At 46.2% G+C, this 288358-nt stretch overlaps 5 protein-coding genes across 8 annotated transcripts; 3 read left to right on the top strand and 2 right to left on the bottom strand.

Annotated features, from left to right (window-relative positions):
- The first annotated feature begins 7267 nt into the window (after nt 1-7267).
- On the top strand, nt 7268-24794 carry pla2g3 (phospholipase A2 group III). The gene is made up of 7 exons (XM_028824304.2): nt 7268-8068; nt 8819-8951; nt 9645-9779; nt 11608-12161; nt 19384-19513; nt 20613-20729; nt 21520-24794. Exons 1-7 carry the CDS (start codon nt 7615-7617, stop codon nt 21731-21733), a joined length of 1737 nt encoding a protein of 578 aa, XP_028680137.1. The 5' UTR covers nt 7268-7614; the 3' UTR covers nt 21734-24794.
- A 523-nt stretch (nt 24795-25317) lies between these two features.
- inpp5jb (inositol polyphosphate-5-phosphatase Jb) lies at nt 25318-80957 on the bottom strand. The gene is given in 14 exon segments (XM_028824288.2): nt 25318-26705; nt 26793-26897; nt 33654-33737; nt 38411-38548; nt 39882-40092; nt 42589-42698; nt 49506-49617; nt 51565-51698; nt 51700-51738; nt 54090-54206; nt 55106-55214; nt 57307-57414; nt 62282-62915; nt 80222-80957. Coding segments are annotated over 13 exon segments (2340 nt in total). The 5' UTR covers nt 62908-62915; nt 80222-80957; the 3' UTR covers nt 25318-26258.
- Nucleotides 80958-91286: 10329 nt separating this feature from the next.
- selenom (selenoprotein M) lies at nt 91287-106162 on the top strand. Its single transcript, XM_028824446.2, has 5 exons — nt 91287-91495; nt 95732-95767; nt 95916-95950; nt 101303-101381; nt 104594-106162. Exons 1-5 carry the CDS (start codon nt 91385-91387, stop codon nt 104885-104887), a joined length of 555 nt encoding a protein of 184 aa, XP_028680279.1. The 5' UTR covers nt 91287-91384; the 3' UTR covers nt 104888-106162.
- Nucleotides 106163-110019: 3857 nt separating this feature from the next.
- On the bottom strand, nt 110020-254496 carry smtnb (smoothelin b). Of its 4 annotated transcripts, XM_051921135.1 has the most exons (20): nt 221156-222048; nt 196286-196446; nt 193368-193461; nt 185900-185978; nt 182732-182823; nt 174952-175051; nt 169017-169522; nt 166228-166294; nt 161680-162324; nt 160739-160818; nt 137411-137581; nt 136502-136577; nt 136130-136300; nt 131831-131893; nt 131575-131641; nt 131284-131454; nt 128960-129086; nt 128350-128501; nt 120826-121011; nt 110984-111131 (listed from the first exon to the last, which is right to left on the bottom strand). In XM_051921135.1, the coding sequence occupies exons 1-19, from the start codon at nt 221207-221209 to the stop codon at nt 120867-120869; spliced, it is 3021 nt and encodes a 1006-aa protein (XP_051777095.1). In that variant the 5' UTR covers nt 221210-222048; the 3' UTR covers nt 110984-111131; nt 120826-120866. The 4 variants fall into 4 exon arrangements, with proteins under 4 accessions (XP_051777094.1, XP_028681225.2, XP_051777096.1 ...); XM_051921134.1 differs by lacking the exons at nt 120826-121011; nt 221156-222048 and adding an exon at nt 254398-254496 and having other exon boundaries at nt 110020-111131; XM_028825392.2 differs by lacking the exon at nt 120826-121011 and having other exon boundaries at nt 110020-111131; nt 221156-222050.
- A 121-nt stretch (nt 254497-254617) lies between these two features.
- Nucleotides 254618-287844, top strand: zgc:158398 (uncharacterized protein LOC568894 homolog). Its single transcript, XM_028824637.2, has 7 exons — nt 254618-254839; nt 262073-262261; nt 266694-266976; nt 273383-273521; nt 277581-277728; nt 280809-280946; nt 284842-287844. Exons 1-7 carry the CDS (start codon nt 254633-254635, stop codon nt 284860-284862), a joined length of 1125 nt encoding a protein of 374 aa, XP_028680470.2. The 5' UTR covers nt 254618-254632; the 3' UTR covers nt 284863-287844.
- The last annotated feature ends 514 nt before the right edge of the window (nt 287845-288358 follow it).

The following is a 288358-nucleotide window of genomic DNA, read 5'->3' as shown; positions in this document are numbered from 1 at the left end:
ATGTCACCTCTCTGAAGGGGGAAGAGCCTGAGCTAGTGCGTGAGGTCGAGAGGTTCCGGCTAGATATAGTCGGGCTCACCTCGACGCACAGCTTGGACTCTGGAACCAATCTCCTTGAGAGGGGCTGGACTCTCTACCACTATGGAGTGGCCCCTGGTGAGAGGTGCCGAGCGGGTGTGGGCATACTTATTGCCCCCCCCGACTTGGAGCCTATACATTGGGGTTTACCCCGGTGGACGAGAGGGTAGCCTCCCTCCGCCTTCGGGTGAGGGGACGGGTCCTAACTGTTGTTTGTGCGTATGCACCGAACAGGAGTTTGGAGTACCCACCCTTTTTGGAGTCCCTGGAGGGGGTGCTAGAGGGCATACCTTCTGGGGACTCCCTCGTACTGCTGGGAGACTTCAAAGCTCACGTAGGCAATGACGGTGAGACCTGGAAGGGCGTGATTAGGAGGAATGGCCTCCCGATCTGAACCCGAGTGGTGTTTTGTTATTGGACTTCTGTGCTCGTCACGGATTGTCCATAACAAACACCATGTTCAAGCATATGTGCACTTGGCACCAGGACACCCTAGGCCTCAGTTCGATGATCGACTTTGTGGTCGTGTCGTCGGACTTGCGGCCACATGTCTTGGACACTCTGGTGAAGAGAGGGGCGGAGCTGTCAAGTGATCACCACCTGGTGGTGAGTTGGCTTTGATGGTGGGGGAGGATGCCGGTCAGGCCTGGTAGGCCCAAACATGTTGTGAGGGTCTGCTGGGAACGTCTGGCAGAGCCCCCTGTCAGAAGTAGCTTCAACTCCCACCTCCAGCAGAACTTTGACCACGTCCCGAGGGAGGTGGGGGACATGGAGTCTAATTGGGCCATGTTCCGTGCCTCTATTGTTGAGGCGGCTGACCAGAGCTGTGGCCATAAGGTGGTCGGTGCCTGTCGTGGCGGCAATCCCTGAACCCGTCGGTGGACACCAGCGGTGAGGGATGCTTTCAAGGTGAAGAAGGAGTCCTACTGGTCCCTTTTGTCCTGTGGGACTCTGGAGGTTGCTGAGGCAAAAAGTCTGGCGTGGGAGGAGTTTGGGGAGGCCATGGAGAACGACTTTCGGACGGCTTCGAGGAGATTCTGGTCCACCGTCCGGCGTCTCAGGAGAGGGAAGCAGTGCAGTGTCAACACTGTATATGGTGGGGATGGTGTGCTGCTGACCTCGACTCGGGACGTTGTGGGTCGGTGGGGGGAGTACTTCGAAGACTTCCTCAATCCCACTAACATGCCTTCCAATGTGGAAGCAGAGCCTGGGGACTCGGAGGTGGGATCCCCCATCTCTGGGACTGAGGTCACCGAGGTGGTCAAAAAACTCCTTGGTGGCAGGGTCCCAGGGGTGGATGAGATACGCCCGGAGTTCCTCAAGGCTCTGGATGTTGTAGAGCTGTCTTGGTTGACATATCTCTGTAACATCGCATGGACATTGGGGACAGTACCACTGGATTGGCAGACCGGGGTGGTGGTCCCCATCTTTAAGAAGGGGGACCGGAGGGTGTGTTCCAACTACAGAGGGATCACACTCCTCACTCTCCCTGGAAAAGTCTATTCGGGGGTTCTGGAGAGGAGGGTTCATCGGATAGTCGAACCTCGGATTCAGGATGAACAGTGTGGTTTTCGTCCTGGTCACGGAACAGTGGACCAGCTCTACACCCTTAGCAGGGTCCTGGAGGGTGCATGGGAGTTTGCCCAACCAGTCTACATGTGTTTTGTGGACTTGGAAAAGGCGTTCGACCGTGTCCCTCGGGGAATCCTGTGGGGGGTACTCCAAGAGTATGGGGTACCGGACCCCCTGATAAGGGTTGTTCAGTCCCTGTACGATCGGTTTCAGAGCTTGGTCCGCATTGCCGGCAGTAAGTCGAACCCGTTTCCAGTGAGAGTTGGACTCCGCCAGGGCTGCCCTTTGTCACCGATTCTGTTCATAACTTTTATGGACAGAATTTCTAGGCGCAGCCAGGGTGTTGAGGGGGTCCGGTTTGGTGGACTCAGGATTGGGTCACTGCTTTTTGCAGATGATGTTGTCCTGTTTGCTTCATCACGCCGTGATCTTCAGTTCTCTCTGGATCGGTTCGCAGCTGAGTGTGAAGCGGCTGGGATGGGAATCAGCACCTCCAAATCCGACACCATGGTCGTCAGCCAGAAAAGGGTGGAGTGCCCTCTCAGGGTTGGGAGTGAGATCCTGCCCCAAGTGGAGGAGTTCAAGTATCTCGGGGTCTTGTCCACGAGTGAGGGAAGAATGGAGCGTGAGATTGACAGGCGGATCGGTGCGGTGTCCACATGATGCGGGCTCTGCATCGGTCTGTCGTGGTGAAAAAGGAGCTGAGCCGCAATGCAAAGCTCTCAATTTACCAGTCTATCTACGCTCCTACCCTCACCTATAGTCATGAGCTATAGGTAGTGACCGAAAGAACGAGATCGCGAATACAAGCGGCTGAAATGAGTTTCGTCCGCAGGGTGTCTGGGCTCTCCCTTAAAGATAGTGTGAGAAGCTCAGTCATCCGGGAGGGGCTCAGAGTAGAGCCGCTGCTTCTCCGCATTGAGAGGAGTCAGATGAGGTGGCTCGGGCATCTGATCAGGATTCCTCCTGGACGCCTCCCTGGTGAGGTGTTCCGGGCACGTCCAAACGGGAGGAGGCCCCGGGGAAGACGCTGGAGGGACTATGTCGCTCGGCTGGCCTGGGAACGCTTTGGGATTCTCCCGGAAGAGCTAAAAGAAGTGGCCGGGGAGAGGGACGTCTGGGCATCTCTGCTCAAGCTGCTGCCCCCGCGACCCGACCACGGGTAAGCGGAAGAGGATGGATGATTACATTACCTATCTCCGGGAATTCTCCATACATTTGTCCTAGTCATTCATTGCCAAAATAAAAGGCCATTTTAAGCCAAATGTAGTATTAGTGTAATTGGAATGCTATAATTTTGCACATCATTGACCCATTTGTGCTGCTCTGGAAACGGGCCAGCATGTGATTCACTATTAAAGTATTTCAAAACCTTCACTCATCCATTTTTACTTACTCGACTGGTACAAAAGAAGTTCCACCAACATGTTTCTGCATTGTAGAAGACTTTACTTTTGTCTTTGAGAGGTAAATGCACGTTTCCTTATACGTTGTAAGAGTCTGAGTCTGAACGTTGAAAAACTTGTACTGTCAGGGTCTGCTGGTTTGCAGGACAATTGTGAGACTGTGCCGGAAGAAACTTTTCTACCTAAGTCATTCGCCCTCCAGCCAATTTCCTCTGGTTTGACCCAGACGTCCAATTAGAGGAGGAATCTGTTTGCTCTGTCAACCTTCTCTTTCCATCGCAGAGTTATGGGGAGCTGGAGCCTGACCTGGATGGGGTGCCATACCATTTCAGGCTATGCTTATGTAAACCCCAGCACTTGCTCCTACTGGCCAATCTCAAATCACCAGTTAATGTGACACATAAAGAAGCCTGAATACTTGGACAAAACCCACTATGAGAATGGATTAACATGCAAACCCAAGATATTTCATTGTCAAAAGAGCACACATGATCTGAACAGAAAGGGGAACACCAGATACCCAGCATTCAGTACTCAAAGTCAGTCCGGTCCCATGGCAAAGCCTTGAACCTTAGAGGGGAAAAACTGATTGTGGTGGAACTTTTGGGGCTGAAAAGTCTGTAGTTGGTCATGATGGCAAACACATTGGGGAGAAAAGTGTGCAAAGATGCCAATGTGAAGTATGGGAAAGGTGCTATATAAATATATTATTATAAGTGTGGTCTACCTGCCCATGTCCTTAACTCTGCTGCATTGTGTATGCTTGATGGTAGTACAGCGCTATGCAGACTTGTGACATTGGTCATGTGGGCCTAAAAACCAGTAAAGCAATTATTTAGATTGCGTACAAATTCTATTAATGTAATTGCTAATCAGTCCATGAAATGCATTGTGAGTTCAGGAAAGAAGACTATGAGATTTAGAGAGCCCTGCAAACAAACAGGCACACAGTGGTTTGTGTAGGTAGGTGCCAGTTAGTGGTAGAAGTTGAAGTTCAATTGTCTATTTTCATGAGATAACAGTTTATTTACCAAGCCCTCCAGTGTGAGTGTGAAGCACACTGCAGGATCATTTTGATTGAGGGGCAGTCATGAACATGAGAACTTGGGAGGCATGCCTGGGGAAAGAGCAACATAAAGGTATTTGGTGCAAGTCTGGGCAATCTGCTTGAGTCGAGTACATCTCGCATGAACCATAGAGCACATCTAGGATCACAAGGGCTATTTTAAAATTAAGATACTGTAGAAACCTTCTGATTTCGCTGAATTAGTAACCGAGCATTTCCTGAAGGTGACTTGCTCACTGACTGGAATGGGGGTCCAGTTAAGATGCATTTCTGGGGAAGTTTGGAGAATGGATTTTCCATGCATCATTGATCTTCTGACCGTCCAGGTCAGGTTGAAGCAGCACCAGGGCCTCTCCCAGTGGCATCTACTTGCACATCCATACATTCTTTTTTTGCAGGGCCAGTTTAGAGCTGCCAGTCAGCCTATCACTCATTGGATAACATGGGAAGAAAACCAACACAGTTAGAGAAAAGACTGCTGTGGGCTGCACATGTTGCATGCTGAGCACTGTGTACTTTTATTACTTGTTTTTGTAGGGTGGGCAAAAGTAATTTTACAGTTGGGATTACTTGAAACAGTTTATTGTTGTATTCTTATGTTTTATTTTTTATTTATTTGTCTCATTTATCATATTATTATTATTATTATTGAAGTGTGCTTGAGTGTAGCAAGTAGACTACAAGAATGTGTAAATAGTGAAGGCATGTAATTTGAACACCTGCGAGGCTGTACCTAAGTGCACTGTGCCATTGTGACGATCTTTTGAGTTAATAAAGCTATTGTAATCATAACCTGCATGTCTTTTTTCCATGCAAACAACTGTAAACCTACTTTCGCCCACCCCTGTGCTTTTGCCTACTGTTCCCAGGAGCCATGCACATACGCATTTCATTGTCCTACAGTATGTACACATAAGAGGTAACTTGGAGGTGTAGATTTGAAGCCATGACTCGAGCTTTGAGGCAGCAGCACTAACTCCTACACCACCAAGCTGCCCTGAAATAATTTTGAATTCTTGTTTTTGTGTTGATCGCAGGACAAAGTGTTCTTTTGCATGTGCATCTGCTTTCTTCCAAATGGATCTGACGCCTTGTGACTTTATAAAGGACTTGCGTGGGATCAGAAAATGCACCTATTTATGTATATGTATTTATGTATAGGCTGGAGGGCTGTCAAGAGGCAGGGCCTGCTAAAGCCCATTGCGGCACTTTTTGTGTGATTTTGGGCTATACAAAAATAAATTGTATTGTATTGTATTTTGTGTGTGTGTGTGTGTGGGTGGAGTGGTGGCTCTGAGGCTAGGGATCTGCACTGGCAATCAGAAGGTTGCTGGTTCGAATCCCGTAAATGCTAATAGGGACTCTGCTCTGTTGGGCCCTTGAGCAAGGCCCTTAACCTGCAATTGCTGAGTGCTTTGAGTAGTGAAAAAAGCGCTATATAAATCCAAAGAATTATATATATAATATATACTAGACAAAGAGCCCGTTTTGACAACATAAGATGAAACGGGCACGAGTGGAATAGTAATAAGTATAAGCATCACAAACCTGATATAGGTGTATTGAATGAATGCGTAATTAGGGCTTGAGCTGTAGTCGAAATCGCCTTTCAGGCCTCTAGAGCTTTAATCGAAGTCGCCTTTCTCTTTGAATTTTTGCGGCCGTAAATCTGCCGCCTCCTGCGATGTTGGGGTTGGATGTCGGTCGAAGTCGCCTTTCTCTTTGAATTTTCAAGGCTGTAAATCCGCCGCCTGCCACGATGTTGGTCTCGTAAGGTTTTTCGGGCAGCTGTGCAGAAGGCGACTGCAGATTCGGCTTCGGACGGATGTGAGTGAGTGAGGAGACTGGCGAATTATGTATTAATATATATATATATATATAAAAATTTTTTTTTTTAAGCAACTTTGATTGTAATGAACAAGTGAACATAATCTACATGACAGCTCCTTTTAGGCTTTTTATAAAAGCAGGCACACATTAGTCTCATTAGCCCATGAAAGCAATAATGGCTGTCCCAATGCACTCCTGCGTATTTGTTTGCAGTTACTCTTGACATGCAAATGCGGTGTGCATTTAGTGACAAAGGTGTTTAAACAGCTCAAGTATTTCCACTCCTGTGTTTGTGTGTGCGTTTTTTTTTTTTTTTTTTTAAATATGCTTTAAGAGAAACCAAGCACTTGCCTATTTAGTCTGATTGATTCAAATTTGTGCATCGCAAAGCTGTCTTCGTTCATCCTCCCTATGCGGACTGTTTCAGTGGCTTGTTTAGTTTTCTGAACTTGCTCCATAGTGTGCATGAGAGATTTAAGAGAGAGGAGCAAAGCTGCTAAAAAAGAAAAGTGTTTTCTGTGCTAAAGCACAGTGTCCAGTTAAAGTGTACAAGCCTCATTTGTTTCACTTCATATTGCGGGCTTAGTATTTCAACACACTTCTCTTCATCTGTTCTGTAAGCACTGAGAATACGCCAGGGCCATGGTGATGGAACTGCAGATCTGTAAGTAGCATGTGGTAATTCTTAGAGCCACTTAAAATCCACATGACGCATGCATTGCCTCCTCCTCATCGAATGACATTTGGGTGTGCCATCTGAATAGTGGTGGCATGTTCTCTTTGTCTAGCTGAAGGCCACCTCAGACTGTTTAGTGATTTTAAATCCACCAGACGTGAGTGGGTGAGTCCCGTGGCAGACTTGGGTGTCATTGAGGGTTGGTTCTTGTCTAATGTCCTTCACTGCCAGTGCAAGTTTGTTAATTTACCCAAAACACCAGAATAGAATGATAAAAGTGCAGCAGAAACCGCCCTGCTGCTGTGTGCATATAGTTGGTACACACGTGTCCACTTCTGTACATTCTGGAAATGTCATGGGACACTTACTGAAATTTACATTCAGTAGGTCACCAGCGTGCGCCAGTTTGATGGTGCCATTGTGTCCATGCTGCATTTCTGTCAGGTGTCCCTCACGCAGGGAGTCTTGTCCGCTTTCCATTAAGACTATTTTAGTACATTACGGTTTCTTTCACAGACCCCAGGGGACCCCGACCTTCTGCTCTGCTCAAGCTTGTGCTCACCTTGCGGTGTTATTTTTGACACTATCTATTTACGGCCCTGCTTGTTATATAACGACATGTTAGGATTCATCAGGAGAGCCCCCTCGCTGACTCGGCACACCACCGGTCCCTGCGACACCGCCAGCTCGCCGGGTTATCTGAGGTCGCAGACTGACCCGTAACTTCGGGATCGCGCGTTCAGCGGAAAGGAGAGTGGAGGTCTGACGCGCGCACACGGAACGCCGGGGAGGTCTGCGCAGGTGTGGCCGGGCGGGTCGCCTGACTGAGCCAATCCGTGCGGCAGTTTTCACGCAGACTCGCGTCAGGGAACATCACCTCATGAGGTGCGACACACCCCCCGACATCTCAAAAACGGAGCCGGGAGCCGAGCGACGCGAAACGGCGCACCTCGTGGCAGAGTTTTGTGTTTGTTAACGTCGCGGCCATGCATTGGGTCCTGTGTCTGCTCCTGGCGGCCCTGTTCGCCTCTTCTCGCTGTGCCGGAGCGCCCGAAACGTTCTGCCATCGCGAGCGCGGCGACTCCTCCGGACGCCGGCATCTCACCTTCTTGACGCGCCGAACTGGGCAACTGGAGCTCGTGCAGAGTATCTGGGGGCCGGAGAAGAACGGCCAGGGGCTCCTGGAGTGCGCAAACAGCGGAGATCCGGAGCTGACCGAGTCTTACCTGTCCCTTTGTGAGGAAGCCGAGCCCGCTACCCCGCGGGGTTTGCGAGATGCCGCTTACCTGGCCGGCGAGGACAGTCCATGCGTGGATTCATCAAAAAGTGCTTTTCGGCGCAAGAGAGAGCTGCCAGCCGCGAGGCACAAGCGGAGCTGGATGATCCCCGGGACACTGTGGTGCGGGACCGGGAGCGTCGCTGCCAACTTCACTGATCTCGGTAAGAAAGTGTGAAGCGCCAGTGAAATGGTCCTCGTATTGCAGCGTTTGCCGATCCAGTTTCCCCTACCTTTATGGACCTTTTTGCCTGGTATTGTCTCTTAAAGCTTTTCTTTCTGTTTTACAAAGAGGCCACACACTGTTCAGTTGGCATACGTTTTATTCTGCCATATCGCCCCATTTTTGAATCCAGTTCTGTTCCTGGAGCTGTAGTAGCTGGAATATGTTTACAGTCAATAAGCATGCGCCTTCCATGGAGCATGTAGACCATTGTGTGGTGCACATATTGACAGAATTATCCTGGATGTCCTCGGGATTTTCCAGGAAAATCACAGAGGTAACCTCCGCCACAAGGACTGAACCGTTTTGCATGGTGTTGGGTGACAGCAGCACTATACATGTTCTCCACTGTGACACCTTTTTATCTTTAGGCTGATTAAATCCTGGCAAAGTGCAGAACTAGCCGGGTTCAACATGGTTTGCCAATGGAAGGACCCCTTATGAACATGAAGGGGGGGGGGGGTGGGATTGGCTGGTTTAAGGGGTGAACAGAGCCCCTGCCTTGTGCCATTTGCTTAATTGCCGGTTTATCCAATCAGCTTGCAAGATGAGTACATCAAGTGCCTCCTGTGCTAATCAGTGTTCTTCTTTTACAGGTACATTTCAATAGTGTTTGTGCTCCGTTAAGGTGTCATAGGAATTGTCTGGTGCCGAGACTGAAGTGCCGATTTCTTTTTCACTTTTTTTTCAGGTGTCTTTGATCAGACTGACAAATGCTGCAGAGAACACGACCACTGCAGACACACAATCTCAGCATTCAGCCTAAAGTATGGTGTCTTCAACCGTCACCTCTTCACAGTGTCACACTGTCAGTGTGACCGAAGGTGAGACTGCATTGAAGCCCTTTGGCTCAGTAAATCATACTTCAAGGAGGTGCCAGCTGGTACATGTAAACCATGTTCAGTGGAGTCCCATTCATGTTTTTGATGTGACACACAAACCCTTAAAGGTCCAAAAGTGGCATTTAAGAAGTCTTCACTTATTGTGTCACTGGATTATCTGGTTGCTGGTGCTTCTAACGCGACCCCATTGCCCAAGATGAACTCTCAAAAGAGAAGGTTTCTGTATTGTTTGGGTGTGCTTAGGTAACAGACTGAGGAGAAGCTAAATATGATGTCTTTCATCTGAGATGCAGTTTTCTTTTCAAGTTTATTCACACAGTATATATATTTGCAAAAACAAAAAAAACAGCTTTTCATAGCATTAAACTTGAGCTTTTTATGAGTTCAGTTAAGGCAAACTACCAAGTAACAGTGGTTTTAGCTTGTACAAAGTATTTAGATCCCAAGTTTCCCTATTTACTGTATTGACAAGGCACCAGTGGCACACAGACTAGGAGGACATGAAAGGATCTGCTCATCCAGTATTTCAGCAGCACAACAGGTGGTCCACATTTATAGCTAAGCAGCAAGGCCGCTAGACAGCAAACCCATCCTCACCCTCAGTTACGTGTTGTACCCTAGTGAAGTACACGACAGGCACACTGCCCAGACCTTAAAAGTGCTCTCTGTTTGCAGATTCCGGAATTGTCTCCTTGGCGTCAATGACACCGTCTCCAATTTGGTTGGCTATGGCTTTTTCAACGTTCTCAAAGTTCCTTGCTTTGTGTTTGAATCCAGGATGCAGTGCACCCGCTTATATTGGTGGGGAGGGTGAGTGTTTTTTTTTTTTTTTTCTCCCTTATCATTGCATGCTTAATAAATGAAAAATGAATGTGAAATGGCGTGTGCTCCTTGAACGGGTGCCAGGCCTCAAAACTGCATGTGTATGAAGAGGAGTTGTCCTTCAAGAGGTATGGAGGCTGCAGGGACCGGAACATTCAACTTGTCAACTCTGTGTGACCTTGAGCCAGTTTCACAAATATGTGAAGGATGTGTTGCAGTTGTCCTTGTGAAGCACACCTGCATGCTATATGAAACAAACACCGAATTCAATTAAAGTGTCAGGGTTTCACCTTGTAACCATCTTTTCAGAATATTCCTGTCATCAGCCAGTAAGTAAAAGCCATGCGCAGTAACGCACATCGTTTGTTTTTTTTTGGTTGTATGGTATGATGCTGCACACCTGGACGTGCGTCTCAGGCAGGTAATCAGGCAGCTTCAGCGACACAGCCTACACGTGTCATTTTTCTTCTCCATTGAGAACCTAAATCACAGCAAATCCAGGTGTCAAGCCTGCTTCATCTTGTTCAGAGAGGCTGCCAAGCAGGAACGTTCCCCAGTTGCCTCCAGTTGACCACGTGCTACACCCAAATCTAGGGCGGTGTCCTCAGAAAGCAACTCTGATTGGCTGGTGACGACTGGCATGACACTGTTCACATCCTGACAGCGTGGGAATCGTTTCCACACAAAGAACTTGAAGGAGGAAGTTTCTGAGTCATCAGATAGGTGCGTGAAATTGCGATAAGCTCCAAGATCATATCACAAATATTAAAAAGCACATTAATGAGACTCCAGGCTTTCATCAGCCATTATCAGAATTGCTTTATTGGTCTGCTGTATTAACCCTTTGCGTGTAAGTCTGCATGTTGTACTTTGGTGCCTTTCCACCTCTGGTGGCCAGCAGAAGGTGTTGATTCATTTCCGTGCCTTTATGGGGTTAAGGGAAACTAACTCTCAAAGTACACACTTGTTAGATACTTAGTTAAGCAATGGCAAGACTAATATTTTTAGGAGTTATGTTTTACCCATGAAGCTGCAGATGCACAAATGTGGGTATCGGGAGTTGGAATGTTCTAGAAATGTCTCACTTCGTTAATGAGCATTGCATGGTTTTGATTGATAGGTCTATTTTTCCACCTGCCGGCCGAAAATGTAGTAGAAACCAAGTGCTTGATCAGACAAGTCCGGCGTGACCTCCACTCCAGGACGGCGGCAGGCTTGCTTGCTTGTTATCCGTAGTGTTAAGTCGTGAACGAGCACGTGCATCACCTCAACAAGGGTGAACAGATGTTTAAAAAAAAAAAAAAAACAATATATATTATGATGCAAGACTGTATATTGAACAAATGGAAGATCTAGGAGGAGGAAAAATCTTCACCCAAGCTTCAGTTTGACTGAGGCTCTTGGAAAATGAAAGAGTAAAACATGAGTGTTTAGCATTATTGTGTATTCGTGGTTCATGCAGAAAGAGAAGACAATCCAGTCCTCATTCTTTTATTTGTTAACCATTAAACAGAATCTTTCAGGAGAAAGAAAGAGTCCTTCCTGGTTTATGTCCTACTGACGTTCATGCAGTAGTAACCACCTGATCCACTTTGATTTCAGTGTGCAACTTGTTTTACGGGAGGTCAATTCTTGTTTTGTCATATTTTTTTTTTTTGCCTGTAATTGATTTGCAAACAGAGCTCTGTTCAATTTGCTTTTAATGCTTCTTAGATATAGGTGACACTGCAGTTCAGTAGGTGGAGAGACAGATTTCAAAGTTATCAAGCTGTTCCCAAAAATTGAAAGCCTGCATTGTTTGCTTTCCCCTCCTCAGATGCAAGAAACAAAGCCAAGCTCCTTTTGCTCTTCTCCGTGGCCCTACAAGGTACAATTCCACATACCCTGAGGAAGAAGACAAAGACATGGGTTGGAGGTACAACAAATCACAACCCAATATGCCAAAAGAGACTCTTCTCACTGCCAAGCCACTTTCTAAACAAGGGGGAGCACAACCCCCTAAACAGAGCACAGCACAACCATTAAGTAAAGGAAACCAGAAAAGTCCAGCTCAAGGAACGAGACAAAGAACGGAGAAGCAAGGTGTGACGAGTCATCAAAAAGGGAGCAAAAAGAGAGGGCAAAGTAAACTCGACTCGAGCGGGCAGCAGGCTGTCAAGACAGCGAAGCCCCCTGTGACTAGTAAAAATGTGGCCACCACATCATCAACAGCCACGTTTTACGATGGAGGCCAGTGGCTGAAAATCCACAGGGAAGAAAACGACCTTCCTACTGTAGAACCGGCATTTCTCGGCGACGATAAGTCGGAAAAGAGCGATGGGGTCGCACACAACCGCCCTTCACTTGTCGAAAGAAAAACTGAACAACACCGTAAGTACCATTATGCTTGTATTTGTCCTCTTCTGATAGTTTAAAGACAACAATCGGGTCTGACGTAAGTCTTTAGTCAGATTTATATACTAACGCATGATGTAATGAGGCTGTGTGACAGACATCACTAGTTCCCTTGTAGGGAGCCCAAGCTAATTTTAATAAGTGACACTTAGAGCTTGCCTGTGGTGGTGAAGTGGCATTTCAGTTGCACATTATAAAACCTCTGCCAGCCATTTTTTTATATGACATAGTGCCACTAGTGGTATGTAGCATGCCATGGATCATTTACAGAGTGAAGTGGGTTATTTAGAACAGGGTTTCTTAACCTTTAAGCCCACAGGATGACCCAAAGGCAGTAAAGGACTAGCTAGAATGCGCTGAAGTGTGCGTGATTAGAATAGCCCCGGGTGAAACGTGAGCAATTTGCAAAATGGGTGCGCCCCCCAACCTTGGTGAAACAAGTGCAATTGTAAACCGTGACTGAATTGACCAGTCACATTAAACATCAGAGCAGTAAAAGTTCATCAACATAATCAAGATGATGAGCAGCTGGAGGACTGCCATGGGAGGTGTACCTCGTAAAAAGTGTTGAGAAGTCAAAACGTGGATATAGTCCAAAATTGCACAAGTGTGAATCAGAGTTACAGTGTAGGATCAACTGACACATTTTTGGCAGAGTTTCCAAAGCTCTTAGTATAAAATATGGTGTGTGTGTGCGTGCAACATGATGAATAGCCGGTACTGCCGAAACTCATCAGTCATAAATAGGGTCTTCTGTCTGGATGCGAGTGGCAACAATGATGAAGCCACCCAGGGAGGTTCAGGAGGCTGTTCTGGACAGTGGAAGTAGCAAAGGAGAAGAAGCATTTGGCTTGAGTTGCATAACCATTAATAATGTCGGCTGTATGAGTGCTCGATTGTATAAAGAGGTTTATGTGGTGAAAGCGCAACAGACGGGCAGAGTTTGTGGTAAGGATTCAGAGGGCACAACATAAGGGACAGGAGTCTAGAGCCGATGGCTGAGTGGGAGTGTGGCCACAGTGTGTGATCTGAGCCAAGCTTGTGGCAGCTGCATTCTGAGCCAGTTGTGATATTACACAGTAAGACGATTAAAATACAAAAAAACGTAATTATTAAAAAAAAAAAAAAAAAAATCCTGCAATAGGGTTGATCCACTTGGGTTTTCTCAGGCCAATACCAATCACTGATTCTGTGCTATTTGTTACAGTCAATTCCAACAGCAGGACAACTGGGCAGGAGCCACTTTACTGCCACATTTTTGTCATTTTTATATTTACAAGCTCTGCAAGATGTCATCTTGATAGCACAGAAGTGGTGCCAGACCTTTTAGGTTCAGGTTGTGTGGCAGTTTACATTAATGGCTGAACCTACTTTTTTCAATATCCAGGGCAGTCGCATGTCTGCATTAAAAGTCAGTGGGATGTGATCCCACCAGATCAACACCAGATGTCGCTGTTGTGCAAAAACTGGTAAGCTACTTGCAGCAGTGCAACTTAATAAATTAAAATGTTTAGTATATCGGGAGAAGGATCCTAAGGATAGAGCTGCCAGGTAAGAGGAAAAGAGGAAGGCCTAAGAGGAGGTTTATGGATGTGGTGAGAGAAGACATGCAGGTGATTGGTGTGACAGAACAAGATGACGAGAACAGAAAGATATGGAAGAAAATGATCTGCTGTGGCAACCCCTAACAGGAGCAGCCGAAAGATTTAATAGGCTCCTTTAACATGCAAGGTCACCTTCCAATGAAGGTGTGAAGAGGATGGACAGGATTAGAAATGAGGACATTAGAGGGCCAACTCGGGTTGGACTGTTGGGAGACAAAAATCAGAGCGGCAGATTGTGTTGGTTTGGACATGTGCAGAGGAGAGATGCTGAGTGTAATGAGCAAAGGATGCTAAGGATAGAGCTGCCAGGTAAGAGGAAAAGAGGAAGGCCTAAGAGGAGGTTTATGGATGTGGTGAGAGAGGACATGCAGGTGATGGGTATGACAGAACAAGATGACAAGGACGGAAAGATATGGAAGAAGATGATCCGCTGTGGCAACCCCTAACGGGAGCAGCCAAAAGAAGTAGAAGAAGAATTGTCAACTTGGTCTCATCATTTATTTATTTATTTTTTTTAACGTCTCCAACATGTACTCAGCATAATTTCCTGCTTCTGGTTTGTGAAGTGGTATCGACATCTGGCACTGCAAGATTGCTCTGGGATGTTTTTTTTAATTGCTGATTTGCACTTTCAGTTTTGGCTATACTATACATAGAGACGAGAAGTCCAGTACTATTTGGTCTGTTATAGGTACAGGAGAACGGAGAAAGCAGCTAAAAAGTCAAGAATGCTTCAAGCCCATGACCTTACTCTGATCCGAATGGTGCTAAATAGTGCTATTTGCTGTTCGCTTGGCGCCAATACAGGGAGAGGTGCTGTTAAATCTGAAAGAAGCGCTAAGGAAACTTGCGGGTATTCCTGTCACTTCATACATAAGAAACCAGCAGATAGGCCAGGGAGTGACACTCCTGTTTCAAACTACCTTGATGTATAGTGCAAGTTTCAGTTGTTTTGTCAGCCTTGCACTGTCCAGCAAACACCGCCTGGTTGGTGGTAAGCACTGCTAGCAGAGACCCCCAGAGTCCTTGTGTTGAAGTTGTGCAGTGTGTGTTCCTTTTTCACCTCACAGGCGTTCACTTCTAAACTGGAGATGTTTTGATGGATTTTTGTGGAAACGGAGAGCATGTGAGCTTGCACATCTCACTAGTCATTAGCGGAATAGGAAGAGCGTGAGTAATTTTAAGTGAATGATGGAGATGTTTCCCCACGTAAAGGACTGGCATGTAACTTCAGAAAGTAAACTTAATTAGCTATGTTATTGCTGTATTTATGAACTGACCGATGTACCTTTTTGTTTGTACCGTTCATGTCCCAAAACATGTTACTAGATCTGCATGTCATTTCTAACCAGCTTAATCCAGACCAAGGTCGCAGGTGGGGCTGGAGCCTAACCCAGCCAGTAGAGGGTGCAAGACAGGAACAAACCCTAGATAGAGCGCCAGCCCATTGCGTGGCAAACACTGGGAACAATTTAGAGTTGCCAGTTCACCTAATCTGCCTGTCTTTGGACAGTAGGAGGAAACTCACACAGACATGGGGAGAACAAGAAAACTCCACATATAGGATGTTGAACCCTGGTCTCCTTACTCGCGGCAGCAGCGCTACCACTGTGCCCAGATCAACATTGTTTGTATAATTGTCGACAGGATTGTTTGCCTGATGTATTACAGTCACTGGTGCTCGTGGTCTAAGCCTTTGGTAGTCTCTTCTTCGCTCCTTTCTTCTGTGGAGGTGGAGTGGTTGTGCAAGCGTGATTTGTTTTAGTGTAATACCTCTGTGGTGGGATTGCCTAATTTGGTTTCCTTGTGTGAATATGGGGTGGCACCACCAGACTTTTTCATGCCAAGATACACGTGGAGTGACAGCTTGGTGGCTGCTTGATGACAGAGATTGTAGACTGCTATCCATTTTCATGTGTTGGTGTGTAATACAAAGAGCAGGCCCAGTCACACGTGTGTCTGTCTGTCAGAGGTGACTGTGGATACTGGACTCCTGCTGCTGGTAGGCCATTACAGTGTCAAGGCCGAGGCTGTCTTTTATTTGAAGGTTAGTGTGCAGGTTCAAGGGTTCCTGAGGTGGTATAGTTCTTCTACTTGAGATTGTAAACCACTGAACGTCTAACATGGAAACATCAAAGGCCATTGTCTCTTCAAAGATCTGTCACATTGCCTTTATTTGATGGCAATTTCTGTCACCGCTTTATATCTGGCTGAATAAAACTCCTGCCATCCACCTGAGCACAGTGCAGGCAAAAGCGGACAAGATTAGTCATGACAAGAATCTGGAACATCTAGATTTATTTCTGTGGAGGTCTGTCAGGGAAACTATTTGCTTGCAGGGGTACTTAAAAGCTTAAGATCTGATTTCTGACTCTTGTGTTTGAATGGAGGCTGTTTTTAACGCTCTAATAATTGGAATTTGATGAATCCCACTACAATAAAAAAGACTAAATTAGACTAAATCCAATTCAAAGTGAATGGCAAACATTGAGCCACGTCAGGCATACTGTATACATTATAGCATAGGTGCACAGTCCGAGTGAAGCTTTTCATTCTGACGTCAGTTAGGCAGGTTTTTTCATAATATAAAGTCCCACTCTCACTATGGGCCCCCAATGAAGCTGCCCACCTCTACTGCCTGTCTTATCCTAAATGTAGGCTTCTGTGCAGAAACATTCCCATTACTAGTTTTCTAATGTAAAAAAAAGGATAAATGAACCATGGAGGAATCAAGTGACGATACTTGTTATAAGTGTTCAGTTTAAGTATAAGTTTTCAGGGATATCGGAGGAAGTTGGTGAGGGGTTTTCTGATGGGCTAGGAGTCTGCCAGCTATGATTGGTATACATCTTATTTTTTTAACCAAATCACAAATCTGTGGTGGGCTGGCGCCCTGCCCGGGATTTGTTCCTGCGTTCCGCCCTGTGTTGGCTGGGATTGGCTCCAGTAGATACCCGTTACCCTGTGTTAGGATATAGCGGGTTGGATGCTGACTGACTGACAAATTCCATTTTGCAAGTCTAAACTTCAGTGCTAGTAAATATGTTGCTAACGGCTTTTAACACAAGAAGTTCCCAACAATGCTGTGGATAAATGCTGGAGGAGTCACGTGCATGTGGTGGGAGGCAGTCAGCCTCACAGCGTCATTTCGGTACACCCTCATGTCTTCATGTGAAGGACATTTCTCCTTTTAGTTTTACGCCTTTTCAACATGTGGCACCTACATTTTTTGTTGAGGACATGCTGGACCGGCTGAGGTTTACTGTGAGAACTAATATATCAGCAGATGACATCTGTATTGTGAAGTATCTCAGAATTAGAATCTCCTTTCACACCAGAGGTGTCAAAACGCCATAGCTTTATTTGTCAACTGTCATGATTGGGTGTTAAATTTGTGACCGCTGACAAGGAAGGACCAAAGGGAGATTAATAGTAAGAGATGAGCTGCCATGTCTGACAGCATGTAAAGCACTTTACCAGCATGGAGGGAAGTTACCATGGCAAAGCTGGGCTGGCATCTTTTCATGAAGCTCCGAGAGCTGACCCTGGGTAGACGGTTACTATCTCACACAGATGAATGCTAAGTAACAAGAACATGTGACAGTGAGAGAACCTGGAGAAACATGGGGAACCAAAATAAAAAACAAAAAAAAATTGGTATGGAATGGTTTCATGTAAGTTCCTGTAAGTGATACTACAGGAAATTGATTAACTGAAGATTTTAGAATACAATATGTCCGACTGTGCAGCAACATGCAGTCAAGTCATTACCTTTTGTTGTTCACAGACACCATTTTGAAATGAACGTTTCTTGATGGTTTGGATAAAATAGAATTGGAATCTGACCTGGACTTGACAACAAATGTTTGACCCCATTATATATCTAAATAAAAGTTAAAAAGAGGGTTTTTTTTTTTTTGTAATATCTGATTTTTCATATTCCAAGTTGTTTTCAGGAAAGGATTAGAATCGGATAAGAAGGGGAGAGTGAATTGAAGTACAAACACGTACTGCGGGAGATTCTCCATCTTACAAATGTGAATATTGCAGGAGGAAACCAGTAGGAGTGACTGTCAAACACGACTTCAGTTGGGGGGTGGTAATCTGAAATGGCACTTCATCTGAGGGGTGGGAGTTGTAGGGGTGTCATTTCCTTCACCTCTTTTTATTAAAAGATATTGCTCCTCTTTGTGTTTTATTGCTTTTATAATATTACATGTGGATCACAAATAAATTCATGGATAAAAGAGGAGTTTGAAGAGGCTGCTGCATTCTTGACCTGTTTATGAGGTTCATTCACAATATTTCATACCACAAAACAAAATCCATGTGTGAGCCTCTGGTAGAAAATACGTAGCATGGGGTCATCGTTGTGGTGTTTTGTTTGAGCAGAAGTGAAAAGGCTTCATTTATGTCCCTCTCATTACACGATATTGTATTCTTAGGTGCGTGTCAAAAGTTCTTAATTTGTCCATATTTGTCAGATCATTTAAATTAGGAGAATGAAGCACAGCAGACGTCTCCAGACTTGGCAGATAATCCAAGGCTGACGAAACCTCAAGTTAGTCAGGATGCATAGTGCCTGGTCAGACACGGGTCACACTGAGGTGTCGGAGTCTTGAGTGCCACCTCAAAGTCGTCTTTGTGTACACTGCTGTGCTGTTAGCGCTGGCAGACAAGTGATGTGGCATGTTGTGGTGCTCATCCATGCTTGCTGCGCCTTGCACCATTTCTCCAGTTACTCTTTCAGCTCTGACTGAGTGACTTGATTACAGCTAAACGTTTCTTAATCATCTGCCCCTTGTCTTGTGTGTTTATTGCACTTTGGAAGGGTCCACTTGTTTCTGTAAAATGAGCTACTGTACATTGTTTGCCCATTTCTTCTTCTTCTTCACATCAGTCCCTTACAGACAACTGCAAACAACCTGAAGAATCAGTTTGGATTAAATTTTACTTATTTACCATAAAGTCCATGCACTTTGATGAGCAATCCTTGTGGACATGGTGGTGTGGATTTCTTCTGGAATATGCTGCTCTAAACGTCAACACTTTATCTGTGGTACAAATCAAAATAAAGCAGAAAAAGACACAAACTATTAAATAGCAGTTACTTTAGGAATTTCACACAAGAATGATGATTCATTAAATAAAAGAATCCCAGTGTGCGTGAATTGTGTGTGACTGCCGACTGCATGCACAGGTTGTCTTTAAAGTGTCTGCACTGCACTTGCACCTGGTTTGGTCTGAAATCTGCTGACCTCATCTCCATTTATTTTTGTTTTTTGGTTCTTGTAATTAAAAGTGATAAGTGGTTAAATATTTTAGTCAAAATGAAAGATAATTAAGCTGTAAAGAGTTTAATTTTAAATTGAAGAATCTATTTTTAAAGTTGATTTCAGCTTTCTAAGGCTCAGCACTCTAATGACACAATCATTTCCATCATTCAAGTTTTCTATCTTATTTACTGCTGCCCTCTGCTTCTGTCACAGTCTCGGTAAACCTCATCTGTTTCAGAGTGGCCCCCCCTAGAATCACTGCTCAAGTGTGACTCAAGGTTGGCATCACCACTTATATGTCCTTGTGCTTTAATGCAGATAAACTGAAGAACTGTGGCTGTTACAAGCACCTCGATCGATGCGAGTACAAAATTCCACCTTACAAGAAGAGATTTGAATTGCATAACACCGAGTCCAGGATGCTGTACCACTGCAACTGCACACAAAGGTAAAAGAGATCTGTGGGGCAAAGGGTTGGGTGGTAAGGAGAGGGCCAGTCAGCTAGGATGAAACAGCAACTTGGGGGCCTTCTGTTGGACCAGGACAAGAACACTTGATTGATTGTCTCAGGGTGGGCTAATTTTATTGGCCAGTTCTTTTAAATTGCTTGTGAGTCTCCAGTTTTAGTATTTCAGACTGAGGTTTAGCATTGGATTATGGACTGGGTTAAGGATATTATTACCAACATGGATCTTTTTATTAGGATTAGGGGGCTAGGAGGATTTATAACATTAAGGATTGGGTTAGGTAGTGGGTTTAGTTTAGGGTTTTTGGGCAGAGGCAAGTTGAGTTGCTTTATTATTATTTTGATAATCATACAAAGAGGAGGAGTTTTTGGTACATGATGTACTTTGCAAGACTTGTTAGTGCAGCACAAAGAGTGATTCTCACTCCATTTTGGGTAGCGTGCCAAGAAACCAAACTCTTTCATGCTACAAAGTAAAATGGAGGACCCTCTCTATTTCAACACATGGCTGTGCGCGTGTCTCTTATACTAACTTGGTTTTATGAACAGCTGCAGAATCATAAAGGAGAGCTAACGCAGTAATGCATACAGTTCCCAATATGTCAATGAGTGCTACAGTAAGCAAAAAGTGGTATTGTGTGTACATCAGGAAAATATATAAATCTTACAAAACTACTTGAGATTTGGCCTGGTCCAGAGGATGAGGGTTTTTGGGCGACAGAACAGATGTAGCTCCTTAGTAGGTGCCAAGTTATTGAAAACTGCAGTTCTACATTCGGAAAAAGGAACCCACCGAGTGTGCAGTTCCACCAGACTTGGCGAGAGTCAGCCTGTTGAGCCCAGTGAAGCCACATGTCATCTGTAAGGCTAGGGAGGAAGTCCAACCTGGCTGCGTATTGGGTGTCTGCATACATAACAGTCTGAGCATATCAGTCGACACATCAGTCGACACAACTGCTGCATAGTTGACTCTTCAGAATCGTGTTTTTGTAATATTTAGTGTAATGGAATCTGACTACTACGGGAGCATTAGTGCCTGCTCTTAAGTATTCAATGTAATACTTACCTGCTTTTGTTTTAGGTTGGCTCGGCATCTACGCAAGATGGGAGAGTCAAATGCAGTGGAGTCCCTGGCAGTCAGTTACATCTCCTTCTCCTGCTTCAATCTACAAACAAGAGAAGAGTGCGATTCAGGACGGTGAGCATAAGTTTCTTTTGCCATTATAAAGAATTGAGGAGTTGGGTCTGAAGTTGTGAAAGATGGCTGTGTGACCTAAAACCCCTGGGGAGTAGCGATGGCCTGAGTGGTGAAAGAAATAAATGAAGTATAAAAAAAAAGAAGTTTTGGGCGAGGAGTTTTTATTGTGAGTTATTCTAATGTGTAACTCATTGATAAGTGAGCCACTCGTGAACGGTCGCCATGGATGGTATTGTCTGGAGGCAGAGTGATTTTTCATTCACAACTTAATTCGCTTTCCTCAAAGACTGACCTAGAATGCCATGATAGCATTATATTAGGTTTGAAGATTTATTTTGTGCTGCTCACAGATATATTTCACTTGATTATGCTGTTAAATGCAGTTGTACAAATGAATAATGTGCAGCTGCAAAGGCTTACATCAGGCCAGCCGAGGTCTGTTTATAGACTTAGACGTTAAATGGTTATTTATATTCTGAATGTGTATGGTCTTCATTAAAAATAAAAATCCCAACATGCATTTTATCAAATAGTGATGTTAAGCATTCGTTTTTATTGTATTACACTACACATATTTTTACACCTATTTTTCAGGCTTTATGGCCTTTGCTCAAATTGCTTGAAATTTTCTCGCTGAATGTTGCATTTTTGTTAATCAAATTCTTTGCCTACCCAGTCATTTGAAGGCCCAATCTTGTATCCTTTTTTTAATTTAGGACCGACCCGCTAGCATCAGTTGCAGGCTCTCAAGACCCAAGGTGACTGACTGATTGCTCTTTTTCTCATGCAGATGTAGTGTGAAGTACACAGCAGTCCTCTCACGTGATCATCGCCTGCAAAGAGCCTTGAGGCTAAAGAAGAACGTGGAGAACCGAGCGCGTGTTGCGGCTGCTCCTAAAGTGAAGAGACAAGGCCTGTATGAAAACATTCAAATCAAAAAAGGGTTGGTGAAGCTGTACGACAAATGTTTGGAGATGGTCCATGCTGTCCAGCAGCAACAGTGACACCTGGGGTCCATTTTAGACTCGAGCTGAAGCTGACAGTTTTTCCAACCCTCATTCACATGCCTGAAAACTCATCTTTATATGGAACTGTGCTGGATGGATACGAAAACACAGCAGCCTGCCCTGTTACAAGCACACAGTCACAGGCTAACACTAAAGCAAGCTAAACACTTCACTAACACCCTTCCACATTTCAGTCTTGTAATTTTGTACTTAACCTCTTTGGAATTATCACGTGTAACAGAAACATGTCAACATAAACACAGCAGGGAAGCTGCCATATGATGCAGGTTTAGTGCACGTCCTTTAGGTGATATGCTTGGAAATGGTCACCATTACACGGCCCAACGTCACAATCGGGACAGTAGTAGAGTGTTTTACTATGCACTTTTATAATATGAGGGGGAGTCGAGCTAAAGTTAGAAAATGGAGCGTACCTTCACAAACCTGATCAGGTCATTTCTCAATGGAGTCTCCACCCTTCTCCTTGCACTTGAGACACCTACCTGGCAGTGCCAGCAGAATAAAAGGTTTGGTCCCGTCCTCGCCACCACTCATGCACCGCTTTCTTCACGTCATTATCTGTCTTGAATCGACGACCACCCAGATGGTTTTTTTTTTTTTTAGTGGTCCACCAAAAAAGGTGGAAATCACACGGTGCCAAATCTGGTGAATAAGGAGGATGTGGCGATACCTCAAACTTCATTTTCTCCATACAAGCCTTGGTATTCTTAGCAGTGTGTGTTTCATTGTCTTGCAGTCCACAAAAGGACTCCTTGAGACAACAGTCCCCACCGCTTCACAGTGGTCTCCAGCAAGTCACAGGAACTTGCACTAGTGACTGTAGTACCCATCGGCATGGAGTGTTTGATAATAACTCAGGTGCACGAGAGGTGGCGAGGATAAGAGAAAGCCTTATATTCTGCTGGCACTTCCAGGTAGGTGGCACAAGTGCATTGAGACTCCATTGAGAAATGGCATTATCAGGTTTGTGTAGGCTCGTTCCATTTTCTGATAAATCCCATTTTCTCATTTTATCTCGACTCCCCCTATTATTTGTTTTATGTGGCTTGTGCATGAGAATTGGCAATGCAGTGTAGCAAAAAATTGAGGTGCGGCCTGTGATGCCAACTCATCCACACCTTTACGTTTACCTGCAGAGCTGCTCTGACTTTGCATCACGTGCCAGCGTGCTTGTCCCTCATTTCGTCCGGCTCTGACCTGTACAGAGTTCAGGCTGTGTCTTTTGTGACAACGCGTCACTCAGTGTGTGTGGTCTACCTGACAATCAGATCGTATTACATGACGCATTTTCAGAGGTGCCATACTAAGACTTTTAAAGTTATATTTGAAGACATCACATTGCTTGGCAAAGTGGAAATGAAAGAAGTCTGTCCGACAAGTAAAGGCCACATGGCATTTCTGAATGGGGATACATTTCTAATACTCATTCAGTGCTGCATGCCACTTGTCATTTGTGTTTTTACGAGACGTATTTAAAGACTGCTTTTAATATTTCTAAGCATAGAAGGTCAAAGAACAACTTGTATGTTAAGTAATATTTAAGGATATGTTTGTAAATTATTATTAATTTATGTATTTTATATGCCTGGTTGGGCTATTTCATGATTACTGTTATAATATTAAGACAGCACTTGATCTAATTAACATACCAACAAGATGATCGCCTCCTATCCTCCACGCTCAAGTTTTTTTTTATGTTGCCCCCCCATGCTGTGCCCCCATGTACTCCTCAGTTTTACCTTCCTTACTGCAAACATTTTTTTTTTTGCCTTGCTGTCTGATCTTTGCCCGACACCCTCAGAATTATTTTGTGTTACTTACAGTGAAGAGAACTGATGGGCTGCCAACCAGAGCTCCTCTTCATTGCCCCTCATGTTGAAGTTCAGAATGTGCCGCAGCGTGATTCTGGGGGCAGGCACATGTTGTTAATATGTTTGTTATGTGTGTGGGTGCCTTGCATGTGACTCTGTGTGTGAGCTAAACCAGGACGGAGTTCAGCGTAGCGTGGTGAACACTTTCAACTGACTGAGCCATTCGTGTGTGTGTAAGAAGTACATAATGATGGGCACCACAAGAAATGACACCATCTGTTAACGTGACTCTGAATATTTACTGTTTATGTTAAATTTATTACACTGTAAATGGTATTTATAATTTATATGAAGAAAACGCAAGGGTAGGGATGGACTAATTTAATGTACTGTATATATTGTTTACATTGTGAATAGACGTGGACTTTGATGTCATATCCGGTGGGGCCGTCAGCCCAAGTACCGTTGGAGATGTCACCTCTCATTCAGCTTTGGTCATGATGCTGTTGTTGATCACTTAAGGAAAGCTGAATTTGTAACCACTGATTCACTTGCGACCCTTTACACCAGACGGACCCTTTTCCATAGTGAGGAGCAACGCAGGGTGCTTCACAAGTGCAGGAATGCATTACAATATGGAGCAGCGAAGGCCTGGAAGACTCTCTCAGAATCACTCAGTGGGACAGGGCTGGCAGTCCAGTATATGAGTCACTCTGCCACCCTGCCGGGCCCGCCTGTTAAACCTCAGGACAGAGACACATTCCTAGTACAGCTTTCAAAATGGCTGTAGAAACCCTGCCTTGCAAAGTCAAGACCATCCAGATGAGGAAGGGGGGACGGACAGGTGATTGTTAAGCCTGAGTGCCCGTCCCAGTGGGCTCAGGTGCTAATGTTGGCAGTAAACACCTTGTGAACCCCAAGCCTCTGATTCTAAACGAGACTCTTAAACCGTTCTCTGGATTAGCTGACTGAAGGCGATGCACAGGGGGTACGGTGCTTACAACTTGAATAACGGCGAGTGATTTCGTCTGACGGAAGAGTGTTCTTGACCAGATACCTCAGGAGCCAAGGGGGCATTTTGTCCTCACGATCTCAGTGGCCTTTTATAGAGAGATGTTCATTCTACACAGGACACCAGCAGATGTACAATGTCAATTATTTATATTCTGTAAATTGTGTATAGTTTTTAAAATATTTTGTACAGATGATTTCTTTAATAAAAGCAAAAAAAACTGTGAAGCTCTCACTTGTGTTCCTCAGTGAACGTTTCTCTCCATTAAAGCTGGACTCGGGACCAGGACAGTTACGGCTGAAGGCGACTGCAAGGTGAAGAAGCACTGGTAAATATCTGACATGTTTTTATTCCTGTCAAGCTGTAATAAATATATTATGTAGAAATGCAATTGTATCTGCCGTACTTGACAACAACAATAGTAATGCTTACCCTTTTAAGAAAAAAAACATTTGCTTTTTATGATGTGCTGCATTTGCTTGATATTCTGTGAGAAAAGGGTAACTGAGAAGCTAAACTCTTGTGCTGTGTTGTGGTTGGGTGGTCCGAAGTTGTATGTTTGGGGTCTTGTTGAGTTTATGGTTGGCGAGGAAAGACTGTTAGGCATTTTGTGAAATTTTTTGCTCACTGACCCAGTTTAGTCCAAATCCCATCTAGCTGCTCTGTTGACACCCGACATGTGAGGTGTTTGTGTTTATTTTCTTGAACAGTTTATATGAAATACTAATCAACGCAGGTTTACTTTTTAAATTCTGTAATTAACAGAAATCACAACCAAAATACAGCATTGTACACAAAGGGTCTATTGAGCTTCACCAGTCCTAACAGGTGACCATCGGTGGTGACGCCAGCACTGGCGAGGCTCTTGTTGCTTCACAGTCTGTTGATGCGGAGTGCAGGAGGAGATGACGTGATCTGTAAAGTGACACTCGGGTCACTAACGCTACGTTCACATTACAAGTCACATCGCTCAATTCCCTTTTTTTTTGCCCTTCTAGATGTTTCTAACGTGTCTGTCCACTGACGTACACATTGATATGTTTGTGCTCGAGTCATCTGTGTCACCAACAACAAAAACCAACACATTTGTGAGACGATTTGTGGTATTAAAACGGCCCCAGTGGATGTGCTGCTAGCTGGTGTAAGCATCACATTTTGCTCTGGAGGACAGCAAACGGTTTGTCAGGTGTTCATGAGCCAGTTCAGAAAAAAATTGGGCAGCTCTGGCTGGCACTACCTTACCAAGAGATGTGTGGGCAAGAGAAAGGAGGCAGCAGTGGTAGGACTGCGACTGTTGTCACACCCATAGGCCTCCTCCATTGTTGAGTTATGGCCCAGCCGGTGCTGGCTGATGATGATGGCCCTCAGTCCGACTTGTCATTCGTGTCACAGGTGACTCCAATCTGGGTTTTTGTGTCCACACAGCCCTGAAAACATCAGATTTGTGTCGTATTGGGCAAAAACAATGGTGCTTGAGTCACCTGAGCCTGGTAATGTGAGCGTAGCCTAAAGTACCAGTTGACGTCGATAACATAAGAAGACAGGAGAGAGTACTGGGGAATCAGACATGATGGGTCCAAAGTCAGTGACGGAGACACTGGAGAGGTTGGAGTTCACACAGGAATGGACTGAACTGTCCCGTCTCTCTACTGTACGAGTGTGGAATTCTGCCCCCATGTCACAATCCCACGTCCTTGGAGTTGTCTGACGGTGCCAGTGCACCATCGGGCGTTTTCCTCATCACCACTTTGTTCCTCTCATTGGGTTCAGGGGTGGTGACCTCAATGCCAGGTCTGCTGTGACCACTGCTGCGTGATGGAGGGGCCGCCATGCTGACCGGTGCCTCTGGCTCAGGTACAAGGCGTTCTCTTTTACTTCCGTGCCCCGCACGAGGAGAAGGGCTGCGGCCTTTGCTCTTGTCTCTGGATTTTGGTCGTAGATTAAGGCCTTGGAGTTTGGGTAGCACTGGACTGCGGCTCCTACTTCGTCGTCCTCGCTGCCTTGCTTTTCCCGGACTGGGGCTCCTAGATTTGGTTCTGAGCAAAACCAGGGTACTGTCGTCTTCAGAACTGTACTCGGAGCTGTCGGAGGGGCTGCTGCTGGGACTGGAGGTGGGAAGTGAGATCTGTGGAGGAAAGATAAAGGTCCTCTGTTAGTTTTAAGAAAAATGACGGTTACATTTGATCAGTGTGGACAGACGTGTATTTCTAACCTGGAAGGGTTCGGTTACTCCCACAATGGTACTCAGGTTGTTACTGTAGTATCCTAAAATGTACTCCCCTGAGCCTTTAGGCAAGGACTCCTCGGTGAATGACACCTGAAGGAAGAGAAAACAAAAAGTTGTAATAGTCGGTGACGTCTTGGTGCAAACGGGCCTAGTAGCTCGAGACCGCGGAGATTCTGGTTTGAGTTTTAGGCCGGTCAGTCCGCCAGCCTGCCTTTACCAGCTGTAGTAGTAGCAGGCCTTGTATGTTAGACTTCATTTAAGTAAGGACAGCCCAAACAACCCATCGAGTGTGTGTGTGTGTGCTGTAATGGATTCAGGCTGTGCGCATTTGACCAGAGTTGTGGAGAGAACATGGAAAAGGAAAAGATACGAGAGAAGAGATTGAGGGAGAACTCCAGAAAAGAAGAGGAAAGCCAGTGCCAGCAGGAGGTGGGCAGGCACGTCTCTGCTTCTGTTAGATGTGGACCGGACCACCAGGGTGACTGAACGGAGCTGTGATGTATGGAAGCAAAAGGCCGCATGTGTGCTAATTGGGGGAATTGGTGTGAAAAGCAGCCAGTGCTTCGTGCTTTGAACAGTCAGTGGTGCCAGTGCTGCCTGAGGAAGCTTCTGGAAATATTGACAGTTACGGGTGACTGGCACATGTAACTGGGGGACACAAAGTCCTGTAAGGCAATCTAATCACAGTCCCAGGTGGCTTTTTTAACTTTATGTATTGATAAAAGTTCATTTTTTTGCTGCCTTGTGTTCGTTCCTGGTGGATTTTCTTCTTAGTTCATCCTATAGGGCCTGTGCTCGGACCCCCCCAACCCCCCCCCCAGACAGCCTTCTACTTGTGTGACGGGGGGGAATTGCTGGTATATCCTGTCTGTGATGACACGTTATGCACCAGCCCCTCGGTCGTTGAGTTGCATTTTAATTAAAAGTGAAGTTAGTGTTCAGTCGCTAACATCTTATTAACCATTTAATACTGAAGGACGTTTGCTGTGCTCCCCTCAAGCCCATGTCACGTTTTTGTGTGAGGCATGTCAGACTCGCCGTTGGACTGTCACGTTTACCGAGCAGTTGTGCTTCCTCTGCCCTTTTTATGACAGCCAAGCAACGTGCTGCCGGACTTCGCTGCTGCTGTGTGTTTAGCAATAGTCGTTTTTTACCTTCTTGTATATGAAGTACAGGTAAAGGTTTATAATCGTCCAAAGATTTTAATGAATCGCAATGTTAGACCTCCCTGAGTCCGAAAATACTACTTTGGGAATTATGTCAGTGTGTGTGTGTGTGTGTATAAACACGATAACTTGAGTACACTTTCACTTTGGTCAGCCAAATTTGGCACACTAGTGTCGGGTACGGGCTCGCTTCCCGGGTCCTCCCTGTGTGGAGTTTGCATGTTCTCCCCGTGTCTGCGTGGGTTTCCTCCCACAGTCCAAAAACATGCAGGTGAGGTGCATTGGCCATCCTAAATTGTCCCGTGTGTGTACTTTAATGTACTGTATATACAGCGCGTTAGACCAACCTGTTCATCGGTGACGTTTGCTTATTTCTTTTCAGAATATTAACTCCTTACTTTTGCTTGACTTGCAAATTGCATTATTATGGTGATAATATTTTAGACTCTGCTAGAGTTAGATAATATTATAAGTTATGTATACAGTTTGTTGTGGTGGGCTGGCACCCAGCCTGGGGTTTGTTTCCTGCCTTGTGCCCTGTGTTGGCTGGGATTGGCTCCAGCAGACCCCCGTGACCCTGTAGTTAGATGTAGCGGGTTGGATAATGGATGGATGGATGGTGTCGGGTACAAAACATAGCTTTCTATCAAGTTTTACGCAATATACGCTAACCGGAAGTGGCACTTTTTTATTCAGGGAGCTGCAAAGTCCGATTTATTCGACTTTACTTGTATTATAATTGTTCAATATATTATTAATTTGATTTGTTGTTGATGGTTCTTTAATGTACATAATGTAAAACTCTAATCCTTGTCTTACAGTTTACTCCTCCAATATCCATCCCCATATCTGAGTATAGAAGGAAGTCCATGAGAGAGCACTCCCGATTTTTAGTTTTTCCGTTCCGTTTTAATACGTAAAACACGAGACATCAGACAGGCGAGCCTCACTTCGGTTTGCGAGGTTCAATACGTGTGCGTGTCGTGTATTCCATTCTATGCATTCTACTTGTGGGTGAGCCCCCCTTGCACACACCGCCGGCCTCTCCCACAGTGAGTGATTTGCAGACTGGTTGCTCTCGGCTGTTCGGCTACTGGTTTACTGCGAGTGGGCTGCCAGTTAGTTTAGATTACATAGATTACGCAGAGTTGTCAAGTGTGACGTTGGCTTTACTTTTTGTTTCCTTCCAGCTAAAGATGGCTGCGCACCTCACCCAGCATGCCATCGGCCCAGCTTAGTCTTTGTTTACTACTAGATAGACCCCCTTCCTGAGTGCCCCCTTTTATTATTAACACAATAATGGATTAATTGAGGGATACAGATTGTTGCTGTCTCTGTTATCTTCTTTCTTTCCGTGTTCAGTAATTTGCACTTTAGTGGAGGAGGTGGCACAGCATGCGGTGACGGCACTTGGTGAAGGGCGCTATATAAAATGAACTGAAGGGAGTGTTCTGAAGAGTGGTCTCGGCTGAAATGTGCAGCACCTGTCGCTCAGGCCCGGCCCCCCTCTAGTCGTTGGTCGAGTGTTAGCAGGTAGTTGTGGTGTCAGCGTGTCACTGATGTGTTTAGTAGTCACAGTGCCTCCTCTCGCTCTTATGTAGCAACTGCACTTGGGGGGGTTGGGGGCCTTGAGCTTTCAGAAGGAGCCTGGTGTGCCAAAGAAAATGTGACAAGAGAAAGGTAAGTGTCAAGGCTGGGTGACTGCCTCGGCACAAAGATCACACATTCTCAAGGTAGGTTTTTAAAAAAAAAAAAAAACTGGTGGGGGTGGGATTTGAACTGGGGACCTTTGAATTATGGAGCCTCCTCCTCATCCTGGAGAGCTATAGTGGAAGCTCTTAAATGTTTGGGGGTTGAGGAGCCTTTTATCTACTTAAAGGGCTGTTTCCACAGCATAAGGGTCACAGGGCCCCCCTGTTCATCACCCAGTGCAGCCTCACCAACTGCACTGGGATTTGAACCCAGGGCCTCTGTCACTTGGACCACCATGCTGTACCCTCTGAGCCACTGGGGAGCCCCTTAAGCTATTGTACCCAGGCAGAATTTCAGCTGCTCAGAGGGGCACCTTAGTCCAACACAAAACTCACACTCTCTGTTCATGGCAGGAGCTGGATTTGAACTCAGGACCTTCGAGACTGAGACCACCTGTCTCTACCCACAAGGCCACCAGGGATCTCTTTAAGTTATACTAGCAAGTCAGAATTTTACCTGCTGGGTGGTGGACCTTAGTCTAATACAAAACACACACTCCTTCTCTTATCAAGGAGCTGGGCTTGAACTCATGACATTGGGACTGTGATGCCCACTCCTCAGCCCTTGGAGCCACCTGAGAACTCCTCTTGGTAGGTAGGCTGAACAGACTTTTGTCTGCTGTGATGGCCTCCTCCACAGCATAAGGACAACCACTAGCCTGGAGTGGGATTTGAACTCAGAGGTGGAGGATCACAGACCACCAGTCTCATCCCTTGGAGCTACCAGGGAGCCCCTTAAGTTCTTGTAGCCATTCAGAATTTTAGCTGCTAAGGGGAGACTTCATTCCAACATAAAACTCATGGCAAGAGCTGGACTTGAACTCAGGACCTTAGTGACCCAAGCCACCATCCTCTATCCTCAGAGCCACCATAGAGGCCCTTAAGTTGTGCAAGCAAGTCAGAATTTTGACTGCTAACTGGGGGACATTAGTTTAACACAAAACTCCCACTTCCTCCCCAAGGAAGGAGCTGGACTTGAACTTATGATGTTGGGACTGTGGTGGCCATTCCTCAGCCCTTAGAGCCACCTGAGAGCCCCGTTTAGTTGTAAGGATGAACAGACTTTTGTCTGCTATGATGGCCTCCTCTGCCACATAAAGACAACCTCTACCCCAGCAGTGGGATTTGAACGCAGGACCTCCAAATTACAAGTCACCCTATTAGCCAGTGGAGCCACAGGAGACCTCATTAAAGGCTTCTGCTCAACCTGACATTTGACCAGTAAGGGTTCCCATTAAAGACCATTAAACTTTCATTCTCTCTGGCTGCAGCAGCACTTGAACACAAGTCACTGAGACCCCCCTCATGAGCCAGTAGAGCCCCTTGACCTACAGTGGCTAACCACGTTTTCATCTTCTAAGAGAGCCCCTGACATAACATAAAAATCAGAGGGGCTCTCATGTGATACTCTCATCCACACCAGCAGGGCTTGAACTTGGGACCTTGAGATGAGGGGGCAACCCCTTTAACTTGTGGAGCCACCAAAGATCTCATTCAGCAACCCTGACTGGTCATCAGACTTCTAACCAGCAAAGCCGCCTCTTAAATGGCATAAGACTTGGACCCTCACTCAGTAAACTGATATTCTCAGGTAAACAAGGGATTTGAACCTGGGACCTCAGCCTTAGAGGTCACCTTGCTCACTCCTTGGAGCCACCAGAGAATACTAGTAAAGGTCCTGGCCCATAATACACCATAATGAGGATCACCTCGGCCTCTGTGTGCTTCCATTTCAGACCCTCTCACTACCAGCAGGACCTGAGGACTTCAGCACTCCCTCCAGAGCCAGTGGAGCCACAGGAGAACTTTGTGAACCACAAGGGTGATTAAACGTGGTAACCACAGGGCCTGAAGATCCCACCACCTCTCTACTGTCCCCATAATGGGTCTTGAGCTCAGGCCCTTGGGCTTACATGACACTCTTCTTAGCCATTGCGGCCACAGGACGACTCTTTAGGCCGGAGTGGCCAGTCAGACTTCTGACTACTAAGGGGGGCTCTTCACGCTCCCCCGCACAGGACACCCCACTCATTCTCCTCAGCAGCCAGGGGACTTGAAATTACAGAGCACTCCCTTAAGCAGCAGAGCCCCACATGAACTCCTAAAACCATAATGGTCCATCAGACTTGCATTGAATAAGGGTTGCCCCCTCGTCCCCTACAGGACGCCCTGCGAGCCCCACAGAGAGACCAAACAGACTTGTCACTGCCAAAGGTGCCCATTATAAAGACTGAAGCTCACACTTGCTGTGTGTTTGCACACCAAAACCACCTCACCATTAGGGGGGCTTTAGTATTGTGGTACACCCTTCCAAGTGAGTGAAGCCATAGGAGACCTTCATCAGGGACAGGGATGATCAGACCATCGAGTGCTACGTGTGACTCAATAGGAACATGAAGGTCCCACCCTCCCTCTCTGTCCTCTTGTACTCCACTCTTCCCTTCTTCTCTGGGAGCTTTGAGTGGCCAAGTCGGACCTCTTCAGCAACAGCGGGCCCACTTTCTCTCTACACTCCACCCAGCAAATCTGGGGCACTGCAGCACCTGCAAATGTCACTCATCGCCTGAGGCAGTAGCAGGACCCCCCACGCTGGGCCTTGACCCAATAAAACAGCCTTCATGAGCCCCCCTGAAGCAAAGATGAACACCTTCAAGTCCACGAGCAATCAGACTCCGGTCAGCCCCCTGCCACGTGCCAATCCTGGTCACCTCACGCTGCACTTACTCTGCTGCTCTGCTGGAGGCAGGACTTGAACGTGGGGGTCCTTTAACGACATCACCCCCCCCCCCGTCACAGCTATAAGCACAACTTAGGGTGTCTCTGATATGGCAGCTCTCGTGCACTTTAAATCCCATGCCTCCCACCTCGATCTCAGAGCAGCAGCAGGTTTGAGGAGACCTCAATAAAGTTCATCACTTAACAGAGTCCAGATGGCACAGAGTCCTGCCGTCACTGCTGTCTGAAGTGTCCCCCTATTGTCTGGAGTTTGTCTTTCTACAGCAACGCGTGCAACACCAACGTGTCGCCATACTGACCATCAGTCGTCTCCATCTTGCAGAGCTCTGAGGAAGTCCCTGTGTCTGGGGATCCTGACTGCTGACAGTAAATAAAAGTTCTCTGGTGCGGACCACGCAGCCCCTGTTCACCTAAACAGATTTCTTTAATTCGATTCCCTTCTCTACCCGATTGACCATCATGTCAGGCTCTGCTCTCTTGCTCAGTACTTACAGTAGGGGCCTTTCGTGTCGTTGGAGAGCAGACTTCTCCCCTGAAGAGGCCGACAGAAGCAACTTTGGTAAACAGGGGGTACGTCTACAGTGGGTTGGCACAGCTCATTAAGGGTGGGGTGTAGCAGTTTAGGACCAAACACAAATGTATTTATGACGAGGCGGTTCAATGGAATGAGGTGACAGGACCGGGGGCCACTCAACTCAATTCCAGGTTCTACAGGTTCATGCTGATGGAAGAACCAAAATCTTAGCTGGCTGGTGGTCCATCTTACTTTAGGTCAACAACGTAAAGGGGTCGTGCAGTTTGAAGGGGGACCCTTGGTACAGCTGAACCAGGGTATCTGTGATTTAGTGACAAAGAGCTACGTCTCTTAATGGCAGCAGAAACGTCATGTGCTGAATGCTCCACCGCCATAAGGGGAGGCGAGTCCTGGAATGGCCACCAAAGTGTAAGCAGTTCATCTCATTGCAGGGGCCACTCCTCTGCCCAGGAGGTTATGGAAGAAGTTATCAGCGAACCCAGATGAACGTTGCGAGCAGCCCCTGGCCCCTTTATTAAATACCCACGTGATCATTCAACTTTCACCTTCAGAAGGTGGCCACTCACTGCATGGCGTCTGGCGTGCCTGGCAGCAACGGGTGACAAAACACAGCAAAAGGAACAAGAAAGAGGAATGTGGAAAAGCTGAAAGTCACCACCTGGTAGTGCTGGTTTGTGCCCACCGGATCTTCATGCTTCGCCCAGACATAACTCACGTAGTCCTTCTGATGCCGGAAACCCACCTATTAAGGGAAAAAAAAAACACAAAACACGGTAGATTTAAAAGCTCATTCTTCATCCTTGGTAAGATCGACAAGCCGCCATCTCACAGGGCTCATGGGGTTGGTGTCGTAATTACTGAAGACAAAGGCAGGCAGACGCCGCAGCGACATCCTCGCTATTTTTAAACTGTGCCCTGATGAGAAGTGAGTGACATCTCTGTAGCAAATTCTCCGGCTGATAAGAGTGAAGAGGCCACCGCAAGTTCAGTAACGGGCACTAAACTGGCACGCAAGGGCGAGGAGCAGAAACAACTGAAGAGCTGCGGCGCAAGAACAAACACTCGGACGTGCAGATGGGCCACAAGCACAGAGCAGACGTGGAAGACGTGGCCAATCAAAGTGGCCCTTTTTAAACCAATGCCACCCCCCTAGTATTTGGGGCCAATCTCATCAAGTCGCACCCAAGCCAGTGTCCTAAAACTCGGCCGGGGGTCCAACACGAGGTCTTGTTGGGTTGAACTTGCAGTGCTAATGACAATCAAGGCTGTCAGATTTGTCAGGGAAGGAAGATTTGAAGGTGAGGCAGCTCTGCTGACTGGTCATGGGGGGCAGAGGGGGGCAAGAAGGAGTGGCAGTGGACTCTGACAGGTAGATGTGAATGGTGCAAAATACAAATGAGACAGAGCAGTGGGTGGGAAAGGGGCTTTATAGTAGACAGAACTGTATTTGTCCCCTGGGGGACAGAAGCGCAATAAATAAATTATTTTTATATTATGACAAATAAATAAACACCCACACGATTAAAAAGGACGAACATTTCTGACTCGGCCCAAGATGAGAAGTGCAGTAAGGCGCTATAAAGGCGTACTGTGGTTGGTATGAAGGAGCACCAGTCGTGTTTCTTGACTCAATTCTGTGTCAGAGGGTCACAGAGAGGATGTGCGGCGTTGGCGGGGGGCGTCCCGTAACGGAGTGGGCCTCGCTTGCTAGGAGGTTAGCGGCCCAGCACAGGGTGGCAGAACACAAACAGAATGTCACTAAGCACAGTACAGGAGCGCAGGCCCCAAAGGAACACAAGAGTGGGCACTGCCCTTTTGTCCTGGAGCTCCTCTGGACCCCCTAAGCCCATTCCATGTTTTAAACACACGATTTTCAGAGCTGCCCGTTACACCAGCTGCACCTAATCTAGAGAAGCAGCTGAGGGGGGGGGTTACGATAAGGGGGGGCTCCAGCTCCGGTATCTACTGTGACTTGTCAGACGCCATACTGCAGCAGAGGACTTGACACAGCCCACCACTGTGAGCAGCTCCTTCTGCCCTCGAAGACACGAAAAGGTTTATCTGTTTAGCCACATTTTGACGCCCCAACAGCTCGGCCCTTTCTATTCCACTCTTTGAGTTTAGGAAGCTCTTCCTGATAAGCTGACAGCTGAAGTTTAGTTGGTGTTGTGGTTTTGTTCTTCCTATTTGTGCTCAAAATGCACAGCAGATGTCACCTTTGAGACAAACTTTCTACATTCCAACACTGAGACCTGCTTCTCCAGTGTAAAAAGGGACGTTTGTGAATATGGGGGACGCAGACGACACCAGCAAGCTGAATGGACCTCTTCACTGGTAGTCTAGCAAGTCGTTTAACGATAAAAGGACGACCGGCGCAAATCTGACAAACCAGAGCAGTAAGACCACCACACTGACCAGGAGTTAAATTATCAGCCAGTTTTAAAATTCTCCTTTTTGGCATTGTGACGGACGGCCGGGGTCCTTGTCTGGTCGGGACACCCTTCGGATGGAAGGACTGAGGTTTGGAGAGGACATGTTCACAGCAACACCTCCCCCGGAACACAAGAGGGGGGCAACCCCCCCCCCCCATCCCCCCGAAACCCCAGGATTGCATCAGGGCCTTGGGCTGGAAGCTTAGAAGCTCAACCCTGCTGGGGCCTGTGGCCACCACCAGGGGGCGCCTATATAGTCCCGGGGCACTGGACTGCAGCTCACTCTGTTTGAGGAGCCAGAGTCGGGTGGAAGGTGGGCAAAGCCTGCTGGGAGGAGTGGAGGTGAAAGAAAGAAAGAAAGAAAGAAAGAAAGAAAGAAAGAAAGAAGCAATATTGTGTGCCAAATCCTTTCCTTCTTTCTTTCTCCTTTTTTTCTCTCTCTTTCTCTTTTCTGCTGCCTCCTGCCAAATGCAGCCCTCTAATAGTGGCGTCTCCACTACTCGACGGTTTGGGGGTCTTGTTTTATCCTGTATGTTGTGATCACAGCTTGCAGTCGACCCCTCTATCGGAGTAATAGTGTGTGCCGTGTCTTCAGTTCTGTGCTCGGAGGCGTCGGGGAGCTGGTAAAATAAAAGGGTGCGTTTGTGGACTTGTGTCTCTGTGCCTGTCTGTGTCCGGGTCCAGGGAGCGCTACGGCCCCCCGTTGTTACCACAACGTATTATGTAAAAGGCTCACCCCCACCCCCCCTCACTCGTAAACCTGCTGCCTTAGGGTAAGGCTAGAAAGGTTAACTGCAAGCTGTGATCACAACATTCAGGATAAGACAAGACCCCCAAACCGTGAACTAACGGAGACGCCACTATTAGAGGGGCCGCATTCTGGGACTGATGACTTCAGTCAAAGCTTGAGTTTCATATTAAGAGGTTATCTTCTCTTTCTAAGAATCAAGGACGCTCTTTTTGCTTTCTCCGTGTCCTGCCATGGAATTTGCCGTCGCCCCCCCCCCGCTTTCACCAAGTTATGTTAAGAAATGACGGACAGCAGCCTGAGGCACAGTCAGTGGCTAAGAGGCTAAGAGGCTCGGACTCCCAGATAGACTGCAGAATTTCACTCGTCTTTTTTTTGTGACGACTGACTGGAATTTTCTATTCCTATGTTCCTTACCAGCTAACCTTCACTTAATACTTTTTGGTCTGCTCCTGTGTGTTCTGCAAATGAAACAAAGGGTGAAGGGTCACCACCAGCGGGCACCCTCATGAGTAGGGACCAGCCCATGTGCAGAATGTGATTGAGAGGGCACAAATCTCCGGGGGGGGACAAACCTCTGACCCCCTGCTCTTGGATTTTATATCCTATTGCAAGGGTGCTGATCTACAAGGGCTCCCCTCCACTGCCCATCTATTTCATGTCCGATTACAAGAGCACTAATTGCCAATGTGGAACAAGCTATTTGGTTTCATATGCGATTACTTCTTCTACTTCATTCAGCTGCTCCCGTTAGGTGTTGCCACAGCAGATCATCTTCTTCCATATCTTTCTGTCCTCGTCATCTTGTTCTGTCACCCTCATCACCTCCATGTCCTCTCTCACCACATCCATAAACCTTCCTCCTCTCCTCTTCCCTGGCTGCTCTATCCTTAGGACCCATCGCTCTTTATACCCCTCATCTCTCCTCTACACATGTTCAAACCAAAGCACTCTCGCCTCTCTGACTTTGTCTCCCAACCTGAGCTGACCCTCTAATGTCCTCATTTCTAATCCTGTCCATCCTGTCCGTCCATTTCTGAATACTCGCATGACTCGTCTGGCCATTTCATGGCGAATGTCATCCTTGAGGTCGGTGTGTAGACCTTTTCAACTTGAGATAAGAAAATCGCACGGAGCGAGATCGGGCGAACGTGAAAGCCATCCAACACCACCACACTGGGAGATCACCTTCCCCTAAAACTTCTCCCGCAAAACTTGCATGGACCCCCGCGCAGGCGGAATGAACTGTCACTCCATCCTGTGGCATCCACACCAGACATTTCTTCCAGTTCTCTAGCATTTCAATGTGACGTTCTAAAGTGACGGTGACCACTGCTCCCCACTCCTCAAAAAAGTGGCAAATTGTGCAACGGCGCCCCAAACTGTAAGGGGTCACTGATGAAGGCCACAAGGGTTGGTTTCAGCCCAATAGCCAACATTTTGCTTATTTACACCGCCATTCACATGGAAATGTGCTTGTGACGTCACATGACGATGGCATCTCGGTGAACGGTTTGCAGAATGTCGGCTCTCCCAGTCTCTCTCATTGAGTTCCTGCACTGCCATCATCTTGTGTGGATGGAAATGAAGATCCTCGTGCAAAATCAAAGACGAGGCAGAAGTGCGCTGAACGTCTAGGAGATGGCAAAATGGCTGCCCTCACAGCTTGGGTGTTTTCAGGCGTTCGTGTGTCGAGTCCGAGGACGGCCTGGAGATTTTCTGCTTAATGTTGTACCCATTTCTCTAAATTTCAAATTGTGTTCCGATTTGGGATGTCACCGTTAGCAGGAATGCTGAAGTGCGTGCAGAAGGCGCATTGCACAGTGATGGTGGATTCGTTGTTTTTCGAAGAAACGGTGAACACCGGACTGAAAACTACAAGGGATCGCCTATCAAAGGACCCCCACGCACCCCACCCACACACGGACCTTGAGAAATGTGCCACTTCATTTTGGCTCACTCTGTGTTATGAATACATTTTCAGTACTTAAAACTAAAAAGGCCCCCAACGATCTTCTCCTCTTAGACGCCAGCCTTCTTTGACATGTCACCTGGGGGCCTGGATGTCACCACACTTCACGTCACTTTGTGCTTACCAACATTGTGGACCACTGAGTGGCAATTTGCCGTTTTTGGAAACGACATTGCGGTAATTAAGGACATGCGTGTCAGATTCATACACTAAACACGAGCTCATATTTAACATCACGCAGTGCACACGAGGGTCATAAATACCTTGTAGAGACCAATCCAGTCCCAAGAACTGCGAGGAAAGGTCTGTGCCATTTTATACCTGACGATGGCATCAGACACCGCGTTCCATTCATCCTCTACTGCCAGTTGGACAAAAGGTACGTCTATCTTGTAGGGAAACTGAAAAGAGAGGCAAAAACGCGTTAAGAGCCAAAGCACAAGCCTTCAGAGCAACCCTATAAAGCAATCACGCCAGTACAGTGCAGCACAGAAAGGGCACCGCATGCAATGTGCCACCCGTTTAATGACACACAGAGCTGGCAGAGAGAGGACCAGTCGTTTAATTCACGATTGACGTCGTGAGCAGCGATTCTGAATGGGACGTCACCAGAATACAAACCTCAGCGGTCAAAACATAATCGTACTCGTGAATAAAAGCGTCAGCGAAATGATGATGATGAGGGAGGGAAGAACATGACACGTTAGAGTAAGAAAGGAGATTATTTGAAGAAGTAGTGACTTGGGACTATTAGAATCGTCCCGTGATCAGTTATTATAGTCACTTATTTAAAATCCAAAGTGTCACGTGAACAGAACACACTGGATAAGAAGGGAAACGCAGTGTGTGTGTGTGTGTGTGAGAAGTGTGGCCGTCAGGTCATGTGGTATACCGACGTCTATAAAAATGTGTTGCATAAACGTTATCGTCAGCGAAAAGAACCCACAAGTACCTGTACGTTTAACTCGGGTTTCAATGTCACTCTGGAAAATGTGTCCATGGGTAAAAACAGGGCCTGGCAAATCAATTCTGACGTTATTAAACGTTTGTCGCCGTGACCTGGTGATAGTCGTGCAGTACGCTAAACGAACGGGGAATTGCCTACGACGTAATATAAAGGGAATGTCTTGTTGGGAGTCGTCAGTGTTATGGAGTCCGTCGTAATGTTTCTCGTTGTCTGCTCTTCAGAAAGGTCGTGTGTGTAATTCGTTTTTCGTTCACCGTCGAGGTGCGAGACTTACTTCTTCAGCTGATGTCGCTCTGTGGTTTGTCCTCCGTTGTCTTTGTTGCTCTGAGGCCTGTGCTGGTTGGTCTGGCGTGATGTCGATGTTTCCGCTTCAGTGCGTTAATACGAGTCTGTAGGCCGGCGAGGCCGTTTTTGTTGGTTGGCGCCACACTCTGTGTGCCTTTTCATTTTATCGGTAGGCGGACGTTGAAGTGAAGGAAAGAGGAGGTGTAAAATGGTGGTGTCGTAATGCAGTAACAAAGTGTGCACCGGATACACAATCGATAATTGAAAAGAATTAAAGACCGAAGAGCAGAACTCTGCCAGGAACACGGACTCCTCGCTATCGTTGTGGAGGGATATAGCAGTTGTGACACCCGTTGTTCATATCGAGCACGAACGGACACAAGCGAAATAACAGAAGGATAAACAAATCAAACAAACTAACGACAGCCACACAGACACCCGCAGCACAGGCGTACGACCACAATGCTCCACACGGGCCTCACCTTGAGAGTGAAGATGGAGGAGACCGGTTTGTGGTCACTGACCGCGTACTCCATGTGACTCCGATAGCTGTGCTGGCTCACCACTAAGCCTCCGGCCTGCAGGACACCAGAATGGCGCTTTGAGGCCGTCTGTGGAGTCGAGGCTTTGGATTCGGGATTCTTCGTCTTCCAAAGGATGCGGTCCGTCCAGGCTGGCTTTCTCTTCTTGGCACTAAACAAAAATGAAAAACACAGCTTAATAATTAGCAACGCCACTGTTGGAACTGATCTTTGATGCCGCGGATGTTTCCTGCCTTTTATAAATACTTTGACAGATTACGATTGGTCAGTCCTGAGCATGGCTGCGGTTAGGGGCTGCCGTCGATCCCAAAGTGAGAATAATCACCGGGCAGGGTGCCAGTCCATCGCAGGGTGAACGGTCAGATGGACCAGTTGAGCATCGCCAGTCCACCTGACCTTTAGGACTGTGGGAGGACACGAACCCGGGCCGCCATACTGTGAGGCCGCAGCGCTACCCACTGTGCCAACATGTGGCGTCTGGATATGTTGCCCCCAGCATATTTTGCCCCCAGTAATTTTCACCACCACTAGATTTGGCCCCGATATTTATGAACATATCTATAATTACAATTCAAAATTTAATAAGCCTCACCCAACATTGAAAATAATAAAAGTTCCCTCAGGGAGTGTTCTTCTACGACTCACAGATCAACGTGTTCCACTGAAGATACAATGCGTGATCGCCTCCATAAAACGGGAGTATTGTACTTCAGATTTACTCCGTGTTATGTGATATCGTTTTGTACGACTGTACTGGATTTCGTGCGGTTTTTTTCTTGCCAGCACTACGGCCGTTTCAAGACGTGCGTTTATGGTTTTCGCCGACCTGATTATCGGTGGTGTGTGGCCGTGTTGAAGAACCACCAACACCTCGCAGACAGCGCAATATCAAAACTCACCGCATCGTGTGTTACTTTCTCACTGAAAGCGTTACTTTTGTATCGTGACTAAACCTGAAATCAACTTTATAAAATTTCACTATGGCGGAAAGAATTTCGTCAATTAGACGTAAAAGAAAATCGATAAAAGATGATAAGCAAATCAGAAAAACAAGGCGTACGCTGCTATTTCTGCTAGAATCAAACGAATAGCCCAAAATTTTGAAAATCGTAACGTAAATGATTATCTTAGAGGCATAGCATACAACTTTAAGTTCTAATCAATAATTTTACAAATGGAAATTATTTTTTTGTGAACATGAAAATTACAAAGATATCAATTTTGTATTTCACGTATGTTTTTTCGCATGTGACAATTTTTGTAAAATCGTTTGGATTTGTTAAATCTAAATAAAAATTTATATTTGTTTACAGAGTTTCATTTAAGTGATGCACTATTGCTAACTTTATCATTTTGCTACAAAAATGTTTACATTAGGAAAGTCCGTTTTGAACGCCAAGAATGATTATTCAATTTATTTTTTCTAGAAACTTCTAACACTCAAAACGTCTGGGTGTGGGTATTAGAAGTTACTGGGGTGGGGGAGAAATGTAGTGGGGGCAAAATATGCTAGGAGCAAAATGTGCTGGGGGCGAAACGTGAGGGGCGACACGTGAGGGGCGACACGTGAGGGGCGAAACGTGAGGGGTGAAACGTGAGGGGCGACACGTGAGGGGCGAAACGTGAGGGGCGACACGTGAGGGGCGAAACGTGAGGGCCGAAATGTGATGGGTGAAACGTGAGGGGCGACACGTGAGGGGCGACACGTGAGGGGCGAAACGTGAGGGGCGACACGTGAGGGGCGAAACGTGAGGGCCGAAATGTGAGGGGCGAAACGTGAGGGGCGAAACGTGAGGGGCGAAACGTGAGGGGCGACACGTGAGGGACGAAACGTGAGGGCCGAAACGTGAGGGGTGAAACGTGAGGGGCGAAACGTGAGGGGTGAAACGTGAGGGGCGAAACGTGAGGGGCGAAACGTGAGGGGCGAAACGTGAGGGGTGAAACGTGAGGGGCGAAATTTCTGTAAACCGCCAACATGCTGATTGGGCAACAAGCGGGCATTCGTTTAAATAGGGAATTTTGGGTGAACCGTTTCTCTAACGTACAAAAGAAAGAAAGCAGTGAGCGATTTGTCAAATGGAGATTAACTGTCAGTTGTAAAAACTCAGAGAAGCTCCACAGTGAAGATGGCAGTGAGAAACTCTTTAGTGAGCTCTGTCGAAACAACGGCACGGGAAATAATTGACTTAGGCGTACATTTAGGAAATGTGATTAGGATCATTTAACACCTGCAAAAGGGCATTTGCGGAAAAAAAAGAAAAGATATTTCCTACTCAGAGAACGGCAACGGGAATGAAATCACCTCTTTAAGTGAGAAGTTTACGTCCTTCCAGAGTTGTTGAACTTATTTTATTAGGTAATGCAAAGTGTAAGTAAGCCTGCCAAGCCTTCTTCCTCAGGAATGTGGCACAACTGTTCTTTTGCAGTCGGTACAAATATAAAGGCAGTGAATGAAATGGATGAGCGGACACGTAAACGAGACCTCAGCTCTATTAAAGAGGTCAAACCCGAGCGATTCTTAATGGAGTCTCAGCCTGTCGTCTCCACCCTCCGATGTGATGGGCTGTCCTCGAGGTCCACAGCACGGTCAGAACTGTTCAAAGAACGAACAACTTGGACAGAAAAACAAACGAGCAGGTGGCCTTACCTGGTGTCGTAAATGCTGGTGCCCACGTCAAACTTATATGTTGGGGGGAACCGCAGCACACCCTCGTGAAAGCCCTCCAGCACCGGTTCCATTGTTTTCGCCATGTTCAACTAAATGGAGTTCATAAACAGAAAACAAGATTACAATCTCTCTCGGTTTTGTTTTTAATATATATACAGTATCTATATACTATGTTGAAGACAGTAAGTATGGCGGTGTGTTCATTCAAATATTTTATCAGTAAGTAAGCAAGCAAAGTCATCCGAGTGTGAAGATATCAGATTGGCACAAAGCAGTCCTGTCCACAGAGAGCACCCACTTGGCATTAAAACACAATAAACCTTTACATTGTCCTGCCTGTCTGCCAATGCGTGCTTTATTATTATTATTATTATTATTATTATTATTAGCACACAGACAGTAGTCAACAGTTCATCTTCTCATCCATGGCACCCAAATCAGGTGTGCTCGCCCCTCGACTCCAATATCTGAGGAGTAAACCGCCAGACAAGGATTACATTTTTATATCACATACATTGAAGATCCATCCACAACAATTCCAATCAATATATTGAACAATTATTATAAAAGCCACACAGCTTGACTCACTCGTCACGAAATCTCCCGAACCATCAGGACTTGGGACTCTGGAATGTGGCTGACCCTCGGCCCCCAGCTGCTCCCTAAGAAACGGTGGTCCAAGTGTGCGATTTCTTACAGTTTTTTATTGCCGTTTGTAAGTCTGTCCGCTGTTCACGACAGAACGACTTCATCGGGTTGTTTTCTAGAATTTTCTTGAACATTCCGGTTGATTCCGACTGTGGGGTCCTCCTCACTCACGCGTCTGCCTCGGGGCGCTTACTTAGCGAACGACTTCACGGATTTCGATCTTCTTTTATTTATTTTTTTCTAGAATTTGCTTGAACATTCCGGTTGATTTTGCGACTTCTCTCGTTGCACTAAGAATCAGAGTTCGCTTGCAGGACTGATATTTTTGTGCTAATCCGAGAGACAGAGGCTGCAGGCCGAGGGGACGGGGAGAGTGACGTCAGGAGTGGGGAGCCGGGCCGGGCCGGACCCTCCTCACTGTCCTGTTTCACTAATACGCGGGGGACGGCTAGTGTTAAATAAAATGGACCCTGCAGCTGCATGAATGAATGAATGGTAAAGTACCACTTCCGGTTAGCGGAAATAGCCGAAAAGTCGATAGAAATCTACGTTTTGTACCCGATACTTGTATGCGACATGTCGTTGACCGAAGTGAAAGCGAACTCAGGTTGTCGTGTTTACACACACAGACAGACGCAACTCCAAAAATGGTATTTTTGGACCCGGGGAGGTCTGAAACGTCAAGATTCATCCAAATTATTTGGAGGATTCCAATGCTTTCCCTACACTTTGTAGACGAGAGGGGTAGCATAAGGGGGTCGCCCTTCCATTGCGTCTTCACATTCTAAATCTTCAATTCTGGACTATTTCGCTTGTCCAACATGACTCTCCGGCCTTGTTCTCCCTTCTTGTCAGACATTAAACATCGCAATGAAATAAATACACAGGGGGGACGACGGCGCCCATACGTTTGGGGGGGGCACCAGCTGATAGCGTGTGGCACCTTTAACTCGGAGCAGTGCGACCAGCAGGGAGCGCCACTGTGCCCAAACACAACTTGACCACAGACTGCTGCAGGTTCATTAAATTGTTATTTATGTATTTATTGATTTTTAACAGCAGTACCTTCGTCAGGCTTTAGAAGTCCAAACACTCAAATACGGCACAGACAGCTACTGCCACCTGCTGAACACCCCCTAAGTCGGCCTCCTCGATGCACTGGCACAGCTCCCTTTATTCCTGTGCCTGCGTTTTGCTTACTGGGTCAGACATGTCACCCTGTAGAAGACGCACGCCACCTGAGGGTCTCAACACGGCTGCCCCTTCAAACTCCAGCCAGAGCTCCATGAAATGCCCCTAAAAGCCCATCTCCTCTGGCGCCTCCATTATTCACCCATGACCCCCACTGCAGGCTTTGCTCGGCCGAGTAGCCCCTCAGCTCCACTCTGGGTAAGGGGGTCCTCCTCAAACCCCGCTGGGACGCTGGACCATCCTCTGCAGTACTTACAAGAGTAACGAAGCTCAAGTCAAGACCCTGCCAAGTATCAGGCACCCCCTCCTCATTCTGCAGATGGCGACCCCCATTTAAATTCACCTCAACAATCGTGAGGCTGACGGCACCGGGCCCGTGTGAATAAAACATCACTTGACTAACAATGTCAGGAAAAATGAGCGGAGAGCTCCGAGGGTCGTATGAAACTCACGCATTTGTATTGTTAGCGGTGGCCTGTCCTTCTGGACTGAGCTCAGTTCGGCTCGGCTCCTCAAGTGTGTTCCTCTCAACACTGGAGACTTCATCTCTTTACAAATGACCCCCAAGACGTCACAATTCTAACTGACCTGCAAGCCACACAAAGCCCAGCATTCAAATCCAACTCTCTCAACTCTCGCACTCGGCTAACTGCAGCTATTCTGGCGGATGGCCGGGACGCCTCTTCTTTGTATGGTACTGGGGAACAAGTATGGACAGAACAGTACCTCCCCTAGGACACTAGAGGGCAGACCCCCCGAGTGACAGTGGTGCCCTGGATTCCAGCAGGGCTCCATGGGAGATGGAGTTCTCTACAACCCTGTTGGGATCCGGGGAGTGCAGCCAGGGGGCGCTGCAGTGGTTCCTGAGCCTATATGGGCGGTCCTTCTGCCCCCACCCAGTCATCAAACACCTGAACTACTTCTGGGTGGGCAATAAAAGGAGCGAGAGTCAGGAGGAGGGCTTGGCAGAGAGGAGTGGAAGAGAAAAAGAAGAAAAAGAAGAAGAAAACGTATTGTGATTGACAGCCCTCATGGAGGATCGCAGGAATTGTGGGGTGGAGGGTCCTGTCATCGGATTGGCTGGCCCAGCGCTGACTCAGCTGTGGAATGGCCAATAGGGGGAGGCAGCTTGATGGCTGAGGTCTCCAGGACTCTAAACAAATCCAAATCATATTATGGGATATCATTTACTGTTAAATTTTGCTCCATACTTGTACATATTTAATTTTAACATTGTATTGAGCATTTGCTCTGTTCCGTATATTGCGTTTTACTGACCCCCTTCTTTTTGACACCCACTGCACACCCAACCTACCTAAGGGGTCTCTCCTTGAACTGCCTTTCCTGAGGTTTCTTCCAGTTTTTCCCTACAAGGGTTTTTAGTTTGGGAGTTTTTCTTTGTCTTGTTAGAGAGTCAAGACTTGGGGGGGCTGTTAAAGCCCATTGTGGCACTTCTTGTGTGATTTTGGGCTATACAAAAATAAATTGTATTGTATTGTATTGTATTGTATTGTATTGTGTCTGGTGCTTACTGGGACGGTGTTGTGCCTGTGGGAACGGGGCAGGCGTTCTGTTTTGTAAGTGTGACTCCCGTGTTGGGTGGCCGGTGCGCCCCCTGGTGGTCTCGTTACACTATTAACAACAGTAATGACGCCACACAGCTGAATACTGAAGTAAAATGACCTCAGGCCACTTGGAGGAACTATTTTCAAAAACACAGAAAACATTTACTTCTGCACCAATGTAAATATTTAGTGCAGGATTACAAATTCAAATCTTCTGACAGTGTGTGTGTGTGTGTGTAATGTTGAACTGAGGCCCTTTCATAAGCTGATATTTCCCCCCCCCCCCCCCCCCCCCCCCCCGACAGCTTATGATGGCCAGAAAGGACAGCTCAGGGCTTCGGTGACACTTCTGATCAGCCTTCATTTAAATCCCATTCTTTTGATTAATGTTAGAAGAGCGTAAATATTTAAAAGGTACTGCAGCGGGCTATCAATCAGGAGCTCAGTGTGAATCATGAGATATAAGAGATTAAACCATATAAAATATTCAGTACGTCTAATTAAATAAATAATTAGACAGAACACAGGTCTATGCAGAAGGACAAAAGTTCCAGAATTGATAACCAGTGTCCAAAAATCTCAAATGAGAGCGTTGGGCAAGGAACAGTGTAGCACGTGGCAGCCAGTGCCAGGCTATCTGTTATGCCACAACATTTTCTAACCTGCGTAATCCAGACCAGGGTCATGGGGGGGGGGTGGTGGTGCTGGAGCCTAACCGAACCAGCAGGGGGGCCACAAGGCAGGAACGGACCCTGGACAGGGCGCCCACACACTTGGGGCCATGTTAGCATTGCCAGTTCACCCAACATGCATGTCTCTGGGCACTGGGAGGAAACCACAACCACTGAGCTGCCCTGGCCACTTGTCAACTCATTCAATTACTTTACGACTCAAAGATCCAAAATAAAGAGTTATTTTTTTATTATTCCTTTCAACAATTACGGACTTGTTACTTAATGAAAGTCATTGTTTACTCCTTTTTATAAAAGATATATACTGTGGACCACCAGGGAGCGTACAGCCCCCCAAACCCCGGACACACCAGACACAGATGCCAAGCTCAGCACACACAAGACACGTTTATTACCATGGGGGACGCTTTTGTCTCGCACCCCCCTACAGTGTCACAGTGCCCAAGCACAATACAACATATCACCCTTTCTTTCTTTCTTTCTTTTCTACCTTCCTCCTCTCGTCCTTGCTCTGCCTCCACTCCTCCTCAGGGGCTTCATCCACTTCCTCTCGACTCTGGCCCCCCATTTCTTCAGCTCCTGGGGGTGCTGCAGGTGGCTTATCAGAATCACTCCCAGGTCTGGTGGAAGTCCACTGTAGTGCTCTGCAGCTCCCCCTGGTGGCCCACATGGAATCCAACAGGGCTGCACCAAACTCCAAATCCCAGCATGCCCAGGGAATCCCCAGGAGGGCTGCCCTCTAGTGTCCCAGTGGAGGTACTGCCTCAGTGATGCTCTCTCTCTCTCTCTCTCTCTCTCTCTCTCCCCGCCCATTCCATTGGCATCCCGGCCAGGTGATGGCCCTGTCCTCCCGTCACAAAATATAAATATATCCCTTTTTTTTTTTTTTGAATAGACAATTCTGCCCACCTTAACTCATCATCTGTTAAATATACTAAAACACTCTGGTGTGTCCAGCCCCTCTGAGCAATCTGATTGGTCAGTTTGGCTTTGGGGATGCGATCAACAGAGGAAGTGCAAGTGCGAGACACACAGTAGGCACACTGGCAGTGCCACCATCAGAGATGGCAAGTATCCAACTGGGCAGGATGTGAGGAGGGCGCCTCAGAAACAATGACAGAGTCTGAGATGGAGGCTTTAGAGGAACGAGCGCCAGGGAAGAGACATTAACTCACTCGGGCGAATACGGAGGAAAGGTGCCAAAGGTATACGCAGGGGACGCATGGGCACGCTGGGGCAGTTGCCAGGCTAATCGAAGTATGTTGTGACTTGCTGTCAATACATAAATACTAAACCACGCTAAACTCTAAATACCTGTGGACACTGGCACTTGCCTCTGATTTAGTGTCTGTGTACGGATGTCACACCCCAATGACGTCACGTAAAAGCGTAAACGTTAACGTCACTTCAACTCAAATCCCTGCAAAGAAATTTCGCAAATGCTTGTGTGGAACACGTGATTAATAATCCAGAATTCAAAGTCACTTCCTGGTTTACCAATGGAGTCTCATCGACACGTTGAGATGTTTGTGTTTTTCAGGACTCGTGTCACGTTGTGTGGATTCATCTTTGCTGTACGCCATGTTTTTTTTAATGTTTCAGCGCTGACTTTGTTTCGCCTCACCTCATACTTACCGCCTCACGGGACTTGCTTCCAAAGGTTGGGACTTTTGCACGTCACGCCCTGCTGACAAGCACTTTCAAACAAGGCCGCGGTCATCTAACCTCTCAGTTGTTGGAATGCTTTTGGCAGACACACTTCCTGTGCTCTCAGCTCTTAAAGATTTTAGACGTTCTAGAGGACACGTCAACGACTAAGCGAAGAAGAGCGAGCAGCGCGTCGAAAAGGGACCCCAAAGCATTGGAGAGAAAAGAATGCAAACCCACACCCGGGGCCGGAAATAAAAGACAAAGAGTAGAAGACAAAAGTAGAACGTCGTAAAGAATTCAAAAACGTTGGCGTGATACACGTGCAGAGCAGGTTAGAGATAATGGAAGTAGGAAAATTCGAAAGTCTCAAAAAAAAAGAGAGTAAAAATCGCATTAGCGCAAGCAAAGGGAAAATATTACTCGGTGAAAATAACGGAACAGCGAAAAGTGTTTGAGGATGTCTGAGGGAGAAGAGAGACATTAAAACGTCCGAAGCGCCGCACGAGATGCAGATCACACGGTACAGGAGCAGCAGCAGCTGATCGAGCAAAGAGGAGGTAAAAAAAAAACAACTGTTATTTGTTTCCATTGTATGACCGATTAAGAGAGGTCTCAGAGGAGCGACTGCGTCTCCTTGTGGCGCGCAACGGCACGTAACGCTCACGGGGCGAGGGGTGGACCTAGTGGACCTAGACAAACACGAGGAGCTTGATGGACTGAATGGTCTCCTCTCGTTTGTCACATTTCTTATATTCCTACCTACACGAACAATGTCAACTGAGTTCAACGTTATCCCCAGAAAGAGCCTGGGCATCAAACTGGCACAAACCTTTAAGAGGTCAGGCATGTGTCATACCATCAATGAATGACTTCACGGATGACCGCCTTATCGATTTCCACCTATCACCTTTCCGGGTGCTCAACATGGCTAGAAATTCTTTAACCCTAAAACCGATGCCCTGGAGTAACGAATACCTCGTACCCCACTGGATACCACCCTGAGTTTACGTCTCTGGACTGGTGTCCACTTCCACAGCACTCTTTTAGGCCCCGCTCTCTCTCTCATGACGGACATTTCATTCAGTTATCTACTGTTACTTTAGCAGGAACATTTCTGCATGTTACCGGAAACTTGGATTGGCTCTCCTACCTGGTCTTTCTCCCACAGCATGGAAAGTTTATTACTGTCAATAGCATACTTCACAAAATTCATGTCGTAATCTTCAATTCGAAAATTCAGGTCTCCGAACCAGAAGACAACACTGTAATAGAGAAAAAAAAAATGAATATATTGGCAACGAGGCATCGTTCTTAGGAGATACTCCTCTTGGTCCTGGGCCATTGTTCCTCTACTGTCTTATTTATTAATGTTTTCTTTCTTATTAATATCATCTTAACATCATTTAAAACAATTTCAATTGAGGAAAACAACACTTGGGATCCCACAGGCCTTTATGTAACCCCATTAGTGCGGCCGTTTATGCTTTTGGTTCAAACAACAATGCAGATTCACGTGGCTTGTTACATAAAAGACTGAATTAGTGCGCTGGCAGTTTTCTCACAGCCACGAAGGCTAATTGTGTTCATGAATTATTTTTGCCCATTTCAGCCTCAGCATTGCCCGTTTATGACACTATTAGAAAGGACACACTTCACAGATTTAAAACACAGAACATTTTCCCGTGATGGTCAACGATGATGATAAAAATTCAGTCACTGGCGTTCACATCCACCGGAGATCATTATGTTTGGAAAAGCATAAGAGTGAATAAATAAATCAGTCAGTCAGTCAAATGGCCGTGACACCGTCCAGCACAGAACACAAAATGGTATGAGCAAAATAACTCTCCTAAAAACGCTTCATTCAGGGCGATAGGGCAGCAGGATGGTTTCATGCCAAGAAAGAGCACCACATGATGAGATGTTTGTTCTGAGGATGTTGATGGAGAAGCAGAGAGGACAGGAAGAGTTGCATTGCGTCTTTGTGGACCTGAAGAAAGAATATGACAGGGTGCCTCAAGAGGAGCTGTGGTATTGGATGAGGAAGTCGGGAGTGGCAGAGAAGTGCGTAAGAGTTGTACAGAATATGAAGTGTGACCGTGGTGAGGTCTGCGGTAGGAGTGACGAAGGGGGGGATTACATCAGGGATCGGCTCTGAGCCCTTTCTTATTTGCAATGGTGATGGACACGTTGACAGACGAGATTAGACAGGAGTCCTCATGGACTGTGATGTTTGCTGATGACATTGTGATCTGCAGGTGGAGGAGACTCTGGAGAGGTGGAGATACGCTCTAGAGAGGAGAGGAATGAAGGTCAGTAGGAACAAAGCAGAATACATGTGTGTGAATGAGAGGGAGGTCAGTGGAATGGTGAGGATGAGGGAGTAGAGTTGGGGAAGGTGGAGGAGTTTAAATACTTGGAGGTAATGGAGATTGTGGAAGAGAGGTGAAGAAGAGAGTGCAGGCAGGGGTGGAGTGGGTGGAGAGAGTGTCAGGAGTGATTGGTGACAGACAGATATGAGCAAGAGTGAAAGGGAAGGTCTACAGGATGGTAGTGAGACCAGCTCTGTTATATGGGCTGGAGACGGTGGCACAGGAGACAGAGCTGGAGGTGGCAGAGTTAAAGATGCTAAGATTGCAATTGGGTGTGACGAGGATGGACAGGATTAGAAATGAGGACATCAGAGGGTCAGCTCAAGTTGGACGGTTGGGAGACAAAGTCAGAGAGGCGAGAGTGTTTTGGTTTGGACATGTGCAGAGGAGAGATGAGGGGTATAAAGAGTGAAGGGTGCTAAGGATAGAGCTGCCGGGTAAGAGGAGGAGAGGAAGGCTTATGGACATGCGGTGATGGGTGTAACAGAGCAAGATGACAAGGACAGGAAGATATGAAGAAGATGATCCGCTGTGGCAACCCTAATGGGAGCAGCTGAAAGAAGAAGATTGCAGTGTGTGGATATCAGGTTATGGTTAAACCTTCACTTCTACTGTAATGTGTTGTACCGTAAACCTAAAAATAGTGTCACCTTCTTTTTTATGATAACCCACAGCTGCCAGTACTTTACCACAAACGTAACATTATTTCTTTTTTTACACTGTATATTCTTAACTAAGTAGAATGCTCTGGACTTGTAAAAGGAAGTGCTGTATTTTAAAAAAGCAAACAAACGGAAATGAAGTGAAGTGAGTTGACCGCAGACACTTGTAACTCACTCGTGGTCCAGAATGCTTGTGGCACTTTGGCTGTCAAACTGCTGTTGCAATATACTCTCAAAATCTTCCATACGCTGCTCCGAATTTTCCATGTGGGCTGGCAGGTGGCAGTTCAGGAAACAAACCATGTGGCCCAAAAACCGACATCCGGGCACTGACACCACCTTTGTTACCCTGCAGTGGGACATAAGAAACAGGGTTTAGAACTTGAGAGCCGCTTGAGCAAAACAAACAAAACAAAGTGATAAGATCAAGATGAGCTGTGCAAAATCATTCAAGCGTGAACCCTGATAAGAAGTTATAAATAAAACGACTGACTGGCACATGAAAACGCCTGTGTGCCTGCGACTACCCAGAAATCTGCTGACGGCTCTTAAATGACCTTTACAAGCTGCAGAGCTGAATTAATGAAAAATTCCAAACAAGAGCATGAAGAGGGACGCACAAGCCGGCCCATTAGGAGGATCTGGACCTGGGCAGGACCACTCGAGCAACTGAAAGAGGGACATCAGAAGTGCAGGGTGACGTGATGAAGCGAAACGCAAACCAATAAAGGAAAAAGAAAACGTCAAATACAGAAATATTTTGAGTTACTCGTAGGATGCATGGGTGCACCGTTGAAAATAACAGTTTTTGGAAATGTCAGACACAAACGTACACAGGAACCGATCAGACGACTGCACGTTGTTTGGGGTGCTGCGGCTTGTCACTCAGTTTTCATCATGTCGCAGTATTCTTCTCTTTAAGGGAATGGCAAAATGATTGGGTTGGGAGGAAAACAACAAACTGTATACCATCCATCCATCCATCATCCAACCTGCTATTTCCTAACTACAGGGTCATCGGGGGTCTGCTGGAGCCAATCCCAAGCAATACAGGGCGCAAGGCAGGGAAACAAACCCAGGCAGGGCGCCAGCCCACCACAGGGCACACACACACACACACACCAGGGACAATTTAGGATCGCCAATGCACCTGACCTGCATGTCTTTGACTGTGGGAGGAAACCATGCAGACACGGGTAGAACATAAGTTTGCAGATGATACCAAGATAAGTGGATTAGCAGATAATTTGGAATCTGTTATATCATCACAGAAGGACTTGGATAGCAGACAGGCTTGGGCAGATGAAATTTAATGTCAGTAAATGTAAAGAATTACACATAGGAAGTAGAGAAAAGCCAAGCAAAATGACACCTTTTAATTGGCTAACTAGAAAGATTACAATATGCAAGCTTTCGAGGCAACTCAAGAAGGGGCCTGAGTTGCCTCGAAAGCTTGCATATTGTAATCTTTCTAGTTAGCCAATAAAAGGTGTCATTTTGCTTGGCTTTTCTCTACATTCATAATGGCTAACACGGTACAACACCCTAGTACTACACATAGGAAGTAAAAAAGTTCGGTTTGAATACACAAGTGGGTGGTCAGAAAATCGAGAGTCCACCTTATGAGAAGAATTTAGGAGTCAGTAGTGCACGGACACACAGTGTTTAGAAGCCATTAAGAAAGCAAACAATGTCAGGTTTATATAGCGCCTTTGATGCGTGGAGTACAAGTCACCTTTATAACACACTGGTGAGGCCTCATCTGGAGTCCTGTGTGTAGTTTGGGTCTCCAGGCTACAAAAAGGACATAGCAGCACCAGAGGGGGTCCAGAGAAGAGCAACTAGGCTGATTCAGGGTGACAGGGGATGAGATATGAGGAAAGCTTAAAAGATTTAGGAGTCATAGGTGGGACTCAACACGAATCAACTGGCAGACAGTGTTCAGAAGCCATTAAGAAGGCTAACAGAATGTCAGGTTATATAGCGCCTTGATGTGTGGAGTACAAGTCACAGGAGGTTCTGCTCAACTTTTATAACACACTGGTGAGACCTCATCTGGAGTCCTGGGTGCAGTTTTTGGTCTTCAGGCTACAAAACAGACATAGCAGCGCTAGAGAAGGGTCCAGAGAAGAACAACCAGGCTGATTCCAGGGCTACAGGGGTTGAATTATGAGGGAAAGATTAAAAGAGCTGAGGCCTTTACAGTTTAAGAACAAGAAGATGAAGATGGCGACATGATTGAGGTGTTAAAATGATGAAGGGAATTGGTCCAGTGGATCGAGACGGTTTGTTTTAAAATGAGTTCATCAAGAACACGGGGACACAGTTGGAAACTTGTGAAGGGGAAATTTCGCACAAACATTAGGAAGTTTTCTTTACAGAAAGAACGATAGAAACTTGGAATAAGCGACCAAGTAGTGTGGTAGACTTCAAAACTCGACTTGATTGTTTTTTTGGAGAAATAAGTGGACAGGACTGGCGAGCTTTGTTGGGGCTGAATGGCCTGTTCTTGTCTAGAGTGTTCTAATGTTCTAACATGCAAACTCCATGCAGGGAGGACCCGGGAAGCAAACTCCTTACGGCGAGGCAGCAGCACTACCACCGTGCCACCGTGCCACCCCTGGAAGGTAATGCAAGAGCAAATATTTAATATGAAATAATTATGTGGAAGAGTCGAATGTTTGCCCCACAGCCTCTCACCCAGTAGCCTCCCAATCCAGTTCTTGTTGTTTCCGTCTGGATGTCCCTCAGAAAAGGCAGATGATAGTACTTGGCCAATATCAGCAGGAGGACCCCCTGCATGCGCTGCGATGTGACCTGGGGAATGGAAAACGACAGCAAGCCGTCAGAGTAACACACACATCTCACTGCCTGTAACTGGCACCATGGCCCATCAAACATTCGCCAATGGACGGGGGAGCGTATCGCGCAGTTCTGCCACAACACCCAAGTGCAGGGTGGTCATTAAAGCCCTCATCTGGGACTCTTCTGACCCGTGAAGACAGCACATAGATAGATAGCGTAGTTGCAGGATGGAGATAGATAGATAGATAGATAGATAGATAGATAGATAGATAGATAGATAGATAAGATAGATAGATAGGATAGATAGATAGATAGATAGATAGATAAGATAGATAGATAGATAGATAGATAGATAGAGGAAAGGGCACTATAAGAAAAATAGATAGAGTAGATAGATGAAAGGCACTATATGATAGATAGATAGATAGATAGATAGATAGATAGATAGATAGATAGATAGATAGATAGATAGATAGATAGATAGATAGATAGCTAGAGGAAAGGCACTATAAGAAAAATAGATAGATAGATAGATGAAAGGCACTATATGATAGATAGATAGATAGATAGATAGATAGATAGATAGATAGATAGATAGATAGATAGATAGATAGATAGATAGATAGATAGATAGATAGATAGATAGATACTTTATTAATCCCAATGGGAAATTCACATTCAATATACAATGCAGCTTGGCTGATCTTCTCAAGTGAATGTCTTTATCCATCCATCCATTATCCAACCTGCTATATCCTAACTACAGGGTCATGGGGGTCTGCTGGAGTCCAATCCCAGCCAACACAGGGGGAGCAACGGCAGGAAACAAACCCGGGCAGGGCGCCAGCCCACGCAGGATGTCTTTAATTCACCCTGAACAATATGGCGCTCATTAAAATGGCTTTACTCACCATAACATATCCAAATGACGCCAAGGAATCCATACAAAGTTCACTCCACTGGTCAGTAAAGATGGCGTCTTTGAGTCTTTTGTTGATCATGGAGTTTACTTCTTGAAGTCTAAATACATTACAAGAGGGAAAAAAGAAGGAAATGGCGGGTTCAAGGTGTGTAAAAGTGTACAGAGTGCTGCATGAACGGTCGCAGAACGTCTTAGACGGCAGTCCCCGACTCTGGTCACTTATCGCGTCACTTGCACTGCCCGGATTCTTCAGTGGTGACACTGGGACCCTCACGCTCTGCTCTTAGCCTTCCTGTCCATCTCTCAGACCTTCTTTTGTCTTCTCTTTCCTGAAATTCTACTGCACTGCTCGTGTCTCTTAGCTGTGCTCTAGGTTTTGAAAGGGACACAAGTAGGAATTTTCACAAAGTGTTTTTAATGAAGGCCATTTGCGTCGACTCCAGAATGTTCTGAAGAAGAATCAGATGGCAAAGTCCCTCACTTGCATGAAAATGAACTTCACCTCAAAAACACCCACGTCCACTGCTGTTGTGGAGAAGGTCTCAGGGCACCTAAAAGAGTCCAGCCAGTGCCAGGAGCGTCGATTCAGCTGTGGGCACCGCCAGTGCAGAGCTGGCTCATGAATGGCAGCAGACAGGTGGGCGTGAGGTGAACACTTTTGGAGGATGGTCAAGAAGGGCAGCAAAGAACCCAAGAAATATTCTGGGACTGGGCTGCTGGGGTCAAGTCATTGTCTCTGATGAATCCCCTTTCTGATTGTTTGGGGCATCCGGAAAAAAGAAAAGGTGAGCGGCGCTACCATCAGTCCTGTGTCACTGTGCCAACTGTAAAGTATCCTGAGACCATTCATGTCACGTGGGGTTGCTTCTCAGCCAAGGAAGTGCAGGGCTCACTCACCATTTGGCCGAAGAACACAGCCCTGAGTAAAGAATGGCACCACAACATCCTCCGAGAGCAACTTCTGCCAACCATCTAAGAACAGTGTGGTGACCAACATGATGGAGCACCGGGCCAGAAGGCAAAAGAGAGACCAAGTGGCGCAGGGACAAAATTTGGGGTCCAGTGGCCAGGAAAGTCCCCCATTGGGAAAGGGTAAACATTGTGGTCAAACCCTCAAGAGACGGCAGGGGGGGCAAACAAAAACCCACCAATTGTGATGATGCAGGGAATGGGCTGCTGCTGCCAACGGTAAGGATTGGGCCCCGAAGTTGATTGACTGACAGCCTGCCAGGGCGAAGTGTAGAGTGTGGCGGACGGCTGGGATGCTGGAAGGACCAGGAGAGGGACAATACCTCGCTGGGCCACTAGAGGGCCACCACCCTGGTCTGCATGGGGGCCCACGGGATCAGAGCTTAGAAGCTCATCCCTGTTGGGGCCCGTGGTCCACCGCCAGGGGGCGTCCGGAGGATTATGGAGCCCTGGACTGCAGGCACTTCCACCACAACTGGAGCACATCTGGGGTATTATAAATCAGAGGAGCCGGAGTCGGGAGGAGAAACAGAAGAAGAAGAATTGTGGTGGTTGTGCTTATGGGACTGTGAGGCTACCCACAGGTGAAGAAAAAAGAAAAACATGTATTTGTTTTATAAGTGTGCCTCTCGTGTCCTGTCTGAGCGCTCGTATAGCGCCTTTGTCACAAGTCAGTCAGTCAGTCATTGTCCAACCCGCTATATCTTAACACAGGGGGGGCAGCTGGAGCCAAGCTGCTGTACAGGCTTTTAAATGTTCGGGGGGCCGCGTGAGATGCAGATCACGTGCAGCAGCAGCCGATCGAGCAAAGAGGAGGTAAAAAAACAAAACTGGATTCGTTTCCCAATGTGACACCGTTTACGAGGGGGTGCTGGAGGAGCGACAGGGTCTCCTTGGGGTGCGTCCAGCCCCCCTCCTTCACAACGCCAGCGGCAGACATGCAAAGTTGCTGGCAAGCAAAGCAAGCTGGGGGTGGGGGAGTTAACCCTAACCCTAACCCTAGTACTAAATAAAGACAGCAAAACCAAACGTGAAACTTTTGTTAATTGAGCCGTAGTCGTTCTTCTCCTGCTAAAAGTAATTGGATAGGAACGGGATTGAAACTTCTATGACAAATAAACAAATGTGAAGTCAATTGTGGGGAAGCCCCTCTTGAAAACAACCCGCATTTTATGAGCAGAAGCTAACAGGGGTCCGAAAGCGGGCCTCCCTAGTACTCACCCAATTATGTACATGTCAGTCCTTCCGTCGCCCACATTGAGACCCAGGAGGGATGTGATGTCATCAGGAGGGGTGGCTGCTGCCACGTTCCAGGTTACAATGTGAATCCTAAACAAAGGACAGAGCGTCACTGGTCCGTCACCCTCGGACATACAGTGCATCCAGAAAGTATTCACAGTGCATCATCACTTTGTCCACATTTTGTTATGTTACAGCCTTATTCCAAAATGGATTAAATTCATTTTTTTTCCTTAGAATTCTACACACAACACCCCATAATGACAACGTGAAAAAAGTTTACTTGAGGTTTTTGCAAATTTATTAAAATAAAAAAATTGAGAAAGCACATGTCCATAAGTATTCACAGCCTTTGCCATGAAGCTCCAAATTGAGCTCAGGTGCATCCTGTTTCCCCTGATCATCCTTGAGATGTTTCTGCAGCTTCATTGGAGTCCACCTGTGGTAAATTCAGTTGACTGGACATGATTTGGAAAGGCACACACCTGTCTATAGAAGGTCCCACAGTTGACAGTTCATGTCAGAGCACAAACCAAGCATGAAGTCAAAGGAATTGTCTGTAGACCTCCGAGACAGGATTGTCTCGAGGCACAAATCTGGGGAAGGTTACAGAAACATGTCTGCTGCTTTGAAGGTCCCAATGAACACAGTGGCCTCCATCATCCGTAAGTGGAAGAAGTTCGGAAACCACCAGGACTCTTCCTAGAGCTGGCCAGCCATCTAAACTGAGCGATCGGGGGAGAAGGGGCCTTAGTCAGGGAGGTGACCAAGAACCTGATGGTCACTCTGTCCGAGCTCCAGAGGTCCTCTGTGGAGAGAGGAGAACCTTCCAGAAGGACAACCATCTCTGCAGCAATCCCCTAATCAGGCCTGTATGGTAGAGTGGCCAGACGGAAGACACTCCTCAGTAAAAGGCACATGGCAGCCCGCCTGGAGTTTGCCAAAAGGCACCTGAAGGACTCTCAGACCATGAGAAAGAAAATTCTCTGGTCTGATGAGACAAAGATTGAACTCTTTGGTGTGAATGCCCAGGCGTCACGTTTGGAGGAAACCAGGCACCGCTCATCACCAGGCCAATACCATCCCTACAGTGAAGCATGGTGGTGGCAGCATCATGCTGTGGAGAACTGGGAGACCAGTCAGGATAAAGGGAAAGATGACTGCAGCAATGTACAGAGACATCCTGGATGAAAACCTGCTCCAGGGCGCTCTTGACCTCAGACTGGGGCGACGGTTCATCTTTCAGCAGGACAACGACCCTAAGCACACAGCCAAGATATCAAAGGAGTGGCTTCAGGACAGCTCTGTGAATGTCCTCCGAGTGGGCCCAGCCAGAGCCCAGACTTGAATCCGATTGAACATCTCTGGAGAGATCTTAAAATGGCTGTGCATCCAACCTGATGGAGCTTGAGAGGTGCTGCAAAGAGGAATGGGCAAAACTGGCCAAGGATAGGTGTGCCAAGCTTGTGGCATCATATTCAAAAAGACTTGAGGCTGGAATTGCTGCCAAAGGGGCATCGACAAAGTATTGAGCAAAGGCTGTGAATACTTATGGACATGGGATTTCTCAGTTTTTTTATTTTAATAAATTTGCAAAAACCTCAAGTAAACTTTTTTCACGTTGTCATTATGGGGTGTTGTGTGTAGAATTCTGAGGAAACAAATGAATTTAATCCATTTTGGAATAAGGCTGTAACATAACAAAAGGTGGAAAAAGTGTTGCCTTGTGAATACCTTACAGATGCACTGTAACTGGGACAAACCTGGTTGTTCCAAACAACAACATTTATTTCTATATCACATTTTCATACAAAAAGTAGCTCAAAGCACTTTATATAATGAAGAAAAGAAAAATAAAAGACAAAATAAGAAATTAAAATAAGACATTAGTTAACACAGAGTAACAGTAAGGTCCAATGGCCAGGGGGGACAGAAAAAAAAAAAAAAAAAAAACTGCAGAAGGCTGGAGAAAAAAAAATAAAATCTGTAGGGGTCCCAGGCCACGAGACCCCCCAGCCCCCTCTGGACATTCTACCTAACATAAATGAAATAGTCCTCCTTGTAATTAGGGTTCTCACAGAAGGACTTGATGATGACATCCAATGTTAATAACATTCAAAGAACAAAATAAAATTTCATTTTTAGCCTGGCATTTTGCAGGGACACCGGGTAACCATAAAGGGGGGCCCACTGAACGACAGACCCCATCATTCTGCATTAAGAAGTCACACTGACTGTGAACAGAAACATCCAGTGAAGTCTCCGAAAGCAGGGGCCTCAAACCCGGACCCTAAGGGGGGGCTTACATTCCTGCCACTTTCTTAATTACTACTAACCGGTTACTGCTGCTGATGATTAGACGTTCTTTGCCTTGATTATCGTTTTCTTTTTCCTTAAATGGCAACCAAACAATCAAGAGACTCCAATCAAGTCAAAAAGATGACCAGCCAACTCGGGGGTCTCAAGTAGTCCTGGAGGGTCTCCACTCTCAGTCCCGTCATTCTCACGTGAAACCCTTTGCTGAATGACGCTGGCCATTCCGCCACACCAGGTGTTTCCAAAACGGACTTTTTTCTGAGACCACCACCCACATGTTTTTGCAGACCACCCAGACCTTGACTCTATTTTATTTTTTTTAAATATTTTATTGATTCAGTTATTGTATGAAAGCCGCACGTGACTCTCTTTGCATCTCATTATTATTTGGCTGCTGGGCAAAGAAAACAAATATGAACCAATTAAAATGTTAAAAATCGCGGTGTGCTCCATGAGCATCGATAACTTAAAGGGTGCAGCGGTCGAAACGAAAACCAGCAGGCACCGCTGGCCCTCCAGGAACGCAGCTTGACCCCCCTGTGCAGAAGTGAAAGACTGAAGTAGTCATTGGAGCTCACATGGCAGCTATGCAATCGGATGTCTACTTTAAATAAATCGCCTACTAGAAGGTGCTTCATAAAGTACGCCGTTTTTAAAAATGCAATAAATCGGCCAACATCGAAGGAAAATTCAAAATCTTTATTTAATTTCAGTCAACGTATACTTCGATTTAATAATGAAAAATGATATCGAGCATATGTCCACCTCCACTTTCTCTGCAGGCAGTCATCCGATCGTTGAAATTAACGCCAACTCTTTCGCAGACGTCCCGGTCGATTTCGCCGATTACCCGTTGAATTTCCCTTTTCAGTTCGGCAATCATTTGAGGTTTTGCTCACGTAGACTTGTGACTTCATGTATCCCCATAAGGTGTGAGGTCACATGACCTTGGAGGCCATTCTTGGGCGCCGCCGTGAAGCGAGATCAGACGCTTAGTGAATTTTTCACGAAAGTGATTGTTCCCCCGAGATGTATGGCAGGAAGCCCCCCCCCCCCCCCGTCCTGCTGAAACCACATTTCATCAATTCCGTCGTCCTCCATTTCTTCCAGAGCAGGCCACAAAAAGTTAGTGATCATGTCCCGAGAGCGGTTGCCATTTACAGTGACTGAATTTCCATCGTCACCTTCAAAAAAAGAAGGGGCCAATCAAGCCTCCCACACCAAACCGTGGATATATTTCGTGCTCTTGGTTCACTCGAGGGTCTTCGTCACCCCAAATGCGGCCATTTTGTTTGTTGACATACCCCGAGAGGTGGACATACCCGGCTGTTGGGAACAACAGTTTCAGGGTGGGTACAGAAATTCGAAGAATCTGGGTCTCTTGCAACCAGAAAATCGCCCGGTCGAAACCGTAACGTTCGAACGTTGACATACCCCGAGAGATTACAGAAGATTATTCTTTTTGAAAAATTGTCGTCCTCTTGTTCCAAAATCCAATCGGCGAATCTTCACCGTTTTTGCATGATCTGCGGATATGATGTTCGAACGCAACAAAACATTGCGGTAGTGCAAGACCGTGTGAATGTGAGCCCCGTGAAGTCGTTCCCAACAGCCGGGTACGTCACCATCTTCGGTGTATCGAATACCGAAAAAAGATCTTCATATGCACCCCTACAAGATTCAGTTGACACAAGAGCTGAAACCAACAGATCATGCGAAACAGCAAAGATTCGCCGAATGGATTTTGGAACAAGAGGGCGACAATTTTTCAAAAAGAATAATCTTCAGTGATCTCTCGGGGTATGTCAACGTTCGAACATTACAGTTTCGACCTGGCGATTTTCTGGTTGCGGGTGACCCAGATTCTTCGAATTTCGGTACCCACCCCGAAACTGTTGTTGCGGTAGGGGCATTGTGACGTCTAAAGAGACGGACAGTCTCTGCGAAGCACTCCCCGTTTTTGTAACGAGTTCTCACAATAAGAATGCGTTGCTCGATACTGAACCGCTCCATGGCTACTAAATGGAAAAACGAGAAATGGTCTTCTAATCGGAGTGATGATAATAGATAACATCCGTCGGCTCGTTTCAGGTCTCATTTCTGTTTGGCTGCCATTTAATGAAGAAACGAATCAATTCAGAGGGCTGAATCCTTAAAAACGGGGCTATTAGAATGAAGGGAAAAGGAGTTAATGAGCAGTGAAAACTGATTAGGAAAAGGGTGAGAATGAAAACCTGCGGCCCACCAGGATCGGAGCTGGACACCCCTGCTGTAGAGCAATACAAGAAAGACCCATTCCAGATGCCATCTGTGACGGCCTACGTGTGATTATCAAATGCCACTGCAGATTGTTCATTAAATATTAAATGTAATACTCGGTCACATCGACTTTACTTACCAAAGGTGCCCCCCCTTTTCAAGGCCTCTTCATCGCTTATACAGCACAAAGGGTTCACTCAACTTCTGGACGCCTGCAATTCCCAAAAAGCTTCTCGCGCGTTACGTGCCTCTGTCCGAGGACCCCAGTGGTACGACACTCCCCATCACTTTACCTCAAGTGTCACCCAGAATTCACCTCCTCGTCAGACTTCCAAGGAAGCAAATGTTCAACAAATGGTGGAAACGGGCAGCATAGCCTTACCTAAAGTCGTCGTCCTCATTCTCCCCCATTGGCTCCGTCGCTTCTTTCATCTTCAGGTCGCCGTGCTTTCCTGAAGTGGAAGACTCTGGATATTGGATACCGAGAGCATATACTGCAGACTTGAACGACGCCTCTCCTGCAAGCTCAGGTACACTGGGACTTGTTGGCGTACTCGGGGATCTGACTGGTGCGGCATGGACTTTACCAGAAGTGGCAAAAGTTGGATTCTGGATTGTTTTTAATGATGAACTAAAACCAGTAGGGCTGGAAACACCAGGACCCTTTAATAAAGAATCTGCTGATTTCACGGGATCCCCAGCGTGTACAGGTGACCTTGGCCTGCTGGAGCTGGGAGAGATGTAAGCGCTGGTAGGAGAAAGTCCCTGTCCAAATCTGCAAGCATCAGGAGATTCTTCATCTGCAGCAATCGCCAAAGATAATCCAGTTGGTATTTTTGGTCCACTGTTTCCTTTGGCCTTTCTTTGCTTTGGTTCATGAAGAGCAAAAGATGGTATGTCTGCACGCCCCTGTTTAGGAGATCTTCGAGATTGACTGACGGCATCGAGGTCAGCTGTCAAGCGGTCGCATGGGGCTTGTTTTTTTGGTTCTTCTGACGCTGGGTTCATGTTTGCATCTGTGAATTAGAAAAACAAAAAAATCTGACCAGCTGAGTAAAGGAGGAACAGTTAAATATGAGACAAATCGGACATGGACATAAACGTACAGGAGCAAACGAACAGGGCGACGCAGAACCAACTTCACAGTCGCTATTCATACAGAAGGAGTGTAGCAAAATACGTAAGGCGCTCGTGTAAAATGGTCTTCTTTTTTACTTTCTCGTAGGGAAAGCATTCGAATCATCCAAAAATTCAATGTCGAGATTTTAATGAATCTCGATGTTTTAGACCTCCGAATGCAATTTACTTTCTCGTATCGGGAAAGGATTGGAATCCTCTAAAAATTCAACATCGTGATTTCGATGAATCTCAACGTTTTAGACCTCCTGACTTTCTCGTATTTGAAGTACAGGGAAAGCATTCAAATCGTCCAAAAACTCAATATGGAGATGTTGACGAATCTCGATGTTTTAGACCTCAGAGTGCGATTTACTTTCTCGTATCGGGAAAGGATTGGTATCCTCTAAAAATTCTACCTCGAGATTTTGATGAATCTCTGCGTTTTAGACCTCCAAATGCGATTTACTTTCTTGTATCGGGAAAGAATTGGAATCCTATAAAAATTCGACCTCGAGATTTTGATGAATCTCAACGTTTTAGACCTCCCTGACTTTCTTGTATATGAAGTACAGGGAAAGCAATCGAATTGTCCAAAAACTCAATATGGAGATTTTGATGAATCTCAATGTTTTAGACCTCCCTGACTTTCTCGTTTATGAAGTACAGGGAAGCATTCGAATTGTCCAAAAATTCAATGTCGAGATTTTGATGAATCTCGATGTTTTAGACCTTCGAGTGCGATTTACTTTCTTGTATCAGGAAAGGATTGGTATCCTCTAAAAATTCAACCTCGAGATTTTGATGAATCTCAACGTTTTGGACCTCCCTGACTCTGAAAATACCATTTTTGTAATTATGTCTGTGTGTGTCTGTGTGTAAATACGATAACTTACGCTTTCACTTCGGTCAACCAAATTTTACATACAAATATCAGGCACAAAATGTAGATTTCTATCAACTTTTGGCCTATTTTCGCTAACCAGATGTGGTACTTAACTTTTTATTCATGCAGCTGCAGAGTCCGATTTATTCATCTTTTATAATATTTGTTCAGTATATTATCGATTTCATTTGTTGCTGATGGTTCTTTAATGTACGTAATATAAAAATATAATCCTTGCCTTGCGGTTTCCTCCTCAAATATTCGTCATATTTGAGAAAGTCGAGGGGAGAGCACTATATAAATAAATATTGGGTCTGCTACACCACAGCGTGCCACATTACTACGAGTTCACACTAAATAAACTTGAAAACTTTAGACCCGTTTTGTACGTCTGCAACCCTGTAATGTTACCCAGACTAGTGTGAAATTTCATGTCGAAATTCAGACTTTATTTTCAAACCTACTGTAATGTTCTGTCAGTAATTTAAGACAAACGTCTGTTTGGTTCAGTAATGCAACACTGAAACGTCTCTCAGCATTCTGGGCTGCCAGACACACCCAACTGAATTAACCGCCAGCCCTGCCAGGTGGGCACCTGCTACTCCGCCATGAGCTCTCGCGTTAGCTGTGCTGTACTTCTGTTTGATCCAACAAGCAAATCCTAGGAAAACAAACATCCCGTCATCTCTAGTAAGTTGGAATTTGTGTCCATAAAAAATGAAACTCTTTATCTACGTCAGGGGTGCCTGGTAGGCCGCAGGTTTTCATTCTCACCCTTTTCCTTCTTCAATAAATGGCAGTCAGATAAAAATGAGGCCTGAAACGAGCCAACGGATGACCAGCTTAACTGGAACGTCAAACTCCATCCAGTTTCTTAATGAGAAGCCATTTCTTGCTGCTTATTAAAGCCATTACTGAATATCAGGACTTGTTGCTGCTCTCGTTCTGCCACAGCAGATTTTCTGTTCTTTCGAACACCACCGTCAAGATGTTTTGGTGACCTGAGCAGATCGACATGACCGAGACGTTCACCTTTAATTTCAGGTGAGCTAGTCATGTGGCGGCTTGTTTTGTGTCTCATTATTGTTTGGCTGCTCATTAATTAAACTTGTTATGGACAGGATTAGAAATGAGGACATTAGAGGGTCAGCTCAGGTTGGAGACAAAGTCAGAGAGACGAGATTGTGTTGGTTTAGAGAGATGCAGAGTATAAAAAGAGTGAAGGATACTAAGGATAGAGCTGTGAGTCAAGAGGAGGAGAGGAAGGCCTAAGAGAAGGTTTATGGATGTGCTGAGAGAGGACATGCAGGTGGTGGGTGTGACAGAGCAAGATGGAGAGGACAGGAAGATATGGAAGAAGATGATCCGCTGTGGTGACACATAAACAAATTTAATTCCATGGCTTGTTGCTGCTCTCGTTCTACCACAACAGACATTTCCAAAACTGTTGATGTTATGTTTTTTAATAAGAAACGCCGTCAAAATGTCTTGGTGACCAGAGCAGGTCAACCTCACTGAGACCGTCACCTTTCTTTATTTTCAGATATTGTGTGATGGACACGGGGGAGCTGCTCATGTTTTGTGTCTCCTTATCGTTTGGCTGCTAATTAAGAGAAAAAATAAGAAACCACCAAGGGGCTTGAGTCACGTTAATTAAAACGAAAGCAAAAAGAAGATAATCGGCAGCAAAAACTGGTCACTAATGAAGAAGATGGTTAGAATGAAAACCTGCAGCTGCTGCGGTCCTCCAGGACTGGAGTCTGATGCCCCTGACCTACGTTTTGAATAAGGGAGTACGTACAGAGTCGATCTGCTATAAAGTCTGTCAGTCCATCCGTCTTCAGATCACGTGCGTCAAAGAGAGCCTTGACAAGGTAGAGCCCTCGGCTGACTTGCTGTGCGACTCCCAAGAAACGACTCCACTAACCAGACACACAAACAAGTCAAACGCGGGCACAACGCTGGGCCTCTAAAGCCCAGGATGGCGCGACATCAAATCGGACACAAATGGACTAAACATTTAAAAAGAGGAATGAGACGGATGTACAGACCACGACTGGCACCAGGCACACTTGCAGCTGTCGTGAGCGATTTGTTCATGTGCAGGACATCACGCCGTAGGAAGCCAGAAGCGTCAAGCAAGCAGGAGACGTGGCAGCTTCTTTTTACAAACAACTCGCCATTTGGAGTTTTCCGCTCCCGAAAATTATCATCAGGCACGGCCTACAATAAATCACGAGCTGAAAACGCAGAATTTACCTCCTCACAAAACAGCGAATCCAAAGCACGACCTTTGAGCGCCGGTTCTGAAAGTGACCCACTGCGTGAGATAAGTGATACGCCAACATGTACTCACGACTGGCACAAGTCGCTCCCGGATGAGACGAGCCCCCTCGCTACACACACTGTAGCTATAAAGACTAAACGGCCGCCGCGTGATGACCGCTTCTGTACTTGACGTCAATTTGTCGGGCCCAAGCGTTTTTATTTTATTTATGCCCAATCCAGCAAGTCTCTCCTGAACACTGATTAATGCCTGTGCCCACGAAACATTTGGCGAAGTGAGCAATGCGAAATAAACCTTCCTGTCGACATTCGAGGGAATGACTACAGTAAAATATGCAGAGTCGTCAACTCTGTCGCAGTCCAATTACACTCATAAGACCCCCTCAAGTTCATTATTAACTCGCTAATGCCGGAAGAGGGCCGCCCGCAGACAGCTTTAGCCAAAGGCTTGATGTTTATTACAGCTCTGTGTGAAATGAGCCGACATTACGACCTTGGACTAACGCACAGAAAACCTGTGCTAATGCCAAGAACAAGAGTGCGGTCCAAAAACTGGGAAAATAATAAAGAGAAGGGTCAATATGAGAAAAATGTCACGTTTGGTATTTAGTGCCCGGTGCCCAGGTACAGACTTTTCAATACCACAGAAAAGAAAAACACTTGGGAAAACTCAAAATAGTGCAACATTACCTCGGACCTCCTTCATCACTCATCATCATCATCATCATCAAGGGGCTAAGCAGAGCGAAAGATAAAAAATAAAACAAAACTCTGCCTCGTAACCTCAGATCTTCAAATGAGGGTCTGCTTATCATAAACGTAAAAGAAGTGGAGAGGCGGCCTTCTGCGGTTAGGCCCCTAAAATCTGGAATACGAGTTTACCGATGGGCGGCACGGTGGCACAGTGGGTAGTGCTGCCGCCTCACAGTTAGGAGTCCAGGGTTCGCTTCCCGGGTCCTCCCTAGCATGGCGTTGACATGTTCTCCCCGTGTCTGCGTGGGTTTCCTCCCACAGTCCAAAGACATGCAGGTTAGGTGCATTTGGGGGTCCTAAATTGTCCCGTGTGTGTGGGCTGGCACCCTGCCCAGGGTTTGGTTCCTGCCTTGTGCCCTGTGTTGGCTGGGATTGGCTCCAGCAGACCCCCGTGACCCTGTGTTTGGAATCAGCGGGTTGGAAAATGGATGGATGAAGATGTTAGGGGGGCTGGGTGGTCTCGTGGACTCAGGACCCCCTGCACATTTTATTTTTTTCTCCAGCCGTCTGGAGTTTATTTTTTTGTTTGGTTTTCTCTGTCCCCCCCGGCCGTCGGACTTTCCTCTTATTCTATGTTAATCAGTCTTCCCTAATTCTATTTTCTTATTTATTTTCTCTCTCTTCATCCCGTAAAGCACTTTGAGACTCGTCATTTGTATGAAGCTGTGCGACAGAAATAAATGTGGTTGTTGAACGACAAAAGTCCCAGTTTTTGATTTCAGACGGTCACCTGCCGTAATGTTCAGGTCAGTAATTAAAGACAGAGGTCTGCTTGGTTCAAAAACGCAACACTCAAACGTCTCTTGGCGTTGTTGGCTGCTGCAGAGGTCAAGACCGACAAGTGGAATCGTTGAAATTAAAGCGGAGTTTAAAGATGCCCCACCGGGACGCCTGGAACAAGGGAGGATCAGGAAAAGGGGGTAATATAGTCCCCTGGACGCAAGAGGGCAGCCCCCCTGGATTCCATCAGGGCCACGGATACAGAGCTCATCCCTGTAGGGGGGTCCGTGGCCGCCACCAGGGGGCGCCTGGATGGTCCCCGAGCCATGGACTCCAGCACTTCCGCCACACCAGGATCAGGGAGCACATCTGGGGGGTCAATATAAAAGGGGTCGCCTCACTCCATTCGGGGAGCCGGAGTCGGGTGGAAGAGGACGGAGCTTACGACGGGAGGAGTGGAAGTGGCAGAAGAAAACAAATCCAAAAGCTGTAATGTGCTCCAATAAACGCCATCTGATCACTCCCTGAGCTCGGGTGGGTTTCGTCCGACGACACCGAGCCGCCAAGACTGTCGGGGATGTGCAGGAGAGCGTCGGGTGCCCTTCATGATACAAAGCAGCACAAGTGCGTCCCCTGAATGAGCTTCCTTTGGAGTCGGCAGCGTCTCAAAATAGCTGTTGCTGCCTCTTAATAGTCAGTCGGGGCTGAATGGGTAGGAAGTACGTCAGCTACAGCTGGGACCAAAATGATCAGGACAGGATCCGGCGAGATGTTCCTAATTACAGTTTGGCTAATAGCGCCGATTCTTTCATAGCAGGTGTCTGCAGCCCACACAGTGGCAGTAAAGGTCGGGCGCCAGCAAACCTCCAGCACCCCGGGAAGTGGAGCTGACAGAGTGAAACATCAGGCGGGTGCCACAGGCCTGGAAAGAATGTCATTTTCTTATATTGCCACAGAACTGGGGTGGGCAATGGCGGTCCCGGAGGGCCGCAGGTTTTAACGAGCCGACAGATGAACGTCAAACTCCAGCCAGCGTCTTAATGAGAAGCCAATTCTAGCTGTTAATTAAAGCCGTCATTGAAGATCAGGAGGGCGGCACGGTGGCGCAGTGGGTAGCGCTGCTGCCTCGCAGTACGGGTTCGCTTCCCGGGTCCTCCCTAGCGTGGAGTTGGCATGTTCTCCCCGTGTCTGCGTGGGTCTCCTCTCACAGTCCAAAGACATGCAGGTGAGGTGCACTGGCCATCCTAAATTGTCCCTGGTGCAGGGGTGGAGGGCCGAGGTGGGCTGCAGGTTTCTGTTCCGACCCAGTTGCTTAATTAGAAAGCAATCCTTGCCAGTCATTCAATTTCATTGCTTGTTCGTTGCTTTAACTCTGCCATGTCAGGCCACTCTCATATTCCTTTCTAAGGATATCATCCAAATGATTTGCAGGCTAAAATGGACTCAGTCCTTCACTTTCCTTCCAAGTATTTCATTAAACCCAATTGTGCCTGATGAATACGCACAGGGGGGTAAATGGAGAACTGCTGCTCTCTTTTGTCATTTGCATGTTATTGCTAATTAGGAGCAATTAAGACTAAAATAAGGGTTCAAAATCTGAACGAGCGAGACCACTAAGGTGAAGCCAAAGTGTCACTTGAGCAATAAGACCCTCTTATTACGCAATCGGCCACTGCGGCCCTCCAGGAATGACTTTGCCCACCCCTGCCCTATTGTGTGCTTGCTGTGTGTGTGCCCTGCGGTGGGCTGGCACCCTGCTCAGGATTGGTTCCTGCCTTGCGCCCTGTGCTGGCTGAGATTGGGTCCAGCAGACCCCCGTGACCCTGTAGTTAGGATATGGCGGGTTGGACGATGACTGACTGACTAAATAATAAAGAGTAAAGTAAGGTCCGACTGCCAAAATACAAGGGGGGCGGGGGGGGTTTAAAAAAGTCTGCCAAGTAACATCTGACCTGATCAGAATGGTGACACTGGTGTGTTAATCTCACGAATATCACGAGAAGAAACACATGAACTTGTGTTTATCTTCAATTTCCTTTTTATTGTTAAAACAAATGTAAAAACCTATAAGCAATATATTGATCGAAATGAAACGGCGAGTGCCACTTGAAAGTCTGTCAGCACCGACGACCAAACTTGCTGAAGTCACAGCTGCAGCCCCCCGCCTGCCGTCACCTACTAGCGTAATTCTGCGTCACAATTAAATTAGGATTTCAAACACTAAACATTCTACTCAGCGCTGCAAAGCCACAAGGGACCTGGCTGGGTCCCTGCCATCCCATCATGGAGGGGCCTTGCTGGGTCTCTGCCAACAAGGACCTGGCTGGGTCCCTGCCATCCCATTCATGGAGGGACCTGGCTGGGTCCCTGCCATCCCATTCATGGAGGGACCTGGCTGGGTCTCTGCCATCCCATCATGGAGGGGCCTTGCTGGGTCTCTGCCAACAGGGACCTGGCTGGGTCCCTGCCATCCCATTCATGGAGGGGCCTTGCTGGGTCTCTGCCAACAGGGACCTGGCTGGGTCCCTGCCATCCCATTCATGGAGGGACCTGGCTGGGTCCCTGCCATCCCATTCATGGAGGGACCTGGCTGGGTCTCTGCCATCCCATCATGGAGGGGCCTTGCTGGGTCTCTGCCAACAGGGACCTGGCTGCGTCCCTGCCATCCCATTCATGGAGGGACCTGGCTGGGTCTCTGCCATCCCATCATGGAGGGGCCTTGCTGGGTCTCTGCCAGCCCATTCATGGAGGGGCCTTGCTGGGTCTCTGCCATCCCATTCATGGAGGGGCCTTGCTGGGTCTCTGCCATCCCATTCATGGAGGGGCCTTGCTGGGTCCCTGCCATCCCATTCATGGAGGGGCCTTGCTGGGTCCCTGCCATCCCATTCATGGAGGGGCCTTGCTGGGTCCCTGCCATCCCATTCATGGAGGGGCCTTGCTGGGTCCCTGCCATCCCATTCATGGAGGGGCCTTGCTGGGTCTCTGCCAGCTGGGGCCTGGCTGGGTCCCTGCCATCCCATTCATGGAGGGGCCTTGCTGGGTCTCTGCCATCCCATTCATGGAGGGGCCTTGCTGGGTCTCTGCCAGCTGGGGCCTGGCTGTGTCCCTGCCATCCCATTCATAGAGGGGCCTTGCTGGATCTCTGCCATCCCATTCATGGAGGGGCCTTGATGGGTCTCTGCCAGCTGGGGCCTGGCTGGGTCCCTGCCATCCCATTCATGGAGGGGCCTTGCTGGGTCTCTGCCATCCCATTCATGGAGGGGCCTGGCTGGGTCTCTGCCATCCCCTTCATGGAGGGGCCTGGCTGGGTCTCTGCCATCCCATTCATGGAGGGGCCTGGCTGGGTCTCTGCCAGCTGGGGCCTGGCTGGGTCTCTGCCATCCCATTCATGGAGGGGCCTTGCTGGGTCTCTGCCATCCCATTCATGAAGGGGCCTTGCTGGGTCTTTGCCAGCTGGGGCCTGGCTGGGTCCCTGCCATCCCATTCATGGAGGGGCCTTGCTGGGTCTCTGCCATCCCATTCATGGAGGGACCTGGCTGGGTCCCTGCCATCCCATTCATGGAGGGACCTGGCTGGGTCTCTGCCATCCCATCATGGAGGGGCCTTGCTGGGTCTCTGCCAACAGGGACCTGGCTGGGTCCCTGCCATCCCATTCATGGAGGGGCCTTGCTGGGTCTCTGCCAACAGGGACCTGGCTGGGCCCCTGCCATCCCATTCATGGAGGGGCCTGGCTGGGTCCCTGCCATCCCATTCATGGAGGGACCTGGCTGGGTCTCTGCCATCCCATCATGGAGGGGCCTTGCTGGGTCTCTGCCAACAGGGACCTGGCTGCGTCCCTGCCATCCCATTCATGGAGGGACCTGGCTGGGTCTCTGCCATCCCATCATGGAGGGGCCTTGCTGGGTCTCTGCCATCCCATTCATGGAGGGGCCTTGCTGGGTCTCTGCCATCCCATTCATGGAGGGGCCTTGCTGGGTCCCTGCCATCCCATTCATGGAGGGGCCTTGCTGGGTCCCTGCCATCCCATTCATGGAGGGGCCTTGCTGGGTCCCTGCCATCCCATTCATGGAGGGGCCTTGCTGGGTCCCTGCCATCCCATTCATGGAGGGGCCTTGCTGGGTCTCTGCCAGCTGGGGCCTGGCTGGGTCCCTGCCATCCCATTCATGGAGGGACCTGGCTGGGTCCCTGCCATCCCATTCATGGAGGGGCCTTGCTGGGTCCCTGCCATCCCATTCATGGAGGGGCCTTGCTGGGTCCCTGCCATCCCATTCATGGAGGGGCCTTGCTGGGTCTCTGCCAGCTGGGGCCTGGCTGGGTCCCTGCCATCCCATTCATGGAGGGGCCTTGCTGGGTCTCTGCCATCCCATTCAAGGAGGGGCCTGGCTGGGTCTCTGCCATCCCATTCATGGAGGGGCCTGGCTGGGTCTCTGCCATCCCATTCATGGAGGGGCCTGGCTGGGTCTCTGCCAGCTGGGGCCTGGCTGGGTCTCTGCCATCCCATTCATGGAGGGGCCTTGCTGGGTCTCTGCCATCCCATTCATGGAGGGGCCTGGCTGGGTCCCTGCCATCCCATTCATGGAGGGGCCTTGCTGAGTCTCTGCCATTCCATTCATGGAGGGGCCTTGCTGGGTCTCTGCCATCCCATTCATAGAGGGGCCTTGCTGGGTCTCTGCCACCATACGTGGGCCCAAACTGCATGTAGAATTCCATCTGAGGCCTCACAGTGCTCTTGATTTGCACACCGCACTAACATCTTATCAGCCCTTGTCGATGTCACATGGTCTGGACCACCATTGCAGCCAGAAGAGTAGATGGTCCCTTATTCCGAGAAGGCAGACAGGCATCCCGACCAGAGAAGAGAGAGGAGCCAGACCCAGAAGAGACGGCCTGAACAGAGGGATGGACAGCCCACCAAAAGTGGAAGAGGTCACTGGGGGCTTTCTATTCACCACAATCCCCCCCCCCCCCCAGACACTAGATGGCATCAGGAATGCTGGGAGATGTAATCCGGCCATACAGCCCTGCTGGGGACCATGGGTGCTGCCAGGTGGCGCTGTAGGGAGTTGCGACCCAGAAGTACTTCCATCGGGCAATCGCCCTGGCACCACAAGCACTCCCGGGTCCCTTATCCAGGCGAGTTGGAGCTGGGAGGACGTGGAGCAACAGTGCGGTGGTGAAAGGAGAGCGGGATTGTGGAGAGGGAAGACGTGTCTGTGTGCGCTCGTGCGACTTTGTGAAGGAATTGCTTGCTAAGCCTTTGCATTATTTGAACCCGGGACTTGATGCACTCAAGTTTAGGGGTTTGGGGTTCACGGACGCCCCAGTTTCCATCACACCTTATTAATGGCTTTTCAATGCTGTCGTGATGTGGACGGTGCTCCTGTATTCCGATTTTATTATTTGACTTCCTGCGTCAAACACTAGAAAGTCGTTTTTAGTGCCAGAGCCATCTTGGAGTGACTCCTGGTGATCTGCCTTACCAGCTAGTTGGTTTAGTGCGATTGGCGAGCATGACCAGCCTGGTAGTTACACGTTTACCAGTATCACTTACTGTACGTCTGTTAAACAAAGCTGTGGCGCCGGCGCTGATCTCGGAGGGACACCATTTTGAACTTCAGCTAACTTGGAAACGGTCACTGCGCCAACACTCTGGTTTGTCTGTGGGCATTCAGTGCCCCCTCTTTTAGGTGGGATGAAGAGCCTCTCACGTGGTACCTTATAAAACCTTCCTTGAACGTCAAGATGAATAACGCGTCCCTCTGATTAAATCATATCACGGTGTGAAGGGCTTCTGCGGCTTTCTCGCAGGATTGAATCAGATCAGTGAATCATCTGAAACGATGCGGACGCTCTGACAACATTTATTAAAAGGGCAATTACTTCACCAATCTGCCAGTCTACATCTCAACACCCAGAGACACAGGCTCGGTCTGCAGCGTCCCATCAGCCCTGCGTCTGGGACAGACTGGCATGTCCTGGCACGGCTCAGTCCGCCTCAGCACTCCACTGTATAAAGAGAGTTTAACAAAAAACAAAACCCACATGTGTGGTGGGCAGCATGGGGTACAAACTGAACGGCCCACTGACGCTTCACAGTTTCCAGTCTCGTTTACTTGTGAGAACGTTTCCAGCGCAATCCACCCCTTTGCTTGTTATATTACGTTATTGTTATAAACCATCCAGTATCCAACCCGCTATATCCCAACTACAGGGTCACGGGGGTCTGCTGGAGCCAATCCTGGCCAACACAGGGCGCAAGGCAGGAAACAAACCATCGGGCAGGGCGCCAGCCCACCGCAGGTTATTGTTAAAATGCCACATGAACTGTCCCAACTCCTTTGTTAACGGTGTGTCTTATAAAACTGCCAGATGGCGAGAGATTCGCTCACTCGATCGCTGCGACGCTCTTCCCAGTCGCACTTGGCTCAGAATGGCGCAGCAGGGACCCCCGCCAGAAAAACAGAATCCGATCCCATCACGGCGCTCTTAGCATCGCAACACTGGTTACCCGTCTCCTTTATATAACAATAATAGTACTTTAAAGCTCTAAATAATCTTGCCCCTTGTTATATATATAAGAAATACCAACACAGTCCCGGGTTCAAATGAAGCAAATCTCCAGAAGGGTCTCCCTGCCGTATTCCTTCTCTCTCTGCAGAGCGTCGCCCAACTCCACTCCTGAGGTGCCCCTTTCTGACCAGGACCTGGGGGCACTTCTGGCACATCTAACTAGAGAGCCCTGCTGGGTCAGGTGCAACCACCTAACCCTAACCCCAAGGACCCCCAACTCCCATGTAGTCCTGTGTGTGTCCAAAAGGGGGACGCATGGCTCCCTCTGTCCTTCCACTGTAACGGCTCCCTGCTATCACCAAGCAGTCCAGTCCAGTCCAGTGCGTATCAAATGTATTCTACTGTACTACATAGATAGATAGATAGATAGATAGATAGATAGATAGATAGATAGATAGATAGATAGATAGATAGATAGATAGATAGATGAAAGGCACTATATGATAGATAGATAGATAGATAGATAGATAGATAGATAGATAGATAGATAGATAGATAGATAGATAGATAGATAGATAGATATGAGAGGCACTATATGATAGATAGATACTTTATTAATCCCAAGGGGAAATTCACAATACTAGTACTACTTATCTCTTCAAAGCGGCTTACCAGTTAGGACTTGAACTCTGTGACTGCCGGCTATCTTTGACGTTTGTGCTACTGCCTCTGTACTTTACTGTGATTTGATTTTATCGTCCTCTTTGTTTTTATATTATCTACTAGTCGTTCCCCCGCAGCTCTGCCCTATGCAGTAGTGAAACAGGACAAACATTATAAATCAATAAACAAGCAGGACTCGCTCGCTAAGGGGAGGTCAGGTACACGCCACAGCGCAGAGGCAGACCGGCTCTGAGGGGGTCCCCACCCGCCGACGTCACACGTTCCTCTCCACTCGGCCCGCAGCCTCTTTCTCGGATTAGCACGAATAGAATTGCTCCTGCCAGCGAACTCTGACACTTACCGTGAGGTCACAGAATCAACCGGAATGTTCAAGCAAATTACAGAGAAAAACCCGATCGAAATCCGTGAAGCAGTTGGCTAAGCGGAGGTGTGTGAGAGAGGAAGGCCCCGCCCAGCTCCCTACTCCTGAGGTCCCGCCCCCCAGCCTCTCTCTCAGAATCACATGAATACATCGACACCACAAGCCAACTCTGACGCTTAACGCGATGAGAGAAAGGAGAAACTCAACCGGAATGTTCAAGCAAATTCTAGAAAAAAACAAACAAACAATCTCTCAATCCCTTAAGTAGTAAAGAGCGGACAGACAGACGTTGGATTTTAAATATATACTGCAGGGCCCCCTGCTCACTTTGCTCGCCCACCCCCAGGTTTGGTTTACCAGATATACAATTTAAAGAGATTGATGTTTTTATGGGAATTGTTAAATGCATTATTTTCACTTTTACTTTACAATTTTTATAAAAACAATACTTGTCCTTTATTTCTGGCCCCAGGTGTGGTTACATCTCTTTCTCACATGCTGCTCGTGTTGTGAAGGGGGGGGGGGCGGCTGAACACACACTAAGGAGATGATGCTGTCGGATCAGCTGCTGGCTTGTTGCTGCTGCTGCTGGCGAGCTGCCCGTCGGTCATTTAAAAGCCTGTACAGCCGCTGCCCTTTTGCCACTCGCATTGTGAAGGGGGGGCTGGGGGGGGGTTTAGGGTGGCTTAACGCACACATAGAGAAGCGCTCAGATCATCTGCTGGCGAGCTGCGTGTTCTGCTTGTCGTTGTTTTAAGAGCTGGGAGCACATGAAGTGCGTCTGCCAAAAGCATTCCAACAACTGCTAGGGTCAGACGTCCGTGGACTTGTTTTAAATACGATACATTTTATTTGTGTAGAGCCCAAAATCACACAAGTGCCGCAATGGGCTTTAACAGGCCCTGCCTCTTGACAGCCCCCCAGCCTCGACTCTCTAAGAAGACAAAGAAAAATGTCTCACTGCCTTGTCACGCGGGACGTCAAACTGTCATCCGAGAAGATCTCGTCTTGTCTCCCTTCCAAGATTTTTTTATTTTTATAATAGAGATATAGAGATTCCTGTTGTTTAGTTTCATTGTAAGGTGGTGTCTATTAAATCAAATGTATTATTATTAGAATTATTATTGGTATGTTATTTATCTCACAGTCCAAAGACATGCAGGTTAGGTGGATTGGCGATTCTAAATTGGCCCTAGTGTGTGCTTGGTGTGTGGGTGTGTTTGTGTGTGTCCTGCGGTGTGTTGGCACCCTGCCCGGGATTGGTTCCCTGCCTTGTGCCCTGTGTTGGCTGGGATTGGCTCCAGCAGACCCCCGTGACCCTGTGTTCAGATTCAGCGGGTTGGATAATGGATGGATGTTATTTATTCTCTCTTATTCGTATTTATTTGTGATTTGTTTTTCTTCACTGCCCTCTGTGACAACGTGCTACAGAAATAACTGATGTTCAGTTCAGAGTTACACTGTGGCACACACAGACTGACCAGTGAGCACCTGCACTGCGCAGTAACATTAAAAATTAATATTAAAAAGTGAGGATGTTTGGGGGGGTTTACATTGTGCTTTGTTCACTTAACTGTTTGCAATGTTATCTAATTAAAATCAATAAAAAGTGCAGATTAAAAATGCTTAAGTAACAGTACAAGTATAATACAGTAATCCCTCACTTATCGCGGGAGATAGGTTCCAAGGCCAACCACGATAACTGAATTTCCGCGAAGTAGGGACACCATATTTATTTAATTATTTAACGTGTATTTGGACGTTTTTAAACCCTCCCTGTATTGTTTACAACCCACCCTTTACTCTGTTAATAACTGGGACAACTGCTTAGCAATATGAAATCGGTAGATAAGTTTACACTTACTGTATAGCGAAGTACACGTAGCTATATATGATGGTGATGAATATGCTGTGCAGTAAAAATGATGACGATGAAGGTGATGATCTGCTGAATGCAGTAGCAAGAGCACGTTAATGCTGAATGAGTGAGATGAGACTTCCTGGTTAATGCAGCACTCCGTCGCTGAGCCAATCAGCAGCACACAGGAACTTAACTGCGTGCTCTGATTGGGTAGCTTCTCAGCCATCCGCCAATAGCATCTCTTGTATGAAATCAACTGGGCAAACCAACTGAGGAAGCAAATACCAGAAGTAAAAAGGCCCATTGTCCACAGAAACCCGCGAAGCAGCGAAAAATCCGCGTTATATATTTAGATATGCTTACATATAAAATCTGCGAAGTCGTGAATCCGCGAAAAGTGAACCGCGAAGTAGCAAGGGATTACTGTAATTGTTAAATAACTACTAAATGGTATAGAGAGTTAAATATAAATAATAGATGGACTATTTTTACAGTTTTGAGGAATGCCTGACAAGGTGACTGTTTCTTATTTTTTATGGCCTGAGAACTGAAGCTGTACAGCAGGGGTCCCCCGCTCCGCTCCTGGTCCTGGTTAAGGTTTTCATTCCAACCATCCCCTTAATTAGTGAGCCCTTTTCACTGCTGATTAACTTGTTTTGCTTTTAGTTTTAATGAACTTGACCCAGACCCTAATTTCAGGGGTGGGCAAAGTCAGTCCTGGTGGGCCGCAGTGGCTGCAGGTTGCTAATCCAACCCGGTTGCTTAATTAGAAAACAATCCTTGCCAATAATTCAATTTCCTGGCTTGTTCGTTGCTTTAACTCTGCCATGTCAGGCCACTCTCATATTCCTTTCTAAGGATATCATCCAAATGATTTGAAGGCTAAAATGGACTCAGTCCTTCACTTTCCTTCCAAGTATTTCATTAAACCCAATTGTGCCTGATGAATACGCACAGGGGGGTAAATGGAGAACTGCTGCTCTCTTTTGTCATTTCCATGTTATTGCTAATAAGGAGTCATTACAAACCAGGACTGTTTACGACTAAAATAAGCAATAAGAGTTCAAAATCTTAACAAGCGAGACCACTAAAGTGAAGCCGGAGTGTCACTTGAGCAATAAGGGCCTCTTATTAAGCAACCGGCCACTGCGGCCCTCCAGGACCCAATCTGCCCACCCCTGCTTTAGTTGTTTCTTTTTCTTTAATTAGCTGCCAAACGATAAGGAGACACAAAACAAGGTGCCACACGACCAGCTCACATGTGCCCGTCACACAATACCTGATAATAAAGAAAGGTGAAGGTCTCAGTAAGGTTGATCTCTCGGGTCACCAAAACATCTCAACGATGTCCTTCGAAAAAACGGAAAAATCAGCAGTTATGGAAATGTCTGCTGTGGCAGAATGAGAGCAACAAGAAGTCATGGAATTAAATAACGGGTTTAAACAACAACAAGAATCGGCTTCTCATTAAGAAACCGCTTGGAGTTGGAAGCCCCCGTTTAGCTGGGGTTTCGGGTCTCATTTCTGTTTGGCTGCCATTTAATGAAGAAAAGAATCAATGCAGAGGGCTGAATCTTTAAAAACGGAGCTATTAGAAAATGAAGAGTAAATCAGCAGTGAAAACTGATGAGGAAAAGGGTGAGAATGAAAACCTGCGGCCACTGCGGCCCACCAGGCCTGGAGTTTGACCCCCGTCCTTCTAGACGAGTCTTTCTGTTCTTGATTTGAAGCGACGCAGGCACCTGCCAGACCTTAGCCACTTACACAGACTATAGAAAGTGTGAGCGGAGTCCTGCGTGGTCCCGGCTCCCTCATACAGGTGGTCCCGTGGAGGGATGGCAGTGACATTGAACACTCCACTTTCCGAGTGGTCCCTTTTTGTTGTGCCATTTCCATACCAAACAGCTGAAGGACCTTAACGATTCTTGTTTGACGATTCTAAGTTGCTGCCCTGTCTGTGGTGTGTGTTTGCAGTATAAATAAGGTGGACTCGGTGTGTGACTGCTGATAATATAGAAACTTTAGGTGTTTATACTTCATGCAAATAACATTTTTAAAGATGACGATTTGTAATCTGCCTGTTCATTTCGCCAGCTGCTATTAATAGTTAATAATTAGTAAAGGTCACTCATTGCGCTCCCTGGCTCCCTCTAGTGACTGCTGTGGTAAAGTGCACATTCGCTACGCTGTCACGACCCCTAAAAGCAATGTCATTTTCTGGGTTGTTTCAAACGCGCTGTAATCAATTTTTAAAAATGTGATTATTTGAATAGAATGAATTAGCCTGTGTTTCATACTAAGCAGAAATAAAAAAAAATCCCCGTCTTCTGTAAAGTCGCGACAAGCAGAACCATTTACGACACTCACCTTTAATCTTTACAGCGGGTAGCAGGTGCAACATAAGGGGGCCAACCAAGTCCTTCACTCGCTTTAAGGGGTCAACAGAAGAACAAGTAGTAATGAAATGGCGAGGCGAGAGACGAAGCCGTGTGTATTGAAGGCTACGGACTTTGAAAGCGCAGGATGAGGATTGTGGAGAGCGCTCCAGTATCGAGCCCACTGGCCAAGCCGGTCTGAGCCAAACTTGCACTCCGCTGCCCTTTACTTATTGGACTTCTCTAACAAGCCCACCTGAGAACATCAGTGTCATAGGGAGCCCAGTTTGTCAAATGAAATCGATACGGGATTTAGAAACAGGAGCACAGCAACACCTGGGAGTGAGGCGGAGGACACCGAGACTCGCATTAGTAATAATAAATAATAATAATAATAATAATAATAACACACAAGGACGCGACTTCCAGTTCCGTAAAAGCATCTACTTCTCGAGTTTACGAACCGCCATCAACAATTTGCCACCATCACGTTGAGAAACAGCCAGCAAAATTGTATTGAAAAGTGTCAAAGAGAGTCGGGAGTAGAAGAGTTCAAAGTTGAGAAATTTAATACCGAAAGAAACGAGGAGGGGCGCAAAATGAGAAATCAATGGAAACGGGAGACGGCCAGTCGAGCGCAGGTCATTGCGGTTCTGGGAAGCAAAGCAACATCATCTCACCTTCACCTTTAACATCGCCATATATAATAATAATAATAATAATAAAAAGCAGGCCCCTTAGCGCCAGTCCCCAGTGCGGCCGTGACTCACCTGGATGGCGGGCAGTGGTCCCCCGCACGCTCGTCTTGGACGTTCCTGCCTTCGCTCCGCCTGCGCTCCTCCGGTCCTCGTTACGTCGAGCCTGATGTCAAACTCGCGGCCGCCCTCCGTCTCGCATGGCCAGCTGCCCTACATCATCACCTCACCTTGTGCGCCTACGGACAGGGCAGCTCTTGGGCATGAAGTGAAACGTCACGGGCACAAATAAAGCGAAGAGGCCAACGCAGAGCCAGCCTCGTCCGGGCAGCTTCCGCAAAATTCTCGCTGATGAGATAAAAGTTCAAATAAAGGCAGCTACTCGGCCAGCGACGCCCATTAGAACAAAACAGGAGCGGGCGACGCTGCGGCGTTTTATGTTCCTTCTCCAAAATAATAAAACGCGACGCCAAAGCACAGCTGCCACCGCTGCCCAAACACAAACTGCTGGCAAGCCGCTGCCGCGCCGCGGAGGAGCGCGAAGAAGGACGCCGCCGTGCAGTGGCAGGTGATGCCCTGGCCGCCTGTCCGCCCGCCCCCGCGCAGCCAATTCAGCGCTCCCCGAGACACGTCCAGAAAGCAGGCATCGCAAGGCGTCCCCTTCTCTCGAGATGCGAGCTCCCCATCATTTGGAAAAGGGAAGTAACGCAGGCACCCCGGGCTTGGGAAGCGCAAAAAATAAAAACCCGCTGGTGGGAACGGCGAGCGGCGTCTGCGGGAACGCGGCGTAGGCAGCAGGTGCGCGCGCGAGCCGAAAGGAGACGGGGACGCGCACGAGTAGACGCGCGCCTCTTATATGGTTGATAACGGAAATACACGGAGGAGGCTTTTGAACGGAATTGATGATTTATGACAGCAAATTCATCTCCTGCTCAGGGCCGTCGTCATGTATGGGCACTGGCCATGATGTTTCTGATGCCTATGTATGTTCAGGGGGTCGGTGCACTACCTTGCTGTGGGTGGGCTGTGATGCTGTTAAGATGGCCCTGCTTGCTACTCCATGACCACTTGAAAAGTTCCCAACAGTTCCAAAGATGGCAGCGGGAGACCAAAGGTTCTCAAGATCAGTCCTAGGACCACCTGTGGCTGCAACTTTGGATATACTTGTATATAAAAGGTGATGCAAGTTTAGCAGATAAGTGCAGTGTGGCATAAACGTTAAGGCTTCGGACTTCAAACCCTGTGGTTGTGGGTTTAAATCCCACTACTGGCACCATTGTGTGACCCTGAGCAAGTCACTTCACCTGCCTGTGCTCCACTTGGAGAAACAAAAGAAATGAAACCCATTACGTCTCCAATGTGGTAAGTCGTCTTGGATGAAGGTGTCAGCCAAATAATCAGTAAATATAACAAGAGCATCGTAAATTGTCTATGATTTCTGTTTTATTTACTTCTGCATTCTCCGCAGCGTGAAGCCATGTTTACCAACTCCCTCCATTTTACTTGTGTATGCAAATCCTTTCCACCATAAATTATTTCTTCAAAAAGTCCTCTGACCCCTTCACCTTTTCATGTTTTATTTGGCCGCCTTGTGCTAAAAATCCCATAACTTATTTTTTTTCATCCTCAATACCCGGGAATGACAAAGTGAAACCAAGAGAAGGTCCCACAGTCGACAAAAACCAAGCCAGGAGGTTGAGCAGAACTCGCCACCAAGCTTAGAGACGGCATTGTGATGGGAAAGGCTATGAGAAAATGTACAGCAGGTCTCCAAGAGCACAGTGGCCTCCAGAAGTCTGGAACAACCACAAATTGTCCTGGAGCTGGCCACCCAGCCCAACAACCTGAGTAAGCATTGGAGAAGGCAGTTGGTCAGAGATGGTCACTCTGTCGGAGCCCCTTCTCCAATTATTATTCAAGTCGGGCCAAAAGGATGATTTGTGGTTTTTGCAGACTTCTTCCATTTAAGACTTATGGAGGCCATGGCACATCACAAAAAATTATAGTAATAAAATGCTGTACTACAACTGCCTATGATGCGCCCTCTGTTGGAATTATAAACGTAATGCATATGTCTCTGTTACATACCATTTGGTATGGGAATTGTTAAAGTAGGGTTAATGTTTGTGATGTGCCATTTGTTAGAATGACAAATGCAATGCATTACTCCAAATATTTGTGATGCACCATCTGTTGGAATGAAAAATGCAATGCCTATGTTCCTGCTGTATGCCATTTGGAATGGGACTTGTAAAAGCAGTGTTAATGTTTGTGATGCTCCATCTACTGGAATGACAAATGCAAGGTATTTCATTTTACATTTACTTATTCTTTTGGTTTTCCAATTGGGGCACAGACAGGACAAGTGACTTGAGACCACACTTACAACAAATGTTTGTGATGTAACATCTGTTGGAATGAAAAGGCAATGCATATGTCTATGTACTATGCCATTTGGTGTGGAATTTATAAAAGCGGTGCTAATGTTTGACAAATGCTATGCATTTTACTGCTACAAATGTTTGTGAAGCACCATCTGTTGGAATGACAAATGCAATGCATTTAATTACTACAAATGTTTGTAAGGCACCATCTGTTGGAATGGCAAATGCAATGCATTTAATTACTACAAATGTTTGTAAGGCACCATCTGTTGGAATGGCAAATGCAATGCATTTAATTACTACAAATGTTTGTAAGGCACCATCTGTTGGAATGGCAAATGCCAAGCATTTAGTCAGTCAGTCAGTCAGTCATTGTTCAACCTGCTATATCCTAACACAGGGTCACGGGGGAAGGGCTGGAGCCAATCCCAACCAGCACAGGGCGCAAGGCAGGAACAAACCGCAGGCAGGGCATCAGCCCACCATAGCCAAGCCTTTAATTACTACAAATGTTTGCGAGGCACCATCTGTGGGAATGGCAAATGCCAAGCAATTAATTACTATAAACATTTGTGAGGCACCCTCTGTTGGAATGACAAATGCAATACATTGTGATATATGGCCGGCTGTTCATCCCGGCCAATACCCCCAGGCTGCCAGGTGGAGCCCTCCCTGCAGCATGGAGGTGCCCCGAATGCCAGCAGGGAATTATGGACATTGGAGTTTTCCTTTTCAGCCCTGCTGGATACCACGGGGCCCACTAGAAGGCGCTGCAGGGAGGAGCAGCGACTATTTGCCCTACGCTCCGGAAGTACGTCAGAGTCACATGGACAAGAGGAATGACGTGCTTCGGTGATGAAGAAGAGAACTTTTTATCTGACCCGGAAGTGATAAGGAGTCACATGGACTGAAGGATGGGAAACACTTCCGGGTTAGGGAATATAAAAGACTGGGAAAAATCCCAGATGTCGAGCTGAGCTGGGTGGAAGGGTGGCAACACGTCTGGGAGTGGAGGATTGTTTATTGTAGTGATTATTGTATGAGTATTGTGGAGAGGAGGGTGCTTGGTGCACTGTTTATTAATAATAAATTAAATATTTTGGATTTTATCTGGTGTCCGAGGGTTCAAGGTAGTGATAGCGCCCCCTATATGTCACAACATATATATGTTCTATATGCCATTTGGTATAAGCAGTGTAATTCCGTTTGTGTTGCACCATCTGTTGGAATGACAGATGCAATGCATTTTATTACGACAAATGTTTGTGATGTGCCAGCTGTTGAAATGACATACACATAGCAACCAGACACTTATCCTTTCTTTAAGGTGGGTTTCGGTGGGTTGCAGCACATTGCCGCTTTGACAATTGTGTTTGATTCACCAAGGGGGAAATCACAGAGGGTCACAAAGAAACTTACATGATAAAAAGTGGGTGGTGTCGCTAAAAGTGTTGAGAAACACTGCCTGAAATGCCACTCTTCTAAGAAGTAAACGTAGACAAGTGAGATAAGATGTATGGCAAGGTGAGATTTAAGCTCCATCTTCCATAAGTCAGTGCCTCCATCCTTCCATTTTCCGAACCCTCTCATTCCAAAATGAACACGCTGGTTTCACCAACCCTCTCTACTAGATGCACGTTTTGCCATCTGGGTCACTAAATTATACATTGACTAAAGGCCATGTGCTAATTGCCTGCGAACTCCACAGGGGACTCTCCTCTCCCGAGCCACATTACTTCCTGTGCCATTGATTTCTTGTTACATAACAGTTAATTAAGCTCTCTAGCAAGGCGCACGTCCCCACGGCTTGTAGCATTTTCAAGGGAAAGGCAGCAACAAAGGGAGCGGATGTGATCCCTTAGAATTTATTAAGTGAATTTGTGGCTGGCCAAGAATAAGGCACACAGCTCATACCATCTGCCTTGTGCAGGGATGGCACTTTGACGTAAGGGGTCGGGTGTTCACAAGAGTGACAAAAAGGAGGAGCCAAAAACAAAACGGCAATCCAAAGCAAACACAGAATCCAAAAACAGAAGTCAAAGATGGAGCAAACACAAGTAAGCTCGCCAACTCCCGAGCGCACGCACAGGACCCATGGAGACCACCCGGTTATACAGAGCAGAGGGCAAGTCCTGGCGGTGAATGACAGGTGGCCCCGCCTCCTGGGGAACCACCCACAGGAGACATGGCACATAACACAGGCTAAGACAGTACAGCAGATGGTTAACAGAATTAATGTGAACATCAATAAACAGCTCAACCATGAACAAAAAGGACACAACACATGGAGCGGACACCCAGCCAGGGGAGGAACCCTGGCCAAAATATAAGAACAGAGACGTGTAAAAATCACAGGGGGTGGTACCGGAAAGCCAACAAGTCTGGAGCAGAGCTACTTAGGAGGACTGCAATTCCCAGCAATCCCGGGACTACTAAGGGGTTTCCATTAGGCGTTACCTTTAACAAGGAGCCGAAAGACAGGTGCTGGAAAGGAATGGCGATCGCCTGTGTCCGAATGTTTCAACATTTCACCTTCGATCGGATTAGAAACACATCCACCGTGAATATTACGGGTTTTCTGGTTTCACGTTCCTGTCCTGCGCCTGCTTGTTCGTGTGGTTTCGTCTTGGTTGGACACGTCTCTGTCTGGGCAGAGCCAACCAATCGCTTCAAGTCTTGACTTGCATCGGCACCTGGTAGGACAAAACCCGACATTTCATTCAAAAGGCTGTTCACAGGGGTTTTCATTCCTGTCACCACCCTCGCCCGCATTTGTTGTTTTTTTTGTTGACTTTTTTTCGCCCAGTGTGTCGTCAGGTTTCATTAAATATTTAAATAACGGAAATGCTATCAACTGGGTGGGATTTGAGTGCACTTTGGTTGCACATTTAATCGTTTAACATATTCTTTATTTTGCTGCTGGATTTATGAGTGTGTGAGGCGGGTTGAGGCTGGGTGTGTTCCTGGGGTCTCCAAAATAAACCAATGACCGGTCACGCTGATCATTCTCCGGGCCCATCTGAGATAATGTACTACCACCCCAGGTCGAGAGGGGGCGCTAGTGCTAAACTTACCTCTTCTAATTCCTCCACAGTGCCAAAAAGATGCCTAAGTGAGGGCAACTGACTCCGCCCTTCAGGGTCCCACCCCCAAAGCGATATACCCCACAGTCGACGGAAGAAGGCGTCACTCGATACCCAGGACAGACCTTCAGTGCCATCGAGCGCATCCTTTTGCTTATATGGGGATGACCAGGTTGGCTCCCCAACGTTTCAGCTTGTGGACCTTCCATCGACCACATGCCATTTTTGTATATCGTGAATCTGAGCATAACACGACTGCTATAATTAGAAGGGCAAACACGGGCCGTGAGAGAAAAAAAAAAGTTTAAGAAACACCCCCTCACCGGAGTCGGCCACTAAGGACGTCGTCAAATCAGATTAATCCAATTCAGGAAGTGAGCCAGCAAGGAGGTCCTCATGACAACATGCATGCTTCAGGCAAATCACTGGACAGGAGTGTGGTCACATGAGAACTACGAGGAACAACCCAGCAGGATGGCAGCATTAGAAGAGGATGTGGTTACAATGTCTGGAATTGCTCAGCAAACATCTTAGAGGATCAGTCATTTTAACAGAAGACGGTTGGCCTCTGCTGGTACACCTTGCACATGTAAAGTGGTTGAATGTTCCTTCAGCTTAGCAGGCATCAAGGCACTATAAGCACATATTGTGATGAGCAAGACCATGGGCCACTAGTGACATTTATAAACAAGGTTGTCTGCAGTGATCTCCATGGTCTACTCGAGCACAAAAACAAGAAAAGAATGTGGGAGGACATCAGGGCAGGTCCTCCTTCCCAATTCTTTTAACACAACCAGAAGAATGTAGCATAAAACATCCGGCATTGATGTAAACCTTCATTTAGATTTTGAAATGAAGGGAAAGCGGGTGAAATCAAGTGTCGGGGGCTCCCCAAAGTGACCCCCATTTAATAACCAGTGATGTAAATAAACAGAAGAGAAGCGAAAAAGGAAGAACACAATAAAGTCGTACACATGCGGTCTGAGGAGTGAATGCTAACTTCCTGTCCTGGCAGTTCTTTTATTGCGGGACAACCAGAAGGGGAGGGGCTTAGTCAAGGAAGTGGAAGCATAGTCTTAGTTCTGCGGAGGTCTCCTCCTCCAAGTCTAGGGATGGAAAAGGGAAAGACGTAAGAAACTGCGTCCTACCCCAGCTACCGTAGCAGGCGTGCGTGAATTTATGACAACATATCATACTGTATATCATAAACTGTCGAGGAATATAAAAATATCTGCTACTTCTCGCCCTGTGTGTCCCTTTTCTTCATATCCACGTGTCTGAGCCACTCTTGACCAGCACTCCCTCTCTCCAGCGCCTTCCCATAATGTCTTCTTCTCCGACTGCACCCTTTCTCGCCTCCTGTCCGCTTTTATACTTCCCGTCTTGGAAGACGACTCTCAGCGTGCCTCCTATGCCGTTTCTACTCCTCGTGCGCTTCACACTCACACTTCCTCTTTCAGGCGCGTTACCAAATGGACAAATCAGGTTTCTCCAGTGGACCGGACACACACACACAGACCTAAGAGTTTTATTATACAGAAGGCAGACCGTGTGAAGAGGGTGACGTTATACACACACTAGCCTAGCAAAATACCCGTTTATTAAAATGCGTCCATCTGCGCCAATCACATTGTGCTTTTCACCGCATATGCTTCACATCTCCATTTTTGTTGTCTTTCTTATTTGGACATTCCACTCCAGCAGTGGACGATGTGACGCACGGCTGATAGCTCCCTATCTTACACCTTTGCTCGTCAGACGTTCCTGCCCTCTTGTGGACCCCAGACGACATTACGCCCAGGAAAGGGCACGGCCAGCAAACTGACAGACGTCTTACCCATTTATATATAGTGCTTAGTTAGCGGCGTCTTTCTAGGACAAGACCCCAATGTAATGGAGGGACAGGTGAATGTGTTCCTAGCTTCACAGAATCAGCGCTGCCTTGGGTACAGCACACGCCAGTCAACATGCGACACGTCGCCATCCCCGAGATTCAGCATGGCAGCCCATTTCCTCCAGTTTGTCCGGTTCGGAATGAGCTCGGCAGGGAAACTGGAGTTCTGTTGGGCAATCCAGTTGGGGACCTCCGGTGCCGCTGGAGGACGGAACCTCACTCACCGTCTGAGGCTCCAACTGATTAACAAGGAATTCGCATGTGCCGCGAGTTCGGCGAAAACGTGGGATTTCGGCAAATTGGGCGAAATTCACTGAAGTCGATTCGGAAGGAGAAGGTGAACGAGCTTTGGTACGGGGGGCCTTCTAAGTGTTCCTGAGGGTTAGGGGAAACCAGAAGAAACGTATGAAGTCATTTCAGTGTAATGCAGTATCAGGATAAGGAGAGGCCGGTGGTGAGGAAATGAGAGTCTTGTTACTGCAATGTCTCTCACAAAGAAGATCATCTAACAGGGCACAGGCACTTGAATACTTAAGCAAGCAATTTTTGTTTTTATGTTGAGATAATTGCTGATAAATATCTCATTTTTATGTTAACTCTTTTCCAACTTTAATATATCAGAAATTTATAATACGCTGGACCGACAATCACAGCCAAAACTGTGACCCGGACTGTGAGGCGTCAGCTAACCACTGCACCGCCGTGCCTCCCTGACAGCCCCTTAACTATCTCTGCGTCTCCTGAGCTCCCCTCACTACAACAAACTAACAACCGGTGTTATAGACTGGGGGGCATAGACTGGGGTGTGTGTGTGTGTGGTGTGTGTAGGGGGGGTCTGTCCACAGTCGGTACCCGATCTGCACTGCGTAGTGAGGGGGTCCACTTGGAGAGATCAGCCAAAGAGCAAATGGAAGCCCCACTGAGATGTGGCAAGGCCTCAGTTGAGGAGTACCCACACATCCCACCACACCTCCTGGGACAGCTGGAGGACAATCCCAGTGCCATGCTGGGCAAGAAAGATCAGCGAGGACCCAAATCGAGTGGATTCAGTTGGCAACGCTCTCAAACATATGGGCGATGGAAACCTAAGAGACAGCCAACGTGACGCATGGACTTCTGCCTGTGAGCCTCCACCCGGTGGAATAAGCAGACGCACTTTATGGGCTCCCACACTAATCTGTCTTGTTAGGGTTGCCCCACACCCTTTTAACGGGACCCACCAGCAGGCATCTTCAGTCCACACCTTCCAGCCGCCATCTGACGGGGCGACGCTTCTCTCAAAATGCCAGTTTTGCTTCTACTCGAGGAAGCTTTCCTGTCCCATAAATAATCGCCCTGAATGCCGCAGACTTTGACTGGAAAATGAGACCTCATGAGCACTTCCTAAAAAAAAATAATTAAATAAGTCATCATCTAAAATTTGACTAGCAAAAAACCCCCAATGGCACATCAGTCCTGATAAAAGATTTACATAGAGACCGCCGACACCTGAAATGTACCTGGTGAACGCCGTGACAGTCACAACCCTGCCCTGGCACTGAACCTGGGTGAGGGGCAGCTTGGGGTGTCCACCTCCAGGAGTCAAAGTCCCCTTTTATAATGAAGGGCAAGAGGAGTCCAGCCGCGTCACAACAGCAGGGCCACATTAACACACGAAGGGGGTCTTCTGACAACAGTGTGAACTTCTGAAGGTTCCTTCAGCAATGGAGGTCTTCCGGCGTACTACTGAGTGACATAACACAACATTAAAAGTGGGTGCAGGACCCCCTCATGAAGACCCCGGAGAATCTCAGTGCCGTGCCAGCGAGGATGGGCATCTTGTGGCTTCAGTTCTTAATGTTAGTTCTTCTTTTATCCTCACAGGTGGCACAGTGGTAGCGCTGCTGCTTTGCAGTAAGGAGATTGTGGCTTCTCATCCCGGGTCCTCTCTGTGTGGAGAGCGCTTTGAGTTTTGAGAAACGTGTTATATAAATGTCAAGAATTATTATTATAATTATTATTAATGATCCAGTAAATATGGAGGAAAATGTGTGAGAGGGGCAACGTTCTCAAACGTTCACCAGGAGGCGCTGGCGAGGCATGGACTCCACAAGACCTCTGAAGGTGTCCTGCAGTGTCTTGTCACCACAAATCCTTCAAGTTCAGCGAGACCACCACGGATCTGACTTGCTTCTCTAGCAGATCCCACAGATGCTCAGGTGGATTGACTTCTGTGGAATTTGGAGGCCAAGTCCACACCTTGAAGGTTCCTCAAACACTTCCTGAACACGTTTTGCAGGGTGCATGATCCAGCTGAAGGAAATCCCTGCCATCAGGGAGCACCATTGGGGTATGTGGTCAAAGGAACGTCCACATGAATGCCAGGACCAAAGGGAGTATCACACTGCCTCTGCTGACCTCCCATGATGCATCCTTCTGCCATCTCTTGCCCAGATAAATGCCACACACACACACACGTGGTCATCCACATCATCTACAAGAAAGCATGATTCATTACACCAGGCCACCTGCTTCCATTGCTGCCTGGTCCAGTTCTGATGTTCACTTGCCCACCGAGGATGGGCACTCTGACTCATCTATGGCTACGCAGCAAGCTACTGCACCCTGTATGTTCTGATCTGGGCTTTATGGTGGAGTGGCGAGACAGAGGCCTGTAATAATGTCGGTTTTATGGTAGAGTGGCCAGATGGTTCATTAAAAGTCCACTAGGAGTTCAAGGACTCTCAGGTGAACTATTTGGCCTCAGTGGGTAGGAAACCAGGACCACCCATCATCGATTCAATTCCATTCCAAACGGTGAAGCAGGATGGTGCCAACATCAGGGACTGAGAAGCTGGACGGCGTTGAGGAGCAAAGCTCAGATGATGTCATCAATGAGGAGCTGCTCAGAGCGCTGCGGACCCCAGACTGGGCTGAAGGCTCCACTTCCAACAGGACAAAGCAGAGAGAACTCTGGGAATGCCCTGCAGTTGCCCATTCAGATCCCAGACTTGAACTCAATCGATCGAACCTCTCTGGAGAATAACTGTCCACCGAGGGTCTCCATCCGACCTGACCGAGCTGAAGGGGGTCTGCAGAGGGGAATGGCAGAACATCCATCTGTGGGAGGGAGGCTGGTCAGGTTCAAACCCAAGAAGACTCCACGGCTGGAATGGCTGCCACAAGTCAAGTACGGAGAGAAATGTCCGAATATGCGAGTCAACGGGATATTGCAGTTGTTCTGATTTGTGAGACATTTGCAAAAACTCCTTCTGGGATGTCGAGTGTTTACTGGACGAGGAAAAAATGAACTGCAACCATTTTAGCGCAAAGCCGCAGCACAATTAAAAAGCGACGAAAGTATCGGAAGGCGCTATATAAGGAAGCTTGCCTGGCAGCACGTGGCACACAACTGGCAAAGGCTGGCAGTACCGACACACATTGACACACACACAGGAAAGCAGCGCCCCCTTGCGGTTGCAGTGACACTACGCAACTCTCCATTGGGCTGGGAGGGGGGGCTTCCAAACTGGACAACCCGACGATTCCCCATCTCAGGCTGCGTGTCCCGCTTTAAAAGACGGCCCGTCCGAAACGCAAAGGGGTCTTCGATTTGATTTGATTTGATTTTATTGAACAAACTCCGACTTCTGCATTTCTTCTTCTTCAATCCTCCACCCGTTTTGCTGGTCCTGCCAGTCTCTTTATGGTGGCAGGCGCCCTCTTAAGGCACCTTCTCTCCCCGCCGTCCTCCTTCTCCTCCTCCTCGTCGCCGCCACCCCCCCATCCCTCCCCTCCGAGCTCCGATTTCAGCCTTCCGCTCCCTAGACGGTCTGACGTGGCAGAAGCGGCTGCAGTGCCAGCGCGTGTGCCCACCCCGAGTCCGTCAGAGCCCACGATGCGGCGGCGGCTTCTGCTCCTACTGTGCGGTGCGGTGCTCCTCGCCGGCCTCTCGGCGTACCAAGTGGACCCCGATAAGCTGAAGGACCTGGCGCGGGGAAAAGTCGAGGTGAGTGCCGCGCAGTGCGCCGTCGCCTGCTGCTTTCATCAGTTTGAATGGCCCTCCGTCTCGACGAGGAACATCAGCCGCGAAAGGCGCTATATAAGCAGTACATTGGAACCAATGCGCCGGCGCGGACACGGCGCCTTTAGCCGGCGTTTGATCGATTAGGGGGATTTGTAGCAGAAATAGAAAATGGCCAACCTTAAGTGGATGACGCGCTTTAAAATGCGACAAATTTAACGTGAGAAACGCAAACGGGGGTCCCCGCTGCTCTACGCGGCTCCTCGTTTCGCGGGGTCCCGAACTTCAGAGGCTAAAAGGCTGCGATTTCTTTAAATTTAAAATCCTCTTTTCTGCGCCCAGTCTCGGCAGAGGACCGTCTTCTTCCTTAGTGTGGCATTTTATGTGAGGGGCTTCATTATGAAGGACCCTCAGTTTAGCGCTCTTTCTGTGCGCGGGCCGTCACTTTAAGCGGGTCGCTTTATGGAGTAGCCCACCGCTACTCCGCACTACAACGTCCTCCTTCTGCCTTTTAGCGCTGGGATGTGCACCGCCGCTTCGCCCTTCCAGCGACCCTCCTTAATACAACAATCGGTGACTTCGCTGTGCCACCCAAACCCCCCCCCTTAACGTGGAAGTCTATTAGGCCCGCCGGATTCCCCCTCTCCTCAAACCCAGAAATTAGAGCCCCCTCATTCCCCTAGACCTCAATCACCCCCCAATCTCCAAATGACTTCTATACATCAGCACACCTTTAAGGTGGGGGCCCACTGAAACCTCCAGCACCTCTGCTACTGGGTCAGCTTTAGAATGCGTAGACTGGGGGTGCAGTTAGAAATGTTAAAGATCACAGGGGGGGGAAGGGGGGGTTCCCTTGGGGTTTCCGAAGGCGACCGAAGGTGGGGGGGGGTCCTCCTTTGCATTTTGAGTGGTGAGATTGAAGGGGGGGGTCGATCCTCCTTAACATTCGAACAGTGCTGTCAAAGTGCAGCAGTCCCCTCATTTGCATGTAATGTGTGTAGTAAAGTAATAAAATGCATTGCAGCTGTCGCTCCAACAAATGGCACATCCCAAACACTTGGAGTAATAAAATGCATTGCAGCTGTCGCTCCAACAAACGGCACATCCCAAACACTTGGAGTAATGACGTGACAATTCTTACACCACTGTCCCATTTCTATACACAAAGCAGGACAACACACTTAAAATGCATAATTAAAACAAAGACGTCTCATTGCAGAATCATAAATGAATGACAACGGTGCAACTCCGAAGAATTTCTTTGTGAATCAAGTTACCGAGAGGCATTCGCCCGACTCCGCGGTAGTGACACTTTCATGAATCAAAAGTCAGGGGAATCGTCAGAGTGATTCTTACTGTCGTGGAGCCGGGCGGGCAGCGAACCCCAAACACACACAGAGTCCCGGGTTCAAATAATCAAACACCTCCACAGAAGCACAAATCACAGGTTCTCCCTCTCTCTTCTGACCACCGCACCTCCAGCTCAGTGTTACTCCACGTCCTCCCCCCTCAGACTCACCCGGGTACGGGACTGCGGACCCCTTTTTATTAAGGACCCAGGAGGACTTCTGGTGTCAGGGCTACTGCCCAATGGAAGTACTTGCGGGTCATACGGAAGTCCCACTTATTAGGGAGCACATCTCCCTGCAGCGCCCCCTTGCGGCACCCACAGATCTCAGCAGGGCTGAGTTGCCAGACTACACTTCCCAGCATGCCCTGCTGGTTCTGTACTGCTCATGGATATCCAAGGCCGCTGCCATCTAGTGTTCTGGGGGAACAACACATTCCCTGCAGCATCTTCTGGTGGGTTGTCCGTCCATCACTTCCGTGTCTGTCCTGGTCGGGATGCCCATCTACCTGCTCAGAGCCTCCCGTCCGGGTAAGGAACCAACTCCGTTTCTGGTTGTGATGCCCGTCCAACCCCTGTGCCATTTACATTACACAGTGACTCGTGTGAGAATCAAGTGAACGACAATCATCAGACTGATTCTGGGGTAGCGACTCCTCTGCCATTGAGGATTCGGGCCGTTCTTGCCTGTGCCCTTTAAATGTCTCCTGGCACCACGTTTGAGTGCTGTAGCGCTGGTCCTGTTGAGCTCCACTGACTGAGCTGCTGGTGCTCATGAATCGATTCACTGAAAAGAGGCGGACAAAAAAAAAAAAAAACACGAGAGGTTTGGAAGTCGCCGATCAGGCCTGTGCCTTTGGGATTTCTGGGACGTGGTTCCATCCATCCATCCATCCATTATCCACCACTTATCCGAAGTTGGGTTGCAGGGGCAGCAGCCTAAGCAGGGAAGCCCAGACCTCCCTCTCCCCGGCCACCTCCTCCAGCTTCTCTGTGGAGGACCCTGAGGCGTTCCAAGGCCAGTCAGGAGATAAAATCCCTCCAGCGTGTCCTGGGTGGTCTTCTCCCAGTGGGACATGCCCAGAACACCCCCCCCCCCCCCCAGGGAGGTGTCCAGGGAGCATCCTAACCAGATGCCTGAACCACCTCAACTGACTCCTCTCAATGTGGAGGAGCAGTGTCTCTACTCCGAGTCTCTCCAGAATAACTGAACTCCTCACCCTGTCTCTAAGGGAAAGTCCAGCCACCCTGCAGAGAAAACTCCTTTCGGCCGCTTGTATCCGTGATCTTGCTCTTTCGGTCACTACCCAAAGCTCGTGGCCATAGGTGATGGTAGGAACGTAGATCGACTGGTAAATCGACAGCCTCTCCTTTTGGCTCAGCTCTGTCTTCATCACGACGGACCATTGCAGAGCCCGCATTACTGCGGATGCCGCACTGATCCGTCTATGGACCTCCCGCTCCATTCTTCTCTCACTCGTGAACAAGACCCCGAGATACTTGAACTCCTCCACTTGAGGCAGCACTGTGCTCCCAACCCGGAGAGAGCATTCCACCCTTTTCCGGCTGAGAACCATGGCCTCAGATTTAGAGGTGCTGACTCTCATCCCTGGCTGTGAACCACTCCAGTGAGAGCTGGAGGTCACTGTCTGTTGAAGCCAAGAGAACTACGTCATCCACAAATAGCAGAGACGAGATTCTGAGGTCACCGAACAAGACCCCCTCCACTCCTTGGCTGTGCCTAGAAATTCTGTCCATAAAACTTATGAACAGAATCGGTGACAAAGGGCAGCCCTGGTGGAGTCCAACTTATTACTGGCAATGCGGACCAAACTCCTGCTCCTCCTGTACAGGGACTGGATGGCTCGTACCAACGAGCCTTGTACCCCGTACCCTTGGAGCACACCCCACAGGATGCTTTAAGGGACACGGTCAAATGCCTTCTCCAAATCCACAAAAAACATGTGGACTGGTTGGGCAAACTCCCATGCCCCCACCAGGATCCTGGCCAGGGTGTAGAGCTGGTCTAGTGTTCCACGGCCGGGACGGAATCTGCATTGTTCCTCTTGAATCCAAGATTTGACCATCGACCAAACTCTCTTCTCCAGCACCCCTGCATAGACCTTACCAGGGAGGCTGAGGAGTGAGATACCCCTATGGTTGGAGCACATCCTCTAGTCACCCTTCTTAAAAAGTGAAACCACCACCCCGGTGTGCCAGTCCAGAGGCACTGCCCCTGATGTCCATGCGATGCTGCAGAGACGTGTCAACCAGGACAGCCCCACAACATCCAGAGCCTTGAGGAACCCAGGGTGGACCTTGTCCACCCCAGGGGCTCCACCAACTTGGAGCTTTTTAACTACCTTGGCGACCTTGGCCCTTGATATGGACGGGCCCCCCCCCCCCGAAAATAATGTCGAGCGCTTGTCCTTTTATCAAGCTGGGGGGGGGGTTTGATGGTAAATCTCACCCCCCCCCCCATGGTCACTTTTGGGGGCTCTGAAGTGTTGGAGTGTGTGCACTGAAGTTATTGGGCTCAGTAATCGAAGGAAGAATCTTCTGTTTCTGCTTCCACACGATTATTGCTACCGAGTTGCTAGCGGAAGCGCATGTGTGTGTGTGTCTGTCTGTGTGTGTGTCTGTGTGTCTTTTATTCTGAGGATTAATTGTCCTCTGTTGAATTTCTCAAACTGCTCTTTGATGAACGCTCTCTCTGGACTCCATTTGACACAAAGACGACGTGGCCTTCCAGTTCCTGCTACTCGTCTGGTGACACACGGTGTCCCTGCTGATGTACCGATGACTACGCCAAATAACACGACCGACGAAGTCAATTGTAATCCCTTTTTTTTTTCTGTTTCCCCCCCCTACAGACCTGTGGAGGATGACAACTGAACAGGCTCAGAGAGGTAACGGCTCTTACGATAATCGTCTCCTTTGGTTTCATCCTGATGCATGCTTATTTATGGCCCAGCAGCGACGCTTCCTCGTCCTTTGTATCGTTACTGTCACATGCTATTCGGCTTTTGTCACATTTGTTACATTTCTCTTTTGCAGGTGAAGGCCTTCGTCACACAGGACATCCCTTTCTAGTATCCTTTATTTGAAGAATTCGCAACTTCATGTACTTCAGGGGTTTCAAAAACTGGGAATTTGCCTGACTAGAGGGCCGCAGTGCTAAACATCCATCCATCCATCACCCAACCCGCTATATCCTAAGTACAGGGCCATGGGGGGTCTGCTGGAGCCAATCCCAGCTAACACAGGGCACAAGGCAGGAAACAAACCCTGGGCAGGGCGCCAGCCCACTGCGGGGCACACACACGGGACAATTTAGAATCGCCAATGCACCTAACCTGCATGTCTTTGGACTGTGGGAGGAAACCCACACAGACACGGGGGGAACATGCAAACTCCACGCAGGGAGGACCCGGGAAGCGAACCCTAACTATGAGGCAGCAGTGCCAACCACTGCGCCACCTTTACAGTGTTCCACGCTATTTTATATGAGGCTTCTGTAATGGAGTCACACTCTTTGACTTTGCCATGTAGGCCGTCTAGAAGTGAGCAGATTTTATCCTTTATCTTAAATTGATCTGAGGGGGTTATAAATTTTCTAAATTCAGCATGACAGCTTTATTGGTGCGCGTTTTGGTATTTCTCTTGACAAAGCAGACATCGAGGTTTATTGTTTATTTCAGTGAACGCAAATTCTTCTTCCCTGTGCTTTGTTTCAATGTTCTTTGCTCGTTTGAAATTTTGCGTTTTGCCATTTCCTTCTCGTTTTCACCAGCAGGTCTCAACTTCACGTTGGGGTCCAGAAAGAAACTTCGCATGAACTGAAAAAAACGTATAAAACACGAGTGCACCCCCTTCTGAGAGCAAACGGAGTGTTCTTGTTTTGAGCAGGAATTTCAATTCTGAAAAGGATTACAGTGACCCCTCGCCTATCGCGGACGTTACGTTCCAGACCGTTCAGCGATATACTGTAGAAAGACCATATAAATAGTTTAAAGTGTGGTGGGAGGGCTATTTTAAGGCTTAAACACATGTAAGCTTATTAAAACGCACTTTGTAAACACATACGATATGTGGTTGTCGGGTTAAGTATATGAGTGACATAATAATAATATGTAATTTATGTGCGTGTGTATATATATATATATATATATATATATATATATATATATATATGCATATCAAATAATGCAAAGAGTACGCAACACGTGTTTCGCCCTAATTCTGGGCTCATCAGGCGTACACACTCACTGCACTCCCTCTCGGGAATCAAACCTCAAACGTCAGTGCCAGAGGCGATGCCCCTAACGTTGCGCCACGGCGAGTGGTTCGTTCATTTGGCAGCATGTAGTTCGGGGTAATTACATTCATGGCATTCGTAGTCTGAATCACAATCTGATTATGAGCCCAGAATGAGGGCGAAACACGTGTCGTGTACTCTTTGCATTATTTGACAGTAAATTATTTCAACTATTCTATGATCTGCTTCTCACAACTGAGGGCATCGTGGCAGATGTTAGCAGACTTGCTGACCAACCACAAGCGTTACCTGGTAGGTAACCACCCATACAATCAGATTGTGATTCAGACTACGAATGCCATGAATATATATATACACACATACAAACACACATTTACATCTCTCTCTCTCTGTATACATAATGTTATGTAAAAATAAAACATTTTAAGCTCAGTATGGGTACTCACCAGCATAATGATGATGATGATGAATTAGCTGTGCAGTACACGATGAAGTACATATGTAGGTGATGACAGTGATGCGTACGTACGCTATTCTCAAGGCTCACCCTTCAGGTGGTTTATCTTCCTGCTGCTGGATGGCAACTTCCACTGAAGGCGTTGGCGTGACTTCTTTGTTTGTTGGGGTAAGGAACATCGTTCTAGGCAGTTGCTGGCATTGCTTCTTCTTTTGGGCGAGGAGGTTCTTATAGACTTCAATGGTGTTGTGAAACTGCAACGTCCCAATCATCTACACGGTATGCGGTACGCAGAGAATGAGTGTGATGTGTCGGGGACTCACGCTCGCTGTTCTTGCGAGATTACACCACGTTAGCAGCAGCCAATCAGAGCCCAAAAGATTTAAAATCCCGCTCCGATTGGTTGAGTCTTCTCTTTCAGCCAATAACGGGCCTTGTAAGAAATCATCTGGGTACTGTAACGCCAAACTCTTTGTCTACCGTAGTGTACAATGTACGTATATTTAATGATTTACTGTATTGTTTAAATATTAGATATGTTCCACAGAAAAATCCACAATATAGCGAGGGTGCGATAGCTGAACCGCAATATAGCGGGGGATCACTGTAATAGACTGTGAATTAGGACACTGTATAGCGCCCGACCCGGCACAGACTCAGACAGAGGCACGTGGGAAAAAAAAAACCACTTTATTTTTCTTCCCCCATGAACCCCACAGCCCCAACACAGTCCCAGAAGCCACTCCTCCCTGGCAACCTCGTCCTCTTCCTCCATACTCTGGCCCTGAGTGGTGGTTGCTGACCCTTTTCATAGCCCACCTGGATCTTGATCACCTGTTTCTGATTGCCCTTTCTGGGCTGGGCTGTATATTTGTCCAGGCCGGCTCAGGGACCCATGCAGCACCCCCTGGTGGCCACCCCAGATCCCAACAGAGCTCTGGAGAACTCCATCTCCTGCAGGAAACTGAGGCACCACCATCAACTAGTGAGGCAGCCGCCAAGCATCCCGGGACAGGTACATGGTTGCTCCCCCGGAACATATGTAGAAGGGGCATCCCAGCCGGGCATAGGACCTGGCCGCCCGCCACACAGACTTTAATAATTTCTTACTTCCTGGGGGCCACAGAAAATGCTTTAGGGGGCCGTGTGTTGAGTAGCCCGGCTCTAGCGTTTATAAAATGGGCTTCATGTGAGGTGCGCTTCTCAACGGTGGCTCGTTTTCACTCAAACAATAACGGCAGCTTCCCAATGAATTAAATCTGGAGTCAGTAACAAAACAAAAAAATGACTCTTAAAAGTCGTAGAGGACGATCTCCCCATCACCACAACTTTTCGCTTTTTACTTTGTACCCTGAATCTGAGAGTTTGACGTAAACCGGGATGATGTCAGTTCTACATCGGAAGGCGACACAGAGGAATTTATTCAGCTGATGGATAAAACTCCTTGCATTTGAACACACACAACACAACACCGGACCACCAAGTAGAAGTAAATGAATTCTGTCACGTCTCCATTTGTAAACTGGTAGAATCGATCTGGACAGAACAGACTTGTTGCACGAGGAGAACATCGACGTTTGCACACGCACCTGGCGCCTTTATCCAAGGTGACTTGACAACACTCGAGGTAAGAGAAACGGAACCAGGTGAAGTCGTCACTTGGTGTCAGCGGTGGGATTTGAATGCACAACCCTCAGGGTTTTCAAGTCCAAAGCCTTAACTGTGCCACACTGAGGACAACTACAATCGGTCCATTTGTACAAAGCAGTGTGAATTACCCGCTCTTTCCATTCGAGGGCCACAGACGACTCCCAGCCTACCCTAACAGTACAGGGTGCAGCCTAACCCTAACCCAAAAGTTTTTAGAGTATTTATAATAAATAATCGATTTTCATATGACTTTAAGTAAAGGATTATTTTCGGGATCAGTATGCCAAGACATCCCTTTAGCCTGCTTTTCCCCTAACCATAAACCAAACCCTATAAACCCCCTCCCCCTCCAAAAGTGTTCACATTATGTTGTAATACAAAACTGAATCCCAGTGGGTTTAATTTGATACTAATCAACAGAAAAGGACACCTTAATATCAAAGTGAAGACCGATCTCTCTGCTAAATGGTCTGACAAAGTCCACATCAATGGAAACGTCGTGCAACACTTCACTTGGACGGGATTCATTTTACGATAGGAGGCGGCGTAAAATTCATTTGTACCGGGGGAGCTCTGGAAGTTCAGTCGCTCGTGTCGGGATCTTTCTTGTACAGACTGCGTTTTCACGTCTCGGTAAAGATTCTGGAGCATTTCACCTCCCGCAAAGAACGAAGCCGAGGTTAAACGAGTCCTGTGCAAATCGACACCTCAGTAGAATCCCGTCGACTCGATTTGGACTCAAATTGGAGAAGACTCTTGGTAATCATTATTGTACCCAGTGCCTGAACGGTTAGTGCACTCCTGACTAACTGGGGGTGTTATATATCCCCCCACTGGAGGTCCGTCAGCGCACAGATATACACAGTTAATATAGAAAAGCGAGTGAGTGTGGAGACGTCCCTTTTGGAGGTGCGACCAGACATATCGTTCCTATAATTAAGAGTTGTGAACTGATAAACTAAAAGGAACTGGGAAACGTGGGTAGAGAGTGGCGCACTGCCAACTAGGTCACCGACATTACACCATCCTGTCGAAATACGACTTAAAAATTACAGAGGCCCCCCGGTAATTATTACTTGACCCCAACTCCTGGTGTAAATCAAATCCTGTCCGAGAAAGGTTTACGATTAGAGGTCTTTACCGTCGCATACACTGAGAGAGCACAGGGAAACTCTTGAGCCACAGATACTTAGATGTTTAAATATATACAGTAATTAATAAGAGTAGTAGAGGATAAGTAAAGTACAGCTTCACATACAGTAAACCAGCCAGTGGGTACAGCACACAGGTAATTACTGGGGGTTTACTGACCTTATGGCATCTGTGGTGAGGCTTCCCAGAAGGCCCAAGTGAAAACAGGGGATGAGCTGGGTGGCTGTCATCTGACATGATGGATTCGGCCCCCCTCAGACGTCTGGGGGAGTAGATGGTGTGGAGCCGTGGATGGTCGGCACCAATGATTGTAGATGCTGCACCGACAGTCAGATGCTGCCAACTCCCAGTGATATATCCGGTCAGGGGCCTTCCAGTAGTGCAGCGGTTCTCACCCCAAAGCTGAGGTGACATGGCATGTAGGCACCAGTGGTGCCGGGAGGAGCCCTAAGTGTGGTGGACGGATGTCACCGCGCGTCGTCCATAGCGGACAGTCAGTATTATTAGACTTGAGGTGGTGTCCAGAGTGAGCACCTCTTCCATAGCACGAACGGTGCCCCTTTGTGTGAATGACGCAGACTTTAAGGAGTGCGCCCCACCCCACCCCAGTGCACAGAGCGCACTCTCTTTTACTTCCATAAAGGGTGTCCAGCGGGTAAAAGCGCCTACTTGGTATCATTAGAGTTCGACAACAGTAGGGGGTTGTCTGTAGTGTGCAACCCGTAGCACCCCTCAGATGATGGGGCCACCTAATGGAGTGACTGGCTCTGGTCACCGGTGTCACATCCCAGTTCACTCCAATACACAGTAACATCTTTTCAGAATGTGTCTCTTTTTTTTTTTTTCTTTCTTGTTTATGAATCTAAAACATGGCAGCAAGTTAATTCCTTGACCCATTTCATCAAGTCATAACCTGGTCATGAAGCACATTCCTGGGGCCGACCCCGAGCTGGTCCTAATCAGCCACTACTACGAAGAGCTCGACGTAAGTCTGCTTTTATTATCTTGTTCCAAGATGTAAAGTGAAGAAAACCATTTGCTACCTGCTAAGAGAATGTTGCCCTCGTTATAAAGGGGAGGTGGTCTTACCTGAATGGTGAATTTCTTCTTTTCTCGGTTTAAGCAAAAACCCTGCTGACAAGAAAATGACAACACGTTACATAAAAGCATCGGCTAAGATTCAGGCTTCCAGTCCTCTGCGGGCAACGGAGCCGTTCTGTTTGTACTGTTTGTAGAGCTTTGATGTTTACAACCCAGTGAATAGAAACGAGAAATGTCTGTATTCTGGGCCATATCTGGAATGTATAAACCTGTAAAATTAGATGAAACATTCAGAAGAAGCACTGCTCAGCCTTCACTTGTATTTGTGACGTTAGGCCGCATTTCACGTGCTGTGGGACAATTTGGAGCTCCGGCTTGTGACCTCCCACCTTCCACTTTCCAATTCTTCTGAACTACCCCCTTAAGTGAGTACCCTCTGGTCACATAGCAAATTTATACTTTAATAATTCATACATTATATATAATAAATGACAGATGTAACATGCATTTTACTAGACAAAGCCTGACAACATAGCTAAAACGCATAATTAAAATAAGAAACATCACAGAATCGTAAATGAATGAGAATCGCAGGACTTGTTCTTGGGTAATGATTCCATTCACAAATCAAATGAACAAGGACCGTAAGACTTCTCTGGTAATGAGTCAGTTCATGAATCAAACAAACAAACCAGAACTGCTGAGACGCATTCTCGGGTAATGCTTCAGTTCACAAATCAAATGAACAAGCATTGTTGGACTTGTTCTCTGGGAATGATTCAATTCACAATTTAAACAAGCAAGGATCATAGGACTCATTCTCGGGTAATGATTTAATTCACAAATAAAGATTCAGTTCAAAGATAAAACAAACGAGAACCCTGGGACTTGTTCTCGGGTAATAGGTCAGTTCATGAATCAAACAAACTAGAACTGTTGAGACTCATTCTCAGGTACTGATTTAACTCGCAAAACAATTGAACGACAATCACGGGACTCATTCTCGGGTAATGTTTCAGTGCACAATAAATGAGTGAGAGTTGCTGGACTCGTTCTCTGCCACACAACTCAGAAATGAAAAGGAACAAGGATTGCAGGACTCATTCTCAGGTAATGATTTAGTTCACAAATAGAGGTTCAGTTCAAAGATAAAACAAATGAGAACCCCGGGAGTTGTTCTTGAGTAACGCTTCAGTTCACAAATTAAATGAACGAGAGTTGCTAGACTTGTTCTCGGGTAATGATTGAATTCACAAATATAGATTCAGTTCATTAATCAAATAAATGAGAATCCTAAGACTCATTCTCGGGTAAAGATTCAGTACAAGAATCAAACGAACGAGAATCGCTAGACTTGTTCTCGGGTTAAGGTTCAGTTTGAACTTGAAAGAATCCATGAATGGTACATGCCATTTGTGGCCAGCAGGTGGTGCTCCAGCTCCCTAAACAAACGACACGCAGGCTTGGACACAAGTTTAAAATGACCAAGACAGTTTTAATCGTGGGAAACTCTTTCCCCATTATTTCCCACAACACAATCACAGTTCAAAGCAGCACACAGCAATACTTTGTCTCTCCGTTTTATTTTCTTTCTTCATGAGTGGCTCCTCCACTCCTCCCAGCAAGCTGGGACTCTGGCTCCCCAAGCTGTGGCAGGCAGATCCCTCGAAGTACTTCTGGTGTTCTCAAGGCTTTGCCAGGGATCATTTCTGTGTAAGGCTGGAGCCCCAGGAAGTGGGGCTTCCCAGTCCCCTCAGCACCCAACGGGGCTGAGCCAACAAACTCCAACTCCCATGATGACCTGTGGGAATCCATGGCAATGCCACAACCCGGGGGGGCTGCCATCTGTGCAAGTTGTCTCCCCCTGTCCTTCCACACTGTGGGCGACCCAGCCGGGTAAGGTTCCCAGGTGGCGCTCTTAACACAGTGCAGTCAATAAACTGTGTTAAATGATTGTTAGACATTTGAATAATATTTTTATTAGGTTTAATTTTTGCATGACTAATTTGTTGAATGTATAAAGGGTCATAGACATATTTATTTAATATGAGGTTTATATTCCAGTTGCATGGTATACTTGCACTACTAAAGACAGGACCAGCATTTTGGTTCTTTCAGTTCCAGACTTGCACGTCACTTTGCCCCTCAGTCACCCCCACACCACCTCCCAACCATCGTTTTTTCAGTTGTGTAAAACGGCCATTTCAAGTCGCTGAACGCCATGAAAGTTCCGATCGTGTCAAGATTGGGTCTAGCCGTTGTGAGTTCTGCACCAGGGAAGCTCGACTACGACGGGGAGGGTTTGGAGTTCTCCGTTATTTAACAGTTGTGGTACTGGTACCAGGGTCAGAGGGGTGGTATCGATACCCAAATCAAAATTTTAGTACCATTCCAACACTACTTTACCCACTCGAGTTAAAACAATTCCAGTAACATACTGAAAAAGAAACACTGAATATATCGTACTATGCGTTGTTCCCGTATTGTTTGTCAATGATGACCCGAGAGATTTGCCGTTTGCTCGTTCAATGGTAACGGTTCAGCTCAGCTTCGAAAGAATCCCAGAAGAGACGTGAATGAGAATCATAAAGGAGATGGACAGCGCGTGCGCATTAAACGCATCCAACTACCTGCGGAATGAAGGGTGCGGACCACACGACGCATGCCCCGCCGATCATCGATTCGCTCGCCGAAGAGAGTTGCTGAAAAAGAATGAGTCACGACCAGCTCAGCGTGGTTTGCGTGAATTTCTGGTTGGACTATCTGGAAAAGGAAGAGGTCGCTTTCGATTTCTGACGTAGTCTGTGAAAAAAAAAAAAAAAAAATTTTTTTTCATGAAAACCGGAGCCAACCAAATGTATTAAACGACTAATCGCTTTATTGCAAAAGTGGAATTCATGGCGGTCCGGGTTACGTGGGGAATTTGGGTAGCTTTGTTTCTACAAATTATCCAACTCGTGGCTCCGAGTTCAGGTGGAAGTTTTCACTCGGAAACCGTTAGCACGTGAACGCCGCAGTGGGCGGAGCTTCGGGTATTCACTGGTCTGCAGGCCCACACGTGTCAGTCGTCTTGTAACTGTGGTCACATTCTTCCCTGTGATTTTGTTAAACTGAACCAAACTTCACTTCTCTGTCCTTTTTTGTTTTTTTTCACAGCGGATCCCCTTGAGTGACATGACTCGCACAGAAATAAACGAGCTGCTTCTGTCACTCGGCTTCTACAAGAAGGAAAGCCCAGACGCTGCTGTCCCCGAAGAATTTCGTTATGCCCCAGCCAAGGAGAGTCCCTGGAGAAAACAGGACCCCGACCTGAACGGCACAACTGGCAGCCAGGATCCATCGAGTCCGTCAAACGAGGAAACACCTGAACTCCGAGACAACACTGAGGATCCGGAATCCCGGGCCACTGAAGAGGATCCTGACCAAAACGCACAACATGCAGACTTGTAAAGCACAATGGTGGAGACGCCGTCGTGTGCCAAAGTGGCGGCTTCTTTAGGACCCTGCAATGGATTTCTAGTTAATTAGAGACCCGAAATCAGTGCGATACGAGTAAGCGTGGTGGTGGCGGGTGCGTCTACTGATCGAGCGGTTCCTGCCTTGTGCCTGCTGTGGCTTGGACTTGTCCTAGAATTCTAAAATGGAGGACACCCCGGGATACGTAATTTAAAACACTGGAACAAAAACGTGACAGGGATGGCGGCCATTTTGAGTCGACTGTCACGATTCGCAGCAAAATAATTTCTAAGGCTCTGTGGATATTCTCAAAAAAACGATCCGTGCTTCTGGCAGGCTCTCCGATATTTATTTGGAACGTTTCCACATTAGACACACTGGAAAAGCAACCGAACCAATCAGACCACCGGAGCTCCGCTCCACGGAGGAGGTTGTCACTCGATATCCTGGTTAACTACGGTCAAGGTTAGGGTTATCCGACTCAAAATCCTGCAATCTGATTGGCTGAACCGCAGCACTGCGGTGGTCTGCAGCTGGGCTCATCTCGACAGCACACTCTTTTCAAATTATCGTCACAGAGATACATGTATTTGTAAATGTTGGGGCCACCGGGGGGTGCCCCAGAGCCCTGAACACCAGATTTCTTTACCGGGTTCAAACAGTTCAGCACAATAACAACACACAACTGATTACTCCACAAGTGCCGTCCCGTGCCTCCCATCTCGGACCCCCTGAGGTAGAGGAGGTGGCTTCTTTTATACCAGACCCAGTGCCACAGCAATGCACGTCACAGACACCAGGCAGAAGACCTCCTAAAGTAGACTTAACGTTCCCTCCAGTACCCCCCAACAGGACTACAGTGCCCAACATGGCTCTGCAAGTGTATACACCACCATGGGGGTGATGCCACCTTGTGTTTATGGCATCCCGGCTGGGTATCAGTGCTCTGTGACCCCTGCCCCTCTCTCTCGATTGGCATGTGATTGGTTCCTTGGCGCCTCACGGTTGTAAAAATATGACAGATGAATCTTTTTGAATCACCCTGTATATTCGGTAGACGGGAAGGGATGTAACGGGAGAATGGTAGTCTGGGAACCGGAAATGACATCAGAAGGGGCAAAGAACCGCCATCCATTTCCGTCGGGATGCTGGTCCCTCCGTGATGGCATTCACACTACGCATGCCGCTTTCTGTCGTGGATGACCTGCTAGTTGCCCATTTTCGAGTCGGACCACTCGTACTTTCAAAAAAAAAAATAACAAAGCAAAACCGAATCCCCAGCCTCCAACGTTCAAAACTGAGTGAACCATTGTGGTGGCACAGTGGCCAGCCTTGCCACCTCACACCTCTACGATGGTCACAGTCTGTGTATTTGGCACCAACTTCTCGTTCTCAGAGTTGGGGTTTGTTGCCACCCTCCCCCGGGCAGAACTATCCGATTACCCAGTGCTCTCATCTGACAGACCGCCGATACCCGCCTTGTGCCCAGCCTGCCATGACTTGGAATATTTGGAACAAAACGGGCTTAAAACTGTGAGCAGTACCAGTTATAACAGACACTCGTGTGATTTCACACCAACTTCTCGTTCTCAGAGTTAGGTTTGTTGCCACCTCCCCCAGACAGAACTATCCGATAACTGAGTGCTCTCATCCGACAGACCACCGATACCCGCCTTGCGCCCAGTGTTGACCAGATGTGCTCCAACCTGCCATGAACAGTTTTGTAGTTGTCATTATAACGGACGTTAAGTAATCGCCCCCCCCAGAATCTGTCGACAGATGGGGAGCTGCACGGTCTTCAAAGCGACTTCGCTGGAGGTGACTCCCTCCAATTCTTTTCCTCGACTCCCATCTCTGTCTGCCAGTTTATGGCACAGCCTGCACGTCCAGTAAATAAGAACGGCGTGTGCCACCCGGAATCGTGTTATCTCATCACGGATGTCGTAAAGTCATTTGTTTGCTGTCAACAGTGAGTCACAGCGGCCAGGGCAGGGGGCGATTCATCTCGGCGATGGTCAACAGTAACAACGCCATCCCGTGCCACGTCTGTCTGCCTGGCTTGAGGCGGCTGGCCTTCTTTTTCTGAAAGTGTGAAGCCTTCGGCCGAAAGCTTTTTTTGCGGGCCGAGTGCTGATAAAGGGTTCAGAGAGGCCCGTCTCAGACAGACAGACAGACAGGTAGGCACGCGTCGTCGACAGAAGGGGAAAAAGCAAAATAAAACGAAATAAAACTGTTAAGCTGTGCGGTGTCCTTTATGGGGTGAACATCCAGGAGGTGACAAGGCATTTAAACTTGGTGGTGTGGGGGGGGGGGGGGGGGGGGGGGGGGTGACAAAAACAGAACACGATACGTCCCGTTTCTAGAAAAGGAGCTGCGACTCTAACCCTACAGAAGTCACAGTTCTAACTGTGAACTGTGGACGGTCCTGCAGGCGAACAAATTGCAAATAAACTTTGCATAAAACTGAACTTTTGTTTCCTGCCTTGCGCCCTGTGTGGGCTGGGATTGGCTCCAGCAGACCCCCCCCCCCCCCCCCCGTGACCCTGGAGTTAGGATATAGCGGGTTGAATAATGGATGGATAAAATTGAACTATAAACTGTGCAACTTACCTTAATGAATCTCAGTAATCCTGTAAGAGTGTCCCCTGTGCCTGAAGCTCCGACACTCCATTGACGATCCAAAGGGTGGAGAATCCCACGAAGCACCAAGTGCCCTCTCGAGAAATGATACACCTTCTATGATGGGGTACCCCGTGAAACAACTAGAACCCCAGTCGACCAGATGACACCTGCACTGCAGACAGCGATGAGCCACACGGTTCAAATATGCTGCCAGGACCGCCGGCAGGAGAGACGGGCCGAGTGTCAAGTGGCACCCAATGTCGACTGCACAGAAATTGATGCCAGGTCAGTTGTACGGATCACCGCAATGTGAAAATTCCATTGTCTTTCACAAATGGTCAACACATAGGAAGTAAAAATGTGAGGTGTGAATACACAATGGGGGGGTCTGAAAATCGAGAGTCCACCTTAGGAGAAGGATTTAGGAGTCGTAGTGGACTATCGACTGGCAGACAGCGTTCAGAAGCCTTTAAGGCGGCTAACAGACTGTCAGGTTATATAGCGCCTTGATGTGTGGAGTACAAGTCACAGGAGGTTCTGCTCAACCTTTATAATGCACTGGTGAGGCCTCATCTGGAGTCCTGTGTGCAGTTTGGGTCTCCAGTCTATATAAAGGACATAGCAGCACTAGAGAAGGTCCAGAGACGACCCACTAGGCCAGGTCCAGGGCTACAGGGGATGAATTATGAGGAAAGATTAAGAGAGCTGAGTCTTTACAGAGGATGACGAGGAGAGACGACTGAAGAATTTAAAATTATGAAGGGAATGAGTCCAGTGGATCGAGACTTATTTTAAAATGAGTTCATCAAGAACACAGCTGGAAACTCCTGAAGGGGAAATTGCACACAAACGTTAGGAGGTTTTTCTTCACACAGAGAACCACAGGCACTTGGAATAAGCGACCAAGTAGTGTGGTAGACAGGAGGAGTTTAGGGGCCTTCAAACCTCCACAAAACTCAAAGTGGGTAGGACTGGTGAACTTTGTTGGGTTCAATGGCCTGCTCTCGTCCAGATCTTTCTACAGGTGTGCAGGCCACGTCATCAGACTCCGGGGGGGTTCACCCCGTAATGGGATTCGAGGGGTTGTAATGATGAAGAACTTGCAGAACTTCACCGAAGATGCCTAACACTGAGCAAGTGAGCAGAAGACACCCATGAGTGCATGAATGAGAATGAGAGAGAAACGCAATGTGGGGAACATGACCACACCACCCACTGTGCCCGCGGTGGAGCGCTGGGTTGTTTTTTTTTTTTTTTTTGGAATATTGGTAACCAATGAATGCGTTGCCAGAACAGAGGAATTCAACTTGTGCTACATGTACCACCCTTATTTTAGGACAGTGGGTTTGCCCATTTCACTAGTAGCCAGCAACCTGTGCTTCAGAAGAGCTCATCCATCTGAAGATAAGCATGTTCAGGCCCAGCCAGTACTTGGATGGGAGACCCTCTAGGAAAAGCTTGGGTGCTGCTGAAAGAGATGTTGGTGAGGCCAGCAGGGGGCGCTTACCCTGTGGTCTGTGTGTGGATCCCATAGCCCCAGTGTAGTGATGGGGACACTGTGCTGTAAAAATGGCTCCATCCTTCAGAGGAGACATAAAGCCAAGGTCCTAACTGTCTGTGGTCATAAAAGATCTCTGGGCATCCTTCATAAACAGTACCCTGATGTCCTGGCTAAATGACCAACTATGGCTTTGTATATTCTGACCCCCTAATCTTCCCCAGTCTCTAACTGGCTTCCTCTCGCACCCTGTCACCACCTATTAGTTAATGTATGGTGAGTGTACTGACACACAAATGGCTGACATAGCATCATCCAAGCTGCACTCCCTGAAACGATTTGAGTAGTGAGGAAAGCAATATTAAATGTAAAGAATTATTATTATTAATAAAACAAATTAAAACTAAAGTCATAACTATCTTAGGCTTTGAAGTAGACATTACCTGAATACACTCAGAAATTTAAACAGGAAACTTTTCATTTTAAAAACACTCACTAGTCCATTGTCAAGTGTGCCAGTCAGACCTCTTCACAGGCTCTGTCGAGGAAGGCGATAACCCAGCAGGAGGGGAGGGGGCGCCATCGCCAACACCGTCACCTCCTTCTCTCCCCACAGCATTGAGAAACCGCCCAATGAGGGCAACTGGCCCCGCCCCTTCCCGCAGACTAAAACTCCAGGCTCCACCCCCTGAAAGAGACCTGCCGGACGGAGCTCCGCCTCAGGAGAGACTAACCAGCCAAACTGTGTGGGACTCGCGGGCCGGGACAACAAACGGGACAAACCGCCTGGTGGTGCCCCCAGTCCCCCCCCTCCAATTCATTCCTGGCCTGGAGATCCGCCCACTGGCTGTCTTGCCTCAGTATCTTGTATTGAATTTTGGATTCCCGGCCCGCCAAAGGCCGTTCTGGACACATTTTTCCAGTTTGTGCACCGAGCCACATCATTGAGACACACACACACAGGAACCCCCCCCCCCCCACCCCAAAAAAAGCAAACAAAACAGGATTACTGACAAAAACGTAGGAAAACTTTTATTTATTTATTAATTAATTAATTAACTCCAACTTTCCCTTGTGGTGTAAAGTGTTTACAAGTGTGTCAAGGTCTCCGTAGCGCTGTGGTCTAATCAAGTACTTGCATTAACACATCACAGTTGAGCACACGAGATAAATTAAGTGTTCCGTAAATATAAAACCGCTACAAGTTAAAACAAGTGACAAAATAACATACAAAAATAACACAAATATTTAAAAACCAAATATTAAAAAAAAAAACAAACAGCCAAACATTTCAATGCCTAGGTTCGTCCGCGTGAAACGTACTGAAATGACAAAAACAAAAAAACCAACGCTAATCCGGTGAAAGAAAAACGAAAATGCCTGTCGTCTGCTTCATAAAACATTCGGAGGGATTAAAACATTTCAGTCACGAATTACAGACACGCAGATCTGCCTCTTACGGCATCGGCGAGCGCGTGTGTCCTGCCGGGACGGCGGCTGCCATACTGGGCGGAGACAGCGTTGCCATGGCAGCAGCAGAAATGGCGTCGTTCCTCTGTGCCAGTGTGCACAACAATCGTCATTTTTTATTTTCAATTAAAAAGAGAAAGACGAAAGCAACCCGGATGATAAAACATGCACAATTTAAATAAATTACGCTAAAGCAAAACGCTTGCTAAAAAAAAAAAAAAAAAAAAAAGGCTTTTGCCTTCCTACACGGGTGACGCGCTTCGTGCCTGGCATGGTAAGAAAGAAGGTGTGCAAACCCACCGGACGCCCCCCCGACCCCCCTTACTCGCCCGGTCCTCCGACACATGTCGGTAATCTAAATCTGCGCTCCTCGGCCGCCTCTAAATTGGGAGAACTTCGGTAAGCCGGGATATCAAACACGGAAGACGGCTGAAGGGTTTCCGCCAAACAGGGCTGGAGGTCCAGGCGTCGGAAGGCAGCAGGAGTCGCCGCGCTCAGAGATCCGAGTATCCACGACAGGCCAGCTCGTAGCGGCGCAAATGGTTGACGAGGGACTGCACATATGTAAACACGCATTTGGGATCCGGCTTCTTCCCCATGATCATCATGTCTTCCACTTCGAGGAGAGGATCGCAGTGTGCAAAGGCTCTACGAGAGAGACAGCAGAGAATGAGCTGGGCACTAAAGTGCACTTTGTCGCGTTGACAGTAAAGAGCAAAACAAAAAAACAACACAGATGACATCTTTAGAGGCAGGAAGGACTTGGTGCAGGTCGGCGGATTCCTTCTCACTTCTAGGTACGCAAAAAAAAACAAAACCCTGTAAGTTTGTAAAATCGTCCCCTCTTTTTAAGTACCCTGCCCTTCACACCTAAGAATCTGGAGAAGAACCTTAAATCCCTTAGCACACATATGGATCTGAGGAACACCCTCCTGGCTCATTCACAGGTATGTAATACCCCATTCGGGCGAGAGGGGGCGCAGTGGTCTTTTGTTTTTTTCTCTCACTGCAGCAGCGAGAAGACGGCCTCTTAAAGGGAAAATAACTCCGACCCCTCCAACCACTGGGCTGTAAATGTCCGACATCTCGTTAGGAACCCGACTTGGTGGGAGGACAGAATTCCCTGCGACACACCAGCTCAGAGCCAACAGGGCTGCTTACTCCCGTTTCCCATGTTGTGCCCTCAATCACTTGCATAATTGGAGAATCTAAAGGGGAGACCCCGTTGGCACCCCAGTACTTGTTGGACTCACCCGTCCCACAGCGGAGTGTTGGCTCTCAGGCTTGGGATCTACCCAGTTGCCGGTTCAAATCCCGTTAACGCCAGAAGTGACTCTACTACCTTCGGGTCCTTGACCTCCCATTGCCCCGTTAATGGGTGTGACTTTAATCTGCATCCAGATGGGGAAAACCGGGGGGGTGGCAGAATTGAGTCACCATAACAAAAAAACAAAACACACACTGTTCCATTCCATCTGAATTAGTGTGTTGCTGAGGTGTCACTCGTCACATGGCTGCGCTCGGGTCCTAATCTTGAGACGATTTGTCATGTAGGGGGTGCCCGCTCCTAACCCCTCTCTCTCTCGTCCCACAGCGTGTAGATACGCCTCAGTAACCCGATTACTCACAATAAAACCAGTTTCTAAAAGGACATGTAAACCCTTAGGAGAAACCCGATTTAAGTGAGACACGTTTCTCCGTGAATAACCCAGTTACCGTATGCGGCCACATAACCCTTTAACCGGGTTACCGTTTGCGATTTCATTGGTCTGCGCATGTCCGTGGCGGTCTGTCGGCGAGCTCGTGTGTTTCAGCAGCCGTGGATAGAAGCCTCCAACAAAGGCGTCTGGGCGATCGCATCATTCCTTCTCCTGGCTGAAATAATCGGTCTCGATATTTCAGAAATTGCGGAATTTATGTTGACAAGCTGATTATTATCACATGTCAGGGCTCAATGGCACAAGGAATGTGCGGAGTGCAAATCGGGTAACAGGAAATTATACATAAAGCATCAATTTGAATAAACATGTTCATAAAAAAAACAAGAAAATGATCACAGGCGTCACGCTTATTTTTGGATTCATGGTGGCCGTTGAGGACGTTTAACTATTTTTTTTTACGCAGCTTAATGACGTCGAGCGTTTTGCCAAAGGAGATCTCCAGCAGATCAATGGCATGTGTAAACGCAAAAGTTTCAGAGAACATGTTTCTGCCTTAACTGGGTTATTCATTTGAATCCGGATATGTGTGTGTGTGCAAGTAAACGCACTCATTGAGTTAAGGGCCTTGAAAATATTAAAGAAAGGTGCACTGCGTCTCTCCACGTGCAGTTCTCAAGGAAACCACAAGAGGGAGACATAGCTCCACCAGAAAGCTCCAGCTGCTTGAAGACGTCATAAACTCATTGGAGTCACATTGAAGATAACAGTCACGCACTTCTCAGCAGCCGTGTGGTACCTAAGCTCTCATGTGAAAAAGTAAATACCCCCCCCCCCCCCCAGGAGGTTAATTGGTTTTATCAAATGTTCACACATCTTCGTCGGGAAGATCTATCTCACCCTTGTGACAGATGGCAGTAGTACCCCCCCCCCCCCGGGGTGAATGGGAGTCTGGAAGTGCAGCCTTGGATGCTGTTTGAGGGTGCTATGGGGAGGGGGTCTCCCTGGAAGTGCTTCCAGGGGTACACATTATGGCACCGGGTTCAGCTTATAAGGGGAGTCAGGGGGACAGCAGGTACGCTTGGTGAGATTTTGTGTAATAAAGTCCTTAATTTGAACCCGAAATTGTGTTGGGAAATATTGTCTGAGGTTTGGGGCTCACTGGGCACCCCCCTTGTGGTTACAGCTGGTACAGAGTGGCACAAAGCTATCATAGAGCCTCGGGTCAACAAAGGGCTGTGCGTCTTAACCACTGGGCTGCGCCGCCTGTTGGGTTGCCTGAGTGATGGGCAGCGTTGTGTGATACGTTTCCCTGTTTCTAAGTGAAGTCATTTCAAGGGGTGGGGGGGGCAACAATTCATCCTCCACTCCAACCAGGATGCCCGTCCTTCCTCCATATATCAATATTTAAAGAAAATAACACACAAATGGACAACATAGAGAAACTGTTTCGTGTACACATGTGACAGTTTTTTGGGACCACCAGACGACACTGTCTGGGGAGGAGTGCCCTCCTGTCCGTAGTTTCCGAAGTCGGCTTTAAGAGAGAGCCTTAGACGAGTCAGTGACGGAAGGGCAGGGGGCAACGCTCTCTCGGAGGTGGAAGGAGATTTTTAAAGGGGTCTTGCTATTGGTCTTATGAATCCAGCCACAGGGGATGCACAAACCAGTGTGTTTCTTCGTGCCGGTCCCAAGCCCGGATAAATGGGGAGGGTTACGTCAGAAAGGGCATCCGGTGTAAAATTTTGCCAAATCAATATGAGGACAACAATACAAATGTATTTAAACCTGGGATTGCGTTGGCTATTGCAGTGTCTCTGGTTTGGCGCCCCCTTGTGGTTACAATTTATTGATTTAAGAAACCGAACTTCTTTTATAGTTCTCTCTATATGAGCGACGGCACACATTACAAAGTATTACTCTGTCATAAAAGCCCAGACTGTACGCCAACAATGGCAATCCCCCCAGTGATCGAATTATTCTATTTCGTTTTGACGGAATTAAAAACTGACCTTAAGTTAAAGCTCAAGTACCCGACACAGAAAGCTGGATTACCCCATCATTACATTCAAAATGTGTACTCGAAGCGGCCCCTTTGTGTCTACGCATGAAGAGAGAAGGGAGAGGAATGAAGACACCGCAGTTACGAATAAGCGCAGCCCCCCCCCCCCCCCCCCCCCCCATATATTTGAACGTCGGACCGAAACCCGAGCTGAAGAACGAGTCGCACACGTGTGAAAAAGCCAGAGGTTCATCCAAGCGATCCTCCCGCACTTTTTAAGGAGAAGTTTGCCCCCCCCCCCCCCCCGTTCTCCAACGCAGGCCCTACAAGGTAATGTTTATTCCACTTCCACGGCATCAGCGAAGATGAACTGCTAGCAAAGACGTCCTGCACTTGCGGTGGGGAGAAGAAAAAAAAAAACAAAACACGTAGAGGACTTCATACCTGCTGCTCAACGCCCTGGGGGTCCGGTGAGGGTGCCAACGAAAACCTAAAGGATTAGGAGGTGCTGCTTGAAAGCTGGTAGCTCATTAGAATGTTGATTTCTGTTTAAACTAAAGCAGCCCTTACGTTTCTTAGAAGAGCTCATTACACACACACACACACACACACACACACACACACAATATCCATTTTTGGAGTAACAGCCTGCATTAGTTACCTCAAATTAACCAAGGGGGTCACCATCTCTCAGGCAGCAGTATGGCTGAGACGCTTTTTCCCTTTAATAAAGACTCGACTCGAAAACAGTCAGCCAGTTTCTAACCTGTTAGTTCTGAAGGGGGTCATTGGGGGTGCTGGAGCCTATCCCAGACAGCATGGGGCGCAAGGCAGGAACAAGTCCTGGAGAGGGCGCCAGTCCATCGCAGGGTGGACACACACACACACACGTCAATATAGCGTTGCCAATCCACTGCCACGTTGTTCTCTGGCACAGAGGTGAGAGTGCTTTGCCGTGTGAGCTAACTGGACTGCGCCATCCGCCAGACATGCAGAGCGTGACTCTGATCTCTGTGAGCGGTGGGCTTCCCCGTTGACTCCCCCTCACTCTCTCTCTGTCTGTGTGCGACAGCCCCCCACCCTTCTCTCTGCAGTGCCGCCACCACACTTCACCCGTCCACCGTGCCAATTCCACCCACACTGCCAATTGAATTGCCATGGAGTCGCCCCCCCCCCCCATTTTCAAGATTTGCTCTAAACCCCCGTCCGCTGGCTCAGAGGCAACCATTTTGCGGGGTGAGCTACACAGAGAGCTCCACCCATTAGTCACATGGTGCACTTCCCTGGTGACGTCAGCTGACCTCTCTGTGTGACAGGCCCCGCCCTCTCTGCATAGTGGTACGGCTCCACTCATCCGCAGTCCCAGATCCCACCTTTAAAGCTAGTGGGCTCGCACCATGAAACGAGACATAACCCTGTGTGCGTGTGTGTGTTCACTCTGCCCTGAGATTGTCTGTTCCTGCCTTTGCACCCAATGCTTTCTGGGAGAGACCCTCACTGCCTGGCCTGGATTAGCAAGAAGATGGAGGGAGGGGGTGCATGTGTGCCTTCAACGTCTGTTCCGTTCTCATCCCTTGAATGCCTTGGCCCCCCCTCGATGACTGCTAAGAGAGACCCCCAGCCTCCCTACCACTCTGCATTGGATATGCAGGTTTAGAAAACGGATGGATGTACAGTGGAATCACAAAGGGTTCAGACCCCTTCACTGTCTGCACACTTTACTGTGTTGTGGATTTCATTTGAAATGGACCAATTGGCCATTTCTTCACCCCTCCATGACCCATAATGACAAAGCGACAACACGTCTTCAGAAAGGTTAACAAATGTATTAAAAATATTAAAAAAAAAATTTCTAGAAGTACAGTTATATGAAAACGTTTGGGACCCCATCTCAGCCTGCATAATAACTGACTCTCCTCTCCACAGTAAAGATAACAGTGGTATGTCTTTCATCTCCTAGGAGTACTGCGGTGTTTTCCAAACAAAGATTTTTTAGTGACGCAGTATTTAGTCGTATGAAATTAAATCAAATGTGAAAAACTGGTTGTGCACAAATGTGGGTCCCCTTGTCATTGTGCTGATTTGAATGCCTGTCACTGCTCAATCCTGATTGGTTGATGAGCTCGTTAAGCCTTAAATTTCATAGACAGAGGTGTCCAATCATGAGATATAAAGGGATTTAAGGAGGTCAATTACAAGTTGTGCTTCCTTCCCTTTGACTCTCCTCTGAAGAGTGACAGCATGGGATCCACAAAGCAACTCTCCAAAGATCTGAAAACAAAGATTGTTGAGTCTCCTGGTTTAGGGGAAGGCTACAAAAAGCCATCTCAGAGGTTTAGACTGTCAGTTTCTGTAACTGTAAGGAATGTCATCAGGAAATGGAAGGCCACAGGCACAGTTGCTGTTAAACCCAACAGGTCTGGCAGGCCAAGAAAAATACAGGAGTGGCATATGAGCAGGATTGTGAGAATGGTGACAGACAACCCACAGATCACCTCCAAAGACACTTCCTTTGGCAGCAATTCCAGCTTTGAGTCTTCTTGGCTAACACTCTCCAAGCTTTGCACACCTGGATTTGGGCAGCTGAACCTCTCAAGTTCTGTTAGATTGAATGGAAAATGTCAGGCGTCGCTCTGTTGGCTTTCATTCTCCTGGAGATGTTTCTAGAACTTCACTGGAGTGTGCTTGTGGCCAATTGACTTGACTCATGTACAGGTGTACAGAAGGTCACACAATTGTCACTTCATGTCAGGACAAAAAAACAAGCCATGAAGTCCAAGGAGATCTCTGTACACCTCCATGGTGAGGCACAGATTAGGTCAAGGGGAGCAAACCAACTCTAAAGCTTGGCCTCAAGAATTAAGAGATGGAGGAAGTTTGGAACCATCAGGACTCTTCATAGAGTTGGCCATCCGGTCAAACTGAGTAACCAGGCAAGAGGGGCCTTGGGCAGGGAGGTGACCAAGAATTCAATGGTTACTCTTAACAGAGGTTAAAAAGTCCTCTGATGACCATCTCAGTAACACTCCATCAATATGGTTGGAAGCAACTCCTACCAAACATTCTTTAGAGGACAATGACAGGGACCATAAATGAGCTATGAAGCACCTCTATGTAGACCTCCAAGATCAAATTGTGGTGAGGCACAGATCGGGTTGTGGCCTGAAGAATTTTGTAATGGAAGAAGTCAGTAACCACCAGGTCTCTTCTCAGAGTTGGCCAGCTGGTCAAACTGAGTACCTGAGCAGAAAGGGCCTTGATCTGGGAGGTGACCCAGAACCCAATGGGCACTCAAAGCCTGCTCTTGAGATGGGAGAACCTGCCGGAAAGACAACCATCTCAGCAGCGCTCTATCAATAGGGCACTTATGGTAGAGTAGCTGCACGGAAGCAGCTCTTGGCAGACATCATCTGGAGGAAAAAGACCATCTGGGCTGACGAGTCAAAATTTGAACTCTCTGGTTAGAACTCCAAGCACCACGTCTGATGAAGACCAGGCACTGCTCACCACCTGTCTAATACCATCTCTAAGACGATATGTGGTGGTGGCTGCGTCATGACGTGGGGACAGGAAGTGTGGACACACTTGAGGGAAGGATGAATGCGGGAAAATAAAAGCGACCTTAGACTGAAGTGAGGTGTCAATGACCAGAAGCATACAGTCAAAGCAATCCTGGAGAGGCTCGGGGACAAGTCTCCTCGAGTGGCCCAGACCCAAACCCTATAAAGCATGTGTGCATGGAGCTGAAGATGGGGTGACATAGGGACCAGTCAGGGTGGTGGCAGCATCATGATATGGGGGACAAGGACAGGAACACTGCTCTGCCTTGAGGGAAGGATGAATGCCATGAAATACAAAGAGGTCCTTGAAGAAAACCTGTGACCTCTGGCTGGGGTGATGGGTCAATGACGTGAAGTGCTGGAGAGGCAGCATCATGCTATAGGTGGAAGGCACAGGGAGCTGGTCAGAATTGGGGGAAAGCGGAGATGTAAAACCAAAGTCCTGACTCTCTATGGTCATAAAGGGTCCCCTGGGGATCCTTCAGAAACAGTAGGGTGTGTTCTGATGTCCTGGCCTAGTCATTCTGACCGCCTAATTGTCCCCCGACTCTAATTGTCTCTCTCAACGACTTCATGGAGGATGAGAGGATCTGCCAGGAAGAATGGGATCGCCTGCCCAAATGCAGGTGTGCCAAGCTTGTAGAGGCTTCGTCAAGAACACTCGCAGCTGCAATTTCTGCTAGAGGGGCTACTGGGGACAAAAAAAAAAAAAAAAACTGAATGAAGGGTCCAAAAGCTTCTAGGAAGGAGAGATTCCACTTTTTGGATTAGTTTTCACTTTGTCACTATGGGGTCACTGAGCATCGATTCATTTCAAACTAAATCTACAGCACAATACCCTGCAGAAAGTGAAAAACATGTAAATCCGCGGTAGCCGACCCTTATTTTATTTTTAAACGGCAATCTGAGTAACAAACAGCAGCACGACAGTACCAGCCAAGTATGGCCATGTGGATTAGCACGCGCAGCTCGATCTGCCAAATGATGGAGAGCTCGCCGCGCGGTCTGGAAGTGTTTATGTTCGACTGCACCAAGTCCTTCTTGTTAACACAGCAAGCTCTTCATTTTAAGAGCGGAAAAAAAAATAAAAAAATTCAACATTTGTATATTTGTTTCTGTTTCCATGGGAACCCGGCAGGGCGAGAAGCATTCGTGAGCAGACCTGACGGGGGCTCAGATTCCTGTCAAGTTAAATACTAAGACAATTAACATTAAGGAGAAAAGTTTTCAAATTTTATACGAACAGCACAACATGGAGTGCAAGTCAATACGGTGGCATCCTTTGGTTTCTGCGTAATTCAAAGCACACGCTCGTCATTACGCAGCCACACTAACATTAACCAGGCACCGTAATTATCTCAATTTAGCTGAAACACACAAGTTGGTTTCATCGCCATTGCATTACATAACAGTGCAAATATGCTTAACAGGTACAAACCCTGCTGGGACGCTGTGGGGAACGAACATCAAAGCAGAGGGTGATGATTTGCAAACCACTGGAAAAGGAACGACATGTGGAAACAGAGAAACGTCATCATACGCTCATTGTGAATTGGATGCCAGCTACACGTTTCCAAAAAAAAAAAAAAAAAAAAGTTGGCATGGGGGTCCCGTCTACCACTCGCCGTGTTGTCGCCTTTTAATGCCACTCTGCGAACGTTTTAAGGTGCTAGCTGGGGAGGCCAGCGGCTGCAGTTTTTTTTTAATGTTAAGTGAAATGTCGTCCCGTTCTTGCCTGATCCCAGGTTTCAGCTGCTCAATGGTTTTTTGGGGAGGTCTTCCCTTAGTCGTGACAGCTCTGGCCAGTTGAGCACTCTTTCTATGCGGTTGTCACATTGCCTGCCCTCAAGAAGATGTAGTCTGGACGGCAGCACGAGTTCTCTCGAATCCTGCAGATATCAACGTTCAGCACTCATGGTGTCTACCCAGATATTCACTCACGCACTTTTGGAAGCTGGGGTGGTCCCTCTTGTCTTTGGCCTAAAGGACACGGCATCCAATCTTTCCAAAGAGGGCTTGAAATTTTTATTCGTCAGACCACCGGACAAGTTTTCCCACTTTGCCACCGGAATGGATAACAGCAGTTTCAGCTTCCTTTCGCTCTCTTCCCTGAACCCCGACTAGATTAGTTGAGTGCGCGGACTGAAGGAACTGGCCCTGTGGGCGGAGCCTTTGCACCACTGGATTTGGACACAATTTCTAAGATGCGCATTCTCATTTAAACGTTGTCTGACCCCGCGTGACTACTCTTGATGGGAGGTTACCGGCCTGGCTAGTCTTTTGTGGAGTGCCAAGCCGCTCCCCACCTTTACTTCTAAGAGACTCTGCCCCTCTGCGATGCCCATTTTATACCCAATCATGCAGCTGACCTGATGCCAGTGAACCTCATTCGTTGTGAGATGTTCCTCTAACAGCTGTTGTTTCTTTAACCAGTCCTGTTTTTGGTCAGTGCCATCTTTTGTGAAACGTATTGCTGGCAGAAAGTTCAACATGGGCAGATATTTTTCCGAAAACAATAACATTCCTCAGTTTCACGCATCTATGTGCGTCAGAGGGTCACCCCGTCAAGCTCATCTAAGGTGCGTAATACCGCACTGGGTCGAGAGGGGGCACTGGCGCTAGTCATGTTCTTTACCCTTCCCTCCACAGTGCCAAGACGACGCCCAGTGAGGGCAGATGACTCTGCCCCTTCCGGTCCACCACCCTTAAGAGGAGGCATCATTCAGTGCACCCCAGAGGATGGAGCTCCTAATTTCACCACGAGAAGACTTCACTTGAAAGTCTCAAGAGTCGATCTACTTTTTGGTTTCATTTACGCCATTCATTCTCTACTTAAAAAGCCTTTGAGAATTAAATGGGGACAACCGGGTTTGTCCCTCCCTACAAAACATTTATTCTCTCCAGCGTGTCGCTCCTCCCTCGATCACAGTGGGTTTGCAAATCATCTCGTCGTTTCGATTTACTTTTTACACACAGCGTCCCCTTGAGGGAACCTTGATCTACATGTTCACCTGTGAGGTTTGTGGTTCAGAATTCTCAGGTGACAAGCTACCTGTTCAAAGAAAAAGGGGGGCAAAACCTCCCCACAGACCCTCCTCCCTCCTTCCCATGCCATTTCTCACCATGTTTTGAGGGTGTGCTCAGGTGCCGGATGGGTGAAACTTTAGGAGTTTTTGGTTTTTACAAGCCCCTTCTGGACAAGTCCCCTGTAGAACTCCTGGATGTATGTGTAAACACACTTCCAATCGGGCTCTCTCATCCGCACCATGTCGTCAACATCCAGCAACTGAGGACAGTCAGCCAGTTTCCTATGGCCGAATGAGTAAGAAAGAAAGAAAGAAAGAAAGAGAGAGAAAGAAGAAGAAGAAGAAAGGGAACAAGGAACAAAGATGGGAAAAGGGTAGAAACAAAAGTGGGGAAAAGGAGTGACAGGTTCAAAGGAAATAGAATAAAAAAAGAGAGAGAAAGGAGTTCATATAAAGATGAGGAGGTGAGAACCAAAACCAGCAAGATGGCAGTGAACAGCCAAAGAAAGATGGTGAGAGAAAAAAAACAAAAAAAAGGGGGGAGAGCAAGACATAAAATAAGACATTACATACTTCTAGTGACATGATCATGACAAAACATGCTTCATGATAACAAATCCAATGGAAACGTTGCCTTTTCCATTACGTGCTTACAAGACAAACCAGAAAAAAAAAGGAGGATGACTAGAATCAGGGAAACAAACCCCCGACTTTCAACAGACGGGACACCTGCTTTGTTTTATGTATAAAACAAGAAAGGTGCAGATGGACGGACGGACGGACGAACACACAGACTCTCAAAACAAACAAGAACGAAAGAACCTGTGCTTGTTGTATGAGAACAAAGGAGGAGGAAGAGAGGGAATCTGGGCAGACAGGCGGGTGGGCCAAAGCAAGAAGAGAAATGAAGTGAAACTTTTTGCCTCTTGCAGGAGTGTTTGGCCGAATTACTTAATACGATTGGATCAACAACGTAAATACCTGAGTGTAGACCCCTGAAATTGGCGGATATTAAAACTTTTCACACATGCAAATGGAGAAATCAACTCTGTGAAGGGGTTGACCGTATATAAAAGGTACATTGGCTAGACGGACCACTTGCTGGTTAAAAGAGAACACATTTTACGGGCTGTTGGCTAAACATTAAGAATTGGGATAATGATGCACGAGGGTGGGGTGAAAAGTGACGAAACTGTCACCAGAGGTCTCTCTTACGTGGAGACAGACATGGCAAAGCTGTGCAGGCGTTTGTGACCCTGCAGTGGGACCGGCGCATTCTTCAGTGTTCTGTCACAGCAAGGGGAAGCACCATGTGCGTAACAGGAGAAATCTGACAAACGAGAGGCGACCACTCAGTATATTTGTCGCCCATTTGTTTAGCTAACAGCTAGGCTGTCCCCACATCTTGTCCAGATTCTTCTTCAAGGTTGTTGAGATTTCTGCGTCCACACCACATTTTGGCAGTTGGTTCCCGAGCCCACTTGTCGTCACGTTCCTGTGAGAGTACAACTGAATTTGTTCACCTTGAGAACTCCCGAAATGATATGGCAGGCACACGGTGATGAAACGATTAGCAGTGCTGCTGCATTTCAGTTTCACTTTCTATGTCTGAAGATCAATTCACATCATCATCACAATTGCACAATTCCAGCAATGGTTCAGTTTCAGTTCATTCTACAACTGCCTTTACGCATTTTCATGGAATGCTCTGCCCCACGCATGAATATTGAGTTTCCTTAGAGTCACCATCACAATCTCATGATTCTAGCAATGGTCCTGTTTCAGTTCATTTTTCAACTGCCTTTATAGCTTTTTCATTGAATGCTCCGCCCCACTCATGAATATTAATAGGTTTCCTCAGAGTCATTATCACAATCTCATGTTTCGAGCAATGGTTCAGTTTCAGTTTGTTCTACAACTGCCTTTATGGATTTTCATGGAATGCTCCGCCCCACTCATGAATATTAATGAGTTACCGAAGCATTACTATATACAGTGGTAGAAGGCATAGAAATGTTTTTCAGAATATGTTATTTCATCCACTTGATGGCAGCAGAATACTGTCCTGAGAGTTCTTCGGAGTTCTACTTCATACAGTGGAGCTGGAAAGTCAGAAGTCGACAGGACGTAAATTTGCAAGCTCCGCGTGTTTGTGCTACCCTATGAGGAACAGTAACCATGGATGCCGGTGTTTCAGCAATAAACGCTACCTAATATTTATATAATTTAAAATCGAAGAAACTGAGGAGCAATGCAAGAACAAAAAGTATTGTTATCAAATCTAAAAATGATTTTTATGCTCTCGGCCAGAATGCATGAATGGTAGTGCGTACTGAGCGCACATCAGTCAGGCCGCTCCTGTTTGTTCTGATAATATTAACGTTTATCTTCTCAATATTCCATATTTTGGATTGAGATGATTCATTTAAAGCAAATTCTTCTAATAAACAAATCAAACCTATAAAGCGTCACCGGACTGAAGTGTTTGCGGTTCACGTCGCCATTTTGGATCGACGTCATAATCTGAAATTGAACAGACTCGGACTTGACACACCAGCCTCAAGATTGCGAGTAGGAATTCTGATTTCAGGGTGCGTCTTCTTCCCATTTTCCAAGGTGGAGGTCCGGAAATTCTGAGTTTTAGTTGAACGCAGCATTATAAAGCATTATCACTACACAACACCCCGAGAGTGATGGAGACGACTGTTGGCGGCGATTCAGGGTCTCGAAGACGCAGCGTTGGAAAATAAAAGTCCAAGAAGCTTAATTGCTGGACACAAAACTGAAAGAGGCAAAAAAAAACAAACAAGCCATGCAGTCCATTGTCTACACTTAGTGGTCACATTCTCACAAAAAGCACCAGAAGTTACTGTACAGCTGTGCCAAGCCATAGTAAAAATGACAGAAATAAAAATATATATATAAGAAGGTTGAAGAGGTTGAGCACCGGACCCTTTAACACATGAAACCCGTCAGAATTTGATGGACGAGGTCCTGCAATGTTGTAACCTGAATACCAACAGGCCTGAGGTGGGACTTTGTGCATGAAGGTGACGGTGACAACGTGGTGACACAACTTCATAACAGCGTGCTCCGCTTAGCTGTCAAGTCAGCTGGGGAGATCTCTGAACACAACGTAGACCACTGCCCTTACTTTAACCTCGCAACAGTGAACCCAGCATGGACCTCAGCAAAAGGATTAGCTCAAAATAAATTTCACACTTTGGAATGAGGCTGCAGAGGCTTCTGTTTTGACATCCAAGCCACCGGGCGAGTCATGAAAAGTGAAAGCAGGGGACCGTTCTGTAAAACAACACTCAGCGTCACCCGGGGAGACGTCAAAACATGAAGGTGCCAACGCAGATTCACGCATTCTGAAAGAGGAGGGCATCTGTTTAAAGCGGGCTGGCTCTAGGCGAAGTGTGCCATGACTTGGGGGGGGTCCCAAGACATCCCCCTGGACACACTCCGCTCTTCTATTGACTGTCACGGTAGGGTGTTGCATGTTAAATATGTGCTCTGATCTCCAAGGGGGACCCCCACACTTCTCCATCGGTTGTCAGTATCACATTTATAAACATGCTGTTATCCAAAGGGGACCCCACTCACACTTTTATGTATTATGACAATCAGTATAATGTGTCGGGTGAACAAAGTGTTCTTTGTAATCTTAATAATAATAATTCTTTACATTTATATATCGCTTTTCTCACTACTCAAAGCGCTCTCCACACAGGGAGGACCCGTGAAGCAAACCCACAATCTCCTTACTGCAAAGCAGATCTTATTGGGGGGGGGGTCCCCATTTCTGAGGGGGACACCAAAAAATTTTTCTATCAGTTGTCAGTACAGCGTATCACACATAAAGCACAGGCTTATTAAATCTTCAAGTGGACGCACCCATCCACTGTTTAGATTTTATGAAGGAGCCCGATCTCCAAGGGGGGACCCCCGCCCACACTTTTCTATCGGTGGTCTGCAAAACATGTAACCGACAGATGTGAATGCGCTCCAATCCAAAGCCCAATCTTATCCAAGTCATACATGTATACTGTATGAATGGGGACGCATCCACCTACCACTGCCTAAGAGGCGCCATGCGGACCCCCTGAGCAGGCCTCCTTTAACGACACTTTATGGTTCTTCACTGGGTTGTGTGGTTTCTCTGCTTGACGGGTTCTTTGTACATGACGTTTGTACTTTGAACAACGTCTTAATTTGTATGGGGGGTGTGGGGGACTGAAGTCTTTAATGTATGGTGGGCTTACCTAGCAGGATTTAGAAAACCTAGACTTAGCCGGCGGTCTTGTAGGCAGTGAGTGTCTTTTTAAAAATCACGACCTGCTGGAATTTCACAGATCAGTTACAATCCAGTCCTGATCACAGATCTCACTACATGAACGCTCTTTCTGGAACCTTCCTGTGGAGGGGGGTCTAAAAACGGTTCCTCAAAGGCATTGCTCTGAAGCACCTTTTAATTGCGAGGGTGTTCTGAAAACCTGCCCAAATTTGGTGACAGTTGTTAACAATTACCGCTGCTTGAAGAGGGGGCAGTGGTGGCCTCCGCTTAACAGAATGAGTGTGTAAATCGAGAGTGGATACAAACATTGCAGTCCATGGAAATGTCCAGGTTTTTCTGACGCTCCACAAAAGGGTTCACGATGAGTTAAAGGGTCACAACTGCTTTGAGACGGCAGGAAGGAGGAGAACTGGCAAGAGAACACCTAGCAGGAGATGGTCAAAACAGAAGTAGGAAACTGAAGTCCGGGAGTAAGAAGCTCCACTTTTAACTTGAGAGCTGAATTTGAAGACACAGCAGAACGCGACTCGGGTATGAAGATTAAACAGGTTTAGGATTTTCACCTTCTGTGAACAACTCCACACTCAATGTAGGAGAGAAAAAGAAGAATGGACGACACAATTATGGACTGCACTGGACCGAACTAAACTAACCGGGACAGTTTGGTGCTTGGCGTGAACATTAACTGAAGCACCTGCAGGATTTGTGGCCTTGCACTGCTGCCACTTGACTGGCCGACATGACGGTCACAAGTAGCAGCAGGTGGACGGGAGCTCTGATCATCATTTGGGTTTGAAATGGAAGTCAAATGAGAGCAGCAGAAGACCGTCTTAAAAAATCACAGAGGAGAAATAACGAGAGGGAAGATGTGCCAGTTACTGAGCTGATGCCACCATTTACCTCTCTACTAAACCCAAAGCCTCAGTTAAATTATAGAATTGTACACACACTCTGGTGCCCTCACCCTGCTGAATAAAAAGATGAAGAGTTTCATCACAAGACCCCATCATTGTTGTAAAAGCACTGGCGTAGATCGATTGTTGCTCTCGAGTGCCATGCTATACGGGATTCACATTTCAGCACACCATCCAGTACGTTAGGATATACACGTTTGTTTCAGAACGGCTCTCCTGGCTTTTCAACCTGAGACTACACTGACATTTGACTTTGAAATTAAGTGTTGTGTGTGACAGACACCCCAGAGGAGATTCCTTGCTTGGGTGGGATGCCATGGGAAAAGAAAACAGAAGGGATAGGCTTGGCACAAGAATCCTTACCCAGCAGGGAGGCCAATGTAATGGAAAGTCACGGGGAGACAAGCTGGCAGGGATTACATGCTCCCCAGGAACACTAGGAGGCAGCCTCTCTAGGGGGACACTACCTGTGTGGACACCTGCAAGGCACACTGGGTATTGTAGTCCCATAGGGCAGCCTTGTTGGGTTGTGTGGGTGCCGCAGGGCTCCATAATCCCTACTTTATGGCACTTAGGTTTGACCTGGGAGTAATTCCACTGGGGCCATGACGTACACAACAGAAGCTACTTGACCTCAGCCTGGCGAGTTGGAGTCGGGAGAAAGGAGGACAAAGCCCGTCTGGAGGAGTGGAGGGAGACAGGCAAAGACTGAGTTTGTGTTTATTAAAGAAGCCTTTTTTTGGTAAGGTATCTGTAAAAATAAAACTTTTTGTTGGATGGGGATTTGTGGCGAGAGGGGTGGGGGTGCTGCAACGCCCCCTAGTGGTCACACTTGTTAACTGCTCTTTGTCTTTTCTGCTCCCATGTTTTGTTTAATACCCTGTTCTTTTTAATAATTTTATTCATTTCTTTTGATCAATTTACAGTACATATTTCTTATCTGTGTTAATTGCTAATGCAGATATTTAGTGATTTGCTGGGAAAAAAAAGTAGTGGATACGCTAAATTTTGCTTAACAACTTAACCGATTTCTGAGAAATAAATCATTTCAATACAGTGTCACGGATGTGCGTCTGAGGACCTTCTCCGGGGTTCTGTCGAGATATGCGATGACCCGCCGGGACGAGAGGTGGTGCCAAGGCTAACTGTCTTCACTCCCAGCAGCAGTCAGAGACCGCCCAGTGATGGCGCCTAACTCCGCCCCTTCCGGCTCGCCGACTATAAGGACCCCGGAGCTCCTGAATGCACAGACTGAATTTCTTCTTTTCTTTTGGCTCACAAGCCTGGGCAACGACACCCATATGGGCACAACTTATTTATTTTTCTCTATATATTAAACCGGATGACCTGGTTGGCGCCCCAGATATTGAGCAAGTCGTCTGTCGTTGAGGCACAACAGATTCAATAAACGTTAAATTTCTTAATTGTCCGCGCTTATAAATAAAAAATGGATATGCAGCGTTTTGTGGTGAAACTCTTCATAGGCACCATGTGTTGGAGTTCATGCTCAGCCTCACGTTATCTGTAGTTTATAAGGGCTCAATTAAATTCAATAAAGGACAACGGACACTTTCAGTTATGAAGCTGTCACACTATAGGAGGATCGAATCAAATCATTTATATCTTAACACCATTTCTTTAGTCTGACTTGACATTTCTGCGCCCAACTTCTCAGATCACTGAAGTGGGTTCAACACACTGAAAGTGGGATCGTAAATTTTCTTGAGAAGGGGCTTCAAATTGACATTCTGGTCCAGCGAGGCATAGATGCTGCTCTGCGTTTCTTTGAGTTTAGTCAATCAGCGGTTACCGTGACGGGTTTTGACCTCAGAACGCTCCTTAATATTGAAGGCCTGGCCAAGGCCAAGAAGCTAAGGGTTCAAGTTTCAACAATCCTCCGTTCAAGCATTCAGGAAATTGTACCTATGTAGTCCTTGGCATTTTCAGTTTAGATTTATTCTTTACGCACTCATGTCTGCCTTGAACGCTGGAGGGGGGAGACGGGGGGGGGACTCGTGGCTCACAATGCACCACTAACATTCTAACTTTCTAAAAACCAAATCAAATCGAACAACGAACGTGTCTTGGCATTGACTGAACTGACATGACCACCCCAATCCACATGGCGCTGATCAACGCTTTTAGAATGCCACAATCACGCCAAAGCACCGGGTGAACACTTGTGCTTCTCTTGACCTGGGGAACCAAAAATGCCATCAGAATTCACAAACTACCAGAGTGTGGAGAGAAGACAATGGTGGACGTAGAAGCCCGGAGACGTCACTCGTTTGTATTTTAGGTCAAGAGCTCCCGATTGGCTGGAGTAGTATGAAGATGTTCACATGTCTCATGTGTGATCAACAGCACGTCACGCAGAACAACAGGGGAAGACCCTCCAATACTCACTCTGCAGAGCTGAAGGCCACCTCAAAGTTGTGCCTTCTGTTTTGTGGGCTCAGCTCCATGTAGTCAAACGCATCGGGGAAGAAATTGTGCACCAGAGCGCAAAACGCCATGCCGTCACTCCAGCTGGAAGAGAAGTTCTGGATGTCCACATGCTAGGGAGAAACCAAACGAAAGAAGTTAAGAGTTTGGGGTCTTTAGCAAATAACACAGATTCCTGTAGTATTCCCACATTAAAACTTTTCCCCTTCCTGAATGTCCTGCTTTGATTTTTCTAAGGTTTGCACTGCACTGTTGCTACACCAATAAATTATTTTTTTCGTCCCGTCATGTATAATTTTAAATTTCGCCATGATTCAGTAAACGGGATAAGCATTCCATCCATTTCCTACAAACTGAAATTATTTAACCACTAGGAGGCCCTGCCGGCATTCCCACTACATTGCACATCTTATAACGCCCCCTAATGGAAACCTTTACACTCTGCACTGACAAGCGTCAAGCAGTTTCCAGAAGCACTCATCGATCAGGAATTAAGAATACGAGGCCACAAGAAAAATACACTCAAGAGGTTTGTTAAAAAAAAAAAAAAAAAAAAAACTGGCGATCTTACCTGGTACCCCCGAGTCTTGGCCCGACACCAGTCGAGCAACATCTGCTTGATGGAGTTGGCGTTTGGTACACCAAAGCTGGATGACCGCTGAACCTTCACGACTCGGGAAATGGCAGGATTCGCGGGCCTAAAGGGAACAGAAAACCGCTCAATAGAAACCGGAGTGTCGTCCACACTTACAAACGGCCAGCAGTCGGAGAGCATCATTCTGTTCAAGTTTAAGACTTTTTATTTGGAGATCGGAATAACAAGCAGAGAAGAAGCAACAACAACAACAGAAGTGTGGCCAGCTTCCTATAAATGTCCTTCACCCACAGACACATGCAATGGACGCCTGTAGCAAAATCATTTTCTTGTCAAGGACTTTATAACAGCTGTTAGACTTCAGGGGCTTAAGAGGACAAAACATTGAATTAAATTTAGATTCAGTTCAAACATCGTCTTTTCATGCCCGAAAAAAGTTGCCACAGACAAAGGGAGTAGCGGAGTGGCAGGAGGACATTTAATAAGAACCACCCATCCCGGGGAGTTCAGAGGAGCTCTAGGTGTCAGTCAGACCGAGTCCACGTCCACACCCTGTGTTTTCATTTAATAATCCAGACATTAGTCTCCGTCATCACCTTTTGGACCCTCGAAAACGGAGACTTTTTAAAAATGCTCTCCCACAGCCGTATATTTCTGATAAAATCCAGCACAGTGTTGCAGTGTGGATGGGTGAACACAAACAAGTTTTGAAAACGCAGACTCTAGTCGCGCTCCGATTGTTTCACACGTATTACGTGATTGGATCCTGCTCATCTTGTGTATCACTCTCGATGGCCGTTCCACCTCAGCGTCAGTCCACGCAAAACCACCCGTCGTCGTGTGTTTTCCAATTCACCAATGCTGTTCTCTGTGTGTAAAGCAGGCTAAGAGCGGGACGGATCTCCGGAACCAGCAGATACATTAGTGACATCGATTACAGATTTACTGGCTGCCAGTTTGTGCCTTTGTGTGAGGGATGTAACCGGACATTTAAGTAAGAACTTGCTTATCTATGCCGTGTCACTGCCCCAGCAACCAGTGGACTTTTTCAGGGTCTGCCTGGTATAAAACACCTACTAGATAATAAAGCGTGTCCAGAACCTCAGAGCAATCTGATTGGCCAGTTTGGGTGTGGTGCAATTGGCCAGTTTGGGTGTGGTGCGATTGGCCAGTTTGGGTGTGGTGCGATTGGCCAGTTTGGGTGTGGTTACTCAGTTTTCTGATTGGCCAGCTTGGCTCTGAGCCGATTGGCCAGCTTGGCTCTGAGCCGATTGGCCAGCTTGGCTCTGAGCCGATCGGCCAGCTTGGCTCTGAGCCGATCGGCCAGTTTTCCGATTGGTCAGCTGGCGGCTTTTAAGCCGATTTGGTCTGATTTAGAGAAATGACAAGAGGAACTGTGAGTGTGGGATGCATGATGAGGAGTAAAGGCACATGCCGAGAGACTCTCCAACAAAGACGGCAAATATAAAACCAGACAGGAGGTTAGAAAAGGGGGTCTCGAAAATAACAACTGGGTCCGAGAAGCAAGCTTTACAGAAGTGCTCTCAAAAGACAGTGAAGAGACTTCACACACACACACAAATATAGAGGAAAGACGCTGTAGGTGCACGTAGGGCAAGAGATTAGCACCGGTGAAGAGACCTTAGTGAAAGCGCAAGACGCACGCCGAGAGTCGCCTTCAAGGGATGGAAAGTAGAAAACCAGACAAAAGGGGAGAAAGGCGCCATGACAGTAACAACAGAGCGCGTTTCAGAAAAGTAGTGCAGGTGATGAGTCGTTAATAAAGGTGTAAGATGCTCGCAGAGAAAGTTGCCTTCAAAGTCGTAAAGTATAAAACCAGATGGGACTCGAGAAAGGCATCTCAAAAATAACGACAGAGTCTCGGGAGCAGGCTTCATGGGAACGCTTTTGAGAAACGCAACCCCGATGAAGAGACTTTAGTCAATATGCCTGCTAAGAAAGGCGCCTTCAACTGGACGGGTGGTGAGAAAGGCGCCTTGAAAATAATAGGAGTCTGCAGAGTGAGAAGCAGGCTTTACGGGAACGCATTCGAGAAACGGTGAAGAGATGTTCAGACACATGCAAATACCGAGGAAATGTGTTGCAAGAACACGTAGAGTAACAGATGTCAAATATTTCTAAATTATTCTACTACCCCGCCTTCAACAGGTACCATGGCTAGTACTCTCCCAAGTGTCCATCCACAAATTAATCTGTAGAAACTTAACTTTTCGAAGAAAAAGCCAAAAAAGTAGAATCAATAAACATTGACAAAATAACATCATGAAAAATGTCCTCACCCGCCACTCTCTTTTTCTAACTTTTCAATCATGGCTTTCCTGGCCTGGGTAGCGGAAGTCTTGGGTAGGGTCTGGGATCTCATCACCTCCTTCCGCCTCTCAGCCTGCCTGCGCTCCAGTGCGGCAAGACTGCCGGACCGAGAGGAAGAGTCATCTTCACGGTCAAAAATGCTGAAAAGCAACACGGTTATGGAAATATAACAAACCACTCCAACGATTCAAAAGGAACAAAACGTGACACTTCATGCCACCGAAGAAAATATTTCAACGTGGCAAGTGAAGTTTACTTACCTGCCGACCTTCTTGGATGAAGTGGAGGAGGTGGACGAGCTGAAGGTCTGCATGACTGTAGTTCCTTCTGTGATGACAAGCCAAGAAAGAAAGCTTAACACAAGGCGCCAGTCTGGCGCAGTGAACAGTTCAAATGACCCGCTATGTGGAATGCCATTTTCTAAGTTAAGTATTCTGGAGTTGTAGCCCATCTTGGCTTGAAGCGAAGCCATCACACAAGTTCAATTCAAACCATCCAAAAGGCTCTTGTACTTACTTTCAGATTTCGTTAAGTAGCTTGCTTCCATCGTGGTGCTTCGTGATGCTCGTGTGCCATCGCCTAAAGAAAATTCGATGACGAAGTTACTTGACACATCCACACGTAAAAAAAACCCGTAGACGTCTCACGACCGCCTTCTCCGTCTGTGAATCCTTAAAAATTAATCACCATTTCTACCTTCCATTAAGTAACAGTCATGTGTAAAAGTTAAGTACACCCCATGGGAGTTCCGTTTTTTTTTCAACATACGGGGGACATGTCAAGGTTTGATCTTCAGTTAAACACCCTCTATAGACAAATGAGATGGAATATAACAAACGTCATGACAGATTTACATTCTGTAACCCATTGTATAATTGAAATATAAGATAAAGGCAAATTTTGCATATGGAAAAAGTAAGCTTCTATTTAAACATGTCGTCCCGCAGGCAGAGAACACTCTCAGGACTTAAGCAAGTAAAGCGATTCCACCCCGGACTGCTGACTGTCCTCTCCCTTCTGATATGGCAGTGCGGACTAGTGATGGGTCGTTCTTGAACGATTCGTTCATTTTGAACGAATCTTTAATGTGACTCGGGAAGAACGAGTCGTCTCGTGGGAGTGATTCGTTCAGTCGCGCATGCGCATTTGTGCAACTTTCTATAGTTTTTTCGAGTCGTTCGTTCGTCACGTGACAGCCCCATAAGTTTAACCAACTCAGTCTGAGCCGGAAAGAGAATCGATTAGTTCATCTTTCGAGTCTTCGGGTTTGAGTCGTTCGTTCATCACGTGACAGCCCCATAAGCTTAACCTATGCAGTCTGAGCCGGAAAGAGAATTGATTAGTTCATTCCTCGAGTCTTTCGAGTCGTTCGTTCTTTTGTCACGTGACCACTTACCGGCTCAGTAGTAGCGAATCATAGACTAAAGACCCAGGTAAACAATGAATTAATATTTTCTGTTTCTTATAGCATTATAGTTTTGTCTTGTTTGTAGTGTGATCAACATTTGTGTAAGCAGTAGATGTGTTAGGGAGGTAACAGGTAACATTTTAATTATATTTTGCTAAAATGAACAAAATGAACGAAATGACTCGAAAAAAGATTCGTTCATTTTGCTGAACGAGACTCAAAGGTCCGAGTCGGTAAAATGATCCGAACTTCCCATCACTAGTGCGGACTCAACAGATGCCACCTGTGTGGCTGGGAGAAGGCCCCGCCCCTTCCGGCTGGGATCAAATAAAAGAGGGGGGGCGTGTCTTATTTGTCTAAATTCCCTTTTTTATTTTTTTGGAAGGCCAGATTGGCCAACTTTTCTTTTGCTTGCAAACCATACTTGAGTGCTTTGGACTTTAAATGGGGGTTGCCCCGGTGGTTACCCAACGTTTACCGTGGGCTCCTTGAGTCCTCCTGGCCGTGACAACCTCAGATTTAGAATCAGGTACAAAACGATTAGAACGTCATTAAAGAGGATCTCGGAGGAAACTGGCTTACTTAAACCAGTTTGGTTCACTCCTTGTTGTTGAAGTATGTGTGTTGTGGGGTACAAAATCTGTAAATTCTGGTCTATATTTTCATTAAATTTTGTTCAAGACAAAACAACAGATGACCTTAAATACAGGACACTAGCATGGACAGTTAACATCAAAGGCAATTGGTTTTCCTAAATTGTACCAATATCAGTACCATCTGTTTGAGCTGAGCAGAAATTCTGGAGAGGCCTCAAGCTGTATCGATGATTTTATCACCTGTGATAGGAAGGGCACCAGGACTACATTGGTTTACAGGTTGAGACGGGGGATTGTTAAGACGTAAATGTTGCTTGGGACAACAGACGTTCTCAAACTGATGAAAGAGTTTGAGCAAATTCATTCATCATATTGACAATCAGCCAATTGGAATATCTAACAATCACGTGTTGGCAAAACCCCCCCAGGTAGAATTTTATAATAAACTATGGGTCTCTGCACCCTGCTCGCTTTGGTTGCCAACCTCAGGGCAGGAGCTACGCGCTAGCCACTTTGTGGATCTGCTGCTTGCGTATGGGGAAGTGGAAGTACAATTTAAACAGATTATTATCATCATGGCAATTGTTACATATGCATAATAGAAAGAACTATTTTACATTACAGCGAGTAATTAACCATAGTAAAAAATAGTAAAACGTAATAAATTGAAAGAAAATTATGTTTCATGTTGCGTTAGATTTATTTGTTGCGTTATACATTTTCGTTCTGTTTGGCTTAGAAATTAACACGCAAATACTTTTAAAACTTTTTACACTTTTACTGTAAAACAATATTTGGAATTAACTTTTCGTCAATATCATATTGAATTTTGATTCCGTGTTTGGACTTACATTGTGACAACGCAAAATATTACTGCCCGTGAGTGAATATCGTTTCTTTCTCTTTAATAAATAAACCGACTTTTTCGAATGTTCGTCCCTGTGATTTGTTAATTGTCATAGTAAAAGCTATTCTAAGGGGAAACTGTCAACGTTTTAATACGAATGGCATATCAAGATCTCCTTTGGTGTCTAATGTTATCCCCTGAAGATGTACTACAACATTACCTTTCTTGTCACCTGTTAAAATTTTACATGTCAGAAATGTTTGACCAATTTTGAATACAATCTTGTCCTACTGCATAGCCCATTACTCAGACATAAATTACGCAATTACATTACGATACACCCTTCTTTTAACAGTAATTCGTGCGGTGTAAGACCAGACGGTGGTAACGGTTGTAGATATTCTTTGTGATATTGTAAGTTGATGTTTTCATCTTCCACACCATCACCACCAACTGTTTCAGCAGAGTCTATTGATACGCATTTAACCAATTTGCCGTGTAACCAATCAACATTTTTGCCATTAATTTGTTTGACTTCATCGTTTCTCGGTGCTAGGATTGGCCGTGTACTCATTTCTTCTGTTGATAACCCTCCGGGCTGAAATTCTTCAGTAAGGTTTGGACATAAGTCATCTTTTATTGGGAACTTAAAGTGAAGAAAACGTAAAAATTTATATGCGTGTCTGAGAAAAGCATTCACATCAATGAGAGGTGAGAGGACCGTGAACTGGAAATGGTTGAGAGGAGGGCAGGACTTGAAAAAAAATCTCTTGGCAATAGTCTTGTCTCAAGATTTTCTTTTATAATAGAGAGATATGCCTCGTCTGAAGAGCAACATCAGAAGAAGAAGAAGAAGAAGAAGAGAACAGAACGATGTCAGAAGAGGGCGCCAGCAACGTGCGGCCATTTCCATCTGATCATCGGCAAAAGCATCTCACAAACGAGATCAATGCCACCTGCAACATTCATCCTTGTCATCTTGATTTTTTCGTAAACTTTTTCTAAAGACTATATATATCCAGACTTTACCATCAATCCTATTTTCTATTATTCCTTGTATTATTATTCATGTAATAAATACCATGCTGCTTTTAACTTTCTATGCTTTGTCTTCATGTCTAGAGTGATTGAAGTAATAAGGTAGATTTCTTTGAGCACCTGGTGCAGCCAGAGGTTTGCCATACGCTCTGTGCAGTGAGGTTTATTAAGGCCGAGGGTGAGAGCTCCACCCAATAAAAGGGAACAAGACGTCAAGTAAGGCATTCTGGATTCATAAATGGTTGACAGACAAGGAAGTTGAGCCTTTCTATGTTTAAATGTACTTCTAGAGACGGAAAGTAATATTCACATCTGAGATATATTTTAAACATTGTATGTTGTTTGTGTCAACAATAAAGTAAATCTCGAAGTGCTGAGAGAGTGACAGTCTGTGTTATTCCTAAGGCACTTGTGTGGTTTAAAGTGCTAGAGATGAACCAGCTGTGTGTGTTACTCACAGGACACTGTTGAGGGTCTGTGTGTGTGAGTGTGTGTGTGTGTGTATATCTACGTATGCGTGTGTTAATCTGAAGGTGTGACAGTAGACCAACTCGTAACAAACCTGACAAGTACACCTACCCCTTGGTAAAGGATAAGTAGAGGAAAACATCACACCACCACAATGTGATACCACCATAGCAGAGGTCTGTGAGGTCTTCACAAAAAAGTTTTTTTTTTTTTTTTTAAAAATCCCCTTCACCTGTTTAAATGAAGATCAAATCTTCTCAGGACCACATTTCATGGGGTGTACGTACTTTTTCACATGACGGGATGAGTCCTCAGAAGGACAGACACCAACTGTCATCGATTAAAATGAATTTCTGTATCTCTGTACCGGGGTGCCAGTGGCATATTAAGCCGAGGACATCTTCCAGGCTGAGGACCAACCCGTAGAAGAACCTCCAAGAGCGTCCAGACAGGCTTACCTGAGTGAGTGAACCTCTCCGTTTTGGTAACCGAACTGACCGTCGATCCATCGGAGGATTTCTCCGTTTTACTGACCACCATTTCCGCCGTGCTTTTCGGTTGATTCTTCTTGTCATCCTGCTTTTGTTTCAAATCCTGCAGACGAGTCTCTCGCTCTTTCTCTCGCTGATCTGCGTTGAAGTAAACACCAAAGACAAATAAGGTTTCAGCTTAAGGAAAGAGGAGTCCAAAAAAATTAGGTGCCAGCACATTGTGTCAAATTATTATTTTTGTTTTAAATTTATCTGCTGACCAAGCAAACTAGGATTGCTTTCTGTAACTGATGGTACAAAGTAATTTGGGGGGGGGGGGGGCCTGTCCTACCAACGCACCTCTCTTCTTCTTCCTCAGTTCTCTCATGGCAGCTCGGATGAGCTTCCTCTCTTCGTAGTCCGACGTTTCATCGAGCTGAAAGGAGCAAATGGTGACACAAGAGTCAAAATAGGATTATTTGTGTGAGCAGCAGGCTCCCATAAAACAAAAACCTTCACGGTACACTGGACATCCCTGTAGACAAACGCCGTTTCCTTAGAACACACATCACTTTTCATGGCTTTCCACAAGCAGTAAGAACCTACCGTATAACAAAACACCAAAATCTGGGTGTCCAATCCCTCCAAGTAATCTGATTGGTCAGTTTGGCTTCGCTGTGATTGGTCAGTTTGACAAAAGAGGGAGTGTGAGTGTGAGACCAACGAGGAGAAACGGCATGGTAGGCAAGCGGAGAGAGGTCTTCAAAAGACAGCAAGAACAAAAGCGGACAACAAGGAGGCGAGGACACCACCTCGGGGTCGGGGAGGACGACTTTATGGGGGACGCACGTGGATACAGAGGAGAGGCGCTGAAGGTACACATGAGGTAGCAAATAGAGTGAGAGAGCATGCACTGATTGGTGGATCCACCAAACGCCAAACCACCTGGATTGGGACCAGAGTGCAGTGGGTGACACCTCAGCACCACACTGGAACCGTGGGAGGTATCTGTACAGTGGCTGGAGTGACAATCCCGCCACCAACCCCCAGGACTGCCTGCAGGTCAACGTCATACCCAGGACAGAGCAAGGGCCAGTTTTATATTATTCTAGTGCATGTCCTCAACCGGTAGAGTGGCTACTAGCACTTTATAAATAAGGTATGGAATACTGGGCACACGTTTCTTTTTTTGATTTGTATCATCAAATTAGCACCAAGTGTACCCCCGCCACTCTTTGCCACCTTAGAACCCCTTTGTCGTCATCTTACCATCTTATCCAGGACTTCCTCATCTTCGATACAGTCCAGCTCCTCCGCCGTTATTTTCTTTCTTTGCGGCTTCCCTTTCCCGGCGGGCTCCGCTGTGCCATTGGAGATGATGGGCGCCTCAGTGGCTGCCACCTCCGTAGAATCAACAGGTACAAGTGACTCGGCCTCCATCTAAATAGATAATAAATAAAGGAATCAACCTTCATTTGTCGTATCTCTGCTTCCTAATTTATAAAACTGAACACGTGAATCCACGTCCTCGGCTTGCAATGCTAATGGAGTGACCGAAGACCTCACACCTCATGTCGAGAGGGCTAAAATGAGGTGGGCAGCCCTGGCAGGAAATCCGATGCATTTGAAACTCCTCACAAAGCCGAGACAAAACACAATCAACGAGGCAGGAAATAAAAAATAACAAGTGAAAGAAATGAAAGTGAATAACGTCACAGGAAAAGCAGCGGGGATCACGGCGGGCGGACATTAAAGGACCCCTGATGCTAACAGGATTGGTAAGCAGACAGTTGTATGCTCAAAATAAAATTCTGTTAATCGAGTCAGGGGCTCCTTGAAATCCAAAATTAAAGAAACATCAAAAAGCAGAAGACCTGAAGACCTGCCAGAATCTCCCAAAAAAGCAATGGAGAGGCCCGAGTAGAATGACATGCCAGGGGAAGTCCAGAATGTTCCTCACTTGTGCACTCTGCCATTTTATGGTAGCTCATCAATATACATGAGCAGGGCGGAGCCTTCAAACCAAAAGCCATGAAGTCAAAATTAAAATGGAACCAATGTTGGAATCGAGCAGGCGGTGACGGCCAAGTGAGTTGGTGGTCAGACGTTGACATGGATGACGAAGCTGATGCACGATACACCACTGCATGTCAAGCGATCAAGCAGAAAGATGTTAGCCCCCCAATAGTACTGCTCATAATACAGCGAAATTAGGATGTCATGACGCATTACACTGTGGTAGACTACTAATAACATGAGGGGCACGCCAATCGTGCGGGATTCAATTTTCTCGTGCAGAATCAAGAAACGCGCGTCAGCTGTCCTGATTGTGACACCGGCTGCACGTCGGCGGCCGTCTCAAAACGTATCACACGAAGGACGGGTACCAAGTCTGCATCAGTCCAGCTGTGGACACCAAACAGGACGTCTCCGGGTGGGTTTTGGTAGTCGCACGTTTCCGTTACGCATAACATTTTGTCCTGTTTGTTTTAGGGGGAAAATTCAACAATTCTGTTGTGTTTTTTCTGGGGGTAAACTGAACATAAGGAGGCTGCTGTAGGATTTATATTATTTTTGGTCACACGGACAATGCAGTTTTGGCATGGAGAGGTTTCTGTTGCACGTAAGAACAGTTTATCTTGTTGAAAAAAAATTCTACGTTTGTCTCGTTTTTCTAGAGGTAAGCAGAACACTAAGGAGGCGACCCCTTCTTCTTTCTTAGCGTTTATCCCGCGTTGGCGCAGGGTGTTTTTCTGCACGTGAAATCTCCACTTGTTTCGACTGAGGGCATCGTTGGCGAGTCGTATGTTGATCAAGCCACCATTTTCTGGGTCGTCGATGGGACTGGCGTCAATCTGGGCTGAGGCAGTGGGCCACATTGGCCACCGACTGCTTGCTGCTGCGCATGACGTGGCCAGCATTTTCTCCGGTATTGGCACCACACCCGTTATTCTTCTCACATCTTCAATCGTGATGTGGTCAAGTGCCCACCAGAGCGTGCACAGCTCCATGATTTACAAGGCTTGCTTGTGCTTGGTGGTGGCCGGCCAGCATTCGGATCCATAGTGGGTGACTGGGTGTATGACGCTCTTGTAGACCTTGGCCTTCAGGTGGACAGGTATCTTGCATTCACAGAGGACTCCAGTGACCCGTCCCCACTTCAGCCAGATGGCACCGATACGAGCACTGGAGACAGGCAGTGTCTCGCCCTCGGCACAGACGAGGGGCCCTAAGTATTTGAACTGGTATTTGAACTGGAAGACTTGGATTGGCAAGGGGCCCGGGAGTCTGGTGGAGACGTGGTAGAGGAGCCGCGTCCAACAGACATACACTTCGGGGACGCCGTGGGATTGAAGCACATGCCAGATCAGGAGGAGGCTACTGTACAATTTTATTATTTTGGTCCCATTGGCACTGCAATTTTGGTATGGACACGCGTCTGTTACACACTCTTGTTGAAAAGAAACAATTGAATGCTCTTGACTCATCTTTCAGGGGCTACATATATTAAAGAAACTCTGTTCTGTGGGCCAGGGATTTTACAGATCCCCCTCCTCCTGTTGTCATGCGATCGATCGATCAATAGATCGATAGATAATGTGAAAGGCACTATATGATAGATAGATAGATGTGAAAGGCACTATATAATAGATAGATAGAAAGACAGAGACAGACAGCCAGATATACTGTTTTGGCCCATTGTGGTCAATCCAGGCCTTAAAGCCTGCTCCTTGAGTTTGGGCCCAGGCTGGTTTCTTGTTTCCAGATTCCATCTGATCGCCTTTATAAAGTCAAGTCGGTTTTCGGAGTTTCAGGAGCCCCAGCAAAACGAACATACTCGTGTGTGTAACACAGCCAGCAGAATTGTTTTTAATTATACCAGGTTATGGATATGGCAGTGTCGCCCGGGGCCAGTCATCACCTAAAATAGTGCGTGTCTGCAGTCTGTCGCCCGATTCACAAAAGCAGCTAATTGATTTAAGGAGGGACTTTCATGGGTGTTCATCTTGAATCGCATTATTGTCGTACATCTGATGAAGACAAAGTGCATCTCAGTTCACTGTTGGTAGAATCGCAAATAGAGGATCAGACAGAATTCCTCAAGCTCCATTTATCTCAGCCCTCACCATACAAGGCAGGGGTGTCGAGTGTTGAACAGGTGGGCAGGGAGGAAAAACAAATAAACAGCAAACAGAAAAGACCACCTGGGTTTATGTCAGGAATACAATCTCGACACGACCTTTACCGTGGCATGACTGAAGCATAGCTGTTTCCATTGGAAAAGCCTTGGCGAGGATTCAACCAATGGCAGGCGCGGGTTGTAGTGTTTCTGGGGGGACAGCGGAGGCAGCAGCTGGTATGCTTTTTCAGTACAAAGGCCGCTTGGAGGGCAGCCTGGGGACTGCAGACAGGCACTTCAAGCAGTCTGTCAGCGCCCCCCGACACTTCAACAGTTTCTAATTCAGAAGAAGGTTGTGTTTGTGTCAAATTAATCAACTGTGTAGGCAGGTCTCAAGTGGGTCCAGATCTATAACAACAGAGGAGGAAACAAGCTGGCATCCCCTCAACAATAACTTGTCCTTTGAAGATCAGATCATTTAATTTTTACTGCATATGCACATATAACTTCAGAATTTATTGGAACTTTTTCTTCTATACAAACAAGCACATGAAGATGGCTGCCGACAGACTGGCGATCAAATACGGTTGATGGCATCAATCGATCGCACAGGGCAAAGGGCAACTTAAACAGCAGCAAAGGCTGACCCCCGAAAAGGTCATGTGACGAGACAAAGGAATTCTTATCACAAACGGCATCATGGAGGACGACAAAGCGTATGAGCTCTCCAGTCACGTTCCACAAGCTCCCTGCCCACTTCACGGGGTTTGGAGGGGCACGTGCTCAAACTACATGACCATTAGATCCCCCAAAACCCAAAGCTGGAAAGAGGAGGCACGAAGAGCGAACTCATGGCCTTTGACATCCATCGGGATGAAGCTGCAATCGTCTCCACCGCTTAGTGAAAGCTTGCCGCCCAATGGGACACATGTCTAAGTCTAAGTTGACCCAGTCTCTGAATTTGACATGGAGATGGGTCTTACGCCTACTACTAAAAATGCTGCATGTAGTGGACCCTGACCCACCACCCTCAGCAGGACACCAAACAACCAAACACATCTGGAAGTAGAAGGGAAAAAACGAGGGCTTTGGGGCCACGAGGTGCCAGCTGGCCAGGAGCGATGAAGAAGAGGTGCTAACCACTGCAACATTCTGCCGTCGCCTGAAGAAATCTAATTATGTACAGTACTTACAGTTCAAAGTGGACAACCACACTTCACCGAATGGTGCAAGAAAATCAATAAAAGGAATTTCTTCACGTGCAATTGGGGGCCCGAGGAGTCAAAAGTGAGCGAGTGCAAAGGTCAGCACCAGAGAGACTAAATCAAAAGGAGTTTGCACTCCCTACCATTTGGGACGTCAACATGGCCCAGAAGTACTTTCAATGGCAGCATAAACACTCACGGGCCTACAGTTAAAGAAAACGCCCTGCCGTGTCCAGGAGAGGAGAAGCAGCAGTGGAGAGAAGTGGAATAAGCACCGTGGAGAATAGCTGAGTGGAGGCACGTGTTTAAAGTAAACGCCTTTGTTTTGAACCCGGGACCTGCCTGTGCATCCGTGTTTGGGGCTCTGTGGCGCCCCCTGTTGACCACAACTTCTGTCAGGATCAACAGAGTGTAATCGCACACCGCAGTACCTATGAGGTCAGTCATGATACGCCCCAACGTCACGAAACACCTTCAACGTCAGTCACGGAACACCCATCTCATTAGACTATGATTAACATTAGGGCCCTGTTATCTGGTTCAAAGGGTGTTTCGTGACTGACGGTGTGGGCCTTACCTGAACTATGTCATTGGTATTGCAGGCTGCAGTTAGACCCTTCTCATCAGAAAGGCATTCAGAAGACATCTTATCCTCAAACCACCTCAACTTTGGAAGTGGAGGAGCTGCGGCGCTACTCTGATCCCCTCCCCAATGTCGGTGCCCCTCCGCCCATTTCTAAGGCTGAGCTTGTTTCTGCCGCACGTATCGGCGCTCTCCTTCTTTCAGCCACTACCCAAAGCTCCGGACCCCTACGTGAGGGCTGGGACATCAGTAGACCGGCAGATCGAGAACTTTGCCTTTCGACTTGGTGCTCTCTCTTCATCACGACTGTCTGCTGTGATCCACCGGCTCTCTTACTCGTGAATGAGACCCCTCCTGAGATGCTTCACCTCCTCCGTGTGAGGTAACTCCTCATGCCCGACCAGGAGAAGAGAGGCTCTACTCTCTCCCGGAAACATGGAGGTGCTGACCCTCATGTAGACCTATAAGGCTCAGAAATTAAATCAGCTGATCCTGAGAAGTAAAAATCGGGAGTGCTCTCAGATATGGGGATGGATATTTGAGGAGTAAACCGAAAGACAAGGATTATATTTTTATATTATGGACATTAAAGAACCATCAACAACAAATCAAATCAATAATAAAAGTAAAGTTGAATAAATCAGACTCTGCTGCTGCAGGAATAAAAGGTAAAGTACCATTTCTGGTTAGTGGAAATAGCCAAAAAGTTGACAGAAATCTATACTTTGTACCCGATACCTGTATGCAAAATTTGTAAGTTATCGTGTTTACACACACATATTTCCAAAAATGGTATTTTCAGACTCGTGGAGGTCTAAAATGTCGAGATTCATGTCAAATTTTTGGACGATTCCAATATTTTCCCTACGAGAAAGTAAATCGGACTCAGTGATGTCTGAAATGTTGACATTCATCAAAACCTCGAGATCGAATTGTTGGACGATTCCAATAATTTCCCTATACAGTACTTCGTAAACGAGAAAGTAAACAACGTTATCATGATTACACACACACAGACACGACAGAGACATAACTTTCAAAAATGGTATTTTCACACTCACGGAGGTCTAAACGAGATTCACATCAAATTTTTGGACGATTACAATATATTCTCTACGAGAAAGTAAATCCGACTCGGAGAGGTCTAAAATGTGGAGATTCATCAAAATCTCGAAGTCGAATTTTTGGACGATTCCATTTATTTCCCTATGCAGTACTTCATAAACGAGAAAGTAAAAAACTTTATTGTGTTTACACACACACACACACACACACACAGCGACAGACAGACACACACATCATTCCAAAAATGGTATTTTCGAACTCGGGGAGGCCTAAAACGTCGAGATTCATCAAAATCTCGAGGTGGAATTTTTGGAGGATTCCATTCATTCATATGCAGTACTTCGTAAAAGAGAAAGTAAAAAACATCGCTGTGTTTACACACATATACGATAGACAGACATAATTCCAAAAATGGTATTTTTGGAGTCGGGGAGGTCTAAAACGTTGAGATTCATCAAAATCTCAATCAAATTTTTGGACGATTCCAATACTTTCCCTATACAGTACTTCGTAAACGACAAAGTAAAAATCCTTATCGTGTTAAACACACACACAGACACGGCAGACACACAGACGTATTTCCAAAAATGGCATTTTCGACTCAGGGAGGTCCAAAACGTCGAGATTCACGTCAAATTTTTTGGACAATTCCAATATATTCCCTACGAGAAAGTAAATCCGACTCAGTGAGGTCTAAAATGTTGAGATTCATCAAAATCTCGAAGTCGAATTTTTGGACGATTCCATTTATTTCCCTATGCAGTACTTCGTAAACGAGAAAGTAAAAAACCTAATTGTGTTTATACACACACACACACACACACACACATATATATGATAGACAGACATACATAATTCCAAAAATTGTATTTTCGGACTCAGGGAGGTCTAAAATGTCGAGATTCATCAAAAACTCGAAGTCGAATTTTTTGGACGATTCCATTTATGCAGTACCTTATCGTGTTTACACACACACAAACACAGACGTATTTCCAAAAATGGCATTTTCGACTCAGGGAGGTCCAAAACGTCGTGATTCACGTCAAATTTTTTGGACAATTCCAATATATTCCCTACGAGAAAGTAAATCCGACTCAGTGAGGTCTAAAATGTTGAGATTCATCAAAATCTCGAAGTCGAATTTTTGGACGATTCCATTTATTTCCCTATGCAGTACTTCGTAAACGAGAAAGTAAAAAACCTAATTGTGTTTACACACACACACATATATGATAGACAGACATACATAATTCCAAAAATTGTATTTTCGGACTCAGGAGGTCTAAAATGTTGAGATTCATAAAAAACTCGAAGTTGAATTTTTTGGACGATTCCATTTATTTCCCTATGCAGTACTTCGTAAACGAGAAAGTAAAAAACCTTATCGTGTTTACACACACACAGACATATTTCCAAAAATGGCATCTTCGACTCAGGGAGGTCCAAAACGTTGAATTTTTGGACGATTCCAATATATTCCCTACAAGAAAGTGAATTGGATGCCAGGAGGTCTAAAACATTGAGATTCATCAAAATGTCAAAGTGGAATTTTTGGATGATTACGATACTTTCCCTATACAGTACTTCATATACGAGAAAGTAAAAAGCCTCTGGCAGGTTCCTCTCTTAAAGTATAAAACCTCACCTTCCTGATGCTCTTAGATAAAAAACCCAACTGGTACCCCAGGACAATTTTTTTTTTTTGTGGCCCACTGACTCACCCAGCTGTTGCTGCGAGAAAATGCACCACCCCAAGATGAGCGACGGTGTGTGACGGCAAAGGCAGGAGGGTGTGGCACTGGAGCAGGGAGTCCCATGAGCTGAGCCAGGGCTTCCACCTGACGAGCGAGCCTCTCTTGCTGAGCACGCAGCTGCAGGTTCTCCTCGCGCAAGTCGTTCACGGCGGCACTAAGCGGGCGCACTTGCCCGGCCACCTCCTCCAGCTTTATGTCCACTCTTTTGCTGAAAGCCTGTAGATCAGTGTGGATCTCACCAATGGCCTTGCGCAGCATCTGCTCACAGCCCGCTTCCTCAAATCCATGCTCATTTTCCGGAAACTCAGATCCGTTATGGCTCTGGGAGCACACAGAGAGATTGTCCAAATTCACACCTGGCATCTCGGATCAGACGGGACCCTCCAGGTAGTGTGCTAAAGCCCGACAAGGCGAACTCCAAAGAATTTAAACCAGCCCAGTGAACAAGGTCTCGGCGGCTTACTCGGCGGTCGTCCTGAATGTCACTAGGAAGGGACCTCACCCGACATTCATTGCCATCCACATCATCTTTTGTCCTTATAATCTGACCGCCCACCCCATTATTGACCTGACCTATCACAAAGAAGTTCAAGTGGAGGTAGCGGCTCAACAGGCAGGTCAGATTTCCTCTTGCATCTCAGACATCTGCATTGTTACATTTACAAAGAGACGGGCCTGCAGATCTCTTCTAATCCTCAGCCCCCTGATGGTCTTTCTAAGTTTAGCTCAACGTTCCTCACGCCAGAACAACAAAAGCAGCCGAGGACTGGGAGAAGAACACACACTTGCTCGAAAGCAAAGACGGGGATGGGAGGGCATCCGTCGAGGTAAAGGACGCTTGATTCTGTCAGATAATGAAAGAAATCACGCAGAGCAAAAAAAAAAAAAAAAAAAGCAACAATCGTGTCTGGAAGTGTTTTGTTTTGGTGGGCTCAGTTGATTAGGTGGCACGGAACCCAAAATAAAGCTGGGAGACATATCTGAAAAGCTAAGCAAGTTGGGCTAAAGCGGCCCAGGCTGCACATCAGTAACAACTACGACATGACACACACTGTACACGGTCCCTTAAGTGCAATTTACGTCTTGGAGGGTGCTGACCTACGGCTCTATTTGGGACCACCGAATTGGCCATACATTGGTCTCAAAGTGTACAGGCCACTCCATGTGTCTGGTGTGGGTCACTGCTACACATACATGGACTGGCTGGTTCAATGACCCGAAGAGTCATCATGGTGATGGTTCAGTGACCTGAAGAAGACCACTGGGGTGGCTTGGGGACAAGTCATGGTGGTGGCAGCATCACATTATAGGGGACTGGGAAACTGGCCAGAATTGAGGGGAGCAAGAATGCAAGCAAATGCAGAGAGGCCCTCGAAGAAAACCTGTGATCTTAGAGTTGGGTGACAATTCAGTGACCCAAAGCAGTGCTGGGGTGGCTTGGGGACAAGTCATGGTGGTGGCAGCATGACACTATGGTAGTGCAGGTACAAGGAGACTGGTCAGAATTGAGGGGGGGGGGGGGACAAATGCAGTCAAATACAGAGTGGTCCTTGAAGAAAACCTGTCACCTCAGACTGGGGCGATGGCTCAATGACCTAAAGCTTACAGCCAAGTCATCACTGGTGTCTCTTGGGGACAAATCTGTGAGGGTCCTTGACTGGCCCAGACTTAGACCCCACACAAGGTGTGTGAAGAGACCTGAAGCTGGCCGCTCACAGACGCTTCCCACCCAAATAAACAGAGCTTGAGAGGATCTGCCAGGATGAATGGGATCAACTGCCCAAATCCAGGGGTGCAAAGCTTGTAGGGTGTTAGCCCAGAAGACTCAAAGCTGCAATTGCTGCCAAGGGGGCTTCTGCAAAGTCCTGAATGAAAGGCCCGAGATTTCAGTTTTGGATTTTTTTTTTTTTTAAATAAACCTGCAGACATGTTCTCACTTTGTCATTATGGGATGTTGTGCATAGTATGACGGACAGAAATAGCAGATTCATCCACAACACAATAAAGTGTATGGGGGTCTCACTACTTTCTGAATACAATACAATTTACTTTTGTATAGCCCAAAATCACACAGAAAGTGCCGCAATGGGCTTTAACAGGCCCTGCCTCTTGACAGCCCCCCAGCCTTGACTCTCTAAGACGACAAAGAAAAACTCCCAAAAAATCCTAGTAGGGAAAAATGGAAGAAACCTCGGGAAAGGCAGTTCAGAGAGAGACCCCTTTCCAGGTAGGTTGGGTGTGCAGTAGGTGTCAAAAATCCAATGTACTACTTTGATTTACAGTTTGTCTCACAGTGTGGGCTTCTTCCACCATTTCGTTCCCAGTCTTGTTAGAAATGGAGTCATGTCTTCCCTCTGCGGTGGGCTCCAGCAGACCCCTGTGACCCTGTAGTAAGGATATAGCGGGTTGTGTAACGGAGGGATGGATGGATGGATGGATGGATGGATGTCCTCCCTACCACAAACAGGATAAGTGGGTTTGGAAATGGATGGTTGGATGACTGCGGTGGTCTGGCACCCTGCCTGGGGTTTGTTTCCTGCCCTGCGCCCCGTGTTGGCTGGGATTGGCTCCAGCAGACCCTGTAGTTAGGATATAGCTGGTTGGATAATGGATGGATGGTTGGATGATTTAGAGACGAGAGCAGTTTAGTGTGGTGTGTGCTAGTCAGATAGGTGCTCTTTGCCTTTTTTTGTTCCCTTTCTTTATTTAGATGCCCCTCTATTGCCCCCCTGGCATTAGCATGAGTCACACGCACCGCACTGTGCTTTATAAAAATAAGGAAATCCACAACAACTGCTGAGAGCAGAGCAGGTGGGCACTCGCACTGCCAACATGCCACACGTCAGTCAAGGGAGCTTTTCTTCAAAGCAAATTTTTGGTTGGGGGGTCTCTGCAAACAAACCTTTCAGCGAATGCAGTGCATGCCAAACTGTAGCATTTTTATTATTATTATTTTTTTTTAATCTTTCAAGTGTGTTGACGGCTAAATAAAAGAAAGCCCAAAAAAATCACAGCAGTCAACTTTTAAGCCAGCAATTTCAACCAATGAAAAAGTGTCAACATTTTGATTTCGCAAGATCGGCTCCCGGGTGGCACCTCGCAGTGAGGAGACCGGAGTCGGGGTTACGTGGAGTTGGCATGTTCTCCTTGTGTCTGCATGGGTTGACACGAATTGGGGACCCTCAATTGGTCCCCCCATGTGTGTGTGTGTGTGTGTGAGTGAGTGTGTTTGGAGCACCCTGTCCAGGGTTGCTTCCTGCCTTGTGCTCTATGCTAGCCGGGACTGGCTCCAGCCCCACCATGTGACCCTGGTCTGCCTTAAGTGGGCTGGAAAATGACTGACAATATCGGCTCCAGGTTTGATGGTCTGGGGGTTTTCTTCTGAGCTTCCCCAAATACAAGCGGCCGAGGTTACCTGAGCATTACAAACTCCGTGTGCGTGTGATTTTATTTTCCTTGTGATGGACATGCCCTCCGCTACCCGGACAGGCTCCCCAAACCTGCCAGATCCCCTAAGGCAATGCAGAACTGGCATACAAGAACGTCCATAAACTTATTTTTAAGAAATTAACAAGAAACATTCCGAGCCATTTTTATAAGGTGTCACGTAGCCATTTGGAAAGCTGATCTCGCAGCTCGCCATGCTCGAGGAAGGGTGCCAGCCAAAACAATAAAAACTTTACAGCTGCCATTGAGGGCTCATCTTCTTAACTCGATGTTTAAAAAAACGGGCGCCGGGATGGGCAGCTCGAATGGGCTATATCTTGGCTCATACAACGGGACCCCCCCCCGCCCCCCCACCCTCCACCGTGTCCAGACTGAGAGTTCCACTCACCAAATCCCTACCAGGGTCAAAATCTCACTCTCTCATTTAAGTCAAGCTTAAGAGTTGCTGAGGTTTGGTTGTTTCAAAAAGAGAAGAGCTGCTCAAGACCCCCGTGCCCTCTTGGCCAGACGGCAGCTCTTCTCCTTTCAACAGTCGTCTTGTGCAGTGCATTAACAGGTAACGGCAGGCTCAGGAGGCTGCCACCCAACACCTCCACGCTGGCCTCTGTGAGGGACGATGTGCGCTCCGTAGCCCCCCACATCACTGTCTCGCGGTCGTAAAACACAGTTACATAACCCTCAGCTGTGCGGCTCCCGCTCTCGCAGACTCCTCGGCTCCATCTGCTTTGATGTTCACGTCCAGTCGGCCCCCAGACTCACCTGTTAACCCCTCGCCTTGGGTTGCTGTCCCTTCATCTACAGATGAGGATCAAATGTCCACATCCGTTAAACCAGACAGCCCACCACAGCAGCAGATCTGTGCCTTCTAAAAGCTGTGAAATGCCAGACCCCAGCAGCCTGCTAATAAAGATACGTCCTGATGTAACCAGACCCCCCGCATCTAGGGGGGGAGTTTGGTTTGGGAGAAATAAACCAACGAGCACAGATAAGAAGATTAAGAAAACAAAGTCGAGGAACGGGAGTAGTGCGGCATTTTTTAAAAAAAAGGGCTAACTTTAGTTTAACTCGCCCTATTTTATGGTGGACACAGAAAGTATCGAGACCCCCCGCCCCACACACACTTTATTGTGTTGCATGGAGAAATTTGACATTCTTGCCCACCCACCAGTCTCCGCTTGTTAATCCCTAATGACAAAGTGACAACGTGAAGTCAGAAAGGTTTGGAAATTTATTTTAACTCAAAACCTGAGCCCTCTCATTCCGAGACCTTTTGCTGTTTTTACTTGGTGGGCTCAGCTTTCTCCTGGAGACGTGGGTGGGATGGCGACCGGTTCTGGAAAAAGTACCAGAAACTCTGAATTACAAAACGGTACCAGCATTTATGGATTTTTTTTCGGTACTGGAAGTAAATGCCAGCTTTCCTCTCGGTCCACACGACCCTCGCTACTGCATTCGAGTACGTGAAGTCAAAACTGCAGACTTCACGGGGGGCCCACCTTCAACACTGCAGTCAGGACTTCACGGCTATCGAGGGGGAAGCGGTGAGGAGTTTGGTGCACCAGAGGCAGAGTTGTGGAGGTCTGAAAGCTGCTATTGATACTAAAGTCAGAATTTTAGTACCAATGCAACACTAGTCTAGAACTCCACTGGAGTCCACCTGTGCTAAACTGAACTGGGTGGGCATCATTTAGAATGGCACACGTGTAACTGTGTAGAGAATGTCAGGAAAGAAAAACACCAAGACAAGAAGTTCCAAGACAGGATCAGGGGGATCAACACAATCTTCGAAAACTCTGAGTGGTCCCAGGACCACAGTGACGTCAAGAATTGGGAAAACATAAGGACTCATCATAGAGTTGGCCATCTGGCCAAACTGAGTAACTGGGCAAGAAGGGACTTGGGCAGGGAAGTGACCAAGAAGACCACCTGTGGCCAACTGAACTGACTGGACATCATTTAGAAAGACACACATGTGCACCTGTGTAGTGAAAGTCCCACAATTCACACTGCACGTCAGGATAAAACAAAAACAAGCCATGAAGTCCAAAAAGCTCTCGGTAGATCTCCATGGTCAGGCACCGATCAGGTCAAGCGGATCAAACCATCTCTAAAGCTTGGAGTGCACCCCAAAGCACCGTGGCCTCAAGAATTAAGAAATAGAAGTTTGGAACCATCGGGGCTCTTCATAGAATTGGCCATCTGGTCAAACTGAGTAACCAGGCAAGAAGGGCTTTGGGCAGGGAGGTGACCAAGAAGACCACCTGTGGCCAACTGAACTGACTGAACATCATTTAGAAAGGCCTCTCATTCCTAGAAGTTTTCAGAGCCTGGGCTGTGGTGCTCCAAATTGTGCTCAGGTGCCTGATGTTTCTAGAACTTGACTGGAGTCCATCTGTGACCAACTGAACAGACTGGACGTATCGTTTAGAAAGGCACATATGCACACCTGTGTAGATAAAGTCCCATAATTCACACTGCACGTCAGAACAAAAAAACCAAGCCATGAAGTCCAAGGAGCTCTCTGTAGACCTCCATGGTCAGGCACCGATCAGGTCAAGGGGATCAAAACATCTCTAAAGCTTGGAGTGCACTCCAGAGAACTGAATCATAAATAGCAGAAAATTGGAACCATCAGGGCTCTTCATAGAGCTGGCCATCCGGTCAAACTGAGTAACTGGGCAGGGAAGGGAGGTGATCAAGAACACAATGTGTGAAGTCCATCTGTGGCCAACTGAACTGACTAGACATTTAGAAAGGCCTCTCATTCCTAAAAGTATTCAAAGCCTGGGCTGTGGTGCTCCAAATTGTGTTCAGGTACCTGCCGTTTCCTTGAGAGGTTTCTAGAACTTGACTGGAGTCCACCTGTGGCCAACTCAACAGATGGGACATATCGTTTTAAAAGGCACACGTGTACCTGGGTCTAGGAAGTCCCACACAGCATGTCAGGACAAAAAAAAAAAAAAAAACGAGCCATGAAATCCAAGGTGCTCTCTGTAGACCTCCATGGTGAGGCACAGATCAGGCCCAGGGGATCAAAACATTTCTAAAACTTGGAGTGCACCCCGGAGCACCATGGACTCAAGAATGAAGAGATGGAGGAAGTTTGAAACCATCAGGACTCTTCATAGAGTTGGCAATCATGCTAAAAAGAGTAGCTGGGCAAGAAGGGCCTTGGGTGGGGAGGTGACCAAGAACCAAATGGTTACTCTGACAGAGCTTAAAAAGTCCTGACCATCTCAGCATCACTCCCTCAAAATGGATGAAAGCAACTCCAGCCAAACATCATTTAAAGGACAATGACAGGGACCATAAACAAGCAATGAAGCACCTCTATGTGGACCTCCATGATCAAAGATCGGGTCAAGGGGATCAAACCATTTCTAAAGCTCCAAGTGCTCCTAGGAGGACAGTGGGCTCAGGAATTGGGAAAAGGAAGAAATCAGGAACCACCAGGACTTTTCCTACAGTTGGCCAGCCGTCCAGCCAGCCAGCCAGCCAGAATGAGCAACTGTGGAAGAAGGGTCTTGGTCAGGGAGATGACCAACAATCTAACAGTCACAAGTCTTCTGCCGAGATGGGAGGACAACCATGACCGCAGCGTTCCATAAATCAGGCACTTACAATGGGATAGCTAGACAGAAGCCACCATTGAGTAAAAGGCAGGAGACGGTTAAAATGACTCAGAGCATGCAGAGAAGGACCCCTTTGTCCGACGAGACAAAGTGAACTCTTTGAAGAGAACTCCAGGTGCCACTCATCACCATCCCTACGGTGAAGCAAGATGGTGGCAGCATCAATGACATGGAGGTGCAGGGACGGGAAGACGGATCAGAATGGAGGAAATGGATGAATGAATGCAGCGCAAATAGAGAGAGGTCCTTGAGGAACACCTGCCCCATGTTGCAGACCACCTCAGACTGGGGTAACAGTGCAATGACATGAAGCACACAAGTAACACAACGCTGTTGGGGGCTTTAGGCCTAATGCCACCTTTCCCTACAAGGGTATTTTTTTTTTTTTGATCTTATCTGCTTAGCGAGTCAAGGCTGGGGGGCTGTCAATAAACATGGCCTGTTAAAGCCTACTGTGACACTCCTTGTGTATTTTTGGGTTATACAAGAAATAAATTGTTGTTATTGTTGTTGTAATCTCCACGATGAGGGGTGGCAGTGGCAGCTTCATGTTTTGGGGACAGGGGTGCTGGTCTGAATCGATCAAATACAGTTTGGATCTTGAAGAAAACCTGCACTCTCAAACTGGGGTGGATGGTTCAATGACCCCAAAGCATACAGTCAAGGCAACCAAGGAGAGGCTTGGAGACAAGTCTCCGAGGGTCCTCGAGTGGCCCATAGAGCACTATGTGGACGGACCTGAAGATGGCCATTTACAGTATAAAGGCGCTTGAGGGGATCTGCCAGGAAGACCGAGATCAGCTGTCCAAACGCAGGTTTGCAAAGCTTGGGGAAGTCTCAACCAAGAAGACTCAAAGCTGGAATAGGAGCACTGAATGAAGGGTCTCAATACGTCTGTGAAGGAGAGATTTCAGTTTTTCTGATGTTTAATAAATTTGTAACGTCGTCGTGAAAACGTTTTCACTTTTGAGTGTAAAATGTAGGGCAATGACGGAAAATGACAATTAGATCAACCACACAATAATGTGCACAGAAAGTGAAGGTGACTTTCCAGTGTCACTTTGTCCGAGTGGCCAGGCAGCCCATAATGTGCTCGGTTATCGTGCACACTTAACTGTAAGCCATAAACGGCAGGAAGAACGACCAAAATACGGTGACACATCCTGAAGAAGCAAAGACTACGAATTCATAGCCTATGAGAGAGCTTGAAAATGTCACCATGCAATCTCCGTCTTTTTATTGGACAAAGTGGTTAAAACAAAATAATAGAAGGGATAAAGCCCATGAGCGCAACTGTGGGACCCTCCCCTTCCACTACAAGCGAGAGAGAAAACAGCGCTCGATAGAAATCTGAAAACCCAGACACCCCCCCCCCCCCCCTTGTATATTCTTTATGCGCGTCACAGGGTCACCCACCGAGTTCTTCACGGGTATGTGTCACCAACCCCAAGCCAAGAGGGGGCGCTGCCTCTAACTGCCTCGTCTTCTTTGGTTTCCCTCCACAGTGCAAAAGAAACCGCCCAGTGAGGGCAACTGACTCCGCCCCCTCGACCATAAAAGCAAGGCCAGCCAGCCGGGAGGAGGAGTCTGGTTAAAGTGACCTGAGGGGCGGAGCTCCACAACTTGCTCAGACACCATTTTGTGCGATTTGAGATAGCCGGGGTGTTACAGGGCAGCCCTCACTCTTTTCAGTAAACAGGGACAGCCGGGTTGGCACCCCAAAATTCGCTGCATTGTTCGGGCAACCATAAAAAATATAATATGGACTCTTAGGAACGTTACCTTGTCTTTGGCCACCCTACCCAATTTTTGGGGACACCCTTATAACTGGCGCTTTCTTGACAGCAAGTCACTGGCAGAAATGCAGGCCATGCCAGGACATTTCCACTGGAGTTCTTTTAAAGGAAGGGGGGCCATTCGGGTGTTCTAGTCTGGAGAAGACATCTTCTAAAACTGTGCCAGGTCTCATCCAGCACAGGCCAGTTGTATTCTTTCTTTTTTTTTTTTGTTTTGTTTTTTGAGAGCCGAGGTTTTCCCTGGGGTACGGTCTCATAAATGTCACAGCCCCCAAGCATATGCCACGCTGCTGAAGTAAGAATATGGACATCGGCATCAGGAAGAGCGGCCTCCAGATCCTTGGACATGTGCCAGGGCTTATTTTTGGTTTTGTTTTGATGAAGGGCTTCCATATGTAGAAATGTCATTCTGATCTTCAACTTGGCCCACTTGTGGAGTGTTAACTTCTGAGGGAAAACATTTTCAGTGTCAACGTTGAGATTTAAAACGCCTCTTCAAACCGATGAGCTGGAAACCCCTTTACACTACGGCATGGTGGGAGGGGGGTCCGATCCAAATGAACGCAGGAATTGGGAACAATCAGGATGTGACATGGGGGCAGCACAGCTACTAGCTAAACAAACAGGCGACAAATGGACTGAATTTTGTTTGTCTCATGACCACTGGTTCACTTCACATCCAGAATTATTAAAACGCACCTCACTGAAGGCACGAACGAGCCAGGTGGTCCACCTCCTGTTTAAGTGGGACACAATTATCAGGCGCGGATTTCTCTTTTTGACCCAGTCGTCATCTCCCCTGAACAGATTTGCGCGCGTGAATCTTTCATTTTGAAAAGTGACAGCCGCTTCTGATCAAACATGGATGCCATACCACAAGCAGAGGGCCGTGGAGTCCGCAAGAAATGATTGGGTTAATGGAGTCAGAAAGAATGTATGGACTCTGACGAAATGGAAATCATAACAGTGACGTGCGCAGCAGGCAGGTCCGTCGTACTGTTCTACAGCTCGAGCTCAAAAGACGTCAAATGCCCACTTAGTTGTGGTGCAGGGACAACAACCTGAGACTCGGCATCAGTGAGACAAAAGAGCCGATGGGGTGGACTTTCAGAGTCAGACCAGTCCGCTTTCAGTGGTGCAGAACTACAAGTACCAGTAAACTGTACTGGTCTGACAACACAAGGAGGACCATAGCAGACTGGACTTGCTAAAGTGACTGAGGTCTACTGAAGAATGCACCAAGCTAATGGAGATGATCTACCACTCCATACTAGCCACTGTGGCGTCCTACGCTGTGGTCTCCTGGGCAAACCAACTTGAGCTCAAAAGAAGGACAATGCCTGAATAAACTTATCAGAAACGCAAACTCCATCACAGGGCTAACCCAGGACACACTGCAAATGGTGGTGGAAAAAGGATGGTGATCTACAAGTTCAGACAAACAGCAAACTGCATGCATAAGGAGATTTGGGTCTACTGATGAATGCACCAAGCTAATGGAGATGTTCTACCAGTCCATAGTAGCCAGTGTGGCGTCCTACGCTGTGGCATCCTGGGTAAGCAACTTGAGCTCAAAAGAAGCAGAATGCCTGAACACACTGATTGGGTAAGCCTGTGCATTCACAGGGCCAAACCTGGGCACACTGGAGAGGATGGTGGCAAACCTGCTGATCTACAAGTACCTGAAGGTTCAGACAAACAGCAAACTGGACTGGTCAGACAACAGAGCTGACTGAACACGCTAAGGAGACTCCGGTCTACTGATGTGTGCGCCAAGCTAATGGAGATGTTCTACCAGTCCATAGTAGCCAGTGTGGCGTCCTACGCTGTGGTCTCCAGGGGAACCAACTTGGGCTCAATGCCTGAACAGGAACACAAACTCCATCACAAGGCCAGCCCTAGACACACTGGAAACTATTGAGGGAAAAGTGAAGGGGGGCAACATTGGACGCCGTCATGAAAAATCCCCTCTAGGAGGGGGCCCTTTTAACCCCAGGCTCATTCCATCACAGTGTATCAAGAAGCAGCTCATCTAGGGGGGGTCTTTTCTGCCCGCTGCTTTGAAGCAAGTCGATGCTTCCTCCCAACGTCACAAATGTACTGCTGATACTCTTAAAGTTCATCTTATAATTCCTGCACAATTTCCATGGATTTCACTATTTATCTACCTACGCATTTGATTGATTGCCCCGTCACTCCGTATATCTTAAGTTTTTTTGTGGTTCTGCTGCTGCAGGGATCCTCCTTGGGATTAACACAGTTGATCTAATCTCACACATTGGTGTTCACATTTGCTAATCGGGCGGCACAGTGTGGTGGCACAGCTGCCACGCAGGATAGAGTTCCAAGTTTCAGACCTCCCATTGTGTATTCACACGTCACATTTTTACTTCTCGTGTCTCATATTTTACACTGTCCACAAATCTGCCCAAGCCTGTATGCGGCCCACGTCCCTCTGTGACCATTTAGCTGATTTTTTTTCCATCACCTGCCCGTCCACCCAGGTTGGCGTCATCTCCAGATGACATTCTAGTTCAGATGGTTTCTGTATGTTAGGCAGTAGTGGTAGGACATGTCCAAGACATTTAAACTAAAAAGTGGGCTTAAATTACAGTCCGATTCCATACTTCACCAGTTGTAAGTCCAGTCACACAATACATACTGCGCCAAACATCATTAGACTACCCCAGTGCCGAATGGGTAATACTGAAGATTTTATGATGTCCGATATCTACAATACTGAAATTGAAATAAAATACCCTCCGGTCTCTCCATTAGCAGTAATCGTATGTTTGGCTTTGACAGCACAGCCTAACACGTTACATGAAGGGCACCGCTTTAAGAAAGACCACAAGACGCAGATGGCTACTGTCACGTTGCTTAAAATATCAGCCCACCGCCACTAACTGAGGGTCTTACCTTACCAGCCTCAATCTCACAATCAGAAAGCATTTCTAGCCGTTTGTCTACCAAGGTCTCCACACAAGTCCGTCCATTCAGCAGCCGGCAACAGGGAGAAAAGTGCGGCTAATTGGAGTCGACAGGCGCTAAAAGTAGCACACGTCTAATCCTGGCAAACCAGTAGGGTGATTAGTAGAATTAACAAGCCCCTATAATCTGGCAGTAACTCAACACACAAAGCGGACACTCTCCGGGCTGACCACATTCTGGAAGACTCGACTAGGCCACCATCAAAAAGGCAACGTGGGGTTTTGACAGACCAACCAAAGGAAAAAAAAAACGTACAAGACATCAGGCAGAGAGAGGAGCACGAGGAGCTGCAATGGGCTTTAGATGTAGGGGCTGCCGAGTTACACTTGAAGACGGCTGCGTCCCCCCAAAACACCACTTAACTGGTAACGGACTTGAGCAAACTTTAATGGTGACCCAGCAGTGGTGGTGGGATTATGGGAGTAATGCTTTATATTTGGAGTGGCCCAATGGATAGAAAAAGCGCTAAATAATAGAGAGATAGAAATGAAAGGCACTATATAATAGATAGATAGCAAAACAGACAGGAAAGGCACTATATGATAAAAGCTGTATGATAGATAGACAGACAGACAGATGGATGGATGGATGAAAGGCACTATACAGTAGATATTAACTATAGTATAGTAGGCAGGATAGATATAGTGCCTTTCATCTATCTAACAGATTGCAAAACAGACAGGAAAGGCACTATATGATAAAAGCTGTATGATAGACAGACAGACAGACAGATGGATGAAAGGCACTATACAGTAGATATTAACTGTAGTACAGTAGGCAGGATAGATATAGTGCCTTTCATCTATCTATCTGTCTAACAGATTGCAAAACAGACAGGAAAGGCACTATATGATAAAAGCTGTATGATAGACAGACAGACAGACAGACAGACAGATGGATGAAAGGCACTATACAGTAGATATTAACTGTAGTATAGTAGGCAGGATAGATAGACAGATAGATGAAAGGTACTATATAATAGAGTAATTGGCAGGATTAGATAGATAGATAGATAGATAGATAGATAGATAGATAGATAGATAGATAGATAGATAGATAGATAGATCTAAAAAATAACAAGGTGTCAACAGATGGCCCTCACAGGGCTGTTTAACTAATTAGTATCATAGAAAGCAGATATTTTAAACACATTAAGTATAAAACAATTAGACCTATTGCCCTGCATGTGCGTTTGAAGGACAGCTCAAGGACTCATCCCATGTAAGAAATAACCTCACTGGGTCAAAAGGGGGCGCTCCCACTACCGAGGCTTGTCTCTTTTTTTTTTTTCTTCTTCAGTTGGGAGACCACGCCCCTAGGAGGGTGACTGACCAAGCCCCTTTACGGCAGGGACCAGTAGAAAAGGGAGATGCACCTGAATGTCGGTGTCTCATTTCGAGCAGGGTTTGGTCCTGCCTTATGCCCAACGCTGGCCGAGAAAGGCTCCGGCAACTCCCGGGACCCTTTCCAGGACTGACTGGGTTAGAAATTGATGGAGTGATAGAACTCTTAGGAGGATGGAGCTCCCTAGATCTTTTTGTATGTATTAACTGCTATCGTCATTGAGGCAATTTTATGTTTATCTCAGCACCAACAATCACTGCGAGAATAAAGGGGGCAAACTGGTTGGCAGCCCAACACAAGGGATAAGAATATTTCTTCCACCCGTCCTTTTCACCTGATGAGCCCCAGTTAGGGCAAATCATGTGTTGTGTACTCTTTGCATTACATGGCAGGCACTGTATCATATATAGCCTTGTAATTGATGTGGATATGTGGGATACGGTGAAATGAATGACATGCTTACGAGGCCAGGACACACACACAAGCACTGAGCCGCACTTCTGCCAGCTTTACCTAAAATGGAGAAAGCTGACCAGGCAGACTGGAATGGGGTCTTCAGCAGCACACCATGAAGTATGTGACATACCACAATGACTTCACATCACACTGGGCGTAGAATTAAGGAAATGACAGACATTTTAAGCAAGATTTTCAATTCATCATACAGGAGCAACAAAGTCTGGTGAGAAAGGTAAAGGAAGGAGTGCAAAACCCAGTCAGGTTAACAGTTTCACTGAGCAGCAACAAAATGGAATAAAAAGAAGGAAACCTAACAAGTCCACCCACAGACAGAAGAGGAAAAAGAGGTCCATTAAAGAAAGAAAAAACTCCAGCAGCAGCACTTGGAAAGTACAGCCAAGTGGGAGCTGAACAGACCATCTCTAAAGATACCACCAAAGTGCAAAGGCACAGGCCTGGGGTCAGCACTGATGGGGTCTTTAATGGCCCCCTAGATTCAGACCTTGTGAATGTTGCATTTATTTTTTAATGAAGTGTCTTGCCAGTGGCTGACGTCTGCATTATTAAAAAAAAAAAAAAGTGTTCCCCCTTTAATTCTATCCTTGTTTGACTGTGAAGTAATTTATTGTGTAAGCGCCACTTGATTGTATGGAACGTTCATGTGCAAGTCTGACTTGATTGTATACGTAATGCGATTGTGTGCAAATAAAACTGGAAAAAAACAACACACTTCTGCAGAGATCAGCACGGCAGGGACAAAAACCAAAGCAGGCGTCGCCAGTTTGACAGATTTAGGGGGCCACTGACCCCAGGGCATACTTAAACAGACCCCTTATGGGTGTAAACTGTTGCCATTAGTATCTATATCTCTCTATATCTATCTCTAGAACTCTGTCTCTCCATATCTACATCTCTCTCTCTATATATATATCTACATCTATCTCTCTCTATCCCTCTGACCCTCTACATCTATCTCTCTCTCTCTATAACTATACATCTCTCTCTCTCTCTCTCTCTCTCTCTCTCTCCCCATCTCTATAACTCTCCATCTATCTCTCCATCTCTATACCTGTATCTCTATCTCTCTATCCCTCTGACCCTCTACATCTATCTCTCTATATCTCTAAAACTCTACATCTATCTCTCTATATCTCTAAAACTACATCCATCTCTCCATCACTATAACTACATCTCTCTCTCCATCACTATAACTACATCTCTCTCTCCATCACTATAACTACATCTCTCTCTCCATCACTATAACTACATCTCTCTCTCCATCTCTATACCTGTATCTCTATCTCTCTGACCCTCTACATCTATCTCTCTCTATATATATCTATATATCAATCTATCTATCTCTATCTATATATATGGAACAGTGCACCCTGAGCCAAATCACGAACGCAAATATGCACAGATCTACGTGTTAGATCCAGATGACGCAATCTATCAACGATTTTACTACAAATGTTGTGTATAAAGAAGTATTCCAATAGATCTTTCTAATGTGCCATGCTATAGGTTCTTTACTTCCTTTGTTCGTCATCTATACCTTTACACTCCAATATATCTCATACATTCATCAATGTATTTCGGGTTACCCAACCCTGGGGGTTGGCGAACGAAGCGACTGTATATATCTATCTCTATCTATATATATATCTCTCTCTATGTCTAGATATATCTATCTATCTTTCTCTCTCTATATATATATATATCTATATCCAAAACTTGTTTCTTCATTTCACACATAAAATGTGTCTTTTGATAAATTTATGGTCAGGAAAAAAAAAATCCAATTTTAAAGTACGTCATTAGGGTCAGGGATAACAATGGGTGGCGCAGTGGGAGCTCTGCAGTAGGGAGATTGTGAGTTCGCTCCCCGCGGCCTCCCTTTGTGGAGAACATTATTGAATAGCGAGAAAAGCACAGTATAAACGTAAAAAGAATGAATGTTTTAATAAATATGGGGAAGTTGTCAATAATAAAATGTGTATTATGATCATTAGAAAAGGTAAAGCTGCGTAAAGAACACAAACGGCAAGACAAAGTGCTCCAAAATGATGAGGGTTAGGATTAGGGACCTCCCAAAGATGCAGCCTCCCGCTTTCTCCCAGCCTGGCACGGCCAACCTTTGTGACCTTTAGGGTTACGAGCAGACGACAGAAAATACAAAAGAAAACCAAAACCAGACTTACGTTTAGAATCCCAGAGTTACTTGACGATGACGAGGACGCTGAGATCTTGAAGGGGGTAGCCCTCAGGCCCAGCATCAGCTCTGCAAGAAAAAGGCCAGCAGTCATTTATCAGCTCTGGTGCAAAAAAAACAATACAACATGCGCGTCGAGAAAAGAACAATCTAGAAAAGAGCATGGGATGATGAGCGGCACACAGAGTGCCCATTGTGGGTCATTACAGAGAATGGCACAAGGCGGCAGGGCGAGGAGCTGCACGCGCCAGCTGGCATCAGTCTTACAGTAAAGTTATACGCTAAGCGTACAGCATGAATGAGGACAGAAAGGGGCTACCGCACCAAAATACTCTCCTTCTTTGTACATAAAATGAATGAACCAACTGGCCGGCGAGTACGACACTGACATTCACGTTTATGTAACACTCAGCCCCGGCCTTACGGAACTTATGTCATTCTTCAAGATGTCAGCTTTTGATGGGCACCAACTAACCTTTTCCTTAACACTCGACTGAGGAGGGGGCTCTCGAGGGAAACACTTGACGAAAAAAGTGGCTCCCAGGCAAAGCCCTTGTAGACCCTCAAATCCAATATGGCATTTTAAAAAACAGAGAGTTTAACTCAAGGTAGAAGATGCGACAGTGGAGGGGTGATGACTGAACTGGTCTGCGCCCCCCCCCCCCCCGCTGAACTACGACAGGACAAGTCGGATGCATCCCACTTTTGCCAGTTACGTGTGTTTTGCATTTTCACGTACAAACCTGTGAAGCTCCTCCACGTGAGAGATTCGACACCCCAACCTGATGATCAATCGGCTGCCAATATGTTTCCGTCAAACGCGAATCCCTTCCCCTTGTCAAGCATCAAGTTCAAGCAAATACTTTTTCGGTTTGGGGTACGTGAAGAAAAGAAAAAGCCACAACTCCCAAAAGTGAACTCGGCTCTCACCTGACCGCTGTCCGCTTCCACCGCCAACCACCTGCGTGCTAATGCTGGGCGCTCGTCCATTTTTGATTTCAATCGTCAGGAGCGTCTTCATGCTGGGATCGGTGGGCTCCTGCTCGGGCTCGGCGAGGGGGCTGCTAGATTTGATGTCCTCCGATTCCAAAGAAGCACAGATTCCACTTGGCGTCCCGAGACCCTCTGAGCAGGTCAGATCGCCACCGAGGGTTTCATCTTCTGATGTCGTCGGCTTGGGTGCCACCAGTTGGCTGTTGGGCTCCAAGGGGCGGAGCTGACGAGCGTCTGTCACATTTGCTTTCCCCTCCCTATTCGGCCCACGTAGACTTGACGAGGAGGTGGGAGCGCTCGGGGCAAACTTGGAAAAGGGTGAGGAGGCACAGGGAGCGTTCTTGCCGTGTCCTTCTCTGCCATTTTGTGGAGCAATGACTCCGTCCTTCTTGGCGGTCTTTGATGAAGCTTCTCCTCCGGAAGGTTGTTTAGGGACGGGCGTCCGGTTTCTCGAGCCCGCCAACTTCCCCCCAGGCTCGGGACATGGACTGGCCTCCTCGGAGCTGAACTTCTTCACACAGTCGCGGACGGAGGTGATTCTGTTGAAGGGAGAGAAGACCTCCTTCCTGTCTTTGGCTTTGCCTGTCAGCGAAACACAAAACAGGAATGTGGAATTACAGCGAGACACAAACATGTCAGAGCCGGAGACGCTCATGCTGCTCACGCGTGCATCTCGCCATCTGGGCGAGCGGAGAAGCCCCCCGACATCTCCCTTCGACCCGCCGGCCTCTTTGAGCTCATCCGTCTGTTTATCCAAAAACCCGCTATGGTGTTAGAAAGCAGAAGAGAAGAGCAGGCACTGCCATCTGCTGCTGACCCCAAAGCACCAGCTCCCCAAAAGGGATCATCTCCACCTCACTTAGCATAACCCCCGGACCACTCGTTCCTATAAAATCCCAAACAAATCCCCCCATTGGGGTATCAGCAATATTACCCAGCAGCTAAAATGAATGAAGATAATCTCTAACATTTACTGCAAAGATGAAAGCTGGGGGGGGCTTCAAGGACATGCAGCTGCCAGAACAACAAACAAAGGCAATGGGACCTCAAATGATGGCAGACAACAATGAGAACGTCAAGGCAAAAAGACAGCAGGCATGACGTCATCCTTTAGGGCAGATGACTGAGACAGGAGCACCCAAACGGGCACTGATGCTGAGAGGTCTTAGACGGGGGTCTAAAAACTGATAATGTAGACCCCCCCCCCCCCCCCCGATTCTTACTATGAGTGTCTCTGGTGAGAGGAGTTCTCCATCTTCACAGCTGATCAAGTCTCACTTGAGATCTACCATCAACCCGAGGTCCAACGTGTGAGGGTCCTCTGGCGACTTTGAAAGTTACTCAAACACTTTTACCAGCCAAGTTTTATCTTTTTCATTTGTATTTTCTTGAGGCATCCCAAAAAAGTTAAAGTAGTAAACCCCGAGTGTGACGCAGGCTTGGACTTCTACGCAAGTACAGTTAAACCCGAGTCAGACTCGGGGTGATGCATCACAATATACTTGCTTTGGGGTGGAGTTTCTTATGCTGTGCCACCGTTGGGGCACAAGTTACCAGTGTATTTAAATTGGGGTGGGTCATGTATGGTTTCCCTGGCGGCCACAGTTGATGAAACAATGGACATCGTGGAGTGATGACGACTGGCCTTTGGAGCGGAGTTTCTTATGCTGTGCCACCGTTGGAGTGCCAGTCACCATTGTATTTAATGGGTGTGGGTCATGTATGGTTTGCCTGGCGGCCACAGTTGATGAAGTAATGGACATCGTGGAGCGATGACGACTGGCCTTTGGAGCGGAGTTTCTTATGCTGTGCCACCGTTGGAGTGCCAGTCACCATTGTATTTAATGGGTGTGGGTCACGTATGGTTTGCCTGGCGGCCACAGTTGATGAGGCAATGGACATTGTGGAGTGATGACGACTGGCCTTTGGAGTGGAGTTTAAGCTATGCCAGCGTTGGGTCGTGAGTTATTGTTGTATTTAAACACTAGACTCCCTGAAACCTACAAAGAAAGTCTTTGCACCTCTCCATTAGTGTCTTTAGGCCGGGCCACCTTAAATTTCTTTGCACCTCTCCATTAGTGTCTTTAGGCCGGGCCACCTTAAACTTCTTTGCACCTCTCCATTAGTGTCTTTTGTTTTGCAAATGGTAAGACAAGAAGCTGATGAGAAGGTGCGAAGGAATTTAAGGTGGCCCGGCCTTACGACTTCCTTCGAAGGCTTCAAGGATTCTTATTGTTAAAGGAAATGGGTCGTGTATCAATTGCCAAGGGGGGTCACCACAAGATGTTTAAGCAATCGACAATGCTCCTCCATGATGACTGGCAGTGATTATTCAACTGGGTAGAGAGTGGAGTGGAGCCTCCAATGGAAAAACAATTCCCCGTAAAGGCAGTTTTAGGACAAACTGAACCAATTCCTCAAATTGTGCAATAGTCACAACAATGTGAATTGGTCATCTGACGTTAGATACGGATGAGTGACACTGACGCACAGGGCGCTGCTCGACCGAACTGCGGTGATATGCTGAGTGTTTCTGATGCTCTGCTGCACGTGGGGGTGTGACAAAAAGGGCAAAATGACTGCAATTGAGTGCAAGGAGAGGACAAGGACAACGTTAGCCCTCTTAGCACAAGTCAATGTTCGTGTCAAGGGAAACATGGATGTCACTAAGCCTGGAGGTGTAGGATCCTGCAATTAAACAGGGGACGTGTCGATCGTGCGGATCAGGCCCGGAGATTCTACCTTCTCGTATACAAACAGAAGAAAAATACAAGACGAGCCTGCACAGAAACGACACCTGGGAATTGTAATGTGGATGGGCACTACAACTGGGTGCCGCCAGGGGGCGAGCCTTCCTGCTTTGGTGTGATTCAGAATTGTATTCAGCACACAATACTGTGGCACCTTATGTAACAGGACCCCCCCACACACACCGTGTCCCACATTAGTGGAGCTGCTCCGTCTCACTGAATTCTCCCTGGTGATCTCATTCATTTCGACGCTACGCTAAAATAATGGTAATAAATTTTGCCAGGTCGGGTCTTGGGCAGGCGGAGGGAGACCAAGTTGCAGGGTCCCGTTTATTATTTTTTAGGCGTGGGCAAAAGGGGTATCACTAAGCAACCCAGCTCAGAATGCCCGTCCATCAGCATCCATCCATTATATGGGCATCCCAGCCAGGTAAGGATCCATCCATCCCTGCTTGGATGCAAACTATCCTGTGTCTACCAGGACAGCTCTTAAAACTTTGGTGTGGTCTCCGCTGGATTTTAAATGTGAAGATCTTCATACGAGGCAGGCATGTGTACACTGCACTGCGTGTACTGATTGCTATGACCACCAGGGGGCACCTCAGTGCCTCATCACCACACACATCTCACCCACAGACAGGTTTCCAGTCAATTCAAAAATGTTTTTTACTATTAATGGGTTTTCAGTCAACTAAACCATCTCCTTTTTCAAGCACCGCCCACTCCCTGACAACTCCGGACCTCCTTGTATGAGGCACAGTGGCCTCCAAAGCGGGCCAAATACGCACAAAAGGTTCTCTTCCTGGTAGCACCCAAGGAACTAGACAGGGTTGGCCTTCCGCACTGCAATTCCCAGGCAACCCTGTGGGTGCTCAAGCTGGGAGTGAGCCAGCGGAATGCTGCCACCTCCTGGGCGGGAGGATGAACTGCTCAAAATATCCAAACTCCCCAAACCCAAGGGCACTCTTTATTCATTCACTCCGACTGGGATCCCGGTGGCCGGGTTTCACCGCCACTCCTTCCATTACAGCGTCCTGTTGTTATCCTCAATCCCAGTCGGGATGCCAGTCATCCCTAACCTCAAACTTGCGAAGTACAGAAGACAGTTGGCATCACGGATTTAAAATGACAAGTCACAGTTTGCTCAAGTGATCTCCTGCATCTCATAATTACATCTTTGGGGGGTCTGCTGTAGGAAAACTGCGACTGTGGGCAAAGTGTGAGGCTTATAAAGAGCAAGGCCGGGTCCCGTCAAGAGAAACCTTCAAGATGATGGGTGGAGAAGCTAAACATTCAGCAGACCCGACACCTCGGCCTTATTCGGTTAAAATATTTGAGGCAACGTTTTTCCTTTGACAAGTAACAAATGTACACAGCCACACTTTGGGATCGGGGATCTTCTAAACTGGGCATGTGGCCAGCACATTCGCCACTCTCGTAAAGGCCGTTAAGCCCAGTAGAGCCACTAGAGCGGGGGGGAGGCATGGGGGGCTTGAGACTTGGCCAAAGCAGGAGACGTCATACAACTTGGGCGTACTGACAATAAATGGCAGCTTTATCATCTGGGGCACGGATGGCCCGCCTCTTTTTCTTTGTGCTCGTCAGGACTGTACGGTGGACCCCGAAAGTCTTCAGACCCCCTGTGGTTGAAGTGGGCACAGTTCCCATTAGGCCTGAACTACAATCTTCCAGGTGAGGACGACAGGAAAACGCATCACCTGTTAGCCTCCCTTACCTGAATCTTTGCTGCCTTGTCTTGCCGTCCTGAGGTGCTCCTGGGGCAAGTCGTCGGTGGTCTCATTCTGAAACAAAGAGAACAGCATGAGGATATTTGGGGGTTAAAAAGCAGAATGACACAACAAACAAATTAAATCAAATGCAAAAACTGGGAAAGCTGGGCTATACTGGTGCATGTCACAGCAAACGTGCAGGGCAATAAAACGTCTAGTCGTGGGGTACGTCAGACTTGCCGACTGCCCCTGCTGGTCTCCTAGCCAGACCCTGCGTGCCCACTTCCCAGCTCCTGCTCTTCTGACGTCCAACCGCATGCTGCCCAGCAGAGCTGGCCCTGTACAAAGGGTTAACGGCCATTTTGATTTCCTTTCTTTCTTTTTCTATTCTATTGTGGCACATAAAACACACAAACATCAGAGAGAGACGAGCTTCACTCCCTCTTTCTGAGGTCCAAAACAACCTGCTGTGGGAATACAAAGGTGGAAAACGTCAAGCAAGCCGCAGAGGAGCTGGCATTGCCTGTCTGGGCTCAAGGGAGTGGTCTTGGAGGACCCTGAGGAGAAAAGGCTCCAGGACATCATTCGGGTACAAAGGATCATAAGAGGGGAAGATAATAATTATATTGAAAAGAATTGTGTGTCATTTATCATCTCTTTTTCAAGTCTAAATAACTACGTTTTACAAAAATATTTGACTCTTTTCCATTTTGCATCTTAATTTCTCAAAAAGTGGACGTGATGAAGCAATTCTGCTGCCAGATTTGGATTCAGCAGCCTCAGCACCTGCAAAGTTTGCAGACACTTAAATACACCGAGAGGCTGACGTTGCAGACGGACATTTCCGGGCTGGACAGATTCCTGCTTTTCAGTTTCTTTTTTAAAGAAACCACCATACTGACTTTGTAAACGGAAGACGACATTCGCGGTTATTAAAGCCAGAGAGCCCGGATACTGGAGTGACACGTGTGCCCGGCACGCTGCTGTGTGGATTAAAGAGAGCCTGACGGGCATGAAAGCACAACATCACCACCTTGTGGATGAAGATTAGAACTAACACTGCCACCTCGACCTAAACAAGACAGCAGCAAAGCACAAAGCGGGTTGAACCACAAAATTACAAAACGTTACAACAGAAAGAGGACAAATCAACGGTAGCCTTCTTATGTCCAGGTAAGGGACTTCCCCTGATGGACAAATTAACTAAATACCTATCTATCCATCTATCATATAGCGCCTTTTAAATCTATCTATTAGAAGGTGTCTTATCATGTGCTACATACTGCCTTTCATATCTAGCCATCTATCAGTCATATAGTGCCTTTCATATCCATTATATAGACAGACAGATAAAGATATGAAAGGTACTATATGATAGATATTAACATTAGTATAGTAGGCAGGATAACAGATAGACAGTCATACATGAAAGGCACTATATGATAAATAGATATATATGAAAGGCACTGTATGATAGATAGAAATTAACATTAGTATAGCAGGCAGGATAACAAAAATATATGAAAGGCACTATATAATAGATAAATAGACAGACATGAAAGGCACTATATGATAAATAGAAAGACAGACATGAAAGGCACTATATGATAGATAGAAATTAACATTAGTATAGTAGGCAGGATAACAGATAGATAGATAGATATGAAAGGCACTATATAATTATTATTATATACTATTATATTATAATAGATAAATAGACAGACTGACATGAAAGACACTATATGACAGATAGAAATTAACATTAGTATAGTAGGCAGGATAACAGATAGATAGATATGAAAGGCACTATATAATAGATAAATAGACAGACTGACATGAAAGGCACTATATGACAGATAGAAATTAACATTAGTATAGTAGGCAGGATAACAAAAATATATGAAAGGCACTATATAGACTAGATAGACAGACATGAAAGGCACTATACGATAAACAATATAGCCCTCTCTATACCATATAGTGCCTTTCACATCTGCCCATGCATTACTTTCATATCCGTCTATCACACAGTGCCTTAGCCATCTATCAGTCATATAGTGCCTTTCATATCTATTCTATCATATAGCATCCTTCATATCTACTATATAATGCCTTATCTATCCACGTGCCTAATGTACCGATCCCCATTTTCTGAAGTCTCATGAAAGGGCGGCCAACTTTGACCCCTGGTGTTCCATTAGGGGGTCATCCATTTGCACAACCTCAAGTCCTGCTGATCATTTGTGCCAAGGATGCCCGCTCTGTTTTTACCAGAGTGTTGTTGCCTGCTTAAAAAATGGCGGCTTTTTGGGTCTCAAGGGCCAAATACAAAAGGAGAAGCCCAAGTAGCTTGTCGTCTTGCATATCCAGACGTGCAGATGAGTCAAGCGGAGTGACACATGTTTCTTTCTTGTACAAACCTGAAGCGATTTCAAAGCGTCGAGCAGCAATTCTCACAAAGGCGATTACCGATATCCCCAGCCAGGAGATTCAGGAATTGGGCACATCCTGTGTTCATATAAAAACGTCCTGTTCATTAAGTCAAACCCAACCCTCCAGTTTTTAGGGCAGCGGGCAGGAACAGCCAAATCACAGTGAAGAGAGTGCCAGCTGTGTCACTGACTGACTGGCCTCTGCAGTTTCAGCAAGAGAAGAGGCAGAGCGGGAGTGTCACCCCGAGTGCCGCCATCACATTTTCTTTTTGTGTTTTAATGACAAATTGCTAAACGCCCTTAAGTGACTCTGGTGACAGGAGCCCAAAGGCGGGACTGCGGCGCACAAAACGACGGCTCACCTGTCTTTTCTCTCTCAACCCCAAATGCTTCGCCGTGACCTCCAAAGGCCCCCTTCCATTGTGGAGCGCAGGAGCAGTCGAGGGGCCCTTCTTTGGAGTGACCCCCTTTCCAAAAGCATTGCCATCGACTGCATCGCCGTTCACCTGGATGGGGGTCTCCTGCCCTTTCCCCAGAGCTTCACGAAGGGGCGCCAGTTCAAGGTCTGCGGCCAAGTCCTGCTCAGCAATCACGCTGGGGGTCTTCTGCGCCGACACGTTTTCAGCTCTCCCGGGGTCCATGTCTGTCTGAGATGAAAAGCCAGCGTCCTGGGGGGAGTTGGGCCTGACGTCCCGTGGACTTTGGCAAATGGCATCGCTGTTGGAGTGGCCAGAGTTCAAACATTGCGGAGACAATAAACTCGGGGCGTTTGTGACAGCTGCAATATTGTCTCGGGGAGGACACAATAGCTGGGTGGGATCTTCCTTATCCAGGCAGTCAAAGACCAACACCATTCCTGAAGACAGATCTGTGAAAAGGACAGGAAAACGTCAACCAGAAGGCTAAAATTAGGTAATGGAAATCCAGCATTCAGAGAAACAATGCAGATGGCGTCTGATTAGGAGAGCCACCTGTGGGAAATGTTCGATGCTGGTGCACCTGACATGTTTGGGAGGGGACACCAGTGCTTTATAACACAAAAGAAACAGAAAATGCACAGTAAAGCGTCTCCATAAGTGTGGAAAAACCACACGAAAAGAACAAATGGCCTGTCCTAGTAAAGGAGACGCTTAAAATGGAGCGGCCATGGGAACCCGAGTGATACCCCTTAACTTCTCCTCAAAAATCAAACACCGCCAACCGTTTCAGCTGCCATAATGAACAGAACGGGACAGAACAGAACGCCGAGGGAAAAGGCTGGATGGCTGAGGTCTCCGTCGTCTGACCGACTCTCTGGAATTCAAACTCGGCCTGACCACTTCCTCTCCATGCCCAACATTCCTGGTAGGCTCATCATGAACACTCGGAATTCTATACTTCTCTGGGCTTGGGGCCTCCGACCACGAGGAGTAAAACCGCAGATCCGAGCAGCGTAAATAAACGAGACCCTCCAGCAGCCAGCGGAACCTCAAAATACTCCCCAGATCTCAAAATTCCACATAGTTTTAGGCGATGCACTCCAATCCTGAACACTCAGCACAAATGCCGGCACTACGGCGGACCAGCTGCCACGTTATTGCCCATCACAACATGGGACCTGAAACGGACCAGTGAGACTATCGATTGTAAATACGGGACGCCCCCTGGGAAACAAGCCAGCACATTCTCGTCTTGAATTAACAGATGGAGGACAGCTCTGCCACTCATCATCACCAGTGTGGATATTAGGAAACACGCTGGCACGGTGCCCTCCAAGACAAATTCACCACCTCTTTAATTATTCCGTTTGGGTTGGCATTGGGTTTTTATTTCCTCTAATGTCTCTAATTACTCTCTCACTCCGTTATGGGGGAAAAAAAGGGGATGGTGGCAAAACTGGAGGCTGTCATGGAAAACCTCCTCCAGGAGGCGCTCTCTCTCTCTCTCTCAGAGTACCCTTTTAGCCACAGGCTCATTCCACCACAGTGTACTAAGAAGAAGAGCCTCGGGGGGGGTATGGGGGTCTTTCCTGCCCACTGCTATCAGGCAATTCAGTGCCTACGCTCAACACTAAAGCATATTTCTAAATTTTTGCCAAACACACATTATTGATCGTTTGACAGATTAGCTATTTGTCCTGGCAGTCTGTAGGTGGTTTAGATTTCTGATGTGGTATGCATCACATGTATCTAATCAAACCTAAATGCCTTTGGGTTGAGTAGAATGTCACTCTTGAATCTTGCCCGGTTAATGTGTGTGATGCGCCATCTGTTGGAATAACAAATGCAATGCATATGCCGCTCTTATATGCCATTTGGAAGGGGATGTGTAAAAGAAGCATTAATATTTGTGATGCGCCATCTGTTGGAATAACAAATACATTGCAGATGTCCCTGTTCCATGCAGTTCAGTATGTGAGCGCCATTTGTTGGAACAATAGATGCAATGCATATGTCTCTATTACATGTCATTTGGTATGGTATTCACAAAAGCAGCATTAGTATGTGTGTGTTGCACTATATGTTACAATAATAATTGCAATGCATATGTCTGTTATATACCATCTGGTATGGGATTTGTAAAAGCAGTTTTAGTGTTTGTGATGCGCCATCTGTTGGAATAAAAAATGCAATGCACATGTCTCTGTTCTTGTCCTGTGGTGGGTTGGCACCCTGCCCGGGTTTGGTTCCTGCTTTGTGCCCTGTGTTGCCTGGGATTGGCTCCAGCAGACCCCCGTGACCCTGTATTCAGATTCAACAGGTTGGAAAATGGATGGATGTGTCTCTGTTCTAAGCAATTTGGTATGTGATGAGCCATCTGGTGGAATAACAAACACAATGCATATGTCTATGTTAGATGCAATTTGGTATGAGATTCAGAGAAACAGTGTTAGTGTGTGTGTTGTGCCATATGTTGGAATAACAACGTTCAATGCATATGTCTCTGTTCTATGCTATTTAGTATGTGATGAGCCATCTGTTGGAATAACAAATGCAATGCATGTCTCTGTTAAAATGCAAGTTGGTATGGGATTCATAAAGGCAGGGTTAATGCGTGGGATGCACCATCTGTTGGAATGAGAAGTGCAATGCATTTAATTAGTAGAAATGTTTGCGATGTGCCATGTGTTGGAATGACAAATGCAATGCATACGTATCTGTAATATGCCATTTGGTATGGTATTTATAAAAGCAGGATAAGTTAATGTTTGTGATGCACCATCTGTTGGAATGACACATGCAATTTACATTAGGTAACCAAATACCTATTTTGGACCGCTGCATAAAAGTAAAGCTAAAAATATAAGTCGGCTGGACGAAAATGAAAATCTATAGCTACTGTCACATTCAGGGACAATTCATGTCTTCCATGGCTCTGCCCCATAAGCATTGCACGACAATCACATATTTGCCTTTTATTTGAATATTTTCCCCCCAACACAGCCTAAACAAACAGCCCACAATTCAAATCAGGATTTGACGAGTGCACATTTGAATGTTTTGTTTCAGTCACAGGGCCGAGGCACCTGCCACACGCACACAAAAGTGACAGCTGTCACTGTGTCAACAGGCCAGTGAAAGGAGGTGAGGCGCCACTTCCTTTTATTTGCCATTGTAGAGCTGCATGGGACAACACAGGGATTTTCGTAAATAATTCAGACCGTCTGCAGCACTTTACAGCTCATGAATATGCAGATGTTCCGGGTTTGCTTTTACACCTGTAAATTTTCATATGCGTGTATAACAAAGAGTCCCAGACGTACACAAATGATTTTATGATTACAACAACAATGGGAACGCCTGCAGCTTTTTGCTTTTCAAGTCAAGCTTTCCAGACATTCACACACACTTTGTTGTTGTTTATGCTCGCATTAATTATCATCCAAAACTATAGCTTTTAAAATGCGCACTTTAATTTGAAGCCTAGATGTGTTGATTTTAGACAAATAGCTTGTAAAATTTTAAAAAGTCGTGTATTGCACGAGAAGAGATCCAGGAAGAATTACTGATAGCAGCCATGTGATTCTAAGATGACCACTTGGTAAACACACCGCAGATTGTCACGCAGTGAAGAGTAGAAAGTGAAGCAGCAGAACCGTAAGGCCAGAAGGGCAAATAGACAGAAAAGACCCCCCCCCCAACAATAAAATGGCAGAAAAGACTGAAAATATTGTGTCTCGCACGCGTGTCCCCTTCTGGGCTCATCTAGGGTAAGCACTGCCACTTCAGGACTCCAGGGGGCGCAACTGTTAAGTCACATATCTCTCATCAAACAAAGCTCAGATGCATTGCATGTCTGTAATTTGCCATTCAGTTTCAGATTTGTAAAAGTATCGTTCATGTTTGTGATGCACCATCTGCTGGAATGACAAATACAGTGCATACTTCTTACTTATATGCCATTTGGAATGGTATTTGAAAAAGCAGTGTTAATGTTTGCGATGTGTCATATGTTGGAATGACAAATGCAATTCATATATCTCTGTTATATGCCACTTGGTATGGGATTCTTAAAAGCAGAGTCAATGTTTGTGATACGCCATGAGTTGGCATGACCGATGAACTGCAGGTCTGCAGTATGCCATTTAGTAGCGGATTTGTAAACGCAGAGCTAATGCCTGTGATGAACCATCTGCTAGAATGACAAATGCAATGCACATGTCTTTGTTATATACCACTTGGTATAGGATTTATAAAGGCAGCGTTAGTGTGTTTGTGATCCATCTGTGGGAATGACAAATGCAATGCAGTTGGTATGGGATCTGTAAAAGCAGCGTTAATGCTTGACACGCCATCTGTTGGAAAGAGAGACAAAGCACCTGGATGGACACACAGTCACTCACTTATCCTTCATTAGGGAGGAGGTGATCCTGCACAGTACGTGACAAGTGACTGTTGGCCTGGGGGCACTGGACTGCTGAAGGATGACATTACTTTAACTCATTCGTGAGAAGTAGGCCGAGGGCTTGGTAGTGTAAGTTGATTGTACAATATCCCATATGTCGAGGATCAATTAGGATTTGTTTAAATCTGTTTAAACCGTTTGTGGCAAAAGAACAATCCTGACGGCAGACAAAGTGAAAATAGGAGGGGGGTAAAAGTGCAAAACACCAAACCAAACAGTCCGTAACTAAGTGAACACACACTGGAATCAGCCGCAAGCCAATGATGCGTCTCGTCTCTCGTGGCACAAGCCTCACGGTGTTGTTTGGTCAGCAGCGCGTTGCCATCTGCCTCCATAAACAAGAATTCTGCACCTCATTCTCTCGTCGTGTCGATGAGAGCGGCATAATAACAGAGCGGCTCCTCTCTGTGCTGAGGGATTCGGATTTCACGAAACCTTTTCCTTCTCTGATACTCAAATAGCAAGTGACATCATCCTAGAATACGTTTCCCCCAAGACCGGGAGATGACAAAACACGCAGGAAACGAGGCAAGCAAGTGAACTGAGCAGCAAAGGAGTCCTGTGAAGGTGATGCCCCTCATATCACTTCATCTCGAGTTCCCAACTAAATAAACGAGTGACGTACCGCACGTGGCCGGTCACTCCATTCAAGTTGTCCTCTGCCAGTAGGCAGACCTTAGTCTCGACTTGCTTTAAAGTCGCTGTGCTACCCGTCCAGGACGACTACGCCGTTTTACACGCAATATTTGGGATCTGCTTGGCTTCTCTCCTATGGGACGGCTGCCTTCATATCAACTCGGGAACGGATTTTCCGGTCGAGTCCGGTTGTAGGTATAATCATGTAGCTTCCTCGTGCTCTCATCGTTGATTTGCTTCTCTGCTGCTACAATGCCCGCCCCTTCATTCATGTATGCCATCACACACGTGCCCATGGGCAGGAGTACGAGGGTCTGACCAACACTGAAGCTCAGGTGATCAAGTATGACTCCCATTCTTTCAGGAGCAGACAGAACTAATCCCCTTCCTCTGTCCGGCTTCAGACCACGATCCCCTCCCAGATGACCCGCCTCTTCCTGTCCCTCATCCCACCATCTTTGCTCTGCAGTCAGTCCCTGTTGGCGGAGTATCACGCAGCCGTTTCTTCTTCTAAGAAAATTACAATATGCGAGGCGGACCCCCATACCTTTTTACAATGTATGATTACTCCAAAGCGACCTACAAAACAAGTGTCTGCTATGTAAATACTAATCTTGACATGGTAAGGATGGCGGCTGCTGCCTATGCCCGTGAGACGTCAAGGAGTGCCAGTAACTGTGACACAGGTGTCTTGCGTTTATTTATTTATTTTATTTTTTTTAAAGGTGACGTCCCACCAAGACCCCACATCAAGCCAGGCCCGGCTCAGACACGTACCTGCGTTCTCAGGTGGCTCTTCCTTCTTCTGTTGAGCACGCAGCTCTCGGATTTGGGCCCTGATCTGCTCCCTCTCCTCCAAGTCCTTCGTCGTCTGGTCCTGCAAAGACAGCGGCGTTCATTGGTTTATTGCCAGCAACAAGTGCAGTCAGACGCCATCTTTGTTTTATGTTTTTTGTTTATGTCATGTAAGGATTTAACACACAGAAATAAACGTCAGGCGTGTTGCAAACGTCTGGCTATTACAAGTCTTACCATGAGATCCAAACATGTAAATCTGAAATAAAAATAAAAACAAACACAACAATAAAACGTAAGACCAAGACAGCGTTACGCACCACACGCCTCCGACCTCGGGGACGTAATTAGAGCGGCGGAGATTTACGGTTTCACAGGCTACAACAAAAAAACGCAAACGCCCCCACACGTTAATCCCAAAGAGAGCCCTGCCGACATCGGACAGACAGGCGGGGCCCAGCGAGACAAAGTGTCACCCCCCCTAAAAAACAAAAAGAGGGAATTGCTCAATTTCAGGGGGATTACGGGATGGATCAACAGGCAGCGTATGACGCTTTCTGGATTTACAGGAGCTGACAGTCCAAAACCACAACAGTGAAGGAAAGTAAATTAAGAAAACCAAAATGGCTGCGCGTTTCATCCACTCGTCCATTACTCCACTTTCCACTGACCCCAGCAAAGTCACGCGTTCCAAAGGGTGCAAGGCAGGAATCAGCACTGAGCAACCCACATGCACACAGAGCACTATGGGACACGGGGGTGGGTGGGGGACGCATTTTGGGTCGCGCATGGTCGGGACTCACCTTTGTGTCCAATAGTAAAGGGGGACATGTGCGAATTTAAGTAATGGACATCACTCTGCAGCGATTCTACAAGGGGGGGGGGGAGACTGGGGGGCAAACCTCCCAAACTTTGATGGTCATAATGGAATGGACCTCAAAGACAATAAGAAGGGTCAAGGTTGATTCGCAAGGAAAAAAAGAAGTTTTAAGGCAAATCGGACAAATTACAGTCACCCATTAAAGTCGCACAAGCACAGCCAAGCGCAAATTTGGGGGGAGGGGGGGGACGGGGGGGTCACAGGAAGATATCAGGGTTATAACGTTCTAGAAATTACTTAAGTCAGCCGTTGTAAGAAGTCTTCCGTTACAGGGGATCCAGAAATACTTTCAAAAGTGGGGGATAAATACCATCAGAACCCCAATTAGAACCACATAGAGGGTCTTGAATAATCTTTATAGTATGAAATATTTATTTTTGATAGAAACACCCTGCAGCACCAGAGGCTCCTTAGAGGAATGGCCTGAGAAGACAATTCAATCCACGGCCGCCAAAGTCCAAACAGAGAATCCAAAGATGAGGCCGAAAACGGAGAACCACCAGTAACCACGAGCGACACTCCAGTCCAGTCCAGTCCAGTGCGCCTTCGAAATGAACCGCCAGGAACTGTGCAAGGCCCTCCAATATATAGGGAGGAGGGGGCGGGGCCTGGCGGTGAATGACAGGTGGCCCCGCCCCTTGGGGAAGCACCCACACAATACATAAGCACGGCATTTTCCAATGACAAATAGACACAAAGAAAAAGGTGCACAATAAATAGTTACATGGCACAAAATTAGACAACACAACCTTGAACCCCAGCGAGGGGAGAACTACTGGCCAAAACGTGACGCACACTCTGGGTCTCGGAGGGTCTTTTAAGGTTCAAGTTTGTTTGGCTCGGTGCTGCTCTACAAGTGCTCAACCCACACCGCCATTCCTTACACCCCCATTACGGTCCTTTAGTTTTGTCTCTTTTTAAGTTTGTCGACCACCCACTAACAGCAGTCACCACCTGCCCACAATTGAGGTCCCACAACCCCACCTTTGGAGAATCGAGCTCACTCAGAAATTGAGAAACTTAAGAGTCACTTGGGGAACCCAATGGTCAAGAAACACTGCCTCACGCCGACGCGGAGACTTGAAGATCGGTTTGTGCCACTCCGGACCGCCAGTTCAGATATGCCAACCGATGATCCACAAGCAGAGACCCCCCAGAGCTTCGACTGCAATGACCTGCATGCTTTGGGTTGGAGCGGTGGCTCTATGGCTAATGTAGAAAGTGGCCGTTTTAAATTCCTGTCACCACCTGAAGGGATCCCACTCTGTTGGGCCCTTGACCTGAAAATGGCTGACCCTGTGCTGTAACCCCCCAAAGGTCATGCGAAAAGACAATTTCCCCTCGGGGATTAATAAAGCAGATCATCATCATCATCATCATCATACGACAAAGTGGCCGATCCCAAATGGAGCTGCAAGTCGGCGCAGCAGTGCGTTTTTTCCAATTTTGATGGCAAACCTAAATCAGACACGGGGAGAACATGCAGACTACACACACACACACACACACACACACACACACACACACACACACACAGAGACTGACGTGGACCCCAATTCAGACCAATATTATATTAATATGAGTTTTAGAACAAACAGGAAGTATGCGTAGACAACCCATTCCAACAGAACAGCAGAAGACCCCCAGGTCCATCTTCAGTTATGGTGAACGGTAATCCAGACTTAAAAAAAAAAACAAACAAGCTAGGGGGTCCGGCTGTTTCGCCCCCAACTTGGAATTGGAATAAAAGTTTCAGGCAGGCCTCTGTTAGAAGACAGCATTTCTATAGTCTCTCCACTGTAAAAGAAACCCACCTTGTGACAGCGTATTTAGAAGAAGCCCACCTTGTGATAATAACATCATCATCAAAGAAAACACCCGGCGCACCCTCTCATCCCGCACACAAGCTGAATTTGCCAACCCTCGACTGTTAGTGGAAATTCGAAAATATCAATTAGTGTAAAAAAAAAAAAAAAAAACAAACCTCTCTCCCGTTTCTCTAAATCAAAATTAAAAGGGGTCCGTGAACTCAAACTCAAAGTCCACTGTTTGAGGGGCTGAAATCAAGCAGTTCTGAATAAATAAAAAAAAAAAAAAATTCCAGCCACTTCCATGTCCCTTGGGAACCTAAAAAAGCGAAAAGCTCGGGGGTCTCGTCGGGACAATAGAAGTCTGGCAGCTCCTTACCTCAGCGGGCGCGTGTTCCTGTGCTCCCATGCTCTCGGCGCTCTGCACTGTGACTGGAGCTCTGCGGAGCGTCGGCTTCACTCAGGAAGTGACAGCGGGTTGAATCTGTTCAGCCTGAGGCCAATACGCGGCCCCCCCGAGCGCTCCTGCCTCCTATTACTCACTAGTCTGCCACGCTGCCAACGCCGTCGTCTCTCTCTCTCTCTCTCCATAAAGCGTCACAACACAAAACAACACCCCAACTGCAGACCCACCTCAGCAGGAAAGACGTGCCAGCTCACAACATCACATCACGCCACCCTTGTGCCAAGTCTATTAAGGCTAAAGTCAGGGTCCGCTTTCTGACCTACTTCGCTCTGAACAGGGTCACGGGGGTCTGCTGGAGCCTATCCCAGCTAGTATAGGGAGGGACAAACCCTGGAGAGGATGCCAGTCCATCGCCGGGCACAGACACACGCTAAGTGGTGAGGTGAACTACTGACAGTGAGTAGCTTTATAAAGCACTGGCCTCTACGATTTACTGTAACCCTCAAAAGTTTAATATTTTAAAATGAATTAAAAACGGACAGAGTGCCATCATCCTTCAAAGCCCTGCTTCTTAAAACTTTTTTTTTTCCTTCTGGCGACCCAATTTTGGAACCGGCACCAAACAGCATCCACTCATGGTGCAGAGGTCTACAGAGAGCTCCTTGAATGTCCTGTCCTGACATGCTACACGGGTGACTTTCTAAATGAGGTCCCATCTATTCAGTTTGCCACTGCTGGATTCCAGTCAAGTTCTAGAAACATCTCAAGGTCCAAAAAGAAAAAAAAAAAAAAAAAAAAAAAAAGGAGGCACCTAGGCACAATTTGGAGCCCCACAGCAGAAGGTCTGAACACGTCCAGGAATGAGAGGCGTCAGTTTGTAATTTTTAAAACCTCTACAAGTCTAATGGGTTGTCACTGTGTCATTATGGGTTAGAATAAAGGCCAACATCTCCATTTCAAACGACACCTAAAACACAATAGAGTGTGCAGACAATGAATACGACTTTCTGAATCCACTTTTGCCTTCTATGAAAGGCAAGCCTGTCATCTAACTTATCATCCTCCTCCTCCTCCTCCTCCTTCATCAGACAAGTGAGTCTGGCACAGTTCAGACAGCGCAAAGACCCACAGCAACGTCATGGGTATTGAATCACTTTAAGGCTCCCCAAAAAGCAAAAAGACGGGCAGACAGTGGAGAGAGAGAGAAAGTTTCCGTCTTAACTAAAAATGGTAAAAATTGCTTTTGAAAACTTTTTTGGGTGATCTGACCGGTACTAACCGGCACGCCCCCCCCCCCCCCCAAGCACAGGAAGTCAAAGCCCTCTTTCCCACCTCCAACGTCCTGCCGCTTCCCACAGGAATACTTCCACTTTCCTGTCTACTGTATCAGGAGGAAACAGCGCCATGTAATCAAGCGCAAGATCAGAGGGGGCTGAGAAAGAAAAAGATCAGAAAGGGACTCCGGGGGGCGACATGGTGGTGGTGAGGGGGGTGACAGAGTTAGGGGAAAGCAGGCAATGACAGGTGGAGGATTCAAGTAAGTGCGCTCCAGGGGGTCTTGTGTCATCGCTGGAGGTGCAAACTGGGGGTCTTGTGTCACTGTTGAGGTGCACTCTGATCGTGGAGGTTCATTCTGGGTTCTTGTGTATTCATGGACGTGCAAACCAGGGGTCTTGTGTCATTGTGGAAGTGTGTCCCAAGGGATCTTGCATTATCATGGCGGAGTGCTCTGGGGGTCTTATGTCATTGTGGAGGTGCAAACCAGGGGTCTTGTGTAATCATGGACATGCAAACTAGGGGTCTTATGTCATCGTGGTGGTGCTCTCTGACTTCGTCATTCATTGTGGAGGTGTGCTCCAAGGGTCTTGTGTCATCACAGAGGTACAAACTGGGGGTCTTGTGTCATCACGGAGGTACAAACTGGGGGTCTTGTGTCATCACGGAGGTACAAACTGGGGGTCTTGCATTATTGCAGAAGTGTGCTCTGGGGGTCTTCTGTCATCGTTGGAGGTACAAACTGGGGGGTCTTCTGTCAGTGTTGAGGTGCACTCTTTATCGTGGAGGTTCATTCTGGGTTCTTGTGTATTCATTTTACATGTAAACTAGGGGTCTTGTGTCATCGTGGTGGTGCTCTCTGACTTTGTTATTGTGGAGGTGTGCTCCAAGGGTCTTGTGTCATCACAGAGGTACAAACTGGGGGTCTTGTGTCATCACAGAAGTACAAACTGGGGGTCTTGTGTCATCACAGAAGTACAAACTGGTGGTCTTGTGTCATTGTGGAAGTGTGTCCCAAGGGATCTTGCATTATCATGGCGGAGTGCTCTGGGGGTCTTATGTCATTGTGGAGGTGCAAACCAGGGGACTTGTGTCATCGTGGTGGTGCTCTCTGACTTTGTTATTGTGGAGGTGTGCTCCAAGGGTCTTGTGTCATCACAGAGGTACAAACTGGGGGTCTTGTGTCATCACAGAAGTACAAACTGGGGGTCTTGTGTCATCACAGAAGTACAAACTGGGGGTCTTGTGTCATCACAGAGGTACAAACTGGTGGTCTTGTGTCATTGTGGAAGTGTGTCCCAAGGGATCTTGCATTATCATGGCGGAGTGCTCTGGGGGTCTTATGTCATTGTGGAGGTGCAAACCAGGGGTCTTGTGTCATCGTGGTGGTGCTCTCTGACTTCGTCATTCATTGTGGAGGCGTGCTCCAAGGGTCTTGTGTCATCACGGAGGTACAAACTGGGGGTCTTGTGTCATCGTGGTGGTGCTCTCGGACTTTGTTATTGTGGAGGTGTGCTCCAAGGGTCTTGTGTCATCACAGAGGTACAAACTGGGGGTCTTGTGTCATCAGAGGTACAAACTGGGGGTCTTGTGTCATCACAGAGGTACAAACTGGGGGTCTTGTGTCATCACAGAGGTGTGCTCCAGGGGGTCTTGCGTTATCGCGGAGGTGTGCTCTAGGGGCCTTGTGTCATCATGGAGGTGTGCTCCGGGGTTGAGTGTCATCGTGCGAACAGTGAAAGGATTTTTGTGAAGGCTGTCTGAACCATCCAGGTGGCACATCTGTTTTAGAGTCGTTGAACTTATCATCACCCCACATGACCCACGGTGCCCGATAAAAGCTGGAAACCAAAGCCATGACTCATGTCACCAAAACCGACAAACAAGACAGTATTGTGAAACACACTTCAGACAACAAAAACAAAAAAATTAATAAATAAAACCTCTGTATGAAAGTGAGCTGAACTCCGTAGATGAAGACGTGAGCTGAAGCAGCTGGAGGAAGAGATTAGCAAAATAAAACAATCAGGTGAGGATATCTGTGGCCTCCTGCACCAGACGGGCCTGTGCTGAATACTCAGATGAGTCACAGCTTGTCGGGCCTAACTGTGCTTACCTCACTGGCTGGAAACACCTTCTCAGAGAATGATTATAAATAAAAATACCAAGAAAAAAAAATGTGCAGTCCGTGCCCTTAATACTCTTATTTATTCAGCTCTGTACGTTCAGTCGCTCCCTCCAGGTTCACACCATTAAAAAGCCCGCTTGCTAAGACCCGGAAAAATTTTCGAGTGAATAATTAAAGCGCAAGATTTTGAGAAGTGGAGCTTTACAGGAAAAGAGAACAATTTGTAGAACAGTAATCATCATCATCATCATCAGGGGGAATGCTGGGCTTGACGTCACACTCGATGGCGGGGCGAGCGGCACACACCTCCTCCTCCTCCATGTCCGTGCACCCCCGGCCCCCTTCACTCCGCCACCAGCACGGATCTAGTCACAAATGGGTCACGGACTCACTTGGTATCTGCCCGATCCCTTTTTTCTTTTGTGTCCATCACATAATGAGCTTTCAGAAAAGAGAGAACGGAATTTGTGAAGGTGTTCAGCGAACGAGCAGGAGCAGCGAACGTAAAAATGTCCTTTTCCAACACACTTACATATTTTGAACTTTTCAATAATTATTGCAGTTACATAAAAAAAGTGGTGTATTGTTACGCAAAAAAAACAACCTCATCCAGAGGGAGTCGGGGGATCACCTGAAGGAGTGGAAGGAGGACCACAAGAGAGCTGTGCTTGTGCTCATTACCACGAAGAAGCCTGCTCTAGAGGTACTGCACTATAATAAACCTCGTCACACACGGGAGGAGAATGACAGGCAGGTAAAGGGAACTTCTATGCCACCAGACCAGGCGGTGGCACAGTGCACTGATCCCTTCTCTTTTTCCTCTGCAGACTAAACACGGGAAATTCCCCCTGGGCCCTTTAACATCACTTCAGGTTTCGATGACAGCACTTTCAGCTCCTGCCCCGAGGACATCATTTCCCCTGAGCGGCTTTAAAACCGCTGTATCATGTCTGTCTCCTGAGCTCTGTTTTAGACTAACGTCTGTCGAAACCATTTGCTCAAATCTTGGCCTTTTTTTTTTTTTCCAGCCAACTTTCAAGAATTCAGGGTGGCAGCCCCTAACCTTTTTTGATGTGTTGTTTGCATCATCTCACAATCTGAACCCGTGACTTGTGCTGTTGTGGTCGTGTCATGGGATTGTGGTGCTGCTGCAGTGCCCTCTACAGGTCACAATGTATATTAGAAACAGGTAACAAAACTGCAAGAGACCTCCCTGAAATGATTCCAACGGAACGTTTCCCGACAATAAAAGTGGAGATGATTACCATTACTGCACAGCTGGGCTCAGGAAGACCACTCTCAGATTTCTCCTTGGCACCGTGCTCAGCACACCCCACACTCCTGGGCTTCTCTAAGGCTTGAAAGAGAAAGAACAAAACAGGGGGGTGAGGAACCAAAGGTGTGTAGCTTGAGATTTAAAAATGATAGATAGATAGACATGAAATGCACTATATAATAGATAGATAGACAGACATGAAAGGCACTATATAATAGCTAGACAGACAGACATGAAAGGCACAGTATAATAAATAGACATGAAAGGCACTATATAATAGATAGACAGACAGACATGAAAGGCACTATATAATAGATAGACAGACAGACATGAAAGGCACTATATAATAGACAGACATGAAATGCTTTATAGATATACAGACAGACATGAAAGGCACTATATAATAGACAGACATGAAAGGCACTATATAATAGACAGATAGACATGAAAGGCACTATATAGTAGACAGACATGAAATGCTTTATAGATAGACAGATAGACAGACATGAAATGCTTTATACATAGACAGACATGAAAGGCACTATATAATAGACAGATAGACAGACATGAAATGCTTTATAGATAGACATGAAAGGCACTATATAATAGATAGATAGACAGACATGAAATGCTTTATAGATAGACATGAAAAGCACTATATAATAGATAGATAGACAGACAGACATGAAATGCTTTATAGATAGACAGATAGATAGATGAATGGCATTGTCTGTCTATCTATGTAACAGAGAGATATTAATTTTAGTATAGCAGGCAGGATAAGATAGACAGAGAGGGCCATTTTCTGTTAGATTGAATTAATAGTATGTTAATAAGGACATTTGCCTTCATTGGTGCAAAACCGCAGAAAACATGAGGCGGAACAACTTAATTTCTGGCAGGCTACGTAAAGCACAAATGCCATCATTAAGTGTGCTGATGACCCAACAGTGGTGGGCTTCATCAGCAGATGGGAGGAGTCAGCTTATAAAATGGAGACACGAGAAATGGCCGACTGGTTGAAGTGCACCAAACGGTCTCATAATGTGGACAAGACCAAAGAGATGACCGTTGACTTCGGGAAGGTCCATCCTCTACACTCCTCACTGCACAGTGAGGGCTCTGTGGTAGAATTGGTCAAGATCACCAAATTTCTTGGTGTGCAACCGGCAGCTGACTGTACTTGGTCAATTAACACCACCATCATTGCCAAGATGGCACGGCAGCAACTCCACTTCCTTTGGAGGCTAAAGAAGGCAAGCCTCCCTGTTCTACAGGGGCACCATCAAGAGTGCTCTGACCAACTGCATGACCACCTGCTTTGGGAAGTGCAGTGCCTCTGTGATCTTTGCGGAGTCGATGGGGGCTCTGATAGGGGCTTCTGAGTGTCTGGGCTTGCGAAGGTCCTGATAAAAACTGAAGATCCAGGCCTTTAATGACCTCTTAGGCACAGCAGTGTGTTTGTTTGTGGAGAGAGTGTCGACCTCATCGAGAGGTTTACTTACCTTGGTAGTGACATTCATGTCTCTGCTGACTTTTCCTATGAAGTCAGTAGACTGATTAGGAGAACATGGGGGGGGTCATGAGGGTCACTGGAAAGGGATGGGTGGCGCTCCTGATATCTCAGCAAAAGGACGAAGGTCCAAGTCTTTAGAGTCCTGGTGCTCCCTCTCTGTGAGACATGGACGCTATCCAGTGACCTGAGATGAAGACTGGACTCCTTCATGTGTGTCTTTTCAGAGTCTCCTTGGGTACTGCTGGTTTGACTTTGTGTTGCTCACGGGGTCCCGAATGAGGCACATGACCTGCATTGTGAGGGAGCGTCAGTTATGGCACTACGGCCATGTGGCGCGATTACCCAAAGGTGATCCTCATTGTTGAGGACCCGAGTGGCTAGACCTGGTCAAGGAGATGCCCACTTAGCACCTGGCTGCGGCAGATAGAAGGTCATTTTCTGGAGGGTGTGATTGGACCGCGTGTCAGCTTGGGGGGGTTGCCAACCAGCTGTTTCATTGTGTTCTGGTTGTGGCAATGTGCTGTACCAGGGTGTGCTCCCCGACCTGAACCTGACCCGAGTGTCTCTGACCTTCAGGTTCTACCACAGGTAGTGAGATCATTGGGACCTCTCAGCCCTCCATTAACAACATTTTCATAACACGTTATAACTGCAAAGTCTCTAGCAACGTGAAGGACCTCACTGGCCTCCACTGAAGTCGTCTTCATTGAGTGTAGTATCTGCAAAGCATACAGCAGGGGTTCCCAACTGGAGACAAAATTGACCCAAAGGGGATAAAATTTGCCTAATCAGGGGTGGGATTTGCTTAAAAAAAATAAAAGCTAAAGTTGCAAAAGATCTCAACTAGGTCCCAAAGACGACATCCAGGAATATCTTAAATTGTAGGTGAAAATCCAAGAGCAAGCGTCCCACGGGTTACTGTGCTCTCATCGGCGTTTCCGCTCTCATCCTCTTTTTAAAGAAGAGACGCCGCTTATGTGTTGAACGTCTTCAAACGTCCAGTCTGTCGAGCACTTTACTATTAGAAACTCAAATTGCTGAACAAAGCTTTCGAAAAGTTGCCAACGGGGAACCCCTGGGTGTAGAGCATTGTGAAGGTCTGCCATAATACACCCCCGCCCCATGGTCTTTTTGTCCCACCTTCCATCTGGCAGAAGGTACTGAAGCAACCGAAACACCAGTTCTGGAAGGTTCTGCAACAGCTTCTGCCCCTCGGTGGTGAAGGTGGTGGGGGGGGGTCCGGATTCTGAAGCCCGTGCTGCCCCCTATTTATATGCAGTACATTTGTTAGACTTGTTGTCTGATCATATGTATTATTTATTATTATTTCTTTATTTCAAATTACCTGTTAATTCTTTATTCATTGATCTCTTATTCGTCTAGTTCTTTACCTGGCTTGTGTTAGTTGCACAGCACTCCTGTTATTTAGTGTTACTGTATGCTGCAATATGGCGTACGGATGATGTGACAATCAAGCCACTTGACTCGACTTCTCTATCAAAACCTGACATTCGTCATTTTTTTCCCCAGCCATCCCTACAAGGCTACATGACGAATCAACATTTTGGGCTGCGGTATTCCATGAAGACAACAACTCAATGGGTTTGTAACATCTGCACACAGTCCTTCATGGATACTCACCTTCCAGCTCCTGAGCTCTCAGCTTGCGAATGGCTGCTCTGATCAGTTTCCTCTCCTCGTATTCATTGGTGACACGTAACTGCAAAAAGAAAGAAAAAGAGCAGGAGAGAGGGTAAACATTATCTCAGTCGCAGAGGAAGAGCCCCCCAGGAGGTAACTTAACCGGCCCGTGTACCCCAGAGTCACACAGGGGCTCTAGTGGGTGTAATTCCACCACCACTCCAGGAGTTGGCGCTCTGTCCTAATGTCTCTCTCTGTCTGTGTGTGCTGACCAGTTGATTGACAGCTGTAACACCTCTGACATCACTTCCGGTGTCCAGCCGCATGGACCCGCCTCTTCCAGCTGGAGACTCTGCCACCTTTGTCATTTCTGCTGAGAGCTTGTGTCTGAAGAGACGTCGCATTATTTTCTGCGTTTTCCACAATCCAGTCATGCGGGGTGACCAGGCTGGCACCCCCAACTCTTTCTCTCTTACTCCAGTGCTGGCTATTAAAGGTCATTTGCTTGCTCCACTCCCCAGAATGCCACACTTCCATTTTTACAATCCAGATATGTATAGAATATGCTACCTTTTATTTTTTCCAAAGTATTAGATCCCTTTCTTTTTAATTCTCAATTAGGGTTAGGGTTAGGGTTCTGACTCGTGTTAAGCTAAAGAACGCAGATACAATAAGCAATGCAAAGGTCTTTTTGTGTTTTTCTTTTTGCACCCTAAGCAGGAGATGTGTAAACGTTGGAGCCATTCATAATTCACATTATTTGCTAAATTCATTTATTGTTCAAAATGCTTATTTATAATGGGGGGGGGGGGACACAAGTGGGATGTAATAAGTGGAGTCAAGTAAAGAGCGGCCCGACAACTCCTGGCCTTCCCCTCGGCGGCTCTCCTTGCTAAGCGGACCTCCTTTAGAATACTTGACCCCCTTTTTAACTGTTTCACGGCTTGGCTCTAATGTTGACACGTCCAGCTCACTTCCATTTGTGGAACCTCCTAAACCAAACTGTAGTCAGCTTGGGAGGACCTCAGCGTAAAAACCCTCGCGTGAAGAAGGGGCCATCAACTTTTGGCTTGTGTAACAAATAAGAGTTTTATATATATATATATATATATATATATATATATATATATATATATATATATATATATATATTATATATATTATATATATACATACACACACACGCATACACACACACATATATACATATACATACATATATAAACATATATATACATATACACACACATACATACAGTGGGTATAGAAAAGAATCCCCCCCCTTCGAAAATATTCCCATTTTTTTTCCTTTACAGCCTTAACTGTAAACACACAAACTAATATTTGTTCCAGCTTTACTTACTCAATGCCATCTCTAACATCCAAGTGAAAGATCTCACAGCTACAGTTCAGAAAATTTTTAAAAAATAAAAACAAGACCTACTGAGATTAATAAAGGACCCCCCCCCCCCCCCCCCCTAAACTCCATCATGTGTCAGTGCCCCCCATTTCCATTGCGGTTACTGGCTGTGCTCAGTTGTAATGAGTGTGATTAGTGAAGCTGTTCCTGGACCATTCATTCCCTTCCTTGGCAGTGCCACTGACAGCACACAACTGACTGTGGGTGGCAGGCCACTTTCAAAAGATCTCAGGATAGAGTTGTAGGCAGACATAAGGCAGGAGATGGAGACCAAAACATCTCAAAGGCTTTATCAATCCCAAGGAGCTCAGTAAAGTCCATCATAAAGAAGTGTTTGGTACGACTAGGACCCTCAAAACTGGATGGAAGAGCAAAGAGGAAACTGGTAAGAGAGGCTACTGAGAGGCCAATGGCCACTTTGAAGGAGTTACAGGATTTGATGACAAAGACTGGTCATTGTGTGCATGTGATAACAATTTGACAAGCACTCCACCATTGTGACTTGTTCAGGAGGGTCGCACTTCTCAAGAAAGGCCACATTAAGGCTCGTTTGAGCTTTGCCAGAATGCACCTTGAAGATTTTGATGCCAAGTGGATAAAGTTCTTATGGTCAGATGAGACTAAAATCAAACTATTTGACCTCAATATCAAATGGTCCACCAATGCTGCTCACCATCCACAACACACCATACCTACAGTAAAGCATGGGGGGCAGCATCCTGTTGTGGGGGGCCTGGGACTCTCGTTAGGGTAGAAGGAAAAATGGATGGGGCAAAATACTGTTAACTTCTGGAGGAAAATCTTCTACCCTCTGCCAGAAAGTTGAAGATGGGCAGAATGTTCACCTCTCAACACGACGACAACCCGAAGCACAGAGCAAAATTGAGTGGCTGAAGGAGAGGAAAGTGAATGTCCTCATGTGGCCAGTCAGAGCCCAGAGCTAAATCACAGTGAAAATCTGTGGAAAGATCTGAAGATAGCAGACCACCGACGCTCAACATCCAATGTGACCGAACTTGAACAGTTAAACTGTAAAGAAGAGTGGGGGGCAAATATTGAGTGGGCTCAATCTAGGTGTGCAAAGCTGATAGAGAAGAATCAACAGACTGTCATTAAAGTAAAAGGGGGGTCACCAAAATGACATGGGGGGGTGATCCTTTATTAATCTCAGTAGGTCTTGTTTTTGATTTTTTATAATTTTTCTGAACTGTAGCTGTGATATCGTTCACTTGGGTATTAGAGGTGGCATTGAGTAAGTAAAGCTGGGAAGAAATATTAGTTTGTGTGTGTGTTCATTTAAGGCTGTAAAGCAAAAAAATGGGAATATTTCAAAGGGGGGATTCTTTTCTATACCCACTGTATATATATATATATATATATATATATATATATATGAACAAGGCAGCACATCCACTCTCTGCGACACACCAACACGGATGACTTTCAAATTATTCAGCAGAAGTGTGTCAGGAAACGTGACTGGGGGTCTTTTATACCAATGGCAATATGAACACACACACACACACACACACACACACACACACACACACACACACACACACACACACACACACACACACACACAGAGTATATATCTTTCTATTTATTTATGTAATGAGCGTCGGTAAAAAGCGAAACTCCCAAGAGACCAAATAAAGATCCATCTCTTGTCACACACACACCTTACAGGACCGCCATACAGGCTCTGTCGAGTTATGTAATAACCCACCGGGACGTGAGGGGGCGCCATTGCCAACAGTGTCATTGCCTTACTCTCCCTACAGTGCTGAAACTCCGCCCAGCGTGGGCAGCTGACTCCACCCCTTCCCGGTAACACCTTCATAAAAGCCTGAGCTTTCCAGAAGGATGTGTCATTTCTGGCAGCAGCGTCCCACCAGGTGGAACTTGCTCCCCCTAAACTACCTTCTCGTGAGTTGAATTTCTGCTTTGCAGGAGCCGTTGCTTTTGGTTCTTGTGTGGGATACTAAAACGGGACAATGCGGTTTTCCAGTCTGTGCAGCGGCCATTTCTGGTCTGTCTATCTGTGGACACCGGTTTTGGAGCCTTTAATAGGACTGAAAGGCATGAAGAATGGGAGGAGTTACTTTGGACAGAAATTGAACATAAAACTGAGATTTGAGGCAGGGGTGTTAGGAACTTCCCCAGGCTTTGTTTCTTTATGTTTTTATTAAGGGTTTTCTTGTAGAGGGGTGCGGAAGGACAAAGTATATTGAGGATGGTTGGCCTTACCGATCCTTTTTACCTCAGCCTTGGTAGGTGGCGAACTTCGGCGGGTCACCCTTTGTGGGCGGCATTTGTTAACAGATAAATAAAATAATCAAACGTGAACAGAATAAAAGTAAAAATGAATTTAAAAACACCAGCCGGGGGAGAAAAAAATGAAACAGAAGAGCAGTAGCCGGCCTAGGAGACCCTGCTGTAGCCCCCGTTCTCTCTCATATACAAACACACTTCGAGACACCATCAGAAGAAGAGGAAGAGAGAAAGGAAAGGGCAAACCAGAAACGCTTCTCATAAAATGAAGAAAAGCACTAGGCCTAGGAGACATGGAGGACACACAGACTGCTGTTTGGGGGATGGAAGACACCCAAGAGACACAAAAGGGGGATAAATGTCAAAACAATCCCGACACGACCGTTAGAACACCGACACGCACCGCTTACCGTCCACGACAAGTTCTGTGAAATGGGACGTTATGCAACTTGCCATATTATTGACAAGACTCTATGGGGTGCTGTGGTGTACCCGCTGTCACATGTGTGTGCGTCAGAGGATCTCCACAAGGGGCTTGACTCGATCCTGGGATGTAATAACCCGCCAGGATGACAGGGGGCGCTGTCGCTGTCGCTCTCTTCTCCTCCTTCTCTCCCCGTTAAAGAAAAACCCGCCCAGTGAGGCCGCTTTGCACCACCCCTTCTGGGAATGGAGGCGTCTTTTGCGAGCCTCCGTTGCCTGATAAGACCCTAAAAACACAGCCCGGGGTTCCTGTCGTTGAGATTAGGACAAATTAAAACCGGCTGGTGTCCCATCTTTCACCTGTGTTTGACCCGTGCCACTCTAATGACTAAATACAGCGATCGTCATCGTGACGCGAGGGATTTGCCCCTAAATGCCCATCATTAGCAAGCTCTCCATATTAGGCTCTCCCGAGGACGTATACACGGTCGGGCATTGCATGTCATTCGGTGTGTATCTGTACTTTGTTAGAAAAACAGAGGAATTTACGGCATTGGATGTTTGAACCCAAAACAGAGAAGACTCATTTTCTATTAGAAATAAAAAGAAATTGTGTAAATAGTTTGAGATTCCTACGGAAAACGTCACCCAAAAATGGACAGGAAACCAGCAATAAACAGAACAGTTTACCTAAGTAAGGCTAATGGAACGGTTCTAATTAAACAGGAAGTAACAGGAGGGGGCTCAGGTCACTAAGCCCGAGTGACGTCTTCCAGCAGAGTTTGGAGGGACAGCTGGATGAACACGTGACACCAACAACTACGACATGAAACGCCAAGATCATGTGGCGCCCGTCTCAAGTTGACTCCCCTCTATGCCACATATTTACTTTGCAGCATTTTCTTCCAGTGTGGATGGTTCTGCCCACCGGAAGCGATCAGGCTGTGTTTCCGGGTCATCTCTTTATTTTGTTGAGGGCGAGGTAGAATTAGGGTTATGGTTAAAAAAAAAAGTCAGATTTAAAATTTTCAAGTCACTAAAGTAATGTGTGGAGTCTTGAGCAATTACAATACTGCATTGAAAAGCACAAATGCAAATTATCAGCAAACTTTCAGAGAATCATCTCGACAGGCTCCAACTCCCCTTTAAAAATATCCAACAAATGAAAAAGGGTCCCTCGGGCCGAAAAAATGAAAACTGAAGGCAACGGCTCCCCCGTGTGGCAAGAGAAGGCAACTGGCAGGAGCTCTGGGGGTGGTCTGGGAAGGTCCACCTCTGTCTGCTCCAACTCCACTCTACTCAGCACACGTGTCTCTCTCTCCAGAACAATAGCTTTGCAATCAGATTTGCATTTCCTGACTTGGCTGACGCCTTTGTCCAACATGTATGACAGAACTGCTTTCATTTCTTTTTGGTTTTCCAACTGGAGCGCTGGCAGGTGAAGTGACTTGCTCAGGGTGACTCACTGGTGTCAGGAGTGGGATCTGAACCCACAACCTCAGAGTCCAAAGCCTTCATCCCTACACCTCTCTGCCCATCAGCGAGCAGACAGCCCCCCAAATGACTGAGCTCGGGTGTGGCAGCTGCCTCTATTGTTAACAGCACACTGTCATAGTCAGCATGTGAACCTTCGGCTCGGCTGCCCAGTCGACTCCCAAGTGCTGCTATTGTGAAGTGGATGAGTCGAGGAATAATGAGAGATCAGCCACAAAGTGGTACAACCAGGCAAACTCAGAGTGGGGCCACCAAGTGTTGGAAACAAATGACCTCACCTCTGTCACTTAACAGAGGGCCAAACCGCCTCTGGATGACGTCAGCTGTGCGACAGGAGCTTCATGAGAGGGGTGTCACTGCAGCATGCGCAGTGCCAAGTGTCACCCGGAGCGGGGGGAGTGGGGGGCGGGGTAAACACAACTCCCGCCATGGGGCTCTGGAGCAGTGGACACGTGGAGTGATGAATCACACTTCATTATCTGGCAGGCTGACGGACAAATCCGGATTTGGGTCATCTTTTATGGAGGGGATGGGGGACCGATAAAAGTTGTCACACAGATTGTGGATAACCAAGTTGCTTATGGATTCTTCGAAAGTTTGACTTCACTTAGTGTTCTTCATTAAAGGTTTAGATGGTGCATCACAAACATTAAAACCGATTTTATGAATCCCACAACAAATGGCATATAACAGAGATAAATGCATTGCCTGTGCCATTCCAACAGACAACACATCAAACATTTGTAGTAAGACAATGCATCGCATGTGCCATTCCAACAGAACATTTGTAGTAATAAAATGCATCGCACGCGCCATTCCAACAGATGGCGCATCACAAACATTTGTAGTACTAAAAAGTTGTTGCATGTGCCATTCCAACATATGGTGCATTGTAAACATTTGTAGTAATAAAATGCATCACATATCATTCCAACAGAAGGCACATCACAAACATCTGTAGTAATAAAATGCATTGCTCATGTCATTCCAACAGATGGTGCATCACAAACATTTAATAAAATGCATCACATGTGTCACTCCAACAGAAGGCACACCACAAACATTTGTAGTAATAAAGTGTATCGCACGTGTCATTCCGACAGATGGAGCATCACAGACATTTGTAGAACTAAAATTCTTTGCAAGTACCACTCCAACAGATGGCACATAACACACATTTGTTGTGATAGAATGCCTCACATGTGTCATTCCAACAGATGGCGCATCACAACCAATTGCAGTAACAAAATGCATTGTATGCGTCATTCCAACAGATGGCGCATTGCAAACATGTGTAGTAGTAAAATGCCTTACGTGTGTCATTCCAACAGATGGCACATCACAAACATTAAGGCTGCTTTTATCAATCCCCTACCAAAGGGCATATAACAGAGACAGACACACTGCTTGGTGCACTGCAAACCCTAACCCTGAGGTCTACATGAATTTCTTTGATTTCAACTTGTCTTAGACCAAGTAGCACAGCTAGTGACGTCATAAACTTGAAGGATTGGACGGTCGCCATTTTGCAATGTTTTACATATGTATATATAGTCCCTTGCTTTTAACGCACTTCTCCTAAAGCTATTGCTAATAAAAGCAGCATTTACAGAGTTCAAACTACCTGAGAATGTTCCAAGGCCCATTTCTGAATGCTCAGGACACTGTTACCCCGCTAAAGCTCTGACATGAACCCCTTCTGAATATTCAATTTATTGCATATAAATCACCACATGAGCCAAAATGATTTGAAATGCGTTACGCCACCGACACAAAGCCCTGCTCCGCTGCACTTGGTAAAGGCCATCTCACCACAAGGCACTCATCCTGTACAAATACAAAACCATTACTACTTACGAGGTCATTAAGCTCCTCGATGTCATGAATACACTGCAACTGTCCGAGCAGGCCGTCCGTTGCTGAGGTCTTATCACCGGATAGCTTCTGTGGCCTACAAAAAAAAAATACAAAAAACGGATTACAGGCTGAAAGTGTTGGAGAGGAAGGATGGACGGGCATCCCGGCCGGGCTGGAGGCTGGTACTGTTCCCGGTTGGGAGGCCATAATGGAAGGCCAGAGTGGAAGCTGCTCTCTGGGGTGGCAGCATCCCTCTGGTGGAATTCTTGTTTATAACTGCACAGGGCATGCTGGGAGTTGTAGTCCTGAGAGGCAGCCCTGTTGGGGTAAATGAGGCGCCACCAGGGGGAGTGCTACTGTCGAGGTGAAGTCCGACATAAAAGGCCCCACCTCAGCTGCATCGGTGGGTCAGAGTCAGGAGGCAGCAGACGACGCTCATGGAGGACGAAGGTGACAGAAGGGGTCCACTTGTGTGTTATTAACTGTGCTGGGCTGAGTAAAGCCTGTCAAGATGATATTTAAATTATTATATATTAAACTACTTTTTATTTATTTTTTTTTGTCTGGTTGAGTTGTGCCTGGGGTTTGGGGTTCTGAGGTGCCCCTGGTGGTCACAAATAAAGTCTATTAAGCTGTTATTAGACCGGGCACATTACAGTCCAGGAAGCAAATGCACTTAAGACACAGTTACTGGTACGTCTTCAGAGGCAGCCATGGGACGCTTAGATGGTGCCCACATGCCACAGTTCACCGCGGTGGAGATGAACGTCAAGGAGTTTAAATACTGCCAGCTGATTGGCCAGTGGGTCCAACAAGACGCATACTTGTGCCACTTGTCACCCCTGTTGGAGTTCAAATCGCTCCATTTCTGGCTTTTGATGCGCTCGTTGCTCCAGCTACGCTTTTCGTTGTGTCACATGTTTGGATTCCCCACCCTTAGTTGCTTATTTTAGCCCTACTCTGACGCTTTCCTCCATTTCTAAGGGCTCCTTACTAAGCCGTGACAAAACAAACCAGCTGTCCTCCATCTCACTTGTGTCCATTTCTACCCGTGTGGTTTCATTTAATTAAATGGAAGGAAGAGGGACTGAGAATTACTCCCCCAATTCAGTCGACAAATTATTTGGAAAATCCACAGAAAGGAAAAAAAAGAATGAGCTGACAGGGCAGAAGGAAAGCGTTATTGGCAGGAATGGGCAATGGAAAAAAAAAAAAAAAACCCTGCCGGCACTGCGGCCCCCAGGGAACGGACTCTGCAGACCGAAGCGACGCCACAGAAGCTCACTTGACACCCTGGTGAAGGGTCTGCGGTGCTGCCGAAATGAAACTCGACTGCCATCAGTCGCAACAGTGACCCTCAGCGGGTAAAGTGGGCACTGACTGAAAGACGAAGCAAGGCAAGTGAGTGGGGGTATACAGTTAAAATTTCTCCAAGACGATTTGGAATATTAACAGAGCTGTGAGAGGCTAGCGTCTGGGGACAGGTCCTTAAAAATGGAAGCTTCAGTTCACATTCTTAAGATCTCAATGGCATCAACAGACATGGAGAGGATGGGAAAACGCAGAGAGAGAAAGAGAGAGAGAGAGAGACAAGTAATGCACCGGGCAAGTCGAGGTCAAGATAAGGGGGTGGATGGGGGGGCACGGCAGTGCGGTGGGAGTGCTGCTGCCTCGTAACAAGCAGGCCGGGGTTCAAGTCCCATGTGTGGAGCTTCTCTGTTCTCACCTTAGCCGTGTCGGTTTCCTCCCACAGATCCAGGACATGCAGGGCTGGCACCTGGTGGGGAGTGGCAATGCTAAACTGGGCCGTGTATGTGTGTGTGTGTGAGTGAGTGTGTATATGTGTGTGTGTGTGTGTGTTTGAGTGAGTGTGTATATGTGTATGTGAGAGTGTGCGTGTGTGTGTTTGAGTGAGTGTGCGTGTGTGTGTTTGCGTGAGTGTGTATGTGTGTGTGTTTGACACTGTGTGTATATATGTGTGTGTGAATGTGTGCATGAGTTTATGTGTGTGTGTCCACCCCGAGATGCACTGGCAGCCTGTCCAGAGTTTGCTCCTGTCTTGTGCACCCCCTTGCGCACTCTGGCACCCCCTGCAGGTTAGACAATGACAGGACGCTCACCCTGATAGGACACTCCTGTGAATTCATTTCTGGTGTTTCTGGAAATCAGGCACTCAGGGCAGAGTTAAGGAACATTTAAGAGAGAGAGAAGCTCAAGTCTATGACAGAAAACAGGACGGTGAAAGGTGGTCTCCTCTCTCCCTCCACAGGAAGGGCATTTGGCTCCAACAGTTCAAAGATGGCCTACACAAGTTCTGTCTGCACCCCCAAAGTCGGCTCTGAATTGACTTTCCCAAGATTTCTTACATTTTATTTTTCACCCTGCAAGGGGCTGTCAAAGCCCACTGTGTCATTTTGAGCTCTACAAGAAGCAAATTGTTGTGGTTGTTGTTGTTCCTCCAGAGTGTCTCTGGCGTTGTGCTCAGTAGTTCCCAGTGACAGACAGACAGACAGACAGACTTGGTAGAGAGCAGTGGCAACAATGGTCAGACTTGATTTATTTCCAAGGGTGCAAACTGTCAACAGTCGGCCCGCCAATGCAGACACAGAATGGCACACCTCTCTATACTGTTCTACAGGATCCCACCAACAGACCTCCATACTGTTCTGCAAGACCCCAGCATCAGACCCTCACAGTGTTCCACAAACTCCCCACCAGTAGCCCTCCACACTATTTTACAAATTCCCCACCAGCAGACCCTCACACTACTCCCCAAGACCCCAGCAGCAGACCCTCGCACTGCTCCCCAAGACCCCATCCAACAGGACGGCAGCTGTTACTCTCTGTTATAAACCACAGAGTGCCCGCTGACTTTCCACGTTCGCTCCGGACATGCGTGCCCCCCGACCGCGACTCACCGGAGGTGGTTCTCCTTGTTCTCCAGCTGCTCGTGGTCCCTCTCCGTACGTGAGCGTTTCGACGCCAGCGTGGCCTCCATGCGCTCAATCTCGCAGCGGCGCAAATCACGGATGGCAGCCCGGATCAAGCGCCTCTCGTCGAGGTCTGAGGTGCCGTCCAGCTGTAAAGAAAGAGAAAGACAAAGACAAGTGAGCCAATCAGAGAACAGTCGGGGGGGAATAAACCGGGAAGAGAAACACAAACACTACAGCGGCTCGTGGTCTTGTGCAGTTTTCCCACTCACTCAGCCAAGGTGGGCAGCACTTGATTTGATTGAATTTAGCTAAAAAAAAAAAAAAAAAATTTAAAACCTTTTCCTTACATTTGTACCCCGCCAGTCAAACCTTCTACGACCCCCCCATTGTTCTTCAAATGTAATCTGCTGAAACACAGTGGATGACCTAAAATGGTGAGAAGGTAAGTAGCAAACTGCCAGAGGTGTAAATGTAAAGTTTTGGTTCAGGAATGGGACGACTAAGGGGTGAGGACCCCCAGATGTTCGGCAGCAATTCAAGTAAATCAGCACACAATTTGCACAGGTGTCCCCACTTGAGCCAATTCCTTAAAACGCCTCTGTCGACCTTAAAGCAGAGTGTCTCCTCCATACAGCCCTCCTTGTACTGCTGGTGACAATGCGCCCCTCACCAGCGCGTCACACAATCCGCAGAATTTGTGACATTCCCCCCTTACCATTTATTTGCCCCCTTTTCAATTGGGTGTGCGTGTTTCTTAGACGGCAACGTGACCCTCGGAGCTTCCCGATCTTTTTTCTTTTTGTGACCCCATTTTGAGGTCTGAGCCTTTTCGTGGACCCCCAGCTCTTTGAAAGATTGACATTCACTTCCTAAATTTCCCGCCCCACCAATTTATTAAATCTTTTCTCCTGACCCCATTAGCATATCATGTGACTCCAAGACTGGGAAACTTGTCTTGTCGGTCATAGGAAAACAAAGAAAAATGTGCCGTGGTGATCCCCCCCTCTTGCATTTATAACTGCCGTGTGAAGCATTTGGCTCTTTTTGCCATTAGAGCGCTTGCCCCGCTTTTGTTTTGAATTCTGTATGGTTTAACACTAGAATTACCAGAGCCTATGAAAAAACTCGTAGATCCGTCCCACCTTAAAATCACTTCCGCTTCGCACCACTCCATCAGCGTCTTTTGTCTTGTGAATGTGTCGATAAAGCAGCAAGCAGCCTGCAATCACATCCCCCACCGCCGCACAGTTTTCTCAGCTCAAGTCTGTTTACCTGCGTGTCAGTTGCTTAGAGTTGTATAGAGTGAAGTCAAGCAAAATGACTCCTTTTATAAATACTACAGTATATCGTTATTTGGAACGCGTGCATTTCATGTGTGTTCCATGTCTACAACGATCTATGTAAACACATTGTTAAAACAGAAACATTTGTCGAGTTTTATTAATAATTGACAAAATGTAGACATGAAGCGTATAATGTGTGAAGCCTGAAGTCCAAATATCAAATAAACACTTTCACAAAAGGTACAAGTATAACAAAAAAGTGCGCTTCTATTCAAGAATATAACTGCAGAAAAAGAACCAGCGTTAGGGTGCGACATTGACACACCTTTGCTATGACCGCTTTTGTGGTGTAACGGTAAGAACTGCTGACGGGTAATCAAAAGGTCATGGGTTCGACCCCAGACGAGTCCGTTTTGAGATGTGAGCTGCTCATATTCTTACTATTTTACAATAAAAACATACATTTGATTCCAGTCTGTAACAGCCGGTGTAAATGTATGATACTTGGAAAGGTTAGTTTCAAACTAAACCCGTGAAGTTTTGATTACCAGTCAATAGTTGATACCAATGCGCCACCGAAGCGGTCGTATCAAAGGCGTGTCAATGTCGCACCCTAACGCGGGTTCTTTTTCTGCAGTTATATTCTTGAATAGAAGTGCACTTGTTTTGTTATACTTGTACCTTTTGTGAAAGTATTTATTTGATATTTGGACTTCAGGCTTCACACATTATACGCTTCACGTCTACATGTTGTCAATTATTACTAAAACTCGACAAACGTTTCTGTTTTAACGATGTGTTTACATAGATTGTTGTAGACACGGAACACACATGAAATGCATGTGTTCCAAATAATGATACAGTATTTATAAAAGGAGTCATTTTGCTTGACTTCTCACTCTATACAACTCTAAGCAACTGACACGCAGGTAAACAGACTTGAGCTGAGAAAACTGTGCGGCGGTGGGGGATGTGATTGCAGGCTGCTTACTGCTTGTCTTCATGGGCACATTTATAGGACAAAAGACACTGATGGAGAGGTGCGAAGCATTTTAAGGTGGGACGGATCGAGTTTTTTCGTAGGCTCTGGTAATTCTAGTGTTAAAGACGACAAATTCCACATTGGGATCAATTCCACCGAAGTTCAAAAATCGCCGCACGTGCAGTTTGGCAAGGCCATTAAAAACAAACACTACATCTCTTCTTGATCGTCGTCATCCGCGCAAAATGTCAAGTGTTGGCCAGCAAAGCAACCGACTCAAGAAACAAATTAAGAAAAGGCGTGCAGAAAGTTTAGAGGGAAGGCGAATAAAACTGGAGAGCGGAAACGATAAGTGTGTAAGTAAGAATTCCGTGGTACAAACTTGGAAGATGGTACTGGACTATAAATAAAATTTTTAAAAGGAAAAGAAAAAAAGATAAATCCGCCTCTCAGCGCTGTCGGAGGAAGGAGCGCAGCTCATCCTGTCGACTCCTATGTAGTCCCAACGTCTTATTTTAAACTCGATGCTAACTCATGTGTGTGTATCCAGACGGGTCGCGGGCAGCCGCAAAGATTATCAGCTTCCTCCGAGGCAGCTGGCATGACAAACCCATCTAAATTTGGATTGTTATATACACAAGCGGCCCACAAAACGGTTTTATAAAACTAGCAGCCCGTCGTGCACCAACACGGTCCAAACACCCCCGCTGTCTAAAACAACCTCCAGGAATGGGAAGATACCAGGAGGGCTTTGAATGGCCTGCCGTTTTAACTGCTTGCCAGCTGCAACAGAATCCCGATACCTAAAAAGCCCCCTAACAACACCACAGTTAAGGTGCTGGGAAATGGGGGGGCAGCTCGACACCAACTCGAGCCACTTGCCTTGGCACGGATCTGCTTCTCCCTCGTGAACATCTGTGGCAGTCGGCGTGGCGTAGTGGTTAAGGCTTAGTTATGTAAAAGTAGGGAAGCACCTGGCGCTGCCCGGGTAACATTTGTAGAATGGGGTGAAGGGAAGTAAGCCAAAGTTTAGGTGGTTTCTTCAATGATGACCCTGTTGACACTTGCCAGCCGCCCCATCCGCCATCCACACTGCCCACTCTATTGAGGCGAGAATTTGTCATTTCAAGTCCGAGTGGATTTAATCTCCTCGATGGGTGGTAGCCGTAAACGCCGTTAGGATTCTCAGGGATTAAATTATGAAGGAAGGACGACAAAGCAGACGATCCGACAACAACCCTGTGATCCTCCTTTGAGTTGCTCTGCACTTCCACTCTTGAGGAGGCCTCACCCAGCACAGCCCTGCAAAAACGCACCACACTGCCGTTTACATCACAGTAGATGGAGGGCGACACGCGCACAGGGTCGAGAAATGTCTCTTTCTGGGTCTGACTACATTCCAGAATTGAGGTCATTTAATTATTGAAGAACTGTTGCATGTCTGGCGGGTCCTCGTAGTTTGCAGCACTTAAATTAGGAAGAAAAGCAGACAAAACAGGAGCTAAACAACAACAACCACCACCACCACCAGACCCGTGGATCTCCTTTGTGTTACGCTGCACTTCCACCTCTGATCAGGCCTCACCCAAAGCAGCCCTACCAGAGCACACAGTCAGCTCAGGTCAGGATGGGGAGCCCACACACTGGTACAGCACACTGGCGCACCCACCACACCATGAAACACCTCATGATGCCAGCTGGCAAAAAGGCAGACACGCAGTCCAGGCACAATAAAATAAATAGAGGGGATATGAAAGGCACTATAAAATAAATAGGGGGATATAAAAGGCACTACAAAATAAATATGAAAGGCACTATAAATTAAATATGAAAGGCACTATAAAATAAATAGGGGGATATGAAAGGCACTATAAAATAAATATGAAAGGCACTATAAATTAAATAGAGGGGATATGAAAGGCACTATAAAATAAATATGAAAGACACTATAAATTAAATAGAGGGGATATGAAAGGCACTATAAAATAAATACGGGGATATGAAAGGCACTATAAAATAAATATGAAAGGCACTATAAATTAAATATGAAAGGCACTATAAAATAAATAGGGGATATGAAAGGCACTATAAAATAAATATGAAAGGCACTATAAATTAAATAGAGGGGAGCTGAAAGGCACTATAAAATAAATATGAAAGACACTATAAATTAAACAGCGGGGATATGAAAGGCACTATAAATTAAATATGAAAGGCAATATAAAATAAATAGATGGGATATGAAAGACACTCTATAACAGTGATGGCATAGTTAGAAAAGGTACTATATTATACATGGATAGATAGGATGTGAAAGGCACTACATACTGAAAGATAGATTGACAGTAAAGGCACTTATATGATAAATGGATATATTTGAAAGGCACTATATAACAGATCTACAGATGTTGCACTGCACTTTCACCTCTGATCAGGCCTCACCAAAGCGCACAATCAGGTCAGGATGGGGAGCACACACTGGTACAATGCATTGGCGCACCCACCGTATCATAAAACACATTATGATCCTGGTTGGCAACCCCCCCAGGCAGACACCCAGTCCAGTCCCACCCTCCATAATGACCCTCTATCTGCTGCAGCCTGGTGTTAGGTGTGCGTCCCCTTGGCCTGCTCTGGAGGATCCTCTGAGCCGGATCACCCTCGGGTAATGGCGCCACATGCCCGTAAGTGCTGTAATCAACGCCTCCTCACAATGCAGGTCATGTGCCTCATTCAGGACCCCGTGAGCAACACAAAGTCGGACCAGTGGCTGAAGAGACCCACGTGAAGGTGTCCAGTCTTCATCTTAGGTCACTGGGTAACGTTCATGTCACGTAAACGGGGAGCACCAGGACTACATGATGATAACAACAATAAAGAGAATTTCCATAAGCAGAGCTTCACAGCTGGACATTTTGTTGGCATCAGCCTACCAGCAGCTAATGGCCTCAAGCTGTCGACACACAGAGTGGTTAGCAAGGAGGTCAGCCGGAGTGCAGAGGCAAGAAATGAAAAAAGAAAGAAAAAAAAAAAATAGCCCTGGGGAGAGAAGGGCAAAGAACATGGAGGGGTTTTTTTCTTTTTTTTTTTTTTTTTTACTATAAAAGGGAAGAGAAAATAAAAGTGGCAGACATCTGCCAACATTCAGCGGTACGAGGAGCTCCTACGACAGAAACAGGCGCTCTCGGGGGAGCAGAAACATTTCTTCCAAAAAAAATGCAGCACACACCTCAACAGCCTTCTCACAAAAAGACAAATCCAAGAACACGACGTCAAGAGTCTGACTTTATAAGACATGTGCGTTAAGGGAGACCCGGAATACGCAAGGATGTTGAGGGGGTTCGGGGGGGGGGGTTTGGACTACAACAGAACTGAGATTCTGACAGTTGGCAATTAACTGTGAGGGCAAAATATGAAAGACGTTAACCACAACAACCACCTGTAAGCAGAGGCATTTCCAAAGAGTGTGAATCAGTGCCTCTCTCCAAGTGTGTGTGTGTGTGTGTGTGTGTGTGTGTGTGTCTTCAGGTCACAGATCTCCTGTCACATTCTGCACACCACTTAAATACTCATTAAAGGACTCTTCTGCAGCTTGGAGGCTTCTTGCCAAGACAGAGCGCCTCAAGTCACACACTCGTCTCTCTCAAGAAATTCCTCAACTCAGAGATTTGTGTCAGCAGGTTTCTTGGGTTTGCCGTGCGGCGAGTGAAGTCCTGAGAAGAGCAAATGTGAAGTTTCTTAGAAAGAAGGAGAGGAGAAGGAGGATGAGGAGGAGGAGGTTAATCTGCCAGCAGGTCCTCCAACTTACAAGGCAAAACTTGGGGGTTGGCAGCAGGACTGGCACTCCAGCCTCCATTAAAAAAAAACAAAAAAAAAACCTGAAACTGTTCCAGTGGGGGGCTGAGGGGCCACCCGCTGCACTTCCAGATGGTTCATCATGTGGTGGGTCGCACAAACATCAGTGGCATCACATTTTAAAAAGAAAGAATGAAGCAGAGCTCACTTACAGGAAATCTAACCCAAAGGCATCTTGTTACACCACAGACAGACAGACAGACAAGGCTCTTTATAACAGACAGAGGGGACGTGAATTGCACTAGAAAATAAATAGAGGGGATATGAAAGGCACTATAAATTAAATAGAGGGGATGTGAAAGGCACTATAAAATAAATGGATGGACTATGAAAGTCACTATAAATTAAATAGAGGGGATGTGAAAGGCATTATAAAATAAATGGATGGACTATGAAAGGCACTATAAATTAAATAGAGGGGATGTGAAAGGCATTATAAAATAAATGGATGGACTATGAAAGGCACTATAAAATAGAGGGGATGTGAAAGGCACTATAAATTAAATAGATGGGATGTGAAAGGCACTATAAAATAAATGGATGGACTATGAAAGTCACTATAAATTAAATAGAGGGGATGTGAAAGGCACTATAAAATAAATGGATGGACTATGAAAGTCACTATAAATTAAATAGAGGGGATGTGAAAGGCACTATACATTAAATAGATGGGCTATGAAAGGCACTATAAAATAGAGGGGATGTGAAAGGCACTATACATTAAATAGATGGGCTATGAAAGGCACTATAAAATAGAGGGGATGTGAAAGGCACTATAAATCAAACAGAGGGGATGTGAAAGGCACCATAAAATAAATAGAGGGGATGTGAAAGGCACTATACATTAAATAGATGGGCTATGAAAGGCACTATAAAATAGAGGGGATGTGAAAGGCACTATAAATTAAATAGAGGGGATGTGAAAGGCACTATAAAATAAACAGAGGGGATGTGAAAGGCACCATAAAATAAATAGAGGGGATGTGAAAGGCACTATATAACAGTGATGGATAGTTAGAAAAGGTTGTACTATATTATACATAGATAGATAGGATGTGAAAGGCACTATAAAATAAATATAAAAGTAAGATTGATAGTAAAGGCACTTAAATGATAAATGGATAGATTTGAAAGGCACTATATAACAGAGTGATGGATACTTAGGATGTGAAACGCACTACATGATACATAGATGGATATGAAAGGCACTATATGACAGACAGATACAGTGCAGACTGAAGGCCGCGAAGGCAAATGGAGTCTTCCTCCAAGAGAGCACCAGCTGTGCTACACTCTAAGACATTTGCACCAATTAAAAGCACTGCAACAAATGTATGTGATGTACCATCTATTGGAATGCCAAATTGCAGGTCATTTCAACAACTAAAAAATGTTTGTGATGTGCATTCTTATGGAATGACAGTGCCATAGCAAAAATCAGACAGACGCACAGATGCGTCTCCTTTTATTTAGTTGGACTGTGTTATCTTTTGTGGTGCATCATTTACTGAAATGCATTTTCTTCTTGCCTGAAGAAGGGGCCCGAGTTGCCTCGAAAGCTTGCATATTGTAATCTTTTTAGTTAGCCAATAAAAGGTGTCATTTTGCTTGGCTTTTCTCTACATTCATAATGGCTAACACGGTACAACACCCTAGTACTACTAATGCATTTTGAAAGGCATCTAGTTATAAAATGCACTGCATTTGACATTCCAACAGATGGTGCATCACAAACATGTGTTTTAAGAAAAAGCATTACTACAAATATTTGTGATGTGCCATCTCTGAAAATAACAAATGCAATGCAGCGGTCTCTGATCTATGCAATTTGGTATGGGAATTCATAAAAGTGGAGCTATTGTTTGTGACACACCATCTGTTGGAATGACAAATGAAATGATCTCTGTTATGTGTCATTTGGTATGAATTTTGTAAAAGCAGTGTTACTGTATGGGATGCACCACCTGTTGGAATGACAAACGCAATGCATTTTATTACTAATAATTTGTGTGATGCAACATCTGTTGGAATGACGAGTGCAATGCATTTTAATGCTACAAATTGTTTGTGATGCACCATCTGTTGAAATGACAGTGACACAGCAAACAGATGAGCACACAGACATACAGACACTAAGTGTCATGTTTATCCCAGGAAAAAACAAATCCTATCATGCATCAGTTTCATTTTGTGTGACCACATCACCACCACAGTCACCCGATTCAAGCGATGGTTCAGTTTCCATTCGTTCTGCAATGGCCTTTCGCGGCTTCTTGCTTGCCACTGTGTTTTTTAGTTGGAGACTCCGCCCCAATCATGAATATTGATGAGCCACCTTAGAGTGGCAGAGCACATAGAAACTTTCATGATTTGTTTTTGCAGGATGATGTTATCTCATCCACTAGATGGCAGCAGAGTTCCACCCTCGGCGTCATTCACACTCAACACTGTGAGGTGTCCCCTGGAGTCGGACTCGGGCTTAACCGGACTTGCTTGGAATGCGAAGCCTGGGTCGCACTTGGGGTCATTGCTAAGGAGGTTAAGGGGGATGCATGACTAAATAGTTCAAAAGGACTTCCACAAAGAAGACACTACACGCAAAAAAACGTTACCCCTGACACTTAAATTGACTTTGGAAAAAATGATCAGATATGTGACATTGTGAATGGTATTCAAAAAAAATGGAACATTTGTCATAATGTGCAAAACACAAATCTTATTATTTGTCCTTAAAGTTTAAAAAAATGCTAAAGAGTCACCAAATAGTTTAACAGTTTTGGATGATAGCGGTGGTGTCTGTTATTAAAAAAAAAAAAAAAAAAAAAAAACACGCACAGGATCCAAGAATTTACAACGCAAAACGCAGCAGTCGTTCACAGCGGCGGCGCGCACAGCTTTCGGCCTTGAAGACGGCCAGGGCGCCACCCGTGAGATTTCTCTTTTCACAGAATGGCAGTTCTGTCAAACACACGCCGCAGTTTCCTGGAAGTCTTTCCACTGCCGCTGGGGTTTGCTTTTATTCCCAAGTCGCCTCCTACAGATGTTATCTCAGGAGGTTCCTGGCTTGCCGAGCGCTCAGACAGGTGTGGTGTAGTCGACAGAAGCCGTTAAACAAGCAAAGGCACTCCCAGGTCTCATCTGGAGAGCAACCGCCAAGCGCGCGCACGCGCCCGATCCTCAAGGTCAGTCGGGAATGGCCGTCCCGCTTCTGTACTCGGCTATCTGAGCGGGTGCTGCAAATGCATCAATGCCACTTCACACTGCACTCCCGGATAACGAGCCTCTGGAGTGTGTGTGCCAGAACAAATAAGAGCAGTAGGTGTGAGTGAGTGAGAAATCTGAACAGGCTAAACAATGGAAGAGTCTCAACTCGAAAACCATACGCATCAGAGGCAGCAGTTAATAATTCACACAACGGGCGCCGCCGCCGCCAAGACTTTGACCCTCCCTCGCTCATTTCCATGAACGGCTTGAAAAATTTACGACGCGCTACGGAGCCGAGAACGATACATTAATTACACACAGCCCGACCAGGAGCATCAGCGCTTGCACACAACGCACGTCACGGTCTCCTTTCATGAGGACTTCTGTTGAAACACACGCTCTGAGTCACTGCTCCCCAGCGTAAATCACACTGCTGATTTTAGCCAGCGTTCTAACCATGTGTCCATTTTACGTTCGTGGATGATCACAACCACATGGATGTTTGTTGTATTAATAATAAGAAACAAGAACCCATCTTAATAAACATCCAAGTATCTGTCATTCTACAAGGCAAAAGCACATCATAAACATTTCTAGAAATAAAATACATTGCATCCATCATTCCAACAGATGGGGCATCACAAACATTTGTAGTAATAAAATGCATTCTATTTTGTCATTCCAACACATGGCGTATCAATTGTTTTATTAATGAAATGCACAGCATTTGCAATCATCACACACTAACATTGCTTTTGTGAGTCCCATACCAAATGGCATATAACAGTGTGCATTGCAGTTGTCATTCCAACCGTAGGCGCATCATAAACATCTGTACTAATACAATGCATTGCATTGCATTTGTCATTCCAGCTACAGCACAACAGATGGTTTTAGTAATGAAAAGCATTGCATTTGCTATTCCAACAGATGGCACATCACAAAAATTAACACTGCCTTTAAAAATCCCATACCAAATGGCATTTGACAGAGACATATGCATTGCACATCACATTCCAACAGATGGAGCATCGCAAACATTTGTAGAAATAAAATGCATTGCATTTTGTCATTCCAACAGATGGTGCATCAAATGTTTTAGTAATGAAATGCACTGCATTTGCCATTCCAACATAGGGAACATCACACACTGTAACATTGCTTTTGCAAATACCACACCAAATGGCATATAACAGAGGCATACAGTGGGCATTGCAGTTGTCATTCCAACAGTAGGCACATCATAAACATTTGTACTAATACAATGCATTGCATTTGTCATTCCAGCTACAGCGCAACAGATGTTTTAGTAATGAAATGCATTGCATTTGCTATTCTAACAGATGGCACATAACAAACATACACTGCTTTTAAAAATACCATACCAAATGGCATATAACACAGACATATGCATTGCATTTGTCATTCCATCAGAGTGCACATTATAAACATTTGTAGTAAAAACTGCATTGCACCTGTCACTCCATCAGATGGCGCATCACAAACATTAACACTGCTTTTAAAAATCCCATATCAAATGGCATAGAACAGAGACCTATACATTGCATTTGTCATTCTAACAGATGGTGCATCACAAACATTAACACTGCTTTTACAAATCCCATACCAAATATATATATAACAAAGACATTTGCATTGCATTCATAATTCCAACAAATGGTGCATCACAAATATCTGTAGTGGTATAGTAAAATGTGTCAGCCTCGGGTTACCGTATTGTAACCTTATAGTGAAACGCACTGCAATTTTTACTCCAACAGACAGCACATCACAAACATTAAATCGCATACCAAACGGCATATATCAGAGACATCTGCATTGCAGTCACAATTCCAACAGATGGCACACAGCCGATGTAAAATATTCTAGTAAACCCCAATCAGCCCACACATTAAACCACTGACAGGTGAAGTTAACGCCATCGATTATCTCGTCATAGCGGAGCCTGTCATGGGGTGGCATGCATTTCTTTAAGGTGATGTGCTAGAAGTAGAAGGGTTGGGAAAATGTGAGGACCTGAGCAACTTTGAGGAGGGCCACACTGTGACAGTCAGATACGGGTAAGTTAAGGTCAGGGGTTTGTGAGGTCAGCGTGCGGTGGAGACGCTAATTGAAGTGTCGTTAGGGTGTACAAAGAGGGTAGTACAGACAGATCAGATTACGAGCAGCTCAAGCCTAAGAGTTTGTATCGATAGTACGGTTAGCGTGTAGCAGACAGCAACTTCCATCATGAACCTGCCATGACGGGTGGCACTGCAGCTGGATGCTTCTCCACAAAAGCAGTTCTGGTTTGTGATGCGCCATCTGTTGGAATGACTGCCACCTGTCATTTTATTAAGTTAGATAATGAAAGCTGTATTGTTTGTATTTAAATTGTAATGACCCAAGACATTTCTGATCTTATCCTGTTAAAGGGGGGTGTGTGAAGGAGCCAAGATCTGGTGGGACTTGTGAAGTCGCCTGCCTAGATGGACTCCAGGATCTGAATGCACTGGGTTGGCCGAAGAGGAGGTTTGAAATGCAGAATAAAAGTGTTAAAAAAAAAAAAAAAAAAAGTCTACAGGCCGCCTTTCAGAGGGAGACGCTTGTCCGGTCGGCGGCCGTTGGCCGAGATCATTTTAAATTCCACACTGACTCCTTCAAGGAGGGACCACAACACCTCAAATAAAAAAAAAAAAAAAAAAATTCTCACACAACTGCCGTCTTTGTATTCACCGAGTTCAACCGAAATTCTGACTTTTGAGATGTTTTCTTTGGAAAGGCACCTATTGGTTGGCAGACTGAGAAAGCAGCAGACGATGCGCGGCTCACAAGTTCAAATCAAAACAGCACGGGGATCTAAGGGTGAGCAAGCGAAGTGTCAAGTCGTTCAAATTCACTGCAAAAACAGGGCGGCACTTTTTATTTATCTATTTATTAATTTTATTATTAATTAAATATTAATAACGGAAACACATGCCCGTGGTCGGCAGTTCACGGGAAGAGAAGGGACACAAAGGGCAGCTCGACTGAACGGCCCCCTAAAATGGAACGCAAGCATGAAAGGTGCCTCAAGTTCACGGTGGGTAAGAATGTGCATTTTAAAACTCAGCAGAAGAGAACAATTATCAGAAACAAAAGGAATGTCGTCAGTCCCACCGCTCCAGACGAGGGCTTGTTGACATCTCAACTTGTCCCACAAATGAACCGTCCAAAGCCGGGATTGTCATTGGAGACCTTCTTCCCTGGGACCCCTGGACCTGCAGGTCATTCAGTTTCACATTCTACTATTCACACTTCACCATCTCCCTGAACTGCCCTTTAAGGGTGGCTACATAGCACCCCCGTGGGTCTGAAAAAGTCGGTCCCGGTGGGCTGCAGGTTTTTGCTCCAACTTGATCTCCTAATGAGAATTCAATTTGTGGTGTTGAAGCACTCAAGGACAGGCAGGTAAAATGACTTGGATTTGCATACTTAAGGGGGGGGGGGGCACCCTGGGACCACTCCAAATCAGAGGTCCGTCTGAGTCACTCTGGCTGTCTCGCCTGTTCAGACTCCCCACTTTCAGTCTTAAACAGTTGCACTCTCCGTATTTTAATGGCTCTTGGTTTACTGAAATAACACAACACTAAGCTCTCTGTGTGGGTGGGTGTGTCCAGTCCTTCAGAGTAATCCCATTGGTCCGTTTGCTTTGTTGCGATTGGTCGGTCTGGCTTTGGCGAGATCGCTCAGTCTGGCTAGTTAACCAGATGAGATGAAGCGACAAAGGAGCTTTATGGGAACGCAGTTGACAAAGCGAGCGCCCATTAAGGGACGCCGGTAAGGGTGTGGGAGGCACGCCGAGCGCCGCCTTCACAGACGTAAATTATAAAAAGCGGACAGGAGGGGAGGAAGGAACCTCGAAAGAAATGAGAGAGTCCGAGACGCAGACTTTACGGGAACGCGGACACGGAGGAAAGGCGCCGACAGTACCCACAGGGCACATTTTTTTTAAAATTCTTCCCCTGAGTAACCCGACTGGTCAGTTTGCCCTTTTGTGATTGGTCAGTCTGGTTTTGGAGAGGATTGCTCAGTGTGGCTAGTTAGCCATAACCCGCCAGCAGCTCTCCCAGCTCACTTGTCTCCATTTACGCCGCAGAGTGTTCACCATCAACGGTCTGATTTAATACAACGGAAGAGGACCGTAAAAAAGGGGAGGAGTGACAATGAGCGCTCCGCTTCCTGAACGTAAATAAGACCCTTCAGGGATACTGTAGGTACTGCAGAAACGCACGTCACAAGACCTTAACAAAGGCGTCTTGGGGGGTCTGCCTAACACTCACTAAACATCAGCAGACGGGGTATTCACTGGTGTGCAGTGCCGCACACTGGAGTCACTGGTCATACAGTGTACTAGAGTCAGGTCCAGAAGTATTTGGAACGTGACACAATTTTCAATACAACTATCATATGAGCTATTTTGGAATGACAGCCATTTTTCCCACCCTAGTTTTCCCCCCAGGGGCTCGAAAGTATTTGGACATTTGACCGACAAGCTGTGCTCTCATTCTTTCATTAACTATGAAGCAGGTAGACAGTCTGCAGTTGACTCCAGGTGTGGAGTCTGCATTTGGAACCTGTGCTGTGAACTCTCAATAGGAGGTCCAGGCCATCATTAGGCAGGGAAAACAAAACAAACCCATCAAGCAGGTGGGCTGAAGACAGAAGAAGATGATGATGATGATGATGATGATGATGCATGTTTGCAGAACCTCAACTCCCCATTATTTAATGCACCAGTCAAGTTGGAGCAACATCTTACAGCCACTATGGCACCCACACCTCCCCAGACAGACTTTCTATCCCCCTGATCTGACCTGATCTCTCACAGCGAGGATGGGGTCTGCTTTTGCATCAGCCATTCCAAAAAAAGCCAGCCATGCCTTACACAGAAGAAAGGTCCTCTACAGTAGCAGCTGCTATGAAAACACACAGAGAAGGTCTTCAGACGTTAGATGTGACTACTATATGGGTGTGGTCTAATGCTGGGCGTGGCTTAGTTTTGTGCTAGAACACAGAGAAGGTCTTCAAGTGACAGACACCACTACTATATGGGTGAGGCCTGATGCTGGGCGTGGCTTAGTTTTGTGCTAGAACACACAGAAAAGGTCCTAGAAATTTGATTCTGTTCATCTGGACAAAGTTTTTAAGTGGGAGAAATATTTCGAGACTTATCCAAGTCTCTTCCTCAGTCTCAATTGACTGCAGGTTTCCCCAACCTTATAAACAGTACCTTTGCTTAATCACAGAGACTAGCACCATTGACAAAGGGCCAGTTGATCAGTGATATGCAAATTGTCCACTGATTAGTAGACGTGTGAACCATTCATAGAGGGTTGAGGAATGGCTGCAATCACAGCATTGTAAGATGGCGACAGATGTACCCTTAGGCCCCCTCCTCTGTTCAGAGATGGTCGTTCCTTTTTCACGTAAATGGCCTCCTTGATTCCTCTCTCAAACCAGCGCTCCTCCCTGTCCAGGTTGTGCACCTCTTCATCTTTAAAGGAGGGTACATCTGTCGCCATCTTACAATGCTGTGATTGCAGCCATTCCTCAACCCTCTATAAATGGTTCACACGTCTACTAATCAGTGGACAATTTGCATATCACTGATCAACTGGCCCTTTGTCAATGGTGCTAGTCTCTGGGATTAAGCAAAGGTACTATTTATAAGGTTGGGGAAACCTGCAGTCAATTGAGCCTGAGGAAGAGACTTGGATAAGTCTCGAAATATTTCTCCCACTTAAAAACTTTGTCCAGATGAACAGAATCAAATTTCTAGGATTTCCTTACCTGGATTATTGAGCATGCATCGAGACACAGAAAAGGTCTTCAGACAATAGACACCACTACTGTATGGGTGTGTCCTGATGCTGGGCATGGCTTACTTTTGTGCTAGGAGAACTCACAGGTGGTCTTCAGATGATAGGCACCACTACTAAATGGGTGTGGTCTAATGCTGGGCGTGGCTTACTTTTGTGCTAGAACACAGAGAAGGTCTTCAGATGACAGACACCACTACTATATGGGTGGGGCCTGATGCTGGGCGTGGCTTAGTTTGGGGTCGTGGTTTACTGCTGGGCATGCAATTGTGGAGAAAAGGCGAGCTGTGAACAGATTTCTTGTGCGCAGCACAGGATGACTGACTAGCGCTGCTCTTCTGAACAAATTCAATTCAATACATTTAAACAAAAAAAAAAAATCCAAATACACCATAAAAAATGCCCGACATAACATATTGCTGTTGTACAAAAATGTAACGTATGCTCCCCAAGTAGACTCCCTAACACAGTAAGCACCATCTGTCAGCAAAGGACTACCAGCTTCCTCAGCTCTGCCAGCCGACGCCCGCCCGACTGCTAACACTTGGGTGCCTCTGAATGGCGCTCACTCCTGCCAAGTTTTCCCAGATATTCCCTTACACAGGAACCCTTTGATTACGGGCGTTGTCAAAAAAAAAAACGCACTTTCAGCTGAAGATTGACATCACTTGGAACGATTCCCTGCATTAGGGATGCAAAGCTCCCTGGTTTAGTAATGGCTGTTGCTCACCTGCCAGCACAAAACAAGCGTAGTCAACCCCTTCAATTAAATAACTCTTCACACGCTTAACTCTTCAGACTTTTTACCAAAGTCTGGAATTCAATGAACGTTTGCCCAAGTTGTCACACAAGTGAGCATTGGGGCTCATCGACTGGTAATGACACTCCAAGCCAGGGGTTGGCGCTGCCACTTAATGCGTTCCCTTTTCCTCCCTTGCAGAATGGATGATTGACAGACAGACTGACAACATCCGGCCTCCTGGACACGCCCCTTGAACTCTTGGGACTGAGTCGTAATGAGACGCCTCTGTATCTATCACGTGAAGAAAAAACCAAGGGTTCATTCTCTGTTTATGTTCTACAGGCAACAACAACCTACACCAAGTGAACCTTACTGGAGCTTATGGGCAGGCACGGGCTAGTGTCCGGACCGGGATGGTGCACGATTCATTACCTGGCTGGCAGGCCACACCATGATAAAGGTCTAACCAGAGAGGCAGGCAACCTCTGAGTGAATATGTGGACGCCCCAGCAGGGATGGACCAAAGCTCCTTACCTGGCCCAGGTGGTCAGAGTGACAGAAGGACAAAGGGAGACATCCTGTCAGGACTTCAGGATCCAGGGTCAGGATTCCCACACAGACAACCACAGGGCATTCTGGGACCTGTAGTCCCATAGGGCAGTCCTGTTGGGATCTGTGGGTGCTTTCTGATTTACCCAGAAGTGCTTCCAAGTGGCTATGCCTTACCACCGGAAATACTCCCTAGTCCAAATAAAGCTGAAGTCGAAGAAAGAAAGAAAGACTTTTGCTAAGGTATTGGTATAAATAAATCATAGTTTGGGGTACTGCAATGCCCCCTAGTGGAAGTGTAAGGGATGGCCAACAAGAGTACCTGGCAGAGATGCCCATGAGAGGGAGAAGGACCAGGGGGATGGAGGGAGAGCGAGCACACACAGGGTAGCATCTCTTCCAGAGAGCTAGATGGCAGGCCCCCTGGGTTGCCACGGTGCCTCGAAATCAACCACAGGGCAGCGAGGGACACGGAGTTCTTCAACTCGGACCTGTTGGGTTCCAGGAGGGCCACCAGGGGGTGCTGCATGAACTGGAAAGCCCTACATCAGGGTGGTTTCTGTCTCACCCAGAAGTGCTTTCGGACCACGTAAACAGAAGACCGTATCAAAGTAACTAAAAGGAGCTGCCTGTCCCAGTTGGAGGAGCCAGAGTGGGAAGGAAGGTGGGCAACACTTGTGAGGAAGAGTGAAGGAGGCAGTGACCGAGAGAGAAAGAAGACAAAGAGCGTGCGGTCTTTGTGCTTTATTATACTTGTGGAAGAGTTTCCCCGCAGTAAAAGACCCTTGGTGCTGTTACCTTGTGTCCGTGCCGGTTTTTCGTTGGATGTTTGGGTGTCCATAGAGGCTAACCAGACATAAGAGGCATGGAAGGAGGAAACAGAGTTTGTGACTTTTTTATTGCACCTTGAGCAAGGGAAAGGCGCTATATAAATAACATGTATTATTATTTATTCCTATGTGAAAAGGAGGCAACAAGCTCCTTGTATTTGAACCCTTGACCGTACCGTGTAGTATAGTGTAGTTATGTCTGGTGTGTGGGGCTCGCTGGCGGCCCCTACTGGCCACAAGACACTGCCTGCACACAGCACACCTTCGGCCTTGAAGCCTGTTCTACGTTTGGCAAAGAGAAGAAGAACGGAGCAACCCTGCACAGCAGCCCACCTCAAAGGGCATTACGGAGACAGGTGTAACAATGAGAGCAACCTCCGCGAGATCAGCCCAGCGCTGCGTATGGTGGGCCGGCTCGGGAATTTCATGAATATGAAGGAGCTGCAGCTGGAAGCCTTTAACGGTTGCTTTGCAATTGTGCGTGTTTATGCCCTGGAATTCCTCCAAGATACACGATCTTGATGAACTATTAAAAAAAACAAAAAAAACGAAGCCCACCCCAACACACTGGGCAAGACAAGGGGGTGGGTGGGGGGTTAAAGTTAAAGTCAAACTACTGCTGAGACCCCAGGGAGTAAATCACTTCTCTCTCTCCCCTTTTTGGCCGTGCACAAGCCCCCCTTTTGTGTCGGCCTTCTCTTTACTGATTGCAGGACCACTTTTATGCTAAATCTCTCTACTCGTTAGTGCAAATTAAACGGCAACAACAAATGTGGAGGACTCGGGGAAGTGATCCGCCATTCCATGACCCCCCCGATCTACAGATACAAAATATGGAGAGGCCACAAAACCGCCCTTTACAGGCCATCGTCATCACAAGACCATCACGTGGGGGCCTTTGTTACATTTCAACCAGGGGGTTCAAGTCCTCTTTTATGTTCATTTTAACTTCGAGATTAATTATTTGCATCGCTCCTTGTTTTTTCCATCTTTGCTCCATTTGCCGTCGCCTCCTCGACGAGACTCCGGAGAGCTTCAGACCTTTGAAAAAAGTGCAGTTTAACGTAGAAAACGTGCAAAGGAACGTCAGTTCTGAACACAAGAAGGGAGACACTGACCTGCAGAAAGCCCCCTCGAAGTAAGGATTTAGGGATGACACAACATTCTCCCCATCTACGTAATGAGCAGAAGCGATGAAAACGGCAAATAAAACGCAAACACCGTTGAGTAAAAATGGAGAGTCGTCATGCTTGGACCCTAATGGACCCTTATAGTGAAACCGCATCTGCAGGTCTGGTCACCACATCACAAGAACCACAGAGCAGCCCTTGAAGCTGTGCCGAGGCGAGCAACCAGGTGCATCATGGGACTGGAGGACATCTCATACAGTTCGTATGGTGACAGACTCGGCTAGTCTTGGGGGGGGGGGGGGCTCAAACAGATGCATCATGGGACTGTTTGACTGTTTGTCGTACAGTATGTATGGTCACAGACTCGGCTAGTCTTGAGGGGGGGCTCAAACAGGTGCATCATGGGACTGTTTGTTTGTCGTACAGTATGTATGGTGACAGACTTGGCTAGTCTCAAGTAGGTGGGAGGGCTCAAACAGGTGCATCATGGGACTGTTTGTTTGTCGTACAGTATGTATGGTGACAGACTTGGCTAGTCTCAAGTAGGTGGGAGGGCTCAAACAGGTGCATCATGGGACTGGAGGACATGTCGTACAGTATGTGCCAGGATGCAGTTGATGGTAAACTTCTTAGGCGTAACACCAGACTGCTCCGGTCGCTGGCAGGTGAGCAAGTGATCACGGATCCTGTTGAGGACGACCCTAGCAAGGACTTTACCCGGCACAGAGAGCAGTGGTATCACCCTGTGGCTGCCACAATCGAGACGCTCACCCTTCTATTTCCTGGTATGTAATGATATAGGATATGTAAGATGCTATAAGAGAGATAGACAGTTATGAAAGGCACTATATAAAAGACAGATATGTAGATATTAATTTTAGTATAGTAGGCAGGATAAGATAGATAGATAGATAGATAGATAGATAGATAGATAGATAGATAGATAGATAGATAGATAGATAGATAGATAGATAGATAGATAGATAGATAGATAGATAGATAGATAGATAGGATAATTAAATTTGACTCAGAGTTAAATTATACGCAACATAGAAAATTGCAAGGCGCATTAATGAAAACTACACTTCGTCATCAGCACCCATAATGTTAGGTAACGTCTCGTGAGTTATGGTGGCATGAATATCCCATAAAAGCACAGAGGAGCTGCAAACCGAAACCTGGAATGTCCAGAAGGACAGAAGAACAAGAAGAGGACCGGCGCAGCGTAGTGATTGTGTGTGTCGCCAGAGTGCTTTTCAAACCAGGAACACCTTGGCACTCCACCAGTCTCTTATCTCTTCGCCACCATTTATGAGAGCTGTGACAGAGCTAAATGAAGGCTCCTTTTGAACGTTATCTTTACAAAACTGTTCTTTTGGGGACCAGAAATGGACTCCCCCCGTGGCATCGCTCTGGAGGACCACTTTGGCAAAATTAGCTCTAAAAGCGCACGCCATCCTTTGTTAAGAACAATTTCTAATCTTGGAGGAGATGCCCACCCAACTCACCCCCCCCAACTCACCCCCCCCCCCACTCATGTATCAAGGGCACCAGGAACACGAGCAGATGGATTAGTAACCTCACAACACTCTTTTTGATGGCTTGCAAAGAAATTATTTAGATTTAAAGAAAACCAAACAAGTAGCTTTAAATAATGGTATAAAATCTTTTCAAAGGACGACTGGCTTTATTTTTTACCACAAACGTTTGTCTTATTAGAAGGCGAGGGTGCAGATTTGAACTATCCATTTTCTCCCTAACGCGTTTGCAGTTCCACACCAGGGCCTTTGCTGTCGATACACAAAACCTTCAATTCTCATTTTCTGGTACCACCGACTCCATTTGTAAGGAGACTCATTTATTTACGCCACGGACTGAAAGCACCCAACCTCCCCACTCAGTGCCAGCGTGAATCATCAAGCTGCCCTTTGGCACCCTAAGCTGTTCAGGTTTGGGATGCCATTGTGGCTTTTTTTATTAAATGGATTTGTTTTATTGAATAAAATAAAAGCGAGTAACGTTCCATACCAACACGTCAAACTTAACAAAACTAAATTCCATTCAACTTCCCACCCAAGAGAAAGAGAGGAAGGCCAACAGCATTATATTATTTAATAAAAGAGGATACAAACACCGAGGGGGCGACACGGTGGCGCAGTGGGTAGCGCTGCTGCCTCGCAGTTAGGAGTTCACTTCCCGGGTCCTCCCTGTGTGGAGTTTACATGTTCTCCCCGTGTCTGCGTTGGTTTCCTCCCACAGTCAAAGACATGCAGGTTTGGTGCACTGGCGATCTTAAATTGTCCCTTTGGGGTGTGTGTGTGTGCCCTGCGGTGGGCTGGCACCCTGCCTGGGATTTGTTTCCTGCCTTGCGCTCTCTGTGCTGGCTGGGATTGTCTCCAGCGGACCCCCCGTGACCCTGTAGTTGGATATAGCAAGTGGGACGATAACTGACTGACTGACAAACACAGAGTGACATCAAACTTACAAAATTAATAAAAGAAGCCACGGGTCTACCAAAAGGCCAAAAGAAAAACAGGATCTAATCAAGAACATTCTAGAATAAGCATGTGAATTGAGGAAGCAGATCCCCCCCCCCCCCCCTCTTATTCCATTTATTTGTATTCATTCATTAAATTTATCTATTTCTTTATTTTTACTAGCTTAAAAAGTTTGACTCTGCAGGCCTTGCTCCCTTTCTCATGGGTGGGGTTGATTTCTTATTGATAAACTTGACTTGCTTGTATGGAATGTTATTTGATTTTAATAAAAATCAATAAAATGCCAAAAATTATAAATAAATATGTGGTTGCGCAGTGGTAGTGCTGCTGCCTCACAGTTAGGAGACCTGGCATTGGCGATTCTACATTGTCCTGTGTGTGGGTGTGTGTGTGTGCCCTGTGGTGGGCTGGCGCCCTGCCCAGGGTTTGTTTCCTGCCTTGTGCCCTGTGTTGGCTGGGATTGGCTCCAGCAGACCCCCCCGTGACTCTGTAGTTAGGTTATAGCGGGTTGGATAATGGATGGATGGAAAAATAAATAAAATAAAAACATTTCACTGAATCTGTAGAAGTGAAACCGACATCATATTACAATTTACGCTTACTACAAAACCGAACATTGGAACCGACTCCGACTCCACAGCACTGAATACACAAATGCAAAAAAAGATTCCTCAGAGCCAAAAACGAGTGTGCCGTTTATTTTCAAGGTTTCACCACTCTGAGCATTACCAGGACAGCGTTCATCACACGGGCGCGGTGAACTTAGGGAGCGGAGTTCTGAACTGTGGCCTTTCCTGGAAGTCAGCAGACGCCGAATAGTGAAGAGCAAAGAGAGCAGCGGACACCTTAGCGCCACTTTAAACGGTTTGTTTGTGTGTTAAGAAGCGCAGCACACACCGGTAGACAGACATGACAGGCACTATATAATAGCTCCTTTATGTCGAGGGAGGCACGGCGTCATCGCTGACGTCTGCTTGGCGTCACATCCTGGAGGACTTTGTTTGGGACATCTTAGCTATTAGCTCAACAGACAGCCTCAGCGGACTGAAGGAATAGAATTTGTCTTTAGAAATGTGACCAGATGAGCGGAATAAATAATTCTACACCCTGTAATCCATCAGACATATTCCACAGAATGTAAAATAACGAAACATCTGTACAAAACCGTGATATAGGAAGAGCACTCCATCTAAAGAAACGTTAAGCTCCATAAAGCACAATAACTGATCGGGATGGAGGACTTCCTCAGGGAACCTCGTTCACACTAAAATTTCCCCCCTTTATATTTTTCAGCCTGTACCCCTAGCCCTACATTCTTAAACATAAAAAAGGTGCCAAACGTCATGGAGGGCACCGTTTGTTCATTCATCCCCACCATCCCCCAAATAAATATGAACTCTTAAAAATACATCCATCCATCCATTTTCCAACCCGCGGAATCCAAACACAGGGTCACGGGGGTCTGCTGGAGCCAATCCCAGCCAACACAAAGCGCAAGGCAGGGAACCAATCCTGGGCAGGGTGCCAACCCACCGCAGGACACACACAAACACACCAAGCACACACTAGGGCCAATTTTAGAATCGCCAATCCACCTAACCTGCATGTCTTTGGACTGTGGGAGGAAACCAACGCAGACACGGAGAGAACATGCAAACTCCACGCAGGGAGGACCCGGGAAGTGAACCCAGGTCTCCAGGTCTCCCAACTGCGAGGCAGCAGTGCTACCCACTGCGCCACCGTGCCGCACACTCTTAATAATAAATGACCAAAAACAATAACCAGTTCCTCGGTTTTAATGACGTTATGCTGCAGAAAGTCCTCAAAGTTCACCACCTGAACCCCTCACTCTTAAAAAAAATATAAAGTGCCCGAGTGGTCCATCCAAGCGATGCCATAGGGGAACCATTTTTGTTTACCAACCCATCAGCATGAAGGTTCTAGAAAGATCCATCAAATTATTTAAGATCTCTAACTGGCTCCAATGAGATAATTTAACAATAACTAGATGGTGAAATGCCAATGAGTTCCTGATTTTAAAAGGACTCACGATTTTTATACACTAATTAACTTGCTTTAAAGACCACCATAACATTAAACTAGGGGGTCCGATAAAAATGAACATTTCTATTCACTATACAATCTGGTACAGTTGATTCTTTCATTGCCACTGCATACCTTGGTGAGTGTGGGTTTTCAGCGCTTGTTTCTATCAAAACCAAAAGTCGAAATGGATTGGATGTCAAAGATAATATGCGTCCCACCTTGTCGAAGACCACCCCACAGTTTCATATTCTCATTCAACGCAAACAAGAACAACCTTCTCAATGAAATAAAGTGGATAGCGAGAGGGTAGATGTAGTAGAAGATCTGTTTTAATTTGCATAAGAGGATTTCATAATTATAATAAGCAGCCTTTTACTATTTGCATAAAAAGGGGTGTTTTTGTTCGATTATTCACTTTAATGTTTAATAATACTTTGTCTTATACCTATATGACATTCACAATCAATTCTCAATAAATAAATTGCATTACATTCATTGCACCCAAAGTTGTGTTTATGTCTGGGGGTCCATAGCTTGCATCCGATTCTTAAAGGGGTCTGTGACTCAACAAAAGTTAAGAATCGTTGCAGTACACACTTTTTTTTTTGTCCATATTACAAAGATCTTTGAAGCACAAACATGCAAGGAACCCGTCGCAGGATGAAATGGTGTTGGGACAAGCAAAGGTTTCAACAAGGAGCCGCACAACCCAGTGAAGAGCCATTAAATGTCATTACAGAACAGGACTGCACTATGGATCCACAGTTAAATAGTTGATCCAAGTAGTACTAGGGTGTTGTACCGTGTTAGCCATTATGAATGTAGAGAAAGGCCAAGCAAAATGACACCTTTTATTAGCTAACTAATAAGATTACAATATGTAAGCTTTCGAGGCAACTCAGGCCCCTTCTTCAGGCAAGATGTAATTAACATATTTAAAATCTGCCCCCACTGCACTACGTGATTAATAATATACTGAGCTCCATATTGTCTGCAATGCGTTTTTAGCAGTTATTTCTATACTGGGAGCACTGGGTTTTAAGTACCAGCCCGGGAGGCGACAGTCCATCGCATGGCCCACTCCACCACTCGAGTCTAGCTGCAGACGAGTCACCCTGAAGCCCTAAAACACAACTTGTCAACCCGGTGCAGCAGCGGCTGGGGTGCGATGTGACCAACTTAACGGACCCCAAAGTCCTGGATGGCAACGCCGCTCCAAAATCGACAACCTGATCAGTAAATTCGCTCATGGTGCCGCTTAAGTGAGTTGAACTGGAAAAGGGTCGGGAAGAGAATGGCTGCGATCGAATGAGATAAACGGATTGATGGCACGTCCTCCGCTGCCTGATGGCACTTCGGGGGCGGCGCCTATCACTGGCCCAGAAAGTAGTGACGTGCGACACGCGGAGTCTTCGACTCGCGACCGGCCACAAGGCAACAAAAACAAAAATGAACAAACACTGATGGTTAAATCTAAAAAAACATAATAATAACAAGTAAATAGACTTTTATTATTATAAAAGTAAATTGATACAATTGATTTGTCTTCATTTTTTTGTTATAAATTGATCTATTTGTATGGAATGATTACAATAAAATTAATAAATAAAATTTAAAAAAAAAAAGTAAATAGACTTGATGTGAATGTTTGTACCCCGCGATGAACTACACGGTGAAGCGAGCACCACGAAAACAGGTCAGGACCTGGTGGTGCCGCAACAGCCAAGTAATCACAGCACACATCGGGATTGAAATGGTCGGTTTTAAAATATAAATTCACTCTGTCATCGTCCACCTATTTTAATAATGGTGCCCACACTTTTAAAACAAACACATGTCAAGTGATTTAAATTACAGAACGTTTGATCGACTTACCAAAATGCGGAGAGAGGGCTCGTCCAGAGCGGAGTACCTGTCCAGCGCCGACATCGTAAGCTGTTCCTTCTCACCTCGCGCGCACGGAGAAAAGCGGGACTAACGATGTCTCTCGGTGAACAAACTTGACAATGTGGGGATATCGAGCACGGCTAGAGCTCTAGTAACGCAGCCCGCATCCACAATCCCAGCAATGGAGGTGAGGTGAAGAGAGGTGCGGGCAGTTTCAGGCGCCGCTTCACCGGGACGGAGGGAAAAAGAAACGCGGAGCGTGGCAATACACGAGCCTCCTTCGAAGCGAAGCCCCAAATACGATCGGCTTCACAGCAGAGAATAGCAGCCGTCGAAGCGGTGCCGACTGCACATCCCCCGGGTCTGAGGGAAAGCAAACACCGGATAGTTCAGTCCTGTTTCAATTCACGGTAAAATCGCGTTAAGTAATGAAGTCAAACCAAAATTTGTCGTGACCGAGATTTCCTTGTACCGTAGTTTGCCGCTGTTGTGAAGTGATATTTATACAAAAATCCCACTTTTTTAAAACAGAGGCAGGCTTTGTTGCGGTTACTGCCCACCGGATCACGTTCTCCACATTTTTTCAGAAAGTCAAAGAACAGATTGCTGAGCCTCTCGTCCCACTCGGCGCCCGCACGCTTCGTTTTGGCTTGTGTTTTTTTTTTTTTTTCCTTCGGCCGCTTTCCGCAGTCACCGGGTCCTTGACTGACCTTCTACGCGCGACTCGCACACTCGTTTCAGTAAAGTATTTTTATATTTTCCTTCTTCCCACAACTCTCTTTTTTTTAAGTGTCTCCGGTATTTGCGAGCAACAGACTTCCACAAACAAACTCTGCGTCGCCTTTAAGGACGGGAGCGCGAGCTTCAAATTTTCATGGCTTTCCCCACCACGTGTCATACTTCACCCGGCCCCCTACACTACGTTTGGGGCGTGGTCAAAATTCACAGCTATATTCATTGGACAGTTGTAACCCGTAGGCCCGCCCCCAAAGCAACCGTCGACTTCTGGGAGTTGAAGTCTGCATTGCTCCGGACAGGTGCAGGGATTTTTTTTATTTTCTTGCACGTTTCCTGCAAAATGTCTCCGTTTTTTTTTATCGATGGAAATGAACACCGTATATTTGTTTTGTCAAAATTTCAAAAACGGAAAAGATTTGAGGCAAAGAGACGGCCCAACTGTCCATTTAGGACAACGGCTCAAAAACCTGGTTTAACAAGTCCTTCCAGTACTGAACCCCGCTATAGGGGTGGGGGCGTTGGGGGATGAAATACCCGCTCAGAACACAGCGCGTTGGAACATTCGGTCCACCAAGCTCGTCCGTCCTAATCACATACAGACGTGGGCAAAATTGTTGGTACCCCCTCCAAGAAAAAAAATAGAACCCACGACTGCATCTACAATAACTTGAAGCTGACAGACATAATTGACACCCATCAATCTGTATTCCATATTTAAGACAAATCAGACTTTGCTTTTGAATTCTGCTCCAACAGAACATTTCAAATGACAACAAAAATGGAAATGGCTTGGACAAAAATGACGGGACCCCTAAACTTATATTTTGTTGCACATCCAACTGCAAACAATTGATTCCCGGTGGTCTCCACAGGTGGCTTGACCCCCTCGTCCTGTGCAGTCTGCTCCAGCGGGGTCAGCTTTGAAGAGGGTCTTCTCCAGACTGCACATTTCAGGTGCTTCCATAGATGTTCGGCAGCGTGAGATCAGAAGAGGGAGGTCGTGTTTTACTAACAATATGAGGGAGCAATGGACGGATATGACCAGAGTGGAGCATACGATATTTATAGCGCCCTCCATAACATGTGGGACAATGACACTTGATTTACCTCCACAGCTTGAAATTACAAATCAAACAATTCAGACGTGATTGAAGTGACTTTCATTGAATGGTATTGGTGTACATTTCAGTCATACAACAATTATTTCTACACCCCCCCCCCCCAAACTTAGGGGGGCACTATAATGTTTGGGACACAGCAATGACAGGTCAGTAAAGCCGTTGTCATATTTAGGACTTTGTGGCTTATCCTTTGCATGCAGTGGCCACTTAAGGTCTGAGATTCATAGATGTCACCAGGCTCTGAGGGTCTTCTCTGGTGATGCTCCAATGCAGCCATTTTCAGCTCCTGCTTGCTTTGGGGGGCTTGTCTCCTTCAGTTTTCTCCTCAGCATATTGAAGGCCTGCTCAGTTGGATTGGAATTGGGCGACTGACTCAGCCATTCCAGAATTTTCTGTTTTACCTTGGTTGTGCTGCCCCAGCAGTATGTCTGGCTCATTATCTTGGTGGGTGAAGCGCCATGCAGTGACTTTGGAGGCATCTACTGGGACTTGAGGTGATCACTAGTTTCTAAACACCTCAGAATTCAATGTGTCGCGCTGTCAACAGGTCCATCATCAGTGAAGAGAAGTGTGCCAACCATATGTGCCCAAGCCCCCATGTTTAACAGATGAGGTGGTCTGCTTTGGATCTCGGGCAGTTCCTTGTCGTCTCCACACTTTGCTCTTGTTGTCACTCTGAAGAGGTTCGTCTTTGTCTTGTCTGTCCACAAGACCCTTTCCCAGAATTCTGCAGGTTCTTTGAAGTCCTTTTTCCCCAAACTGTCATCTGGCCATCCCTTATTTTGGTCTCCATCTTGCAGTGTGTCCTCTGTGTTTCTGTTCATGAAGTCTTCTGCTGATAGTCGTCCCTGACACATCCACATCAGCCCCCTGTAGACTATTTCTGGTCTGTCGTACAGGCATTGGGGCTTTTTCTTGACCACAGCAAGGATTCTTCTGTCATCAGTAGTGGGGGTCTTCCTTGGCCTACCAGACCCTTTATGATTACTGAGTGCATTCTTTCTTATGATATTCCAAACAGTAGATTGAGGTCTCGTCTGTCCACCAGCCCTTTTCCCAGAATTCTGCAGGCTGTTTGATGTCCTTTTGCCACAAACTGTCATCTGGCCATCCTGTCTTTGTGGTTTGCACCTTGCAGTGTGGCCTCTGTGTTTGTGTTTATGAAGTCTTCTGTCTCTGACATGTCCACATCGGCCCCCTGAAGACGGGACAGCTTTTTCTTGACCATAGTGAGGATTCTTCTGTCATTGGCAGTGGAGGTCTTCCTTGGCCTACCAGCCCCTTTATGATTCCTGTGCTCGTCCTTCTTCATGATATTCCCAGACGGTTGATTTTGGTCATCCTAAGGCTTTCCCGATGTCTCCAATGATGTTATTCTCGTTTTTCAGCCTCATAATGGCCTCTTTGACTTTCACTGGCACAGCTCTTGTCCTCATGATGACTCCAGGCTGAGGTGTCTTATGAAGCCATGAATCCCACCTGAGGAATCACCAACACCTGTGACGACAATTGGTGCCCTAAAATGAAGGGGGGGATTTAGGGATAGGGGGCCACATTGAAGAAGTATTCTGTGACCAAATTCCCCTCTCCAATGAAAGTCTGCCATGTGCACTGAATTGTTTGATTTGTAGTTTTCAACTTTGGAGCAGAGGAGGGAATCAAGGAAAATGGAACATCATGGGGGGGCCTTGTACATTGTCTCAATTAGGAGACAAAAAAGTCAAAAAAAAAAAAAAGTTTGGGGCAGCCACCCGTATGTTGTTCCCTGGTAGCGGAAAGGGTATCCGTTATGCCACTGACATGCACAGATTTGAGTTCAATATGGAACTGATGGTATGGAGGTAAGATGGCGGCTTTAAAGGCCAGAACAGGAAATGAGGTCATCTAGGGCAGAACCAGAAGGGTCCTCCTCCATAAGCTCGGACCTGGACGTGAAGTCATCAAAAGGGTTGGAACCGGGAGTGACACCATCACAGGGGGACCAGAACCAGAAGTGACATCATTGGGCATGTAAGCAGAAGTGACATCATCACAGGGGCCCAGAAAACAGAAGTGACACCATTGGGCCTGTAACCAGAAGCGACATCATTACAGGGGTCCCTGGAGGTGACATTATTGGGCCTGTAGCCAGAAGTGACGCCATCACAGGGGCCCAGAAAAATGGAAGTGACATCATTAGGCCTGTAACCGGAAGTAACGTCATCACAGGGGCCCCCAGAAGTGACACCATTGGGCCTGTAACCAGAAGCGACATCATTACAGGGGCCCCTGGAGGTGACACTATTGGGCCTGTAACTAGAAGTGACATCATCACCACAGGCACCCCTGGAAGTGACGTCAGTGGGCCTGTAGCCAGAAGTGATGTCATCACAGGGGCCCAGAAAAATGGAAGTGACATCATTAGGCCTGTAACCGGAAGTAACGTCATCACAGGGGCCCCCGGAAGTGACATCATTGGCCCTGTAACCGGAAGTGACGTCCTCACAGTGGCACTGGCAAAACGGAAGTGACATCATTGGGCCTGTAACCGGAAATTACATCATCACAGGGGGCGCCTCCCCTACCCCGACCCCCTCCAAAAAAACGAAAATGACGTCATCACGGGGGGTGGCCGAACTGGAAGTGGCATCATCGGGGTCAGGCGGGATTTCCCGTGAACGGTCTTCAGGAAAGTGAGAGAAAGTGTTAGTGCACTCCGCCACCCCCTGCTCTGGTGTGGAATTACTTTCGTTCAGGCCCTCCAGGTGTCTCCCAAGCGCACGGGTGTGACAACATTTAGAAAACCCCCTGGGCTGGCACCTCAGAGATGTGCTTCTCTTTCAAGCTTGTGTTGTCCATCAGATGGCCACTCCATTTTTTTTTCTTCCAGAATAAACTACAGGAATTACAGAACACACACACACACACACACACACACACACCAGCGGCTTCTTCAAATACATCAGCGGAGTGTAAGGCCATGAGTCAAGAAAAAAAAAAACTGCCTGGAACCCGAAAGCGAGCTTCAGGACGGGAGTTGACACATTCCAAAGATTCCAATAGTCAGCCAACATCGATAAGCCGTCATGGAGTTTGAATGCAATCAGTCAAGTCCTCATGATTGGGTTGACGTTCAAAGACAGAGAAAGAAAAAAGCAAACACAAAAATGAAACTGGCCACTCACGCTTATCGATAAACGGCGGACACGGCGTAGCTCCCAGCATGCTCCGCTGTGCGATTCGCAGCTCGGCTAATGAGTAGTGTGGATCGGCAAAGCTTTTTTAAACAGCAAATAAGCTGCATTCACCGAATGGAAAGTCACGGGGTGGCCCACTTAGACGGACATTTTCTTTTTTGTTCCAAGAGCCTCATGATGCTTTGTCGAGGCCAGTAGCAGCCACATGCGCAGAACGTTCGTACTGCCACAAATCTTGGGGGGTGCCTTAGCTGACTGTAAGAATATTAGGAGTGCTGCCCACCGATATATATATATATAGCCAAGCCACATCTGGTGGTCCACCAACCAAGGTGGGCACAAGTCCTTCCTCTTTTCACATCACTGCCTGCAACAGCACGACATGGTAAATCCAAAGCAAACATCTTAGCTGGGGACATAAGGCAGAGAAATCACAATAAAGTAAAGCTTGGCAACCACCCCATAATACAACCCAACCCAGACATTTGTAAGGTCCTCAGATCCTTCTTGCCCACTCATGGCTGCTGCTGATGAACATCATCTGGTGGTATCAAATCTCCATCCAGACTCTTCTTCATGGAAAGCTCCCAGGTGGTGGAACAAGCTGGAATTTCTGGCCCCCTCACTGTGTTGAAGAAGCATTTGGAGAAGAGAACCTCACGTGTGTCTCCATATATGCAGGAGTTGACCCCCTGGTCAGTCTGTAGGCGAGCTTCAAGGATTTGAGCATCATACATGGAGTGGAGTGACACATGCCAGCGGTGGCTTGGTGACACCTGCCAGTAGAGAGGTGCCATAGTCCGGACCTGGCAAAACCAAAGCATGGAGCAGGAGTTGTGCTGCATACTCTGCCAGATGTGGTCTGATCTTGTGGACATTGCATAGAGTGAATCTGCAAAACCGAAACATCCATAACAATATGGCCCCCTGAAGGACAGTTGGCCGTCCATCATCACCCCAAGGTTGTGTACCCACTTGATGGGTCTAAATGATGCCAAGCTGAACACAGCAATGGAGAGTTAAATAGACGGGTGGGCTGGGATAACAAGGAGGTCCATCTTTACCAACTGTAATATCAGTGAGACATGACAAGATTCTACCGATGCCGTGTGATCCTCTGGAGGGAAGGAGAGGCACAGCACTGACAGGAGAGACCATGGGACTGGAGGAGGAGAGGGCTCAGTGAGGAGGTTGATCTCCACCTGAGGACAGTGGCAGCCATTGGCCGAGTGCCTCCTCCTGCCTTGAACTTCATTTCCTCTCATTAGACTCAGATGTGGCCGCTGAGGTCTCTCACCCAGCAGCTGTCGTTGACATTTCAGGCAGCTCAAGTCCGATATTTGGGCTGCTGTCCATCTCTTAGGACAGTCCATCAACAGTCTTGGGATAAGAACTCTCATTTGTTCAACCTTCTCAATTAAAAAAAAAAAAAAAAATCTAAACTCGTACCGAACTAAATAACTGAATTACCCAAACTCCTGCCACGAGCATGTCTGTGCTGATGAGGAAGGCGTGTTACCATAAACCACAAACGTCCTGCTTCAGTCATCACCAGCCCAAGGGAATAACTTGACTGGCAGTGATACGGGGACACCTGTGCTATGTGGTCGGCCGGGCAGCAGTCAGGGGGGAATTCTGACACCTCACTCTCTGGCCGTTGCCATCTCTGTCGCCCAGGAGTGGGTGGCACTTCACCTCTCGGCTTGTCACTCACTTGCTTTCCTGTTTACGGTAACAAAAAGACACCCCCATGAGGCTGTCAGAAGAGACGGATTTCTTCCAGTGAGTGTGTAATTCCATTCAAGATAACCCTTAACCCCTGGGTGCGCAGCTTAAGACGAGGGATTCCCCGATCGTCTACGGGTCATCGCCTTCTGTGTTGCAGGGTACCAGTGCTGGGATCTGGGAGGGCAAGGACATGAAACAGAAAATGGGCCTGCTCAAGAGTGCCGTGGGAAAATGAGGAATGCATGGAAGTGAAGGGGATGTGAGGGAAGCAGAACAGGGCATCAGCGCAGCACTTCCACAAAGGAGTGACCTTAGCTCATTTAGATTAGCAGTTTGTGTTGAAGGGTGGAATGTTGGAACATCCTAGTGGACTTTTTAAATATTTAAATCATTTTGGGCATGTTAGATAGATAGTGCCTTTCATGTCTATTTGATAGACAGATAGATAGCGTAGTTGGCAGGATTAGATAGATAGATACATAGATAGATTGCATAGTTGGCAGGATTAGATAGCTTGATAGATAGATAGATATGAAAGGAACTATATAATAGATAGATTGATAGCGTAGTTGACAGGATTAGATAGATAGATAGATAGATAGATAGATAGATAGATAGATAGATAGATAGATAGATAGATAGATAGATAGATAGATAGATAGATAGATAGATAGATATGAAAGGAACTATATAATAGATAGATTGATAGCGTAGTTGGCAGGATTAGATAGATAGATACATAGATAGATTGCATAGTTGGCAGGATTAGATAGCTTGATAGATAGATAGATATGAAAGGAACTATATAATAGATAGATTGATAGCGTAGTTGGCAGGATTAGATAGATAGATAGATAGATAGATAGATAGATAGATAGATAGATAGATAGATAGATAGATAGATAGATAGATAGATAGATATGAAAGGCATGACTCCTCTGAGGGCTGGGGAAAAGTATGCAATAACCCACCGAGATGGGGGGGGGGGGGGGCACCGCTCACTTTGTCCTGTTTCTCTTCTGCCCTCACAGCTCCGAGAGACCGCCCAGTAAGGGTATGTAGCCCCGCCCCTTTCAGGCGTTTCACCATAAAAGACACAGAGCCTAAAGAGAGGCGTCATTTGCTGGAAGACCCGAGTAACCCGCATGGCGGAGCATGAAATTAAACTCCAGAGAAGGAGGAAACCCCGGATCAGGAAGCAGCGCATTTGCTCATTTTTTCTTTTTCTTATGTTTTGTTCACTTCGTCTGGTGATGAATAAAAGGAACGGCCCGGTTGGCGTCCCAAAGTTCTGACTGATTCCAGTTTGTCCCTCCACCGCCCAACCACACTAGATAGATAGGAAAGGCGCTATATGATCAATATTGAATTGGGACTTTGATCTCATTGGATTGCACCTTTTTGCAGCAAGCAATTCCTTTTGCCTTTTGGGCTCTACAGAGCTTTCTTTTCTTAGAGCGCATATTTGCAGAATAAATCTTTTATTTTATAAACATTCAGTGTGGCCCTCTGTGTTATTAGCCAGGTTTGATTTTAAATGGTATTTCCCCCTCTAGTGGGCATTTTTGGAACTGCTCAGAACTCCAAACGCTTTACACTCGCTGCTTATTTTTGTATTGGAGAGCATTTTGTAAAAACATATCTTTTTATTTTATTAAGATATTTTGGTTGCCCTCTTGTTTACTAGCTAGGGTTTCCCCCTCTAGTGGAGAGCTCTTCACTCATGGTGGTCACTGTTGTCCCCTAGTCCTGTCACATTGGTTCCCAAAGGTCCCTCAGACTGATGTTTGCTCGATTATGTTGAGGTTTTTTGTAAGTCGCTTTGGATAAAAGGTAAATGTAATGTACGTAGTTAAAAGTGTTTCTTAAAAGGTGGTCTCACTTTCTTTTTTGAGTCACTATGTCGCTGAAGTAAAAAGTGTTGAATGGGTGGACGTGTGCACCTTGAAAATGCTACCACATTGAGCCATTTGTGTTAAAACAGGAGGTCCGTCAAGAGACTCCACACATACCCCCAAAGAGAGGACACAATGCTGGGTCCGTATGAAAAAGACAAAAACGAAGTGAAAATCTCCGGCAAATCAATCAGTCAAAGAATGTAACAACATGAGGTAAGGAATGCTGTGGGCTCAAGTCAAAGCCTCGGCTCCGTCAGTCACATTTCCTTTTAAAGAGGCGTCAGGGACAGTAATGAGGTGCAGCCTGATGCCACTAAGCGGCCCACCGTTGAAAACAGCCAAACAAACCTAAAAATAAACGAGCAGCAGTAACAAGTGTGGAGCAAAGAGTGCAGCAGAACCGCAGAGTGGCGACTTTCAGTACTCGGATGTGAACTCCTGGGTGGTCTTCAGGTCGTCACCCGCCTGGGGCCGGGACTGAAATTGTGACTTTGGGGTCGATATCAGCGTTCGAGCCTCAGTGACAGGTAGCAAAACGGCACAAAGGCAGATAATGGACAACTTCAGAAGCCCCCCGTCATACTCCATCATGCCGAACTACACGCTGCATCCCTCATAACAGCCATGAAGCAATTGGCATCAAAGCAATAAGGATGGGAGTCCCCCATCTGAATTGTCTCAAAGCAATAAGGGTGGGGGTCCCCAGTGAAGTCTCGACTGTCTCAAAGCAATAAGGGATGGGGTCCCCCGTCTGAATTGTCTCAAAGCAATAAGGGTGGCGGTCCCCCTTGAAGTCTCGATTGTCTCAAAGCAATAACGAGACCCCACCGGGGTCCCCCCCTGAAGTCTCAATCGCCACCACTCAGAGGTATGGATTGGGTGATTGGTCCTAATGAGAAGGAGGAGGAGAGGGCCCAGCACCCATCCCTGGGGCACACCAGGCAAGCACTTGAAATTACGTCATCTCTAGGATCTGCCCAAGAAGTAGGACTTAAACTAGAGGGAGGCAAGGAGGACCTGGTGGTTGACCATGATGAGGGCAGAGGAGAGGTCAAGCAGGAGGACGGATGACAGGCGTAGTGTCTCACCAACAACGAGTAGGGTCATCTCGGTGGGAAGGCCCCTCTTGGAGCCTTGGCTTACCAGGAAGGGTCATGCTTAATATGAGGCACCACTGACACCTTGTGACCGCACAGGAGACACGTCATCTGCTGATGTTCTCATTTTACAAACGTGAAACAACTGTAATAGGCCACGCCCATGAAGTGCCATGGCTCCTGCCTTGCACCAAACTGGCATCTGTGGGACTGACTTGGCAGAAGACGAGGACCTCGGGAATGTGGTGAGCGCCCACCCCCCAATGATTACACGCAAGTACGTTACTTTGCTTTGAAGGAATACCAGCCATAGTGAATCCAGAGGTAATTGGCTTGACACGACCAATAGGAACGTGCGATACCCCGAAGGTAAACAATCACGTGAAGCCCCACTGTGGCCATGAACATTTTGCAATCACGTGATGTGGGACGAGATGAATAAGAAACTAAGCCCAGAAACCAAGACAGCAGGTGTGAAATGATCATATTTTAGTATTTGCATTGACACCCTCCTCAGGTGTACTTCCTGCCACGCATCCACCGCTGCCAGGATCAGCTTCAGCCTCCCACAGTTATTTATACTTATTTCAGCCTGTGCTCTCAAACATCTCAATCACTCCGTACAGTACGGTTAACAGCCAGATTCATTAAATCCATGGAATAAGAGAGGGAAACATACGGCACCTCAAGATCTCACTTGGAAGGCTGAATGAACCTCCTTGTGAAAACCTCCACTGAACGGCCCCCCAGGAGGTGAACTCTACACCCTCAGTCCATCCATGATCTTAACATAGTATGCTGGAAGTACCCTTGGAAATGGAAACACAGTGCCGCGTACCACCTCTGCCAGCCGGCCTGTTTTTCTTGTTCTGCACTCCAAGCACCATCGACCACTAATTGCTGGTTAGCTTTCTCAAGCTGACGGAATGAAAACAATCCTGCTAGACAAACGAGAGCGGCTGACGGCAGGCAGATGTGCCGAAACAACTGTGGCTGCTGAGATAAGCTAAAACTCCCGGCAAGCCCAGCCCGGACACCGGGATTAAAATAGCACAGTTCTGGACCCGCCGAAAACCAACCCACCCACCACGGAGTTAGAAAACGATGCACACTCGTGGCACAGGCCAGGGGCACACATGAGGGCAGGAGTGTGCATTCATCGGGCTCTGTAACGGTGAACGGCTCAGTCGCTGGGCTGCTAAAACAGAAATGGAACATCTCCTCATCTTCACGGTACTTTTACTAATGATGTGCTTCATTCTCGAGGCATGCGTTATGTTCATTGTGTTTTGTGGGTGGTTCCTCAGGGGGCGGGGCCACGTGCCCACCACCACAAGGGACTCTCTATCTATCTATTATATGGCGTCTTTCACTTCTATCTATCTGTCTATAATATTGTGCCTTTCACTTCTGTGTATCTATCTGTCATATAGTGCCTTTCACATCTATCTATATATCTATAATATAGTGCCCATCTATCTTATAGTGCCTTTCACTTCTATCTATCTATCTATCTATCTATCTATCTATCTATCTATCTATCTATCTATCTATCTATCATATAGTGCCTTTCATTTCTATCTATCTATCTATCTATCATATAGTGCCATTCATATCTATCTATCTATCATATAGTGCCTTTCACTTCTATCTATCTATTATATAGTGCCTTTCATCTCTATCATTATATAGTGCCTTTCACTTCTATCTATCTGTCTATTATATAGTGCCTTTCACTTCTATCAATCTATCATATAGTGCCTTTCATATCTATCATTATATAGTGCCTTTCACTTTTATCTATCTATCTATCTATTATATAGTGCCTTTCATATCTATCTATCTATCATATAGTGTCTTTCATCTCTATCTATCTATCATATAGTGTTATTCATATCTATCTATCATATAGTGCCTTTCATTTCTATCATTATGTAGTGCCTTTCTATATTCTATCATTATATAGTGCCACATCTATCTATCTATCTATCTATCTATCTATCTATCTATCTATCTATCTATCTATCTATCTATCTATCTATCTATCGTATCCTACCTACTATACTAAAATTCAAATCTCTCTCTAATAATAATACCTTTTATTTCTCTATCATATAGTGCCTTTCATGCCTCTCCAGCTACCTGTCCATCTGTCCCTCACATGCCAGGGGGCTCAGCCACGCACTTTTTCCAGAGTCGGGTTATTATACCCCCGTGGAGTGTCACGTCACTGGGCCAGTGATAAGTGCTGACCTCCTCCTCCGTGGCCACATTGCTCCTCCATGTTGAGTCTCTGGCTCAGCCATCAGATGGCGCCTCTCAGCCTGTGGCTCTCCCTGCCTTCAGCCTCACCAAGTGCTGATTCCACACAAGCGCCCCCCTGTGCACCTGCTGCCCCCACGCCAGGTGACTCGTGTGGTGAACGTTTCCTGAAGGTAAGCTGCTGTGGCTCATTGAGTGCCTTGAACCTCACATATCAAAAGGAGCTCCTTCCTTCATTGATCTCTGCAGTACGCTGGTGGCGTTTCCAAGACGCACTTCCTATCAGCGTTATTAACAAAACAACATTCTGGAAGTGCCACTGAGCCGTCATCATCATCATTCAGAGGACTGCAATTCAACAGAGAGACAAAACGCAATTGTGTTAACAATGGTGTCTGACTGTCGGCTCTCCAGTCGAGTCAAAGTGCAGTCTCCGGTGGTCTCTCATGAGAGGTCAGACCAGGTGAAGCCTTTGTCCCGTCTGATTGCCCAATTGGCGCAATAAACATTTAATATGGGTGCTGACTGGAGTGCTCTGCTTTTTGAGTGTTCATTAATGGCTGTAAAGGCCTCTGACTCTTGTCACCTAAAATACTGGGGACGGACTGCAGGGCCTTCATTGTGTTCCTGATACTGAAAACAAAATTCAAACCATGCCTACCACGCCAGTGGGGCGTGTTTCACACAGCAGGATGAAAATAAGTAAACATTATTTGAAGTCTGCCGTAATTACCATCAATGTTTACTCGGTTATCTGATTTCTTGATCGTTTGGCGAGAGCCTAAATGAAAGAAAGCAACTCTGAATGAGGCAGCGACTGAGTGACACTCAAGCCAGTGCCAACAAGCACTGGGATCCCCGGACAGGGTGCCAGTCCAACGCCGGGTGAGCACACCCACAGAGTAGTGCCAGTTTATTACAGCCAATCCCCATAACTGCATGGCTTTTGGACAGTGGGCAAACTCCATTCAGGGGGAACCCAAGATGTGAACCCTGGACCCCTTACTGCGAGGTGGCAGTGCCACCCCAAACATTTACAGTGCATTCAGAAAGTATTCCCAGCGCTTCATCACTTTGTCCACATTTTGTTATGTTACAGCCTTATTCCAAAATAGATTAAATTCATTTTTTTCCTCAGAATTCTACACACAACACCCCATAATGACAACGTGAAAAAAGTTTACTTGAGGTTTTTGTAAATTTTATTAAAAATAAACAAACTGAGAAAGCACATGTCCATAAGTATTCACAGCCTTTGCCATGAAGCTCCAAATTGAGCTCAGGTGCCTCCTGTTTCCCCTGATCATCCTTGAGATGTTTCTGCAGCATCATTGGAGTCCACCTGTGGTAAATTCAGTTGACTGGACCTGATTTGGAAAGGCACACACCTGTCTATAGAAGGTCCCACAGTTGACAGTTCATGTCAGAGCACAAACCAAGCATGAAGTCAAAGGAATTGTCTGTAGACCTCTGAGACAGGATTGTCTCGAGGCACAAATCTGGGGAAGGTTACAGAAAAATTTCTGCTGCTTTGAAGGTCCCAATGAGCACAGTGGCCTCCATCATCTGTAAGTGGAAGAAGTTCGAAACCACCAGGACTCTTCCTAGAGCTGGCCTGCCATCTAAACTGAGTGATCGGGGGAGAAGGGCCTTAGTCAGGGAGGTGACCAAGAACCCGATGGTCACTCTGTCAGAGATCCAGAGGTCCTCTGTGGAGAGAGGAGAAACTTCCAGAAGGACAACCATCTCTGCAGCAATCCACCAATCAGGCCTGTATGGTAGAGTGGCCAGACGGAAGCCACTCCTTAGTAAAAGGCACATGGCAGCCCGCCTGGAGTTTGCCAAAAGGCACCTGAAGGACTCTCAGACCATGAGAAAGAAAATTCTGTGGTCTGATGAGACAAAGATTGAACTCTTTGGTGTGAATGCCAGGCGTCACGTTTGGAGAAAACCTGGCACCATCCCTACAGTGAGGCATGGTGGTGGCAGCATCATGCTGTGGGGAACTGGGAGACTAGTCAGGATAAAGGGAAAGATGACTGCAGCAATGTACAGAGACATCCTGGATGAAAACCTGCTCCAGAGCGCTCTTGACCTCAGACTGGGGCGACGGTTCATCTTTCAGCAGGACAACGACCCTAAGCACACAGCCAAGATATCAAAGGAGTGGCTTCAGGACAACTCTGTGAATGTCCTTGAGTGGCCCAGCCAGAGCCCAGACTTGAATCCGATTGAACATCTCTGGAGAGATCTTAAAATGGCTGTGCACCGACGCTTCCCATCCAACCTGATGGAGCTTGAGAGGTGCTGCAAAGAGGAATGGGCGAAACTGGCCAAGGATAGGTGTGCCAAGCTTGTGGCATCATATTCAACAAGACTTGAGGCTGGAATTGCTGCCAAAGGTGCATCAACAAAGTATTGAGCAAAGGCTGTGAATACTTATGGACATGGGATTTCTCAGTTTTTTTATTTTTAATAAATTTGCAAAAACCTCAAGTAAACTTTTTTCACGTTGTCATTATGGGGTGTTGTGTGTAGAATTCTGAGGAAAAAAATGAATTTAATCCATTTTGGAATAAGGCTATAACATAACAAAATGTGGGAAAAGTGATGAAGCGCTGGGAATACTTTCTGGATGGACTGTACATGAAGTATAAGAGAAGCACAGAGTAAACCAGCCACAGCTGATGCACAAACCAGTGTGTTTCTTCATGCCAGTCCCAAGCCCGGATAAATGGGGAGGGTTACGTCAGGAAGGGCATCCAGTGTCAAATTTTGCCAAATCAATATGTGGACAACAATATAAATTTCCATACTGGATCGGTCGAGCCCCGGGTTAACAACGACCGCCACCAGTACTGTTAGTCAACAGGGTGCTGGCGGAAATTGGGCTACAGTTGGCCGAGGAAGAAGAAGGAAGAGAAGAAGAAGAGGGGGGAGACGTGTCCGGAGGCAGGAGGAAGGTAAAGAGAGTGAACTGAGGGTAGGAACTTTGAATGTTGGCAGTATGACTGGTAAGGGGAGAGAGTTAGCAGACATGATGGAGAGGAGGAAGGTTGATATATTGTGAGACTAAATGGAAGGGGAGTAAGGCCAGTGGATCAGAGGTGGATTCAAATTGTTCTCTCATGGTGTGGATAGGAGGAGAAATGGAGTAGGAGTTATTCTGAAGGAACAGAATGTCAAGAGTGTCCTGGAGGTGAGAAGAATGTCAGACAGAGTGATGATTATGAAGCTGGAAATTGGAGGTGTGATGATGAACATTGTTAGTGCATATGCACCGCATGTTGGGTGTGCAGTGGGTGAGAAAGAAGATTTTTGGAGTGAGTTGGATGAAGTGATGAACAGAAAGTGGTGATTGGAGTGGATTTCAATGGACATGTTAGTGAAGGGAACAGTGGAGACGAGGAGGTGATGGGTAGGTATGGTGTCAAGGAGAGGAATGAAGAAGGTCAGAGGATAGTGGATTTTGCCAAAAGGATGGACATGGCTGTGGTGAATATGTATTTTAATATGTGGCTTGCACCACCACCATCTACTCAAAGCACCATGATGTTACAACAATGATGGATGGATTAAAAGCCAGAAGTCTGTATGACCATCAGCATCAAGTGACTCCGTGAGAACCCTAACTACAAAGAGGACTATTTTCATTTATGTTAGGTAGAATGCCCAGAGGGGACTGGGTGGTCTCGTGGCCTGGAACCCCTACAGATTTTATTTTTTTCTCCAGCTTTCTGGAGTTTTTTTTTGTTTTTTCTGTCCACCCTGGCCATCGGACCTTACTCCTTTCTATGTTAACTAATGTTGCCTTATTTTAATTTCTTATTTTGTCTTTTTCTTTTCTTCATTATGTAAAGCACTTTGAGCTACTTTTTGTATGAAAATGTGCTATATAAATAAATGTTGTTGTTGTTGTTTTAAGAAGAGGGAGGAACATAGGGTGACATACAAGAGTGGAGGATGATGCCCACAGGTAGATGACATCCTATGCAGAAGATTTGATCTGAAGGAGACTGAAGACTGCAAAGTGGTGGCAGGAGAAAGTGCAGTTAATTAGCATAGGATGGTGGTCTGTAGGATGACGTTGGAGATCAAGAAGAGGAAGAGAGTGAGAGCAGAGCCAAGGATCAAATGGTCGAAGTTGAAAAAGGAAGACTGCAAGGTTGAGTTTAGGGAGAAGGTGAGACAAGCGCTGGGTGGCAGTGAAGACAGCTGGGCACTACAGCAAGAAGGGTGCTTGGCGTGACATCTGGAAAGAGGAAGGAGGAAAAGGAAACCTGGTGGTGGAATGAGGAAATACAGGAGAGTTTACAGAGGAAGAGGATGACAAAGAAGAAGGGGGATAGTCAGAGAGATGCAGAAAGTAGACAAGAGTACAAGGAGATAAGGCGCAAGGTGAAGACAGAGGTGGCGAAGGCTAAAGAAAAGGCGTATGATGAGATGTATGAGAGGTTGGACACTAAGGAGGGAGAAAAGGACCGGTGGGCTACACAGAGGGGCTGAGGTGGGAGAGATGTGCAGCACGTTAGGGTGATAAAGATGGAAACACACTCACAAGTGAGGAGAGTGTGTTAAGTAGACAGAAAGAGTACGTTGAGAGGCTGACGAATGAAGAGAACGAGAGAGAGAAGAGGCTGGATGATGTGGAGATAGTGAATCAGGAAGTGCAACGGATTAGCAAGGAGGAAGTGAGGACGGCAATGAAGAGGATGAAGAATAGAAAGGTCGTTGATCCAGATGACATACCAGTGGAAGCATGAAGGTGTTTAGGAGAGATGGCAGTGGAGTTTGTAACCAGATTGTTTAATGGAATCTTGGAAAGTGAGAGGATGTCTGAGGAGTGGACAAGAAGTGGACTGGTGCCGATATTTAAGAATAAGGGGATGTGCAGGACTTTAGTAACTACAGGGGGATAAAATTGATGAGCCACAGCATGAAGTTATGGGAAAGAGTAGTGGAAGCTCAGTTAAGAAGTGAGGTGGTGATTAGTGAGCAGCAGGATGGTTTCATGCCAAGAAAGAGCACCACAGATGTGATGTTTGCTCTGAGGATGTTGATGGAGAAGTTTATAGAAGGCCAGAAGGAGTTGCATTGCGTCTTTGTGGACCTGGACAAACCATATGACAGGGTGCCTCGAGATGAGCTGTGGTATTGTATGAGGAAGTCAGGAGAGGCAGAGAAGTATGTAAGAGTTGTACAGGATATGCACGAGAGAAGTGTGACCGTGGTGAGGTCTGTGGTAGGAGTGACGAAGACGGGATTACATCAGAGATCGGCTCTGAGCCCTTTCTTATTGGCAATGGTGATGGACAGGTTGACAGACAAAGATTAGACAGGAGTCCCCGTGGACTGTGATGATTGCTGCTGACATTGTGATCTGTAGTGAGAGTAGGGAGCAGGTTGACGAGACCCTGTGGATGTGGAGATCTGCTCTAGAGAGGAGAGGAATGAAGGTCAGTAGGACCAAGACAGAATACATGTGTGTGAATGAGAGGGAGGTCAGTGGAATGGTGATGATGAGGGAGTAGAGTTGGTGAAGGTGGAGGAGTTTAAATACTTGGGATCAACAGTACAGAGTAATGGGGATTGTGGAAGAGAGATGAAGACGAGAGTGCAGGCAGGGTGGAATGGGTGGAGAAGAGTGTCAGGAGTAATTTGTGACAGACGGGTATCAGCAAGAGTGAAAGGGAAGGTCTACAGGGCGGTAGTGAGACCAGCTATGTTATATGGGTTGGAGACAGTGGCACTGACCTGAAAGCAGGAGACAGAGCTGGAGGTGGCAGAGTTAAAGATGGTAAGATTTGCATTGGGTGTGACGACGATGGACAGGATTAGAAATGAGGACATTAGAAGATCAGCTCAAGTTGGACAGTTAGGTGTCAAAGACAGAGAGGCGAGATTGCGTTGGTTTGGACATGTGCAGAGGAGAGATGAGGGGTATAAAGACTGAAGGGTACTAAGGATAGAGCTGATAGGCATGAGGAGAAGAGGAAGGCCTAAGAGAAGGTTTATGGATGTGTTGAGAGAGGACATACAAGTGATGGGTGTCACAGAACAAGACGACAAGGACAGAAAGATATGGAAGAAGATGGTCTGCTGTGGCAACACCTAACGGGAGCCGAAAGAAGAAGAAGAAGAAGAAGATAGTTAAATGTCTTCCTCTGAAGATCCAATTCTGCAAAGCTGTGATCCAGAAGCGCTAATTACTGTGCCACCATGCCTCCCCAAGGTTACTTCTGCTCTGTAGTTTAGCATGGCCCCCTCTTTGCTAAGACTTTCAGGTACCCGTCCCACTACAGGCTGAACGAGACCTCCAGATTAAGTGATGATAGCTCTGCTCATTTAGTGGGCTTTGAGTTGTTAGGCCGTAATATAATGACCCACCCACCCATTTCCTATCTGTTCATTCAGTGTAAGGTTACAAAGGGCCAGAGCTTATCTTGCAAAAGCAGCCCTGGACAGGATGGCAGCCATTGCAGGGCCAATTTATAGACGGCCATTAACTTAAGGGCTATGTCACTTCTCTGGTGATTTCCATAACCTTAGTGAGTTGGAGCCATCTGGTAATGCAGCCCCCATGAAGGGCCGTCGTCTGATGTGACATCCCCAACACCCCACTCGCCCCTCAAAACAGGTTGCACTTTGTCTTGAGTTATAGCAGCAGCTCTGTGTGCTGGACACCTGACAGCCCATGAGTGCTCAAAAAGAAAAATACAAAGAACGCAACAACACAGGACCTCACATACACAAGAGAAGTGTGTCTGTCTGATGTCTCGTGCTTTACAATAAAAGGACTGAGACTCTGACTGAACTCACCGTACCTGTCACATAGCATCAGCTCCGTCAGGCAGCACGCCATTGGCTGTCAGGAAAAGGGGGCGCCCACTGGAGGCAAGTTAGCAGGGGGTGCCAGTCCATCACAGGGATAGAATTAAACAGAGAAATCGAGCGGACATGGGGAAAACGCCACCCCGATAATTCCAAAGGTGGCAAGATCTGTACCCAGGAGTCTACAACTATCAAGTGCCAGCAGTAATGCCAGAGACATGCAGGTGGAGGAGCCAGTGGTGTCCTGGATAAAGGAATATCAGTCTTGGGGGGCCGCAGTGTGTGTCAGGCTCAAGGACTGGGTGAGGAACACTCTGGAGCAGCACAAGGAACGGGCCCGTCACCTTTACTCTTCACCCTGTCCACTCTGGACTGTAAATATAACAGCAAAACATGTTACCTGTGCCAATGAGAGAGAGCTACCTCTTATATAGCGCCTTTCACATCTATCTATTATATAGTCAGTCAGTCAGTCATTTTCCAACCCACTATATCCTAATACAGGGTCATGGGGGTCTGCTGGAGCCAATCCCAGCCAATGCAAGGCAGGAACAAACCCCGGGCAGATCTATTATATAGTGCCTTTCATATCTATCTATCTATTACAGGGGTTCTCAAAGTCAGTCCTAGGGGGCCCACTGTGGCTTAAGGTTTTTGTTCCAACCAGATTCATAATCAGTGACAACACCAGACAACACTGATCTCATTTAATTAGCTGTTTTTATCTCTTATCTTATTCTACATTAAGATAGCACTACAGCATGATTTTTACATTAATAAGACATTTACGAACATTTCCATTTTTGCTATAGATTTAAATGCTTCACTCCCTTTTGTTGATTTCATTCTATTTTGCCCCTTCTCTGTGCAGTTTGCTCCCTTCATCGTATCTTAATAATGACAAGCAGCAGAGCAGCAGACAGCCAGGTAAACAACAAAGACTAATCAACTACTTCAGCGTTAGACCCACTAATTAGAAAATAATGAATTAATTAAACAATTAGAACATTCTGGAAAAAATAGAATGAAAATCAAGATGAAAATATTGTTAAAAAGAAAACAAAATACATTATTCCAATATAATTGCTTGGTACATTTTAATATACCAAACTTAGTTTTCTAATTGTTACATTTTTTCCCAAAACACAGAACGTGACAAATAACATCCATCCATCCATTTTCCAACCCGCAGAATCCGAACACAGGGTCACAGGGGTCGGCTGGAGCCAATCCCAGCCAACACAGGGCACAAGGCAGGGAACCAATCCTGGGCAGGGTGCCAACCCACCGCAGTGACAAATAACAGTTCACTTAATTAGCCCAGGAGTCCAATTAAAAAGAGAAGCTGGTTGAACCAAAAACCTGCAGCCACAGTGGGCCCCCAGGACCGACACTGAGAACCTCTGATCTATTATATAGTGCCTTTCATATCTACAGTATCTATTATATAGTGCCTTTCATATCTGTTATATAGTACCTTTCATATCTACAGTATCTATTATATAGTGCCTTTCATATCTATCTATTATATAGTGCCTTTCATATCTACAGTATCTATTATATAGTGCCTTTCATATCTGTTATATAGTGCCTTTCATATCTACAGTATCTATTATATAGTGCCTTTCATATCTATCTATTATATAGTGCCTTTCATATCTACAGTATCTATTATATTGTGCCTTTCATATCTATTTATCTATCGTCATGCATGTGTGTCCAAGACTCTCCTTACAGGCTCATCCGAGGTATGAAATAGCACACCCGGACGAGAGGGGGCGCTGTCACTAACTTGTCTTTCTCCTTCTTTCCCCACAACTCTGAGAAACTGCCCATTGACAGACGTTAGCCCCACTCTTTCAGTTCTGTGCAACATAACAAGCCTGGCTGTCTGGAAGGAGCCATCTTTTATGAACAGAGCAGAAAGTTCTTGTTTCATTCCTTTTGTTGATTTGCTTACATGGTCTGTATTCTGTGGCCATAAAGGCAGGCATTTTCAGCTGACTGTTATATTAAATGGGACCGTCTAGCTGGTGTCCCAACTGTGCTTCTGTTCTTTGTATTCTGTCATTCCAGCACTCGGCTACCTATCTATTATATAGTGCTTTTCACTATCTATCATATAGTGCCTTTTCTATATGTATGTATCTTATCCTGCCTACTATACTAAAATTAATATCTACATATCTGTCTTTTATATAGTGCCTTTCACATCTGACTATCTATCATATACTGCCTCTAATATCTATGTGCTATTTGCTAATATCTATGACAGATGTGCTTACCCATCTGTCTACCTTTCTTGTTTATAGTGCCTATCTATCTATCTATCTATCTATCTATCTATCTATCTATCTATCTATCTATCTATCTATCTATCTATCTATCTATCTATCTATCTATCTATCTAACCACTGAGGCACTGTGCTACTCACTTTATAAAATAAAAATGACTTAAGAAAGGAAAAGAAACAAATAAAACTGAATTGTTTTGTTTACTGGGCGATTTCCCAGTGACGCACTTCAAAAATGGCAGGTGACGACAGCAGTAACAACACGTGTCACATTTGTGCTAACGACTGCCTACTGGTAGCTGGATGAAATTACAAATGCAAGAGTCCCCGTCTGACTCTGAACAAGCTGCTTCACCTGACCCGGCTGGCATTTTAGGAAGGTGGTCTATCAAGCACCTTGTGGTGCCGTTCGGTGTGATGTTTCTGCGGAGTTGTTGCCCCGTCCACACAGCAGCCTCGGCTAACTGCCATCACTCCAAGTATGGACACAGTCGTCGTGTTCTGTAATTGTGGGGGAGACCTGTCTTCAGTACAAAATGACAACATACAAGATGAAGTTTGTTTTAGTATACTGCCTCAAACACCCCCCAGATATTTTTATCAGTCACTCACTCCTCATTTTAAATCTTTTTCCATCATAAAGCACTGTTTATTTTAGTCCTGAGCATGAGAAGTGAATCACAGCTGCGCTTTGTTTTTTATCTCGGTGGCACGGTGGTAGAGCTGCTGGCTCACAGTAAGGAACACCAGGGTCCACATGGAGTCTGCATGTTCTCCCTGTGTCTCTGTTGGTTTCTTGCCACAGTCCAAAGACACGCAGCTTAGGTGAATTGGCCACACTAAATTGTCCCCCGTGTGTGTGTGTTTACCCTGCGTTGGACTGGCACCCCCTTCCGGGTGTCTATGCCCTTATGCTGTCTGGATTCATCAGGTCAGCCAACGACATGGCTTTCAGATTCCTTTGAAAAGGAGAGCAGGAATGGAGAGGCCTGGATGTAATGCCGGAAGCTGGCTTTTACTTTTACAATCCGCCTACCAGGAAAAAGTGTGGGAGCAGCAGGCCTATGCCTCCCTCACACGTCTGTTCCAGGATCCTTCTAAGGCAGTTTGTTCCAAGTCATTAGCTCTGTCTGTTCTGTTGAGATGGCAACCTAAATGTTCATTTTAAAGAAAAAAAAAAAGACACAATAAACTGAAAAGTGCACCATATAAGGCTGCTTGTTTAAAAGTACGGCGGTGCATTTCCTGCCAAGAGATACACTTCATACGCAGGCTGTGGGAAGGAACGGGACAGAAGGAGGACTGCGCGTTCTGAGCTGTAAATCAGTCGGATGAAGTGCGTTTTGACGACTTCAAGGCTGAAGACCCCCCCCGCGAGCAAATTGTAAGCGATAACGTTAAAAGACCAGGCGGCCTGAAAACAACACACAAGGGTGGCCAACTCCGAAATGTGGGCACGCAAAGGTTGAGAAAGCGGAGGACGGGAGGGGATGTGCGCGCGCACGCGTGTTTCTGTGTGCGTATGTTTTCGCGCGTGCGTGTGTGTGTGTGTGTGTATGCGCGTGTCGATGTTCGTGTGTGCGCCGCGCGTGTCCGTGTGTGTATGTGCGCGCGCAGAGAGCGGCTCTGTGGTCCACCACGTCAGCACTCTGGAAGCAGACCGCTTTATTTAGCTTCATCTCCTTATCTCGGCTGCCTCGGAAAGGATTCCGTTTGTCTTTGGATTATCCGTCGGATGCACGTGCTGTGGGTGACATCATATTCGGCACATTCATCCCGTGCAGCAGCCTGCTCGGCAGGGTGGTCTGAATTGACTAAGCCCCCGAACTGTTAAGCGAGTTCCAGTGACTCACCGCGCAGCCTTAGTGTGCCACTCTGCGTGGCGGCGGCGGAGATCCAGCGAGTGAAATGTGCAAATGATTACTCAGTGTGTTAAGGGCGATTCCTGTCCCAGGACGGGAGGCCATAATGGGTGAACTTTATATATTGAGGCGTAACCCGGACGGGATGCTGTTTGATTATTAAATCCCAATCGACGGTGGAAGAGTAATGGATAGACTGGGGGAAGTTGTCTGTAATAGATGGACCCAATATGGCCACCTGCAGGGATCCATGGGATCCGTAGCCTGTCGGGGTGCTCGGGTGCCACAGGGGGACTTGACTGGGCAGGAAAACAGAGAACTAATTCCTTGAGGAAAAGCGGGAGATTGGCGTGCAAAAGGCACAACCAACAAAAATAATAATAATATGAAGAAGAAGACACACAGTCAACATTCAAAATGAATCACAAAGGGATTTCCAAAAAGGTTTAGAAGGTGCCAACGATGACCTTTTATCCCGTCCGCTGATGAACTTGAGGTCACGACCCCAGAAGAACACGCCCCTAGAAACGCGGGATGCCACCCTGACGACGGAATGCAAAATGGCTCCCATCATAGGAAGAAGCCGGAAGACCTCAAAATTCGAGATGGGTCCAGCGGCAGACCTCCGTGATCCGGCCAATCGGATTGCAGCTTTCTGTCACCTGGTTTAATCCACTCGATTCAGGATACCCCCACTCTTAACCACAGACGTTATCACTGACGTGTACTGTAAGGCGAGCAGCTCCGACCCTGATGCCGAGAGAAGAGCTCTCCCCATTCCCCACTCAGTGAGGTACTCCCGGGTCCAGTATAAAAGAAATCGCTCAACATTATTAGCGAGGTGAGTTGGAGTCGGGCTGAAGAAGGAAAACCGTCACCCGGAGGAGTGGAAGGAGAGAGAAGTCGAAACGAGCGGGTCTGAGATCTGCAATGCCTTCTGTAAGGTACTGGTGTCAAGAAACTGCGCTTACTGTACAGAGACGTGTGTTGTGGTGGTCGTGTCTCGGGTTTGGGGTGCTCCAGCGCCCTCTAGGGGGCCACAAGTGCTAATAGGAGTCATAGAACTGTCACATCTACTGAGTACGGAGAAACTCCGCTTGCCACCCATCACCCTGATAAAGAAGGACGTATGAAAGTACGGCACAGAGCTCCATTTTATCGCATAGAAAACACAAATCTGCTTACCTGACAGATCTCTTCCTGTTTCCTGCAAATTATTACAAAGAATAAAAATCTATTTACAAAGTTCTGAAAACAATTATCAGAATGGGAGTAGGAATATCTGATATTTCCAGGCCATTAGATAGGAGGACGATTAACAATTGGTGTAATATCCATATCAGCCACTGAGCTGCCGGCGGCCATTATTGCTGTCTTTATCTTAACTTCAAGGAGAGGCCACTCCACCAGCACATCCCTGCCCCTTCTTGGTGACACACTGTGGCTGTCACCTGTCCTCATCCTGCTATAGCTTTCCTCTGCCCTCGACATCGTCCACCATCGGTAGATCCTCCTTGTCACCCTCTCTGATGTTGGCATCACTGGGCCCACCCTCAGGTGCTCCGAGTCCCACCTCTTGGACAGATCCTGGCGAGGAGACAGCGTCAAGGGTACACCAGGCAAGCACAGGGGGTGCCCCAAGGATCGGGACTGGGCCTTCTCCTCTTCTCTCTATACACCTCTTCACAAGGACCCCATCACCCAGTCCTACGGTTTCCCTCAGCTGCCCGCCGATGGTCTTCATCCAACCTGAGCAGAACGTGAGAGGATCTGCAGAGCAGAATGGCAGAAGTTCCACAAAACCAGGAGTGCAAAGCTTGAGGTGTTAAAACCCAAGAAGACTCTGGGGGGCTTCAATGAGAAAGGGTCTGAATACTTGTGTCAGTGGCATATTTCAGTTTCTTATCTTTAATAAATTTGCAAAAAAAAAATGTAATATCTTTGTCACGTGTTGTTTGATGAGGGAAAAAAAATCATTTAAGGCTGAAACAAAATAAAATATGAAAAGTGAAGGGGGCCGACGACTTTCAGAACGCTCTACATACAAGTCAAGTCAAGTTGGGGAGCATGCACTGGTACAGCGGGTTGCCGCACCCACTACACGACGAAACATCTCGGGATCCCAGTTGGCAACCCCCCAGACAGACACGTGGTCCAGTCCCACACTCTGGAAATGACCCTCTATCTGCCACAGCCAGGTGTTACGTGGGCGACCCCTCGGCCTGGTCCAGCCACTCGGGTCCTCAACAATAAGGATCTTACGAGCTGGATCACCCTCGGGGAAATGCGCCACATGGCCGTAGTGCCGTAACTGACGCTCCCTCACAAAGCAGGTCATGTGCCTCATTCGGGACTCCATGAGCAACACAAAGTCAAACCAACGGGACCCAAGGATTCTCCGAAGAGACACACATGAAGGAGTCCAGTCTTCATCTCAGGTCACTGGATAGCGTCCATGTCTCACAGAGAGGGAGCACCAGGACTCTAAAGACTTGGACCTTCGTCCTTTTGCATAGATAAAGGGAGCGCCACACCCAGTGACCTCATGACCCCCCATGCTCTCTCAATCTGTCTACTGACTTCATAGGAAGAGTCACCAGACACCTGAATGTCACTGCCAAGGTAAGTAAACTTCTCAATGACGAGGTCGACACTCTCACTGCTGGCCTGGCTCTTTGGTTTTTATCAGGACCCTCGCAAGCCCAGACACTCAGACCCCTCACTCAGTCTCTCGAGTGCCCCGATCAGAGCCTCCATTGACTCTGCGAAGATCACAGCATCGTCAGCAAAGTCAAGATCCGTGAATCTCTCTTCACCAACAGATGCCCACCATCCGCTGGACCCCACAACTTTGCCCAACACCCAGTTCATACAAGCATTGAACAGAGTAGGAGCAGAACACACCGCTGACGACCCCCAGAATCAACTGGGAAAAACACAGCGGTCCTGCCTCCACTCTGCACAGCACTCACAGTACCAGTGGACAGGCCGGCAATGACATCCAGCAACCTCGAGGGGATCCTGCAAACCCTCAGGACGTCCCACAGGACAGCTCGATCAACTGAGTCGAACGCTTTGCGAAAATCGACAAAGGCTGCAAAGAAACTCTGCCGATATTCACGTTTGCGCTCCATGAGAACCCTCATTGCCAGGATGCGGTCGATGGTAGACTTCTTAGGCATAAAACCAGACTGCTCCGGTCGATGGTAAGTGAGCAAGTGATCACGGATCCTATTGAGGACAACCCTAACAAGGACCTTACCCGGCACCGACAGCAGTGTTATCCCCCTGTAGTTGCTGCAATCCAGGCGATCACCCTTCCCTTTCCAGATACGGATGACATGTCCCGTTTTCCAGTCAGTTGGGATGATGCCCATCTCCCAAATGGAAGCAAAGATTGCTTGTAATGCCAGGAGGACAGCCTTACCACCAGCCTGGAGAAGTTCACCACAGATCCCTGCAGCCCCCCCCCCCCCCCCTCAGGTGGTTCACCACCTGTGCAATCTCAGTGAGACTGGGGGAGTTCACAGCTAATTGGAGGATCACCCTGAGATATCCAACGTCCTAGCCGGAGGATCAGCTTTGAACAACTGCTCAAAGTAGCCAGCCCAGCGGGCCACAACTGCAGTGTCATTCGTAAGGACCGTTCCATCAGCCCCCCTGACTGCGACTCTGCGGGGAACAGATTCAGATGTGCGTAATGCTTCGATTCCTCTGTAAGCAGGACGTGGGTCACGAGACCACAGATGGTGTGTCACCTGCTCACAGATTCATCTAACAAATGCCTCTTTATCTACCCTCAGAGCCCTCGCGGCCGTCCTTCTCAGTTCCCAGTACAGACCAGAGTTGCCATAGAGCTGTGCACTGCGACTCCTCTAAATGATATCCAGGGTGTCCTGCGAGATGAAACATACAAGAAAACAAAAAATTTAAATCACAGTTTAAGCGCCTTGAGCATTGTAAAGGTGCTATATTAATAAAATGTATTCTTATTGTTATACAATTCTTTTGGGAACAGGCAGGGTACATCTTACAGGTGCACATCTTCCATCTGAAACTGAGATACGCCTTCTGAGTAAATGCTGAGCGGGATTTGCAGCTGCCTATAAGTATCCATAAAGAGTTCAGCTAGTTATAAACAGATGTATAAGAAAACCTTTTAAAAATTAAGTCCCATATTAGATAATTGAGAACAACCTTGTTAAAGTCTATACGATTGCTTCTCCTGATTACACGACACAGAAAATATTTGTATGTGATAGAATCATCATAGAGAAGACAACAAAAAAAATCACATGAGATAATCATTAGACAGAAGAATGCCAGACAGCCATTCCAAGGGCACAAGAGGCTTATCTGAGAGTCTCATCACAGCGCTGAAAAACAACGAGCAGACCAAGAAAACAGCAAACAAGTCACCACAAGAGGGAGCTTTAGAGCGATGAGCGTACACACGGCCGCTAAAGCAGAGGGGCTGGAACTGCGAATTGCTGCCATCTACTGGGGAGAAAGAAAAAGCGCATGAGGTCCGAAAGAAAAGACCAACGCTGGTGCCTTCGTTTACTTTACGACCTCAACTAACAGATAGATAGATAGATAGATAGATAGATAGATAGATAGATAGATAGATAGATAGATAGATAGATAGATAGATAGATAGATAGATAGATAGATAGATAGAGTTATGCTTGAAAGTTTGTGAACCCTTTAGAATTTTCTGTATTTCTTCATAAATATGACCTAAAACATCATCAGATTGTCACTCAAGTCCTAAAAGTAGATAAAGAGAAACCTGTTAAAAAATGAGACACAAATATTATACTTGGTCATTTATTTATTAAGGAAAATGATCGAATTTTCCATATTTGTGAGTGGCAAAAGTATATGAACCTTTGCTTTAAGTATCTGGTGTGACCCCCTAAACGTTTCCGGTAACTGTTGATCAGTCCTGAATTTTAGCCCATTCCTTTGTACAGAACAACTTCAACTCTGGGATGTTAGTGGGTTTCCTCACATTAACTGCTCACTTCAGGTCCTTCTACAACATTTTGATTGGATTAAGGTCAGGACTTTGACTTGGCCATTCCAGAACATTCACTTTATTCTTCTTTAACCATTCTTTGGTAGAACGACTTGTGTGCTTAGGGTCATTGTCTTGCTGCATGACCCACCTCCTCTTGAGATTCAGTTCATGGACAGATGTCCTGACATTTTCCTTTAGAATTCTCGGATATAATTCAGAATTCAGTGTTCCATCAACGAAGGCAAGCCGTCCTGGCCCAGATGCAGCAAAACAGGCCCAAACCATGATACTACCACCACCATGTTTCACAGATGGGATAAGGTTCTTATGCTGGAATGCAGTGTTTTCCTTTCTCCAAACATAACACTTTTCATTTAAACCAAAAAGTTCTATTTTGGTCTCATCCGTCCACAAAACATTCTTCCAATAGCCTTCTGGTTTGTCCACGTGATCTTTAATAGCAAACTGCAGACGAGCAGCAATGTTTTCTTTGGAGAACAGTGGCTTTCTCCTTGCAACCCTGCCATGCACACCATTGTTGTTCAGTGTTCCCGATGGTGGACTCATGAACATTAGCCAATGTGAGAGAGGCCTTCGGTTGCTTACAAGTCACCCTGGGGTCCTTTGTGACCTCGCCGACTATTACACACCTTGCTCTTGGAGTGATCTTTGTTGGTCGACCACTCCTGGGGAGGGTAACAGTGGTCTTGAATTTCCTCCATTTGTACACAATCTGTCTGACTGTGGATTGGTGGAGTCCAAACTCTTTAGAGATGGTTTTGTAACCTTTTCCAGCCTGATGAGCATCAACAACTCTTTTTGTGAGGTCCCCAGAAATCTCCTTTGTTCGTGCCATGATACACTTCCACAAACGTGTTGTGAAGAGCAGACTTTGATAGATCCCTGTTCTTTAAATTACACAGGGTGCCCACTCACACCTGATTGTCATCTCATTGATTGAAAACACCAGACTCGAATTTCACCTTCAAACTAACTGCTAATCCTAGAGCTTCACATACTTTTGCCACTCACAAATATGTAATATTCAATCATTTTCCTCAATAAATAAATGACCAAGTATAATATTTGTGTCTCATTTGTTTAACTGGTTTCTCTTTATCTACTTTTAGGACTTGAGTGAAAATCTAATGATGTTTTAGGTCATAAGTATGCAGAAATATAGAAAATTCTAAAGGATTCACAAACTTTCAAGCACAACTGTAGATAGATATGAGGCACTATATGATAGATAGATAGATAGATAGATAGATAGATAGATAGATAGATAGATAGATAGATAGATGACCAGTGACCTTACCCCACCGGGATGCCTGGAGCAGGGACAGACCGGGAGAGGGGCAATATCTCCCCAGGGTGCAAGAGGGCAGCCCCCCTGGTTTCCATCAGGGGCCACAGATACGGAGCTGGAAAGCTCAACCGTGTGGGGATCTGTGGCCACCAACAGGGGGCGCCTGGATGGTTCCTGAGCCCTGGAGGACAGCACTTCCTCCACACCAGAAAGTGCTGCCACTCCAGGAACTGTGCACACCCGGAGTGTTTCCGGGTGCAAGGGCCGTCACAGAGCACCTTGGGCACATCGGGGTGCATTATAAAAGGGGCCGCCTCACTCCATTCAAGGAGCTGGAGTCGGGTGGCAGAAGAAGGAACGAAAAGGACTGTGAGTCTTTGGGCACTGTGTTTGTGCCGTGTTGTGTGTAGGAAAAGAGAAGTAAATCGCGTGTGTTGTGGACATCTGGTGTCGTGTCTGTCTGTGGCCGGGCTATCTTTTATAATAGATAGATAGATTTTTAATTTTATGTTTCTGTTTTTTTCCCCACTACTGTGTATATACGGCAGGCATCCTGCTGAGCTTGATGAAGTTCCCTTTCCCGGCTGAGCAGGGTTGTATAGTTGGTACACAAAACCTTTGATTCCGACCCCACAATTTATGGTCCCACCGACTGCAAGTCCTCTCTTTGTAATTTAAGTCAATATAAAGTACCAGACATAATTTTGAGGTCACCCAGAAATGTTCATGTTTTTGATAGAAACCGATTATCTTATTTTTTTATCAAGATAGCATTAAATTGATTTAAAAATATCACAATCCTAGTGTTGTGAATGGCTATTACTGCTTGAGACGACTGATTTTTAATTTATTTTTCACATCTTCAGCGGCAGCTCCTTCAGTATCCCAATGGTCGACTTGTCCCTCATTTGTCAGCTTTACATGCTAATTGGTTATTGGAGAAGCCTTTCAACTGGCATTAGCACCACTGACACCTGCTATCCTGTTCATGGGTGTTACAAGGTCCTGGAATTCCCAAAGTTCAGTTCTGGGTTCATAAAGGTCAGTCGTTTCCTAACCCACCTGGTCCTGAAGAGGGTCGCAGGGGGTGCTGCAGCCAATCCCAGCTGGCATCGGGCCCAAGGCAGGAGCAAACTCCAGACAGGGCACTGGCCCATCACAGGGCTGGCTTTATAAATGGTCAAAATGAATCTGCTTTCTCAAGACGCATGGCTGTGTGTTGTTGTTTTTTTTTATTATTCCATGTGACAGACTGCCAAGAAACTGAACATCTCACAGCCACAGAGGGGTCCGGGCTGGCCAGCCCACCGCTGTTTACCCGCCACTGCCTCATACGGCTGATACTCCAGTGCACAGTGAAAGTGTTTCTGCAACTAAGGTATGAAAACAAAAATTTGCAGCAATTAGTGATGCATTTGAAAAATTACTTGTTAAGCAGGTTTAGAAAATGACAGGGTATAATCTTAAAAATAAAGGTGCCAAAGCAGTCCTGCAGGGGGATCATTTGTGGTCTCCAAATGAACCCTCCACATGCTCATTTAGATCTTTAACAGGCTCATTAGATTGCCAAGGACAGGTGGTGACAGTTTTGTGCCATGCCAGTGGGTTCCTCTCGCTGAATGACAGGATCTCTGGGACACTCCATATTTTCTTGGTCTGTTCGTATCCTGCAAGACAGCTTGCTAGACGTTAAGGATGTCCGTTTTTGCCCACATATTAGGACCCTTTTCAAAACCCAAAGAAACAGCTTCATAAGAAGTGAACCATCCCCACAATTAAATGGTCAATGAATGGGTCAATGAGGAGCCACACAACCCAGTTCAGTGCCATTAAAGAACTGTTGTTTTTCAGTGTGCACTTGTTACTTTATTATTATTTACTTACTAAATTGGTGTGTCAGTTCAGTTGTTATGTCTCTGTTATTCCAACAGATGGCGCACCACAACCATCTGTAGTAATAAAATGCTTTGCATTTGTCGTTCCACCAGATCACAAACATGTGTTGCATTTGCAGTTCCAACATTTGGCGCATCACAAACATTTGCAGCAATGCTTTTTATTGCTACAAATGGTTATGATGCACCATCTGTTGGAATGACAAATGCAATGCATTTTACTACTACCCACATTACAACAACAATAACAACAACAACATTTATTTATATAGCACATTTTCATACAAATAATGTAGCTCAAGGTGCTTTACATGATGAAGAAAAGACAAAGTAAGAATTAAAACAAGACAACACTAATTAACACAGAGTAAGAGTAAGCTCCGATGGTGAAGGGGGACAGAAAAAAAAAAAAAAAAACTCCAGACGGCTCGAGAGAAAAAAATAAAATCTGCAGGGGTTCCAGACCATGAGACCACCCAGCCCCCTTAAAAAATGCATTGTTATAGATGGTGCACTGCAAATGTTAAAAGAACAAGCGTCTGTGTATCTGTGTGTCCATCCGGTTACTACGTCTCTGTCATTGCAACAGCAGGCTCATCACCAACATTTGTAGTAATAAAAGACATTGTATGTGTCACTCCAACAGATGGTGCATCACAAACACTAACACTGCTTTTACAAATCCTATACCAAATGTCACACTGTGGCATTTTATTACTAACGATATTTGTGATATGCCATCAGTTGGAATAACAAATACTACTACCCATATTACCAAATACATCCCAACAGATGGTGCAATGCAAATGTTAACACCAAGGTCTACATTGAGCATCTCAAACATTCACTCTAATTTTACGAGTCCCATACCAAAAAAACATATAACTGGGAAATATATACTTAGCATTTGTCATTCCAACAGATGGCGCATCTAAAAACATTCACACTCCTTTCATGAAACCTACACCAAATGGCATATAACAGAGACATATGCATTACAGTGGCATAAAATAGAGCCATATACATTTACATTTGTTATTCCAACAGATGGTGCATCTAAAAACATTCACACTTCTTTCATGAAACCTACACCAAAAGGCATATAACAGAGACATATGCATTACAGTGGCATAAAATAGAGCCATATACATTAACATTTGTTATTCCAACAGATGGCACATCTAAAAACATTCATACTCCTTTCATGAAACCTACACCAAATGGCATATAACAGAGACATATGCATTACAGTGGCACAAAATTGAGCCATATACATTTACATTTGTTATTCCAACAGATGGCGCATCAAAAACATTCACACTCCTTTCATGAATCCCATACCAAATGGCGTTTACCGGAGAAATATGCATTGCATTCATCATTCCAACAGATGGTACATTACATTTGCAGTAATAAAATGCATTACTACAAATGCCTATAATGAGCCACCCTTTGGAATGACAAATGCAATGCATTTTATTACTACAAATGTGTGTGATGCGCCATCTGTTGGAATGATAAACACAATGCATTTTATTCCTACACACAATAAACATGCCAACTCATTCTATGTTGTGATTTTGAAACTCTAGCAGTAATAAAATAATATGTATTTAATAAAATGGCTTCTTTATTGTGTATTACGCTTTTAAATATTCAGGCATTGCTAATAGCAGTAGCATCAAATAGGGTTTTGAAAATAAATTTAAAAAAATAATTTAAATTTAAAAAACAAGCACCTTTACCAAGACTGCAGCAAACCATACAAGAGGGTCTATATCATGGGGATGGGCTTCACCTATTCCCGTGGTGCTCTGAGGGACCTTTAAGACCCCCTTTTCTACGATATGAAGAAATGGCAAAATAAGTAAGAAAATAAACAGAAAAAAGGCCAACGCTTTTTATTTTAACGCCACATCAGATACCATCGCTCTTCCATTTTACAGATGTTAGAACTTTAAGACATTAGAAAAACACAAATTAAAAAACTTCTGACCTTTACACAGATACAGTAAGACGTCTGACTGTTCAACTCAGAGTTCATTTTTTCACTGGAAAGCTGCCTTTGATTCTTAATGCCGTAGGCAAAGCTTCACTTTCTCCGATATCTGAATTGCGGTATTACATATATACAATTTTAATAAAGATTGTCTGGACCAACTCTGCTTTTCCCGCTGCCAGCGCGCGGCGTCAACGTGCAGCATCCACGTGACAGACCAAAGTTTGTTGTGATGACGTCGCACAAATTCGTGTCCGCCGCATCAATAGTTCGTGGGGAAACAAACGAAGCGCGCTTTCCCCTAGCTGTTGTTTCTCGACCCACGAGGAAAGAGAGGTGTCGTTTCCCGTCGGATGACGCACACCGTGTGTTGTCAGCAGTGCGGGGCGGAAGCGTCTCTACTGAGGCCAACTCCGAAAAGGCTATCTGTCGTTCATTCGTGAGTAATCAATGCTTAACTTACTAACAGACCGGCTGTTGCACTCGCTAGAATACTTGACTGCTTGTTTTGCGACGTGTTCTCCAAATCCCGAGAAGCATCGTTTTAGTGTTTAAATGTAATAAATGTGGAGTTAAGGAAATGTGCCCACCAGGCGGTGCTGTGGGCGTTTTTAAGCCTTAAGCCGGTTGGATCTTTGTTATTCTGGCTGGCAGCTGTCGGAACATCTTGGTGAAGCCCAGTCTATGAAAAAGACGAAAATAAACTAGTTAGACCGTAATGATTTCACTAGCAGAAATAGCTGGAAGCTTTCTAAATCCAGTAAAAATGTGACGACTTCGCAACTGGTGAGACAGCAGTCTGCATCTCTATAATCGAGGGCTCCGGTGCTCCTCTTCTATTTCTACACTACAATGTACAACTTATTCTTGTACATCGCCCTTCAGTGAGTGCTGGCGCAAAGCGCCGTCAACAATCCTCAGTCAAACTACAAGATTGTATTAATTACAAAATACAGTACTGGTACACATTGAAAGGCGGATTTGTTCAAACAAGATATAGACTGATTAAACATAATTCGAGACCAACAATATCCATCCATTAATTAAGAGATGGTCTATGGCCAGCTGACAACGGAGGAGATTTCGGTTGTAAAAGAGTCAAAGAACTGGTAGTCTCGCGGGGTCAGACGCGATTCTCATCCGATTCGATACGTCTGCATACAGTGCCGTTAAAGGGCGCGTTGTGAAGGGCGGTGGAATCCGGCGCTGCAAAGGCTCCGCCCACAGGGCTACTTCCTAAAACACTAGCCACCCAATTCCTCCGGTCAGTGCGTTTTAAGTGAAACTGAACGTAAGACTTGAAAAACCGCTAAACGAGGATGTTAAACATTCAGGAGCTCAGTTCCACAAAGTAACGGAAGCTTAATAATAAATTTGCATATTGTAATTGGCGCTGGGACAATGGAGACAGACATGCACACGTAGACCACCTTACATTTGATTAGTGCCACCGTCTGTTATGAGCTCGTTCTCTCATTTCGACTGTCGCTTCACTTTAGGACATATCAAGAGCAAATCGGGTTTAGATAAGCATTGTGGCCTGTGGATGTACCACGCGTTAAAACGCTGCAGCCATTTTGTCACGACTTGTTTCCGTTTCTAATCAGACATTCGTGTTAAATTACTCAAGTTATTCGTGTAGACGTGCAGTCAGAAGGTGGGTGCTGTTCAGTCTCGTCACAGCATCGGCTGCCGTCGTTAGGGAGATTTGTTGATTTCCGGTGTTTTGAGCACTGAAATCCGCGTCTCCTGCGGTTCTCCGTTATCCGCTCCCTTAACTGCAGTCCTTTTGACGGAGTGTGGCACACGGCTTAATTCAGATGTATACTTTGCAGGCCATATTTTTGTGATTATAGCTGCCAATTCTTTCAAACTGACTTCGACTCCCACACTGTCGTCATAATTGAATTACAGAGAGCACACACAGCACTGGTGACAACGCATCGTTCACGTTCACCACTTCTCCATTGATGTATAATCTGATGATACAGAACGGTTTTTCCCTTGTTTATTTTTAAAACGTACAGAAACCACACACGACACACATTTCTTTGTCTAATGGGAGTCTTTTTGGCGGTAGACAGTTCATCGTAATCGGAAGCTCGCTGTCTGTCAGATCATGTTAACAAAATTGAAATCCCCACCCCGTACTTTGTGGGATATCTTTGTTAGACGTCAGATTGGTTTAGAAATGTGACATTGAGCCACCTCATAAGCACCGTTTGTCTCCAGATGTATATAGGGTACATCTGGCTTCAGGGAGACTGCCGTCCCGGAGACCTCGGCTAACTGGCCGCCTACCCCTCCTGGGTCTTCTATAGTGGAGTCTGTGCCCGCCGTGCAGTGTGCTGAGAGAATCTTTACCTCCATTATCTGAGACCCAGGAGAGCAGCCTGCCAATAAAGCAGTGGCACCAACTGCCACACCCAGACAGTGCTAAGAGAAACAGAATAGAGGAGAATCCACCTCAGTCGGGCTGTTAATCGCACATCCGCCACCACTGACCTATGAACAGTCCCACTCGAATTGTTCATTGATCATTAACAGCAGTTTTTAGATACCTTATTTACAAAACTTGAAACAGAGAAACCAACACAGTTACTTGTATTCATCACAAAGCGCCTTTTCACATTGAACAGCGTCACAGGATCTCCAAGAGGTGAAGTGTAGCTGATTCCATATTTTTCAAAACGTTAACAATGGCAGTAATCACCGTAGACATCAAGGTGAACATTTGCAGTGCACCATGCAATCTGTTATATGCCATTTGATATAGGGTTCATAAAGACAGTGTTAATGTTCGCGATGTGCCATCTGTTAGAATGACAAATGCAATGCATATGTCCCTGTCTTTTGCCGTTTGGTATGGGATTCGTAAAAGCAGATTTAATGTTTGCCATGTGCCATTTGTTAGAATGACAAATGCAATGCATATGTCCCTGTCTTTTGCCGTTTGGTATGGGATTCGTAAAAGCAGATTTAATGTTTGCCATGTGCCATTTGTTAGAATGACACATGCAATGCATTTTATTACTTCAAATGTTCGGGATGTACCATCTGTTGGAATGACAAATGCAATGCATATGTCTCTGTTATATGCCATTTGGGATCTGTAAAGACATTGTCAATGTTTGTGATGCGCAATCTGTTGGAATTAAAAATGCAATGTATTTTATTACTTCAGATGTTTGTGATGCATCAGCTGTTGGAATGACAAATGCAATGTATTTATTACTTCAGATGTTTGTGAAGCGTCATCTGTTGGAATGACAAATGCAATGTATTTTATTACTTCAGATGTTTGTGGTGCGTCATCTGTTGGAATGACAAATGCAATGTATTTTATTACTTCAGATGTTTGTGATGCGTCATCTGTTGGAATGACAAATGCAATGTATGTGTTTCTATTATATGCCATTTGGTATGGGATCCATAAAGACAGTGTTAATATTTGTGATGCACGATCTGTTGGAATGACAAATGCAATACATTTTATTACTGCAAATGTTTGTGATGCACCATCTCTTGGAATGACAAGTAAAATGCATAGGTCTCTGTTATATGCCATTTGGTATGGGAATTGTAAAGACAGTGTTAATATTTGTGATGCGTCATCTGTTGGAATGAAAAATTTTGTTCCAACCCAAATGCTTCATCAGAAGTGAATTATTGCCTGTGTGGCTCTTATTGCTTAAGCAACATGTTTCTGCTTCATTTTAGTGGTCTCACTTGTTAAAGTTTTGAACCCGTAACTGCTTATTTTTATTAGATAAAACACTAAAAATCCCTGAAATTGAATCAGATCCACTATTGGTGGGAATTGGTTTCTAATTAAACTAAAACCTACAGTCATTGTGGACCTCCAGGACCACCGATGTTGCTCACCCCCTGCTTTGAAGGGTCGGAGTCTTGCATAGCAAACCAATTAAATGAAGTTTATTGGCCAAAAAAAAAACTGGTCACTAATTAAGAAAATGGTTAGAATGGAAAGCTGCAGGACCACCGACGTTGCTCACCCCTGCTTTAGCCCGTTGTGTGAACATCGGGATCACAACTTCTTACTCCTACCCCAGCAAAGGGTGGAGCAAATAGCAACACTTTCAAAACTCAAAGTGACGTCTGAAAGGATTCACAATTAACATTCCGAATTTGAACCATCTTGTATTTCCCACTTCTGACACCAGTACTGGATTCAAATCGTAAAACCTACACAGACCCCTAAACGGTTCAAGGACATAACGAGAAAGGTGTAAATAATTCATGAACAGCCACTTCATCACCACGTCCTGTGCCTAATGCTACTGGGGTGGGCGGCGGCAGCCCCCTGCTCAGGCCTGCTTTGAAATAATCAGGGACTCGCTAAACGCTGGTGTCGCCCGCCCTCATACGTTTTTTAATCTCTCTACGCACTTTAGCTACATTTGATTCCGTTTCTCTCTTTTTTTGTAATTTAAACCCCTTGGCAAGGACTAAACCCTGTTAGGATGTTTGTCACATGGAAACCACAGCTGACAAAGAAGAAACAAAAAAAAAAAACCAACCGGGGGGGTCCAGGTGTGGCAGACAATGACAGACAATGACACAGCATCAGCGAGCAGCCCCCCCTGACAGCTTTTATTATAAGGGGAATAAAGCGCTCGAAAACTCTTAAAGTGTAATTTACATCTGTGCTATGATTTGGAAGTGGCGTCAGTCTGACGGGGGGTCTTTGTGTGTTTTGCTGGGGTGCTTGTTGGAGGTCCCGAGTGACGTCCTTTTGTTGGAATGACCCCGGTGAGTCTCGCCAAAATCCAGTCCCATGTGTGCGTGTGGCGTGGCTTGAACCGTAAAGTGAACCTCGCCCGAGGATTTGAGTTTGGTCTTTCCTCATGTCAGGTATCGCACAGACCACAGAGACATCTCAAGAAAGGGAAGCGCTGGCTTTGGGGACGTGTGACAGCTGCGCTTGCCTGTTTTTTTTCTTCTTTGTTTTAGCTGCCATGGCGATGGACCCATAACAGTCTGCCGCCAGGCTCCTTTCTCAAATCCCTTGGCCATTCCGCTTCTTTGTCTCTGTGTCGATGGGCCCAAAGCTGTGGGGTCTTTGTCTGAGGTTCTCTGGAATCCCCCGATGGAGGGAAAAAAAACCAAAAAAAAAACCTACGTGGAGTTGTGGAGGTCGACTTAACAATGAAGTCTGGCACCTGACTAACCAGGGAATAGAAACTCCACCGACTCAAATGATGGTCTGCATTTACAGTAGAAACACACACAAAAGCACAATAAACAGGAAGCAGTACATAAATGTCAAGGAAACATTCAGATAAAAAGAAAAAATCTCCCACTGCTCCACTCCATCTGAACGAGTGTGGTGCTGAGGTGTCACCCATATCATGGCTGCACTCGGGTCCTAATCTGGGATCCTGAGTTGGCTTGTCATGTGGTGGGTGCGGCAATGCGCTGTATCAGCGTGTACTCCGTACCTTTAATAAAAGAGTTAAGTGTGTCTGTCTGTCTGTCTGTCCGTCCGTCTGCTTACTATGTCTCTGTCATTCCAAATGGTGGCGCTTCACAAATGTTGTCAGTTTCACTCCCAACTGTGCACTGTTTTCAGAAATCTGAACACATATACTCTTGTGTTTAAAGTGTCGCGCATGCACGTCTGCGGATCGCCATCCAAGCTCTTCCCCGGCTATGTGATGCCACCCCGGGCCGAGAGGGGGCGCCGCCACTTACTGAGTTGTCATTTTCTTCCTCCACTCTCTTGAGAGTCTGCCCAGTGAAGACAAACTGACTCCGCTCCTTCCAGTTCCTGGCTCTCCAAAGGGATGAGCACCTTGAAGGAGGCGTCATTGATCCCGGAGACGGCCTAGTGAGAGGAGCTCCCCAGTCTAAAGAGCTTACCTTTGTTTGTTTTTTTTCTCCCGCCTTTGAGCGTGGGCTTTATTAGTAAACGGGGAAAGTGGGGGGGGGGCACCCCAGAATATTCCAATTTTTGTCAACACTTCTTCACTCGGGCGAGCACAGGCCGAAGTCATTATAGATGGTGATCCTTTGTTCAACGCCAGCTCTGTCAGACAGCACACTATTGGCTGTAAGAAAAAGGGGGCAGGGACGACGGCACTGGCATGAGATGGCTAAATGTGACATGGGCAGTAATGTTGAAGTTGCAACTGCAGTCGGCTATTCTGACATGCGCCACCACTACAAGTCACGCAGTGTGACATCGGCTTTAGTTGCTAAACGGCCAGGCACCAATGACGAGTACGTTAATATTCAGAACGGCTTCTGCTCAACATAACTTTCCTGCTTTATAACGTATCGAGTTTAGCTCAGGAAGTGATCAGAGTGAACCAGTAAGACTAAAAGATAGACAGATAGATGTGAAAGGCACTATATAATAGAAAGATAGATAGATAGATATGAAAGGCACTATATAATAGAAAGATAGATAGATAGATATCAAAGGCACTATATGATAGATAGATAGATAGGTGTGAAAGGCACTATATAATAGATAGATAGATAGATAGATAGATAGATATGAAAGGCACTATATAATAGATAGATAGATAGATAGATAGATGTGAAAGGCACTATATAATAGATAGATAGATAGATAGATGTGAAAGGCACTATATAATAGATGGATAAATATGAAAGGCACTATATGATAGATAGATAGATAGATAGATAGATAGATAGATAGATAGATAGATAGATAGATAGATAGATAGATAGATAGATGCTTTATTAATCCCCAAGGGGAAATTCACATACTCCAGCAGCATACTGATACAAAAACAATATTAATTAAAGATTAATAAAAACACAGTGTAAGTTAAAAAGTGCAAGGTGGAGAGTGCCAGGCAGGTATAACAGACACTAACTTTGTATAATGTTAACGTTTACCCCCCCCGGTGGAATTGAAGAGTCACATAGTGTGGTGGAGGAACGATCTCCTCAGTCTGTCAGTGGAGCAGGACGGTGACAGCAGTCTGTCGCTGAAGCTGCTCCTCTGTCTGGAGATGATCCTGTTTAGTGGATGCAGTGGATTCTCCATTATTGACAGGAGTCTGCTCAGCGCCCGTCACTCTGCCATGGATGTCAAACTGTCCAGCTCCGTGCCTACAATAGAGTCTGCCTTCCTCACCAGTTTGTCCAGGCGTGAGGCGTCTTTCTTCTTTATGCTGCTTCCCCAGCACAACACTGCGTAGAAGAGGGCGCTCACCACAACCGTCTGATAGAACATCTGCAGCATCTTATTGCAGATGTTGAAGGATGCCAGCCTTCTAAGGAAGTATAGTCGGCTCTGTCCTCTCTTACACAGAGCATCAGTATTGGCAGTCCAGTCCAATTTATCATCCAGCTGCACTCCCAGGTATTTTAGGTCTGCACCCTAAATGGCTCTTATGTCACCAATACAGTAAAATATGCGTGAGGAGGACTCCAGGTAAGCAAGGGTCTCACACACTCATCTCTTCATTTTCTGAACGCTGGCCAAAAACCAAACCCCCCAAATTCCTCCAGGACTATGAGACAGCAGTACTAAATCTTGTAGCCTGCCATTCAGAGTCCATGGTGAGAGATTATTGCTTTATTATAGTTTACAATATATATATTTTTTGATTTACCAGCTCTCTCCTTTTCACACAAAATTAAGGTCTTACCCAATTTCTGTTCCATTTTGCAGGTGCCAGTCGACCCCCTCCAAATACTCACCTTGGGGATGGTGCAGCCCCTGCGAAATCTGCGGAGCTTCCTGGAGCACCGGCCTCCATTCGTCATCTTTTTGGTTTGCCTGTTGTCCTTGGCGGGCTGCTTCTTCAGCTTCAGCTTCTATGTCCAGACACATGAAGTTCAGAATCCTGATGTCAACCAGGTAAAGTCCCAGAATCGCAATGTGGAGGACTGCCAATCCCGCCCCCGCCGCCGGTGTGTAGTTGGGGAAATAAGTGGATTATCACTTGTGTGGCCACACAGGGGCACCGCTGAGCCCCAAAAGCAAAACACAACAACACACCACACGTCACTGGAGTAAAATCAAAGGCACCTCTTCAAAGACCACTTGCACCAGCAGAATGGATTCACGCACTTCTGCAAGAAGCCAAACAATTCTTCCTCCTCTCTACCTCCATTGAGTGTTGCCCGCTGCCTCCCAACTCCGACTCCTTGATGTGAATCAGCAGACCTGGGAATGCTTCTGGTGGGACACCATGTCTTCGAAGGAAGCGCTTTAGGGCCATGCAGAAAGTAGGGAGGTCCTCCCTCTGTGACATCACCCTCTGTCGGTACGCAGGGATGACGATGGGACAGCATCTTCGTGTCCCAGCTGGGTTGCCATATGAGGATCCACTGCCACCTGGTGTATGAGGGAATGGAACGGCTCCCGACCCTCGGCTTCCATTAGTATCATACCGGCCGGGTACAAAGCTATTTTTCTGTCCCGCCGGTCAATTTGTCTGTGTAGTTTAAATTATTCTCCTTCCCAGCCGGGATGCTCGTTCTCCTCCTGCACTTGTTAGCCACACTAAAGCAGTAAATCCAGATTGTAAGGTGTTCTGTCTGGTCGAGCTCGCTATTACTCTACTTTCCCCTTTTGTATTCTTGAATATGTAGCCTTAGTCAGACTGCCTCAAATCCCACAGACTTCCCACTGTTTATAAGGGACCAGCTGTGTAAAAAGCCTGGGCTCCTAGAAACTATTGAAAAAAATCAATTGAAATGCAGAGTCGATGTTTTTCGTTTTGCCGACGTGATCGCCCTCCTAGTCTATCAGCGGCTAAGCGAGTTTCCCTCTCGTTTGTCTTTCCTCGGCGGTTTCACTTTGACGACAGACTCGCTTTCTTTGAGCTTCATGCTGTAGCCTCGCACTTCCGGGCCGGACAGACAGACACACAGACTTCCATGTGTAGATGTTGATATACAGTGGAACCTCGGGTCACGACCGTTATTCGTTCCAAAACTCTGGTCGCAACCCAAAGTAATTTCCCCCATAGGATTGTATGTAAATACAATGAATCCATTCCTGGACCGTACGAGCTGTATGTAAACATATATTTTTTTAAAGATTTTTAAGCACAAAAATAGTTAATTATACCATAGAATGCACAGCATAATAATAAACTAAATGTTTACTTACTTCTTCTGCTTGGGCTCTCTCGCTCTCTCTCTCTCTCTCTCACTCGCTCGCTCTGTCTCTCTCGCTCGCTCGCTCTCTCTGTCTCTCTCTCTGTCTCTCTCGCTTGCTCTGTCTCTCTCACTCGCTCTCTCTCTCTCACTTGCTCTCTCTGTCTCTCTCACTCGCTCTGTCTGTCTCGCTCTCTCGCTCTGTCTCTCTTGCTCGCTCTCTCTCTCTCTCACTCACTCTCTCTGTCTCTCTTGCTCGCTCTCTCTCTCTCACTCTGTCTCTCTCGCTTGCTCGCTCTGTCTGTCTCGCTCTCTCTCTCACTCTGTCTCTCTCGCTCTCTTGTTCGCTCTCTCTCTCTCTCACTCTCTCTCTCACTCGCTCGCGCTCTCAGTCTCTCTCTCTCACTCGCTCTCTCTGTCTCTCTTCCTCGCTCACTATGTCTCTCTCACTCTCTTGCTTACTCTGACTCTCTCGCTCTCTCGCTCACTCTGTCTCGCTCGCTCACTGTCTCTCTCACTCTCTCTCTCTCTCACTCGCTCTCTCTGTCTCTCTCGCTCTCTCGTTTGCTCTCTCTCTGTCTCTCTCGCTCGCTCTCTTGCTCGTTCGCTATGTCTCTCTCGCTCTCTTGCTCGCTCTCTCTCTCTCTCACTCACTCTCTCTGTCTCTCTCGCTCGCTCTCTCTCTCTCACTCTGTCTCTCTCGCTTGCTCGCTCTGTCTCTCTCGCTCTCTCTCTCACTCTGTCTCTCTCTGTCTCTCTCGCTCTCTCTCTCACTCTGTCTCTCTCGCTCTCTTGTTCGCTCTCTCTCTCTCACTCTCTCTCTCACTCGCTCGCGCTCTCAGTCTCTCTCTCTCTCACTCGCTCTCTCTGTCTCTCTCACTCGCTCTCTTGCTCGCTCACTATGTCTCTCTCACTCTCTCGCTCTCTCTGTCTCTCTCGCTCTCTCTCTCACTCTGTCTCTCTCTGTCTCTCTCGCTCTCTCTCTCACTCTGTCTCTCTCGCTCTCTTGTTCGCTCTCTCTCTCTCACTCTCTCTCTCACTCGCTCGCGCTCTCAGTCTCTCTCTCTCTCACTCGCTCTCTCTGTCTCTCTCTCTCGCTCTCTCTCTCTCGCTCACTATGTCTCTCTCACTCTCTCGCTCTCTCTGTCTCTCTCGCTCTCTCTCTCACTCTGTCTCTCTCTGTCTCTCTCGCTCTCTCTCTCACTCTGTCTCTCTCGCTCTCTTGTTCGCTCTCTCTCTCTCACTCTCTCTCTCACTCGCTCGCGCTCTCAGTCTCTCTCTCTCTCTCACTTGCTCTCTCTGTCTCTCTCACTCGCTCTCTTGCTCGCTCACTATGTCTCTCTCACTCTCTCGCTCTCTCTGTCTCTCTCGCTCGCTCTCTTGCTCGTTCGCTATGTCTCTCTCATTCGCTCTCTCTCTGTCTCTCTCACTCGCTCTGTCTCCCTCGCTCGCTCGAACGCTATGTCTTTCTTTGTCTCTCGCTCGCTCGCTCGCTCTCTCTCTCTCGCTCCCTCTCTCCCTCTCTCTCTCTCTCTCTCTCTCACTCTCACTCGCTCACTCGCTCTGTCTCTCTCTCTCTCACTCTCTTGCTCTCTCTCACTCGCGTTCTTGTGCTCTCATTTGCTTGCTCACACAGGGAGAGACTGAACACGTGCAGAAATCATCAGCGCGTACAAACCGGAAGGGAAACTGTCTTGTTCGTCACCCGAGTGTGGTCGTGAACAGATGAAAAAGTTTGGCGAACTTTTTGGTCGTAACCCGATTTGTATGTGGTCCGAGACGTTCGTGACCCGAGGTTCCACTGTATAAGACAAGCTGTGTAAGCCCGTGTGCTGTAAAAAGCCAAGGCTTATAGAAACCATGGATTCTGGCACTTCAATCAATCAATCGCATCGGTTTTGTATTAGTGGCTTCTCGTTGGTTTTGTTTTGCTGACATGCTCACCCCCCTTGTCTATCAGAGGCTAAGGGACTTTTTCTCACCTCGGAGGTTTCGTTTTGCCGATGTGCTCGCCTCACTTGTGTATTAGCGGCGATGGGGTTTCACTTTGGCGATAGAGTCGCTTTCTTTGAGCTTCATGCTGTACCCTCGCACTTTCGGGCCGGACACACACACTTCCACACACCCTTATACAGCTTTATCGTAAGAGCATCCCTTATCTACAATGGAGTGTTCGATCAGAAGAAAATATGAAGATGGTGTTTGGTCTTGGTAGAGTAAATACAGTAGGTAGTTGGCCTCCATGTGGGGGTTGATTGAAGGAGTCCTGCAGAGAATCACTGGCCAAACTGGTTTTAGGCACTTCCACTGACCCTGATGTAAAATTACAAAGAATCGTGGGCTTGGAGTTCTTAATCTTCAAACCATTGCTGTTGTTATCAATGATATAATGTTAATGTCACATTGCTTTATCTAAGTTACAAATAAAGACATACAAAATATTTATTGTCACGCACGTGCGAGCAGGAGGAGTTTGTGTGGACCAAGTGAGGGTGATTCCACACCAGGCCAGGGGGTGGTGGGGTGCGCTAAACCTGCTTCTGTTGTCTCTACAGACCAGACACGGGAAACCCTGTCTGACTCATCTCTGAAGACGTCACTTCCGGCTGTGACGACAGAAGAAGATCACTTCCGGTTCCCACTTGTCACTTCCGGCTCTGGTGCCTAGGATGACGTCACTTCCGGTCCCGGTGCCTAAGATGGCGTCACTTCCATCTGTGACGTCAGAAGAAGATCACTTTCGGTTCCCACTTGTCACTTCCAGCTCTGGTGCCTAAGATGACGTCACTTCCAGCTGTGAAGTCAGAAGAAGGTCACTTTCGGTTCCCACTTGTCACTTCCGGTCCCAGTGCCTAAGATGGCGTCACTTCCAGCTGTGACGTCAGAAGAAGGTCACTTCCGGTCTTGGCATTTAAAGCCGCCATTTTTACAACCTGATTTCAGTTTGCTTTTGGACTCCATCACAGACACTTCTGCGCTATTTCAAAAGCCCATGCAGCCAGAGACAATACACGGATGACCGCCCCAAACCTTTATGAGTGTGTCAAGTCGGATCTTTTCACATTTATCAACTTTTTAGATACAAAATTTCACACCACAACATAAGGTCACAAGTTTCAGGTCAGGTGTAAAAGTGAATTGACTGTACTTTGGGTTTTTACTAAACGCCGCTGTCTCCCTTTCAGGATTGGAATCAGCTATTGAGTGCCCTCTCCCAGCTCTGGTTTTGTGTCCCGGCCAACAGAACTGACGAGTTGATGTCTCCTCAAGAAATGAAGAAAACCCACGGGGCGTCTCCTCTAATTGGGAAGCACGCCTCTGACCGAGAAGCCAGCAGCGCTGCGGGGTCTTCCCGCACTCTGAGGAACTTCTCTTTTGTCGTATCTGTACATTCGGAGAGACCTTCGGAGGAGCTGAAGCCATTTAATATCTGGACCACTGTGCAGGGGCAGAAGCTGGGCTTTAAAGGTGAGCAGCTACACTGCACGTAGACACGTCACAAGTAACTAATCATTTTTCTTTTCTTTTTTAATCAATTGTTTATTATGCAAAAGCAAATATGAGGATTTTCTTCAATGTAAAAATGAGGTCACAGAAATGGCCGTGTCATTTGCCGGTTAGGACTGACCGACACGGGAACAACCGCATTCCATCCATCCATCCATTATCCAACCTGCTATATCCTAACTACAGGGTCACGGTGGTCTGCTGGAGCCAATCCCAGCCAACACAGGGCACTAGGCAGGAAACAAATCCTGGGCAGGGTGCCAGCCCACCGCAGACAACCGCAGTCCTGTGGCAATAGTCAGATTGGAGCTCTGCACCCTTAATCATGTCGGGTACACATCTTGGTGAACTCATTTCAGTTTCCTTCCTCCTCCTCACTAAATGCCGCACTGTTCAGGTCACTTTAACTCTTTAAGGGCTGAATAGTTTTTTTCCTGAAAGCACACAAAGCAACTGTCACACACATAAATCAACATAAAAAAATCTGTTGCTGCGTGCTGTGGCTGCCAGTTCACCGTCACCTGTGGCTCGAACCGCTCATGGGCAGCACGACTGCTGCCTGCCAGGCTATGTTGTCATGGCAGGGGTTTTCGGCAGTGTGACGCAATCTGGTTTGTACCTCTCGTCATTGTAAGTGGGCGCGTCAACTACACGAACATGTTCAGCGCCACGATCAGCTGATGCCGGCACCTCACTTTTCGTTTTCAGTCTCGATCTCCAGATCACTTGCGTCACCGACAAGTCAGAGTCCGACTCAGCGATCCGTCATCCATGGAGTATTTTGCCTTGTGCGTTCTCTTCGAGTTCTTGCCCGATGTCGATGCCTAATTTTGCCGTTGTTTGCTCTTCACTACTCATGCAAGTGACAAACTGATAAAGCTAACTTTCTTTTTGAGTCAAACTGAAACGTTAACCGTGGGTTTTGTCAGAGTCAAAGTGAACTTTATTGTCATCTCAACCATATACAAGTATACAGACAGACGAAATTGTGAAGCTAAGGGTCCACAGTGTAACAACATGACGTGCAATAAATAAACTAAAAATAGAATTAAAATTTTAAATTTTAAAATTTTAAAATTAAAACACAAACAAGACAAGACATTGTGCAAAGATAGGACAAAGAAGTAGCAGCAATATTGATGTGTAAGATATGTAATATAATAAATAGTAAATAATTTCTGTATTATCCATCCATCCATCCATTTTCCAACCCGCTGAATCCGAACACTGGGTCACAGGGGTCTGCCGGAGCCAATCCCAGCCAACACAGGGCACAAGGCAGGAACCAATCCCGGGCAGGGTGCCAACCCACCGCAGGACACACACAAACACACCCACACACCAAGCACACACTAGGGCCAATTTAGAATCACCAATCCACCTAACCAGCATGTCTTTGGACTGTGGGAGGAAACCCACGCAGACACGGGGAGAACATGCAAACTCCATGCAGGGAGGACCCGGGAAGCAAACCCAGGTCTCCTAACTGCGAGGCAGCAGCGCTACCCACTGCACCACCGTGCCGCCCTTTCTGTATTATATATACTGTATCTATTATCAGTGTATACTAATAGTTGTTTAAGACGTGTAAACAATGACAGGTCAGAATGTTTCACAGCAGAAGGATATCAAGAGTGTCAAATCCTTAAAGGTCACTACAAGATTTTCAGTTCTTCTCTACCTGCACGCTCATCTTCACAGGACAGTGGCTCACATGTATAAACGTTCTGTTTTTCGAGGTGGTTGAGGCCATGTGGAAGGTCGCAGGGGGCAGCCTTGTGTTAAGGAGTCTGACAGCTTGGGGGTAAAAACTCTCCTGCAGCCTGGCAGATCTGGCTCTGATGCTGCAGTATCTTCTCTTGGATGGCAGAAGTGTGAAAAGTCCGTGTGAGGGGTGTAAGGGGGTCCTGCACAATGCTGCAGACCTTGCAGACACTGCGTTTGTAAAATATGTTCTGTAGTGAAGGGAGAGGCACCCCAATAATGTTCTCTGCTGTCTTCACTATCCTTGGTGGTCGGATATGTTGCAGTTGCCATACCTGACAGTGATACAGCTGGTCAGAACACTCTCAATGGTGCCTCTGTAGAACATGGTGAGGATGGAAGGGGGAAGACTTGTCGCTTCAGTCGCCTCAGGAAGTGTAGTCTCTGCTGGGCTTTCTTGATTAGTGATGAGGTGTTATGTGTCCAGTTATGTGCACACCGAGGAACTTGGTACTCCTAACACTCTCCACATCTAAACCGTTGATGCTGAGTGGGATATGATTTTCTGAAGTCCACGATTATCTCTTTTGTCTTGTCGACATTGAGAGATAGATTGTTGTCTTCACACCATGTGGACAGCCGTTCCACCTCATCTCTGTATGCTGTTTCATTATCCCTGCTTATCAGTTCCAGCACCATCGTATCATCCACAAACTTGATGATGTGGTTGGTGTTGTGCGTGGCTGTGCAGTCGTGAGTCAGCAGGGTGAACAGCAGTGGACTAAGCACACAGCCCTGCGGTGCTCCAGTGCTCAGTGTGATGATGCTGGAAGTGTTGTAGCCCATCTGAACTGACTGGGGCCTCTCTGTCAAGAAGTCCAGGATCCAATTACAGAGGGTGGAGTTCAGGCCCAACCTGCTCAGTTTTATAACCAGCTTATGAGGGATGATTGTGTTGAAGGCAGAGCTAAAGTCTATGAATAGCATCCTGACATGTGTGTCTTTTTTATCCAGATGTGTCTGGGAGAGGTGAAGGGCAGAGCTTATGGCATCCTCAGTTGACCTGTTTGAGCGGTATGCAAACTGAAGAGGGTCAAGGGAGGCAGGGAGATTAGTCTTTATGTGTGACATGACTAACCTTTCGAAGCACTTCATTCTGATTGACGTGAGTGCAACTGGTCATTAGTCATTCAGGCATGTCACTGATGACTTCTTCAGCACTGGTATGATGGCGGTCGACTTGAAGCATGCCGGGACTGATGACTGGCTCAGAGAAACGTTGAAGATGTCTGCGAGGACACCGTTTACCATTGATTATCGCCCCCAACCCTTCCCGTTGACAACATTCTGCCCTGAAAGAGTTAATGCACTACTACAGATGGTTCAAGAAGAAGAACACCGTAGCTTCACAGAAAAATTAGTCTAAAATGTTGAATATTTTTCCCCCACTATAGTAAGAAAACCTCCCACTGGTTCCATTCCATCTGAACTTGTGTGGTGCTGAGGTGTCACCAGTCGCATGGCTACACTTGGGTCCTAAACTGGGATCCTGAGTTGGTTTGTCATGTGGTGGGTGCGGCGATGTATCAGCGCCTGCTCCTAACCATGGGCATGGACATAGTAAGACGTCAAGCAAGATGACACCTTTTACTGGCTAAAGATTACAATTGGCAAGCTTTTGAGCCCCTTCTTCAGGCAAGATGTACATATTGAGTTAGCCAGTAAAAGGTGTCATCTTGCTTGACGTCTTACTGCATCCGTAATGGCTACCACGGTACGACACCCTAGTACTTTTCCCCCACTTTAAAAAAATACGATATGTATTGGAAACGTGTTGTTGGTGCCTCGAAGGAAGGACCAGGATAAATGAAGGATTCATACCTGGCCAGGAGGCCATAATGAAAGGAGAAGGCGTATGAGGCCACTGGGAGCAGTTCACTCCCCCCATACAAACAGGTGGTAGCGTTCCTCAGGGCTGGGTCACTTTAGGACACCTGCAGGGTGGCACGGGAATGGGTGTCCGGAGACGCAGCCCTCTCGGGGGTACTTTGGGAACCGCCAGAAGGCGCCATAGGGGGAGGATTGCCCTGTTTTGTGAACAATCCATACAACTGAGACAGGAAGCCAGAAGCAGTTTAAAAGGAAGCCCACCACCAGAGTCGGAGGACAGGAGGAGGAAGACCTGGCTTGATGTACTGTGATTGTGCGTGATCTTTAAGAAGGGTGATTTTGTGATGGTGTCGTAGATGAATAAATAATCCTGTTATTTTATAATAGAAGTGTGTTGGGCATTGAGGTGTCTGAGGTTTGGACTCAAGGGGCGCCCTCTGGCGGTTACAATGTAAATTAATTAGTCTGTTTTAGCTATTCGGGCTTAACACGGTAGAGCGGATTGTCACACATCACCCCGAATCCGACTTGGGAATAACCTTATTGAAATAGAATTCTGAAATACGAGTCACGCTTGGGGTTCACGCCATGAAGGATGACATACAGCGTTACTACATTTACTTATTGGTCTGTTTTAGTTATTCAGGCTTAAGACGGTAGAATTCTGAACATGATTCATGCCATGGAGGTTAACGTATAGCTTTACCACATTTACTAATTGGTCTGTTTTAGTTATTCAGACTTCACACAGTAAAGCATATTGTCAAACATCACCCTGTGTCTGACTTGGGAATAACCGTATTTACATAGAATTCCAAACACACAGCTGGGGAGTCCTCTACAGCGCATCTTCAACCTAAACCTGGAACAGGGGAGAGTCCCAAGGCTTTGGAAAACATCTTGTATCACCCCAGTCCCAAAGGTATCACGTCCTAGTGAGCTGAACGACTTCCGGCCTGTCGCTCTGATGTCACATGTGATGAAGACCATGGAGCGGCTGCTGCTTCACCACCTGAGGCCACAGGTACATCACGCCCTCGACCCTCTGCAGTTTGCATACCAGGAGAATGTGGGAGCAGAGGATGCCATCATCTACATGCTACACCAATCACTCTCCCACTTAGACAGAGACAGTGGTGCTGTAAGAATTATGTTTCTGGACTTCTCTAGCGCCTTCAACACCATCCAACCTCTGCTCCTTAGTGACAAGCTGACAGAGATGGGAGTAGATTTATACCTGGTGGCATGGATCGTGGACTATCTTACAGACAGACCACAGTATGTGTGTCTCGGGAACTGCAGGTCTGACATTGTGGTCAGCAACACAGGAGCACTGCAGGGGACTGTACTTTCTCTGGTCCTGTTCAGCCTATATACATTGGACTTCCAATACAACTCGGAGTCCTGCCACGTGCAAAAGTTCGCTGACGACACTGTTATCGTGGGCTGCATCAGGAGTGGGGAGGAGGAGGAGTATAGGAACCTCATCAAGGACTTTGTTAAATGGTGTGACTCAAACCACCTACACCTGAACACCAGCAAAAGCAAGGAGCTGGTGGTGGATTTTAGGAGGACCAGGCCCCTCATGGACCCCGTGATCATCAGAGGTGACTGTGTGCAGGGGTGCAGACCTATAAATACCTGGGAGTGCAGCTGGATGATAAATTGGACTGGACTGATTCTCTATGCAAGAGAGGACAGAGTCGGCTATACTTCCTTAGAAGACTGGCGTCCTTCAACATCTGCAATAAGATGTTCTATCAGATGGTTGTGGCGAGCGCCCTCTTCTACGCGGTGGTGTGCTGGGGAGGCAGCATAAAGAAGAAGAACTCCTCACGCCTGGACAAACTGGTGAGGAAGGCAGGCTCTATTGTAGGCACGGAGCTGGACAGTCTGACATCTGTGGCAGAGCAGACTCCTGTCAATTATGGAGAATCCACTGCATCCACTGAACAGGATCATCTCCAGACAGAGGAGCAGCTTCAGCGACAGACTGCTGTCACTGTCCTGCTCCACTGACGATCTCTGAGGAGATCGTTCCTCCCCCAAACTATGTGACTCTTCAATTTCACCCGGGGGGGGTAAACGTTAACATTATTCAAAATTATTGTATGTTTTTACCTGCATTGTTATCACTCTTTAATTTAATATTGTTTTTTGTATCAGTATGCTGCTGCCGGAGTATGTGAATTTCCCCTTGGGACTAATAAAGTATCTATCTATCTATCTATCTATCTATCTATCTATCTATCTATCTATCTATCTATCTATCTATCTATCTATCTATCTATCTATCTATCTATCTATCACAAGTCACGCCAAGGAGGTTAACATATAGCTTTACCACATTTAATTATTAGTCTGTTTTAATTATTTGGGCTTAACACAGTAAAGCGGATTGTCGCACATCACCCCAAGCCTGACTCAGGAATAACCGTATTTACATAGAATTCTGAGCACAAGTCACAAGGAGGTTAGCATACAGCTTTCCCGCATTTATTAATTGGGTCTGGTTTGGGAACAAACTGGGTACACATAAAAAGTATTGGGGTATTAAGTTAGTGGGGGTCGTTAACCCAAACCAAGAGACACGAAAAATAGCAACAAAATTGGCCCAAGGCAGATAGCCTATGATGGGATTATTATTCACTATTTTAATGCTGGAGATAATTCCAATTACAGTATGTACCACATCATTTAAATGCACTGTGTTTTGTTTGGTTTTTATGTCTTTCAAGTGTCAGATTTCATTTAACTTGTTTCTCCTTCACAGGTTTGGGTGCCACGAACTCTCTGAATCTGACGATTGCATTTCCCTGGTGGCCTGTGCCAGAGAGAGACACCTCAAATGGCAGTGAGGCACATGCGTGTGTCACTGTTACGGCTCCCTCGAGCATCCTGCCCAAAATCAAGTGAGTTGTCCGGGGTGTTGAAGCTGGCACGCCACAGAAAGGTCACGTTGTTGCACATCAAGTGTTCGCAAATGCCGGCAAGCTGAAATTCAAATCAAAGTTGGGATGAATATTTTATTTACAATGGAAAAACTGCAAACGTGCGTATTTAAGGAAAATGCAGAAATTAAAGGAAAGAACAATAGAAAGTTCTCAAGTTGCAAATGCGACAGTGGGCAGAATGTTTAGCACTTGGCACTTGGTGCGAGTGAGTGTTGACACAGGGTTACCTCTCGTATCCCAAAACCCGAGCATGAAAGCGTTTGACAGTGGACCTTGTGATGGATGGTGTACCCCAGCCACAGCTGGCTCCTGCTATGTGCCCACTACTGCTTGGGACAGGATCCACACAACCTCCACCCCCAGAACTGCCATAGGTTTGATGATAAAGAGGTGCAACTTTAAAAAACCTTCAAAAATTGACACCCTACGCTGTTTGGACTCGGTCATTATTGGGTTTATCGTACTCCCCAATGTTATCTGTAATTCTCAAAATTTTTATGGCAGTCTTTTTTAGATTAGAAGATGTTTTAACTATCTCTATCGATATTAACTGAATTATACGGATTCATTACAATGACCAGAGTGATAATCTGTATTGTACAGCTGCCATACCACATAATAATAATAATTAATAATTCTTTACATTTACTGTATATACTCGTGGATAAGTTCTCCCGCGGATAAGTCGGGGCTTGATTTTACTGCATAATTTCTGGTGTTTTTATAATGTCGGTCGTATGAGTCGAATGCTGAAAACTCATGCTATTGGTCCAAGAGATTCTGACATGCTAACGCCCGGTTTACGGAAATTTCGCCCCTCACATTTCACCCCCGGTAATTTTCACCTACCCTCCCCACATCAGAAAACCACTTCTGGCCACTCGCCAGTAAATGAAGATTGTTAAGAGTGGAAAAAATAAGCATGCGACCTGGGAGCAGTTTGTCTTGAGAATCGTACATCAAAAAATTGTTGCATACTACCATCGACAATAATTTCTTGATAATTTTGTGGAATTACTAAGTCTTGAACACTGTTTGAAAAAAGCAGGAGCACCGTTGTGGTTTCGAACATAACGAATGGTTCATTTCAGCGAGTCTTTTCTAGGAAGCAATGGCGTGACATTGGCATGTGCAGTCGCAACAACGGAGGCAACAATTTGTTGTGGTCGTTGCATGTTGCCGGGTTTCATCAACCAATCGCAGTGCTTCCGGTCTTGCAACTTGAGCTCCATGATTCTGCTTAGTTACCACTTTTACAACTGGGCCTTCCAAACTCACTGTCCAAACACTTCCTTTGCAGATGGAACGTTTTTCACAGACCCAGATTCCATGTTGTTGTTTTCTTTAAAAACACGTAAATGTGGTTATCAATTTTCTTTTACCTCTAATTGACGAAATTATTTCTGCCATAGTGAAATTTTATAAAGTTGATTTTAGGTTTAGTCACAATGCAAAAGTAACGGTTTCAGTGAGAAAGTAATTCATGATGCGGTGAGTGGTGACGCAACAGTTTTGATATTGCGCTGTCTGCGAGGTGTTGGTGGTTCTTCAACACGGCCACGCACCACCGATAATCAGGTCGGCAAAAACCATAAACGCATGTCTTGAAACGGCCGTAGTGTTGGCAAAAAAAAAACACGCGTAATCCAGTACAATTGTACAATACGATATCACATAACACGAGTAAATCTGAAATACAATACTCCCCTTTTATGGGGGCGATCACATATAGTATTTTCAGTGGAACACGTTGATCTGTGAGTCGTAGAAGAACACTCCCTGAGGAAACTTATTTTATTTTCAATGTTGGGTGAGGTTTATTAAATTTTTAATCGCAATTATAGATATGTTCATAAATACCGGGGCAAAACATAGTGGTGTTGAAATGTTTGGGGTGAAAATTACCGGGGGCGAAATGTGAGGGGCAACTTATCGGGACGCCACTAACGCCCACCTCAGAGAGTCACCACAGAGCACACGGCCTTTGTTTTCTATGTATTGTGCCCACGTGACCACACGGTAATACCCAAACTTTTCCGAAGCGACGTTTGCACTGTTTTGTGTTTTTTTGTATTTCACTCCGTCATACACCTTTATCGTAAGAGCATCCCTTATCTACGATGGAGCGTACGATCAGAAGAATATGGTTTGAAATTAAAAGTCGTTGAAGTGGCGAAAGAAATCGGTAACTGCGCTGCTGCAACAAAATTTGATGTGTCTGAGAAACTGATGCAACATTAGAGGAGGCAAGAAGATGTAAAAAAAAAAGAAAAATTTAAGTGTCTCATTTTTGAACGGGCGTATAAGTCGAGGTCTGATTTTTTTTGATCGATTTTTCGGGTTTCAAGACCCGACGTATACGCGAGTATGTACGGTATATAATGTTTTAGACACTACTCAGAGCACTGTCCACGTAGGGAGGACCCGGAAAGAGGAGGTCATCCACCTGAAGCTAAGTATGTTCGGGCCCAGCCCAAGTTTCAGGTATACTTGACAAGTCAACCTCCTCCCACAGGAACAGAGCAGTTGGATCTGCTGGTCCGCACCCTCAGAGTCCTGGGTTCAAATCCTGGCTCTAACACTTTCTGTACATCTCTACATAGTCGGCAGCCACCTCACCTGAGCTTCAGAACAGGTCATCCACATATTCAGGCCCGGCCGTTACTTGAATGGGAGAACACCTAGGAAAAGCTTGGGTTTCTGCTGGAGGAGGTGTTGGCGAAGCCAGCAGAGGGCGCTTACCTGGTGGTCTGTGGGGAGATCCCAATACCACCAGTGCAGTGACGGGGACACACAAATGGTGCTGTCCTTTCTGATGAGACGTAAAACCGACTCTCTCTGGTCATTAAAGTTCCCTGGGTGTCCTTTGTAAACAGTAGGGTGCATCCTGATGTCCAGGCTAAACGGCATGGTCATTCTGGCCCCCCTAATCATCCCCTGTCTCTAACTGGCTAATTATCTCTCTCCCCCTTCACCACCTGATAGTTAGTGTGCGGTGAGCATACTGGAGTTAAAATGGCTGCCGTTGCATCATTCAGGTGGGTGCTACACATTAGTGGTGGTTAAAGTGGCCCCCCACTCACGATCATAAAGCACTGTGAATAGTGAGAAAAGTGCTATATAAATTTAAAGAACTGTTACTATTATTACGGTACACTCCGGCATGGGTTTGCTCTTTATGTTAGCTTTACGTATTCATGGGAAGTTGAGCTGTTACGGACAAGTAGCTACGGTGTTGCTCTTTAAGATAAAAGGTTACTTTGGTATTAAACCGACTTGGTCACTAGGTGGTCAAGCCAATGCCCTTCATGTGTGTGTGTATTGTAGGGGGGCAGGGGATGATGCAAGGTGAGATCAACAATAGTTGGGGTGCCAACTGGGCAAAACCCCAATTGAATTTGTTGGCATTACATAAATTAGCTCCTTTTATGAAAAATAAGCCCTCACCAGTGCTGCAAGTAAGTTAAGTGCCTGCATGACCCTCCCTGTGGCTAGTCGGGTCTAACTTGAGACGCCACTTCCTGGGAGCGTCTCCCCTTTATAGCTACCGAGCCAGAAGAGGCGGGGCTTCATTGCCCTCAAGGGGCGGGGAAAACGGAGATGAGACCGTTAGTGACAGCCCCTTGCCCAGGGTCGTACCACATACCTTGGGTCCCTGGGAGTGTCTCCCCTTAATAGCTACCGAGCCAGAAGAGGCGGGGCTTCTTTGGCCTGAAGGGGCGGGGAAAACAGAGACGAGACCGTTAGTGACAGATCCCGCCCCCCACTCTGGGGTGATACCACATACCTTAGGTGGGCCCTGAAGCCACCTTCCTTCAGATGAGACGTAACCCGAGGTCTTGACTCTCTTATGTGTGGCACTGTGGTTTTTTCAATGGTTAGATCTTGTGTTTTTAATTAATTTCATAATAAATATGAAAAAGTTTGCTTTTTAAAAATAATAAAATGCATTTATTGCTCATTCACACTGTTAGCTCCTGCATACACAACTAAAAGTTATCCTCTGCTGCTTTTCAGCTCTCCTCCCAAGTGTCACAACCAACCAACCACTGAACTCAGGTATGTGGTGCCTTCTTCAGAAGATATCGACCAGGCCGATCCTGAACTGGCATGTCATCGGTTCACCCACCACCCCGACCCGGCACTCACAGTCATGCTGTCAAAGGTAAGGCCGTTATTGCTGATGTTGTTTTCAATAACCACGCCGTGCAACGTGCGTCACATTCAGCCATCTGCTGCGGGGGCCTGTGCTCCAGATGGGTAAAAAAAAAAAAAAAAAAAAAAAAAGTCCACACCTATCAACTCCTGAACTGAACTTGATCTAACCAATCAACATCTCACGCCAACCCTGTTGTCCCCATGAATATAAGCCCAGCTAGAGGGGGCTTGGCAGTGCCACCCTTATCACCTCCTCCCTCCAAGCTATCCTATCCTCAGTAGACTGGCTTGTTCAAGCAGACAATGCAGGTTACAAACATAATAAAAATACAAATATTAGCAACACAGGGGGAATGTATTATGTACTAGCTGTCCCCCCGTGGATTTAAAAATCAATAGATGTTGGCACTACATCTGATCGTGTTCAGCTCTGACGACAGGGCATCCCACGCATGGGGTAGAAAAGCACATGGCGGTGATATCTCTGGCAATCAGCAGCTACCCTCTAAAACACACGGAGCTCTGATCTCCCAACTCCTGAGGTCCCACTTCCGCCTCCCCTCGGCCCACAGCCTCTCTTTCAGATTTGTGAGGACAAATCGCTACCACAAGCAAACTGTGATACATAGCGTGATGAATTAGCAAAATCAACTGAAATGTTCAAACAGATTATAGGAAAAAACCCGATCTAAATGCGAGAAGTAGATCGCTCGTGAAAAGCACACAGACAGTCAGACAGACATCCTGCCTTCTGTTGGCCCAGGGGAGAAACACTCTTGAAAATACTTGTTCCCCTGGTTTTTTCCATGGTCAGGGTGTCCCAGCCGTCCGCCACACTACACACAGATAAAGCCTGTCCATTTATCTCTTTATGCCTTTCCATCTATCTGTCTGTCAGTCCATCTATCTAGCCTGGCGATAAATTTCAAGTTCAAGTACTGAACATGGGCATCTAAGAATACCCACTAACACCTTTTTATAATGCCCATCTACCTATCTCTCTATCTGTCTTTCTATCATATAGTGCCTTACATATCTGTCTCTCTATTGATCATACACTGGCTATCTATTATATAGTGCCTTTCAATCTATCTATCTATGTTATGTAGTGCCTTTCATCATCTATCTATCCATCTATTATTATTATATAGTGCCTTTCACATCCATCTATTATTATTATATAGTGCCTTTCACATCCATCTATCTATCTATCTATCTATCTATCTATCTATCTATCTATCTATTATAGTGTCTTTCACATCTATCTATCTATCTATCTATCTATCTATCATAAAGTGCCTTTCACTCTATTATTATACAGTGCCTTTCATATCTATCTATCTATCTTATAATGCATTTCATATCTATTACACAGTGCCTTTCATTCTATCTATATGTCTCTTATAGTGTCTTTCACATCTATCTATCTATCTATCTATCATAAAGTGCCTTTCACTCTATTATTATATAGTGCCTTTCATATCTATCTATCTATCTTATAATTCATTTCATATCTATTACATAGTGTCTTTCATTCTATCTATATGTCTCTTATAGTGTCTTTCACATCTATCTATCTTTATCTATCTATCATAAAGTGCCTTTCACTCTATTATTATATAGTGCCTTTCATATCTATCTATCTATCTATCTTATAATGCATTTCATATCTATTACATAGTGCCTTTCATTCTATCTATATGTCTCTTATAGTGCCTTTCATATCTATCTATCTATCTTACAGTGCCTTTCAGTCCATCTATTATATAGTTTCTTTCAAACTATCTATATATCTGTTATATAGTGCCTTTCACTTCTATCTATATATTACATAGTGCCTTTCATATCCATCTATCTATCTATCTGTTATGTAGTGCCTTTCATCATCTATCTATCCATCTATTATTATTATATAGTGCCTTTCACATCCATCTATCTATCTATTATATAGTGTCTTTCACATCTATCTCTCTATCTATCTATTATATAGTGTCTTTCACATCTATCTATCTATCTAACCTGGTAATAAAGTTCAAGCACTATACACGGACATCCACTAACTAGCACGCTGAAGATGTTCTTTGTTTCATCAGAGAAGTTATCTTACTCTTCACACAACACTCTGCCCAACAGTTCTGTTCAGTGTGTGTGATTATCTGTTTCACTTCAAGAATTCTGCGAGAACATCCTTGAAACGGACAAAGTCATAGTAGCACTAACAATGTGCACAGCTTCTAGTTTGGTGACCAAAGCCTCGACTAGAACTCCCGACCTGTCAATGATGAATTCTCAAATGACGTTCCACTCATCCACATGCAGCGATTTGTATTTACTATGACGTTTTCACCTGTCTGTTTTCTTCTCCTATGGTCTATACAGAAGCCCTGCATTATTTTAATAAACACTATTATGACCAAAGTTGCCACCCACAGAGAGCAATTGTTACCAACAGTAAATAAAGAGCTTTGGTTCAAGTACAACTAAAGCAGAGAAACAGACAAAACCAAAGTCAAATAACCCACCGTGCCCTACCAACCCTGCTTAGATGGGTAACAGGTATGCCGTCTAAAACAGTGCGAGTGACCAGCTGGTCTTCCCGACATCATCTTCTTCTTCTTCATACCTTTCTGCCTTTGCCCCACTGGTGAACTTAACATTCACCTCCTGCTCAGGTTTCATTGCACCCAGACAAGTGGTGAGTGGCCTTTTAAAATCAATTCAGGATTCCCATTTCTTCATAATAAAGGAGTTACCTATCCTGAGGCAGTAGCCACCGAGTCCGTACAGCTTTCCTTTCCGGTACATTCTGTGTTTTAAATGTACACAATCCCACTCTACTGGTCTACAGGGTTCCTTCTCTTTGTCTGTTAAACTGGGGAGTGACACCCTTTTCTTGTGAGAGGTCCCAGGGTGTGACTCGTCATGAGGTGAGCCATCAAGAGATGCTCCTTCAGTACTTAATAAGAGGCCTGGTTCATTTATGACATGCTATCACTTCAAAGTCACTTTTGGACATGGTAGTTCCGAGGGTGGTCACTTTTGTCTTATGTTGTTTCTAGCTTATAATGTTCTACCTTTTTGTTGCAGGATGAAAAGGCCCTTGCAGTACAACATCTGATAGTCGTCAGCACTTTCCTCCTCCTCCTGTGTGCATTTGTTTGCATTTTGGCTTCTTCTTACAGTAAAAAGCACAAGAACCATAGCAACGGAGCAGACTCACAGAAGGTAAAAAGAACGTCGATTGTGAGCAATGATGGCACAAATGTCCGTAGTTACATTTACTGACTCCACTTTAACTGTTGGCATGTTGATGACACACAAAACAAGGTTGCGTTAAATCATTAAGTTACAGAAGCAGCAACAACATCTCTCTCTCTCTCTATATATATATATGTTACGGCCAAAACCCGAAGTTCAGCCAGTTCCCGAATTGGCCGGCCATTTCGCATTTTGGCAGCAAGGTGGCGAGAGCTCCCTGGCCAAAATCTGATGCGCTGATGTAAGACAGTCCGCTCAAGGTGCGAAGATGCTTAAAAACTTTCAGATGAAGATTCCGAAGTGAATTTTCCATTCTGCATGAGAAACTAGTCAAGGCGGGTCTTGTTCAGAAAGCGGACGCCACTTGAGATGGCCTTCCCCTCGCTCAAACACTAACCGTAAGAACAATAAAATAGGTCCCTGATGTTACGTCACTATTGTAGGGCTAAAATGATAACAGAAATGTGAAACCTACTTATATACCTAATCTTATTTATTGTGAAACAACCAAGTGGTGTCCGCTTTCTGAACAAGAGCCGCCAAGGCTACACTCGATGCAATTGCACTACTAAATGCGCAACAAAATTGCTGCTCATGCCTTTTTTCTTCCAACTTTGGCTGATCACCCCGTGCCATTTCGCAGACTGGCTGGCCAAATCCCGAAATCAAGGAAAAGATAGGACATTGGCCATTTCCTGATTTAGCCGGACACTTCCCACTTTCGCTGATTTCAGGCTTTGGCCATAATATATTTGTAGCATTCGTAGTCTGAATCACAATCTGATTGTATGGGTGGTTACCTACCAGGTAACGCTTGTGGCTGGTCTGCAATTCGGCAAACATCTGCCACGGTGCCCTCTTTCAGTTGCGAGAAGCAGATCATGGAATGTTGCATAGTTTACTGTCAAATAAAGCAAAAGAGTATGCGAACACGTGTTTCGCCCTCATTTGGACTCATCAGGCGTACACACTCTACAAATGCAATGAATATAATTACTCCGGACCTACAGACTGTCAAATAAATGAACCACATGCCGTGGGGCAGTGTAAAGGGGCTTTGTCTCTGATGTTGACGTCCGAGGTTCCTCGAGAGGGGAGCAGTAGAGCCTGATGAGCCCAAATGAGGGCGAAACACGTGTTGCGTACTCTTTGCTTTATTTGACAGTAAACTATGCAATATATATATATATATTAAACAAAATGCAACGTCTGTGTGCTTTTCACGAGAGAACTACTTCGCAGATTTAGATCGAGTTTATTTCTATAGTTTGCTTGAACATTCCGGTAGATTTTGCGACTTCTCTCATCACGCTAAGTATCATAGTTCTCTTGCGGTACTGATTTACATGTGCAGATCCAAGAGAAAGGCTGTGGGCCAAGGGGTGGTGGGACCACAGGAGTAGGGAGCCGGGCAGGGCCCTCCTCACTCAATGCTCCAGCCTCTGTTTGAGTCGCTTGACCTCTCGCCACGTGTTGCTTCCTCTTAGCTAGTGATACCTGTTTGTTCAGCATACATTATCATCTAGAGATTGTTAAGGAGTAACGTTTCACATTTTTGAGGGAAAGATCACAGCTACGTGTGTTTTAGAGGGTAGCTGCTGATTGGCAGAGATATCACGGCCATGTGCTTTTTTCCCCACAAGGGGGACACTCTCCCGTCAGAGCTGAACACGATCAGATATGGTGGTGACGTTTGATGTTGGAGCTTACATACCCTCCGCTTCCAATTTTTGACATTTTTGGCAAAGAGATCACAGCTACTTTCTCACCCCCTGATAGCAAAACCAAAACTAATATTGAAAGCTATCAATATAAATTCTTCTCAATTCAAATCATTACATTTTTAAAAATAAAAATTATTTATTTTTAAAGTTTGTCCTGTTTCACTACTATGCAGGCACAGCCACTTGGGACAGCTAGTTTATTTATAAAGGACGTTGTAGCTCAAAGTGACAAGATAACAACGAGAAAGCTACAAGAAAAGAAGAACAATGAAGATGAGGCAATAGCATTACAGAATAAGTAACAAAACAAGGTGATGTCCCCATCACTGCTCTGGCTCACTGGGATCCCCATTCAGACCACAGGCTAAGCACCCCCTGCTGGTCTCACCAACCCAAGCTTTTCTTAGAGAGTCTCCCATCCAAGTTCTGACTGGGCCCAAACCTGCTTAGCTTCAGGTGGTTGACCTTTTCTGAAGAGCACGTATGGCTGCTGGGTATATTATGATGTGTCAGTGATTGGATTAGGGGTGGGAGTCGAGTTGTCAAGTAAACAACCAAGTGACCAAAACCTGCAGTCCAATTGGCGGTCCAGCTGAGCTGCAGAGGTGTGCAGCCTGACCCATCACAAAAAAAGAAGGGGAGGAAGTCACTTCAGGTCTATTGCTGGAGAGACTCGGAGAGGGAATGTTTTCAATATTTATTTCTCAAACAAGCCTTCCACTAATCACACAGACTGCTTTACAGAGCTTGGGGAGCAGTTTTGATGCACGCTTTACAGGCCTGTTTTGTTCTTATTCTCACTCTTTGTTTTTGGAGGTTACGTTCTTATTAGTTTGTATTCATAAATTACACCTCACCCTTCCACTTTTGATTAACTTGTACAACACCTTGCTGCTCAACTTTGAGTCCCACAACCCAAGAAAACCTGCGGTGTGTATTTTCGATTTTCTTTGATTCCTCCTGTCAGTTAGCCATTTTCACAGGTAAGGGTTCCCAAGTTAACTCTCATTTGCTTGGTAATGTCCAGCATCCCATCAAACATCTGCACAGACTGATGGCGCATTATTTTTTTGCCTGGTTATACACTGCTTGGGTCTGTTTAGTGTGAGATACAATTGTCATGTCATTTTCAAACCCACTTAATCCAGAGCAGGGTCATGAGGGGCGCTGGTGCCTATCTCAGCTAGCACAGGGCACAAGGCAGGAACAAACCTGGACAGGGCGCCAGTCCATCGCAGAGAGCTAAAATTGTGTATTATAAAAATAACAATACACCAGAAAGGGGGAAAAAAAGAAACACAAACTTAATTTTAGTGAAAATAAAATACTCTTTTTATTACTATTATAATGTGTTATTTGTTTGTCTGAACAGTACATCTTGCATAAATTCCAGCACAGCAGGTAACTGGAGTTTTGGCACATTAAGCAGCAGCAGACACTCAAGACAACTCCTTCCAAGCCCCGTGTGATCTTTCAGCTCTACAGTTGCCATCTTGGGTTCGCTTTGTTGTTGACGTATTGTTCATTTAGCAATGGAAGAGGCTGAAAAGATTAAAATCTAGAAGCAAAACTACGATAACAAGAATTGCCCCCAAGATGATCAAAGTTTCAGGGTGTACCTTTTACTTTATTTGATAATTCACAGCTGGTGGCTGCTTCCAAAATGACGGGAGTTAATAGCTTTTAAACCACACTATCGATTTTATGGCATCACACCCCCTCAGACAGGTCACATTTGGCCTCTTTTTTTTGTATTAAAGTAAAATATTGGCGACTGCAAGCATTTCTAGTAAAAATCATGTGAAGCACTTAGCAGCCCCCTGCTCACGGGAAGGTCACATATCGGATTGTGTATGGCGGTCTGGACCATTGTTTCCCAACTTTTTAAAGCTTAGTTCCATCTCATTTGTTACCCAAGACACACTGGTGGCAATGGGAAATACAAACTAGCAGGTAGAACTCTTTAGCCATCAGCATGTAGCAGGTGCCAAAATGTTAGAGAGTCAGAAGGGGTTCTGTCTGATCTGCAGATTTGTTTACTCCTTTGACTAATATCAAAAAGCGTTTAGTTAGTTAATTAAGAACTACTTACGTAAAGGTCGGTAATGTCAGCTAATGATTTTCTATCTCTTTTTCAGGAGTCTCTTATCGGATCTTAATTTTATTGTTCTTCCGGGTTCTGGGTTACCCCTGGTGGATGTTCATCTTCTTTTTGAGACACGCTTGAGATGTCACTTGATTTCCTCTGTTTGGCACATCCAAAATAGAAGACCGCTGTTGACTTTTGTGTTGCCATCAATCCCAGTTGAAAGACTAGAAGAATGCTGGATTTTTACCGGTGGGACTGTTTGCTTATGCACTCATGTGATAACACTGCCAATAGAACCGCCAGCTGTTTCGTTGCTATCTGGGGACCTGGGTGACTCTCCTTCAGGGTGCTCTGAGTGAAGGCACTCTGGATACCAAAATCTGACCTCAAGTGTCAGAAACATGACAGAGTTGGCCCAAAGCAACTTCATGTTCTGGGTGTTTTTGTTTGTTTGTTTTAAACTGGGTGATATCTTAAAGGTACTGGTTTCAATGCAGATGAAATATCTTCTCAGTTTGGTTCTTGGTTTTTATTTGCTGGACTTGCTCAGATGTCTCTCTTTGTTGACTCAAAAGTTGAGTTGGTGAAAGTAAAAGAGTAAAGCAATAAATGATGACTACGGGGAAAAATGAAAATAATAAATGATGCAATGTTTTATTATTAAATACATGACCCGTGTGAAATATGGCAAGTATTGGGATACTTAACCAGAATTGTGAAATGCCATCTTTATACCTTTGTTGCGATACACACACATTGTGTATGTTTGTTAGAAATGAAAGCAAGAAATGTGACAATACTAATACTACTACAACATGGCCAATATGAACAATTTCGTTTTAGATGTTCAACTTTTCATATACACTGGATCATTTCAGTAGTAATGTGCTCATCATTGATCCAGAGTCTTTGGAAGAACATATTCCAATAACAATAGCGCAGACCAACAAGAAAATACATTTTAAACCTTTACACAAACCTCACAATGACTGCATGAAATTGGAAGAGAAAACACAACAGCAGAGTCCGGCCAGTGCCAACGGCGTCTCATCATGTTCACTGTACTTGATATTTCTTTACATGAAAACACATTTCCTGTAACCGTTAAATTATATAAATTAGTGTCATATTCTATGTATTACTTTTTAAAAAAAATTATTCTATGTTCCCTTCTTTCTAGATGAGATCCTAGGAATAGAACTCCCACTTTAAACATTGTTTTATTCCCGTCTCTGTATTTAGTACACACGATTGGATGTAGTAATATTGTACCACGATAAATCCAGCCAGGAATAGTCAAATAATTGTACATAAATAGAATTGAGGATGAAGATTTGTGTTTCAGGAGAAACCAGTGGCATCCTAGCTTTACAGTAACAATCTATGGCAATGCCATTTTTAATGGTGTAAAATAACAAGATACAACCTTCATAACAGAGTTAGCACGTACAGTGGGAACACTTCACACCTTTCAGTTTTCACTGCTGTTCATGAACTCAACATTTTCTATTTACAGTAATAATTTTTCATATTGGTTCCTACTATCTAATTCAGTTTACACACTGACGACATGACAGGCGTTATGATTAGCCAGGGTTATTGTTTCAGCAAATCAGTTTAAGTTCTGTTTTTGTAGTCAGATAAAATCTTGACCATAACAAATATGAATAAATTTGAAAATAAAAAGTAAAACTACCAAAGACTTGACACTCTTGTAGTCTACGCACAAAGTCTGTAATAATCAAGTCTGGGCATTTTTCAAACACACCTGCCAACTGTGACCATAAGTAAAATCTAAGAAATATTTTTCCCCATGTAAGTAGTAACAATTTAACTTAACACCAGGTATTTGCATTTAGATACTGGATATACACGTTCTTTTGTAGTGTTCTGCCTGTGCTGTACATCAACTGCTACATTTGTGACATCTTTAAAGCACCCATGTTTTATTTCCTCTAGAGACTATTCCCGGTATTGTTCAAGTACATACAATCAATTCATGGCTTTAAGGACCATCAATTAAAAAAAAAAAAAAAATATCTATTTGCCTGAAAGTAGGCGACACTGGCACAGCTGGATTGTGGAAAATTCTGGAGGACAGCACACCCACTATAAAATACATCAATCATTTTGGGAGTGCGACTGATGTTTTTTTTTTCTTGAAGTCCAGTATTCCTAACAAAAGGTGAGACATGTTGGCTCTGTTGTTGCAATAATGGGAAGACAACATCAACGATGTCGGCATGAAGGCTAGCAGAGCAGTTTCATGAGGAAAGGAAGACAATCACCGTGAATAATTTACACCATCCAGAGAAGTAATACTTCACAGCACTGGGCATTGTGTCGTCTATAATGAGTGTCACCATCAACTGGTCTCAGTCTCGAGCACTACCCACTGTCCTATCATCAGTGGTTACTTCTCTTATCCTATATGGTTTACACCAAAGACACCATCTCCTGCTGAATGTTTGGTTCTGCACTGTATAAATCTTGTCACTCATAGCATGTTATTGGACACTTGAAGCCATTTCCCAACAGGACATGAGGCTACCATCGTCTGAGAACGTCTACGTCATATCCAAATCCTTACCTGGCCAGCTCTTTTCCATTAGCGGTTTCCAATATAACACATATTGAAAATGTGATGTTAAACACTCTGTACTTTAATGTTTGCTTGTATCAACAGCTGCATAATGCTTGGTTTAGCATGTCACAGAATGTCCAGATTTTGTACCCACAGCAGCTAATTTGGCAGAATATCAGCTTTGTCCCCCATCTGTGATTGTGTGCAGTTTGTGTAACATTTCTTCCCACACGCAAAAAAGTATTTTAGATTGTTTGATGTTGACTTTTTATGAGCATGTTATGGGATGATGTTCTGTCCCCAGCTAAAGCATGCCTTGAGTTCGGTCCTTCCAACTATATGATTGAATTAAGCAGGTTCGGAAAATGGAGTGTTGTCTGTTCCATCTCTCATACTATGCTAAACATTTCCTATTAATTTCTCATTTGTTGATTTTTTTTTTTTTATTCACCATTGCTTAGTTTAGTAATTCGTGTAAGAGGTGTTTCTGTACTTAACTCCACATTCTCAATGGAGTTTTCTGCATTGGTTTCCAGAAAATTCTTTACCATAGCATAAAGTATGATGCTAATAAATTGAATACAACTGTAATATGTCTGTTGGCTGTAGATGAAAGCAATTGCTCTGTGAGATGTCTTTATAAACTTATTTCTTACGCAAATGTTAACACTGACAACACTATTGGTTCTGAAAGCAAACCTTGATTAGACTAAGGTATTTTAATTTAATTTTAATAAAATTCGGTACTGAAGTTACTGTACTTTAAAACTATTGTCATCCACACTCGGGTATCCTACAGTTTATTATCTAAAGATAATCCAAGGTCAAGATTTGTCAAGGTATACTTGTTCTCGTTACTTACTGTTTATGTCAATAACAGACCAATTAAATTTAGGAAGTAAAAACATATTTTCTTTTGTTCCTATTGTACCCAAGCGTGTATGTTACACTACCTCTGCTTTCATACATTTTAAAAATCAAA

This window comes from Erpetoichthys calabaricus, chromosome 18, assembly GCF_900747795.2.
Source record: "Erpetoichthys calabaricus chromosome 18, fErpCal1.3, whole genome shotgun sequence".
NCBI lineage: Eukaryota > Metazoa > Chordata > Cladistia > Polypteriformes > Polypteridae > Erpetoichthys > Erpetoichthys calabaricus.
The sequence above is the reverse complement of the archived record's forward strand: the minus strand, read 5'-3'. Positions and strand labels throughout refer to the sequence as shown.

Excerpts from the sequence above, each read along its gene's own strand:
- zgc:158398 (XM_028824637.2), top strand. The coding sequence starts at position 254,633 with ATGACGTCGCACAAATTCGTGTCCGCCGCATCAATAGTTCGTGGGGAA. Across the intron at positions 262,262-266,693 it reads AGAATCCTGATGTCAACCAG|GATTGGAATCAGCTATTGAG; the intron begins GTAAAGTCCCAG and ends TCTCCCTTTCAG. Across the intron at positions 266,977-273,382 it reads GCAGAAGCTGGGCTTTAAAG|GTTTGGGTGCCACGAACTCT; the intron begins GTGAGCAGCTAC and ends TCTCCTTCACAG.
- pla2g3 (XM_028824304.2), top strand. The coding sequence starts at position 7,615 with ATGCATTGGGTCCTGTGTCTGCTCCTGGCGGCCCTGTTCGCCTCTTCT. Across the intron at positions 8,069-8,818 it reads TGCCAACTTCACTGATCTCG|GTGTCTTTGATCAGACTGAC; the intron begins GTAAGAAAGTGT and ends CTTTTTTTTCAG. Across the intron at positions 19,514-20,612 it reads CACTGCAACTGCACACAAAG|GTTGGCTCGGCATCTACGCA; the intron begins GTAAAAGAGATC and ends CTTTTGTTTTAG.
- smtnb (XM_028825392.2), bottom strand. The coding sequence starts at position 221,209 with ATGTCGGCGCTGGACAGGTACTCCGCTCTGGACGAGCCCTCTCTCCGC. Across the intron at positions 137,582-160,738 it reads GTAACTCTGGGATTCTAAAC|ATGGAGGCCGAGTCACTTGT; the intron begins GTAAGTCTGGTT and ends TTATCTATTTAG. Across the intron at positions 136,301-136,501 it reads ACTGAGGAAGAAGAAGAGAG|ATCAGCGAGAGAAAGAGCGA; the intron begins GTGCGTTGGTAG and ends ACTTCAACGCAG.